At 40.0% G+C, this 258,415-nt stretch overlaps 26 protein-coding genes and 1 non-coding gene across 34 annotated transcripts; 17 read left to right on the forward strand and 10 right to left on the reverse strand.

Moving 5' to 3' along the window:
* The first annotated feature begins 587 nt into the window (after nt 1–587).
* dok4 (docking protein 4) lies at nt 588–55,942 on the forward strand. The gene is made up of 9 exons (XM_057342932.1): nt 588–819; nt 40,691–40,997; nt 49,538–49,645; nt 50,214–50,328; nt 50,501–50,620; nt 50,815–51,004; nt 51,803–51,941; nt 52,081–52,198; nt 52,674–55,942. The coding sequence occupies exons 2-9, from the start codon at nt 40,932–40,934 to the stop codon at nt 52,814–52,816; spliced, it is 999 nt and encodes a 332-aa protein (XP_057198915.1). The 5' UTR covers nt 588–819; nt 40,691–40,931; the 3' UTR covers nt 52,817–55,942.
* Nucleotides 55,943–63,488: 7,546 nt separating this feature from the next.
* dnaaf1 (dynein axonemal assembly factor 1) lies at nt 63,489–66,818 on the forward strand. The gene is made up of 10 exons (XM_057339798.1): nt 63,489–63,669; nt 63,784–63,877; nt 63,972–64,063; nt 64,152–64,373; nt 64,487–64,653; nt 64,739–64,860; nt 65,129–65,295; nt 65,395–65,858; nt 66,366–66,425; nt 66,547–66,818. The coding sequence occupies exons 1-10, from the start codon at nt 63,585–63,587 to the stop codon at nt 66,808–66,810; spliced, it is 1,737 nt and encodes a 578-aa protein (XP_057195781.1). The 5' UTR covers nt 63,489–63,584; the 3' UTR covers nt 66,811–66,818.
* Nucleotides 66,819–67,415: 597 nt separating this feature from the next.
* On the reverse strand, nt 67,416–71,381 carry nrn1lb (neuritin 1-like b). The gene is made up of 3 exons (XM_057339809.1): nt 71,166–71,381; nt 68,391–68,532; nt 67,416–67,752 (listed from the first exon to the last, which is right to left on the reverse strand). Exons 1-3 carry the CDS (start codon nt 71,197–71,199, stop codon nt 67,452–67,454), a joined length of 477 nt encoding a protein of 158 aa, XP_057195792.1. The 5' UTR covers nt 71,200–71,381; the 3' UTR covers nt 67,416–67,451.
* Nucleotides 71,382–72,764: 1,383 nt separating this feature from the next.
* cog4 (component of oligomeric golgi complex 4) lies at nt 72,765–80,842 on the forward strand. Its single transcript, XM_057335209.1, has 19 exons — nt 72,765–72,914; nt 73,117–73,199; nt 73,312–73,426; nt 73,547–73,721; nt 74,139–74,332; nt 74,432–74,537; nt 74,639–74,796; nt 75,961–76,019; nt 76,117–76,250; nt 76,460–76,578; nt 76,722–76,888; nt 78,395–78,572; nt 78,692–78,754; nt 79,122–79,238; nt 79,324–79,416; nt 79,568–79,651; nt 80,209–80,310; nt 80,405–80,533; nt 80,697–80,842. Exons 1-19 carry the CDS (start codon nt 72,780–72,782, stop codon nt 80,829–80,831), a joined length of 2,346 nt encoding a protein of 781 aa, XP_057191192.1. The 5' UTR covers nt 72,765–72,779; the 3' UTR covers nt 80,832–80,842.
* Nucleotides 80,843–81,718: 876 nt separating this feature from the next.
* Nucleotides 81,719–83,047, reverse strand: thap11 (THAP domain containing 11). The gene has a single exon (XM_057335223.1). The coding sequence runs from the start codon at nt 82,502–82,504 to the stop codon at nt 81,719–81,721; it is 786 nt and encodes a 261-aa protein (XP_057191206.1). The 5' UTR covers nt 82,505–83,047.
* gfod2 (glucose-fructose oxidoreductase domain containing 2) lies at nt 82,372–88,265 on the forward strand. Of its 3 annotated transcripts, none has more exons than XM_057335222.1 (5): nt 82,372–82,458; nt 84,695–84,815; nt 85,762–86,118; nt 86,452–86,630; nt 86,858–88,265. In XM_057335222.1, the coding sequence occupies exons 3-5, from the start codon at nt 85,866–85,868 to the stop codon at nt 87,527–87,529; spliced, it is 1,104 nt and encodes a 367-aa protein (XP_057191205.1). In that variant the 5' UTR covers nt 82,372–82,458; nt 84,695–84,815; nt 85,762–85,865; the 3' UTR covers nt 87,530–88,265. The 3 variants fall into 3 exon arrangements, with proteins under 3 accessions (XP_057191205.1, XP_057191203.1, XP_057191202.1); XM_057335220.1 differs by having other exon boundaries at nt 82,401–82,490; XM_057335219.1 differs by having other exon boundaries at nt 82,442–82,458; nt 84,622–84,815.
* Nucleotides 88,230–92,014, forward strand: LOC130547956 (golgin subfamily A member 6-like protein 7). Its single transcript, XM_057324385.1, has 4 exons — nt 88,230–88,236; nt 88,372–88,629; nt 90,577–91,101; nt 91,225–92,014. The coding sequence occupies exons 1-4, from the start codon at nt 88,230–88,232 to the stop codon at nt 91,602–91,604; spliced, it is 1,170 nt and encodes a 389-aa protein (XP_057180368.1). The 3' UTR covers nt 91,605–92,014.
* Nucleotides 92,015–100,572: 8,558 nt separating this feature from the next.
* On the forward strand, nt 100,573–106,189 carry vrk3 (VRK serine/threonine kinase 3). 2 transcript variants are annotated; one of them, XM_057344191.1, is made up of 15 exons: nt 100,573–100,860; nt 101,368–101,472; nt 101,616–101,744; nt 101,913–102,008; nt 102,592–102,726; nt 102,878–102,933; nt 103,017–103,083; nt 103,171–103,252; nt 104,423–104,525; nt 104,666–104,758; nt 104,836–104,968; nt 105,051–105,171; nt 105,334–105,392; nt 105,523–105,655; nt 105,738–106,189. In XM_057344191.1, exons 1-15 carry the CDS (start codon nt 100,698–100,700, stop codon nt 105,739–105,741), a joined length of 1,479 nt encoding a protein of 492 aa, XP_057200174.1. In that variant the 5' UTR covers nt 100,573–100,697; the 3' UTR covers nt 105,742–106,189. The 2 variants fall into 2 exon arrangements, with proteins under 2 accessions (XP_057200174.1, XP_057200165.1); XM_057344182.1 differs by having other exon boundaries at nt 101,365–101,472; nt 105,738–106,173.
* Nucleotides 106,190–106,309: 120 nt separating this feature from the next.
* Nucleotides 106,310–110,909, forward strand: acd (ACD shelterin complex subunit and telomerase recruitment factor). Of its 2 annotated transcripts, XM_057344161.1 has the most exons (13): nt 106,312–106,547; nt 106,634–106,755; nt 107,438–107,528; nt 107,637–107,716; nt 107,786–107,860; nt 107,952–107,995; nt 108,188–108,339; nt 108,425–108,503; nt 108,628–108,789; nt 108,867–108,947; nt 109,789–110,129; nt 110,242–110,318; nt 110,621–110,908. In XM_057344161.1, the coding sequence occupies exons 2-13, from the start codon at nt 106,634–106,636 to the stop codon at nt 110,820–110,822; spliced, it is 1,506 nt and encodes a 501-aa protein (XP_057200144.1). In that variant the 5' UTR covers nt 106,312–106,547; the 3' UTR covers nt 110,823–110,908. The 2 variants fall into 2 exon arrangements, with proteins under 2 accessions (XP_057200155.1, XP_057200144.1); XM_057344172.1 differs by lacking the exon at nt 106,634–106,755 and having other exon boundaries at nt 106,310–106,547; nt 110,621–110,909.
* Nucleotides 110,910–111,691: 782 nt separating this feature from the next.
* Nucleotides 111,692–115,575, forward strand: ogfod1 (2-oxoglutarate and iron-dependent oxygenase domain containing 1). Its single transcript, XM_057334598.1, has 13 exons — nt 111,692–111,954; nt 112,030–112,175; nt 112,255–112,301; nt 112,404–112,504; nt 112,610–112,726; nt 113,142–113,233; nt 113,315–113,443; nt 113,622–113,735; nt 114,214–114,293; nt 114,392–114,669; nt 114,771–114,887; nt 115,069–115,127; nt 115,234–115,575. The coding sequence occupies exons 1-13, from the start codon at nt 111,798–111,800 to the stop codon at nt 115,390–115,392; spliced, it is 1,596 nt and encodes a 531-aa protein (XP_057190581.1). The 5' UTR covers nt 111,692–111,797; the 3' UTR covers nt 115,393–115,575.
* A 570-nt stretch (nt 115,576–116,145) lies between these two features.
* fbxl8 (F-box and leucine-rich repeat protein 8) lies at nt 116,146–117,816 on the reverse strand. Its single transcript, XM_057334610.1, has 2 exons — nt 117,576–117,816; nt 116,146–117,317 (listed from the first exon to the last, which is right to left on the reverse strand). Exons 1-2 carry the CDS (start codon nt 117,710–117,712, stop codon nt 116,351–116,353), a joined length of 1,104 nt encoding a protein of 367 aa, XP_057190593.1. The 5' UTR covers nt 117,713–117,816; the 3' UTR covers nt 116,146–116,350.
* A 120-nt stretch (nt 117,817–117,936) lies between these two features.
* tradd (tnfrsf1a-associated via death domain) lies at nt 117,937–126,585 on the forward strand. The gene is made up of 6 exons (XM_057347437.1): nt 117,937–118,050; nt 118,539–118,586; nt 118,685–118,838; nt 118,967–119,247; nt 125,825–125,951; nt 126,060–126,585. The coding sequence occupies exons 2-6, from the start codon at nt 118,566–118,568 to the stop codon at nt 126,356–126,358; spliced, it is 882 nt and encodes a 293-aa protein (XP_057203420.1). The 5' UTR covers nt 117,937–118,050; nt 118,539–118,565; the 3' UTR covers nt 126,359–126,585.
* Nucleotides 126,586–128,777: 2,192 nt separating this feature from the next.
* gnao1b (guanine nucleotide binding protein (G protein), alpha activating activity polypeptide O, b) lies at nt 128,778–134,875 on the forward strand. Its single transcript, XM_057342537.1, has 8 exons — nt 128,778–129,192; nt 129,341–129,383; nt 130,945–131,086; nt 132,082–132,242; nt 132,437–132,565; nt 132,941–133,070; nt 133,297–133,450; nt 133,553–134,875. The coding sequence occupies exons 1-8, from the start codon at nt 129,075–129,077 to the stop codon at nt 133,738–133,740; spliced, it is 1,065 nt and encodes a 354-aa protein (XP_057198520.1). The 5' UTR covers nt 128,778–129,074; the 3' UTR covers nt 133,741–134,875.
* Nucleotides 134,876–136,065: 1,190 nt separating this feature from the next.
* Nucleotides 136,066–136,887, forward strand: mtbl (metallothionein-B-like). Its single transcript, XM_057335253.1, has 3 exons — nt 136,066–136,198; nt 136,317–136,382; nt 136,472–136,887. The coding sequence occupies exons 1-3, from the start codon at nt 136,066–136,068 to the stop codon at nt 136,576–136,578; spliced, it is 306 nt and encodes a 101-aa protein (XP_057191236.1). The 3' UTR covers nt 136,579–136,887.
* Nucleotides 136,888–137,007: 120 nt separating this feature from the next.
* tmppe (transmembrane protein with metallophosphoesterase domain) lies at nt 137,008–139,767 on the forward strand. 2 transcript variants are annotated; one of them, XM_057335242.1, is made up of 6 exons: nt 137,008–137,314; nt 137,402–138,146; nt 138,240–138,350; nt 138,439–138,604; nt 138,721–138,860; nt 138,982–139,767. In XM_057335242.1, the coding sequence occupies exons 2-6, from the start codon at nt 137,429–137,431 to the stop codon at nt 139,170–139,172; spliced, it is 1,326 nt and encodes a 441-aa protein (XP_057191225.1). In that variant the 5' UTR covers nt 137,008–137,314; nt 137,402–137,428; the 3' UTR covers nt 139,173–139,767. The 2 variants fall into 2 exon arrangements, with proteins under 2 accessions (XP_057191225.1, XP_057191217.1); XM_057335234.1 differs by having other exon boundaries at nt 137,012–138,146.
* A 556-nt stretch (nt 139,768–140,323) lies between these two features.
* On the reverse strand, nt 140,324–141,473 carry exosc6 (exosome component 6). Its single transcript, XM_057340285.1, has one exon. It carries the CDS (start codon nt 141,231–141,233, stop codon nt 140,421–140,423), a length of 813 nt encoding a protein of 270 aa, XP_057196268.1. The 5' UTR covers nt 141,234–141,473; the 3' UTR covers nt 140,324–140,420.
* A 372-nt stretch (nt 141,474–141,845) lies between these two features.
* slc38a8b (solute carrier family 38 member 8b) lies at nt 141,846–145,538 on the forward strand. The gene is made up of 10 exons (XM_057340279.1): nt 141,846–142,537; nt 143,133–143,331; nt 143,416–143,572; nt 143,761–143,865; nt 143,991–144,048; nt 144,212–144,326; nt 144,446–144,593; nt 144,677–144,876; nt 144,985–145,036; nt 145,168–145,538. Exons 1-10 carry the CDS (start codon nt 142,340–142,342, stop codon nt 145,268–145,270), a joined length of 1,335 nt encoding a protein of 444 aa, XP_057196262.1. The 5' UTR covers nt 141,846–142,339; the 3' UTR covers nt 145,271–145,538.
* A 454-nt stretch (nt 145,539–145,992) lies between these two features.
* On the forward strand, nt 145,993–148,795 carry aph1b (APH1B gamma secretase subunit). Its single transcript, XM_057320250.1, has 6 exons — nt 145,993–146,353; nt 146,888–147,058; nt 147,264–147,337; nt 147,416–147,538; nt 147,632–147,759; nt 147,868–148,795. Exons 1-6 carry the CDS (start codon nt 146,241–146,243, stop codon nt 148,033–148,035), a joined length of 777 nt encoding a protein of 258 aa, XP_057176233.1. The 5' UTR covers nt 145,993–146,240; the 3' UTR covers nt 148,036–148,795.
* Nucleotides 148,796–149,278: 483 nt separating this feature from the next.
* herc1 (HECT and RLD domain containing E3 ubiquitin protein ligase family member 1) lies at nt 149,279–194,901 on the reverse strand. Its single transcript, XM_057319056.1, is given in 78 exon segments — nt 149,279–149,927; nt 150,011–150,316; nt 150,446–150,598; nt 151,961–152,213; nt 152,317–152,393; nt 152,510–152,675; nt 152,801–152,970; nt 153,056–153,225; nt 153,313–153,451; nt 153,726–153,895; nt 154,512–154,614; nt 154,741–154,863; nt 154,967–155,122; nt 155,257–155,438; nt 155,621–155,759; nt 155,840–155,965; nt 156,060–156,125; nt 156,216–156,533; nt 156,667–156,840; nt 157,074–157,175; nt 157,258–157,404; nt 157,506–157,626; nt 157,714–157,925; nt 158,021–158,151; nt 158,256–158,456; nt 158,549–158,685; nt 158,787–158,914; nt 159,024–159,229; nt 159,545–159,758; nt 159,909–160,176; nt 160,264–160,438; nt 160,536–160,736; nt 161,218–161,270; nt 161,360–161,628; nt 163,807–164,036; nt 164,117–164,238; nt 164,380–164,587; nt 164,667–164,783; nt 165,590–165,750; nt 165,857–166,073; nt 166,168–166,949; nt 167,221–167,750; nt 167,881–167,964; nt 168,070–168,309; nt 168,464–168,634; nt 168,873–168,983; nt 169,060–169,166; nt 169,242–169,397; nt 169,502–169,671; nt 169,881–170,118; nt 170,202–170,322; nt 170,507–170,731; nt 170,967–171,235; nt 172,257–172,308; nt 172,411–172,531; nt 172,903–173,182; nt 173,629–173,803; nt 180,977–181,097; nt 181,182–181,296; nt 181,708–181,881; nt 182,182–182,397; nt 182,727–182,918; nt 183,004–183,136; nt 183,214–183,366; nt 183,513–183,725; nt 183,814–183,939; nt 184,067–184,232; nt 184,439–184,573; nt 184,972–185,143; nt 186,274–186,418; nt 186,637–186,764; nt 186,933–187,076; nt 187,175–187,271; nt 187,364–187,678; nt 187,796–187,990; nt 188,929–189,024; nt 189,222–190,180; nt 194,685–194,901. Coding segments are annotated over 77 exon segments (14,595 nt in total). The 5' UTR covers nt 190,152–190,180; nt 194,685–194,901; the 3' UTR covers nt 149,279–149,741.
* On the reverse strand, nt 154,245–154,360 carry LOC130563218 (U5 spliceosomal RNA). The gene has a single exon (XR_008964072.1). It is a non-coding gene; the product is annotated as a U5 spliceosomal RNA (small nuclear RNA).
* A 3,428-nt stretch (nt 194,902–198,329) lies between the features above and the next one.
* dapk2a (death-associated protein kinase 2a) lies at nt 198,330–205,499 on the reverse strand. Of its 2 annotated transcripts, XM_057332408.1 has the most exons (11): nt 205,398–205,499; nt 204,892–205,012; nt 202,903–202,969; nt 201,654–201,875; nt 201,420–201,558; nt 201,127–201,256; nt 200,980–201,028; nt 200,866–200,892; nt 200,611–200,763; nt 200,458–200,503; nt 198,330–200,364 (listed from the first exon to the last, which is right to left on the reverse strand). In XM_057332408.1, the coding sequence occupies exons 1-11, from the start codon at nt 205,428–205,430 to the stop codon at nt 199,750–199,752; spliced, it is 1,602 nt and encodes a 533-aa protein (XP_057188391.1). In that variant the 5' UTR covers nt 205,431–205,499; the 3' UTR covers nt 198,330–199,749. The 2 variants fall into 2 exon arrangements, with proteins under 2 accessions (XP_057188391.1, XP_057188398.1); XM_057332415.1 differs by lacking the exons at nt 204,892–205,012; nt 205,398–205,499 and adding an exon at nt 203,435–203,494.
* sh2d7 (SH2 domain containing 7) lies at nt 205,027–206,879 on the forward strand. Its single transcript, XM_057332427.1, has 5 exons — nt 205,027–205,251; nt 205,349–205,532; nt 205,735–205,926; nt 206,032–206,694; nt 206,781–206,879. The coding sequence occupies exons 1-5, from the start codon at nt 205,091–205,093 to the stop codon at nt 206,823–206,825; spliced, it is 1,245 nt and encodes a 414-aa protein (XP_057188410.1). The 5' UTR covers nt 205,027–205,090; the 3' UTR covers nt 206,826–206,879.
* A 41-nt stretch (nt 206,880–206,920) lies between these two features.
* Nucleotides 206,921–210,232, reverse strand: LOC130553473 (calcium and integrin-binding family member 2-like). Its single transcript, XM_057332447.1, has 6 exons — nt 209,470–210,232; nt 209,352–209,386; nt 208,896–209,007; nt 208,660–208,807; nt 208,378–208,573; nt 206,921–207,908 (listed from the first exon to the last, which is right to left on the reverse strand). The coding sequence occupies exons 1-6, from the start codon at nt 209,518–209,520 to the stop codon at nt 207,887–207,889; spliced, it is 564 nt and encodes a 187-aa protein (XP_057188430.1). The 5' UTR covers nt 209,521–210,232; the 3' UTR covers nt 206,921–207,886.
* Nucleotides 210,233–210,261: 29 nt separating this feature from the next.
* rab8b (RAB8B, member RAS oncogene family) lies at nt 210,262–216,306 on the forward strand. The gene is made up of 8 exons (XM_057332438.1): nt 210,262–210,546; nt 212,292–212,352; nt 212,440–212,500; nt 212,592–212,669; nt 212,803–212,892; nt 213,922–213,987; nt 214,087–214,137; nt 214,345–216,306. The coding sequence occupies exons 1-8, from the start codon at nt 210,267–210,269 to the stop codon at nt 214,435–214,437; spliced, it is 780 nt and encodes a 259-aa protein (XP_057188421.1). The 5' UTR covers nt 210,262–210,266; the 3' UTR covers nt 214,438–216,306.
* Nucleotides 216,307–216,416: 110 nt separating this feature from the next.
* trpm1a (transient receptor potential cation channel, subfamily M, member 1a) lies at nt 216,417–230,953 on the reverse strand. 2 transcript variants are annotated; one of them, XM_057341614.1, is made up of 27 exons: nt 230,714–230,953; nt 227,378–227,454; nt 226,973–227,171; nt 226,631–226,844; nt 226,304–226,428; nt 226,048–226,219; nt 225,605–225,779; nt 225,194–225,317; nt 223,821–223,893; nt 223,577–223,677; nt 223,222–223,395; nt 222,964–223,098; nt 222,599–222,649; nt 222,268–222,408; nt 221,890–221,919; nt 221,510–221,799; nt 221,204–221,432; nt 220,982–221,110; nt 220,764–220,898; nt 220,555–220,683; nt 220,229–220,480; nt 219,959–220,133; nt 219,456–219,476; nt 219,228–219,372; nt 218,943–219,145; nt 218,173–218,305; nt 216,417–218,088 (listed from the first exon to the last, which is right to left on the reverse strand). In XM_057341614.1, exons 1-27 carry the CDS (start codon nt 230,801–230,803, stop codon nt 216,873–216,875), a joined length of 4,938 nt encoding a protein of 1,645 aa, XP_057197597.1. In that variant the 5' UTR covers nt 230,804–230,953; the 3' UTR covers nt 216,417–216,872. The 2 variants fall into 2 exon arrangements, with proteins under 2 accessions (XP_057197597.1, XP_057197588.1); XM_057341605.1 differs by having other exon boundaries at nt 219,941–220,133.
* Nucleotides 230,954–231,574: 621 nt separating this feature from the next.
* On the reverse strand, nt 231,575–233,633 carry gtf2a2 (general transcription factor IIA, 2). Its single transcript, XM_057339945.1, has 4 exons — nt 233,443–233,633; nt 232,709–232,813; nt 232,031–232,157; nt 231,575–231,936 (listed from the first exon to the last, which is right to left on the reverse strand). Exons 1-4 carry the CDS (start codon nt 233,512–233,514, stop codon nt 231,911–231,913), a joined length of 330 nt encoding a protein of 109 aa, XP_057195928.1. The 5' UTR covers nt 233,515–233,633; the 3' UTR covers nt 231,575–231,910.
* Nucleotides 233,634–251,639: 18,006 nt separating this feature from the next.
* Nucleotides 251,640–253,848, forward strand: foxb1b (forkhead box B1b). Its single transcript, XM_057339439.1, has one exon. It carries the CDS (start codon nt 252,253–252,255, stop codon nt 253,171–253,173), a length of 921 nt encoding a protein of 306 aa, XP_057195422.1. The 5' UTR covers nt 251,640–252,252; the 3' UTR covers nt 253,174–253,848.
* Nucleotides 253,849–258,415: the final 4,567 nt, after the last annotated feature.

The raw sequence follows: 258,415 nt of genomic DNA on the forward strand, positions 1-258,415 counted from the left end.
GTTTTAATGTCAAATTATGGATTTTTTGTTGGTTAACAATAACTGTATTTAGGAGGTGTTGTAGGTTATTACTATGTACTTTATATGTGAGTAATTTCAGATGACACATCTATTCATAGAAAATTATAGTACACCTGTCTCCAACAGAATGCCATATTAAGCACCTTGCTTAAGGGCATAATGATGATAGAACATAAATCTCCTCTTTTTGGGATTTGAACCCACAACCTTTTGATAATTAGCCATGTCTTTAACCATTAAGCCACCCAAGAGATACTTAGATTTGTCTCCAGATGGTAATGAAGGGAGTCCATTGTTTGATAAATAATAATAACAATACAAATATAGGCTACAAAGTTGTTTAATCACAGTTGAAAAAGATTACATGATGAACTGTCACCGCCACATTAAAATTGTATTACATACAATTAAAATAAAATGTACAATGTTAAAGAAACGTTCTTGACGTCTAATAAATCAAAACACGTTGAAGGATTGCAGGTTTGCGTGCGCTCTTCTTCGACACGCTACGGTAAAGGCTGGACTTTTGTTGTCTGCTCGAGCTGGAGACAGACAGCTGAGCGTGGAACAGCCGTGCGTTTGGAGCTTAAGGTTCAGACGCGTTACACAGCGTCTCTTTACCAAACACAACACGACAAGTGAGAAGAGTCACTCGGATTACTGTCAGCAGGGCTGAAGCACAAAAGAAATGCGCTGATGGTTCTTCTCTGTTAATGCACAAGCCAAAACATTGCATTTTCACCTTTTAAAAGCAGCAATCGTTTCGGAAGGGGCCGCACCTTCAGCAACATCATCCAGGTAGGCTTATTATTAAAGTTCATGTGCTGTATTCGAGTCATGCCTGTCTGCTCCAGTAATCCAAACAAAATCATTGAAATCGAAGATGAGACGCTAAATAATGTCATTTGCGGACAGTAATGTAGAACAACTTTTTGTGCAACAGCATCCGACTTTTCTGATTTTAGTATTTGTTGCAGAGATTATTTGTCGTTACGTAAAGCGTTATCTTAAAAGTCTCGCTGTATTTCGGCTGCTCTTATGACACAATCTTGACAGTGATGCTGCGAGTTTACGAAGAATACGCGCTCGATCTTACGATCAAAACACTTTATTTATTTTATCAATTGTATATTATAATAAATGTATTACCGCTTTATTTCTCTAGTGAATTTAACTGGACAAATATCCATTCACCATTTTCTGGGGTCATCATCAGGTAGCTCGAGTCACTCATTAAACAATGCATGTGTCCATACACCTTGTGAGCTGATATGCAACATTTTTGTGCTTAACGTGCGCGCTCTTTGAGCTACATAACTTGCGCATCTAATTAATAAATTGCTGCACGCGTCTGTGATGCTGTCTAGGTAGACAGCTCTCTAGATCTCGAGACACAGCCTGGGGCAAACAAAGAGAGCTGTTTCAGCTCATGTTGTCCGTATCGTCATGTCCATTCACACGAGTGTCAGGCTATGGAAAATAATGGCCTTACACTTGTCTTGAGGGCTATTAATTAAATTGAAACAGTGTCTTTTGAATGTGTTGCACGCTGATAAAGGATCTCAGCCTAATCTCACTGAGCAAAAAACAGCTTCACTAAAGTTTGTAATAAATTAGCCTGGTGATCCTGGTCAGCTGTATAACCACAGAAAGTCGGAAGTGAAATAAAGAACAGCTGTGTTGGTGTCATCTGCTTTCAAGCACAATGAAGATTACGTGGATAAACTCCTATTAACCTGTAACCCCTTTAAACCGAACCTGACTGTGCTGGTTGAATGCTTGAAAGTGATTGAATAATTACGTAAATGTCAGTCCTTTCACTGAGTCTCTTTTTCATTGTTTATCATTTATTCATGGTGTTATATTTTTGCAACAGAAGCATCAATGGCATCTGACATTAGTGAGAAAGAACTAACTGTGAAAGCCATTAACTCTTAATCTCAATTGTATGAGATCATAACAAATCTGAGTTGGTGTTTCAGCCTGTCAGGCACGTTGTTGTTGTGTGAACAACTTAAACAATCTGCACAGTTCTATCTTTTGCTTGCTTGTTTCTATGTTTTCGACTTTCTATCAGATACAAAATCCTGTAACATCAAACTTTAACCCTGAAGGTCTGTTTCTCTCAAGTCTGGACTCCTGTACTACTGCTGATTTAAGCTGTCTCTCTATGTAATCCGACTTGTGTAATAAAACAAAATTTGGTTAGTGGCTGGATGGACATGGTTGCTATGGATGTGCATAAACTGTATATGCAGCTCTATCTAATACTTTTGTGTGGGTTTGCTTCTCCTGTAATGTACGTGTGATATATGTGTGTGTGGGAGGGAAGAATCTGTATGAATAATCGGGACACGGTGCATTTCCATTTAGTGAACTGGGTGAGTGATGCATTTCATTGAAAGGTTTGAGAGAATTAAAAAGCATCAATTCATGTGCCATGACTGGAGAGATCTGTGCCACCCAAAAATAAGGCATGCAATATGTGTGCAATTGCATGGCAAATAATGCTAAAAAGAACATAACAGGAAAAGCGGTCTGAATAGACTTTTAATTACTCGCATAAAATTTCCAATGGTGTTTTAATGGAGTTTATTACAAATCCTTACATACTAGTACACCTTCATGTGGGTTTTTGTAGCGTGCAGTCACCTGAGTCATAGATGGTAGATAGATTATTCAAACAGCTGTCCTGGTGTGTGTGCGCGTGTGTTTTCACTTCTGCATTTTGTCTGAAGGTTGCAGCTGACAGCAGAGCAGTGTGGGAGTCGGCTGGTTTTGGTTGGCTGTCTCACAGAGAGAGAGAGAGAGAGAGAGAGAGAGAGAGAGAGAGAGAGATGAACACTCTGTAATTAGCACCCGCGGCCGCATGCTGCATTCCACCTCTGTAAATTACAGAGTGGCCTGCCTGCACTGCCAGACCCAGCAAACCTGCTCCTGTGAGTGTATCCAGACCCCCCACCCTCCCCCGGCATCGCTCACATGCATGCATCTTCAAAACTAGGATTTTACCTGCTAGCAGACTTTGCCTTTTCTTCTAGTTCGCTGCCACGGTGTTTGTTTCTACAATGCAGTAATTGGTGATGGCGGAGGCTCAGTCTCTCCGGGGCTCAGCCTGCATTGATTTGTTTGGATTTCTGCTCCCCCCACCAAGCTTCAGCACACATGCATGGTACAGAGTCCCTACACTGCTGTCTGTCATGCTCGAGTGCATATTTCAAGAGTCAGTTTGGTGTTGTACAGACCAAACTACACAGCATTTCCATAAAGCTTGTTTTTGTTCATCAATAATTGAAGGATTAATTTTAAGACATATCTTTTTGTGGGGATTAACAGGTCTGGGTGTTTGTCCTGGAGTTTGTTATTCGTTTAAAGCTTATTTATGTTAAAACAATACTGTATAGATGTAAATGAATTGCAGTTTGTGGTATTTTCAAAACCAGATTCCTAAAACCAGGATATGTGTGTGTGGTAAAGGGTAAACCTACGTTGTGGGACCGAATGTCCCCCACACCATAATAAAACCAGTCATTTTTTAACTTGTGGGTAAATTTTTTGGTCCCCATGAGAGAAACGACTTCGAGATCATACGAATGTAAAAATGCAGAAAGATTTCTGTGAGGGTTTAGGGGTAGGTTTTGAGGTAAAGGAACAATATGTCATTTTCGATGCTAGAGGCTGCAAAACAAAAACAAAGCGTAGCTTGATAACGCTGTGAAGAATCCTGGAATGATGGTTGTTGTTTTCCTGACCTCCACTGGCAATGGAAATCAATCCGACGGGACTCACAAATCATGTTCGTGGATGACATAAAGTTTTATAAGCGTTATGTTGTAACGTAAGCCATCAAAGTGGCTTGTTAGAAACAGAGTGACGTCCCATCTAACGTACCTGGACCGGACCATATTTGTTGCCACGGCTTACCAAATAATAACGTTCCAGTGACGTAACTTTGTGATTCTCATATTCGTCCTGACGGCGTAACATTAGACGTTGCTGGGACGTGGTGATTACATCCTGAAGACTCCTGAATTGGAGTAATTCTCTATTCAAATATGTATAAAGCACAGTATAACGATTAATAAAACTCAACACAGCACTGTACATCACAATCATTTTTTATTCATGCTGTAGCACATGACATAAATAATCAACACAATATAGAGGATTTAAAGCGGATATTTATTGACAGAGATGAATAAACATTATCTTTAAGCTTAACATTATATTCTTGTCTTACCACATAAGTTTATAAGAACATAAGAACCTCCACTGTGATGAAGTGCTTTGAAAGATTAGTAAGAGACTTCTTCACTACCTGACACCCTGGACCCGTTGCCACAGAGGATGCAATCGCACACCTCCATCACACAGTCCTGAACCATCTGGACAACAGAAAAGGGAATTGCGTTAAAATGCTGTTCGTCGAATACAGTTCAGCATTTAACACCATAATTCCCTCCATACTCACCTCCAAGCTGGAAGTACTGGGACTCAGCCCATCGCTTTGTTGCTGGATCTCAAACTTCCTGACAGACAGACCGCAAGCAGTACGGGTGGGCAAACACGTCTCACCTGCCCTCACCCTCAGTACTGGAGCTCCCCAAGGTTGCGTTCTGAGCCCCCTGCTGTACTCACTGTACACATGACTGTGTAGCCACTTCCAAATCAACCACCATTGTCAAGTTTGCTGACGACACGGTTGTGGTGGGCCTGATCTCCAACAACGACGAGACGGTCTGCTTTAAGGAGATTAAAAGACACACCACACCTGGAGACATGGTGCCAGGAAAACAATCTCCTCCTGAATGATAGTGGACTTCAGTACAAAGCAGGAGAGGAGGAACTACCAACCAATCACGTTCAACGGGACCCCAGTGGAGAGAGTAGACAGTTTACGATATCTTAGGGTTCACATCTCACAGAACCTCTCATGGTCATGTCACATCCACCACACAGTTAAGAAGGCCCGGCAGCGTCTTTTCTACCTCAGACGCCTAAAGGACTTTAAACTGCCCTCTCAGGTGCTCAGGACTTTTTACACCTGCATCGTTGAGAGCATCACAGCCTGGTTCGGGAACAGCACCCAGCAGGACAGACGAGCTCTCCAGAGGGTGGTGCAGTCAACTGAGCATTCCATCCGCACTGAGCTTCCTGACCTGCACACCATCTACACTAGACGGTGCTTGACGAAGGCCAGGAGGATAGTGAAAGACCTCAACTATCCCAACAATGGACGGTTCTCTCTGTTGCGGTCAGGAAAGCGTTTCCGCTCCTTGAAGGCAAATACAGAGAGAATGGGGAGGAGCTTTTTCCCTCAGGCTATCCGGGCCCTCAACCAGAACTCTCCTGCGTAACACACTCATACGACAACAGGACTGTTTTGCACACACATATGCATACATTGCACATTATACATAATTGTATACTACATATATTTACATATATTGCACAGCACCTGCACTTTACATGGACACTTCCCCACTCCCCTACACTATTTACAGTATATATAGTTTATATATAGTTTAACCTTCCTTCCTTTCCTATCTCTTTTCTATTCTTATTCGGACAATCGAAAAAGCATTTCACTGCATGTCGAACTATGTATGGTTGTGTATGTGACGAATAAACTTTGAACTTGAACTTGAGTTTAGCTGGTTGTCCATTTTTAGAAACAAAAATCAAAAGCTTCTTTAGTCACACTCACAAACATCAGGGTCCATTCATTTAAACATGCCAATTGAAAATCACTAAAATATGTGGTTACTCTCACATATGTAAGGTATAAAGTAAAGAAAGATTATTAATAAACTGCTAAAGCAATATAACAGGCAGTGAGGTAAAAAGAAATGCCTGTTTAACGTTTGAAATGATGCGAGCACACAGTTCTTTGCAGAACAGAGAACGCGCGCAGCTGCTGGAGACGCGCACGCACATATCGGATGGTGCACTAAATAAATAGATGCAGTTTTAATTGTGGTATAGAATTAAACTCCTGTTTAATAGCTGTCAGAAGTCGGATTTATAGCATTCGTCTTGACATTATAACAGATTTTACTCTGATCATAAATTTTCCATACATTAACATAATAAATTGAAATGACCAGATTCATTAATCAAATGACCAGTGTCCAGGTTATCTGAAGACCAGTACATCACGTAGCTACAACGTTCTCTATGGGATTAATTCACGACATTATTTGAGGACGTGGCTAGGACGATTCTGGAATGTAAGCAAAAATTCTAAGAAATGGAACGTTGCCAAAGACGTCCTCATAATGTGGTCACAAGGTAATGTCACGGTGACCAAATGAAGATGAACTGGCAACGTCGTCAGAACATACTGTGTTTGCTGGGGTACTAGATGCTATAACTACTAGCGGTGAAACGGATCGCGGTTGATCCGTGATCCGTACGGATCGTGCTCTACGGTTCCGAAAACATGTGACCCCTAGATTAACTTTACGTTTATTCATCATAAAGTAAAAGATAGTGTAATAAAGTTCAATAGAAGGGAAGGAAGGAGGCGGGAACCGGCGAACATTAACAAACTTTAATTCAAAAATAAACAAAAAATAATCCAAGAATAAAAGACCGGCAGCCACCTCACGGTCGACTGCCGGCCACACAAACATAAACAAACTTAACAGTTTCTGGGCCCAGGTCCTCTCTCTCGATGGTCCGGTCGCTCGTCCTCTTATGCTCCCGAGCTCCCCCATGAGGCATGCACCGCCTTACCCGCCCACGGCTCTCGCCCCGCCTTCCTCGCTACAGATAGTTTTAGCGCGCACACACAGCGTACTAGTGCATTCCTGCGTATATCTTTACTTAAATTATTATTATTATATTATACATATACATATACACAATATTATACATGCTGACATTTTTTAAATCATGATGTTAAATAATCTGTTAAATTAATCTGTTGATATCTTCAGGGTACTTTCACACCTTTATTTTTATAAAATTCTTTAACATTCCCTATTTTTGAGCATTTTATTGATTGCATAAACAAGTTATTATTATAATATAAAAAATAAAACTATGATGAGCATTTACATTAGCTGATCTGAAAAATTATCCAATCCGTGACCCAAAATCTGTAATTTTTTTGTTGTTGAAAGAGATAGTTTTGTGATCCGTTGCACGACTAATAACGTCTCGGTTACGTTTGTAACCTCGGTTCCCTGATGGAGGGAACGATACGTTGTGTCGAACCGACAGATGGGGTTCGTCCTTGAGAACCAATCACTTCCGACTTCTTAGAAAAGGCCAATGAAAATTGGCGAATGAAATTTGCATGCCGGACTCCGCCCCCGGATATCCGGGTATAAAAGGAGACAGCGTGCCTCATTCATTCACCTTAGTTCTGAGGAGCCTGAGACCTCTCACGACTGCTGCAGTGGACAGCACGTGTTGCGGCAAGAGGACACAACGTCTCGTTCCCTCCATCAGGGAACCGAGGTTACAAACGTAACCGAGACGTTCCCTTTCTGTCGGTCTCTCGACGTTGTGTCGAACCGACAGATGGGGTTCCAATGGAAAACGCCATAACACTGTGCCCTGTCACAATCTCAACGAAGCGACGGTGACTGGCCTGGGCGTGTCAGCCGTGACGCTACCGCGAAATTGTAACCTACCAGTGGGTAGGTAGGGGGTCCCAGAGCTTTCTTGAAAGGTGGGAAGGCCCCTACCTTCGGCCTCACAGGCGGCAGCCTTGTTTCTCTAACAGCGAGAAGCCTCCCGGAACCGTAAGGCCACTGGGTAAGCGCTACTTCCTCAAGCGGGGGATGCGCTACAGAGACCACTTCCTACCACAGGGAGGAGACTAGTGGAGATACCAACATGGTCTCACCGATGGGGGAGAACTCATGGGAAGAAAGTGCGGACTGAAGGAGTTAACCGCGAGGTGGAGGTCCACCTAAGGAGGTCATGGGTTACCAAGGTGGGAACCAGCATGAGGATACATCAGATGGAACCGCCCTGCTGGGGGGTTGCAACGTCTGGTAGCACTAGGTCTGGTTAGAGCTATGTTGCGAATAACTCAGGTGATACCCGGCCTAAGGGGCAGGGCTGCTCTGCCCAGCCCGCCCACAGGAGGTGCTTGCTAGTGATGGATGGAGTGCCTGTTCTTCACCCAGTGGGGGAAGAAGGGAGGCTAGTAGTACGCTGACCCCCTAGGGTCAGGTACTGTCATAGGCGTACACCCTACCGGTCGCCGGTGTTGCCTGATGCCCGCAAGACTCGCCGACCGGTTTTACGCGAAGGCTGTAGGACCTCGCGAAGGTGATGGGTGTAGCCCAACCCGCAGCTCTGCAGATGTCTGCCAGAGAGGCGCCTCGAGCCAGTGCCCACGAGGAGGCTGTACTCCGTGTGGAGAGAGCTCTCACCCAGTGGGCGTAGGCGAACTAGGACAGGTACGCCATAGTGACGGCGTCCATGATCCAATGCGCCAATCTCTGTTTGAGACAGCCCTCCCTGCTGATCTCCAAAACAGACAAAGAGCTGCTCAGAGCTTCTGCGGCTCTGCATGCAGTCCAAGCAGAGGCGCAATGCGCGTACTGGACACAACACGGATGGGGTTGGGTCTTCCTCCCCGGTGGGGAGCGCCTGTAAGTTCACCACCTGGTGTCTCGGGGGAGTGGTGGGAACTTTGGGCACGTAGCCGGCCGGGGTCTCAGGATAGCGTGAGAATAACCGGGCTCGAGTTCTAGGCAATCTGTGGACACGGAGAATGCTTGTAGGTCCGCTACCCTCTTGAGCGTCCTCCCGAGAGCCGTCTTCATCGTGAAGTGAGAAAGAGCGGCATCTCCGAGGGGTTCCAGGACCGCATCAAGGTCGTAAGAGGGTACGGAGCGTGGGTGAGGTGGTAGCCTTCCCGCGCCCCTTAGGAACCAAATGATCAGGTTGTGCTGTCCTAGAGACTACCAGCAACTGGGTCGTGATGAGCGGCAACAGCGGCTACATACACGTTCAGTGTGGAAGGGGATAGATTATTCTCGAGTCTCTGGAAGGACCGCACCCACTTGATCAAGCAACTACGCGGGTCTTCTCTTCGAGAAGAGCACCAGGATGAGAAGAGGCACCACTATAGGCGTATCGTCACCTAGTGGCCAGGGCCCTAGCCTGTGTAGTGGTCTTAACCGCCGCAGGGGTTAGGCCACTCAGGATCTCCTCGTTCCGTCCAGGGGCCAGACATGGAGGTTCCAGAGGTCTAGCCCGTGATGCCATAACGTGCCCTTCCCCTGGGAAAGCAGGTCCTTCGTCAGGGGAATCGGCCAGGGGGGAGCTGTCGTCAAGAGCATTAGCTCCGAGAACCAAGTCCGGTTGGGCCAGCATGGCGCAACTAGTACACTTGATGCTCCTCTTCCCTGACCTTGCACAGGGTCTGTGCAATGAGGCTCACTGGGGGAAAGACGTACTTCCGCTTGTCCCACTGCCAGCTGTGCGCTAGAGCCTCCGTGCCGAGGCAGGGAGTACCTTAGCGGCAATGGGTGGTGTCCAAGGAGGCGAAGGGGTCTACCTGAGCCCGCCCTGACTGTCCCCAATGAGCTGGCTACGCGGGGGTGGAGTCGCCACTCTCCGCGAGGCGTCAACTGACGAGCACATCGGCTGTCTGGTTCAGGTCACCTGGGTTATGTGTGGCCCTGCGGACTCCACAGGAGGAGGCGTCAGGCGAGTCGTGTTAGCTGCCATAAGCGAACGCCACCCTGGCGGTTAAAAATGCTACGGCAGTTGTGCAGTCCGACCGGACCAGCACGTGCTTGTTCTGCACGAGAGGTTGTAACCCCTTCAATGCGGGTAGCACATCCAACAACTCTAGGCAATTGATATGCCTGCGCAGACGGGGGCCCGTCCATCGCCCCGACACTGCGTGCCCGTTGCACACGGCACTCCAACCCTGCAGGGAGGCGTCTGTCGACCCTGACGCATCTCGCCTGCCCGAGAGAAACCCCCGTCAGTAGAAAAGGTCATTGAAGACCAAGGGGTTAGGGTGCGTCGGCAGAAAAACGTAATCACCATCCGCCTGCTGCCGGTGTGCCTCGCTCTCCAGGGAACTCGACTCTGTAGCCAGTGTTGGAGCAGTCTCATGTTCATCATCCTGAGGGGTATCACCACCGTCGAGGATGCCATGTACCCAGGAGCCTCCTCCCGCTGACTGCTTGAAATATTCCAGGCAGTTCAACACTGACTGAGCGCAGTCGCGCTGTAATGGAGACAGAGTTGAGTTCCATACCAAAAAAGAGTATGCTCTGCACAGAGGAGAGCTTGCTCCTTTTCAGTTGACCTGTGGTCCCAATCGATCTAGGTGCCGAAGCACTAGGTCCCTGTGTGTACATAACAGATCTCACGAGTGTGTCAAATGAGCCAGTCATCGAGATAGTTTAGTACCCGCACACCTCTCTCCCTGAGGGGAGTGAGGGCGGCTTCCACGATCTTCGTGAAGACTCGTGGGGACAGGGACAGACCGAAGGGGAGGACTCTGTACTAATATGCCTGACCCTCGAAAGCGAACCATAGGAACGGGCGATGACGAGGGAGAAAGAGACATGAGAGTAAGCGTCCTTCAGGTCGATTGCCATGAATCCATCTTGACATCTGACAGATGCCAGGATGCGCTTCTGCGTGAGCATCCTGAACGGCAGCTTGAGTAGGTGCCTGTTCAGGGTACGCAGATCTAGCGACCCCCGCTCTTTTGGGGACGATGGAAGTGCGGGCTGTAAAACCCGTTGAACATCTCGGCTAGAGGGACGAGCACGATCGCTTCCTCACCAGAGGGGTGGCGACCTCGGCCCGAAGCACGGGGCATACTTGCCTCTGCTGAGGTTAAGAGGATGCCCCGAAACTTGGGCGGGCGTCTGGGGAGTTGGATCCGAGAGACAGACCGTATCCCGTAGTCACCGTGACGGTTTGGGAAGCTCTTGTCAGGCTCCCAGGGACCGACAGGGAGACTAGCGGTACGTTCTGCTTCATTGACCTCCCGGGGGTGGTTCGATGGCTGGCAGTACGGATCCCTCGCCGTGGGGGGGACCCCCGGGGAGGAGATCGGCTCTGCAGTTTTACCTGTCTGGCGAAGATGTAGCACAACGCACCATCGAATGAGAGTGCTTAGGCTGATGATTATCCTTGACATTGGGTCTTGCCGCAACGTCGAGTTGCCGAACACCGTCGTGTAGAGGGTGAGAGCGGCTGTGATAATACCCAGACGATGATGTGGCACAAAGCACCGTCGATTGAGAGTGCTTAGGCTGCTGATTATCCTCGACATTGGGTCTCGCCGTGACGCAACGTCGAGTTGCCGAACACCGTCGTGTAGAGGGTGAGAGCGGCTGTGATAAACGCCCAGAGAGGGAGAAAACTTTTAGAAAGGTATTCTCGAACTCCCTGGGGTCTTCCCATGAGGGCCGCATTGGCTTTCACCGCGGCTGCTGATGGGGTGGTGGTCTCCTCTTCGATGTCTCGAAGAGGACCAGGGCTGCTGGGAAGCAGACGGTGCACGGGATCTCGGCGGCCAGAGGGCGGTCGAGTCGCGGCTGGGGAGGACATACGTGATATCCTCTGTCTGCTCCCTAACTGTCGAACTCGACAGTATCACCAAACAGCCCCCCCTTGCGAGATGGGTGCATCGAGAAAGCGGACTTTCTCAGAGTTACTCACCTGTGCAAGGTTCAGCCAGAGGTGTCTCTCCTGGACCACAAGTGTGGACATCGCCCGACCCAGGGCCCGCGCGATCACCTTGTTCGCCCGAGAGCGAGGTCGGTGAAGCCGCGGAGTTCCTGCATAAGCGCTGGGTCGGTCTTACCCTCGTGGAGCTCTCTCCGCGCATTGGCCTGCAGGAAGGCCATAGCATGGAGAGAGGGGACAGCTTGGCCCGCAGCAGAGTAAGCTCTCGACACCTCAGATGCCGAAAAGCCTACGTGCTTTGGACGGGAGTCTAGGTCGAGCCCCGGGGGGACATCGACGTATCCTCTAGCTGCCCCACCATCGAGGGAAGAAAGGGTGATGGAACTAGTTGACGTGTACGCGCCGAAGGGGGCGTTCCAGGTCGTACTAGGTTCCTCATGCACTTCCGGGGGAACACGGCACTGAGGGCGAGTGCGGCTTGGAGCCGCTCTCAAGCCCGATGTACCGTGTATCCAGCCGCGAGCGTTGGGAGAGGCAGTGCGGTGCACCGCAACCCAAAGCCGGCGGCCCGGGAAAGCATGGCTGACATTTCGACATCCGCTTCTTCCTGATCTCGACCCCCCGAGGGAGGGAGCTTCAAGGAATCGTCGGAGTCTGATGCCAGTAAGTCACCCTCCGATGCTGCAACAGACATCTCATCATCACGTACCGTGTCCGATACGTGATTGAGGAATAAGACGGCGGACCGTCTTATGGGGAACGGTCAGACGAGCAAGGCGAGGTGCGAACGGTCCGCGAGCCAGTGGCTGACGGATTAGCGCTCACAGTAATCCTCATATCACCCTCGCTGCTCGCCGTAGCGGGCGGCAGGGCCGTAGTCCTGCCGTCACGGAACGGGAAGCAGACAAGGTGGTGGCTGAGTCCCGTGGGAACACAGCCACCCGTGACGCAACGTCTGAATCGTCAGCCGCCCGCAGTGCGGGCAGGACGTATCCACAACATCTGCCCCAGCGTACTGGAAGCAGACATCGTGTCCGTCCCCCTCCTCGATGAGTGTGTTGCACCCACGAGAACAGCGGGACATGCCACGCTGGAGAAATTTGCTCTTTTAGAGAAAAAAACTCGAACACTTCTGGAACCGCCGAGACGCCCAGGGGAAGTCGCTGCAGGAAGGGACAGTCCGCTGCACCACGTCGTAGAGCCGGCAGTCTTGTGCGAAGTCTGTTGATCATGAGCGAAGGCTCCGAAGAACAAAAGGTGAATGAATGAGGCACGCCATCTCCCTTTTATACCCGGATATCCGGGGGCGGAGTCCGGCATGCAAATTTCATTCGCCAATTTTCATTGGCCTTTTCTAAGAAGTCGGAAGTGATTGGTTCTCAAGGACGAACCCCATCTGTCGGTTCGACACAACGTCGAGAGACCGACAGAAAGGGAACTATTACTTCACTTTTTTCGTGAGATTCACTGTTTTGCCATGAATTGTGTTTGACTGCTTTCAGCGCTGCGCAGATTAGTCTGCTTATGCCAACAAGGTATGGCAAGTGACTCAACAGTACTGCTTTCTAATCACTCTTGTGATTCCTTGATGTCATATGGCAGTCGGTCTAAACAAGACCTCAAACACATCTATGATGTCTCCAGCGGAAAACAGTGAAGCTGTTTTAAAAGTGAAGCTGAGGATAATGCAGATGTGACGCCGTTGACATGCAATGCAATGAGGAGAGGTGAGGCCAAGTATGGTGTTCCATACTCGGAATTTGTGCTCTGCATTTAACCCATCCAAGTGAACACACACCCAGAGCAGTGAGCGGCCATTGCTGCGGCGCACGAAGAGCAGTTGGTTGCTCAAGGGTCTCACCTCAGCCGTGGTATTGAAGGTGGAGGAGAGCGCTGATCATTCATTCCCCCACCTACAATTCCCGCTGGTACTGAGGCTCGAACCGGTAACGTTGGGGTTACAAGTCCGAGTCTCTAACCATTAGGCCACGACTAGTGTTACACTGGTTAAAATTGTAAATATCTCTGAATTTAAACAAGTGAAGTTGCACAACTGAACAAAATCTATATGACACAGTGGTGCTGGTTTATGAACATTTTAAATAAAACATCATATATATTGTGCCCTTAAGGCACACATAAAAAATAAACACTTTGTACAGTATTAAAGTGCAGTATAAAACACACAAATGTGTGTGTGTTTACTTTACTCTTCTGTTTACGTGTACATGTGTAAGTTTGGGTCTGTGTTGATGGATGGGACAGAGTAAATGGCTGTGACCCTGACAGAAGACCCAGCCGAGAAATCATATGAGCTGTGTGACATTGTCTGTGTGTGTGTGCAAGAGATGAAGTGCAGGTTTGTTTGTCTGTGCCTGAGTATAGCATGTCATATAGGACAAGTGGCATCTCTTCCTTCCCCCTCATACTCTGATTTTTCTCTTGGTAGAATGATAATAGCAGTTAAAAATAAATTCTCTTTTTTTACTGTGCAAGCTGAACATAGTGTTTCTATAGAATATGTCAATATGTCATAGTAATAGTATACTGTATATATATATATATATATATGTGTGTGTGTGTTTTTATAGCGTAAATCTGTAAATCCAGCTGCATATTGTGCCCGTGTAGTGCATGTCTATGGGTCTGGCTGAGTAGAGTGCGTATATAAAGCTTTCATAATGTTATTTCTCTACGGTCTCATCAGCTGACTCAACTGAAGAAGATTTGCCAAACTGCAGTTTCCTGTTTATATTAGTCCTTCCTGTGTTGCAAGTCTTTCATTTGGGCTAGTTAACATAAAAGGTCAGCTAATGAAATACAGCGATGGCTTAAGATCATCAAACTCTGAGAAACTCAGTTTGTCCTACTGCACAAGTTTAGACTGCACCAGACTGGCTTCTTCATATGCAGACATGTTGCATTTGATGTGAGTTATATACGGAAATATGAAACTTACAGTATTACCACAATGCAAGGGTTTTCTGGATGGTTACTGTTATCTGTTAGGTCTTCTAAAGGGCTTTTCACACTTGAAATCGTTAACCCGGGTTATTCTTAACCCCAGGTAAACAGAATCCTGGGTTATCTGTTTCACGTTTCACACTGCTTATAATTTACCAGGGGTTAAAAGATAACCCTGGGTATTCATAACCTGATGTTTCACACTGTACATCACTAATCCCTGGGTTAACATTCTTCTTTGCATATGTGTGGTGTCAACAGTCATGATTGGATAAATACTGCAGCGTCAAACTGATTGAATAAAAATAGTGCGTGGTCCCTTTAAATAACCGAATACCTAGTTGTTCCGCATCCGGGAAAATATGATGCCTCGCAAATGCTTTTTGGCTGTTTTAAAGGAACAATACTGGGTTTTTAGGAGGATCTATTGACAGAAATGCAATATAATATACAAAACTATTTCTTCAGAGGTGTATAAAGACCTTACATAATGAACTGTTATGTTTCTAATACCTTAGAATAAGCAGTTTATATCTACATACAGAGCGGCCCTACATACATTGAATTCGCCCTAAACGGACAAACAACTCTACAACGCGCGTTTCCTCTCCCCTATAGTGGTGAAACAGATCGCGGATGATCCGTGATCCGTACGGATCGTACTCTACGGTTCGGAACGCATGTGACCCGCAGATTAAATGTAAGTTTATTCATCACTAAGAGAGTAAAACGTGCTCTCTCTACAGTTTTAGCGCCAACACGCTCTCGCTCTCTCTCCAGTATCTGGACGAGTACAATATTAAAGCGGTTACAGATAACCAATGACACTCAAAACAGCTCCGTCACACAGCTAATATTAGAACATAAACAACAACATCTTGGTTCTAACAAACAGAAAAAACAACGTTACTCACATACTGATCCGAATCAAAGCAACCTCCTCGGGGGTGATTTTAAGACAATCTTTCTCTCCAACGTCTCTCTGCTGGAAAGTATCTCCATAGATATCTGTGAGTATCTCTGCTAAAAGCCTTAGTACCGTGGGTCCTGACGCGTCTCTGCTGGAACGTCTTTATAATATTAACGCAGGTCCTTGCTCCTGCCTGACTTTTCATACCTAAAATCCACAGACCTTTTATTTTATGTAATACATAAGACTTCACTCTTTCTACAGTCTTTCTAATGCCCGCATTATCTCTTCCCTGTGTCAACATGAGAACGACATCTTTTTGTATTATGGTGGCCACCATCGTGTTTGGACAGAGCGATTCGTTGCAAATCTATAATACAACGCTAGTGGCCGCTGTAAATCAAAAACTGCGCCTTTAAGCCGCCTAAGACGTTACTTACTCAAATAAATAAAAAACTCAAAGGATCGTTTACACAGCTTGTGAAATGAGAAAGCACCGTTCAGTTTTTGATTGGGTGTCCGTTGCTAAGCGTCTGGTCGTATCATTCTACCCCCGCTTCGTTTCGCACTGCACACGTTGGCACCGCAATGCGGGGTTAACCCTGGAAAAGCGGTGCTAACCCTGCTTCGGAGCAGGGTTTCATAACCCCGGGTAAAATGCGGGGATAACCCCACTTCAAAATTATGAGTGTGAAAACGTACGTTTACCCGAGGTTAAAAACAGGGTTTACCATGAAGATAACCCAGAGTTAAGTGCAGTGTGAAAAGCCCTAATGTGTCTTAAGTCTTCTAACCTAACTTTGCTAGGTTACAGGCTACATGATTCGAAGTATCACTCATGTCTGTGTTCTTTGAAGTTAAAGTTTAATTTAGGATTACATTTTGTATTGTAGCCTAGGCGTCAATACTGTAACAGTTATTCTTGCCTTTACAAGGACCACTTTATAACTTAGAGCACCACTTTGTTTCCATTTCTAACTGTGTAAAGAACTTTCAGTGAATAAAGCGAGCTGCTCTTTTACTGTAATGTGTTTTACCGCAGATGCACCGGTCCATGACCCATGCGTTTGAAAAGCACTCTCTGTGCTGAAGATGACATTGAGAGGGGAAGGCTCAACATTATAAGTTTGGCTCTTCTGCTAGGCCTGCCGCTGAGAAGGCCCCCTGAGAGCCCCACAGCAGTTAGGAGACATCAGACAACATCCATAATTTATGACAGAGATAGAGATGCGGCTTGCGGCTTGTTTTTGTGTCTAAGTTGTGCCCTCACGCACTCGCTCTATAACAAATGAATAGTGAGCGCATTTCCTCCTGCTGTCTTTCTCTCTGTATCTTTCCTCTCACGCTCTGATGTTTTGCTGTGCCCCATAAATCAAGTTATGAGACTAGAATAGGGCATTATAGAACAAAGTTTTTAACTGTTTAAGTAATTATGTGCCGTGGTGGGACATGAGTTGAGTTTTTTAGAAATTCCACAGATAGGGTATAAATAGTGTCTTAAATAGGTTTTTCACTTTTTTAACAAATGGTCATTGAAATTTAATAGAAGTTGAAGATTGAAGTTTAATTAAATTATTTCTATTTAAATATTCAAAATCAGGAGTGTGATTTTTTTAAACCTAGCACTAAACCTTAAATAAACATAACAGACAAAACAGAACAAAACTATAAAGATTTTAAAAATAATAACCACACCAGAATGTGTAATAATGTTGTGAATTAGGGGACTTGCTAATTTGAGAAAAAACTGCTTCCTATTTATTTTTTATCCCAACTGTACCAGTAACGCTGTGTCTGTAGACACCAGACACAACCGGCGCGTCGCACCGCATCCAGTGTGGACAAAATTATAAATGGGTTCTAATGCGTTTCTAATGTCTTTTGTCGCGTCATGCCAGTGGCGTCCAGTGTAGACACAGTGTAAGTGACAGCTGTAGGTTTAGATGAGGCCAGACTTTAGGGGTTGGTCCAGGCCACAGAGCTCCATAATTGTGCGTCACTCTCTGTCCTGTCTCTCCTACTCTTTCGCTCTTTCAGCTCACTGCTTTATGATGAAGTGCAGAGCGTCATAGTGTTTTGAACTGACGTGTGGCTGTCACCTCAGTATGCCATCAGAGACAGTCTTCAAAGGCTCCAGAATGCTGACGTGAACAATCCTCTGAGTTTATGACATCCCAGAGCCCATGTTTCTGCATCTCACAATCTGTCTGTGCCTAATTTCTGCTCTCTTCATCTTCTCCATCTCTTTCTCTGTTCACTGTCAGTCATCCGAGGCTGTCAGTACCCATCTGTGGGTGAGAGAAACTCTCTTTGGGTAGGGTAGAGATTCTTGGAAAACGTGACTAATTTGTTTCCAAACTCATCGGGGCTACCTGAAAAGAGACAAGTAGAAACTCATACAGAAACTGTTTCTTATGAGAAACATCCACACTTGCATATGTGTCATTTCAGTTTAGTTTTTACGTAGACCAAGAATCAAAATCCACAAACATTATGTATCCTTTCATTTTTTTATCATAAATGTGTCTCTGTGTAAGTGTTTTTTTAATCCTGTCCTTAGTGTATAATGCTGCTATTTATGTAAGGGATAATCCACGGCTAGCCGTGCATTTCGCGTCGGGTGGTTGCATCTGCTAAATGCATTAAAATCCTTTAATGCACGGCTAGCCGTGGATTATCCCGCTTATACCATGGTTATTTGCCAAGTTAAAGCTTTTATTGATGTTTACAGTGTCATTTTAGATCAAACAGGTGAAAATGACAGTTATTTTGTCAGTTAAATTTCAAATGTAATCAAACTAGGGCTGTCACAATTATTAAATAATCGTCTCATCGCGATTGTTTGACCTCATCGCGATGGTTTCAGATCATCGCAATTATTGCACATCTCTATAGAAGACACTAGGGGGAGCTGTAGTGCATCTGCATATTTTATTATATATATTGTAACTAAAGCATGGTAATACTTGTAAAATGTACCACCACAACACAATCACTTTAAAAAAAACTAAAGCATATATCATAAAAATAACCTGCAGTACAATTTAATATTATTTCAGTGTGAAAACCAGTCTACCAAAATCTCATTAACATAGAAGTAAACTTTTATTCTAGTCTTGCAAGTAAGAAAAAAACAGACTAGACGCTTTTCTATGACTGATAGCATTTTAATGGCTTCAATTCACTCCTGATCAATTTACTTAATTTACTAGTATTTGGTGGTTGTATTATTGACAGGTAAAAGCCTAAACCTTCAGTATGATGACCCAATTTTTTCCTATGTATTTCCAAGAAAAAGAACATAGTCTTTATATTCAGAACAATATGGTCGTTTCAAAGCTGAATAAAAAATGTATGAGAATTAAAAGTCAAAGCTCTAAAACAGACAATTAATCGTCATAATCGCAATGATTTATTAGACAATTAATCGTCAGCCAAATTTCATAATCGTGACAGCCCTAAATCAAACTTACTGGAGCTACCTGTGCGTTAAAGGGTTTTAATGCACACCTTCCAGCCAATCAGAATCGAGTATTCAAACACACCATGGTGTAAATACTTTTAAAGAATACATGACAAAAAAGTAGTCACACTAAAAACATGTCACACTTCTTTGGCAGCTGTTAAAAATTGAGTGAATGAGTCATTAGTTAACACTTTGACTGTACACTGAGGTGTCTCTAAAAACTTTTGGCTGATGCTCTGTGAGAGCGAAACCAAACGTTGACTCATCAACATAATGTTCTCTCCAGTCCCACTGCCTGCCCTACAAACCCCTGCCTTTACTTATCCTCCCTGTAGATCCAACAAATTAGGATAACTCTCTTCCTTAAGGCCTAGTTAACTTAAAATGTCCCTGGGAATTTGGTGTCTGCGAGTTGGCCTGTTTTAGTATTCCTGCCTTGTTCAGAGCCTCATCCTAAATACGACTAGGAGAGGGAGATTTGTATACAAGACTTCCTCAGAATAGGTGCATGGCTCTAAAATCTAGTCTAAGTTGTGTCCAAACTGTCAACGCAAATGCTCACTGGAAAAAAATGGGTGGATGAGGAAAGAAAGCGTCAGACTCCAGACAGACCACCTCAGTTCCACAGGAGCCAGACGAAGCCTTCGGTCGGTTGTTGTTCTTCACCTCGCCAAATATCTGCTTTGTGTGATGACAAATAGGGGAATTTGGACCTGTCTGAAATATGCTTTCTATTTTCCTCCTCTTTTTCTCATGCTCATGTTCATTCATGCTATGAGATGGTGTGATAAATTCTAGACTGTCTTCATAACATCTTCATTTGTCCCTTCATTAGCTCCAGCAATTGGGAATGAGCTAAACTGGAGGAAGCCAAAATGGGTTCTGTCACATTATGTGCTACCCAGTTCGCGTATTTATGGACTATTCTTTCATTTTGTACATTTTTCATTTTTTCATCTCGATAATGAAGCTTTACGTGTTAACGGTTGTATCCTTAGATGTGTCGGGACTAAAGCTAGCGCAACATATTGCATGCATTTAAATCTGCATTTCCTTCAACCCGAAAACAGTGAAAGCATCAGTGTAGTAAAAATGTTAAGTGTTTTTCATCCAGGATGACACTACTCTTCTAAAATTCATGCGCCTGTGAGTGAGTCCATAGTGTAAAGTACACCATGTGCGAGGCAGCTAATGTCTTTTTTATTGTATTAGAATTGTAGTCATACAGTAAGAGAGAGATTAATAAATAGTGCAAATATAAACAGAGATAAACACAAAATATCCGCATCCATATTTGCTTTTACTGCTGTACAGCTTTTGCTGTCATTTTCTGCCAATTGGTGCAATAAAAATATTTATGCTTGGAGGTTGTTGTAAAGCACAGAGGACAAATGTTAGCTTACATGTTCAAATAAACCCTGTTGAAGTGTTTCTTTTGGTAGAAAACCTCTGCTCTCTACACACAAAAGCTATTGCTTTTACAGTTTTTAATATTCCTTACCCAAACACAAATGCACACGTACAAATTTTCCCCTTGTGTGTATACACCAGAGTGTTGGAATACAGAGACTATCTTGCGCATTGTTGAAAATTCTCCCTGCGCTGCAGAATTAAAAATGTTTGAATGTGTTTAATAGTTCCCAGTCAAAAAAGCCCCATAAAGTTAAAAAGCAATAAACGTCTCTCAGGTGATAGAAAACTACTTCTCCTCTGCTTTCATGCCTGAGGGGATTTTATGAATTATAAATGCTTTTATTTGTTGTTGTTCTGCAGCAGTATTTGAGAGATTAAGAGTGTATGAGCAAATACGTGCAGTGTTTCCCATAGCATTTTGACAGACTTGTGGCGCTGGTGACGTCACGAACTAATTAGCATACTTGTGACGTCATCAGTGTTAGCACTTATCTGTTTTTCTTCTACTCTCTTATGTCACATTACACTGTATTTTACAACGGGATGCCACCAGCAGTCACTTTAACCGCGGTTAAAATCCTGATTTATAAACGCAACATCTTCGGACAAAATCACAATACATCTACATTAAAGAGCGGCTATATGCTGTTTGCCCTTTCTCGACAACGTGTTGCTGTATTACGAACGCTACTTTGATTTTAAATGCAAGTGACAGTTAAATACGACAGGCCGAGGGCTCGCGCACACACATGGAGCTCATCGGAAGAGAGTGCATGCGAACACGGAAGAGGAGGACGCGCCACGCGGGCTCTCACTAAATCCTTGGTGTTTCGAGGCTGACGTCATCACCCAAACGTGTTTTTTCGTCAATTTTAACAATCATAGGTAGTTTAGATGGTTAGGGTAAGGTTAGGGTTAGGGTGTGGGTTATGGTAAAGGTTTCGTAAGACTTAAAACACCAAAGATTTAGTCAAAACCAACAAGCCACGCGCACGGATCTGACTCGAAACACCAATGATTTAGTGAGAGCCCGCGCACACGGGCACGCTCCACTCACACCAGAGCATGTGCGCGAAGCGGAGCGGTGTGTCTCAATATTTCGCTCAATGACTGTGTGCGTCGCTCAGTCGCTCACGGACCGAGCAAACGCTCCGCTCACATTACGCTCACGCTCACCGGTAATCCAAATCCCGCTCTGACATAAAATGTGTCTAGTAAGCCTAATTGTTTTCAGTTTATAACAAACTTCTTGAATAAATGTCTGTTTAATTAGTAGGCTTTCAGTCCGACATTACAGACAATATTTTTAGTCATTTTTTATTTAAAGCCTATAATAATACTTTATTTCCGTGAACATAGCTCCCATAGTGCAACATTCAAAATAAACGCACAAAAGATGAAATGCTCTATGAACAACTTTATTATTGCTAGGGTTAATAAAAGAAACAGGCTCTAAAGAAAAATAGACCAAAACAAGGGGAAATGCGGTCTTAAAACGTCAAACCTCAATCGTTACAGCATTTTAAAATGTACTTATGCGTCTTCCAAGGCTGCATGCGTCCTCCGGAGATCACATTTGTCGGCCGAGGCCGGAGGTTTATTCGGGTTTTATTTCAGAAAAGCAACTGTTACATTGGGTAAGTGTGACACAATGTCTTTTAGGAGAAATAAATATAAATGTTATAATGTTTTTAACTGAAATGAGCCTGTATCAAACCTCTTGTCGCCTCGCACCTCCGCAAATGGACGAGGCGCTTGTAGTTGACGCGCAGGCCGTTGTGCTATTATTCAGGCTTCAGGCTCATGTGGTGTACATGGGACAAATCCAGCAGCAAAAAAGTAAATCACCAAGAGGGCTGAGCGAGCGACTGAGCGTATTGAGCGAGCGGAGCGGAATTTTCAGATAGGCGATCCCCGCTCCGCGAGAAATATTAACGCTCAGGAAATATTAAGTCGGGAAGGAGAGAAGACGCGTAAGCGCTGTTTATCCACTAGTTAGTCGATCACAGATACAGTCATTAGCACGGATGGGATAAACATCTTTTTGACGCCAAATATACTTGGGCGGGCATAAATATACCTGGGCGGTCCGCCCAAGTAAATGCATTGTATGGGAAACGCTGACGTGTTTGTGGAATTTGCACAAATATACACTTTAGACGTCATAAAGAGGCGTTGCACAGTATCTGAAAGCAGACAGACACTCACATGTCATCACGGCATTCGGAGTCACTTAGAGCAATATGTAGGCTAATACTTTGTCACCTTCTCACAAACAACCAAACAAACATTAAAGGAACTAGAGGTGTATTTTTATGACCGATCAAGATTCATTTTACGAGTTTAATAACTGAAATGAAGGTGAAATGTTTTATTTCTGCTGTTAATCATAATAACTTAATTATTCATTTCTATTGTTTGAAGTTGAACAACATGCTTTATAAGGCTATTATTGTGCACCGTCAACAAAGAATTAATCTAAGCTCTTTTTATTGCCAATATAAACTTGTCTAAGGCTTTCCACTTAATTAATGTAACTTAAAATTTAAAGTCGTTTCAATCTTATAGCCAGAGATTGATCCCTCAAAAGTTCCTCTACTTATCAGTCTTGCAAGTGTGTGTGTGTTTGGCTAAGTGCATGTAAAACACTGTGAAACACGTTTTAAAATCATTTTCATATTTTCCATTTACTCAAACAAGACAATATGTTCTACATTTGAACAACTCTTTCATACAACTTTGTACATCATGATCTTGTCGAAAACATACACATACTTGTGTGTTTTTCTAACTTTATCTCTGCTGATCTGGTAAAGAGGACTGGAGACAAAGTGTCGCGTCAGGCTGAAGGAGGGGTGCTGAAACAAGTTGTGCGTGTATATGTGTGTTTATAGCTGCTGTGTTATCTGTGTTAGATACAGGCTTGCAGACATCATGTCTCATCTGCCTGCGCTTCCCAGTTCTGGGGGCTTGTGTGTATGTGTGTGAGACTGTTGTTAAGACTATGTAGCAGGAGAGCTGGAATTTTTCCATAAGAGGTCACAATCAGTGCCTGTAAACCAGACTGAGGCATCTTCATTCCATCAAGCAATCTATCATATACTTCTCTTTTTCCATCTGTTTTCTCTCTCTTTTGAAGAAGAGTGCCGTTAATCAACGTGATTTTCACTCACTGTTCTCATTTTACTGAAGAGAGATTCATTGATGTTGATGTCTTGTAGATTTCTGATGGTTGATTGCAAGGTGGTGACTAAATGTATTAAATAAGACGGTAGTATGAGTTGGTACTGTAGATTTTGGAACTGACACTAGGCAGAATTTACACCACTTCTGTTAATCAGCCAATCAGGCATAATATTTTCAATCCCCAAATATGATGTGGTTTAGTTAATGATGCTTGATGATATCACTATCACTAGTTTTGTACCCACACATCATTCAGAAGAATGTTGCACTGTTTTGCAGCTTTATTTGTCTAATTCAGTCATCTGTGTGGGAGTGTTAAGCTTTATTCAGTGGTCACACTAGACATTTTAGTTCCATTGACTTCCATTCATGTTCCTGCGAATGCATACGAAAGAAACGCAAGACGTAGCGAAAAAAAATCACATTTTAATCCAAAAAAAATCCAAGTTTGTTGAACTTCTGGGAATTCGACCAGACATGCTAAAAAATAATATCGCAACATCCAATTTTGTATAATACAGTTTTTAAATAAACAACAATAATAGTGCAAATACGTCAGAATTCATGATGTGCAAAAAATCCAACAATTTTAGCGTGACCGCGGCATTATTTTTTCTGAATGTCATGCCTTGTCGTTAGCTGAAGGGTGGTAAACTGTTGATGTAGCTAAAAGCAGTGACATTTAAATGAAATGTAGTATGATTGTCACACCAATGATGATTAGGTTTAGGTGTTAGGGGAGGGGCTCCGGTATTGCTGTTTCTAATAATCTTGTTTTATATGTATGATTCACATTGTATGAATTCATATGAATTAGCCACCTTGTAAAAAAATTGAGGCTAGAAATATGGTTAAAGTCAGAAATGCAATAAAAATGTGCTCATTTTTATTTTGACATTGTATTATTTATAATACATTTTCTTGTAATTGGTAGCCTTCTATCAGCTGTGGCCATGAGTAATGATTATTCAGTCCCTCTCTGTCTCTCCTTCTCTTAAATGCCTGCTGATAAATACCTGTGTTCATCCCATTGTGAATGGACCATTTGGTAGCTATAGGTTCAAATTCCCTCTGGTGCAGTGTATAGGATATTAATTAAAGTTACCCTTCAACCTCATCTGAACCCTCATTTGCTGCTGCTTGAGCCTCAGGCATTGATTCAACCTGCAGCTGATTATGAAGCTTCACCATTCCCCACTTACTGAGCTGAGCATTTTCATAAGAAAAATATACTAGAATCACTTTGAACTCTTCTTTATGTTCATCATTCCTCTTTTGAATAAAAAGAAATACAAGTTATTGAGGCAGAGCATGAGAGGACACATCTAGCACAATGAATGTGATACGTGGGTTGTTGTAAAGATAGTGTGTGAGATACAACACCTGGATAAGAGAGAGAGAGAGAGAGAGAGAAAGTCCTTGCTCTCTTCCAATGGCAGTCAGGGAACAACAAAGCTCTTTAATTCAGTGTGAAATTGGCTCAGAGTGCTGATGTGTGTATGCAGTGGATCGAGTGTCCTCCAGTAGGATGTACACCACACAGCGCACACACATACAGATCCATGTGGAGGCGGTTTGCACAGTTGCAGCACCACAGGAGAGGAGAGAAAAATTCAATTGGCCAGCCATGAAGCCAGCTGAGCCCACTGGCTCCAGTCGTCCTTATTGGTTTTCTGTCGGGCTCATCCCACCCACTGCCTTTTCCTTTCTATTTTTTCTCTGTTACCTGGTGGTAGAGGTCATGTCCCAGGTACTAGGTAACTCTCACAGTGCTGACAGTGTGAATGAAGAGAGCCAAACCAAGCTCAAATCTCTATTTAAAAAAGCCATCGTCCTTGATCAGAATAAATGACAAACTCTTGTGTTTTTTCTAGGGCTGTCAATAATTACATTTTAAATCGCGATTAATCGCACCCTTTTTGTGCGATTAGCTGCGATTAATCACACACGTATAGTGAAATTAAATGTACACTATTTATTTTGTTTAACATGTTTATTTTAGTGCTCTCAATCGATTAAACACAGCTTTTATCACACACAGCTTTTATATTTTGAACATACTTTTACATTCTAATAATTTCACATTTTATCTCCAAATTAATATAGAAGCAACACATTTCTTTAACAGCATCATTTTATGAATGAAAGCCAATATTCTAATATTGTTGGCTTTGCAACTGATGTCTTTATTAAATATATATATTTTTTCTACTAATCAAACCCATAATAAAGTGTGGGTAGGATATCTACAGAAAATAAATAAAGTTCTCAAACACTTTACAGTCTTTACTTCTAAATACATGAAATACAGAAGAATCCTCATTAAAACTACAAAATCACATTGATTTCTTCTTCTTTCTTTGTTCTTTGATTAACATTAGTGACAGGAGTCACAGCAGCACGTTTAAGAGCGCGACCCCTTTAAGAGCTGACGCTCTAAGCAGGTAGACTTTTTTTTAACTTGTTGAAGACAAGAAAATACTAGACAAAATGTGCTTTCTGGCATAATCTTGTGTGTTTTTGTTCATTCAAGCACTAAAGAGAAGTTAATACTGGTGCGCTGTCTGACAGATTCTGACGCAGCCATAGCCCATGTGTATACACCAGACGGGACCGATGTCGCGTTGCGTTGAGCCGTGTAACGTGTTCCAGAGCAAGAAGCTGTCAATCTATACTTTACATGTCAATACCACCATTTAAAATCGTGCCTAAATAGTTTAAAAGCTTAAAGTGCGTGATTATGTAATGTAACGCTAGACAATGATGACAGAAAAAACGGATGTTGCATTAATGGCGTTAAATATTTTTAACAAGTTAATCTGAAAAAAATAATTGCATGCGTTTACGCGTTTAACGTTGACAGCCCTAGTTTTTTAACGAAACTTGTCCCCCCAAACTCTTCATTGCAAGTTTACCCCTCAATTTTACCTTGTTATTACACAGCTCTCTGATTGGCCAATCGCTACATTCCAAGGTATGATATTCCCAGATAACAAGCTCTCAAAACTAGGGATGCTCATATTGACCGTTTAACGGTTAACCGATCTTTAAAATTTTGACCGGTTAATACTATCAGTTAAACAATTTAAAAGGTGTGTTTATTTTAAGTTTAATAATATTAATAATATTTTTTTGTTAATAAAAATAATTTAATAATACGTTTTTAAATAACTATTAAATCATACATGTTTTTAGTTTTCTGTATGGTGAAAGAAAAACATCGGAGAAAACGGCGCGACCGGTGATTTCCCTGCCTTCTTTTAGATGTGACGTAAAATACGAATGTCAAATATGAATAAGTAAAAAAGAATGTTTGTATTTTGGGTGGTATAGCAGATCGGATTTATATATGTTTAGCTAAGACTGGCTGGTGGAAAGCAAATGTGACTCGCTTCCCGAGGCGTTATCTCTACATTCCCGGGACATCCATGCCATCTGAAAGGGTGTTATCTGCCGCGGCTCTAATTGTCAACAAGCTCCAGACTGTCACCACAACACGTAAACATGTTACTTTATTAAATAAAAACTCCAAGCTTTGGATTGAGGTAGGACTTGCTATTTTTATTTGATGAAAAAACTGTCTGACGGAAATAAACTTTGCCGGTTTCTGTATTTTCGTTTTGTCATAATATGTTAATTATTTAAGTTATTTTCTTGCCTGTTTATTTTATGCTTTGGATTTATATTATTTAATTTTTTTTCTCCATTGTCTAAAACGCCGCAGGTTCGTGAAAATGTGATAATATGTGAATGCAGGTGCTGTTGTTGATCTATTTGTTATGCTGCTGTTTGCATGTTAAAATAAATCTGTGAAAAAAATGTTTGTATTTTTAACGTGTCACGGACCCTCGTCAACTGTAGCTGTGTTCTCATTTCGAAGTCTGCGTCCTTCGAAATGAGACGCAGCAGGTATTTTTTAAATTCCAATTTATTATTCAAATCTTATCGTTTAACGGTTAATGTTCAGATAACGAGTGTCGGTTCTCGGTTAGGGAAATTAACCGAAATGAGCATCCCTACTCAAAACTAATAACACATGGGAACCCGGATGCTGCGAATTATTTTGACTAGCAAAGTTTAATTGTTTTTGCGATATTGGCAAAAAAAATATTTCTAGATATTTTCTGGGATTTTACGATAACGATAAGCAGGCGATATTTTGCATCCTATAGTCTCATGTTGTACTAGCTCCAACTTGTCACGGTCCCACCGTCTTGTTTATGAAATTCTAGTCGTGTGGCGGGATCGGGGCAGAGCCCTTAGGTTTTATGTGAGAAGACCATGAGTTGTTTGTTTTTACTTCTCATGTGTTTTCTCGTGTCTTGTCATTGGCCCCGCCCCTCTCGTCTCATGTATTGCTTTCCTCCCGTGTCTCATGTTCCTCACCTGCCCTGTGTAATTATCCCTCGTTTGTCTTTCCTATATATACCCTCTTGTTTCTTTGTCCTGTGCTCGTGGATTGTGCTGTGGATGTACTATGTTTGGTGTGTTTCATGTGACCCAGCGTCTCAGCCTTGCCTTGTCCTGTCCGTGATCCTGTTTAGTTAAGTGAGTTGTTTTAGTGTTCTTTGGTTTTTGTTTTGCCCCATTGTGGGAAGTTTTTCTTTGTCTTTTTCAAGCGTTTTTTGATTATTGTGTTTGTCCCCCATCGTGGGTGTTTATTTTGTGTTTTGAGTTGTGAAATAAAGTCTTTTGTTATCCCTGCACTCACGCCTGCCTGCATTTGGGTTCTCTTTCACGCTAACCGTGACACAACTTACATGTTACCAGGACATTCATTATTGATATAATTAATAGAGAATGAGAAAGATTTTCTCAAGTCTTGTCATCATTCACTCATTCTCATGTCAACCTTTGACTATTACTTGTGCAGAACTTAAAAGAACATTGACATCCATTTAATTAACACAAAACCATTGAGACATTTCTCAAAATATCTTCTTTTGTGTTTCACAGAAGAGTCATATACAGGATTTCAACAACACAAGGGTAAATCAACAATGTTTGAATAAAATATATATGAATGAACAGAAATTATGATATTTTGAGTAAACTATCCCTTTAAGGAAACTGTCTTTAAATGGAATCATTCAAGTAGAAACACAACACATCACTTGTCAGGATATGGCAGAAGAACCCAATAGCAGGCAGGCAGTGAAGGGGTTAACAGATATATTTATTAAATAATAGACAAAACAGAAACAAAACACCCACAATGGGGAAAACGGAACTCAGAAATATATATATAAAACAAAAGACTTCCCACGAGGGGGCAAAACGAAAACAAGACAAATAACTAAACTCAAAGACACGACCAAACGTCTTAAATCATAAAAGGCACAAAACTCACAAAACTCACAAAACACGAACAGGAACACGGGCAAGAGCACGACCACGATACAGAAACACACAGTACAGGCACCAAACACATACAATGCAAGAGCACAAGACAAAGAAACATGAGGGTATATATAGGAACACAAACGAGGGATAACGACATGGGGCAGGTGTGGTACATTAAACACTTGGGGAAGGATAACGAGGAAACGAGAGGAATGGGGCCAATGACAAGACACTGGAGAGAACGTATATTACTGTCAAACGGACAATAATATGTTTCTCTCCACACATAACCAAAGACTTTGCCATGGCTCTGCTACAGGACCAAGAAAAACATGACTAAGGAAGCAGAGCCATGACAGAAGCCCCCCCTTTAATGAGCACCTCCAGGTGCTCACCAAGGGGTAGACGGACGAGACAAGGGCAGACTGAAGACAAAGACAAAAACAGACAACATGGTGAACATGAAAGGGGTAGACAGGACAACAAACTACAGACTGGGGTGGCATAACAAAAATAACAAACATGGGAGGGGGGGTGGGCAAAACAAAGAGTTCATAGGGGCAGTCCAAAAGGTTGGGGGAACAGTCCCACTGGACGCCGGCTGGATCACCGGACTGGACGCCGGCTGGATCACCGGACTGACGCCGGCTGGATCACGGACTGGACGCCGGCTGGATCACCGGGACGATGCCGGCTGGACCACCGGAACTGGACGCCGGCTGGAATACCGACTGGACACAAGACTAGACACAGGACTGGACACAAGACTGAGACACAAGACTGACCAGAGACACGGACTGGACACAAGACTAGACACAGGACTGACAAAAACTAGACACAGGACTGGACACAAGACTAGACACAGACTGGACACAGACTAGGACACAGATTGGACACAGACTAGGACACAAGACTAGACACAGGACTGACACAAGACGGACGCCCCTCCGCTGCGCCTCCTCCTCCTTCTCCGCACCACCGGATCCATAGCCGACTTGGCGAATCCGTGGGGACCGGAGGGTTCCGCATCGGAGGAGACCGCAGACGTCATCCCGGTCACTACCTCCCCCACTCGCCACAGGCGCCGCCAGGAGAACCGGGACCGTGGAGCCTCCAGCCGAAGGGTACTGAGTCCCCCCGGGCAGCGGCAGCCAGGACGAGGCCCTCCGGAGTAGTCGACCGTGGGGCGAGGGCTCCGAGTGGAACCTCACCCTCGGGACCGTCCCGGTTGGCCACGAACCTCACCATGTCCGCGAACCCAAGGGGAGCCAGCAGCCTCTTCTCCGACGGGGCGAGGCGCTGAGTGAGGCAGCAGTTGAAGATCGCCTTCAACTCTGCCTCGCCAAACTCAGACGCCCTCGCCACCGTCGAGAATGCCCCGGCGAACTCCCGGTTCCCGTAACTCCCCTGACGGAACCCCAGCAGCAAGTGGGCTTGGGCGGCCCGCGAGGATGACGCCGTGCCGTCCATATTCCTGCCCGCTGGGTTCTGTGATGGCTCTTGCATTCTGTCAGGATTTGGCAGAAGAACCCAAGCGCAGGCAGGCAGTGAAGGGGTTAACAGATACTTTTATTAAATGATAGACAAAACAGAAACAAAAACACCCACAATGGGGGAAACGAAACTGATATACATTTATAAAACAAGAGACTTCCCACGAGGGGGCAAAATGAAAACAAGACAAATAAACTAAACACAAGGACACGACCAAACGTCTTAAATCATAAAAGGCACAAAACTCACAAAACTCACAAAACACGAACAGGAACAGGAACAGGAACACGGGCAAGAGCACGACCACGATACAGAAACACACAGTACAGGCACCAAACACATACAATGCAAGAGCACAAGACAAAGAAACATGAGGGTATATATAGGAACACAAACGAGGGATAACGACATGGGGCAGGTGTGGTACATTAAACACTTGGGGAAGGATAACGAGGAAACGAGAGGAATGGGGCCAATGACAAGACACTGGAGAGAACGTATATTACTGTCAAACGGACAATAATATGTTTCTCTCCACACATAACCAAAGACTTTGCCATGGCTCTGCTACAGGACCAAGAAAAACATGACTAAGGAAGCAGAGCCATGACATCACTGGTGTTAAGTGAACTGCGCAGCATACAAGCAAGAAGCACACTGTAATAGAAAAGTAGCCTACCAAAAGCAAACTTGTGTGGGATGCTTATGTTCTAGATTAAGTTGTATTTCTCTTTTCTTTAAAACTATTTTTAAACAAATTCGATCGTCTCATTCACATGTGCTCTCATTCGGACTTAAGCCTAATGCTCCCACATCAGAGCTTTGCATTGCGGCCGAAATCAAGTCTATATGGATTTATTCTTTCGAACTGACAGTATTCGTCAGGAAAACACAAATTAACTCCTCGAGTAACATCACTTCACCTGACGCTGTCCACTGTGTGATCACGCGCTAGAGCACCTCTGCGCCCCGCCGCACCATTTAAAAGCAGACACAGATGCTGCGTCCAAAATCGCATACTGTGACAGTAGGTACTGAATTTGAATAAGTCCCTACCTATCGGCCATTAAAACAGTACGTTCTATATAGTATGAGTGGGAGTAGTATGAATACATTTCGGACATACTGCGTCCACCATGTTTTATGGTCATGTGACCTGTATGCTCTTTGACCTATGACGAATTAACTACAACCTACACGTGAGCGTTTATAAAAACATAATTTAGTCACGAGAAATTCATTTATTGGCACTTACATTAAAAGCGGACGTCCGCCTTAAAGTTGTGCGCTATATTTATTTGATTTACTTCTGAAATTTGACCGTTGCTCAGCTCCCGTGGCATCATGGGATAGAGAATTGTCCATCCGATCCGCACTCATGAATCTCGGCGGAAGTAGTAGACCATCCGGGTATTTCTCGCTTACTGTTTTTTGCATACTGAGGTTTCAGACATACTATTCATCACTCATACTCATTTTCGCCTACTATAAAATATGGAAGTAGGCAATTTCGGACGCAGCAATAGCTTACAGAAACACGCTATTGGTTAAACTGCTAACTGCACTGTGAATGTGCACGCACAGTGCTTGACTAAAATATTTGTGAACACTGAGTGCTGTTTTTAGTGGAGCTTAAAAATGCGTGACATACTGGATAATATGATTTTGCACATCGTTAAAACTAGATTTGCGATATTATTGCACACGATTTATCTCACACACCCCTATATGACATTACAAATGATTAAATAAAATTGCCTGTTGTTGGAATTTGAACGTTGTGTTGTACCTTAAAGTGGAAGTGAAACATCCAGCCAAGTTAACATTGTTTATTCAAGGGGTTTCCACTCCGATCAAAAATGATATAATAAACCAAATGAATGGTCCCATTAAAAAAAGATGCCTTATTATATGTTTTGTAGCAAGGGCACTGCCATCTTGCAGTACCGCTAATGGTCAGTGACGTCACGGGGTTGGTTGCTTTGCCTGAGTTCATCAGACACAATGGGAAAGACACTGTTAAATACAGGACAGTGGAGGACAAATAAGGAAAGTTAAAGACTGAACCCGTGAAACAGTCATGTCTTTTGATCTCTTAGCATGTGTCATTATTTATAAGAATTGTTAACATTCTGGGGAGAACAAAAGAATAAATGAACATTTGTGAAGAAATTATTTCCACACGTTTTCTTTTCCTGCATTTGTCTTTCCTGATTGTATGTTGCTTAATCCTAAAGTATCTTTGTAGTCACAAAACACAAATCCCCTTGTTTTCTAATGGTGAAAACATAGACGCTCCACCACAAAGTGGTAGGCCAGTCGCGTCATGTATTGAGTTGTAGACTGAACATCCCAACTACCCTTCAATATGCTTGGCTTTGCATTCTGTAATCTCCAGATTTCACTCTGTGATTTCAAGAGTGTTTTCGATTAATTCCCGATCCATTATTTTAATTAGATATAGGCAGTGAGGGTCAATGTCACTAACAACCTTTGATTGGCTTTACTCAATTAGTGCCGGTCCAGTCATTAAGTCCTGCCTGACCCTGTTGTGCGGTTTTGAATTGATTTCCTTCTGCTTTTGTTTTCTGGAAAGCACGACAACATGCTCATTAGGGCCCGAGCGCGAAGGAGTAAGCCACCGGCTTGCACCGCAGTGCAGAGCCCTATTGTTTCTGTGTTCTTCTCCCTCTTTGATCGCTAATTTGAAGGCCTAAACATGCTCAAAAACTCACAATAACTTTCACACGCATCAGACCTGGCAAAAATTTACGTCTGATATGGGTTTCAAAATTAGGCGTGGCAAAATGGCTCGCTAGCGCCACCTAGAACTGCCCAGACCGCTACGCAATACGTACATGCACCAAATTTGGTGGGCTCATGGAACACCCCGAATCATTAAGAAAAGTCTCTTGGAGCATATCTCTAAACCCAACAGGAAGTCCGTTAATTTTTTGCAATTTCCAGTCGTCGTACTTTAACGAACTCCTCCTAGAGTTTTAATCCGATCAACATCATTTTCATGTCATTCTCATCTTAAGGCCTTTGCGAAGCTAAATTGCGGAGATCCTGACTTTTCGTGCGGGAACGTGACCCTGGCGGCCTGCCAAAGTTTGGCGTTTCACCATGAACAGGAAGTTGTTGTAACTCAGGCATACAATGTCCAACAGAACCCAGACTTCACACATATGATAAAAGTCCTGGCCTGAATACATCTACATGGTAATATTCAGATACTGTTATAGCGCCACCTGCAGGAAACAGGAAGTGGCATGTTTTAAACTGTGATTAACTCCTCATAGAGCTTCAAACAGGTCAGCATCATATTTGTCCAATATGATCTTCAGACCTTTGTGACGATACATTGCAAGTTCCTGACTTTTCGTTGAGGGGCGTGTCCGTGGCGGCCTGACAAAGTTTGACGTTTCGCCATGAAACAGGAAGCTATAGTAACTCAGGCACACAATGTCCGACCAGCCTCACATTTCACATGTTTGATAATAGTTGTGGCCTGAACACATATCCATGTCAGTGTTCACTCATAGCAATAGCGCCACCAGCTGGCAAAAGGGAGTGTGACACATTTAAATAAATAACAAATCCTACTATATTTCGCCTGCATGAATTTTATCGCCTACCATTTACTGTTTTCCGTACACAATCGTGCAGCGATTGCACTTACTTGTCTATCGTCTCAATACCAAGAAAGAAATCTCTTGGACCCATGCTCTAAACCCACCGTGAAGTCATTTATTTTCACTTTCCACTGCACGTTCTGTGCAGTTTTTTCCATTTCCAGGTGTCCTACTTTAACAAACTCCTCTTAGAGCTTTAATCAGATGAACATCATATTTTGTTAGTCTCACGTCAAGTTTATTGTGATGCTAAATGGCCTAGACCTTGACCTTGAACGCTCATGTGCCGGTTTCGCGCACACATTTGTGCGTACGCACGCTTAGTGAATGAGACCCGTTGTCCAGTCTGCTCCAAACTTAACATGTTTGATAAGAGTCATGCCCCGAAAGACGTGTTAAATATGTCAATATTAACCTACGGTACTGCGCCACGAACTGGCAGCAGGAAATCTGGTACATGTAAATAAATTAAAGTCTTTCTATAATGTAACTTCTATATGCGCATTGTCCACCGTTCGCTCTTCCTGAGGCCGACGGCTGGTGGTTTCACCGGGTTGCGGTGGCAATTTCCACGAGGGCCCGAACATCGCTGCTCGCAGCTTTAATAATGGTTTTGAAGCTGACGATGTGAATTCAATTCTTAATTTTATTTATGTAATTTGCAACATTATACTGTGTTGTTTTTTCCAGACCCACACAAGACCAAATGAGCTGCTTCTATTATACTGTTAAATATTTGATGAAGAAAAAAACAAAAATGAAAGTGTCACTGGCACTTTCCCTCATTCCTCTTTCTCTTTCTACAATTTACATTTTTAATAAAGCAAAGAAGTAGTAGAGGCCATGCAGTATATTGTGAATATAGACATAGCTTAAAGGCATTGTTGCCCATGACGCACAGCTATGACTATATTGATATAGTGTGGCCTCTAGAGCCTTGTTGCTTAAAAAAACAGCAACATACAGTAATATAAAAATTTACATCAAAACTCTTTTATTAGGCAAAGTACCACTATCTTTTCACTAGAACTGTTCACAGAACAGTTACACAACAAGTAAAACAGTAAAAGGTGAACAGGTGCTTATTATAGCTGTTACAATAGTAGCTCACACCTTGTATTGAATGTTATTAGCATTCAGGGATCCTCATGTAAAATAGAGGCAAATGTAAATAGTAATCTCATTGCTCGAACGGTAAAGGCATTAAACTCAACTCAACTCAACTTTATTTATATAGCGCTTTTACAATTTTCATTGTTACAAAGCAGCTGTACAGGAGACACATTGACTACAAGCAAAACAATCAAAGTTGTACCTGCAAAAACAAGAAAAGGTTGAAAACACAGAAGACAGACACACCCACACACAAAACACTCCACACACACAACACGCACCAACACACACAGACACAGAGACACACGCACCACACACACACACACACACACACACACACACACACACGTACACACGACAAGTACGCACACACACACACGCTCAGTGAGAGCACACATTTAGGATAAAGGAGAGAGAAGCACAGGTCAAATATAACAGACTATAAATTCCTATATGCAATATTAATTAAGTAAAACTTTAAGATTCTAAAGCAGCCCCCCCGGTCAGGCAGATAGTGCAAAAACAGTATGCAAACGGTGGCGAGGAACCCAAAACTCTAATCGAGAAAAAAAATAGAGAAAGCAACAGGGGTTCATTCTGCAAAAGCTGCTGTTGACAAGTAGAGATTACAACAGCTAATAAATTACTTATGTCAAATATTGTAGTTTAAGATTATCAAAAGACATCTCTAATGTATTCTATTTTTATTCTCATGATCTGACTGATCACTACCACCCTTAACTTTTTGTTAATTAAGACCTGATCAATGAATTTCACTTTTGCCTAATTAGTTGTTTACATGATTCTATTTTTTTAGTTCCTACAGTTGACTCCATGAAATTTGTTATGTTTAGCTCCCAAACAGGTTGCAGAGATCTTTTCTTTGCATGCACTTCCATAATGGGAAGGTGACAGATTTATGATAATACTTTACTGTTTGCTGTGTTTGGCTTCTGTTGTTCTCTGTCTGTCCAGCCTTCTTTTTCTTTGTAGTATGCTCTAGGCGATGTAACGATTCACTGACACGCCAGTAGAAAATTATGTGTGACAATTCATCTTGAGTGTGCTGACATACTTCAGCAGGCTTTAGCAAACCTGTGACATCTGATATTTCTTAGCAAAAAATCAGAGCACAACTAATTTGTATATTAAAGTACTTCTATATAATTGTTTTAAAATGCAGTTTAGTTTTATTGAAATAAAAAAATTTATACAAGGTGAGCTTTAAGAATAATGCAAAATGTCATTAGGGTTGGGAATCGAAAATCAATTCCAATTTGGAATCGGAATCGAAAGGCTAGGAATCGGATCGGAATCGAAAGGAATAGGAATGGATACTTGAGATTAAAATTTGAATTCCTCTTATCAATTCCTGTGTGCATATTTTCAGAAAAGTACATGCGTTGCATGATCTGCTGATATCTCAATAAAAGCCCTTATGAAAATTATCTATTTTTTTACTATAGTAAGCATAGTTTAGCTATAGAATTTGCATTAAAGCACAGGAATCACAAATTAACCATAGTTGCATTATAGTAACTGCAGTTTAACCATGATGTAGTTCAACTATGATAATAAAAATTGTAATAAATCAGAAAAGGTGTGTTTCTATGTGTAAATATACACAAAACGGTGCTCATAAATATATATATATATATATATATATATATATATATATATATTGCAAACAAGTCTATAAGCAGGCTAAATGACCATACAGGTTGATATCTAAATGTTTTACTTCAACTGTGGAATCGAAACTGGGAATCGATAAGAATTGAAATCGATAAGCAGAATCAGAATTGGAATCGGAATCGATAAAATTGAAACGATTCCCAACCCTATACACAACTGTAATATGCAGCTATAATGTGCATTGCATCTCTTTATGAAATAGGGATCATTACTATAGTGGCTTTATTCTCCTAATGGGTGTCAATGTACTGTATGTGTGTTCTTTTATTGCCTTTAAAGACGGTTTCTGACCAGTATAGGTGACCCCTGATAGTCACACAACTACAATAAATGACCTTCCTCTCTTTCTGTTGTTCTTTATGCCCACCTTTCTCTCTGTTCACCCACATTTCTTTGATATTTCACTGTCCATCTTGTGTCTCTTGCTCAGAAGAGCCACTTTCAGTTTTCTTTGCGTGTTTTCTTCTGAGATAATCCATTGGAGAGTTTATCAGAACTGACAATCAGCATCATCTCAGCCCCTCCTGCTGGCTTACTTGAGGGAGTTTTTCCGGCTTTGACCACAACCATAAAATCGTCTGCTATAGGTGTATATGTTGGGGCTACCCAGGGCAATTTGGGACAGGCCTTTGAAAAGTACTAAATTTGATATCGTCTTTTTGGTGAGATTGTAATGGTTGCGTTATACCCCTGGTTGTCACATTCTCTACTCAAAATTCAGCAGACAGCAGCCTGGACCGGTTTAAGGACTAGTTGTACCTGGGGGTCATCAACAAACTGACAACAACTCTTGAGATTAAATTCATTCAATTGAATTAAAATAAGAAAAAAAGCAAGCTATATCTTAGTGTTTTAGTCATGCTAGTTCTAGAATAATCATAAATTTTGTTGTGGACAATAGGGGGGACCTTGAAGTCAAAAAGGTTAACTCTACTGTTTTAGCAGTTTTTTTCCATGTCTGAACATGTGAATATTTTTAAATTAGGCATTTACAGTTATGAAGCCTTTTTCATTTGTTATTGCTTAGTGGTAAGAAAGTAATTTTTCTCTTCACACTAAAGTAAGTAAAAGTAAAAACTAAGTAAAGAAATACACAATCACAGTTCATTTACATGCTTATACGTAATTCAGCATTAGAATTGAATAAGTTTCACAGTGGGTGGGACTACATGTGTCACTGTGTAGAAAATGAAACTAAGTGACCGACTGAATGCCCTTTTACTTGTTGTTGCTGGTTAGGATTTACATAAAACAGATATGTTTTTGTTGCTTTAGGCTGGTTCATACAGTGTTATGTCAGTATCATTGTACTTACTGTAAATGTGCAGATCTCTGCATGAATAAATGCTAATATCTCATGTCCTTGTCACGAATACAAGCTTTAATTTCTCCTACAGTAAATGCCTCGCATTGTTTGTCATTTTCAAGATCGCTATTTAAATAACTAAAAAATAAGAGATAAAAGTAGATGTTATAGCATTTAATCCTTTTAAAATAATTTTTCAGCAAATGAAAGATTGTGTTGTGATGAATAATTCACATTCAATTTGAACAGTGCCTTTATCAGAAGATTATATTTGCAACAATGGAATGAGATTATATAATTGCATTGTTTGTATTGCTATTATAGAGTTATCACCCTGAAGATATTATGGCTGAAAGCACATTGTGTTCTCTCAAACATTTGTTCTAAGATCCAGACTACAGAATATTGGGTCTATTGTGTAGGACAATTTACGTCACATTAAATCAATTAATCTGTCCCAGATCAATATTATGATCCTGAAATGTTTAATGAAACAAAGCTTCAAAACGGGTCTTGAACCCATAACCATATGTGACTCGTCAGCTCGCAGGGATTCTTAAAGACATGGCGACGAGGTATTTGCAGGGCTATCATTAGCCGGGCTTTCAACAGACGACTCTTGTCTGCCGCGTGATCTCTGCTCTCTGTCAATACCCGCACTTAACAGTGAAAACAGATGTTCTTCTTCCATTTTCCCTCCCACGTTCAGTGTTACCTGCAGCTTAACAAGATGTTTGTCGCTAGTGCTGCGGGGGACTGGGTGGTGTATTCTGTCGTCTGTATTCATTAGCTATTTCTGAGTCTTGTTCACACCTGGATTTCTGAGTCACCGCCACAGAGATCAGCAGAGATACCTGAACTCAGGCAATGACACCCATCTTGGCTCATTTCAATTACCAAGATTGCCAAGATAGAAGAGTTCTCAAGTTCTTATAAAACTTGGAATAAATCCCTTAAACTCAGGCATAGCTGCCTACTTGCTCGCTGTGTTTTGGCACAGCTGTAAAAAACACCCTTTCAAACTCGTCTTAATTAAAAATAACCTCTGAGAACGTCTTCATGCTGTACACTGACCTAAAGCTTAACAATTTGGCACTTTACTGCATACTCTTCGCCATTCTTTATGCAGAACAGGCTCTTAGCAGCTCTTATGTTAAATTGGTGCTTTTTAGCTTCAACTTTGCACTTGATTTGTATCTATTGCCTCCTACTGAAGAACAGTAATCATGATGCACTACATGGACTTTCATGTAATTCTTCGCTGTGAAAGCCTGCCAACAGAACAGATTTGAATGTCTTTGAAGTGGTACTGTGCTTTGGCAGTAAAGGTGAAGAATGTTTAGCGAGAATTGTAAATTTAGTGTAAAATTTACACTAAAACAACATGATCGAGACTTTTTATGTCTTTATCTCTTAACCTCTTCTCCCAGTATCGAATGTATATCAGTGCTGATTTGTTAACCCTTCATTTTCGAGTTGTTTTGATTTTCGATTCTCATTATACTGTTCCGTTAAATCGCTGTTGAGGTCCTCTCAAAGTCAATTCTCCACATCCTTCCGCAACTATCCTTCATCTGCCTTTTATCTTTATTTCGCTATTCACTCTCCTGACAAGGGCTTTTGAAGCTAGGTCATGAGAGCACATAATAATGGCATTATGATTCACTGATCCTCTACTGGAGCAAACGGCCCCTCCTTCCCCGAGCGAGGCACTTTTTAAAACCAACAGCGCCGACGAAGATTAGCCTGGCTCTGTCCTGGCTAATGAGCTCCTTGTTAAAGTTTAATGTCTGTGTTCCACTGCAGTCAAGAATTTTAAACTCAGGCCCGGCTCTCTTCTGGGGGAAATGTGCAGCGTTGGGGTGCTGTGCCAGAGTGTGCTGATGATGCCAATAGTTAGGCACTTACAACCATGTACCAGTTCTTTGGCCTGAGGGCCGGAGCTCCGGGGATTATTGTGAAAGGCTGAGAAACTTCAAGTTTAAGTTCAAAGTTTCTTCGTCACGTACAAATCCATACATAGTACGACATAGTACGCTGTTTCCAAAATGCTGAGACTCTGTTACTTATAATAAGACAGTAGTTCTGTTTTAGTTAAATTGAAGGTTTGTGGAGGTTTACAAGATGGGACATGTGGGTAAGGTACCTCTATGTGATTCTTACAGTAACCTAACCAGTTTAAAGTCTGCTATACTTAAACAGTATATTTGAAAAAATGTGTGGCGCTGGTGTGGAAGTAACATTGGCAGCCAGTATACATTTTATTTTAGGCCATTATGCCATTTGAAGCAATGATGCAATTTTCATGTTTGTGTGGCTCTTAATTTCTTAAAAGTCTAGCAGTGAAATTTGAACTTGAAATGTTTGGCATAAAAAGTAAGTGGACAGGTGGGCGGGTTTCCCTCGCTAAATGCGGGTGAACTTCAATGAATAATCTATGATAATGTTGCATGCACAAGCAACCACCATTCTCTAAAATGAATAATACATGTGCCTATACTCTCTTCTTCTCTTAGCCATCATGCAGGAGTGAGGAGAAACTGAAAGGTCCTGCTGATGAAGCTTATCTGAAGATCTACATGATCTTCTGGACGTGAAGCTCCACAAAAGTTGCAGAGCAGAAGAGGTCAAGAGAGACTGGAAGAAAAGTAAAAAGTCAAAGAAGGAAGGAGGGGCTGGTTGGATTGACTGAGGGGGAAAACCGAAGGGCTGGATGCAAACCTCTATTCTTTCGAGAAGTTCCCAGGTTCCTCAGAGATGGCCTCCAACTTCAATGACATTGTCAAGCAGGGCTATGTCCGCATGCGGAGCAGAAAACTGGGGGTGAGTAGAAGAGAGAACAATGCATGGATTTTCAAAGTCAAATTCATTTGTTAAAGGAGCGATGAATTAAGACATCAATTTTAACCAATGCATTTGTTATATAAGAGGGAATCGTATTCAAGCAAACATCCTGTAAGTGTCAGAACTAAAAACGTTCTTGATACTGAAATTAAAACTGTTATTGACACCAGGCCCAGCGAACGCCAGGTCCTAGAATGCACCTATCTATAGGTTGAACACCGCCTCCACAGAAGAATATCAATGACTACTTCTCTAGCCCCGCCCACTGGTTCGCGCATGACAGTACTGAAGTAACACAAGTTGCGCGGAATCAGATAGAGCGAGCAAGCAATAAACATGCCGTTAAAGATCGCTAAATATTTTTTTTTCAGTGCCTGGTTGTGGAAGAACACAGTCGCTGCATAACCTTCCTTCGGATTCCGACAGTAGTAATGTGTGGTTGAAGTTTATTTTTAAAGACGTGGGTACAACATTACCGCGGATTCCTTTGTGAACAACGCACAGGTCGACGCTGGATTTGCTATCAACATAAGCAATCTTATGTGAGTAAAACATTTTTGTACTATGCGTCACTATTGCTTTGTTAGAGATCGCTTGATATGTATGCCCTGACAGCCCTATTCGCATGGGATTAGTATTACCTGGTTACCTCTAGTCATTTGTAATAATTGCAGAGGTTGTCTGTGATCTTAATCCCGTGTCTGTCTGTAATTTGTAAAGTAAAAATTCCCCCACAAATTACCTACCATACGAACCACGAGGTCCTCTGATAATATTAGTTCTGTGCGAATCGGCATCTCTGTGATTTGGCGGGCTCATATATCATTTTTCAAGGTTTTATCCACCGTTTGCGAATATTGGAGGCTGTTTTGAAGTGTTTTGGTGTTATTTGGGTGCTGGGTCATATCCATAAGTTACCGGGAGCCTCCCGATTGTTTATTTATCATGGAAACTGTTGTAACATTTGAGACCCGCGATCGTGGTGATCTTCTGTCCCGTTCGCTCAAATGCTGACAGGTACGGTCGTATATCATTAAACACCATACAACTATAGGCTATACAAACTATACGCAAAGCCTTGTCATCACATCCGGGAAATAAGTCAGTAAATTTGAGTAGAATCACAGGCTTCACTTATCTCGTGCGAATGCGCCACATGAAATACAGATGTGGGGAGGTCATTTATAAATCACACGATGTCCCACAGATAATACTAATCCCATGCGAATAAGGCGAATGTGTAACCTAACATTACGTCTCTAACCAAATTCACAGAAGGCTCCAACTAAGTTTACTATGCAAACTGCTATCCAATCATAGCAGTGGGCGTTTACTTCCAAGTCTTCAATGCGGCATGCCCATTAAAACCGAGCGTTTGTAGAGCCGGCCTCAAAACCCCGGTAGAAACTAGCCTATTACTAATTGATTTTGATGTTTTTGAATGTAAAAACCACTCGAACGTCATAAGTAGACCTCAGACAACAGTATAAAACAATAAACAAGGCCAATTCATGACACCTTTAAGGTGCTACTTACACAACAAAGTTTTTAATTAAAAACTGAACTTTTTGCGTTTTGTCTTTTTGTTTACACAACAACTGCAATTTGGGGAACTTTTGAAGTGCATGTTTTTGAAAACAAGGCCGTTATCCTTTCCATGTAAACTCTGAAAACGTGCAACTGTGAACATGTTGATGTCATGCGAATGCATATTATGTGTTCAGTCTATAGGAATGCAGAAGTATAACCGAACTAACAAGGGCAATATATAGGACTATATGTAAAAAGAAGATTTACAGACATTATTTACATATTGTATACAATGACATTCAAAAATCACTTTTGGGGTAAACTTAGTACATTGGTGTGTAAACGTATTCTTAAGAGCATAAATCAGTATGTGTAGAGGTTAGCGTTTGCTTAAATGGAGCAGGACAGACAGGCTAAGAAAACGGCATTGTATGTACTATCGAGATGTCGAGATGGAGATATTTAATGTCATTTGAATCAGACCGGACATCTTGCATAACACATACAGTATTGCCACCGTTTATAGGATGAATGGACTGAGGATGAGAAAATTGTTTCTAGGTTTGTAAACCAATAATGGCCCAGTACGTGGAAGGACTACATACTGTAAAATCATTTAACCTGATCTCTAGCTCAGAGACCTCATTACAGTTTTACAATGTTCCTCTTTAGCCTCACTAGGTCTGTGAGCGTCTCATCCATAGCTGCTGTCCCGGTTATATTCTTTTTTTGTTTTTGGAACAATATTTTTTCATTCATTGCCGTTGTCATTTTTTATTAGTGTTTTGATCTTGCTTTATTTGCATTACAATCACTTTGCATTACATGTTTTTTCTGCTCTGCATATGCTTACTGTATATGATTAAGACCATATGTCTTTATAGTGTAGCTGGGTTGAAATCAGTATAGAGCTGCCAGCTTCCTTGATGTTTCACAAGGTCTAAGAAGTTTCAGTGTAGCCATGTCTAGTGACTTTTCCGAGTGCCTCTCGTGCGAATGCATAAGGTCGATAGCTGAATTATGTAGTCAGCAGGATTGTGGTTACCGTGGCAGCAGCGAGGTTGTGACACACGGTGCCTCTGGGGAATGCGGTGCTAAATTACCTTAAAGGAGTTTGTATTTTCCTTTTCTTCTTTTTCCTTAACTTTATCTGATTTTTTTATCTTATTTCTTTTTCGCACAGATGCATCTTTTTTCTGTATGTTTCTTTGTCTCTCTTAAATTTGAATGCCGTCTAAAAACAGGCATGATTCCGACCTCATTGTTTAACAAATGGCTTCCCTAATTGTAAGTCCATTTCTTTCGTCTATTTAATGTTATGCTTGTGCACGTAATGCAAGCACAATATCGTAAATCCCCGCTTATGCGCAGCTAATACTATTTACATCCATGCTGCTGCTTCGCCTCTGATTTGGCAGCAGCGCTGAGTGTTTGGCGGCATTTGCATTTCTGTCTGAGCTGTGACAAAGCCATATCTCTCTCTTTCTTTCTGTCTATATCCCTCTCTCTCTCTTTTTCTGGATGTGGGGAAAATAGCTTCCACTGATTGGAAGGATTGCATTCTCCTCAGATCATTCTCGTAGACAAAAAGCTCCCATATTACAGCATTTCTTTTGTATTATCCATCTGTGAGTGCTATTGACTGCGTGGGTAGACATTTTGCAAGACTTTTTGCAAGGTATTCATGGTGTTTAGATGTTTGTCCTCGTGTTTGACCTGTTATTACTGAATGATGCTTCTGGATTCTGTACACACAACCACACACATTCAATTCAATATATTTAATTCATGTATTGTAAGGCAAACACAATCATGTGCAGTTTCTGTATGGTGTAATTTAATAACCATTTAAGCTCAGCATGTGTGAAATATCACTTACAAGTAAGGGTGTTTTCACACCTGGCTCATGTGGAGCAATTGTAGAACCTGGCGTGTTTTCTCCCTTAGTTCAGTTCATTTGGGAATACGTTATATGAACGCAGCAATTGCGCTCAGAAAAAAAATCTTGACCCAAGTGAAAACACACAGTCCGACCCAGTGGACCAACACACCAGTTTGTGTATGATGGGTAATGGTGTATATTGGGTGACAAACAGCATTGTAGGTTTTTGCAAATATGTTCGAACAAATAAATTTCAGAACAACCATCCAAGACGCATAAAATTACAGACGTTTACAAGTGCGTCTTCAAGAAGCTAATTAAATAAAATTAAGAGAGCAAATTAACTCTGCTGGAAAAAAGCAGAACCCTGCCCAAAATGCATTCAAAGATGTATTGGTTTTAATGGAAGTTTTAATTCTGTCTACTGGTATGCGTTATCTTGCAGATGGAAACAGTAAAACGCCATTAAATCCTATTGGAATAATGCCCAAAACACACTACAAAAAGGAATTCTGTTATGATTTAAATTAAAAAGCTAATGGCTCATAATGGTATTTTAAAGGAAACCATTAGAATTTCTGTGATGGTTTCTATTGTTTTTCAACAGGGAAAAAAGTCACATTAATCTTGGGTAGCTGTTTATGTGTGTCTTGACAGGTGATCGCTGTTAGCTAAATACGCCCTTTTCACATGACGTCACGCATCTTCCGTTCTGCCGCGAAGCAGTGTATCATTATTTCCGCTAGCACTCCAGTTCATAAGGTGGCGGTAATGCACTTATAAGCTGATTTGCTAACCGCCAGTAAAACTCAAGAAGAAGAAGAATAAGTTACGTCCTCTAGCTCCTTAGATTTGAGTTTACCAAGTGGCTTGCACATCTGCCACAAATACGTCTAGATGATGTACAACGTCTTGCAGACAAATTTTCGCTAACGACAAGATCAAAGCTAGAGAAAGGATACAAATTCTTCGTTGAATAGTACCTGTTTGATTATGAAGGTAAGTGTTTTGTTTTCTTTTTGTGTTAGCGAAGGTGCTAGGATAAGTACTTGAATATGTGTTCTGTCAGTTTTTTTTCTCACTGTTGTTAAATTCCAGCGCGACGGCAAAACGGAAGTTCTTCTTCTTCTTCTTCTTCTTGTTTGTTGCAAGACAGATGTTATGATACACTGCTTTGCAAAAAGGCGGAAGTTAAGTGACGTCACTGTGAAAAGGGCGTATTCCAGAAGCGGGTGCACTCTGAACAATAGCATGACAGTTTACACTTATGTGACTTGCATTGCCAATTTTTTTTTTAAATGTTGGCATGTAAAAGTGAAATGAACCAATAGACAAATGCAACATTGTTACAAGTGAATCTCTGTTTCAGATCAAACGAAACATCTACAGGTGTGAAAACATTCTAAAACTCTTATTTTGACACACACAAGACTAGCAGTGACTTTAACCATTCTGTATCTTTCTTGGATATCTGTGGTACCAAATGCATTACCCTATTCATTCTGTAAGGAAAAACAATATCTGTTTTGTGGCACATACAGAAGCATTTAATTAATCATCAGCTCTGGACCGTGCCACCTGTTTTCTGTGCCAGAGCTCATGCCCCTCATACACGTGGCTGTCAGACGGTATCCTCATCCTCTCCTCCTCACACTGTTCCAGCCCTCCCCCTCTTCTTCCTCCTCACATTCTCTCTTTCACCTCCCTCGCCAAACTCTCCGTGCACCTCTAGGGATGCTAATTAGACAGACTGTATGCTCCTCTATCTCTCCCTCCCTTTCTCCTCGTGTATCTCTGCGGTCCACTTAGAGACCAAGAGCTCCAATCAGACTAATCAGAGCGCTGTTTAGCATTCTGTTCGGGTTCCAGCGGCCCTGTACCGCCGGCCCCACTGCCGTGCTGGAATCAACCTAATTGCTCCTCAGCCACCGCCAGCTCTGTTGAGCACATTTGCTGTCGTGAGCGACCCGACAACAGGCATGGCAATTCTGACACAACCCCGGACTTCTGATAGGGAGGGTATTGGTTGATAGAGGACATGCATATAGAGAAATACTTTTTTCCCCAAAAGGTTTCTGTGGACACGGTCAGAAAGTTGATATTTTAAATTTAGCTTTGCCTGAAAGGAAGTAGTTTATTTCCACAACTGTTGTTAAAATAGTGTTATTATTCCAACCCAGTGTCAAGCCGAGTTCCCGTGATCTCAGAATAAGAGCAGATGAGAATGAGCAGTTGAGACCGAACAGATGACAAAAACGAATATATAAGCCAAACAGAATCATTATAGCCTCCTAACACAATGAATTGGCACATATGCCTCTTTGTTTCATCCTCTCTTCTCTTCCATTTTCAACTCTACCTTTACATTCTCTCTGTGCCTTCATAAGTAGCTATTGTTCCCTTCACCTCCTCTCTTATATTGACCTGCAGTAAGCACTTGTGATAAGTGCTGTGGATTCCTCCATGCAATACTCCACCATGTTTGTAAGCCATTTGCCTTGACGTGCCATGACAGTTCATTCTCCAGGGAGGGAATTGGGGGGCAGCATATGTTTTAATATAAAGAACCTGTCGATATAAAAATAACTGCCCGTCAGAACACTGAGTACAATTACTTAGTGCGGATATTTACCCTTATGAAACATTTGGTAACAATATTTTCGGACAAAACGGCTAATAGTAATAGAGTTACAGTGACTTCTGAAAAACTATAATTGTGTAATATTACTCGGGACTGTTGTTGTGGTCAAGTGGTCAGCTGGGATTTGGATTTTGGCCTGATCTCTCTGTCATCTTATTTCATTTCTTTTTTACGGTAGGAGTGGCTATAAACACGCACAGTTTTCCTCTGCTGATGTCTGCGCAGTCTGTTTACAGAGGATTAGTGGAACCTCAGGGGACAATATGATGCAAACAAGGGATCAATCTTTTACCTGCTGTGAATGGAAAACCATGCAGCTAACTTTCTCAAATTATTCTTATTATTATGAATGGTCTAAACATTCAAAGTGGCAATGATAATAAGGTCAACTTAGATGACCGCTACAGCATTACAGCAGGGAAATTGAACATCTTGTACATTCCTACTGTATTGTTTATCCTCTTTTAGTTCTTGTAATTCAATGAAAAAAGTGTCATTAGTTAGGGGACACATGTCCTCAAGGGAACTTTGAATTTGGTTTCGCTGAGAAATGAACGTTGTCTAGCAAATCAGTGCAGTTTACTTTTAGTTTTAGCTTCCGTGCACACTTAACGAAACAAAGTCTTATTTTAGCATTCTGTAGTCCTTGGAGGTTGTTTTTATCTGCCTTGATTTTGTCTAATCATACTTAGGCCAACAAGTGAGGCGACTGATATGTCTGTTCATGATCATTGGGGTTAGAAGAGCATTTGCGGACTCATTTGTTAAAACCTCTTCATCTTACTTCAGGTTCAACACAGACCTGTCATTATACATGCCTGATGATTAATGTAATGTTTATTACTGTCTCTCTCCGAATATAACCTTTGAGATAGCAGCCCAGTCTAAACACGGGGGAATTAGAGTCTAAACCTGTTGATTTTTAATCACATTCAAGTTTTATTGAGGCAAAAAGACAAATTAATCAGATTTTTTCCCCAAGCATGCCTGTGTCTTAAAGCATATACTTTTATCTAGTTCCCCCTCTCTCTCTCTCTCTCTCCTTCCCTTTTCTCGTCTTGCCTTTTTTGTTGTCTACTAGCACTTAAAAAGATGTAATTTCTTTACTGGAACATAAAGTAAGGTCAAAACGCAAACTGCTGTTTCTTAGAAAGCCTATACGCCAGGATGTTCTGTAGAGGGTCATAATGGTTGTTGAATAGACGAAATAGAAATACTGTTGCGTAAGTAGAGCGATTTCCAGTAGATTGCGGTAATCTAGCTGTACGCGGAGGGGACCTGTGATAATAAAGAACGCGATTGGCCTTCGGCTGGTTGGAGCGCTAGCCTAAATGGATGGAGGTTTCCGTGGCAACGGTAGGTTTGGATGTTGAAGGACATCAGAGGTACAAACAGAAAATAGCTTTTTATGGAAGGAAGGCTCAGAGAGGGAGAGTCAGTGTTTACAAAAAGGTTAAGGCAGATCACAACTGGTGTAGGTTTAATTAGAAGCTTTCGTGATGAGCAAATATCAGATTTCACATTTTTTAGCATTGGATAGAATTCATCCTCTGAGACACTGTTCGTTTCTAAATGTTTTTTATGCATTAATAAAAAGAAAGTGTATACATTTATATGGTCACACTTTAGATTATGGACAAATTCTCACTATTTACTAACTATTAACTACGACTTTTGCCTCAATAAACTCCCAATTACTGCTTTAAAGGTAGTTTTTAGGTTTAGGTATTGGTAGGATTAAGGGATGTAGAATAAAGCAATGCAGAATAATTCATATCTGCTTCATACATACTAATATACTACCAATATGCATGTTAATAAGCAGGCAAGTAGTTAATGATAAATTTGTGTACCTTAAAGGGGTCATATGGCGCGAATACGTGTTTTTCTGTGTCTTTGGTGTGTTATAAGTTGCCCATGCATGTATGAGACACGTAAAATTGCAGAAATTAAAGTGTCGGAACAAACGATGCATTCTATCTAAAAGTGAATGCTCACCCAGACCTGTCTGAAACGCCTCGTGTAACCACACCCCCACAAATCCACGTCAGTTCGTGGTATGATTTGACTAAGACCGCCCAAATGTATACGCAAGTAAGGTGGGCGTACCTGTCAGTACAATTGCTTTGGAACCTGATGTTCCAAATATGGTAAGAGGCGTTACATTTCCCTCAGACGCTTGCAGCATTCGACCAATCACTACAGCACTGGTTAACTGGCCAATCATAGCACACCTCGCTTTTCAGAGCGATGAGCTTTGTTAAAAATCTGCATGTTTCAGAGAGGCGGGGCAAAGAGGAGATACAAACATGCACGGTATGTGGAAAATACAGCGTTTTTGAAATCGTGTATACACATTGCATTACATCTAAAACAAACGATAATATTCGTTTTAGCCGTGTCATATGACCCCTTTAATATAAAGGGTAACCATTTATGTTTTTGCGATATGTGTGTATATTTCAGATCTACAGGCGCTGCTGGCTGGTATTTAAGAAGTCGTCCAGTAAAGGCCCTCGCCGACTTGAGAAATACCCAGATGAGAAGTCTGCCTACCTCAGAGCGTGTCCTAAGGTAAACTTCTCCCTGCAACAGTTCAGCCGAATTCTAATTCAAGCCATGAAAACGCCACAAGAGAAATGAAACATTCAAGGAAAACATTCAAGTGTCACTTCAGTTGTCCAATTATACTAAAAGCCTTGTGCAGGGCATTCAATGCAATGGAACTGAAAGAAAAGATTACAAAAACGAGACAAGCAGTGTCAAGGGGGTTATGAGTCCAGTCAATACGGACCAAAAAAATGTCTTCACATCAAACAGTGCAAGTCCATTTTTATCCACATACACCAAAGCCCAGACGCAGAAAATGTCAAAACTTCTGACAGATAAATGCAGCAATGTTGAATAAAAGTATCCCCCCACGATTGACGCTATTTTTGCTGACTCACGTCTCGATTTTCTGTCTGTTTATCAGTCTCATTTGCCTTACTTCACTGCACTCTGCAACTCCCACTCCCCGCTACATACCATGAAAGATGAATGAGAAGACTACACAGGACTTTTCTAAATGATTCATTCCTAATTGTTCCCAAGTTCATCTCTGTCAGGACTTGTGACTTAGTGGTTTTTTTTACCTACACAGGTGACAGAAATTAGCAATGTGAAGAACGTGACGCGATTGCCTCGCGACACCAAGCGGCAAGCAGTGGCCATCGTCTTCACAGACGACACTTCTCGAACCTTCACCTGTGATTCAGGTATTTTGTGTTTTTGACATTTCTAACTTGAAGACTGATGTTGTGCTTCTCTCATGCACACTGAGAAGCTGCATCTATTAGTATTTGTTTTATTTATGGAACATATTCATTGAAAGAACTGCTCATTTATGGGTTCATTGACACCACTGCAATCTTTTGGTTTTCACACCAGAGCTGGAGGCTGAAGAGTGGTTTAAAACCTTGTCTATTGAGTGCCTGGGGACGCGTTTGAATGACATCAGCCTTGGAGAACCAGACCTTCTGGCCGCTGGAGTTCAGTGTGAACACACAGGTGAGAGTCTGTAGGCATTGGGCTAAACGCTTACCTGTGAGAATACGTTTTATGTACCTCAACTGGTTTGTTTCATGTCATGAGGTCTTATATCTGTTATACTGTATATTCCTAGATTTGTGGTGATATCATGGTCGCACGTATATCGATTTTTTTTAACCTGGTAACTAAATTCCCACTATCTGTTGTTCCAGAGCGCTTTAACGTGTTCCTGCTACCCTGTCCTAATCTTGACATCTACGGGGAATGTATGATGCAGATCACACATGAAAACATCTACCTTTGGGATATTCACAACCCTCGTACCAAGCTTGTAACCTGGCCACTTTGCTCGTTGCGACGCTACGGCCGGGATGCTACACGGTTCACTTTTGAGGCTGGCAGGTATAGCATGTGATAAGATTAGTTCTGTCTGTGGTCAGATCGAATGCAAGAATGTCATGTGTATAAACATGGAAGGCACAGTTAAGAGCCATTGAACCATGTGCCTCCTAAAAGGATTTATTGAGTAGATTACTAGGAATTCACTGACAGATTAAGTGTTCTTATCTCTTTTAGTGCTTTGATCATATAATAAAAGAACTTTTACCAGCTGGATGCTCTTTGAGAGACCTTTTTTCCACAGGGTTTAAAAGTAATATAACACTGCCCCCTAGTGGCCATTGTAATGTAACACACAGTGTATCTATTACTTTAAAAGGATATTTCAACAACAACATACCGTTTTTATGTATTCACCCTTACTTCATTTAGTTTATTACTTTATTTCTTCTGTAGAACACAAAAGAAGATTGAAGTTTGAGAAATGTCTTTTTGTGCGCACACAATGAAAGTCTATGGGGGGCAATGTTGTTTGTTACCAATCAAAATATCCTCTTTTGTGTTCTGAAAGAAATAGGTTTTGAATGACATGAGGGTAAATAAATAATTAAAGAATCTACTTTTTTGGCTGAACTATTCATTTAACAGTGTTAAAAAATAATATCAGTTAAGATGAACAGATTTTCTGTCATCAAAGCTGAATTTTAGCATTATTACTGGGGCTATGCGTGTACATAAGACATAAAAAACCTTAGAAAGCACTTTTAGTTTGTTTTTTCCCAGTAGTACAATACTTCAAAATAATGTTTCGTGTAGACTAATATAAATTGCTTGTTAAAACTAGTGCTTGTCATTGTTTAGGATGTGTGACAGTGGCGAGGGCCTGTATACTTTCCAGACAAGAGAAGGAGAGCAGATCTACCAAAGGGTTCATTCTTCCACTCTAGCTATAGCTGAGCAGCACAAGAGAGTCCTCATGGAAATGGAAAAAAACAGCAAAGTAATTGAAGCCTACATAAATACACAATGCTTCTACTGTGATTCATATAATTCAGCGCAAATCAAAAATGTTAGAACCACTGCAGATGTATACTTTATGTAAAACTCAATTGTATTCTGTTTCCCATCACTCTCTTCAGCTCCTGTCTAAGGGTTCAGAAGGAACGTCGTATCCCTGCACCCCCACGTCAATTTTACCGCGAAGTGCTTTCTGGCACCACATCACCGGATCACAGGCAGGGGTGGATTCTGCCAACGGTGAGATAGTTACAGGAAATCTGCAACTTAGTGCTAATGGTGATTGGTACAATAAAGCTAAATGGCCCTCTTAGGGAAAATGTTTCTTTTGCTTTTTTCCAGCATGCTCTTTGTATTGAATGTTGATGGAGCTATACAATTTTAAAAGGATGTCAGGGGCGGGGTCTATTACCCACATTTTGAGAGAATCATTGTATACAGTAGTTATTTCAGTTACTTTATGCATTTCATAAGATTTCTTAATACCCGAACATCTCAATTACTTTAGAAACCAAACAGTGTAAATATGTTGCACTTGTATAGTTGTAGTTGTGTGCACATTTGTGCCAGAAATATACATGATTCCTTAAGTCGTGTTTAGAAACTCTCTGACATCAAAACACCCTATACCCCACCACTTTTCTCCTTTGCATATTATTTCTCTATTGTTTGTGCTTTGTGTTACCTACCCTTTAACTTTTCCATCTTCACGCAGGTGACATATATGGCGATAGTCAATCCGGAGTGGACGCTGACCTCTTCTCCAAACGTCTTCCTCCAGAACGACACTCGACTCTTCCCGTGAGCCACAACTGCACCCAGCCGTCAACGCACTACCCCAGTTACCCCACCGAGTGAGCAGCTTCACTTAGAAACGCACCAGTTTTTAACTCTAGACCTCCCTCCACACTGCACTTTGCCCTATGTTTTTCCATCAGCTCTTTTTCACCTGGGCCAGGGGTCTGCCTCAGCCATCCCTGAGCCCGCCTGTGATTCTGAGGGCACGGAAAGAGGGAACGCTCCCAGCACTTCAAATGAAGCGAGGCCCACAGACCTTTAAAGCATACATGAGAGATCAGTAAAAGTATAAGTTTGTTGGATCTGACTCTGTAGCGTTCCCAGCGCAATATGGTCACCTTTGCTGGGTTTATGTGGGAGTAGACTATGTAGGTTTTGAATACCTATCTCTTCATGCACGTTCTTCAACCCTATGCATGTCCCCTGAGGTAAACAGTTTAGATATGAAAGAGTTTTGTAGACGCCTATCAAGTCCCCTCGGTGCGGTCTTCATTCTAGGCCGTTTCAGAAATGACACAGACCCGGCTGAGGGGCGTTCTAGTTCAACCAGTTTGAGCTTGAACACTTTTGATCTTCAATATGAGATCTGTTTCAATCAGAAGCTTTAGCCATAATCTAATGGACATGTCTGCAAGACCCACCCAAGTCACAGGACTCTGTAAAGGTAAAGGTTTGTGAAAGTGCCATTTCATATATTCATCAGTTATTTTCTCCTTCTGCTTTATTTAAAATGACTGGTTATGACATACAACTGTCTTTGGAGACTGTGTTATGTAATGAAGAACGTCATCCGGACGATAGGAACAGCTGAATCCTCTCCCTGCTAAAATCATCCATATGCTTTGTGTTGTTGTTTACCTTTTTAGAAAGAGGCACCGTTTTATCTTGAAGATATCTTAAGGGTCATATGGTCAACATGTATACCTGCTGAGGGGGAAACAAAAATGACAGATATATTCAGCTGGGGTGGCTGTGACATAGCTTATGAACTATTTATTTATTTATTTATTAAAATTTACCAACAAAGCACAAGACACATTGCCATGTATAGTGGTAGATCTTCTTTTAGCAGCTCGGCAGTTGTATATTTAAAAGGGTTTTTACCAGCTCTGTACAAAATGAGGAAAATATCTCAAATAAGGTGGTAGGCCTCACACAATAAATGTTTCTTCATGCTTTTCATGCTTGTCTGCTATTTTCTGAGGTGGTAATTTCCATGAAATTAAGTCTTATCACCGAGGTTTACCTTTGTTATTTCTCTTCAGACGTCTGTATACGTGACTAAACCATTTGTTTAAGCTTCTCAGCTTAACTGTTCTAGTTTCTGTCATGCTGTAGCTGTCTCGATATATTGCAGCTGTGGCCTAGTGGTTATAGCGGAGTTGCTTGTGGGCAACTGAAGTTTGAGTTTGGCTTTTTTCTCAATCTTGCTTCATCTGGTTAAAAGACCATCTTAAATTGTAATGCTGGTCAGACTGGTTTATATATGGAGTACAGCTGGTGGATCAGCAAAACAACTTTTCAAGTTGACGACCAGCATTGTCTTTCTGGTAAAGCTGGTTAGCCAAAATAGTTTTGTGTTTAGACTTAGAGGACATCAGCACACCAACGTCCAAAACAGGCCCTTCATTCCCTGTTGTCTCTCCACTCTTCATATAAATAAAAGTGAAATTAAAAGACAGCCCAGTATGCACCTTAAAACAGCAAATGCGTGGTCTGTGTGATTGACTTGGTTCAAGATCTTTTCCCGCACAGAATTAGTTTGAGCTACAATCCTGGGGGCGTGACTATGCTTAATATCTTTACAGGTCCAGAAGAGGAACCGTGTTTACAGTCATTCTGGTGTTTGTTAATTCATGTCCTGTATGTAAAATGAAAAAGGGCTTCATCTTATTGATAATGTTGATAAGCTGTTCATTTTATTGAGGGGGCCTGAATGATTGGATTAGATTCAACTTTATTGTCATTACACATGTACAAGGCAACGAAATGCAGTTTAGCATCTAACCAGACGTGCGAAGAGCAGCAAGTGCTTTATATACAGTAAGTGTAGATAATCTAATGTACAGATAAGGGCGTATGTACAGCAGTACTATGGAGATAATTACAGTTGGGTATATACAGTATTATCAACATGATATACAGATGTATGTGCTATGGACAAGATATACAGAGTACTGTGGATTATGTATAGATAATACAATATCTACATATAAGGACAGATGTACATATAGGAGCAGTTTTATGGGGATAATTACAGGTGGATATATACAGTATTATCAACATGATCTACAAATGTGTGTGCTATATGGACATAATGTCCTGAGTAATATGGACAATATACATGTGTGCTATGAACCTATATACAGGAGATTAAGTGCCATGTGCATACAATACAGATGGGTCATGCAAATGATGTATAGGCTGAGGCTAAGAACAATTATATACAGTATGTGAATGTGTACTACCCCTCTGAGAACAAGCCCCCGCTATAGGGCTTTCAACTGGAAAAAACACGTACTGTACATTGTAGGCTGTAACAACCACCACACACTGCTTTTCACTGACAGACTGGATGAACAAAGTCATTTTGTTTTTGAAGAAGAATCACTGCAGAATTGCTGTTTTAAAAAAGGTCCCTATAATGCAGTTTGCATAGCAGCTTTCTTGACACGTTCTGATTCACACACAACATATACAAATAGGATTTATATAGGCTCACACTGTAGTATGTACAGTAGTCTTCAACTATACACATAAAACCATGCAGTACATGCCAAAATTATGTTTTATACTTTTTTACCAGACATTTTCCCGTAAGGAGACTAAACAATTACATAAGCTCATCAAATTGATGTAATGATTCCAACATGATTTATTTATTTATGGATCAAGAGCCAGCAGGTCCCTGAAGATGTTCTGGTCCTAAATGCATCATTAGCTGACATCAGTAACTCAGACCAAATGTACTGGTACGGTAAGTACCAAGATGACTTATGTCCAGCACTGGTTCAAAGGTTAACACTGACATCTGTCCATGACACAGTGATTTCATGAGTGATTCAGCTAACAAAGACCCTAAAATCCCTAAAATCAAGATTGGAAATGTGCTGAAGCTTTGTTTGCTTTATACTGAACCACGCTGTAAGGATAAAGTTATTTAATGGAGGCCCTGCCAGTTCTGTGACAATTTAGATGCATGTATACCTGAGGCATCTGAGCAAGTTAACAAGAACTTCTATGATATTTGTGTTAAAATATGTTGCCGTTTTTAAATAAAATAAAATAACGTTTTTATAAAATGGAAAATGATGTAGCCATTTATGTTTTTGATTCACCCTCATGAAATATGAAATATAATCATGCTAGTTGAGATGGAACAGATCAATAACAAATATAGTATGGCAATATTACATCGCCATGGTCAAGTTGTAGGTATTTTTTATCTCTTGAATGGTTTATTTTTTAAGTGAATCTACCGAGAACAGCAAGCAACTTATGTACCATATTGTAACCAATGCTGTAACCACGTTAACCTTTTGTGAATGCCTGAGTGGCCTGATCAACCTCCAGTTACTCTATACGGGCCTATACTTTCACCTCCATCGGATTGATCTGGTAATCATTGCTCACAGTGTTAATGTGGAGGCAGAATATAAAGCCAGTGTTATCAATTAAGAATGAGAGGTGGAATGTGATGTAGGCAGGCTGCAGCACACACTTTCTTCCATCTTTCCTCAATCGTTTTCCTTCTGTCCGGAGGGTTTATATCATTTTACACTTTTGTCTGCTTTTCTCTTTTTTCTTTTAGTTTGGGTCTTAACTGGCTCCTCACTGGGTATTGATGCACAAACTGCTAACTTCATTTAAGTTTGATTCTTGCTTGGTTTTCAGTAACAACAATGAAAGTGACAAGAGTGTATGTTGTAAAAGTTAAAGATTAACTAAAGTGCAGCACAACACAGGAAGCCATTTCTATTCGGAAATGTTAATGCTTGTCAAGTACATCACTGTCAATATTTGAAAACCAGCAGCGTTTAAGTCAAGCATTCTGTTTATCATCAAATGCGCACTGAATGTTTGGCTAATTGAGTTTCGAGCAGATATTTCTCGGGTTACATGATTGGTTTGCTCATTACAGAGGATTTGTGAGTGCAGAAATCATGAAGGATGGATCTAGTAAAGCAACACTGGCTCCTCCATCTCTGTGTAGTGTTTCTTCACACAGTTACTGCCAACCATCATCAACCAACATCTCAGCATCAGGTAAAACCTGTCATTTCTGATCTTTGCATATAAAATCATTCTTCTTAGTGCTTTTGTCTGTACATGCATGAGGGGAACATTTTTGTACTGTTAACTTAAAGGTTAAGAAACCGTTTGAGATTTATATACACTGCCCGTCCCAAAAAAAGTCACGCACTCTAATATTTCGTGGACCGCCTTTAGCTTTGATTACGCATTTTTGTGTGGCATCGTTTCGATAAGCTTCTGCAATGTCCAAAATGTCAATTTTTCCAGGTTGCATACATTTTTTGTCAAGATCTTGTATTGATGATGGGAGAGTCGGACCGCTGCGCAAAGTCTTCTCCAGCACATCTCAAAGATTCTCAATGGGGTTAAGGTGTGGTGGCCAATCCATGTGTGAAAATAATGTCTCATGCTCCCTGAACCACTCTTTCACAATTTTCACAATTCATCTTGGAATATGCCCGTGCCATCAGGGAAGAAAACACTCATTAATGGAATAATCTGGGCATTCAGTATATTCAGGTCAGCTGACCTCATTCTTTGGGCACATAACGTTGCTGAACCTAGACCTCCGATCCATTGGGAGGCTCTTACCTATTTGCTTAGTTCAGGTGGTGACTTTTTTTGGATGGGCAGTGTATAAATCAATTAAATCAGCTACTTTAAGTAGTCACAAATGTTGTTTTCACATGGCTATTTTTCAAATTTCCTAGAATAGATGCTGTTTTCTTGAAAGACATAACTATAAAATATTTGAGAATATATAGACATAAATAATGTACATTTACGATGTCGCTATGAACAGCAAACCACATGACTGCATGTATACTAAAAAAACATGAATATGAAATGTTATTTATTGTTCAGCAATTGATAGATTTTATTGGAACTGTAGACATATTATTAAATATTGTTTTTGTGAAATGTTCATAAATGTGTGAAGCTGAAATAAAATTATCCATATTCTTGATAATACAGTTAAGTACTAAGCATTTGTATAATAGTTGAATAAGTAACCTGCTTTATATTCAAATCCTTCAAGCGCAATCATTCAAGCATTCTGGTAGCCTATTGTATTATCCACATAAAACACACGTAAATTGAAGAGGTAAATCAATTCTTTTTATTTCAGTCTGAACATTGGAAGCTCAAGGCACAGGAAATGGTCTCCCTTGAAACCTCACCTGAGAGGGCATTTCAAGCTGAATTAAACCCCTTTGGATGGTTAAGGGAAGATTTAAATTGGACATTTATGGAAAAAGCTCTCTGTGCATCCTCATCTGAAACAGGGCTCGTCTGGATTATTTTCTCCATTGAGCTTGTTGTCATATTTCTGGCCTCCTACGGACTGTGCTGTCTGTTTAAGTCTGACCATGCCGTTTCAATATTTGTCATAAACCTCTTCATAACAGATATCATACAGATTTGTTCCAAGCCTGTTTTGAATTATTGCACAATGAGTGTTGGGATTTTATGTGTTTTCTATATTTACATCATCAGCATACTGGCTAATATTGGCTTCATGGTCTGCATCTCTCTTGAAAGATATGTAATGATAAAATACCCTGTATGGTACCGACTTCATCGTAGTTTTGGTCATTCTGTTCCATTGTGCTTGTTAGTTTGGGTAGTATCATGTGGTTTAATTGGGGCTGATCTGATTCTTATATTTAAAGGGCATCTGGAATATGCAATTTTACTAAGTGTCTTTATTTTTTTGATGCCTTATCCAGTGGTTGTCCTTAGTTTTGTGGGTTCGTGGAGGGCACTATCTCATTCAGTCTCAGTCACTCCTGATGAACAGAAGAGAATTCTGAGGATTCTGGCTCTTGTGCTTTTCATTTATGCAGTGTTGTTCCTGCCGAGCATTGTTAAAAACACAATTTTCGCACTATCCATTGTACAAGTACAAAAAACACATTTTGATTATTTGCATGCAGTGTCAGGAATCATGTTGTATTTAAACCCCTTTGCTGACTGTTTGCTGTATGTTTTCCTAAGGAAGGACATTAATAACATGCTTAGATGTTTATGTTGTAAAGCTTAAAAGCGCTGGGATTGATTGTACACAAATTATCAAAATTTCAAGAATGACACAACCCTTACTTGTTAAAAACAAGTACTTCACATGGGCAACTCCTGCGTTATGGATGTGACATTTCAGTCAAAACGTATACTTAAACCAATATATTGGACTGTTTATATTTAAGCTGAATACCCTGATGCCTCATGCGCTATGACAAATAAGGACACAAGTTTGAGAGAGAGAGAGCATTAGTTGGATTTGTGTGATTTGAAATGTACAAACCAGAAGCAAAATACCCACGGAGAAGTGATTGCTCTTTATAAAACAAAATAGTTAGGCTATTATAATTTTGATTTATGAGGAATGTGGACTGTTATGGATGTATCAGTTCCATTATGGTTGTGACAATTCACTTAGCCTACCTGACAATGGGAAAACTGCTTTTCACTGACAAACTGGATGAACATCATCATCATACATCATCACTGCAGAATTATTGTTTTAAAACGGTCCCTAATACATCCTAAACAGCAGATTTTTTTGTCACAGTCTGATTCACACATACAACATATAGAACAAATACTATAAGATTTAATTAGTCTAGTATTTGGTCTTTGGTCATCCAACCATACACCAGAAACATATGCCAAAATTAGGTTTTATAGGGGAAATGTCTGATAGGAAATTATAAATTATTCTCAAGAGACAAAATTATAAAAGCTCATCAAGTAATCCCATCATGAGTTTTTATACATACACATATATTCATAGATAAAGAGCCGGCAGGACCCTGGAGAGATTCTGGTCCTGAAAGCTTCATTATAGTGACATTTGTAACTCAGACCAAATGTACTGGTAAGTACAGAGATGATTTATGTATGTCCAGCACTGACATCTGTCCAGGACAGGGATTTCTGAGGATTCATCGAATGAAGACCCTAAAGGCAGATGGGCCATAAAATCATGATTAGAAATGTGTTGATAGTTTGATTGGTGTACTGAACCACACATTTCCGCATTTGTAAGGAAAAAGTTACATTTATAAGGAAAGTAATTTATGGAGGCATGCCAGTTCTGTGACAGTTCAGATACCTGAAGGAGCATATATCTGAGCAAGTTACCATGAACCCTCTGGAAGAGTTTTCTTACTAATAATAGTGTGTGTTGTAATATACTGTATGTGTTAAAATATTTAGCCGGTGTTATTCAATAAAATAAAATAAATGTTTTTATAAAATGGAAAATGATTTGGCTATTTTCACTTTTGATTCACCCTCATGAAATAGGAAATATAAACATGCTAGTTGAGACAGATCAGGTCTCGTTACAAATATAGTATCAGGTGTCAGATATCATGTTGTATTTAAACCCACTTGCTGACTGTTTGCTGTATGTTTTCCTAAGGAAGGACGTTAATAACATGCTCAATCGTTTATGTTGAAACTTAGCAAAAATATCTGGAAAGGCGATTGATTTTATTCAGGCGAATATTTTGGACTCTGGATATGATGTCCAAGTATTTAAATAATTAAAACATTTTGGGGTTTCTCATGCGATTTACATTTATACTTAAAATGTGAGAAATGATTTATGTAAATAAAATTATTAGCTGTATATTTTCGAAAGCAATGCATGATTGGTGAATATAAGCTCTTTGAATTTCCTCTGTTTTTACAGTCTATATTCATACTTTTTTCCTGTACATTGTATATATTAGATTTTCCTGTAAGTATATGCATATGCACTTAATGTAGTGATGAGACATGACAGTATCATGTTTCTGTGATTGAATATTATGGACAGCATAGGAAACAATTTACCATCTGACCACTTTACTGACTCCTTATTATTATCTTTAAAATCCACTAACATCGATTTGCATAATCACATTTCTGGAAATGTCATCCAAATATGAGCCTGAAAATGTATTCAATTCGATTAGATGGTCATGAAAACAGAACTGGATAATAGAGATGTTAGGAATCAGTGTCTTTCTCTCACTTGTTGTTTCAGTTCAGTTCAACCAAGTGCAGCTCAGCATCAAGAGGTAAAGTCTTCTTTTTGGCTCATTATGTCTTCATATCAGTATTCATGTTCTGAGAATTTATATACTCATTGTTCTTTCATTCATGATAAATAATGAATGAGTGAACTATAAATGTTTGTCATTACTTTTGTAATTAAATTCGTGTGTTATGTATACTCAAAACCTTTACAAATGTATGGTTCTTTTGAATTGTCCTTGTCATGTATTTCAGTTCAAGTCAAGCCTCACTTTCCTAATATACGAATGGGAAAGAGTGATTTCATCAGAAAAATCAAGGTATGTTTAAACATGTTTCTAACGTGCTTTGCACAATAATTTTACACTTACGCAGACGCTTTTATCCAAAGCTACTAACATTGCATTACGTTGTGTCTAAGTACTGTATGTGCAATCCCCTGGGATCGAACCCATGATCTTGCTCTAACCACTGAGCCAAAGGAAAGCCTTAAATTTTAGATTTAAATGCAAGCTTAACAATGTGACAGAACCGCTTAAAAGATGACTTGGTTTTTGTTGCAGTTTAAACATCTAGAGCTCAAGACAGAAAATGGTTTTTCCTGGAATCTCAACCAATAGGACAATCCAACAGGAGTTCGATTCATTCTCCTGGATAATAGATGATTTAAACAGGACACTACTAAAAAAGATGTTTTGTTTGTCCTTAGCCGAAATTGTGATTATCTGGATTCTTTTCTTTATTGAATTCATTGTCATCTCTCTGGCAGTTTATGGATTGTGCCGTCTGTATAGATCTCTCCAAGATGTTCCTATATTTATTGTAAACCTCTTTATTTCTGATATCATACAGATTTGTTTCAGACCTTTCCTAAATCTTTGTACACCCAGTCTCAGACCTGAACTTCTCTGGAGTATTTACATTATCAGCGTGCTAGCTAATATTGGCTTCATGGTCTGCATCTCTCTTGAAAGATATGTGATGATAACATACCCTATTTGGTACCGGTTTCATCATTCACCTAAGTATTGTTTTCCACTATGCCTGCTTGTTTGGACTATTCCTATGATTGGCGTTTGGATTATGTGGATTCTTGTCTTTAAAAAGCTGTTAGAATATGCTTTTCTTTTCAGTGTCATTCCTTTTTTGATACCATATCCACTGGTTGTCTTCTGCTTTGTGGGTTCATGGAGGGCACTATCTCATTCAGTCTCAGTCACCCCTGATGAAAAGAAGAGAATTCTGAGGATTCTGGCTCTTGTGCTCTTTAATTACACCGTGTTGTTCCTGCCAAACATTGTTCAATGCATAATCTTTTCAAAATCCGTTGAGCATGGACAAAACAGTCAGTTGATTTATTTACACGCAGTGCCAGGAATCTTGATGTATTTAAATCCACTTGCTGACTGTTTATTGTATGTTTTTATAAGAAAGGATGCTAACAGCATCCTAAAGTATCTGTGTTGTAAGAAACTGAATGACAATCAGGTGTAGCAAACTAAGTCCTCCCATTCTTTGACTAGAAGGGGTAACAAAGAAATCAGTTTCCAAACGGCAGTATTAAGCAATGAAGGATACTGACATAGCTTATCTAAAGTCATTTGCGGGCATTATAATTTGCGGAAACGAGGTGAACATATACTGTATTATAACAGTGTAACAGTAACAATCTTTACGGAAACAAGCTACAAACATTCACACAAGCACACTATAAGTACTATACTGGTTGTGTCCCTGCTAATATAAAGAATGATGAAACATTTGTATCAACAAAAGCTGATTAAATATGTGGTTTAATTTGGTAATGTATAAATGTATAACTGAACAATAAAATATTCAAGTTGAAAACTTTTGGAAGGTTATGGTTGTATGGGGTTCCTTGCCCTGGCATAAAGAAATATTTCCAATTAATATTGAAAACATTCCATATGTTAATTTCATTTTTTTTTACAAAAGCACAAAATCACTTTCCACATCATTCACACACTATAGCTGGCTGAATGACATTTCCAACACCACCTAAACAGCAAAGTCATTCACAATATTCAAGAAACATCTACTATTTCGTTTTTCCTCCCTCTACTAGAATGTACTTCTCTAAACAATTGTTAGACCTTTGTAAAGTAGCTATTCTTATGCAATTACCTCCTTAGGATTAATTGTGATCAACTGCATAATTTTTTATAACTTTGGATAAAAGCTATTATGCTACATGAAAACATTTAATGCATTTTTATCATGATAAAAACTATAGTTCTGCATATAAAAAATTAGAAAACCTGATACACAATCATTTTCCTCTGACGTTAATTCACGCAGGCTTCAGTAGCTGCCTATCACCTGCCAACAAGAGTTTCAACTCTTGGGGCGCTCGCACACAGTTGTTGACGCGCGCGGTCTCTATAGAAACCAACCAAACTTTTAGTTTACCGTTAGTTTGTTCGGTGTCCCAAGCTTGTGAAGTTTATAGTCTTTGGGAAAGGAAGTTTTCAGACTTTATTATTATTTTTTTAATTCAATTTAAACGTTTCTCCGACTTTATAGTGAAATGCAGACGAAAGTAATCGCGGAGGACGGGAAAGCTGAATCTGTAGAGAACGTCACGAGTGGAGGAGTTGCGTCCTTCATTCCAGGTACATTGCTAAATGCTCTTATGCTAACAACTTGCAAAATAGCATTTTGTTAAAATATGTGATTAAATTAAATTATATTAATAGTAATAATCATAATAATATTTTTTCTGTAAGGTTCAGAGTCTCAAATACAAGCTGCCGACAGGAATAATGTCAACGCTGATACTATAGAAACCAAAGCGTCAGAGAAAACGCATTCAGGTCCCAGGTGATTCATGTAACACTTATGTGATATTCATTCAAGACAAATAACTATCATAAAGAGTATTCAATACTGAATAATGTGTCTTTTATCTATTAAGAATTACCAAACACTTTTTAAGGGACCATTGCAAGAAAAATAAACTGTACCTGACACCAAGGTTAAATGACACACTGTATCTACACTATAAAGGTAATTTCCCATGCAATTTTAATGTTGCAAATTATTATTTTTTCTTTCAAAATTATTTCACAAAGTTATTCTTAATTCTGGCATGTAGGTTTTTCCTGTATTGAGAGCTTGGAGGAATATACTGGACTGCGTTGCCTGTGGCTGGAATGTAATGGCATTCGGACGATTGGGAATCTGGAGCATCAGACAGAGCTTCGCTGCCTCTTCCTCCACCAAAATCTCATTCACACACTGGAAAACCTGGAGCCTCTCAGCAAGCTTTGCACTCTCAATGTCTCAAACAATTATATAAAGGTCATTGAGAACATATGTGAGTGTCTGCACATATACACATATGACAATATGTATTGTTAACAAAACACATTTTTCCTTGTTTAAACATGCTTTATGTCATTATGTTCACCATCTGCTCTGCTTTTTCAGCATGTTTGTGTGAGCTTTCCACACTGCAGATGTCCCATAATGCACTGGAGAATGTTAGTGACATGAAGGAGCTGTCACTCTGTCCATCCATCAGTGTCCTTGATCTATCTTACAACCGCATCAAAGATCCAGCCCTCATCAACATTCTAGAGAGGATGCCAGACTTGGTATTAACAGTATATTTCTCCCTCATATACATAAACAGTCAAACTTGTTTCTAGATGTGAACTGAAAAACATTTTTATTTGCCAGCGGGTGCTAAATCTAATGGGTAATGAGGTCGTTAGAAAAATGCCAAACTACAGGAAGACTATGATTGTGCGTCTAAAACAGTTGACTTACCTTGATGACCGGCCTGTGTTCCCAAAAGACAGGTAAGCAGCTCAGTATTTCTGAATGTGTTCCACAATTTTTGTGTCAGACCTCTATTTAAATAAGTTGAAATTATACTTTTGATATTATGGCACAAATCCTGTTCATCCAGCTTAACTTGTTTTTACCCTGTAACTTTCCTTTAAGTTTATGTAAACTTGCATTGTCAATGTGGTGATTTTGTTCATCAATTTATGTGCTCACTTTTGAGTCTTTTGTTTTTGATTTGCTTTGGAATTTGATCTCAGTCCTAGCATTTATTGTTCCCAGAGCTTGTGCAGAGGCATGGGCAGCCGGTGGTTTGGAGGGTGAGCGACAGGAGAGGGAACTGTGGGAAACTAGAGAAAGAAGGAAAGTCCAGAAGAGTTTGGATGCAATGACTGCTATGAAAGAGAATGCACTGAAACCACGGCAAGCTCGCGAAGTTTTGGGAAAAGGCAAAAACACATTTTGTTTACTTATATACATATACAATCATATTATCTTTATTTCTTGCTGACATACAGAGTCATTCAAAGATTATGATTTACCCACAGGAATCACAGAGCATCAAAATTCTGATGATTTGAGCCCTGAAAAGGACATTTCTAAATTCCCTTCAGAAACATCAGAAATTGCAGTTTCAGAGAGTGACACATCAAAATTAGTGAAGCAACAAGCTGATTCACCAGCATCAGAGATGAACCATATTTTCAGGTTAACAGCTGATGAGGAGCATGTTATCCAAACACTTGATCAAAATCCTTCTGGCCAATTAAAACCAGAAAGACAACAGACTAACATTTCGGCTTCAGAACAGGTTCTCCAAGCTTCATTTGACCAGGGCCAGATTGGCCAATCAGCAACATTGGAATTGAACAGAAAAGACAATTATTCATTGTCATGTAAAAGCTCAGTTTCACAACAATTCAGTGGTCCTGGTGCACTTGTCACGGAAATGATATCCGAGGATGACATAGAGACCGTCACTCTGTCAGATGAAGCATCTTTAACAATTGATGTGAGTGCTTACGTAATACCAACATTATACCAATGTTGCCTCACCAACAAACAATTCACCTGTTAACTTGTTAACATTAGTTAAAGGGATAGTTCACCCTAAAATAAAAATGATCTCATCATTTATTCAGCCTCATGTCTTTCAAAACCTGTATATGACTGTTTCTGTGGAATACAAAAAAAAACATAATTTGAGAAATGTGAAAAAAGTGTTTTTGTGTCCATACTATGGAAGTCAATGGGGGCCAAAGTTTCTTTAAAAATATTTTTTTTTCTGAAGAAAGTCTTACAGGTGAAATGACATGGGAGTGAGTACATTTTAATTTTGTGGTGGACAAGCCCTTTAATTGCTCAAGGAACTAATATGAACACAAAAGAAACTGTATTTGTATTACCTCACAATAATAAAGATCAACAAATGCTTTAAAATATTTTAATTCATGTTATATAATGTGACTAAAACATTATTCTAAAGTTTTTCCTCAAATCTGATCACTTGTCTCTCTAGGATCTTCCAGACCTGGAAGATGTAGAAAATAGCTTGATGTTCCCAAAAACAGGTACACAGGTAAGAAAGTATTTGTTTATTAGAGCATTTGAACATTTATTAGAACATCTGCATTTATAGAGCAGATGGATAGATTTTTTTAACTGTATGATCTAATAAAACTAATTGATCATTTTTTCAGAGTGTGTTCCGTCCAATGATTGAAGTAATCTCTGGTGATGAAACAGAATCAGAAGCTATTACAAATGTGTATCAGCAGTCTCAGTCAGAAGCCGTAGCCCCTGACCAACCACAGCTGCTTATTAATGTCTCCACTAAGAGAACATCAGTCATGCAGCGAAGCCCTGTCTTCACCAGTCAGAGGACCATGAAACCAGAGGATGAGCATGTTCTCCAGAAAGCAAAAGAAAACAAAATGACTGTCCTGATTGAGGAACTAGATTGAGTCTGAACTAATGGACGAACAATATTTTCATTCTTTGGGGCCAGTGTTGCCAATTCGGTTATGTGGTGAAGACCAATTTTGGATAGCTATTAAAATTAGTTTAGGGCATAACTGGCTAGCTTGAGCTAACCTTGAGCAAAACTAAATTTTGTGTAACCTCTAAGATGTTACCTTTTAAAATAAAATAAAATTGATAAAAGTTCTTATTGTATGTAACCATTTTAATTTTATTGTAGATATGTAAGTGTATTTTGTAAATTCTTAACAACACCTACTTTGCTCAATATTCCACAAACCAAAAACAAACTAATAGGGTTCTACATTTACCAAACACACATAAAAAACCCTGAAATGACAGTTTTGTGGTCTTCTGACACAAACTTCAAACATGTAACAATGTAGAAAAGTACATTTGATATAATTAGATTTGAGTAGAGAACATTACTGAATTACATATATAAAAATATTTTTGTAAAACAGGTCACATGTTTTTCTCCAACAAGCACATAAATCCCAACATTCACATACAATGAGAACATACCAACAAGATTACACAATGAAAGAAATTAATTGAGAGTCATATTTGCCTGCTGCACTTTCATTAGGCAATGGCATCAGTCCAGCTTAGTTAAAGAGATGCTCTACATCCAAAGCAGAAGCAGGAGAAGAGAGAAACATGTTAGTAGCAGCTCTGTGCTGCCTGAGTCTTTGACAGAATGAGCAAGTCCTTTGAGGGTTTCTTGATTGGTTTGACCAGTACTGGGAAGACCCTGAGGAGTGGTTGCAGTGACAGCCTCGGTACGTCTGCCACACATCTCATAGAGGTTCCCAGCAAATGTTGTTTTCCGGGACTCTGCCCTCAAAGATTCCCAAATCTCTGCTGCATCACCACGGCAACCTGACAGCACATCACTCACACACACCTGGAAGGCATCCCATGATCTGCAGATGTGCCGAGGTTAAAAGTGCAATGTGTGGGGATAAAAATATTGTAGTTTTAGTTATATTGTTAGGGCCGAAATGTCCCCACAAATATAATGAAAGATGTTAAAAATACCTAAGAGCATGAGGACATATTATGTATTGTGTTGAGATTAATACTTAAAAAAAGTCTTCTCTAACTACATTGACATTCACTTCTATTATATGGACACAAAACCAATGCAAGTGAATGGGGGCCAGTTAACAACATTCTTTTATCTTCTTTTGTGTTTTTGTGTCACACGGGTTTGAAATGACAAGAGGTTGAGTAAATGATGACAGAATTTTTATTTTCGGGTGAACTATCAATTTAAGGTTATTAAGCTAAATAACGTTTTACTTGAAATTTACTCACGTCCAAGGCTTAGTGTGGTTTAAAGGTGTAATATTCTCACCAGTAATTTTTGACCTTGTGGGGAAATTTTTTGGTGCTCATAAATTATGTTAATTTTAAAATGTGTAAATGCAGAAAGGTTTTGTGTGGGCCAGGTTTAGAGGGAGAGGGTTAGGGGATACAATATTCAGTTTTTTACAGTATAAAAAAAAATGAAATGTCTATGAAAAGTCCCCTTAAAACTCAACATGTGCCTGTGTCTCACTTGCAGATAGAGTTGATGTCCTGTGGGTGGTCAGTCTTGGAGCTCACACTGTCACCAAGACTGACCAGACAATCAGCAAAGCCCCTGTATACAGCACTACATGGAGGTGTTACTGCTGCACTCAGCACAATGGAACAGAAACCTGAGGAACAGTTTAAAAACAGAGCTCAAATCAAATGTATATTACAAATGTATGTATATATATACACGCACACACGCACGCACGCACACACGCACACACACACTTAGCTTCAAATTAGCTCTGTTTTTCTGATCTATTGTCACGGTTCTGCCTTCTTGTTTCTGAACTTCTAGTCATGTGGCAGGATCGGGACAGAGCCCTTAGGTTTTATGTGAGAAAGCCATGAGTTGTTTATGTTTTTACATCTCATGTGCTTTCTCGTGTCTCGTCATTGGCCCCACCCCTCTCGTTCCCTGTATAGCTCTCCTGCCATGTCTCGTTACCCTCACCTGTCCCTCGTTATTATCCTTCGTTTGTCTCTCCTTTCCTGTGCTCGTGGATTGTATGTGCTTGTATGCGTGTCCGCTTGTGCCTCGTGTATGACGTTGTGACAGTGTGCTCTGTGTTGCCAAGACAAGTCTAAGTAAGTCAGTTTGTTGTTTTGTATTGTTCTTGTCGAGTGTGATCCCGTTTGTTCCCTGCCTTAGTTCAGTTATCCCCCATCGTGGGTGTTTTGTGTTTTGATCCAGCCGGCGTCTCAGCCGGCGTCCCAGCCGGCGATTCAGCCGGTGTCCCAGCAGGCGATCCAGCCGGCGTCCAGTCCGGTGCAGCAGGTGATCCAGCTGGCGTCCAGTCCGGTGCAGCCGGTGATCAAGCCGGCGTCCCAGCAGGTGATCCAGCCGGCGTCCAGTCTGGTGCAGCTGGAATCCAGTCCGGTGCAGCCGGCGTCCCAGCCGGTGATCCAGCCGGCGTCCAGTCCGGTTTCCAGCCCGGTGCAGCCGGCGTCCAGTCCGGTGCAGCCGGCGTCCTAGCCGGTGATCAAGCCAGCGTCCCAGCCGGTGATCAAGCCGGAGTCCCAGCCGGTGATCAAGCCGGAATCCAGTCCGGTGAAGCCGGCGTCCCAGCCGACATCCAGTCCGGCGTCCAGCCGACGTTCCGGTCAGCGGTCCCCCCAGGACTTCCCCCCCTAAATCCCCCAGAACTCTGCGCACTCGGGGACTAGGACTATTCCCCCCAGCCCCTTTGGACTGCCCCCTATGAACCCTTGTTTTGCCCCACCCCCCCTCCCATGTTTGTTATTTTTAGTATGCCACCCCAATCCTAATGTTGTTCTGTCATGTCTGCCTTTGATTTTGTTTTCCATGTTTTGTCTGTCGCAGTCTGTCATGTCTTGTTAGTCGACCCCTTGGTGAACACCTGGGGGTGTTCATTAAGGGGGGGGGGCTCTGTCACGGTTCTGCCTTCTAGTCGTGTGGCAGGATCGGGACAGAGCCCTTAGGTTTTATGTGAGAAAGCCATGAGTTGTTTACGTTTTTACATCTCATGTGCTTTCTCGTGTCTCGTCATTGGCCCCGCCCCTCTCGCTCCCTGTATAGCTCTCCTGCCGTGTCTCGTTACCCTCACCTGTCCCTCGTTATTATCCTTCCTTTGTCTCTCCTATAAATGCCCTCATGTTTCTTTGTCCTGTGCTCGTGGATTGTATGTGCTTGTATGCGTGTCCGCTTGTGCCTCGTGTATGACGTTGTGACAGTGTGCTCTGTGTTGCCAAGTCTAAGTCAGTTATAGTCAGTTTGTTGTTTTGTATTGTTCTTGTCGAGTGTGATCTCGTTTGTTCCCTGCCTTAGTTCAGTCATCCCCCATCGTGGGTGTTTTGTTTTGTTCCTTTGTTTGTTATTAAAGATATATGTTAACCCCTTCACTCCCTGCTGCCTGCAGTTGGGTTCTTCCCTAATATTTCGTGACATCTATAGTCAATTTTCACAAGAAACTGCAACAATGTTTCATCTATATGGTAGCAAGTGTTACGTTTATATCTGTCTGCTTCTTTATAATGTTAGATGTTGCCGGACATCACATGGGTTAATCCCAGGATTAGAGCCAGAGGTAAAACCACAGTTAATCTCTCCACAACAGCTCGAAAATACAAATCTTCCCAATTTTTAGTGTTTCTGTTCTCAAAACATTTGCTATTTATAATGTAACGTTTCTTTTTTGCTTGTATAATAAGTCGATCAGAAATATTAGCTACTGTCAACTCAGGAACTTTAATAAAGAATTAAAATTATTTGGGGTGCCATGTTGAATTGTCTATGCATTTTATTTTTAACCCCCATGAGTGTGTCCATTAATTTATAGATTATTCATAAATTCAAAGAGACAGAATAATTTAAAAATAAAAAAATAAATATTGTGAAATATATGAAACCATTTTGTTTCATATATTACACAAAAAAATATTATACAAGATTTACTTAATATAGTGAATAATATTTGCTACCCTCTTTTTAAGTAACATCAAATTTATTATAAACACAACTATTTACTGCTAAGATTTAATTGTTTCCCAATAAAATAAGGCTTGTGTGATGTCTGCAACATATTTCAAACATTTAACAAACATTTTAAGACAATCTACTTAAGTGTAGAAAAAAAGCTTTGTCTCAGCAGCAATGAACCACTGTTATTAAATAAATAATTTTGTGTTCAATTGCAGTAAATCATTTTAAATAATTTAGGAAATGTATGTCATTACATTCAAAGACATGCAAACACTTAAAAACAAATGCTTAAGGATAAAATAGACTTTTACTCACTGAGGCAGAATGAAATGAACAGCAGCAGATACATTCCGTTGAACAGCCAGAATTTTTAACTGAAGACCACACACACCAGAGCAGAAGCTTGATGTTTACACACTTTAACAAAATTTAAAAAATTTAAACATTCTCAAGGTGTCCCATCAACTTAAATTGTTGAGTCTGATAGATAAAGGGGTTTGGAACAACTGATTATTTGAGTGGGATTAAAGATCATTTCATAAGAGAGGAGAAGAAGAACATACCTCCTACATGTACTGTATCTGTTTGGTTTAGAATGCTGGTTGTGCCCCTCTCTCTCTCTCTCTCTCTCTCTCTCTCTCTCTCTCTCTCTCTCTCTCTCATTGACTTTGAGTGTGTGCTCGTATGTTTTATTTTTCGATGAGGTTGTGGTGGAGTAGATAGCTCTCTTGGTCTCGTTTGTTAGGGTCCCGGTGTTCTCTCTCGTCTCTCTCATATGCGCCGTTCTCTTCTCGGTCTCGGTCTCTCGTCCTCTCTCTCGTGCGTCGGTTCTCCTTGGCGTATTGTGACTTGTTGCCGCTCGTCGTGTTTGCTTCTCCTCTCATCTCGTGTTGATCTGTTGGCTCAGACCGCCGTCTTCTGATCGCCGTCTCGTTTCGTCTTCCGTGCCTCTTCTGGTCCTGACTGTTCTTCTCCTTCTCTGTCTCTCTCTCTCTCTCTCTCTCTCTCTCACTCTCTCTCTCTCTCTCTCTCTCTCTCTCTCTCTCTCTCTCTCTCTCTCTCTCCCTCTCTCGCTCTCTCTCTCTCTCTCTCTCTCTCTCTCTCTCTCTCTATCACACACACACGCACGCACGCACGCACGCACACACGCACACACACACACACACACACACACAGATCCAAAACAGATGGCAAAAATCCCAGAAGGACTGGCATTTTAATTCCAACATGGTACTTTCTAAATATACACAGTGGGCAACCCTTTGTTTGACTGACAAACTTAGATTATGCCATTGCGTAAATCTAAAGGGAGAAGAGAATAAAGATGGATTAGACACTCTTATATAAAGCCATTAATATCAACTACTCTCAATTTTCTGACCCTGCACCTGTCATTCTGTTCATCGTTTTCATCTCTCTCAGTATTTTCGCAAACATTTTTATACTAAAAAAGGTGTACTAAAAGTAGAAGAAAGTATACGAATCTATACTACAGTAATACAATTGTATTTTTAAGTATTTTTTGACACATACATAACTATTGGAACATAATGATTTCATTTATTACTAAACTATATATTTTTCCAAGCATCCAAAGGTGACCTCAGATAGCTGGCAAATGCGAAGGCTAGGCAAAGGCTCGATACTCTGAAGGTCCTAAAATATAAAATAGTTAATATTTATTTAGCTTTTATTCTATTTTCCCAATAGTTATATTTGTGTTATTTTATAGCTTTGATAGAAATTAAAATATATATATAAAGTATGCCTAAATGAATAAATAAATAAATGACCTAAGCTTTTGAACGGCATCTTTGCCTGTTTCCGTAACAACCATTAGATGGGAGTAAAGTCGCACAAAAACGCTAGCATGACGCTAAAGTAGACCGTATACGGAAGTGACGCAGTTTGTGTGGATGTGGGGCTGTCATGGATGAAGGTGGATCACCTGCGCTTCGCCGCGGTGGTTCAGCGGGGCTATCTGCAGTGCAGTCCGACACCATAGAGTCCCTGACCGAGCTGGATGATCTTGAGCGAGTGTATGCGCAGCTATGTGCCGAAGAGGTGAATGTATATTTGTGAATTTACGCTGTTAATTTGTTCCGATGAGGTGTTTTCGTCAACACCGGCAGAATTATGAAGTCTCAAGAAATGACTGATAACGCGAACTGTTAGTTTGTTGTTAAGATAAATATATTAATGTGTCTGTGTGCAACAACGAGAGTGCGAAACTAATTGGTACGCAACGTATGATTTGCATTTCCAGGCGGAAGTGCAGGTGAAGTTGGGCGCCCTTATGGGACAACAGAGCAACATAGAAACAAAGATGCTTGACCTGCAGAGGATGGGGTAAGGGTAACTGTTACATGACTCAAACTAACCTGTGCTGTAAAACTAAATGAATGAGACTGATCTCTGGTGTCCTGTCATGAGCATGATTGTTATTGTGCCTGCTCTATAGACCCAATCTGCAGCTGATCGAGGGGGATGCTGTGCAGCTCTCTGGCATGATCAACTTCACCTGCAGCCTGGCAGAGAACGTCAGCAGTAAAGTCAGACAGCTGGACCTCACCAAGGTGCCCAACATACACATACTTATGACATGTACCACAGAGCAGTGAGAGTATACTTAACCAGAGTATGTCAAATTAACGGTTTTAGAAAGTTTTACACCCGAGTTATGCAACTTGTTACAGAAAAGGCTGTATCAAGCTATCCAGCGAGCAGATGACATTCTTGACCTGAAGTTCTGCACTGATGGTGTTCAGACTGCTCTGCGAAACCAAGACTATGAACAGGCTGCAGCCCACATTCACCGCTATCTTTCACTCGACCAATCAGTGATTGAGCTCAGTAGGCAGGGTGGAGAGGGTGAGTTTATGTGAACTTTGTTTTGGGTGATCTGAAAACCATTCATCCAGAAAATATTAGTATTTAAACGTTGTACAAAGGCTCTTTACTAAATCACTCTCTGAAACGTAGATCTATGGCAGGTGTGACCAAAATGTTACAACTATATTAGCAAACAAATTTTAATATGGTAAGAACCATTTGCATTGTCCGTTTGTTAATTCTGCTAATTAACTGCTTTACACTTGAATAGTACTTTGAAGGTGTCATCTAAGTGTATTTTTCAGATTTGGTAAATCTGATGCGCTTATTCACATTGTGTAAAGCCTGAATATGTTTACTGCATGTCTTACTATGGTATAAATATATAATTGTGCGACTTTAACAGATTCACAGACTCAAAGACAAGGCACTATTTGTGTATTATATTTTGTGCAGGCAGTGCAGTGGAGGCCAGCCTTGCATTGCTTCAGGAAGCAGAGCGCAGTCTAAAGGCTCTGGTTACCAAGCGACTCGAGGAGGCAGTTACCACAAGTGATCTGCCCGAGGTGGAACGCTTTTTTAAGATTCTTCCTTTACTGGGACTCCATGAACAAGGACTTGCACGGTTTGCTCAATATCTGTGCAGTCAGGTATGTACATGAATCCACACTACTTAATCAGTCTGATCTTTTAAGAATGCATTGCTTTGGTTATAGGGCTCTAATGTATTTCACATGCATCTCTTTCAGTTAGCAAGTAAGGCAGAGGAAAACTTGCTCTTGGCTGTTGGCTCTGACGTTGGTGAGCGCAGAGCGCCGGTCATTTTTGCTGACACCCTTACACTGCTGCTTGAAGGTTAGAGCAAACAGATGCGTACACGTTGCTGTTAAGCTTGACAAAAATGCACTACATTTAAGCAAAAATAAATTGACCAAACGTCATCTGTATGTGTGTAGGTATTGCACGTATTGTCGAAACCCACCAGCCCATAGTGGAAACGTACTATGGACCAGGCCGACTGTACACACTCCTTGCACACCTTCAAAAAGAGTGTGATGAACAGGCACAGAAAATAGTGGACAAATTCATTCAACAGCGAGATTATTACAATAAGGTATGTGTAGCAGAGTTTATATACTGTTTTTAAAGAGGATGTAACACACACAGTTTGTGCCAATCTCATATTAATCTTGAGTACCTATAGAATAGTACATACTTTGTATCTTCGAAGAGTCTGTAGTATGATCACATTTATAAAAGACAGATATGATCATTTTCCGAAAACAGGCGAGCCCTGAATGCGTGCAGGGGGAACTACAGCACGAGCACACAATACATCATCGTATTATCCCTGCATAACTGTTGATTACATAATGCACATATGCGCCGATTGCCAACAAAACACAGACATTTGATTTAGGTTCACTTACCGCGTGCAGTTCATGTCTGGCATCTTTCAGCGCTGGGACCGCTCCATCTATCAGTTTCAAAATTATCTCCAAATCCAGCGTTATATCCACTGTTTATATAACTTTCCTCACCCAAATGCAGTGAACAAACAATCACAGCTGTACTTCTGCCAAGCGCATTGATGGACATGCGCTTTCTCGCGTGGGCGTGCCCACTCTAGCTGGTTGACGTGTGGGCGTGCTTTTCCAGGAGAATTGTCCAATAAGAGACTAAGAAATGTTGTTACGTAAGGGAATTTCATGTAAAAAAAAAAAACGTTCCGAAACATACGAACCTTGGGGGAGTGTATTGAGCACAGAAATATTACGTCATACACTCAAGTCGGTTTTTGTTAAGTTGACCATGTTAAAGGAACAGTTCATCCCAAAATTCTGTCATCATTAACTCGCCCTCAGATTATTCCAGATGAGTATAAATGTTTTTGCTCTGATGAACACAGAGAAAGATAATGGGAAGAATGTGAGTAGCCAAACAGAACTCACCCCCCATTGACTGCCATAGTAGGGAAAATAATGAGATCTGTTTGGTTACTGACATTTTTCCAAATATCTTCCTTTGTGTTTGCAGAACAAAGACATTTATACAGGTTCTGAACAACCTGAGGATAAGTAAATGATGACAGAATTTTCATTTTTGGGTGAGCTATCCCTTTAAGCATGAGAAGTCAGCGCGTTTAGCATTGTAAAGAAGTCAGAATGCATGAAACACTGTTCAATCCCCCCTTTAAGACACAATGTTTGCACCTATAAAAAAGAACTTATGTCTGTTTATACATATGATGCGCAATAAATTATTTCTTTTGCAATAGTTTCAGGTTGTCCAGAGCAACATGATGAGGGGCATGACTACAGAAAAGATTGAACCCAGGTATGATCCATGTTATAATCTTATATCATCATAATTATTTGAGTATCTTTTGAATTTTTAGGTCTCAGTGTTTGTCATTGTATGCATGTTTATCTAGAGATCTGGATCCTGTGTTATGTGAGGTCACAGTAATGAATTCGAGAGCAGAGCTATACTTCAGATTTTTGAGGCGCCGTATCATGGCTGACTTTGAGGTTGCAGATGCAATGGCAGATGAAGCAGTCATTCAAGGTAACCAATAAATATATCTCTGGAAATGTTTGTTAGTGCAAGTACAATAAAATAAACATAAATGTCAGAGACGTGGCATAGCGGTTGTAGCTCCATCACATACTTGCTGTGGTACTGGTTTGGGTACCAAAGGTTTAATTATGTAAATCTTTTATCAGTAAATATATCATATTCAATTATTTGCTATCATTTGTTTTGGTTGTTTTTAGAGCATCAGCAGAGTTTAGAACAGTTACTGAAGGATTGCCAGCTGAGCTGCACTATGCAGGAGCTGATTGGCTATTACATACCAATGGAAGAATACTACATGAGAGAGTCTGTAAACAAGGTGCAACACAATGCACACACTCGATGATGATACTGTCATTTTTGGATGTACATTAAACGTCAGCATTTACTTCTGTCCTTTAAATGCACATACATTCTCAAAGTCTATAAACTAATAGGCTTATGACTTTAATGACTTTACAGGCAGTTGCCATGGACACCGCTGAGGTTGGTCAGCTGAGCTCCAGCATGGTGGACGATGTCTTTTACATTGTGAAGAAATGTATCAGCAGAGCTCTAACTAGCAATAGTTCGGACTGTGTGTGTGCTATGATAAATCATGCAACTAGCGTTCTGGAGACAGACTTCAGGTATATTCACATATTGAATTACTTTGTGTTATTTGCATGTGAAGTTGATGTTGTACTTGAAGATAATGTCAACCTCAATTGCTTAACTACGGTGGGTATTGCTGCCACTTACATTTTATTTTTTCCACTCAATTATGTCATTGAAACAAGATAATATGTCGTTTTAACGAGATAATATGTCGTTTTAACGAGATAATATGTCGTTAAAACGAGATATGTCGATGTCGTTAAAACTAAATAATATGTCGTTAAAACTAAATATGTCGTTAAAACTAAATAATTTTCTTGCTATAAAGAGATAATATGACCTCTCATAATAATTACACATTAACCTATTACGTGAAAGCGACATGTATTACTTTGTGATTCCCATATTCGTCGGGATGATGTAACATTGGACATTGCTGGGACTTGATGATTTCCTCCTGAAGACGTAAATGGAACGGACCATATTCGTCGCAGCAACCAACAACCAAACAGTTAAAATAGTTTTTATAATTATATTTAAACACATCGTCCCTCGCATGGAGGATTAAATTAATTTGTGATTTAACCTGTGCATTAAAGATTCAATTTTATGCATAATTTAAATAATTTTCTAGTTAAATGTATTATACAAAATATGATGATAAATGAAACTTTGCACAGCACTGCACATCAGCATCAGACACTTTATTCAGATACTGAAGTGAATGACAAAAATAACCAAAGACTTCAACACAATGTAGAGGATTCAAAGCAGATATTTATTGACAGAGATGAATAAATATTATCTTAAGCTTAATATTATATTCTTGTCTTACCATAAGTTTAGCAGGATGTCCGTTTTTTAGATACAACTATCAAAAGCTTCTTCAGTCACACTCGCAAACATCAGGGTCCGTTCATTTAAACGTGCCAATCTATCGAAAATCATTCAAATATATGTTTACTCTCACATCTGTGAGGTATAAAGAAAAGAAAAGAATATTAATAAACCGCTAAAGTAATATCATGCAGTGAGGTAAAACGAAATAACCGTTAATGTTTTAATGATGCCAGAGTGTGGCTCTTTGCAGAACAGAGAAGCGCGCGCATCAAATAAATGGAAACAGTTTCAATTGTTTTATCTTTTAGCTCAGTTAATAGCATCCGTTCAGTTAAATTAACCATCTCATCAAAAAACTGAATTCATTTACCGAATTCATGCAATTCCGTTTGAAATGTCTATTAATGAAAACCTAAGTGAGAAAAATATGTTGTTTAAAATGATATAATATCTAGTTAAACGGGAAAAATATGCCGTTTACACAAGAAAATGATTTCGTTTAAACATATCATCTCGTTAAAACGACATATTATCTCATTTTAACGACATATGATCTCGTTTTAATGACATATCTCGTTTTAACGAGTGGAAAAAATAAAATGTACGTGGCAGCAATACGCCACCGTACTTAACATCTAATCCACTACGCTACCTTTTTCCAAACTTGGATCTTGAAACCTCTCTTTCTGTGTGTGAAGAGAGGTGTTGGTGTGCAAGCTGCGAGCTGGATATCCAGTCAGTGCTCTGCAGGACCTGCAGCGTGGGGTCAGCAGTGCCGTCAGTCTGATGCAAAGCAGCCTGCAGCAAGGCAAGATAACAAACCTCACACAGACGCTCGGCATCGAGAGCCAGGAGCAAGCAAAGAACGCCTACTTGGTCAGTTGCATCATGTACACACATTTGTTTACTTCTCAACTCTCTCTGCCTAGTCTTTCTCACCAATCTCATACACTCAGTCTGTGTTTGGGTATAATAATGATATATTTGATATTAAGGTAACTCTGAATAATGTGGAAGTCTGCAGTGAGAATATAAGCACTCTGAAAAAGAATCTAGAGGTGAGTGTCTGATGAACTTGAACCATCATGTTTGTGTGCTCAACTAAAATCTTGCCAATTTTCAAGTTTAGAAACTGTCTTCAGACGAGGTTACAGAAGGGATATGATTTTTCACTTTAATATGGCTTAGTATTTGTTAGAAAGAGCATGTACGTCTTTAACACTGCACTGGTCCATCCCTAGAAATGAATAGGTTATGAACAGACTATTTTTTAGTTGTACGAGTGAATTATGTCCCCTTAAATACAGGGTACTGGTCAATAACATATAAAAGGTTTTGCATGAATCCCTAAACTACCGCATCCAAATTGAAGATGACATTTAAAGTGAACACTTTCTGAATCCCTTTTTTTCCTTTTTATCCCAGAGTGATTGTGCCAAGTTGTTCAGTCAGGGGGCAGGCTCTGAGCATGCTAAGGCTAAGATAGACAGCTGTTTGTCTGATTTGGTTAACACCTCGTGCAGGTTTAAAGACCTCCTGCAGGTAAGTGAGAATTGGTTTTAAAGTGTGTCAAAATCCTTTGGTTTAAATGGTAGTACTGTTTATCTTAATGGCGTGTGTTGTCCAGGAGGGTCTCCAGGAACTTAATAACACCGCTATCAAACCACAAGTAAAACCCTGGATCAGCAGCTTCCTGTCAGTCTCGCACAATATTGAAGAGGTTTGTCAACATTAACATACTGTACTTGCTGTTTGCGCTCAAAATAAGAGTTGTGAATGATCAATTTCATTGTTACATTTTGTGTTCCTATGAACTATTTAAATCTGGAAATTTGACATTAAAGTCTTGCAATATGTCATTTCATTTTTAGGAAGAGTTTAGCGATTACGAGGCTAATGATCCTTGGGTTCAGCAACTCATTGTACAGCTGGAGCAGCTCATGGCTGAGTTTAAGGTATAGTAATTTTCTATCAATTCCACACACACACGTATACCACTTCAGATGACATAAATGATGCTGGTTCAACGCTGGTCCAAAATAACTTCCTGTTTTAGTTTTTTAACATTACACAAACGTTTAAACCGATAACAACCACATCACAATATTAAACAAATATATTGTCGCTGTCCATCCTAAACCTTAGATGCACAAATTTGCTGTTTTTCAGGAAATGGAAAAACACTGTACCTTTTAAATAATGAAATAACGTGTTGTCAAAGTTGACAACCACTTTTTAATGCCTTTTATTGAGTAGATATTTGCAAAACCCAGTGACAAAACATAAAGGGTGGCTAATAATAATAATAATGATTTATGGCAAAAAATAAAAATCAAGAAATATGGAGGTACAAGGTTTCAGAAGGACAGCCGCGATTTAAAAATGTTATTGTGCATTGTATTTGATTTCAAAACAAAATAAAAATGACACCGGAAGTGCCTCTCTGGACCAGTGTTTATACTTTGCGAAGTGGTCTATACAAAAACCTCCAGAATATTGGTTCTTTTTGTAGGTGGGCCTGTCACCAGTCATCTATGATACTCTATCTAGCCTGATGACAAGTCTTATCGCCATGGAGATGGAAAAGACGGTCTTCAAATGCACCTTCAGTAGGGTGAGATGCAAAATTGACACATCACGGTTACACAGAAACAACTTTTGTATCAAGTTACAAACATTCTGATTGTCCTCTGTATTCTGTGTTTTAGCTTGGTGGATTGCAGTTCGATAAGGAATTGCGCTCTTTGGTTGCGTACCTTTCTTCTGTCACCTCTTGGACCATCAGGGATAAATTTGCGCGATTGACACAAATGGCAACTATTCTTAACCTAGAGAGGGTATGTGGCTTTTTGGAAAAAAACTCAATGGAAAATTCTAAAAGGCTGTTTAAAATAGAATAATTTATGCTTTAAGAACGATATTTAATCTATAAGAACAGCATCACAGATAACTTATTCTTAAATTTTGTGTTCATTGATGTTTTTCTTTTTTTTTTTTAAGGTGTCTGAGATTTTGGATTATTGGGGGCCCAACTCGGGGCCCTTGACTTGGCGCCTGACCCCAGCTGAGGTTCGACAAGTCCTGGCCTTGAGGGTTGATTTCCGCAGCGAGGACATTAAAAGATTACGACTCTAACAAAGACACTTTGAAACTTCATGAGTTTTTATGCATACAAAATGGATTTTGGGAAACTTGAATCAAGGCGGTATCTCTGAACATTTGTACACATGAAGACTTGTCCAGTTTTTATACATGTATAAAATAAATGTATTACATAAAGGAGAATTTAAGTGTCTGACCTTCAGCAACTTCTCATTCAAAGAACTTATTTCAGCTCATGGTGAATAGCGTGTGTCTACAAAAGTAATTGTGTGGTTGAAATGTTGATAGGAACTTTAGTGATAATAGTAGATTCATTTTGACAGTTAAATTGTATCAAACCAAGATGACACAAAACTCCAAGAAAGAATTGAGCATACATAAGTAATATAGTCATAATAAATGATCTAGCCATTTTCTCACTGTACCAAAATAAAGACCCACAACTTAAACATCAAAAACTGTTTACTTCACACCATTCACCTTTTCTAAATGACCTGATCTTAGCACTTGGATATTGGAAACAAAACCAAAGCAGTTGCTCACACACTTGCATGAATAAGTCTCTGTGTGCATGTAACATTATGACGATGCTGTATGACAGTAGGGCTGCTGCAGAGAGAAAAAGCCCCTTCACAGAATAAACACAAATGGTATTAAATATAAAACGGGAGGAACCAGTCTCATGAACTCATCTCAGTCCTCGTGTAGTGCTGTGCCTGACAGCCCCATCATACAGGTCAAACTCGTGTATCTGCGTCCTAACAAACACATATGGCCCATGTGACCCATCTCTTGAGTCTTGGAGAGAAGTCAAATGAGAACTACGATGAAACTTAATTGTCGTCGCTTTGTTGCTGTGATCTTACAGCAGCACCGAACACAGGCCGATATGTTTAGTCCATCGATTTTCGCGTCGCTGGTCAGAGTTTCCTCTTGATAGGGGTGCTGGTGGTGGAGATCAGACGGTCCTTCTCCCGGTCCTTTTCCCGCAGCTCCTCCTTCAAACGCGCCTCAGTGACGCGCAGTTGTCGGATGGTGTTCTTCATCTCCTTCATTTTAATCTCCATCAGAGCGATGATGTCCCGCTGCTCGTTGAGTTTCCTCAGCAGCTCAGCGGACGTCGTGCCTGTGGTAAGCGAGTACGAGTGATCGGCCCCGCACAACGCGATATCGGCGACAACCACGGTTGTCGCGCTGCCCCCGGGCAGATCTCCACCCGGACCCGAGACTAACGTTACCGCCGTGAGACAGGACCCGTCCCCTGAAGCGGTGAGGTCCATGGGCGTGATGTACTGGCCGTTCTGATCTATCTGCACCAAAGTCTCGTTTTCGGCATCCCCCTCTCCCTTCACTATCGCTGCCTCGTTAGTAGAGCCAACTACGTTAGTAATGATGGGCATAACCGTGGCGGAGATCTTCCTGCTTCTGCCCCTTCGGTTCTTTCTCTCGTTTACCCCACGCAGAGGGAAAAGGGTCGGGACTCGGATGGTGTAGGTTTTCCTACCGCCGGGAAAGTGTACGCTGCAGACGCGATGCCCGGTGGTGGGCTGGAAAGTACTGAAGCAGCCGCTCACCCCGGCCCTCGAAATGTTCTTCAGCCATGTCTCTCGCTGATCAGGATCCTTGGGAAAAGTGTAGAAACGCAGATCGCGGTCTCGATGTGAGTTATTATAGCATCCAGGCACGCAGCAGGTAAAGCCGGGCATGATTGTGTAGTAAATCTACCGGTATGGTTGCTATTCCGTTTAAGTTTGCTTATTTTTGTTGTGTTTGGTTCCTTCGTGTGCTGTTATCTAGAGCAGCGGCCTACAAGCGGAACTACACGTCCCACAATACTTACGACTTCCTGTTTTGGTTTCAAATGGGAGGCTTGCGTCAGTGCGAAAATACTCATATTTCATATGCTTATGAAAATGAATGTAAAGTTCCGATTTAAATTTAATACTACGTTTTTCCTCATATATGTTTACTTGTTTTTTTATGTTATTGTATCATATTCGAGATATTTCTGTGTGCATGTTTGTACTTATAGATTTTCAAAAGACCCAAAAAATGTAGACATTCTCGAAAACATAATTGTTGCAGTTCCATAGCACGACAAGCAGATTACGATGAAGGGTTAGCAGGCAAAAACTGACTAAATAACTGACAAATCTGAATAGTCTATTTAAAGTGATAGTTCACCCAAAAATGAAAATTCTGTCTTCATTTACTTACCTTCGAGTTGTTCCAAATCTGTATAAATGTATTTGTTCTAATGAACACAGAGAAGGATATTTGGAAGAATGCTTATAACCAAACAGATTTTGCCCCCCATTGACTCCCATAGTAGAGAAAAAATATTTCATCTTTTTTTTTGTTCTGTTGAACACAAAAGAAGACATTTTGAAGAATGTAGGACAGCAAACAGTTCTGGGGCACTCTTGACTACCATTATATTTTTTCCTACTATGGCAGTAAATGGGGGGCAAAATCTGTCTGGTTATAAGCATTCTTCCAAATATCTTTCTCTGTGTTCATCAGAACAAAGAAATGTATACAGATTTGGAAGTAAGTAAATGGAATAATGATTTACTTTGGAAGTAAATGATGACAGAATTTTAATTTTTGGGTGAAGTATCCCTTTAAGTCTAATGTGACTTGTCTAAGAAGCCAATTGTAGTAATTGTAAGTATTCCCTTAAAGTATTTTACAAAATTCAAAAATCTAGTTTAATTCTGAAACTATGGGGTTTGAACAGAATGCTAGTTCACACGAAATTAAAATTATTTCATAATTAATAGAACACAAAAGAAGATGTTAAAGAATAAGTAAGATAACTGACACACATTGAGTTCAAAAACGTTTTTTGCTTGTTTTATAATATTTATTCAAAATGCGATATTGCCATAAAAAGAGCTTGCATGGTGTAAAACAAACAAACATTTACAATAAAAAATAAATGATAACTTTGTCTTTACAAAACTGATGTAGCTTGTGAAATAAAGTAGCAGACAAAAAGCTCAATGAGGGTGCACAACCTCACAAAATCAATAACAAAAAGCAGAAAGTTGGCAGAACACAGCTCAAAAGGTTAGAGCCATATGGCTCTTCATCAGACAATGCACAATGTCAAGTAGGCCCTCATATTAACACTACATACATCGCAAGATCAACCACATGACCACATTTAACAAAAGCGTAGTCTCGTGTAGCCAGACCTTCATACAAACCGGCAACAAGCAAACAAGTAAAATCAACCCAAAGAAATCACAAAATATACCACCAATAGCCTACATACTGAAATCTATTAAATAAAAGGTAATCAAATTCATTATCAACATGATTGACAGAATAATTGATACATATATTTTCTTATTAACATTTCAAAATTAAGTATAACTAATTAGTCTATGTTATTAATGTTCTTTTTATGTAGCTTGTGCTTACATTACAAAATGAACTATAAAGCAACTGCTCAAAATTCAATCTAGGGAGGTTATCTCAATGATAAGCCTCAAGCACTGCGTAATATCCCTTTGTACCTAAGATAAAAAAGTTCAATGAAAGACATATTTAGAATTCGACCACAGTTAAAAATGTAGACGTTTACGAGTCTAAAGCCTTGTTTCTGCTGAAAGTGATGTGTTTGCTGACTCCTCCTCTCTGTAATGGGCATGACAGAAATGCTTGACCGTTTCACGCATGCTCATAAAATCGCGACTGCCGCTTGGTTGATGAACCCACCCACACAGCAAAGAGCAGCAGTCAGCATGCAGCAACACATTCATGTCTACGTACCGATCATCCACATACGAAACAGCCCGCTGTGATTTCAAAACAGACGAAGAATGTCCCAAACGCCGAGAAGGTGGGAGGTGTGACGAGTTTATCCTGTCTTTCTTCTTGCGTTTGAGATGGCATATAGCAGAGCACTGACTAGTGCTGATCAGAGAGGGAGGGAGGTAGCCATCATCCTCTGGCCATCATCAATCTGAAAAGCACCGGCGCCATCGCATCCCAAAGCTTTGTGTTACAGTAAGTAACCTACTATTAATGTAGTTAATAACCGAGGCACTGAATAGGCAAGAATTCAAAATTCGGCGAAGAAGGTTGTCGTGTATGTTTGGTTGTGTGTGGCTGGGCTCCAGTCTCGTCTCGGCTAACGTTACGACCTAACGTTACAATGTTAGATGACGGGGAAGTAACGTTAGAGTGATCGTTTTAGTGTGAAAGTCTTGATGCTTTCGGTTATGGTTTAAGCTATGTAAATAAAATAAAATAAAATATAACCAGTGTGTCTTTAAAGGCTGAACTTTTAAACTCAAAGAAGATAGCCTTTCCCATCGCCATCCGGGTGGGCGCAAGGGAGTGATTCTAATAATAGTTCGCCTCTGATATTGTTTACAAAAATCTGTATTGATTACATTTCTTTTCTGGAAACAAAGTAATTTCATATCATTGTATTGGAGATGTTTATTGTGGCCTCTCTCAAACATTTCCCTATGAGTGTCTTGTTGTATTGAAATAACGTTAAACGTTTGGAAACCTGGTGTCTCTTTTAACCCCGTGAAACTACTACCAGGAACTACGTTGAGTGTAGTCAAAAGAAGACAGACAAGCTTGCTTCTCATTTGCCTGTGTTAGGCAGGTGCACAGCCATTGAGATGTAAATTCATTTACGTGCCATCTGGTAGGTCAGCAACCCGCAGGCTGTCACTCGAGCCTCTGATAACAGTGGGCTTATTCAACTCCTTATCTGTTTCGCTTATGGATTCTGATAACCTTAAGTGACTTTGCTGTTAATTTTAACCGTGGTGGTTAGTATTGGCATATTTGCAACTCGGTAAAGGTAGCGTCGCTCTGTAATGGGGTTTTAGTGTTTAGTACATTATCTGTTTGGACAGATACACAGTCGTGCACTCAACTGTCTGCCGATTATTTTACGCATTGTACATATGTCTGTTTTTCTCTCCTTTCACAGGGTGGATCATTTCACAAGAAATCTTCATTGTGGAATGAGCATTTCTGGAGACTTGTCAGTAACTGGTTGTAAGTGCCTTAATTGCTTACGCATGTGTTAGCATAATGCTGCCAGGCGTGGGTGTATTTGGAACAGGGCAGACAGTGCGTGCCCTGGTGCCATTGCTCCAAAAAGAAGGCTTCCCTGTTCAGGCGGTTTGGGGCCGTACACAAGAGGAAGCAGAGTCACTGGCCAGTGAGTTGGACATTCCCTTCTCCACCAGCCAGACAGATGATGTGCTACTACATCCAGAGGTCCATCTCGTCTGTATATTGACACCACCACCACACACAAGGCAGATCGCAGTAAAAGCACTAGGTGAAACTTAATTTGCATATTTTCCTTCTGCTTCTTATCTTGATTGTTCATGTCGACTCAGGGGATTGGGTTGGGTTCCTTCCTGGACTTGAGTGTTTACTGTTCTGCTGTTTACGTTACATCTTGGCAAAGGACAGTTAGATTTTTTACTGTATGCTGCTGACCAAATACATCTCCAGTGCACTCACGGATCACAATCCCTTTCCCTTAAAAGCAGAGTAAAATGATGAAGCACTTGTACTTTAAGCAAAACATTGTTAGGCTAAGAGCATTTTCAGTTTTGAACATTATTGCACTATCAGCATTTGCTTATTTGTTGTCCTTTTTGTATAGGTATAGGCAAAAATGTAATCAGTGAGCATGCAGCTACACTGATGGATGCTTATATGATGGTGACGGCAGCCAGATATTACCCACAGCTTATGAGCATCATGGGAAATTCTTTGCGCTTCTTGCCCGCCTTTGTCCAAATGAAACGCATGCTGGGTGAGGGTTATTGTGGGACCTTGCAGGTATGTAATTCTTACTGAAATATTATTACTTTTATGTATATGTTGTTCTGTTGGAGTTAATAAAGTCATTAAAACGTTACAGTTGTTTAAAACAAAAATCATTGAGTGTGAAAAACTAGATAAATAATTTTTCAACTTAAAGAGAAAAAAAATAGTATTTATGAATAAAATATACATTACTTTATTATTAAAAATGATAAACTTATACACTCATTTTGTTTGTCAAGGTATGTGAAGCACGTGTATATGGAGGCTCGCTGCTCAGCCAAGCGTATGGATGGGCGTGGGAGGAGCTTATGGGAGGCGGTGGCCTGCACACAGTTGGCTCTTGCATCATTGACCTGCTGAGCCATCTCACAGGCCGGCGGGCTTTGCGAGTGCACGGAATGCTCCGGACTTTTGTACGTCAGGGTGGTCCAGGGGGAGGAATTCGTTCTGTAACCGCAGATGACTATGCTTGCTTTCAGCTACTGATGAGTGGGGGTGTGGTCTGCAGCGTGACACTAAACTTTAATCTACCTGGCACAGATCTACATGAGGTCATGCTTGTAGGGTCATCAGGGCGCCTCATTGCTCGAGGAACAGAACTATATGGTCAGAGGACCACCATGCAAGTAGAGGAGCTTCTTTTGAGTGATGGCGGAGGAGAAGTGGGACCATCCATTAGGGGATTGAACGGTATGGTGACTCAGCTCAGACTTTCCTTTCAGGCACAAGAGGACAGGCGCTCTTGGGTGCGGCATCCTGTTTCCACGGCAGCCTCATTTGAGGATGGGCTCTATGTACAGACAGTAGTTGATGCCATCAAACGGTCAAATCGCACTGGAGACTGGGAGCCGGTGGATGTAAAGATCCAGGATGTGGACCCTAACCATAACCACAGAACCTTATCAAATTAAAACCACGAACACATTGTGTTACATGTTACATTTTACATATACAATTAACTACCCCCTAAAAAGATCAAGCCTAGTAACATCATTCACTCATGTTTACAATAAAATAAGCAAGCCCACATTTTTAACATAAAGAGCCTGGATGCATAATACTGAACTTCATAATCCCTACTAACTGGAAGTTTTAAGTTATTAGGGGTTTTAAATCATTTGTGCTTGCAAAGATGTCTCACTGGATAGAAATAGATCTACATGAAAAATACTTAGAAATTTACAACAGTTTACTATTGTAAGTACTAAATTATAGTATTTTTGCATGTGGAAAGTGATATTTTCCAGGGGTGTTTTTTGCCTATTTACTGTAACATAAATAAGATGTGTGAAGCTTAGCTGTGAAATCATTCTGTGCTTTTTCCTATTTTTATCAGATGTTTTGAGTTTAAATACTGCCCACATTTAAGATTCTGACATTTTATATAACTGTGTGAGTACTATTATAAGCTCTGCTGTTTTTTATATGTGTGAGAGAGTTTTGTTTATGTCACTGATTTACTTACTATGCTGGACACTAGAAATCATTACTGTAATATTCCTGTGACAAAGTATCGGACATGTTGCGTTTCTAAGTAAGCTGCACAACATTGCTTATATTTTAATACAGATTTTTGTTTGTTAATTGTTTAAGACTGAGTGTTGGGTTGGTATGAACGGTGTTTTGTAATAAAAACTATTTAACAGATTTAAATGTTATAAAAGGTGTGGTTGATACGAATACATAAATGTTGGTCTGCCACGGCACTTGCTAGTCCTCAAAGCGCCTGTCCTGAAGGGGGCGGTGAATTAAGGCCGTCAACGCCATTCAACATCTAGCAGTTCGAAAATGGCGGCACGAAAGCGAAGTATAGTCTGGTCATTTTTCCAAGCTGAGGATGACAGGAGAGTGTTGTGTCTCCTCTGTATGAAGACTGTTTTGTATTTTGGTCACACGACGAATATGCTTCGCCATCTACGAACGAAACACCCATCTGATTTTTCCTCGTTGGACAAAAGGAAACCCGCGACAGATGCAGCATCCAAACGTAACGACAGTAGTTGTGTGGAAGGTATAAAGGGTTAAATGATTGTTTTGCAGTATTTATGGAAATGTGCACTACTGTGATAAACTCTGGTGTCTTAGAAGCGTCTGACCGATAAGGGGAACTTAGATGTAAGATCATATGCTGCGGTTTAATAGCCCCCCCACCTCCAGTTTTTGGCCTGCTTCGTATGTGACTATATTTCAGCAGATGTTAGTCTTTATTGATCAAGTAACGTTACAGTGAGACTTTGCCGCTCAAATCAGTGCCTGTTGTTATTGTGCGTTTCAGTGTCGACTCATCGGTGAGAATTGGTTCTTTTCAGTCTTGGTTAAAGCGATGAAAAGATCCATTCCACAGTTGTGTTGATGGATGTCGCAAAGCCGCCATGTTGTTTTCAAACGATTGTATATTGCGCCACACGATGATTTAATGGTAATGTTGCATATTTGATGGAGAGTCGAACTATTTTGAGTGGTTTGAGCCGTTTCGATTTGACTCGTTCAGTTAAACGAGTGGATCTTTTGAATCGGGTCACTGATTTGGATCAGTAGTACATGGTGCTCCAAAGAGTATCCCGCCCAAGTTACTCCCAATGAGTATAAACTAAAAGAAAAAACGAACGAACCCTATCTATATAAAGTAATAGCGCTACATTCGGTACAATTCACTAAATTCTATACAATGCATGTAAGTGGTTTTTTTTTCATTTGAAGAGCTCTATCTATAACATTACTGTACATTGTTGTCACGTGACGTGATACTCTGTCTGTCACATCCCCGGATTGCTGCTGTATTTAAAATAAACTCTTGGTTGGTTAATCCAAGTTTATAATGGTGTTGTGGCTGAAACATAACCTCTGTGTGATTTGACACTTTGACAGGAAACTTTTTTATGATTTTTATTTCTGTGTATCATGGTCTGTTTATTATTTTGAGAATCGAATCGATGCGTTTGTTTAAGAGAAATATCCATATTGACAATGCTATAAACGATAATGTCTAACATCTGCTGCAGGCGAACGAGAGGCTTGTTTTTCCGACTGCATTATTCTTTAAGAAGCAGTGTTTCCCCTAGGTTTACGGCTTTGGGGGTACTTTACTTTATTTATATTCTTTATAATAAATAATGTTAAATCAATCAATCTAATGTTTTATCAGGCCATTTACTTTATATTCTGATAGCCACAGTCTGTATGAAACATAGAAGGTCTGGTAACTTAGAAAATGTGTTGTAGGCTCTGGTGCTGAAGCGAAGTCACAGTGGTCTATTTCAATATTTGAAAAACTACTGACGACAAAATGTAACAACTGAAATAAATATATCATGAGCAGGAGTACTTACAAAGTTACTAACAGCCTTTCCATGCCATTCATACTAGAGCTGATTCTAAATATTCTTTCCAATTAAAACATGATTCACAATGAAATGCTCTTAACATGCTGATTATTTATGCTATTAATATCATAAATGCTATATGTAGATACAAGACGTTATGTTTTATAATCTGTCACAAACCTATATAGCAAACAGTAAACTGACTGACAGCTAAAAAATACTTTATTACTGCTGCATTTTCGTTTACTTTAGCGTTACAGAAAAAGTGTCCATTTATTTACCTGCTCTTGGTGTCTGCAGGTCTTTATATGCGACGCTTCTTTGGCGGGAGAAGCAGCGCTCATGGAGTTGAAAGGGTTCAAATGAAGCGTGTTTGGCGCTAAATATATTCGAGGATATAGCGGCAAAATATAATCAACATAAATGTCCCTGAGTGCACGTGATGTGTACATCTCAGTTATGTAGACGCGCTGCTCAATTTAAACCACAGAAATATATTTTTTAATGGTTCATTATGTCTTGCGGTCCGGACGGAACAAAGGATAAGCTGGGTGAATTCCTCTGTAAAATGTTTTTATTTATTTGTTAAATATTCTTTGCCAATGACACCTATGTTTTCTTTTTTCGGTTCCAAGTTACAGTATTGATGGATGAGCAGCAGGTAGAGGTGGAGTCTGTAGGAGAAGATGGTGAAATGGATGGGGCCATCAGAGGGATCCTCCGTGCTGCAGCAGGAGATGGGACAGCTGAAGGAGAGGGGCCTGATGAAGAGGGTGAGGCACCTGCTGATGATGGGGTAGTTAAAGACACACAAGATGACGACACTCCCCCGCTAATACCTGGCACACGCAAGTGGAGCTCAGTGTGGGTGCATTATCGGAAACTTGGCCAGGAGCCAAGAGCCATGTGCTTACTCTGCACGGAGAAGATACAGCACCGGAGTAGTACGAGTAATCTTATCAGACATCTACAACATAAGCATCCCACCGAGTTTGCACAGCTTGAGGACAACTCGCATAAACGACCTAACAAGCGTAAATCTGAAAATCCAAGCACCTGTCCCTCCACTCAGTTGGGTGGGACCCCTACAAGGTCTCAGATTGGATCACAAAGGCATGATGTCCGTACAAACAGCAGTACCAGCCTAGAAAAATATCCAGGTACATATTGGTTTTAACTGTTAACGTGTATCTTTTTTTTAATGGTATGATGTATCTGTGGCAGTAATTCTGTGCCTTTGCATGTATTTGTTTATTAAATAACTAAAAAACGCTTTATCTTAGGTACTAAGTGGTCTGAGGGGGTACGTATATTGGAGCGAGAACGGGAGCTGACAGAGGCTTTAAGACGTGTCCAACAGGAGGAGGGCCGGAGCATACAACTGCAGAGAGAGTTACTACAGCAGTTTCGTGAAATGGATGCAGAGCGGAGAGCACTTCAAAATCAGAAATGTGAACAAGAGCAGGAGCATGCACGATTGCGAAAGGAACGGGAAGAGATTCAGAAGGAGCAGGATGATCTGCAGAAGGAAAAGGAAGCGATGCAGAGGGAGAGGGAGGAGTTACGCAAGGAGAAGGAGGAGCTGGAGAAACAGAAACAGGAATTGGACTCCTGGAAAAGTGCTCATGCACAGGGACAGACCTCTGGATTTTACAATTGTTGATATACCTCAGTATGTCAGTTGCTCAAGGAAACATGATTTCCTTTTTATGGAAATATTTTTTTCTTACCATTTGTTTTCTTTTAACCAGATTTGGATTGGGCAAATGGGATTGTGGGAGTAGGGGAGATGACAGGGAGGTTATTATATTGTTATATTTTGTTTAGCTGAATGAAAGTTTACCCTAATCTTCTAGGATTTTCAACACACATACAAACACATGCATGCAAATTATAGATTACCAACAGGTAAATCATAGATTAGAGTCATCATGAGAAGGCCAGTCTACCCACATATTGTATATATAAGTGTTAACGTAAACAAGCTTCATTGTTCCAGAGTGTGTGAATGTATTCTAGTGTTTTTGTACGTTTCTGCACTGGGAATAAACAGAAAACAGTCTGCAATCTTAATTTCTCAGTCATTTACTCTGAACATCTAGTTATTTATGCACCAGAGTTTGTTGTAACATGGTTTCACTTTTTGGTCCAGGTGAAGTAATTTACAGTGCTGACAATAAATTACAGAGTGAGTATTCCAAAGACAAATCTGATAGAAGCAATGGAAATTTGAGGTATTTTTGCTATAAAAAAGAAATGTAGATAGTAGTACTAGGTAGGGATGGGACGGATAGGATATGTTTTACATATCATTCATTTTAGTGTAATGTAATTTTACATTATTATAATATTTACACAGCCTTAAAATAAATATTTTATTGTTTATTGGAACAACGTAAAGCAACATTTTTTGTTGCTTTAGTCTACTGGGAAAACAACTTTTTAGTTTGCTCTGCTACTATAAACCTTTCTTTTTGTGGTTGAAAATGGTTGTACTGATAATTGTGGAAACTTAAAAATAAACTGATTGATGGACATAAGTAACATTACACATGTCTTTCCTGTAGATAATAATCGACACTAACCCTATTAAAAAAGAAAATGTTTTGTAGCCATTCTGAGCCAATTTGAAATTATAAATTAAGTTAATATTAGTACACTGAAAATCGATTTGTTGGCAGTCTTTGAGTTTAAGCAGAATAAAAAGAATCAGTGATTTCACAACTGCAAACAACTTTTCACTCTTGCAAAATATGGAGTTATTCTGCGGACTATATTAAAAAGGAATTGCAAACTGCATTTGCAAATGCGTTTTCTATTTGTCGTGTCAAAATTGTGACAATTCAAACGCAAATGCAAACCGTTTTCATTTGCATTTACGCAAACGTACAATGTCTGCCAAATTTCAAAAGGAAAATCAAAGTCTATTTGCAAATGAATTACCTGAGTCTTACGAGTTACGACCCTGCCAAATTTAAATCGCAATAGCAATTCCCCATATGCTATTTCACTTCCTCTGGCGTCGCGTATTAAGCCTGCCAAAACTCAAATGAAATCTTAAATCCCTTTGCATTTGCGTTTCCTCTGACTTGTACAGAAACCTGTCAATCAATGGCGGGGGTGGGCTTATTCAATGGGGTGTGTTTGTATCGGGAAGTGACGTCATTCACCGTCGCAGTGGTAGCAGTCAGTCCAACACTAAGGTGACACCGGTTGTGGCTAAAAGGGTTTCAGCTACAGCTAAAAGCCAAAATAACAATAATGGAACAAATGAGGTTCAGATGCAAAGTTTCATATAGAGAAAATCTTTACAATGAATCACAATTGCGGTATTTAACAAGTATAATTTAAAGAAGTTCAACGGGCTCGATAAACAGATGAACACAAACAGTGGTCTGGTGATTTCAATGAGCTACCAATAAAAGTCATATTGAAGCCGTGTGGATTCATCATAATTACATTCATTTCTCAGGTTGGTGCATCATCTGATGGGCTCATTTACTGCACATGTTGTTGAAAACGCTGTTCGGAAATTAAATTTTAAATACAGCAACAACTCCATCCAGTAATTTGTAGATGACAGCTACTTCTGTGTCCAGCAAACTCACTAAAACACTGGAGCACAAGTTTGTCTTTGTCTCACTATGTTATGATACACAAATAAAGAGATGTAGAATTCACGTACTTTTGTAATTTATTATTAACTTGTTATATGCATAATGAACAACAATGATAATGCAGGATGCTGTTTATTCATACAAAGTGAACATGTTTTGTTATGGTTTACAACACGTATTAATCATGATGCAAAATACAGTCACAGTGTTGTCAAGAAATGTCATGTCCTCGGATTACTGTGAAAACAAATATCATAAACAAACATGTTTAGAGGAATGTTGCAGAAGGTGATGATCAGTGTTGGGTAAGTTACTCTGAAAAAGTAATTAATTACTAGTTACTAATTACATATTCAATAGTGTAATTAGATTACTGTACAAATTACTCTCTCCAAAAAGTATTTAGTTACTTATTACTAATTACTTTCTATATCCTACATCAACCTTGATTAGTTAAGTGATTCAAGGATAGGCATGAAACGTCTCTTTTAATTCATTCAAATAAATAATATTAAACTACATAAAGTAAGAGAATTTTATGTAGTTTAATATTATTTATTTGAATGAATTGAAAGAGCCGTTTATTTTATTAACTGACCAAAGTATTACAAATGTGAGAATTATACATTAAAGCACAGATTTTAAAGTTAGACTTTGAATTTTGATGTCAATTCCACTATTACACACACATATATTACACAATATATGTAGTTTAATCAAAAGTAACTGTATTTAAATTACAGAAAAATAAGAGTAATCCCTTACTTTACTTTTTCAAGGGAAAAGTCATTAAATTACAGTAACTAATTACTTAGTAACTAGTTACACCCAACACTGGTGATGATTATCCATCCTGCACCGAAGTTTCACATGCTAAGTGATGGCGCTCTGAGCCCAGAGTTCCAGCACGAGTTATTTCCAAACAAAAAAAACTGAAAACTGCACTGTTTTCAACGCCGATTGTGAGTGCAGTTGTAACTTCACGCCTAATGTGTTTGCTGTATCACATGTATGTATCTACTTAAGTTCCAGTCGACGGTGAAGGATGTCACTTCCCGATACAAACACACCCCATTGAATAAGCCCACCCCCGCCATTGATTGACAGGTTTCTGTACAAGTCAGAGGAAACACAAATGCAAAGAAATTTGCGATTTCATTTCATTTGTTTTGGCAGGCTTAATACGCGACACCAGGGGAAGTGAAATGGCATATGGGGAATTGCTATTGCGATTAAATTTGGCAGGGTCGTAACTCGTAAGACTCAGGTAATTCATTTGCAAATAGACTTTGCTTTTCCTTTTGAAATTTGGCAGACATTGTACGTTCGCGTAAATGCAAATGCTAACGGTTTGCAATTGCGTTTGAATTATGTCACAATTTTGACACGAACAAATAGAAAACGCATTTGCAAATGCAGTTTGCAATTCCTTTTTAATAGAGTCCGCAGTATCATTCCATAGCAAAAACTGAAAATTGTGATGTGTTTTAATGAATGTGTTCGATCACATGCAAGTGGAGCTGTGCAGACGAATCGGTGTTTGCCATGCCCTTGCGGTACTCTGATAGCCAACACGAGTGGTCTGCCCCAAAGAAGATATCCCTGCAGCCCGGAGACCTGCGAGTGAGTATCTTATTCCGCAAATAGGCTGGATTTTTACGTTTTAAATGAGGATGGCTGGAAGTTAAGACTGTAATGAAAAAAATATTAAATATACAATTTTCATCATAGTCTTAAGTTTTGTTTTCTTCACAATTTGTTAAAATCCATCAAATGAATATACAATAAAACCAAAACGAAAAAAAAAAGTTTTTTTAAACAGCAACATGAATGTCTTTTCATTGATTTAAAAATAATTACGCCTATTTTTGTATTTTCATTTCAGAAATCACAATTTCTCTCACCCACTGCAAGCACTGCAATTTCTCTTTGTACCAATTATTTAAATGATCAAATCACTGCTGCTGTTCTGAGTATTTTGTGATACCATCAGATTGTGCTGCCCTTTCATGTGAGTTAGGTTCAGGATTTGGGCTGGGGTTAGTCTTCCAAAAATACAAAATATACTGACACCAACTGTGGATCATGAACATTAACATTTACACATTAAATAAAACAAAATCCTCTGGAGGTTTGTACAGCCCACTTGCAGTTAAAGAGCCAGTGTAGCGCCAACTGCCAACGTTTAGCCTTGAAGGGATTGAATTTCCTACAGAATTTATTCAGTAGGCCTCCTGGTGTTGTGGTTAGTGCTTTGGGTTTGTCATGGGCAGGTTTTTGGTGTGAGGCCTGCCTCAATTTTCAGTTTTTTTCTCATTGAACACAGGGGAATGTTTAGCCTTGAATTCAATTTCCAGCAGGCTGCATCCCGTAGGACCCTTGGTGTAGTGGTTTAGTCTTTTGGGTTTGTCATGGGCAGGTTTTTGGTTTGAGGCCTGCCTCCCTTTTGTTTTTCTCATTGAACACGGGGGAACCGTATCTGACAGCAGCGTTCTTCGTTGTCACAATACTTTCTCCTACTTTGGTTCAAAACTTTAGTGAAAGAAAGCTAAATCTCTGAGAACATAGTTCTTTTCGTGTTGAATGTCAGCACTGTAAATATGAGACTACTATGAACTTGCTATCCCATGGAAGTAGGGTGAACGGTATCTGACAAAATCTAAGTTGTCAGTGACTGTTCCCCCTGCTTTAACTGCCAACGTTTAGCCTTGAAGGGGTTCAATTTCCAGCGGGCTGCATCCCGTAGGTTCCTTGGTGTAGTGTTTAGTGCTCTGGGTTATTCATGGGCAGGTTGTTTGTTTGAGGCCTACCTCGCTTTTGTTTTTCTGATTGAACGCAGGGGAACCGTATCTGACAGCAGCGATCTTCAAAGTCACAATACGTTCTCCTGCTTTGGTTCAAAACTTTAGTGAAAGAACGCTAAATCTCTGAGAACCTAGTTCTTGTTGTGTTCCATTCCAGCAATGTATATATGAGACTAGTAAGTGTTCAATTCCAGCAATGTATTATAGACTAGAAAGAACTTTATATCCCATGGAAAGTGATAGAAAGCTAAATCTCTGAGAACCTAGTTCTTGTTGTGTTGAATGTCAGCAGTGTCAATATGAGACTAGTATGAACTTGCTATCCCATGGAAAGTAGGGGATACGGTATTTGACAGCAACATTCTTCATTGTCAGAATACATTCTCTTGCTTTGGTTGAAAAATTTAGTGAAAGAAAGCTAAATCTCTGAGAACCTAGTTCTTGTTGTGTTGAATGTCAACAGTGTGAATATGAGACTAGTAAGAACTTTCTATCCCATGGATAATTGGGGATACGGTATTTGACAGCAAAATCTCAGACACCGTTCCCCTTGCTTTTACTGCCAACGTTTAGCCTTGAAGGGATTCAATTTCCACAAGGAAGTGTCCAGTAGGCGCCTTAGTGTAGTGGTTAGTGTTTTGGGTTATTCATGGGCAGGTTGTTGGTTTAAGGCCTGCCTCCCTTTTGTTTTTCTCATTGAACACATGGGAACAGTATCTGACAGCAGCATTCTTCATTGTCACAATATGTTCTCCAGCTTTGGTTCAAAACTTTAGTGAAAGAAAGCTAAATCGCTGAAAACCTAGTTCTTGTTGTGTTCAATGTCAGCAGTGTGAATATGAGACTAGTATGAACTTGCTATCACAAGTCAAGTAGGGGGAACGGTATCTGACAACAATGTTCTTAGTTGTCACAATATGTTCTCCTATAACTTATGTGTTGGGAATGAGTTTAGCTTCTGGTGACATGGTCGTTAGTTCTATTGCAAGGTTTTTCATGTTTTTTACAACTTTCCGCCATCCGATACGCCCCCTCCATTAACCCAGCCCCAAATCCTCCTAAAATCATTTCAAGATTGACAGCTAAATAACAAAATCATTTTAACCTTAACCTTTGGAAAAAACAACCCACAGAACAGCAAAAGCCCAATTCTATGGGAAAACCACATTCCAATATGGTGAACGACCTATAACAGCCTACAGAAACAGCTAATGTGGCATCTAGTTATTTATATATCTATGGGACAGTCTCTAATGTCATGCTTACCTGTGCCAAAAGCTCTTATACAGTATATAATGGTGCAGAGATTATGTATTTTTGTATGCACAACCCGGAAGCCAGTGAACATTTTAGCACTTCCATAGCATAAAGTCAATAGTTTTTTTAAGTGTTTTTTGTTGTTGTTAAATGCCTAAAATAAGGTCTGTGGTTAACAAAACCTCTAAATATTTTCACATTTTACTCTATGACATAAAACACAAGCAGTTATATAATCCGCTTGTGGTTTTTAAAGCCTTATCTAGTCCCAAAATTGGTGGTTGCTAACACGTTGCCCTTTGATGGGGAAATTAAACATCGATATCACGCTTAAAAATCTCATAAATAATGTAACATGGAGACACAAATCTTTAAAAACGTTGATGGAGATTAATTCACGGAGTAATTACCAGGAAACACGTTTTTAATCAAGTTTGAAAAAGTTGTAGTCTGTCTAGCATCATATTAGCTTTTTACTTCTGGCGGTTGTATTTAGGCTTCAAAAAGCACAAATATTATTTTAGTTTGCAAATATTATCTTGATAGACAAAAGTAAGTATCATAAACCATAAAAGTATCTTATATTTGCAATCTTCCAAAAGTCTATAGGGAAAATCCATAGGCTTGCGGTCGAGGGAACAAGTGCTAACTTCCGGGTTGGCCTACAAAAATATTTCATCTCTGCACACTTTATCCACCTTTTTCTTGACGTCTCCATGGAGGGCGCCATTATCACGAGTGACTTTCTGTTTGATGCTCCGCACTTCCGTTTTGTATTTGTTACTATGTATGGACAAAGGACATTTCTGTTAATGGTTAAAAATAAAAGTTTCTCGAAGAATTGTTGCGGTAAAAGGGTGTCACGATAGCCACAGAAAGCTCAGAAAACCTTACGAACGAGTGTTACCACGTTAGCTAAGTTACTAAGTGTTACCACAAGAGCGTAAAGTAAATAACATTTAAAGACAGCTCTGTCATAGCTCTGACTACTGCATTCTGCACCTCTCAAAAACATGACAACTTATTGTTTAATTCGTTATTTACTTTATTGTTATTGCATAGTACATCACTATTAACACATGAAGCATTCATCCAGGGCTAAGTGACATTATAATAATTTATTATAATATCAAATGAAGCTTAAGTTTACAGTTGCGCTGTATTCAAACACACGTATTCACATTGGATGACGCAGGAAATACACACTATTTAAAAGTATTTTGTATGTATTTTAGTGTATGTTTGGCCAAGTCAGCATTGTAGCTCTACAAATAAAGGCACATTTAACAACACAGCAGCTGTATCGCTACATGACATACCAGAACCAGTCACACTGAAGCATCCAGGGGCCCGTTTCAATAAGGAGTGTCGCTACCCGATCCGTCCCGGATGTTATGATACACTGCTTTGCGAAAAGGCGGAAGTTAAGTGATGTCATTGTGAAAAGGGCCTATTGGTCTGTCTTACAATAAGTCCTCATCTTTTGATCTCATCTGGTTCTGATTTTTTTGTACATCCAACCATTTAATAACGAATTACTCTCCACATAACAGTACATCTTCGTGTAAATGTAGTGGTATTTCGATTGCATCTATTTTATCCGCGATATAAAAAAAAGCGAAAGCGATATCTTCCATTTCTAGCGTTTGCAGGCGAGAAAACAGCGAGATTCGAGGAGTGTCTGTATCTCATACAGTGTTGCCAACTCTTGCAAGACAAATAAGCAACTGCAGCTCCAAAAACAAGCCCAAAACAAGCCCAACATTATTCATGATCATCATTGTAAATTGTTATCAATTATTTATTATTAATGAACGAGCCTGGGTCATTTTAAACTGACACTACCCTGTTTGAAAAACAAACATAAATTATTTTACAAAAATTAATTGCAAATCTCTGATGTGAGCAGTATAGGCCTAGAGATGAGAGATGGAAAAGGAGAAGATAATGACCACTTAATGTAGCTGTAACAGCCACACATTTATAGTAAAGTAAAACTATATGCATTTGATGTATACTTTTTAAAATTATATTCTGCAATGATCAATACATTTATTTAATACAATAAAAATGTTTGACGTTTAACTTTTAGCCTAATAAATAGGGTCATCCCTCCCTATCCCTTTGCTGCACCGTGATCAGATCTGACCGTTTCGTTAATTTTAACATTTCATTCTAATCGTGACAGATGTAATACATTTAGTTTAGTTGGTAGGGGAAAGGAGGCGGTGTGTTTTAGGACAAATTACGCTATTCACACGTGCTTAGGCTTGAATAACGCTGTGTAGCCAAACGCGCAGATCTACACTTTTAACATGTTTAATGATGTAGCCCGGTTATAAAATGCTTTTTATCTTTAAGTGTATATTTCATCTGTTTAGTATGTTTACCTCCGATTATCCAAAGAGCGCCGATGATTACGTGAAGAGACCACTGTAACATTCTTGGCTTCTCTATGTTGTTTTACGTGCTTCGATATGTTCTGTGACCTCCTGCGGCTTCGCGCAGACCAATCGGCGCGTGACATCATAGTACCGCGAGAGTCATTCGACAGTAGACGTCTCTGTATGCTTTTAAATAGCTCTCGCAGTGCTGTGATGTTATGCTCTGCCGCATGTAGTACAAAAAGCCTACCTTGGAGCAGACAGTGTTAATGGATTGAACAAAACAGCGACCATAGATGTAAAGAAACAAAGTGGCTTGTCAGGTTCAGAACAAGCAACCATATTTTTTAAAATAAGCCCCAAAACCCGCAACAAGTGATTTTTTAACCCCACTTGACAGAAAAAGAAGCCCAAGGTCGCGTATTATAAGCGGACTTGGCAACTATGATCTCATACTGCAGTCGCCTGCTTTAGACTTAATTTCAGGCGATGCTCAAACAACAAGCCTATTTGTGGGCCTTGTCACTTGCCGTAACACGGAAGCTGCAACGATCACGTGATGTGACGACAGCTGCTGTGCTGTTGGTTGTGTAGTTGTGACGCTGGGACATATTGTTAGTAGAGTGGTTTCCTTGTGACTGGTGTTCCACCGCACAGTTTACTGAGACTGATCGGATCTAAGTCGTCCTACAGAATGGTGAACTTTTGTCCGCATTGTGGTTCAAAGCTGCAGCCTGATTTCAAATTTTGTCCTTCGTGTGGAGGGAAGCTCCCAGAAGACCCAACAGAACCTGTCACTTTACAAGCATCCGAATTCCTTTCCAACTCTGTGCATCATTCTGTAAGCTGCACAAAAGGTAAAGGCAGTTTTGGGTTAAGGAGGCGTCCTGTCTTTCCTTAGTGATATTTAAATAAACACGATTACTTATCTGACAACTTTCCATAAGGCACTAGTAATACATCTTCCTGGAGTCATTTTATAACTAACTTGGCTCGTTAGTGAAAAGTTTAACAATGCTATCTGTATTATGAATATTGCTGAGAGTCATATATGCACATGCCCAAAACAACTAAAAGAATGTGTATTGTGTAGTTTTGGTTGGTTTTAAAATAGTTTTGATGTAAGATCAGAATTTAACTCAAACGCAAAGTGATTATTTCCTCTTTTACAGCAAAAATACCTTAAATCCCATGCTGTCTTTTCTCCATGTCTACATGTATGTTTTCTGTGAAGTTTCAGAGGGCTTATAGCACAAGTGTTTTATATGCACGATACATGTAAAACTATGTAAATGTATAGGCCTCCTTTTGAACCACTGTTGCTTCCTCCATAATGGCAAAAAATCAACTGTTTTCTCTAGTAGGTGCTGCTGAGGAGGATTCAGGTTCTGCACTGAATCGCTCACCTCTGCGTTCTGCACGGCGAAAGAGTAGCGCAGCCACACCCACAAACGCTGTAAAATGTACAGGTGAGGTTAAGGCTATTGTGTGGTTTCATAGTAGAGACAAAGGGTGTGTGTAGACTTGTCAGACATCTTCCTAAATTTACATACAAAGTCTTTGACATATCAAAAGATTATCCTTGTGTGAAAGACATCCGCTTTTTTTACAGAAAAGAAGTCTTCAACATCTCCACAAAATGAAAAGACATCCCCTCCACAAAAAGAAAAGACATCCCCTCAAGTTAAAGAACAACAAGAAGAAGCAAAGCAAACCTCTTCACTTGCTCTTCAAACTCCAGGTGAGATGCAAAAACATGTTTTTGTTCTGTTGTCTTTTGATATCCAGAGTTTCTAGGTCAAAAATAAATACCTTATCACCATATTTTAAATCTGTTAGAAAGATACAGAATCTAGATGGTTGGTATGGCTGTGACCGAAGTATTACTGTTTGTGTGTTCTTTCTCCAGATAAGAAGTCTTTGATTTCACTTGGAAAACGTAAGGCTTCTCCCCATGTTAAGGAAGAGGAGACGAAGCAAACTTCTGTTTTATCTCCAAGTCCATGTAAGATGACATGTATAACCTAGTCAATATCTAAAAAATCTGACGTAAAACCACAGTATGTAAAATTTTTGCTGTAATATATAAAAAAAAACACAAGGCCAGTGTTATGTTTTTTTTACAATAGCGCAAATGTTTCAGACTATTTAAAATTGCCATTTTAACCAAGGACATGGACCATGTCCAATGGCATCATATCCGCGTAACCTCGGTTTCAGCTTTTACTGCCGTAGAAACCATGATGACTCAACCAAATGACCCAAGAATAGTTTGGGACAAGAAGAGAGATAAATCGAGGATCAGTGTGGCATTTCCTAAATGGAGCAACATTTTAAAAAATGTATTACTTTACCTCATCCATGAACATGATTTTTCTTTCTCCTCTGATTGATTACCATCAGTAGTGGAGTTAACGGCAACAGTTCCCTTCATTCCACGCTCTTTACAGCGTCATCATGCTACGCTGCTTTTGTTGTTTTGAATGTGCTCCATCTAGCGGCGAAAATCTACATGCCGTGGCTTTAAGTAAATGTTTTATCAAAATGGCTGAAGTTATACGGTAGCTTGTTATTACGTTTGGTTTCAGCTAAATGCAAATCCAGGAAGCGGGTCAGTACCGTTGAGCCTGTCCAGGAGGGAACAATGGTTTGTGACCAGTCAGGCAAAAAATGGAAACTGGTTGAACTTCTGTGGCAAACAGAATTAGACCTGACATATGCAGGTAAGACTATTGAGTCTTGATTAAAATGATTTTTTTAATGAGTGCACCCATCCTAAATAATTTTGTTGTTGCTACTGAGATGTTAAAGAATGCGATAACAATGCAATAAGTTTACTCTCAGTTTTTGTCTTCAAATTTAACCTACATGTAGCATGCCAGGTGAATAAGCAGACCGACTCTAATAATTGCAAGTACATCTTGAGATTGGTAAGTGTTGAGTTAACATAATGTGGTGTATCTGTGTGTGTGCATGGGATGTGTTTCTGATGTTTACAAGTCCTCATCCTCAGGGTGGTAGAGAAGGACACCTGTTCAATGAGCAGAATTTCCACCAGAGAGCAGCCAAAACTGATGCAGGTCAGCTCATATTTAATAGACCTTAGAATATGTAATTGCAGTTTTCAGTCCGGACTTATGACAACACATGCTTCTATTTTTTAATAGTGGAGAAATGGGTGAAATTACACAAAATAGACTTCCTTGGGATTCCATCATGTGTGGGGTTTGGTATTCATGAAGCATATAGGTATGTAGACTTGTGTCCATCGGTTTACTGTGTGCATGTGTGTGTGTGCGTGTGTGCTTGCGTGCGTGAAAACCTCAGATTTTAAACAAGAGCAAGTGCATGCTCTTTAAATTGTTTTTTTCTCTGTGTATTATTTTTTGTGTATTTAATGATCTGAAGATAGACACTTTTGGTCTCTCAAGTCATGGATGTAGGGCTGTCATAATTATGAAATTTGGATGATGATTAATTGTCTGTTTTAAAGCTTTGACAATTATAACGATTCATTACAATAAATTTATTAAATGAAGAAAATATATCCTTTAGAAATGTGAAAATTCTGTTAATAACTTATACGATAGAGTGACCATAACAGAAAAGACTGTCTTGAGCAGTCAAACTAAAACTGAAATATGAGGAAGGTCTTGTTTTGCTAGATACAGCAAGTCTGGATTGACTTCAATAAAATTCATCAACACAATAAAATATAAAGCTGATACAACTCAAATGATGGAGAAATGTCATTTGAATGCAACAGTGGGTGCAGATCAAGGACGGTATATGTAGAATGTTCCAGATACTGTAGATCACCCTTGTTTACAAGGATTTACAATAATTCCGGTTATCAGAGATAATTGCGATGAGACGATTATTTAAAGGGACAGTTCATCCAAAATGAAAATTCTGTTATCATTTACTCACCCTCAGATTGTTCTGAACCTGCACAAATTTCTTTGTTCTGCTAAACACAAAGGAAGATATTTGTGAAGAATGTCGGTAACCAAACCGATCTCATCCTCTATTGACTTACATAGTATTGAAAATAAATACTATGGGAGTCAATGGGGGATGAAATCTGTTTGGTTACTGACATTCTTAGAAATATCTTTGTGTTTAGCAGAACAAAGACATCTACACAGGTTCGAACAATCCGAGGGTGAGTAAATGATGACCGAATTTTAATTTTTGGGTGAACTATCCCTTTTATAATTGTGACAGCCCTACATGCATAAAATGCATGGCTGTAATGGCATTAAATATATAAAAAATATAATGATGATAACTGGTGATACTTTTCTCAGATCCTACTTCACTTTGTAAAACTATGTAAATGATCATTTAATGTGCATGCAAAATTTGAAAACCAAAGCATAATCAGCTTTTGGTCTGACTTTGTACACTTCCTTGTAGGTTTTTAGTTTTTCCTAACATGGGACAAACTCTACAGTCAATAATGGATGAAAGAACTGATTCTTTATCTGAGAAAGCTGTTCTCCAGCTTGCACTACGACTTGTAAGTTTAACATTGAAAGACTTCACTCTTAAATTTGTTGATACTGACTTAAAAAAAATACCATTCTCAGCGAAAGACTGATATGTAACGGTAAGCCTTGTATAAGGAATATAATATTTAAGTGTGATTATGTTTTATAGTTGGAGTTACTTGAATTCATCCACGAGAAGGAATATACTCATGCAGACATCCATGCTGGAAATATTTTCATCAACACTGACAGTCATACAGAGGTCAGTAAGCGTGTCTTTAGGAACTTGAGGATGCTCTATTATTTAGGATGAAATATTTAAGTGTTGTGTCTTTTTAGGTTTTTTTGTCTGGCTTCGGCTATGCATTTAGATATTGCCCAGGTGGAAAACATGTGGAAGAGCGGCCGGGTAGCCGCACCGCTCACCAGGGTAACGTCAAATTCATCAGCCTGGATTCTCATATGGGGGCTGGTAAGTGTCTCTTCAAATGTCAGTTGATTTACATCACGTACAGTATGTACGTCTAATTTGCCCATGTGTGGATGTATGGCAGGTCCCTCTAGATGCAGTGATTTGCAGTCTCTTGGTTACTGTATGCTGAGCTGGACGACAGGAACGCTGCCGTGGAGTCACCTCACTCACTCAAGCTCTGCTATTGCCGCAGAGAAGAAGAGGTAACCAAAACACACGACAATCAGGCTTATACTTTACTTGGAGTGGTATGGTATAGTGGGTAAGCCTCTGATGGATGAATTATGACAACCAAACTCTGCGTTTTTTCACTGTGTTTTTACTGCTCTTAGGACATGAACTTTGTTTGTGTTTTCTCTCTACAGGTATAAATCTGATATTAGTGGACTTGTGAGTTTCTGTTACAAAAAAAGCAAGGCTTCAAGTGAGCATAACATATTTCAATAGTCACATGTATATATTCATACATATTAACACTGATGAGTTAACTGGACTAAACATATGGTATTTGTATTTATTACTAGTGCACATTTGCTTCAATTTGTGAATTTTAGGTGCATTAACTGCATACCTGTCTAATGTGATGGCCCTCCAGTATTGTGAGAAACCAGATTACTCCCTTCTGAAAGCTGGGCTACATGAGAGCTTACAAAAGATGGGTGGGACTCTGAAGGAACCATTGGATCTGTAGGTTACAAAGATTCTATACATAAACAGTCCTATATTGACTGTGTATAATCTAAACTGCTTTGACTTCTTTGATTCACAGGTGAAACCATAAAGAAGTGGGACTTGGGTGATATTATGCAGGATGTCTTCGAGAGAGCTTTTATGTTTTTTAAAGCAATTTTAAAAACTGTTTTTACAGTGATATTTCAATGCAAACGTTACAGATTTTATTTTACTCTGTGTTGGTGTGTTTGCCAGTATGCTTTTGAGTTTAAAATCTTTAATGAAATTGTTTAGTTAAAAGTGTGTTTTTTTAAATAAATCTTTACTGGTACATTATGGATGACCTCGAATATGTACATTACACAGCCAAAAACTCCCTGGTGACCAAGTTTTTGTCTAATAGTTGTTATGATTGCCAGTATTAACAACATTGTCAAAATATAAACTCCTGCTGCTCCTGAGATCACTGAAATTGGCATGTTTTCCACACTAGCACCCCTTTACAAAGCTGCAAAATAACTGTCAATTAACAATGAATTGGTTGTATTTTATAAAATGCAATGCACCTATTAAACCACCCAAATCTAATCTTGCTTTTAAGAACTACTACCACAAGAGGGCAACAGCAGCACGTCTTTTATTCGAATATGAATTCTAGCGGAACTCAAAGTGTCCGGTTCCTTTTTCTGTACGGAACAAAAACATTGCATCAATAAGAGAGGCGCGAAGAGTGCAAGCCGATAACCCGTTTACACTAGAGGAAAGTTACAGATAAACAGATTTACCTATGAGTCCACCAAAAATGAAACGTCGCCGAATGGCGGAGGTGGAGCCGTGGATCGAGAATCTCATTAAAAACTACGGCGAAAGCCCGGGTTAAAAGGCTGTCAAGGCTCATGTCGTCGGCGTAAGTAGTTTTATATAAATGATGATGAGCGTTTAAAGTATTGTCTCAACAGAGAAATGTAAGGAAATGCGTGTGTGCTGGTGCAGATGTGTGATTTGTCAGAGTCGCAGCGGAGGGAGAGCACAGATGCCTGTATGATATTCCTGTCCGACGGGAGCACGCGCATTCCCGCGGCGCTGAGCGGAGCCGCGTGGGAGCGTCTGCAGGAGTGAGGGACTTATTAAACCTCTGTTATGACACCCCTCACTACACACACCTGAGCTCCTGTTTTTATCTTACTCATCTGCTCGTGCTGGAAAAAACGTAGCTGTTAGAACATAAACCTGAGTTTCTGGATTCAGAGTGAATTCCAGTTTAGCTGGAGCACCCTTGCTGAAAAAACAACACAAAATCTAATGGATTTTCATTATAAAACCTTCAACTGTTTACCATTGGACCAATAACAAATTTACTTTAGGTAGTGCGTTTTGGGCCTTATGTTATATCGGTTCCCATCTGCCAGATAACATTCCACACATTACCAGCAGAAACCATTATTGTTCCTATTTAAAGCAAAACATAATCTAATATTTATGTTTTCTATTTCCAGCAGGGGCACAATAACACTCAGCAGGGTAGTTGACAGACTAATATGCACATTTGTCCTATGGTGTGACTGCAAACATTTAGAAAAAAATAACAATGAAGGTAAATCTGCTTTTTTATATGGCAAATATAAATAATATAAAGCAATGTAATATTAACAGTCTGTTTTCAAAATTTTGCTATGTCACGCCATAGGACACGTGTACGATTTATTCATCAACTACCCCAGTACAGTTGCGATGCATCAAAATCAAGCCATGTACTGAAATATGACAGTGTCTGATCCGTTTCCCATTTTTCTTCAGGTCGGAGGAGAAAGAGTCCTTTTCAGACCTGCTAAATGCTGTTGTGTTTGTGCGCAACTTCAAACTGGAGTTTGACATGAAAACTGAACTGGTGTGTTTCATGTGCCTTTTTGATTCCAGCCCCCAAAACAATTCAAACTTTTACAAAGATGCATATTTTCAAAAACCGTTTCCATGATTCATCCTTTCTATTTTTTAGGGATTGTGCCAGTTTTACTTAAAGGTTGATCAGATCACTACCGTATGCATTGCTTCCAAACACTACAACCCCCCCAGCTGGTAACTTATGAAATCTATACGCATGAACAGTAATGTGCTCTTAACAGTTAATTCATCGGGCTTCGTTAGTCTTTGTTGTTTTATTTTCTTGTCTTTCAGTACATTACTTCCATCAGTTAGAGAGAAGATTATAAAGACATGGAGGTGGGTGTTTATTGACTTTTAGTATGAACACATCTAATAAAGGACATCGGTAAGATGTTGTGTTTAACAGTATTTAGTGCTCATTCGTCAGATCTTGCAGGGAGAGTTCAGTCAATTCACTTAGCTCAGCATCTGGTAAGTATCGCTCGTGCTACACACATGCACACTTTTATTCTTTCTCGACTCAGAGCAATTCACATATACATACACATTCTAGCACTGAACTGTAAATGGCTGTTGTTTGAGTTCTTAGTATCATTTATAAGTGAAGACAAATGCTGTTTCTCAGAAATGATAAAGACCTGCATTATGTTCCTAATTTCCTAGGGGTCTCTCTATCCTCTCTGTTGGGGGCGTGGCACAGTGACATTATAATAAATATTCTGAATGATGCAATGGAGAAAATAACAATGTCTGCAACATGTTGTCCAAGTGTGGCCACACCCACTCACTGGCATGGAGAGAGACTTCGCTGGAAGGTAAGGCTGCTTACTTGGCAACTTAATGGCACCAGCTGTTGACCAGACAAATTATTAGTAAGAATGGGTGTGTGTATTTTTCCAGGGACAGGAGCAGTTCATTGTCCCCGTGCCTTTCCTTCTCATCTCAGAGGAGCAGAGGGAGCTGATGACAGCTGATCCCAGTACTGTCTGCTTGTCTAATTAATTGCTTTTTTCATGAGAATCCTTCGGGCATTCAAGCTCACTTTACTGGGCATGTGGCACACTGTGCATGTGTTTTTGTCTTATATATGTGGATGCGCGCAGGTGCCGATTGCAAAAATGAGAATGCGAATGCCCCTGCTCCGCCCCATGAAGAATCGCATCAGGCTGGCACGTCAACACCAGACCAAACGCTGGCTGCTCAGGACTTGATCAGTGGTTCAAGTCCAAATGAAGGACAGTGTACCCTGGAACACACAAGACTGGGTGAGATTTTACCTGAGGAGTCAATGCCGCTCCAGTAAGGTGATGTGTTATTGAACTCGTTCCCCCTTGTCTCCCAGAGGTTTTGTGTGGAACAGGGGAGATATCTGGGGATGGAGAAAGCCCTTGGGATATGTTCACTCCAGCGCCAGATCTTTTAGGTACATATACCACCTCTGACTCGCGTAGCCATTTTTAAAGCAAGTACTTAAAGGGGTCATATGACACGGCTAAAACAAATATTATCGTATGTTTTAGATGTAATGCAATGTGTTTACACAAACGCTGTATTTTCCACATACCGTGCATGTTTGTATCTCCTCTTTGCCCCGCCTCTCCGAAACGCGCTTATTTTTTATAAAGCTCATCGCTCTGAAAAGCGAGGTGTGCTATCATTGGCCAGTTAACCAGTGCGTAGTGATTGGTGGAATACTGCAAGCGTGTGACGGAAATGTAACGCCTCTTACCATATTTGGAACATCAGGTTCCAAAGCAATACTGACAGGTACGCCCACCTTACTTGCGTATACATTTGGGCGGTCTTAGTCAAATCATACCACAAACTGATGTAGATTTGTGGGGGTGTGGTTACACGTGGCGTTTCAGACAGGTCTGAGTGAGCATTCGCTTTTAGATAGAATGCATCTTTTGTTCCGACACTTTATTTTTTTAGCAATTTTACGTGTCTCATACATGCATGGGCAACTTATAACACACCAAAGACACAGAAAAACACTTATTCGCGTCATATTACCCCTTTAATACATATACACCATCTTTCTTCCTCTTTTAGTTGTTTGACACTACACCAACAGTACAGCAAAATACAACCCAACAGAACATTTCAAAAAGGCTTTAAGACTTAAAAAAGTGAAACGGAAAGTGCTATTGGACCAGTGTTGTTTACAATATGGTCTTTGACAGTCACACAGTCACCAAACATTTAAAAACACTATGTTTATATCTAAAATTCCTTTTCTACACTTTTCTGTGCTGATACAGGCCTGGAGCCCCATTCTCAGACAGAAAGCCAAACAGTTTTAAAAGAAGTCACCCCATTTCCTTTAGCAACAAGCACCCAATTCCAGAACACAAAGCAAGTTTCAGAAGGGGTGTCCGAGGATGGCATTACACTAGCTCAGAGACCACAGCCAACCCAGATCAGCCCATCCCACGTAAGTGGCGGGTCCTGCAGAGACCCTAGTCAAGAGCATGATAAACAACATTCATCAAGTCCCCCCTCATGGATCGTCGAGAGCACAGACCCACTGTCTAAAAACTGTTTCTTATTGGCTCCACCCACCAAGCCAAACTCACTGGCCCCACCCACCAAACCGAAAAACGTGAGGAAGGAGTCTTTAATAGGCTTCATGTTTTTGTTCTACAAAGTTTTACTTTCTCACTTTCATGTTGCATCAGAAATGTTTCTGAAATGTTTAATCATCTCTCTTGCAGGTGCATTCAGATGGAAGGCCTTTTTCGTATTTGTATCATCCTGACCCTCAGGTGGCCACAGCCCTCAGTCATTTACAGTGAGTGTCGTCTATTTTCTTATAAGATATACTGATTATAGATTCCTATAATCCATACTTATTTTATATGTAATATTATGATGTAATTCTTGAAGAGCAGTATTTTTTAAGTGGGGTAATATAAGAGATTGTCAACCCTTTCAAGTCACCTTTATAAAGATTGTGGTATCGGTATTATTCTACCACCATGTTAAAAAATTACTTTTTCATTTAAACACTGAAGTCCTACTTGGGAGTTGTTACTTCTAACCTCAGTTAACTCCAACCTTTTACATCCAATGTCTGTTTTTGTTGATTGATTGGTGTGTGTGTGTGTGCGCGCGCGCGCGCGCGTGCGTGTGTGTAGAATCCCAGGACAGCTTATACAGTGGGCGGTGCGTTATCTTGGGACCTCTAACTCTGCAGATGTCAACGCGGGAGCTGATTCTTAAGTCATTGCCTGTTACCTCAAATTACATTATATTTTTGTTAAAAGAAAAAATTCAACTTGGAATGCATTTTTAAAATAATATCCATTGTCTGTGGATACTGTTGTTTTTTACAGTAAGTGAATGTAACAGTGTATTATTTGTAATAAATGTTCATATTGAAATATTATGACCTGTGTCACAATTTTTACTTATGTAACCATGTTTATCTCTTTTAAGCCTTAATGGTCTGTACTAAGCAGGAACCTGTGCTTGGACTGTTTGTCCATCTATAGACTTGTTTGGAAGAAATCAAATAATGGTAAAGCTTAATCACAAGCAAGAATCTGCACATTGCAATTACATTGTACACAATACAGTCATGTAATACAAAAATCTTTCATTTTGTATTACTATATTTATAATTTTATATTTAAACCATTACATTTACATTATAGTACACTATGTACAAGTATTAAAAACATCATATGAGAGACAATTGGCAAATGCAGCAATGACTGATCGAAGTTATGATATCTTTATTAAGGATGACACTACCATAGCAATGCAGTGCGCCACTGTATTTTTGAATAATTGTCAAAGATGAGTGATTACACAATCATTGTCATTTTTAGAGTGATTACATAATAGGGATTACACAGAAAAAACGTTTCCTGTAATTGTAATAAAACACTGACAGCACCTTAGACGGTAATAGTCAGTAAAGAATACATAATAGCGGAAATGAAGGAATGTTGTAATGTAATTGTAACAGAGGTGTGATTGTGTGAGGTAAGATGGTTGTCCTAAAGATGTCTATGTGAAATCTGTGCCTTCAGAATTCTGCAGAAAAAAAATATATATATAACGTATTTATTAAAGAAGGGCTGTGGTTTCACACCTTTTTCTAAGGTTTTTTATAGACATTTCCTTAGCTGACCTGCAGGGGTTGCAATGATTTCAACGCACTTTTGTCTAAACGTCAACGAAGAAGAGGCAACGGAAACGCTTCTGGACGTCACTAAAAATACAGAAGTCCCGCAGGACTTAACTTCTCTCTCATGGTCTTGATATGTCACCTAAAAAACGGCAGAATGATCCTGGAACGCCTAAAAAGAGTAAGAAGGAGAAACGAGTCGAGCTGGCCGTGATCAACACGGATCTGAGGGATGAAGCTATTCAGAAAGGCATGAGAGACGCGTGGCAGAGGAAAGACAGCTTTTCTAATGGTGTGTATGCCCACACACGTGATTATGTATTACTGTGATAGAGTAACTATGAACATGAAAATTCTCTCCGTCCAGGCAATGTGCGGTTGGACTGTGCACCCTTCCCTCATTGTCAGATTACCAATTTCCTACAGAGTGAAAGCTTTGTGGAAAGTCTACAGACAGAATTATTGCAGCTCCATTTCAACAGCAAGTCCAATGACTTGTACAAGTTTCAACAGGTATCAGTCAGCATTCATAAATGTTTATTTCGAGGGGTTTGGTTGCTGAATGTAGTACTGAATTGTGTTTATTCTGCAGTCAGATGATCTGAGAGAAAGAAGAGAGCATCATATCTCACAGATAAGGTGTGTTTAGGTTTAATGATTTTAACTTTCCTTGATAGGTTCATATGTAATGGATTTGTTGAAAGATCTGTTTGTTTGTTTGTTTGTATGTGTTGATCTTAGGTCAGTCATTTTTGGGGAGTTTCGTTTGTGGTTGTCAGAGGTGTTGCAGGTGGATTTGGAGACAACTGTTGATATATCCTGTGCCAAGTATGAGCATACAGGTAATCCATGATCTGACAACCAATTACCAACCAATAGGAGATTATGTATTCTCAAACTATTTTTTGAGGTCGCTTTCTCTCTCTGCTTTTGCATCTTTTTTGCAGATGTTTTGCTGTGTCATGATGATGAGCTGGAGGGCCGAAGAGTTGCGTTCATCCTCTACCTGGTGCCTCCTTGGGAGGTGAAAGATGGAGGAACACTGGACCTGTTCAGCACTGATGGTTTGTGATGGATGGAAAAATGGCTTGAAATTACACGTAGCCTCATGGTGTTATTTTAGCACTAAATCTGTTCTGTAATGTGATGTGAAAAAATGTCAGGCGGGATTTAATGCAGTTTTTTGAAAATTGATTAGATCACGAAAAGGTCTTTTCTGTATGACAGAAGGTTGTAAGCGCAGAAAAGGGCAAGCCAGTCAAACCAAGTTGAATACTAATAATTTTATAATTTAATAAAATGAAAAATCTGAAGACAAACATTTTATTTGCAATAATGTACACATATGACACAAATATCAGATTAGTCATTCACAGTAAGACCGGGATTGTTTAAAACATCAACTAAATGGGAGCCACACAAATTGAATTTTTTATTTATGAACCGATTTGATTCTTCTTTAATCTGTGTGTGCCTCAGAACACTGTCAGCCTGTGAGTGCTGTGAAATCTCTGCTTCCTCGCTGGAACTCTCTGGTGTTTTTTGAAGTGTCCCCTGTCTCCTTCCATCAGGTAGTCACAAGCACAGGTTTTCCAGTCATGAATGATAAAAGACTGTTTTTCTCATCTGATCTGTAAATCTGCTTCTCGAAGGTGGCAGAAGTTCTTGCTGAAGGGAAGTGCCGTTTATCTCTCAGTGGTTGGTTTCATGGCCAATCCCTGCCGAGACCCCAGCGGTACATGGAACCCCCAGTCCCTCGTCACACACATGTCCTTAGAGATGTAAGTCAGGATAGCGTAAGAGTGTATGTGTTTTTAGTTTGTGACCGAATTACTATGTTCAATCTGAAACGTATAGTATTTTATTTTAGTATGTTTTATATAATATTAAAATGTATAGCTATATAGTTGTATTATATTTATTCCTTTTTACTTAATTATATTTGGGTGTTTGTAACAGGAGAGTTTAATCTTTGAGTGGGTGAATGAGATGTACCTGGATCCTTGCTATCAAGCTCAGGTGCAGCAAGAATTTGAAGATAGTTCAGAGATTTGCTTGCCTAATTTCCTACAGGTGGGTCATCAGTTCTATTACATGGCGTTCCATTAATAAACAATCTACACACATGTACATAGTGGTGCGCAGATAAGTAGGTACATGCTTAAGCGTACTTGTGTTGTAAATATATTTTGTGAAAGGTATTCAACCTGAAGATGCTTTTATATGGCCCTCTTTGTCTGTGCTGTTGGGAAGGCTCATATAATTCATGAAAGTGAGAAATTCCTGTAGATGTGGAATTTAGTCACACGTCCCATGCCTAGATGCATGATTTACTTTGTAGACTCAGCATGCAAGTATATTCTTGTATTGTGCCTTAATAGTAATAGGGACAGTAGGCCTAAATCTGAATGAATGTACCAAAATGTCTAATTTTCATTAAAGCAAACAAGCGTGTTTAAAATGTCTGCTTTTATCAGAAACTGCCTTACATATTTCCACAGACTTTATTACATCTCTAATGATGACCTGAATTATGCCTTTTAACTGTCAGGAGGAAAAAATAAGGCAGGTGCGCAGTGCACTGCAGTCATCTGAGATCCAGTGGCAAAGGAGGTGTCCGCCCAATAAGAGGTGAGATCCAGCTACCTCTCTTGACTTTGAACTATTAATCTCTCATGTGACTAGTTGTTTCTGTTCTGATTTCATCTCATGAATATCACACTGTTTAGGTGTTATGGCTGTGCAGATATGCAGACTGTCCCTTCATGTGTAAAAGAATGCTGGGAACTTCTCTCGTCTGAGCCGTTCTTCATCCTCTTGTCCAACTTGACTGGCCTTGGACTGCACTTTCTGGCTCAGTGTGATGATGAGAGCGAACATGGAAAGAGTGAGACAGAGAATGGAGATGGGGAAGTGAACGATGAGACGGAGAATGGATATGGGAATGCACATGCAGGAGGATCCAGCAGTACCACAGAAACATCTTCAGCTGACAAGAAAGCCAAAGGTGAGCAGCTTGTGCAATTTTCAGGAAAGCCGGTGTATTTTGAAAAGATCAGTTATTACAGCTAAAATAATGTCCTATTTAAAATATGTATATTCTTACAGGACCTCCTACTTGTGTGGGAGAACTGCGCCGCTGGGCTCAGGGCGATTATACGTTATTACATGACTCAGTCAAAAGAGAGTATGCTCTGGATCTTCAGCTTCACGTAGGCTGTGCAGGTATGTTTGATCTGCAGCGTCCACGATGAATGACAAGTTTCCATTCACTTAAAAAACCTTATTTACTATGAATTGGTGAGTGTGTTCGGTGTAAACTAGTTGGGATTTAATCAGATTAGAAACATACAAACCATGCCAGAGTGGGAAGAAAAAAAACAAGCATATCATCTTCTGTTTTCAGGTTGGAAGGCAGAGTTTGGAGGATTTACATCCTATATTGCACATGATGAAGATGAGGAGGTGAGTGATGATGTCTGTTTTAATTAAATGATTTTATTATATTATAATTATACATGCAAACACAGCAGACTAGCTCACAATGTGGGTGTTTTCGTGTGTTTTGTAGCTCCTGACAGTGTATCCAGAAGATAACTGCCTTGCTCTGGTGTACAGAGACAAAGACACCCTCAAATTCATCAAACATATCAATAACAGCAGCTCTGCAAATCTTTCTGCCCAAAATACCACCGCTTTTTATGACTTCTCTTTTAATTACTATGAATGATGAGGTAATCTATTGGTTCCTTGTGTAAATGTTTGTTCAAGTACATTGGTCGTAATTTAAGCGTCAGAGCTCAGTATACATGAGGTGGTTATTTAAAAGGCAACTTAATTTTTGGACTGAAGACCCGAATACAATATAAAAATGTGAGCATTTGTGCTGTCAATAAAGGTATTACAAAAATTACCTGAATAATGTCACCTGTTCTCATTTGATGCCCACTGAATCACAGTGCAACTGCACCACACAAATATTTTGTGGGGTCCATGAAAATCACATAATACTTGAACACATTCTCTTACAAACATTTTTCATAGCATTTAATTTAAAATTATTTTGAAATTGAGTTACAGTATTTTTAATGAAAAAAAATTGTTTTTTTGTTTAAAAAAATTAAACTGGTTGGTGCAAACCCTGATGATCATCTGTTATTTCAGCATGACTTAAGAATGTTAGCATTCTGAACATCTTGTGTGCCTTAGTGGAGGCAAGGATAAGTAATGTAGAAAGTAGTTAAAATAAATATTAGTATGCTTACATTATTCAGTGATCTAGTGCAGAATTTGCATGTGCCGGTACCAACCTTTCGTCACGCGATTAATTGCTGGAACTTTTGTCATGGGTGATGGATTACATCTTTGTTGTTCTTAATAACATTTTTGTTATTTTTTAAACACTAAGTGATATCTACAACATGATAAATAATAAGAAAAGTACTTTAAGAAACATTTAATTGAATTCAAAGATTTATATTTAATTAAAAAAAGATTTATAGTCTGCTGAATATGAGTTTTCTACTTAATGAAGTAAACTGGATAAAGTGCTAAATCTTAAAAATTTGCTGACATTGTTTTAATTTGAAAACTTTGTAGGTAGAGACTATATTCATGAGTTACATTTTTCAAGCATGTGCAAAAACACTTTAGCCACAGCAGAGCACACTGCAATCTGTTTCGTAGAATTACTTCAGTTTTGTGCAGGTCCAAGGGTGAGGCTCTTTATATATTTTGAGTGTATATTTGCTGAGATTTGGACAGTGTGTGATGAATGCCGTTATCACTTCTTGTGAGACTACGCAAAAACAGTGAACCTCCCGCAGCTTGACACACTGTTTTGCTAAAGATACCAGAGCAGAGTTTAGCTCAGGAGATGGAGGTGTCTGCAGCTCTAGAACCTCGAGTGTGTTTGCGTAACTCCGCTGTACTAGATGAACTTCATCCAACAGCAATGTCCAAGTGAGCAGGCGTAGACATCGGACTGGGATGCTGGGCTGCAGTACCCCTGGAACGTGCAATTCTGGGAGGGTGTGGTCCAGCTCAAGCTCCACCCACAGATATGGGTGTCTCCGTTTTACCTCTGACCATATTTGGTCACAGAGAGGTGGAGTGTACTTGAGTGAGCGTTCACAACGAAGCTCCAGTTTATTTAGCGCTGGACGTTGTGGCAACATAAGGTCTTTCAAAACGTCTTCAGAGAGACTGGCCTGAAAAACTCCAAGAACTGTGAGTGACGGACAGCACTTCAGTGCCTGCCTCAGTGTTTCTGCGTTGACGCCGCACACTAGAGAATGGTTGTTGATGTAAAGACTTTTCAGAGCTGGACAAAGCATGGATACACTCCTGATGAAGGAGTCATTGAGGGTGAAGGGTACACCCCTTAGGTCAAGCACAGTAAGAGACGAGCCATTCGTCAGTATGTCAACTAAGCCTTGCTGCAGATCCTGACCAGCATAAAAGAGGGGCGGGTTCCCCACACAACAGATGGAAAGCGCTTCCAGCTGTCCTTCACCCCCAGCAACTGCCTGTCGCAGGACGCATAGTCCTGTTTTACGATTGGCTGGATCTGTCAAACTCATACTCAGCTTCAAATTTCTGACCAGTGGCAGAAGATCAGAAAATCTTTCAGGCAAACTGTTTCCTGACTCACACCTAAGATAGAGATGAACAAGAGGGACAAAGTCCAATGTTCAGAATTCAATGGTGTTTAACAATAATATTACATAAACAGTGATATTACCGTTTATTAAACATTATATGACCACATTTATTGACATTTAAGTGGGCACCCATCACATCATTCCATCATTTTCATTATCTAATTACAAAAGCTACAGATCAGAATTGAGTCCATGGGAAAGTGACCCTTGGATCACATAAAATAAAGACTAAGGAATCCAAAACTCTTACCTGACTTCAGTGTCTTTCCATGAGCTTGGATGAGTCATTGTATTAGACCATGCCTTACAAACAGTAAATGCATTGCATTTGTCATGTAGAGGCAGAAAAGAAAAAATATGTGCAAGGATCTCCTCTGGCAGATCCATTCAAAACCAAATTTCATTTACCGTGTTCACTAAAAAAGATCTGCCTATCTCTAAGACTTCTAAGTGTAAATTCGCCTTCTCAAACTTTGCAGTTCTGCACTTCCTCCTCCGTCACGGGTTCCGTTGTCGAAAGCATCAACTAAAACAGACGTGGAGCATTTGACCAATCACCATAGAATGCGGCGTCCTCTAAGCCAATCACCTCAATCTTAGAGCACTGTAGTGGGTGTGTCTTAAAGCGGCCAAGACTGCTTCGACATCTCCAGTTTTCTTCGCGTGAAGTTTTTAGTCCTGTTTAGTTCTTCTTATCGTTTATTCAAAATCTACCGATTCGTTGTGTAAGTAATTTATAATATATCTAAGTTAACAAGCCGTTTGTTTTATATTCGCTGTGATAGTTGTATGCAATCAAGTTGTCTTGTGAGACTTTTAGACGGAGAATCTTGTGTTGATGTAAACACGTAAATGTATAAAAATAAAAAGCCATTAATACACGCTTGTGCGAGCTTCTTTAGACTCTCAATCAACTACGTTAACCTCTTAAAAATTGTAAAAAAAATAACTTGTATAGTTTTGTCGTGTGACGCATGCGCGTCGATCAGTCTTGCGTTACCTGTAAACATGTGCGTCGGTTATTTGTAACAATCGCTTGACCTAATTTATATTTGCGGTCAGAAGAGACAACAGTATCAATCAGCGAGTTCACAACTTTATAAGGAAGTGGTTACACTGTAGGAAGGTTAAGACAAAATCATGTATTTTTACTAGAAAGGTACTCGAGGAGTTCTTACAAGCTTTCTTTTTCTTTCTTTTTTTACACTGACAGGTCTTGTGAACAGAGTTTGCTCGGAAGATGGACAGCATAGACACAAAGGTACATGATTGTAATGTAGGCAGTGTACATCTGTGTGTGTTTGGCCAGATGTTAGAGCATGTGAATTAACTTATATGTTTTTTTTCATTGTGTTGCAGAGGTTAAATGAAACCAACATGAGTGATCGTGCTTGGTCAGGTTGTGCAGTACTTTTTCTGGGGTGTAGCAGTCCAGCACACAACCTTCTGTCAGTTTACAAAGATGAGCAAGGGAAATTCATTTTGTTCAAGGTTATTAAGCTTACCCTTATAGGTATGTGTCATGTATGTATAAACAAATAAATAACATGAAAGTTAAAAAAACTAATTGTATTATCATGGTAAAGTGCCGACTGAGTGGGTTTTGTGTATACATCAAATTTTTATTGCCTTTTAATCCAGATTCTGCGGGTGGAATGGATGGGTATGAAATCCTGAAGCTGCATGATGCTGATCCGTTCCTCGGAGTGGAACTGAAGTTCATGACCATGCCTTGCTGTCAGCGATTTCTAGAGAGCTATGCATCTGGTTCACTCCTTCAGTTTCTGTCCCAGCATGCTTCACGCCTTTTGACTCTTCCTGATGGGGTTGCCATGGAAACACAACTCAAAGCTGGTGTACACACGCTGGACCACAGTCTACAAGATCTGGGGATCTGCCTAGATCATGTACAGCAATCACAGGTGCGTGTGTCTATTTATGCATGACCACTGCATTTGTTGTTTTTAGCATTTTAAATGAGAGTTTGAAAATTGCAGGCCAAGAGTGATTTACACACATTTTAAGACAAACTAAAATTACATGCAACACTTGTTGGGATGAAATAAGTCATGCTGTGTTTTTTAAATAATTTTATTATTTTCTTCAAGGGGCACGTAAACTGTTTGTGAGGTAACAAAGACACGTATAGTCATACATGTTTGATTCAGACAGAGATTGATACTGATTAAGCTCTATAGCAACAAAGAACATAACTTCCAGCATTATAAAGAATCAAACTTATAGATACAGTGCATCCGGAAAGTATTCACATCGCTTCACTTTTTCCACATTTTGTTATGTTACAGCCTTATTCCAAAATGGATTAAATTCATTATTTTCCTCAAAATTCTACAAACAATACCCCATAATGACAACTTGAAAGAAGTTTGTTTGAAATCTTTGCAAATTTATTAAAAATAAAAAACGGAAAAAGCACATGTACATAAGTATTCACAGCCTTTGCCATGACACTCAAAATTGAGTTCAGGTGCATCCTGTTTCCACTGATCTTACTCAAGATCTTTCTACAACTTGATTGGAGTCCACCTGTGGTAAATTCTGTTGATTGGACATGATTTGGAAAGGCACACACCTGTCTATATAAGGTCCCACAGTTAACAGTGCATGTCAGAGCACAAACCAAGCCATGAAGTCCAAGGAATTGTCTGTAGACCTCTGAGACAGGATTGTATCGAGGCACAGATCTGGGGAAGGGTACAGAAAAAATTCTGCAGCATTGAAGGTCCCAATGAGCACAGTGGCCTCCATCATCCGTAAATGGAAGAAGTTTGGAACCACCAGGACTCGTCCTAGAGCTGGCCGCCCGGCCAAACTGAGCGATCGGGGGAGAAGGGCCTTAGTTAGGGAGGTGACCAAGAATCCGATGGTCACTCTGACAGTGCTCCAGCATGTCTCTGTGGAGAGAGGAGAACCTTCCAGAAGAACAACCATCTCTGCAGCACTCCACCAATCAGGCCTGTATGGCAGAGTGGCCAGACGGAAGCCACTCCTCAGTAAAAGGCACATGACAGCCCGCCTGGAGTTTGCCAAAAGGCACCTGAAGGACTCTCAGACCATGAGAAACAAAATTTTCTGGTCTGATGAAACAAAGATTGAACTCATGTCTGGAGGAAACCAGGTACCGCTCATCACCTGGCAAATACCATCCCTACAGTGAAGCATGTTGGTGGCAGCATCATGCTGTGGGGATGTTTTTCAGCGGCAGGAACTGGGAGACTAGTCAGGATCGGGGGAAAGATGAATGCAGCAATGTACAGAGACATCCTCGATGAAAACCTGCCACAGAGCGCTCTGGACCTCAGACTGGGGCGAAGGTTCATCTTCCAACAGGACAATGACCCTAAGCACAAAGCCAAGATAACAAAGGAGTGGCTACCGGACAACTCTGTGAATGTCCTTGAGTGGCCCAGCCACAGCCAGACTTGAACCCGATTGAACATCTCTGGAGAGTTCTGAAAATTGCTGTGCACCGATGCTCCCCATCCATCCTGATGGAGCTTGAGAGTATGAAGATATGTCAGTAGCAAAACTTGAGGGCATGTAGATTTTAATTTTTGAACTTGTAAAGTAAGTATTTGTACCCGTACACAAAAATGTACACTCACAGCCCCAATGTGAAAACTTGTCAAATAAAAAACTAGGGATGCACCAAATGTTCGGCCACCAAAAATGTTTGGCCGAAAATAGCAAAAAACGCAAGTTCGGTGTTCGGCCGAATGTGTGAAATGGCCGAATAAATTTTACCGAACATGACGAGAGAGAGAGAGAGAGAGAGAGAGAGAGAGAGAGAGAGACTGAAGCGGGCTGTCTGACAGTAGTCCCGCCGCTCGCGACATCCTTTGACATCATACAGTGGTCGCGTGCACAGTTCCCTGTACTTAACAACTTGTCAAAGTATGTTCTGTGCACCTTCTGAGTTTGGAGGAGAGACGTGAACTGAAATGGTTGTCAGTCAGCATCAGTCAGAATTGCTTGCATTGGATGTTTTTTTTTTTCTCAAATCATTTTGCAATGTAGCCTATAATAATCCAACAGTTTTAGTTTATTCGTATTTTTATTTTATAGGCCTAATGTGGAATGACAGTTTTTAATGAATTGTTTTGTTGTAGGGGTACAGAGTAACTTACATTACATTCTTTTAGCAGTCAGTTATAGGCCTAATTAATATAGGCTATTCATGAAGGGAGAGGGCTCAATTTTTTGTTTGAATTTACTGTTTTGCTCAATTTTATATTAAGTTATATTGTATTTTATTGAAAAGCAAGACAAATTATAAAAAGCACATTTTGACTATTCCGTTTGTGCAATAGTGAAAAAAATAGCTTAATAAATAGAAGAAATGCAAAAAACCATGTTCGGTGTTCGGTATTATTCGGCCAAGTGTTTCACATCATGTTTGGCTTCGGCCAAGAATTTTCGTTTCGGTGCATCCCTATAAAAAACTGAAGTTGAATGTTGAGATTTGCACTCGTGGACAAAACTCACAAATCGGTCTTCTGAATTTGAAGTTGCAGAAAAATAGTCACAAATGTGTAAACGGCATTTACAAAATACATTGGCAGATACAAGTGCATAGCACATATTTACACGTTTTCCTAGATTCAGATTTGAATTGCAACCACAAATAGGCATCTACAACCTCTCAAATCTGTCACTGCAGTTTCAAATCTTACCGCCTTGACTTTTGCTACTACTTTCTCTATAAACCCTTTGCAAAACTAACTTGTGCACTTGAAAGCTCAGAGGCGAGAGAAAGAACGGCATTTGATGATGTCATGTGTCTGAGCCACACCGCCCCCTAATGGCAGGAAAAATCACAATGAAAGGATCTAGCAAATAATAGTTTAAATAATGTTTAAATAAAACAGTTTTCAACTAAAGCGAAACCATCACACTTATGTATACTATCGTGAATAACTTTTCCATGAATTATACTATCATAATATCATTTCGTAATGTATTTTAATGATATCATTCTGTATACTATCGATATTCCATTAAGTACTATGGTTTGTTTTAAAATATAATGGATGACTACATTTTCCGTTATGTATACTATAATGTTCATTAATATACTATATAAAAATTTACATTTACACAGTTCAACATTATGATGCTATAGACTAACCCTTGAGAATGATTATTTCTTTAGTTATAATATTACCAATATTATATTAATATTTAAAAAACACGTTCTTTGTAGTATAATATAAATGTAAATTAAATTCAGTGAGCAATGTATTATTGACCATTATTGCACTTTTAAGCTATTTCTACTTTTTTATATATTTTTGTTATTTTCAATATGTAAAGACATTGAAAATGAATGGAAATTGTATGCAGGACTGTGCAATGCCACCATATACAGTATTGGGGTTGTGGGTTTACCTGGAATTTTTTTTCTCATGGAAGGTTTGGATTTTTAACAGATGAGCTTAAAAATATTTAATCAATATTTAGTGTACAATTATTTTCTCATGTGATAATTACTAGCTGCAGGATAATGCATCCAGTCGGTTGTTATTGCAATAAACCCCTTCAGTGTTATACAAGAACTGATTCTGATCATTCTGATATAGGAGCCTTACACAATGACAGGCTGATTGTATATTTTCTGTTTTTAATTTTGATCATTATCGTCAGCCAACTTGCTTCAGGTAAGTTAGGTTGCTAATTAGGTTGCTAATTTATACACCACCCTTATCAGATTCAAGATCTTTATTGTCATACAGTATGTACCTGAAATTCAATTTTGCAGATGTGGTAGAAAAGCAATAAATATATAATAAAGGACAAACATAGAACAAAGATATACTGCAGTAAATAAAAGTATAAAAGAGAAAAGTTAATTTATAGTAAAAAAGTGGACGTAAGTAGTATTTTTGTTAAGGAAAATGTATTAATTGATTTAGAGTTTCATCTTAAATTAAATACTGTATTAGTGATTTAAAAAACTCCTTTCATTGTGTTTTTTCCACAATGAAAGGGAAGATTTGAAACTGCAGTGACAGATTTGAGAGGTTGTAGATGCCTATTTGTGGTTGCAACTCAAATCTGAATCTAGGAAAACATGTAAATATGTGCTATGCATTTGTATCTGCCAATGTATTTTGTAAATGCCAGTTTACGCATTTGTGACTATTTTTCTGCAACTTCAAATTCAGAAGACAGATTTGTGAGTTTTGTTCATGCTTTTTTCGTTTTTTATTTTTAATAAATTTGCAAAGATTTCAACCAAACTTCTTTCACGTTGTCATTATGGGGTATTGTTTGTAGAATTTTGAGGAAAAAAATGAATTGAATCCATTTTGGAATAAGGCTGTAACATAACAAAATGTGGAAAAAGTGAAGCACTGTGAATACTTTCCGGATGCACTGTACACTACTGGTGAAAAGGTTAGGATCACTTGACAAAAATATTTCTCATGATCTTAAAAGCCTTTTTACTCTGTTTTTTATGTGTATGTTTCAGTGTTTGAAATTACTTTTGTAAACAAAAATTTAATTGTGCCAGCATATTAAACAGTTTTTATTTAAAAAATATATTTGAAATGGATTACTTAGACCAAATACGAAATAAAAAGCAGCCAATAAGAGTCCAGCATAGATGGAAATTCCTTGAATACTATTAAAAAACCTCAAGAAGCTGGATGAGAAAATGCTAGGTATGATTTTGCAAGTTCTACTCAAAGATTGGCTACTTTGAAGATGCTAGAATGTTATTTTTGGTGCAATACTGTATATTTCCCACAGTTACACCAATTGTGTTATTCCATGGTTTGATGGGTTTACTATTATTCTAAAATGTAGAAAAAAATATAAATAAAGAATGAATAAGTGATCCTAAGCTTTTGACCGGTAGTGTAGCCTATGTATGACAAAAGAGAGCTTTGAGAAAAACTGAAAAGATTTCTGCAGCTTTTAAGTGATTTTTAGAGGTCCACATTTATGGCCTAGAATTGTCCAGTGTGTTTCTCAAATAAGGAAAAAACAATTCAACATACACTTTTCAGTCATCACTCACAAAATGTTGGGCTGAAAAAAGTTGTTTTGTGAATTGTTTATGAAGAAATCCAAAGGGCTTTTGGTGATCAGAATGTCTTAAAGGTGTCCTGAACTGGCCGTTTTTATTATTTTATACTGTTGTCTGAGGTCTACTTATGGTGTTTGCGTGGTTTTTACATTCGAAAACATCAAAATCAATAAGTAATAGGCTATTTTCTACCCGGTTTTAATGGGCGTGCCACATTGAAGACTTGGAAGTAAACGCCCACTGCTATGATTGGATAGCAGTTTGCGTAGTAAACTTAGTTGGAGCCTTCTGTGAATTTGGTTAGACACGTAATGTTAGGTTACACATTATCAGGACATATCAAGCGATCTCTAACAAAGCAATAGTGACGCATAGTACAAATATGTTTTACTCACATAAGATTGCTGCGCCATTCCTGTCAGATCCAAAATGCTCAATGTTTCACCCAGGAGCGTACTTAAAAATAAACTTCAACCACGCATTCCTAATATCAGAATCCGAAGGAAGCGACAATGTTGCATGTTTGTTGCTTGGTCGCTCTAAATAAAAATAACAGTGAAAGAAGTCCTCACTTTTGCACATATGACACGGGGCTAGCCGCTCTCGAGAGCCCTTCGCTAAAGTGACAGGGTTGCCAGATCTTCACAGAAAAAATAATCAAATAAAGACCAGACACAAAAAACCTTAAAATGCTAATTGTTTATATATTTTATAAGACCAAAATTCTTCAAATCTGCAACAGACCATTTATTAAGACCTAAGTGCCGACCAAACAACAAGCATAAAAGCGCTTATTAATAACAAACATGGCAACACAGCAAAAGAGCGCTGTGTGATGTAGCCTTCCGAGCATAAACACAACACAGCGCATATCAGAAGTTTAGTTTAAGCTGACGGACAAAATGAATCTTTAGCCGAAAAATATGTCGCTATGGTTACCAGTTTGTCAATCATCACAAATGCGGGAGTGTGTACTATGTGTGGCTAAAGTCATTCGCGAACCAGTGGGCGGGGCTAGAGAAGTAGTCATTGATATTTTTCTGTGGAGGCGGTGTTCAACCATAGGATAGGTGCATTCCAGGACCTGGCGTTTGCTGAGCCTCGTGTTAATAACAGTTGTAATTTCAGTAACAAGGGCGTTTTCAGTTCTGACACTTACAGGATGTTAGCTTGAATACGATTCCCTTTTATACAACAAAAGCTCGGGTTAAAATGAGGTCTTAATTCATCGCCCCTTTAAATCTAGGGAGCATCTCTTGAAAGCAGTCTAGTTTAAGGATTCCGCCTTGCTCGGGTGTGCAAACAGTGAAAGAGTATCTATGCATTCTGAGGGTCCCATCAGAATTTCAGTCTGTCAGCTCTCAATATGTCATATTTTTTAGTTTATATAGTGAACAACTGCTTTAGGGTGCCATTGGGTGAATTAATGGATGGTTATTTTGTAGCCTGTGCGTTTGCGAGATGATGAGGTCACACAGTTGGAGCAGCAGCTGCAGAACAGCTACGGTCCTCCCAGTCAGCCACAACAGGAAGTACCCAAGAACTGCTTTCTGTTTCAGAAAAGAGTGTTTGGTAAAAATCCCATAATGCATTAACTTAACTGATTTGTTTTCAAAAATGACTTTTCACACTAAATATGTTTTGTTTTATGTGTCTGGCTGCCCTTCCCAATGCTCATAGACGATAGGCCGTTGACATCTGCAGACCAACAGCGATTTGCTGCTCATGTGGGACGGGATTGGAAACGAGTGGGAAGGGCTTTACAAAAGAACTGCCGCGCTCTGAAAGGCCCGGCTATCGACAATCTATCTTATGAGTATGAGAGGGAAGGGCTTTATGAACAGGCCTACCAACTGCTTGGACGCTTCATCCAGTCAGAAGGCAGGAGTGCCAAGCTGGGCCGCCTTATCAGTGCACTAGAGGAGACAAAAATGATCACCATGGCAGAGGTCATGTTGGGCATTCAGCCACGAGATTGAGCCCTTATGAATGATGTATGTGTATTTTGTTTGTTTTTGTGCGTATGTGTCTGACTGTTTTCAAAATATACAGTGAAAACTGAAAAGCGTGTTTGTTTGTTTGTTTTTGGTGATCTCATCATGACCTGAACAATTTAATGTGTCTACTTAAAGTTGTTTTACACCCGCTTTCAACTATCTGCCTCCAAATCAATTGCTATTAAATAAAGTGTTTCATACATACAGTATTTGTAGAACTCCAGGCTCTTACGTTATCGCATAACATGTATTGTATAAGGAATAGAAATATCCCAGAGTCATCATGTGTATAAGATGTAGTTTGGATTCAGCTTCATTGTCATTTTGCATAGCACATATGTATGAACATACAATAGATGTAGATTTCACTTTTAATATTTCCAGTTCTAAAAAATAAATTTCCATTATTATTGATGAAGGCACCACTCTTTAATTCAATCAATCTTAAAGACAACCACCACTTGAGCAATCGAATTGTAAGGAGCAAACTTCTATTATGCAGCTGTCTAGTTCAAATCTAGGTCTATAAAACTGTCCATTAGGTATACGCCACCTATTTTGATCTAAGCTTTTTCAAAAAGTAAATATGACTTGAGATGGCATTAAAGAACATTGCTGGAATAGATTTTGCTTTAAGAAGTTCAATCAAAATATGCAACATTACATAAAATTACTACTTTGTCCAAAGCTCAAGCTTTTAGAAAACGTCTGCGATTTTCCAACCTGGAAAACTGTAGGTATTATAAAGTCATCAGTCAAACAATTGAAAAATTGGCAGAAACAAAAAAGTCAACATCTGGATCTGATTGTGTTCTTATTTGATATGAGATGCCATTATTTTTAGAAATTAATTTTTAGCTTAATGGTATCTATTGAGGGTGGTCAGATTAATGAAATGGATGAGGCCTTTCTCCATTAAAGCATCACACAGACCTGCCATTAAAGTATTATATGGTTAAGAGATCACATTCATTTTAGTTATGGGGATTTAGAAGCTGCTAGTCGTTTTCTAGAGTGAAATCTAACATTTTCATTTATGAAAAACCTAGTGATTAAATACCAGAGAAAATGTTACCCAACAGTTCTGTTTTACCTGTCCAGTCATCTTTTCAGGGCTTTGTTTTTCAAGATGAAGGTTACACATTGATGCACATTTTCAAGAATATTGACATTTCCTCATTGTGTTTCACTCAAATTATATTTATATATGCTACTTGGATATAATTATCTAATGATATATAAGCATATTTGTGATGTTACAGCTTATGGAGGAGGGTCTATGATGCTGTCCCCACCCATGTAATAATGATAAAAGCATGTTAAGCAGGCTATGTGGTTTGATATTGCTCTCAGTAAAGTAATCCACCAGAGTGAAGTGTGTTTGTGACGCCAAAAATGCCAATCATTTTCACATAGAGGCCTATGCATCTTTCATTTTCTATATGCGTGTTTTCTCTTTTGTGTCACAAACAGACATTATTTAAATGCACAGTGTTTTTTCTTCCATTTGCCATGCTTGGCAAATTAATGAACGATTTGAGTGTTCTATAATATAGTCAGTGTTAACAGTATGTATGTATTTGAATTCATTAAAAACAGTGTCAATATTCATCTTCAGAGTTTTGCAAAGATATATAAAAACTCAATGGGTGAATTTTTAAAGCATCTTGGTCATATAGAAGTTGCTGAAGTGCAAACACGTAAGCTTTATTATATGTTGGCATCTAAAATCCAGCAGCAGAACATCTGGCTCAGGGGTTAGGCATTAGAGAAATCCACAGAACTCTTTTAGAGCAGAAAGATTGTGGTGGGTGGGGGGTGCCTATGCTCTGCAAAATAAACACAATGATTTGAGTATTTGCATTGTATATTGGTTTATCTGTTCTTCGTTGTGGAAGCATTTTTAGAGGATTGCGCTAGCCATGGCAAGTAAGAAACAATTAAAAAATTATGTATTTTGAGAAATGTCTCAGTGGGTTTGTGTCCATACAATGAATGTCAATGGGGGCCAATGTTGTTTGGGCATCAATATTCTTCAGAATATCTCCCTTTGTGCTTTGCAGAACAAAGTAAGTCATACAAGTTTGGAATGACATGAGGGTGAGTATGCAAGAATTTTCATTTTGGGTGAACTATCCCCTTAAGCAGAGAAATCCTCAGATTTTTTTGTTTATTGTAGGCGTACTTTATGGTATCTGTACTTAGTCGTGTGGATTCCTCTCAATAAATATATATATTATATATATTTTAAATATAATGCTTTTTGAAAGCTAATTAAAACAGTAAACTGTTTATCAATGCCATTTTAACACGACATGCACAATAATGCTTATGACAACTGCAATACGTATACAACAAATCAAATAACTTCGGTGCGTTTTTATTTTGCATTCTGACCAGGGCTGTCACAAAGCAGATGCTCTCTCGCAGTGACGTCAGCGCGGGTTTGCCCCTCGCGCATTAGGAGGGAACTACAGGATGAGATGAGCTCGTGCTGGCTGTCACTGCCGCCGCCCTATAGACACCCGTGAACCGGAGCGCGAGCAGGACGACCTCATCCCGATCGAGAGGCCGAGGTGCGAGCCTGTCCCTGACCTCAATCCGGCTCGGATGCTTTGACAACGCTACGCAGACTGAGCAGGCAAGAGAGGAGAGTGTGGGCAGAGACGTTTTTTGGGATATAGCTCTCGGTCTTGCGATGGGATGCACGTTAAGCGCAGAGGAGCGCGCCGCTATGGAGCGGAGCAGAGCCATCGAGAAAAACCTTAAAGAAGACGGAATAAGCGCAGCCAAAGATGTCAAATTACTGCTGCTCGGTAAGTGGCTCGAGAAAAGTCTCGGGGTCTGAGTGACTGCTTTATATGATCTGTCAGAGTGGATTGAATAAGGATTGGATTCTGCAGGTGTGTGTGTGTGTGTGTGTGTGAGGGTGTGAAACAGCACTGACAGCCCGTGTCTTTGCAGGCGGAGGGGAGTCAGGCAAGAGCACCATCGTCAAACAGATGAAGTAAGTAAAATATTTGGTGCTCGGCCATGTTCTACTATAGCGTGGAGTGAGCAGTTAAAGGTTGAGTAGTGTTGGCTTGCGCTGTTCAGGGTGGTAGTGCTGAAACACAAGATACCCCATGAGACAGCGCTGTGCGTTTGTCTGTCCCACTGTGAATAAGTGTGCAGTGAAGCCTGAGGGCGTATGGCTTGTTGTTGTTTCTGATTTTCCAAAGTTCTTTAATGTCTCCCGTTTTTGGCATGTGACACTTGTGTGTTTTGCCACGTTGTGTAATGTTTCTTTTTCCTTTGCGTGTATTTGACAGAGAGAGGGAGAGAGAGACAGTTTATGTGTGTGGGGCATTAGAATCTTTCTCTGTTTTAATCTTAATGGGTGGCTTTTAGTGCTTGATCCCTGCAGTCTCGTTTAGCGTTATCCGCCCATTAAACGGATTTACCGGGAGTGTGCCACCTAACCTTACATTTTCATAACTACACGAGAGATTCAAACCACACTGTCTCCTTTATTCATATGATTCAATGTTTAATACGTGAATACTATTTATTATATAAGAAGGTCAAAACACCCACATACAACAAATATGATATGATTTGAGTTTTTGAGGCACAGTTACATTTGAACTTTTTATTACAGTTAGACAGTTATTGCATAGTTACATATTAACCGTTCACATAAAACATTAAAATGATCAACAATTTAAACACTACAGAAGGACATAGCACAACAGATTGCATAGTTTATAATTATACTACTTTTGCTGTAACAATTTTACTATTTAACTTTACAATAAGCATCCATTCATTGATATTATTTTATGCATTACCTTACAAACAACAGCAACATGAACAAACAATGAACTACGTTTTTTCAGTGTTAATTAATTTTTGTTAATGTTAATTACTACAAAAGTAATTGATCATTGTTTATTTTAGTTCATTATGCATTAACTAATGTATCAAATACAACTTTTAATGTATAAAATGTATTAGAAAATGTTGACATATTAATCTTAATCTAATATTAAGATTAAAATGCTGTATTCTAAGGATTTGTGATTGTTAGTACGTGTTAACTAATGTTAAAAAATTAAACCTTATTGTAAAGTGTTACCACTTTTGCCTCAATATATCCCAGCAGTACTCACCATATTGAAGATCTTGGATTTATCTAATTTAAAGATGAAGCTAAACAGTATTGTAGTATTTAGAAAAATGTTTGTGATGTAAAATTCATAAATATTAAAGTGTTAGGATTCTGAGTAATTTCTTATTAAAGTCACTTATGACAAAGTAAACTACTTTGTGCCATTGGCAACACATTGTACAAAAGGACAGGTTATCTTGCGTACACTGAATTTGAAACATTCTAAAATAAGGTTGGATCATCCGTTTTTCATATGAAGTTTAATTTAAACTCACTCTAATTATAAAAGTATTTTCACTTTCAATCAATTTGGACTTTACTGTATATGCACATGTTTGTGTCAGTATTGTTGGTCTGCCATGTTTGTATGGTAAGTATGTGTCTCTGTAATGGCTCTTCTCTGTTGTCTCTGTGTCAGGATTATCCATGAAGATGGGTTCTCTGGAGATGATGTAAAGCAGTTTAAACCTGTGGTCTATAGCAACACTATTCAGAGCCTTGCCACCATCTTGCGAGCAATGGAGACTCTTGGGATAGAGTACGCAGACAAGGACAGAGCTGTACGTATACATACATGCTCTCACTTATGTGTACATGCACTGTGAGAACCAATAAGATCAAATCTAAACTCTAAACAGTAGTGTAAGAGGTCTGATATACATTAAATATTGTGATGTACTCGAATTTGAATCTTTTATTGATGGATAGTCATTTTAAAAGCTATTGATGTATCTTACCTCAGTTAATTAACCAAGTCACTTAAAGGTGCAGTTTGTAACAATTTTGCAGTAAAATATCCCAAAACCACTAGGCTAGTGTTATATATTTTGTTCAGCTGAGTACTTACAATATCTCAAATGTTTACAACTACTTGTAAATCGTGAGAAAATCGCCATTCTAAATAGTGACACGGGGCTGGGCCGTAGTGATGACGTAGAAACCGCATGACAGTAGTGTCGTGGACAAATGCGGAAGTAGTGTCTAGCGTCTAGGAAGGCACTAGCTTTTTTCTAGCAGTCACTTATTTATGGACCACAATTATTCGCAACATTTATAAAACTTACTTCATTCGCTAACATGATTTCTCGTTCCCGTCTGATTGATGGCCATGAGCGGTGGAGTTGAAGACAACAGATCCTATCATTCCACGTTTTGATCGTGCGCCTCTAGCGGCGGTTAATACAAACTGCACCTTTAATCCATATCTGGATAATAATTATTTATTTACTGTTAAGCCATTATGTAGATTGATGCCTGGAACAGAACAAAATATGTCAGACTTTTTTTCTGCAGTTAATGTACCTGTGCACACCTTGTTTGAGTTGTACTTGGAGGACTTACCTTGTATTAAGCCTGATCAAAAGACCTCTCAGAGGATGAACTGAGCAACAGTGACATCTAGTGAATGAATGTATAAAAGATCATAGTGCTGATCAAAGCACTACACTATTGGAAGAGCTCTATATACAGTACATAAATGTATTTAGATACATTTAATAAGTTATTTTAAACATACAAGTCAAAACATCAAAATAATGTTACTGATATGTTTTAGGCGGATGGTAAGATGGTATTTGATGTGGTCGGCCGTATGGAAGACACTGAGCCATACTCAACAGAACTGTTGGGTGCCATGATGCGTCTGTGGGCTGATGCTGGAACTCAAGCCTGCTTCAACCGCTCACGAGAGTACCAGCTCAACGACTCCGCCCAATAGTGAGTCTCACTTTTATACACACAAATGCAATGAGGTTATGGAATGATTGTATCGTGGTCAGCTGTAATGCAAAAATAATAAATATATATGATTTGTCTTCTTCAGTACAAGACATGTCTTTCTGATGCACACATATTGTTGTATTTCTGAGCATTTACAAATACATTTGATGTTTGTGTTTCCTATTTTTCAGTTATTTGGACTGTTTGCAGCGCATTGGATCTCCAGATTACCTTCCAACTGAACAGGATATTCTTAGAACTCGAGTTAAGACTACTGGCATTGTTGAAACACATTTTTGCTTCAAGAACCTCAATTTTAGGTATTTATTTAATGAGTGTCTAATTTTTACTAATATTAATTATTGAGTTACATGTTAAATGTTTAGTGCTTATTTTGTGAAAAGAATTGAGTCGTAAAAAGCACTCTAAAGTGCCAAAGATCTCTGTGGTGACACCACTCTATGTTTGTCAATAAATCTATTGAACACGCTAAATAAATAGCATAAGAAATGGGGGGATCTTAAATTCACTCTTCAGTATTCAGACTGTAAAAATAAAAAAGCTGAAGATTTGGTTGACCTCTTTTGTATTTTTAATGTACAGGAGTTAGACCGATCAGGCATCTTGTGTGTGTGCACGTGTGTGTACTTGGCTTTACATGTGTCCTAAAAGTGTGTGTGATCTGTTGTCCTCAGGCTGTTTGATGTGGGGGGACAAAGATCAGAGAGAAAAAAATGGATTCACTGCTTTGAGGATGTTACAGCTATTATCTTCTGTGTTGCCCTGAGTGGATACGACCAAATGCTGCATGAAGATGAGACCACGGTGAGCTAATAAACTCAAACTTATGATTACACCTGCTAGTTTATATAACTTGAATACTCAGACTATGGTATATTAACTACATTCAATGATAAATTAACAATATTGTTTAACAGAGCAATCCTATTGTATTTACTAACCACAAGTTACTGAAAAACGTCTTTGAAAGTTAAATGCTCATTTAATTAATTTGCTGTTTTAATCTAAATCTTCGCCCTTCTCTCCACAGAACCGTATGCATGAGTCTCTTATGCTCTTTGACTCCATATGTAATAATAAGTTCTTTGTTGACACTTCCATCATCCTCTTCCTCAACAAGAAAGACCTTTTTGGAGAAAAAATTGTGAAATCTCCACTGACAATCTGCTTCCCAGAATACACAGGTAAACAAATCAAGCATAAATATATAGAAAAAATGTAACACCTAAAAAAGCCTGAAAGCAGTGTTTGACTGCAGAATTAATCATCTTTTTTCTTTCCTATAGGTCCAAATACATTTGAAGCCGCAGCTGCATATGTTCAGAGCCAGTTTGAAAGTAAGAGTCGCTCTCCTAATAAAGAGATCTACTGTCATCTAACCTGTGCTACGGACACAGGAAACATCCAAGTGGTCTTTGATGCTGTCACTGACATCATCATCGCCAATAACCTACGTGGGTGTGGCCTCTATTGAGCTCCAAATCCACTTGTTGCCCTTCGATATTGTAATAAGTGACTGAACTGGCACCCCTGTGACTTTGGCCAAGGCACTCTCTTATTCATATCACTTGACACAACTGTCAAGTTTATTGTTTAGAATATTTCTCCCTTCTTTCACTATTTTGTTTTGTAGTTAGTAAGTGCATTGCTGGAGTAAGTAATGTATGAAGTGAATGTATGAAATAATGTATTTAGTGTAAAATGTGTGTGGCCGGGCATAGTTGCTTTAAGCATGAGTGCATGTGTGTGGGTGTCAGTCACAACGAGTGAGAGTGTTTGTCGGATGATAACACACAAAGTTCTCTGCTGTTTCTGTTCAATTCAAGTGCTGATGTAATTCTTAACAAAAAAATAAATTCAGAAGGATCGGTGTCTATTGCAGGCTTTTCTAAATCTAATATCTAAAAATATCTAAAATACTGAATGCAACATATATGTCATTGGTTGGCTAATCATTTGGCAGGGCTGAATGTCATTTCAGGAACTGAATGTTGTCCAGGGGCAGCCCTTACCCCTTTATTGGGTCTGTGCTCACTGGCTTCAGGCTGTGACATAAAATACCTTACAGTTCATGAAGCACAAACTGTGAAGTTGACAACATTCTCACTCAACATGAGCACAAATAGTTCAACAATCTTTTCAGTTGTTCTCTTCTGTATAAATTATGCGGTAGTTTATTTATTGAACTACAAATGCACGTATTTACATATGTTGCATCGCTCCACTTTTTGTGCACCCTATCAATGTAGGGCTATGGAGACAAACTAACTAGCTTACAAACTTTAGGTGGAGAAATGTAATTTGGAGTTGTATATAACTGAATCACTAAATGAATGAACTATCAGTTCTTTTTTATCTCACTCTCTTGATCCGATTGTGTAATGTGTGTGAATGTGTACAGATGTGTGTGTGTGTTATGCATGCACAGTCTATTCACTCATGACCTGTTACTTAACCCAGATTTCTTCTCCTGTTTCTCTGTTGTGAATGGGTTTTTTGTTTGGTGCACTGAATTTTCTCTTTTCCTCCCTTGGGGTATACAGCATTGTACTGCTGGTTTTAATCTTCTGACTGACCGATAAAATGTTTACATTAAAAGGAAAAAACACAAGCACCAAGCAGTGACTGTGTCCTGATTTGTCTGAACGTGGTTTCTAATAGATTTTAACCTGCAGTAAGCTTAAAATGTAAAAGTGATAGTTCACTCAAAAGTAAAAATTGTGTCATTTTTTATTTACCGTCATGTTGAACACAAAAATTTTTTTACACAATCTGTTTTGTGGCCATACAACGGAAATCAAAGGGGCAGTTTTTTACCTACCAGCATTCTTCAAAATATCTTCTGTGTTCTGCAGAAAAACGTAAGTCATACAGGCTTGGAATGACACAAATGTGAGTAAATGATGAAATAATGTTCTATTTTGGGGTGAATCCCTTTAAAGGCATACATACCAATAATTACATATACATAAATCAGTAGTGTAGCCAGAAAAGAGACTCTGGGTGTGCATTTGAAAAACTGGGTGTGCCACATTTATTAACAGATTAAAGTGCAAAAACCCCAACTCTGCATATAACGTTACAGAATACACTGGGCTGATGTGTAAAACTAAACTCGCCACATATCCATAAAACTATATAAATTTTATATTTATATAAATTATCAAATATAACTATTCATTACATTCAACAACAACAACGCCGTAACACATAAACAGTACCGTTAATAATGCCTCAAAGGGGGAGACGGCGTGGCCTTGACCTTGAATGCGTCAATTGACTGCTTATCATGTGACAGACACACCGCAGAAGACAGCAGCTGTATGACTGATGTATTGCTTTTACGTAATTTTTCTTTTTTATTCAAAATATTCACAAACTTTTTAACTATGATATGAAATATCTGATATTCCGATTGTCAAATATGTGTATATGAATGTGTTTTGTTGTTTAAACACTTTTATAATGATCGCGTTAGTTGAGCTAACAGTTATAAGCGGGCGCTGTTTGTTTGTGCCGCATTTACAGCACGTGAATTTAAATGTATGAAGCCTAAAATAAACATTATGTGATTGAAAGCACTGCATAGTTGTGATATGTGAGAGGATTGAGTAAGTCTGTCTCTGGCTCAGTGCCAGCCAAAGCGCCGAATGTTCTAATCACACCGGTGTGATCGTATACGCGCCAAAGGGTTAACTTAAGACTTAAAAAAAATCTGCATTTATTTTTAGGTGGCTACGCCACTGACATAAATAATTTCATATTTACATAGATACAATCAATTCTCGAGCGCACTCACATGACATTTACACGTAATTGTGACGCACACACCAGCAGCTCTCGCTATTTATACGGCCAGATTCATCCACGGAATCATCACGTAATCTTTGGAATTAAAGTGGGGAGAATGGACCCGTGTGACTGTTCTAAGAGTGAGTATATGAACTACATCTATAACCACATCTAGCCTACCTCATTATAGAATAACATTTGGAGTAACATAACAACAACATGCGATGGCGCGGTAAGACCATTCTGTCTGTGTTGCAGCTGGATCGTGTAACTGCGGGCAGGACTGCAAATGCACGAAATGCACGTGCGCAAAATACAAGAAAAGTGAGTCGCATAACTAGCACAGGGGGAAAAATCGGTACGTCCAAGGTTCTGCAGAATTAAACAAATTTCGCTTTGTTTCGACTCGGTAGGTTGCACTGGCTGTCCATCTGGATGCAGCAGCAGCAAGGGTACGAAGAGCTGTGAGAGTGCGTGCAAGGACAAGGAGAAATCGTGCGACACACACTGCTGCAAATGAATGTAATTGATAAGAGCTCTGACATGTCGTGCTTAAACGCATATTCTATGACGTAATTACTTGACTGTTTGTATTTCTTTGTCGTGCTGATTATTTGTCAATTAGATTGACATACGAATGGAACTGTATCACATATTTCCTGCTTACGCATAGAGGTCAATACAGTGGACAGCTACAGTAACCCTTCACACAAACGCATAATGTATACCTAAATGGACATCTAAAATTTGTCAAATAAGTGTGAAAAATCAAACCTTGTTTTAAATTTCATAAAAGCAATAAAATGTGTGAAAAAAATGTGTCATCTTTTAAAAATATCTAATATACAACCAATATTAATTTAATTCATTTGCTGCATTTAATTGTACTGGTGATGATTGTTTTAAAAGTAGCCAATCCAATATCACATTCAGTGATCCATAGTGAGCACCTATCCAATCCGGATGAAGAGCGTCACATTAGCCACGCCTCTTTAGTGCTACAGGCCAATGATACTATCGCACAGAGACGCACGCACTCACTTACAAGCTAGAAAGGAAATGTCAAAAAATGATGTTAATATGTTGAGTTTCGCTAAAAATGGCAAGTGAATAGATTATGTTTATATCTTTAGTGGGCAATTTCTGTATGACTTTTCTGACCAGGCGCTATGACTGTAGTCTTATCAGGCAGCGGCCATCTGCGGAAGTACTTTTGTTGACCCATTTGAGAGAATAACGTATATGTTAAATACGGGGTATGTATGTACATTGAAAGGTACGACAGGCTTTCTTATAATTCGTATACTGTGTTCTCAAACATGAGTGCATTGTATTTGTTATAGTCATCGCAGGTGTCATTGACCGAGCACATGACGGCCAGTATGTTCGGCTTCGGTCGCCTCTCCGCCGAGGGGAAAGTCGGAATCGCATCGGGGGTTGTGTTTTTCTCTATGCTAATATCTAGAACACTCATCTCAGAGCAGGTTGACAAAAACACCCGTGCTTCGCTGTTTCGCATTCAGTTCATTCTCTTCATTAACTCCCTTCTGCTTCTCGGCTCGCTTCACATCTGGAAACGTGTGGTGAGAAGACTGTGTGGGACCAGAGCTGCGCCTACCTTCCCGCAGAGATGCTGGCGTCTTGTTGTTCTGCTGTTTCTTATTCTCGTTCATGGGAGCTACTTTAGTATGTTTTTCCTCGTGGACAGGGATCCACATTGGTTTTCATTACTGAGTTTCTCGTGTTTGGGAATTTATGTAATCCTGCTGTTCTTCCTGGTGGTTTTCGGATGCTTAAATCGCTTTCGCAGGCTTCTCTCACACAGCCGAGCCACTGAAGATGTGGTAGCTAGTGGATCCACCAGCCAGACAGTGTTGGCATTAATATTAACAGCAATATTGGCAGTGTATGGTTTGGTAAACGCAGCGCAGCCTCCACGGGTGGTTGATGTGGAGATCCCAATGGAGAAGCTTCCTGAGTCTTTGAGTGGACTCAAGCTGGTGCTTCTGTCAGACATACATCTGGGACCCACAATAGGCTACACCAAACTGCAGCGCATCATTACTATGGTGAATGAGCTGGATCCAGGTGACTACATCACAGCATTAAGAGGTTTCACTGTAACATTTTAAATGCTGATATGTATTTAACATATCTTGTCTGAATCTTTGTGTACTGTAGATGTGGTGGTCATTGTGGGCGATTTGACGGACTCTCAGGTAACTAGACTGAGGAGCGCTGCAGAACCATTGGGACAGATAAAGGTTCGACTGGGTTCCTATTTCGCTACAGGTCAGTTTTAGTAGAAATGCAAGATAAATAAGGCAAAAACAATATGCCTGATTTATGTATAACAATTTTTTGTGTGTGTGGTTTTAAGGCAATCATGACTACTACACTGCAGATGTCGAAGGCTGGTTTGAGCTTTTGCGTTCAATGGGCATTCAGCCACTTCACAACAGTCATGCAAAAGTGTTCCGCCCTGAACAAACTCAAGACTGGATTTGCCTTGCGGGCATCGATGACCTGGAGGCCCGTATGCTGCGGTTAGTCAATAGCTGAAGTCTTAGAAAACAACAAAACGACTCTTTGAATATTTACAAATGTTGTGCTTTTCATGTGATTTGCTGATGGGCTTATGAAAGTGTTGTTTTGGTTAAAGATACCCAGGCCATGGCATGGATGTTGAGAAAGCTCTCAGTGGTTGCAGTGCAGAGAGCCCCATTATTCTTCTTGCACATCAACCCCATGCTGCCAAACAGGCTCTTCAGCAAAGGCCAGACATCAGCTTGGTACTTTCAGGTACATTTTATGGTCTTCACAATTATTTTTTTAAAGTGCAGTTTTAAGTACAAACTGTTGCAATTTGCCAATGACAAATTCATCTCTAACTGGGCGTAAAATGCTAATTTGTGTTATGTAGGTCACACACATGCTGGTCAGCTGTTCCCCCTCACCATCCTGGCATTTCTGGCAAACCCATTTTTCTGTGGACTCTACCGTGTCTCTGAACACACTATGGTCTATGTTACTCCTGGAACGGGTTATTATGGCATTCCAATGAGAATTGCAAGTCATTCAGAAATCACAAAAATTATACTGAAACGTGCATGAAACCACATACTCACAGGGTTAAAATTAATATATTCCCTTAAACAATTTCATGACCTCATTGCTGCATGATACTTTACACAATTATACATAGGTAGTTGACAAATAAACCATATTTTGCTATGTCACAATTTATATCTGTCAACTACCCACATATGTAAATATAAATATTTTAAAGTAATTAATACAACTAAGCTGACTTCAACAGGCAAAAAGGAACAGACAGGAAAAGGCCTGTTTTACTGTACACGAGTCAGCACAGTGTGGGACAACCTAAGAGATTCAAGCCTGTTAGCTTTTTCAGTGTGGTATTGTATTTGTTTGCCAAAATATTTGAGTAATTCAAGCACTTTAATATGAAAATATTTCAATTCCAAAGTGCCCGTTTTTTTTTAACGAATGCACATGCATTTGTTTTATCCAGGCCTACTATCTTCTTTGTGATGCATATTTACGACCGTAATCAAACTGAAATTTATTGCACTGTTTCAACTGTCAGTTATGTGAAAATCAGGGATGTCATTAACAGTCTACAGTGATTTTAGGTTTTTGTGATTAAAGGTTCTTACTGCAAAACGTCAGTCTCAAAATAGGCTTTTTCTACTTTAGACCCCAATAAAGCCTAGAACAGGGGCCGGTTGAACTGCTTAGACTAGTCTTACAAGTTTGTCATCTATTTTTTTTTCTGGTCAAAACTTCAAGTCAGTTACACATAAAAAGGTAGATTTGTCTAATTGAAATATGGAAAGAGATTAGTCCCATCTAATTGCTAGTCTGTGAGAATAGTTAAAAGTGATAATTCACATAAAAATGAAAATTCTGTCAACATTCACTCACCCTCTTGTCATTTCGATTTCTTCTGCAGAACACAAAAGAAGATATTTTGAAGAATGCTGGTAACTGAACAGCACTGGCCCCCTTTCACTTCTATTGTATGGACACAAAACCAATGCAATTGGGTGCTGGTTAACAACATTTTTAAAAAATATCTTCTTTGTGTTCTGCCAAAGAAAGTCATTCAAGATTGAAATGGCAAGAGGGTGAGTAAATGTTGACAGAATTTTCATTTTTGGGTGAACTATCACTTTCAACTTAGACAGAGGCTATGTTTATTCAATTGGCCCCATATATATTTTATGTGTTGACAATTTGGTGAGCAAATGCAAAAACAAGGACTTATTTACATTAATTGTTAAAAAATTTATTTTCTCGAACAAGTGAAAAAAAATCATCAGGCTATGGTGAGAAAGTTTACTTCTCGGGTGGCGGGGCTTTTTTCTTTACAGCCCGTATCAGCGCTTGCTGATAGACCGGATAGAGTTTGTGACAGCCGTCCATGCATGTTCTCACGGCATCTGTCAGTGAGTCTTCCCGCATCTCCCCCTCAGCATTCAAACCAGACACTTGATTTAGATTTGGAAGCAGAGCCAAGGTGACACATCCCTGATTTTCTCCGTACCCCGCCTGCCAGTTCCCGCACTCCTCTGTGTATGACGGATCAACGAGACAAGAGTCTCCGTTCTGTCGCAGCGCACAGCCCAACACCACATCGTACATTTCAATGCCGCCATCCGCCAGGGCCATAGAAGCGCATGTAATCGCATGTGCAAGAATCGAGCCGTCGTTCTCCAAAACCATGACATTAACTTCGATCTGAGACCGCGGGTATTTGTGCAGGCAAACACCTGGCTGCAAGCTCTCGAGCAGCGCAGCGGACAGGTCTCGTTCCTCGCTGCCCTGGATCCAGGCACCTCGTTTTAAACAGGAAAACGGCGCAAGCCTAAAGTCGCAAACGAGACGACCGGTTTTCATGTCCGTTTCGTCTTTGCGTTCGGTTTCTTTTGGGCCGTACACCGAACAAATGATCTTGGTGTTTCCAGCCTCTAGGTAAGCAGATCCTTTGGCCTGACTGATGAGTCCGCACCGCGCGAACACTGGCCGGACATCTCCATTCCCTCGGACACCTTGCCTGCTGCTGCTTTCAGGAACTTTATCAGGTGAAAGAAAAAGTAGCGGGGATTGTGACTCCTCTGGCCCACGAATACGTTTTGTGTCAAATGGCATTTTCAAAGAGCCCACGTGTTTACGAAGGGAACTCTTTCAAAAGCGAAAATCTTTAGATCTTGTTCGATGCATAAAATGTGGTACTGTCATGCTCTACCGCCATCTGTTGGATAGGCGTGACATGACAAAGTTAAAGTTCCCTGGCTGACCCAAAACTCGACAACTGGTTTGACTTTTAATTTCTGCATTTAGAAGTAGGAAACGGGCACTTAAAAAACTTGAGTATTGTTAAACGTTAAAAATCCACGTCTCTTTTCTTCAAAAGCATATGTAATTTGTCCTAAGTCTGATTTATTTATGTATTAATTCGGTAAGCCCTCGTGAAAGATAATAATTGTATTACTTTTGGGAAAAATAAAGAAAGAAATAACTAAGCAAAGCAATGAAAGTTCACAATTTTCTGCCTCATGCTGCCTTCACGTGCTCTCGGAAATTCGATAACTCCCACTTCAACCCGGAAATAATTTATGGAACGGTGCTCTTTTAATGTTAGAAGATACTTGTAATGTTTTACTTCTATAAAATCATTAGTGACATTAATGTTTTATTGTTACTAAATCCAGACGTTCCTGGGTTGAAGTGGGAATTGTCGAATTTAGAGAGCACGTGAATGCAAGAGACACGCCTCACAAGAACGTCAAATGTTGATACAGGGTGTTCAAAAAGGGTCGCAAAGGTTCACAAAGCTTTTAGGTTAAACCTAAAATGACCAACGTGAGTTATTTTTGTTCTAGACAAAATTAAGTTGAGGTCGCTTAACGTTACCTGTCGCTCTTGTGTGAAATCAGAAGCAAATTCCCCCTAACATACATCTTTAGCGAAGCAAACATTTGGGCTCGGAGCCCACTGTTACATACGCTAACAAGTCTTTACAACATTTCTCACCTTGAGATGACATTTTTAAAGGGTCTTACTTGAGGCAGCCTTTCTCGCTTTACTAAACAGAACAGTGATTTTGGATAAGTGCGCGGATGCATTGGAAATACAGCGCTCGTTTTAATAGTGGAACGCTGCTGGTTATTATTTTAGAGAAGAAGAGAACTTAACATATTTACCTTACAAACTGGAGTATAAGTTCATCTCTAAGACTTGAGCTCGTATTGACCATGGAGGAACTGGCCCGGGAGAGTATACGCAGCATCAGTATCCTGTCCAAACCTGCGCGGGATTCGGACGTCCCGCGGCTCGGCTCGTTTGGGGCCATTTTCATCATGCTTAAATCTGCCCTCGGCGCGGGGCTACTTAACTTTCCATGGGCCTTTGAGAAGGCTGGTGGTGTGTCCACAGCCATCAGTGTGGAGATGGTGTGTTGTATTGTAATTCTGACCAATGTAGATCATTTTTACATTAGGACACTTAACGTTACAGGTGCAACAGTGTGCAAATTGAATTGAGTATTTTTTTTATCGTAAGTGCCCAAGGTCCAGCTTCATTCGGGAGAGTATAGAATATTTCATTCTGAAATACCTTTAACTTGTTACTTGCCTTGCAGTGAGTTTTTGGTAATAATGAGCAAGTTTTCATGTGCGCAAATTACATTTGCTGTGGTGTAATTCCTTAATAAAATGAGAAAGTTAAACCGTTTCTACAGTTTCACTATTCAAACTAGTGTTGTTGGTGTTTTAGAGAAAGTGTGCTTAATGTGCACATGGGGAGGGGTCCATATCTTTACAGGGATACAGCTCTTTAGCAAAAAACCTCAAATTAGTCACGTCTTTGCCATAAGAGTGGCGGTGTGGTCCCTCGGTGGCAGGTTGCATAGCAGGTTTTAGTGTTCTCCTGAAACTCGAAGTTCCTTGCTATCCTGCCTAAGGTGTTTAACACAGTGCCGCTAATATGGATATAGCTGAAGCATATCCATTTTGCAGTTTAACACATTTCTCTCTCTCTCTCTATCAGGTGTCTCTGGTATTTCTGATCAGCGGCTTGGTCATTCTTGGCTATGCTTCATCGATTAGCCGGCAAAACACGTATCATGATGTGGTGCGTGAGGTGTGTGGACGAAGGATCGGACATCTGTGTGAAATCTGCTTTGTTTTCAACCTCTTCATGATCTCAGTTGCCTTTCTGGTGGTTGTGCAGGACCAACTGGATAAATGTGAGTTGTGCACTTATGTCTGCTGTGCTGCTGTCTTTAAGTCATTGTGCTCATGTGCACATTAACAGTGTTTGTTTGTTTCAGTGTGTCTGTCTCTGTATGAGACAGTGACGGGTGCCACAGAAGAAGAGATGCCATATCATTGGTACACAGATCATCGTTTTGCACTTTTTCTCATGTGCCTCATTATCATCCTCCCACTTTCAATACCCAAAGAGATTGGCATTCAGAAATACACCAGGTGTGTGGGAAAAGCTGATATACTGTATGTTAGTCCCTGAATATTTCGACACCATATAAAACTTTCATCAGTTACAAGTCAAGTGAGAAGGACTGTTGTGCATATTGCATATTTCTCTCCCACCACGTCTGCTAGTTTAACCTACATTCTGTCACCTCAAATAGCTTTTTCATGTGTAATACTTCTAGTGTTCTGGGGACTCTGGCTGCTACATACCTTGGCGTGGCTGTAATTGTAAAATATTACCTGAAAGATGAGCACACAGCTGACCTCACACCAGAGCACAGTGAAGGGTGAGATTTGAGAGTAGGTCTAAATATGGATGTTTTATTATATGCACATGTAAGTTTTGGGTATATATGTTGGTTTGTCCATGTAAGTGTATAACAAGAATTTTATACATGTTGTGTTTGGTCAGGTTGGACTCATGGGCTTCCATGATCAGTGTGGTTCCTACTATCTGTTTTGGTTTCCAGGTCAGATTGTATAAAGAAATCCTGTATTTATTTACATCAGTAATGCATACTTCCATATACAGATACGCACACACTTTCTCTTTCGTACCTTTAATCATTATGACTACTTAATATACTCATATGTATGCTGTGTTGTTTATTTATGGGTTTATTTGAATTACAGTGTCATGAAGCATCTATTGCCATATACAGCAGCATGCAGAACAAAAAAATCACACACTGGGTCTTTATCTCAGTTACTTCTATGGTTTTCTGCCTGCTAATTTATACTCTCACTGGTGAGTCAAATGTGATAAGTTTTCCCATTTATAGAGCTCGCTGTAATCTTATCTTAATGATATTTTCTTTTTGATGTTTTCTTACACTGAGAGACTGACACATTGTCACAATACTGCAGGTGTGTTTGGATTTCTTACATTTGGACGGGAAGTAGCCTCAGATATCCTGATGTCATATCCTGGAAATGATGTAGTGATGATTATTGCTAGGCTGCTCTTTGGAATTTCAATCGTAACAATTTATCCTATAATACTGCTGCTTGGCAGGTACTGTAATAAAAATACTGTACTATACACTGAAATAACGGCATGCACACACTTATGTGCCAATGATTGTGCCTTGTTCACAGGTCAGTGATTCTAACACAAATATTGCGGTATTGGGAAAGACGGGCTATGATCACATCTGTGTTTGAGTGTCAGTGCCGTGTAGTTCTGACAATTCTCTGGATCGCTGTGACTCTCCTCATTGCCATATTTGTACCAGACATGAGTGAGATCATCAGTGTAATCGGGGGAATTAGTGCCTTCTTCATATTTATTTTTCCTGGTGAGACATTTAATGATACAATCTACAGTCCGTTTACCATCACAGTCAGCACACAAGCATGCGTGCATTCACACTGATGGTGTTACTGATAAAGCTCACTCTTTGCAGGCCTGTGTCTCATTTTTGCCATGCAGACTGAACCTATAAATTACAGGATGAGGTGGGTAACATCTGTGTTGTATGTTTTAAGAGACTGTGTTTTATGTCTAGTGACTTTTAATGTGTTGGCTTTGTTTTCGGTGCTTTTAATGTTGTTAATATTTATCAAAGCTTTATTTCTGTCATTTTCAGAAACTTCTTGACGGGTTGGGGAGTGGTTACTGTTATCACAGGAATTTTTATCTTTGGTCAGAGCACCACTATTGCTGTTATGGAGCTCATGCACAAGTTCTAATCATTGTTTCAACAAATTTTGTTCATAAAATGGATAAATAAATATTTTTATTGATAGAATTTGATGGCAAGATCCCATACAGAGATTCACGGAGAAGATATTTTGTTTGCTGTTGTGCCTTTAAATGTAATTTATAGCAAATAAAATTATATTTTTGTGTGTGTTTAAACAAGAATAAGAAATGCATTTAAATGCCTCATATGAAATGTCTGTATTTGGATGCTATGTAAGAATATAGGCCTAAATATTAATTTAAATAATGACTGTTTTAAACATTTGCAATAACCTAATAAATTAAGTTAACATTTTGTTTAAAGGTGAGTGTGAAATTGCATAAAGTGGACATTATTCAGTTGACTCCATAAATAAGCACCATGATATACTCCATGTTACAGTTCATGAGCACAACTTCCCATGTATTTAATTAATTTACACAGCTGACAAAAAAAAATTCTAATGGTTTTATTGTAAATATCATTATGAATAATCAGCAGTTTACCATTACAAGATTCTTGTATGTAGTGTATTTTGGCCAGTAGGATTTAATGGTCTATTGGTTCCCTGTAGAGGCCAACATAGACCATGATAGTTTACAATACAATTTCCATTATAACCATTAAATCCATTATAATATGGTTTTATAATGTTTATCCAACCGGGATGGTTGACTGTGAAAAAAAGATGAACTAATTCTAAAACGCGGTCACATGACTAGAAACCGGAAGTAATTTTTCCCGTTGTGCTGAGCTTCTGTAGTCGTAGCGCGGAACCCACTCAACCTATTTCGAAGAAAACATCGCTAATGTTTCGATACGATAGCTCTCAATCAACGTTGTTTATACGAACCGATTGACCACCGTACATATTCTCTCATGGATGAAAAGTGTTGAGAGCCTCTGAGGGCACTTATCCGTGTAAAGTTGGCGGTGATTTGAGTGAATTAACGTTAGCAGGCTAGCGGAGCTCCATCATGACAGTGGCGGTGTTTTTCGGCTGCACGTTCATCGCTTTCGGCCCGGCCGTCTCTTTGTTCCTGTTTACAATCGCCCGGGATCCGCTGCGTGTGATTTTCCTCATAGCAGGGTATGTATCGGGGCAAAAACCTGGGCATATGGGTTTGCAGGTTCCGTCTCGTGATACAGCATTAAATCTGGCCTGGGAACGACCCATCACATCTGTTGTTTGGATGAAATATCTAGATTTTCTGTGATTTACGACATAGTAATGTTACACATAACAGTTACGCAAAGAGTAAACTCGCCGAATCATAATAATAATTGTAATGTAAACATTTTAAGGGAGGGAGTTATGAGCACTACTAAGCAAACTAAGGAATGAGGAAGTACTCCAGTAACTTTTAGTAGCATGTACGGTAAGAATGTGATCGACCTGCTTTAAATGCGTCTAAAACTTCAGTTCGTGTTATATCTCATCTGACCAAAGCCAGCTGTAACAGACATTAGCTCAGTTGTCATGTAAAGCCAGAGTTTTATATGGAGATAATAAAGATTTCCTGCATTTCACAGAATGATCCAGATCTGTTTTGGGTAACAAGCATCGCATTAGTAATGTTCGCAATGTGTGGCAACGCACGTAACGTCATCATTTCTATTGTAGGGCATTTTTCTGGCTGGTGTCTTTGCTGCTGTCGTCTCTTGTGTGGTTCATCACAGTTCAGATCAGCAACAAGAACAGCTCCACACAGCAGAGAGGGTTACTCATTTTCGGAGTCGTGCTCTCTGTGCTGCTGCAAGAGGCTTTCAGATTTGGTTACTACAAACTGCTAAAGTAAGCATTCACAGTCCTTTTTCTGTCTTTAAGAGATTCCGCATAATTAATAAACTGGCATGCTATGTTACCAATGTCAGGATTGCTGTGTGAATATCACCTCATTGATTTACAGTGGCATTTCTTGTTGGTGTTGTGTGGGTGGTGCATTTCAGCATCACAATGAGGGTTTTTGTTAACATCTGTTATTGGATCTCTCTCACAGGAAAGCAAATGAAGGCCTGTTGGCGCTCAGTCAGGAGGACACCATGCCTATCTCCATGCGGCAGCTAGCATATGGTATACATCAATCACATGTGATATCAACAGCTGTTAGATTAACTGTGTCTAAGAGCCATTTGTGTGGCTGATTTGCAGTATCCGGGCTGGGCTTTGGGTTTATGAGTGGAGCTTTTTCTGTGGTCAACATACTCTCTGACTCCCTGGGTCCAGGAGCTGTTGGTATCCATGGCGACTCTCAGCATTACTTCATATCCTCAGGTAATGAGATGCCACTATGTGTTTAAACCCACAGAAACATATTCATTATGATTGGAAAGTATTAAGCTCTGGTGTGTGTGTTTTTCTTCACAGCTTTCATGACACTGGCTATCATCCTGCTGCATATGTTCTGGGGGGTTGTTTTCTTCGAGGCGTGTGAGCGACAGAGATGGTGGGCTCTTGGAGCTGTGGTGGTCACTCATCTACTAGTATCATGCCTGGTAAGTGACGACACGTCATGCAGTCAAGTATTAGATGACCTGCAAATGACTGATCACAAGTGCATCACGTTTTTCTGATCTGATGACAGCTTTTATTGTGTATTACAGACCTTTGTAAACCCACACTATCAAGGCAGTCTGATCCCAACCTACATCGTTCTCTCTGTCATGGCAGCCTGGGCGTACTCATGTGCCGGAGGCTCTTTGAGGAACCTCAAACTCTGTCTCACCTGTAAAGATAAAGACTTCCTGCTGGCCAATCACAGGCCTAGATAACCCATCGGCTGCAAACAGGACTTTCTCCAGAGACAGCCTCACTGAGCCAATAGACCAACAATACGTTTGGCTGCCCTGAACTCTTGTTAACAGGAAGCTTATGGTTGGGATAGTGTGCGTATCAGTTGTTGCTAAGTAACAGGAATTGAATGTCTGCAGATCTGGCACTTCCTATTCCATTTTCTGTTCCGTACCTCATGTTCTGTGTGTGAGCGAGACAAAGCGTCAAAGAGAGAGAACTGTTTTTATTAAAGTAGGTGGTTTTGAACAATGTCTTGTGTAGAGGCTACTTTTAAGTTGTTCGTTCTTAAGTTTGTGCTACCAGTGATTTTTTTTTTCATTTATAACTGACCTTCTCTGTTACCATTGTCTCATCACTAAGAACAATTCCTATAAGGCATTATTCACCTTTTAAATTATATGGCGATCAAATGCTGGCGTGTAGCATTGTTTTCTATTCAATCCAGTTTAATTCACGTGACTGAGCTTATTTCTTTTGAATGTATTTTTTAACAGGCCCGTCTCAGCTCTCCTAGAGCATCACATTTTGTCATGTCTCCAAACCCCTGTTACTCATATTTAAACAGCTTGAATGATAAGTGCAGTGAAGCCACTTTTTAATAATAGGAACCTTTGAATGATATTATTAAACATAAATTGGTCAGTGAGTGTGTTTGGATGTCACTTTGGACTGTCATATGCATAGTTACACTTGGTTGTGAGATATCTGAATTTTCATTCTTATTAAAGTAGTTTGAGCTCAAATCCATCATAATCTCCACATTCTTTTGCTCATGAATATATTTCTATGTTCTGCGTGTTTTTTACAGGTTTGGGACTGTTTATAAAGCAGCAGGGAAATCTTGCTGTGTATAAATCATGATCCATTAACCCTAAATCTAACACATTATGGCCCAGTATCACAGACAAGGCTTAAGGCTAGTCCCAGACTAAAATGAATGTTAGAGCTGTCTTAACTTAAAATATCTTCCCCTGACATATCCCAAAATACATCAGTACCATTGTTTTGGCTCAAGATGCAAACCAGTGTTTTTTTTTCGAAGGCATTTGACATAAGAGACTTAAATATCCTAATTTAAATAAGGCACAGTCCTGGCTTAAGCTAAGCCTTGTCTGTGAAACCGGGCCTAAATGATCATTCTTATTCAAAATATACAAAAAAATCGAACCCGAATTGTTTGAACATTTATCATGAAACGTCTAAAAAAGAACCACATTTTTTTTCCATTTGTTGCTTCAGGCTTGGCTTCAATGAAACAGATGACAGGCAGGTTAGATGGAAACGTGTATTGCATCTGACATAAGAAACCTGGTGTAGGCTTTACAAAATTCAAATAAATACAGATACTCATGTAAAACAATTTCCTAATGAAGCATTATACACAATGTACAATATTCTTTTCTCCATTATTCTATACATATTCTAAAATGAATCAATTTCATGCAGAATATTCTGAAAAAAGGCAGAGCCAAAAAATAGTGGCGAAAGAGGAGAAAAAAATAACACGTGTGTGTAAACAAATCGTATTGCCCATCTATGTTCTGCTAAAAAACAAAATTTGAAAATAAAAACACTGAATTATGTGTTTAAGATGTTATTGTGAAAATGTTTTTGAATCATAAAAATCATAAAAGCCTGCACCGAATCCTAAACAAAGTCCATGTGCTTGTGTATGTTTGGGGGGTCAGTAATCTGTATCCGACCCCTCTGCATTGTCCACATTGCGGGACAACATGTAGTTGTCCATATCAATAGAACGGCAGTTATTAATAGCGTAACGCAGCCGCTCCGCCATCACCGATTGGCTAGAGTAAGGAGGGAGGCGGAGCTGTAAGAAACACGTCTGAGAGGTGGGAAGACTGTCGTATGGCTGAAATAGAAAAGAATGACACAATATCATACACACACAAATTCTTCATAGAAACACGCACGCACGCACACACACAATCTTACCCGGTCCACCTTCATGATCTGAAATCTCTGGGAGATGTCTGCAGTGTTGGCCGGCAGACGGGAACGTCCAGAGACGAAGCGCATGAACAGCACTCGCTCTTCATTGGAGAACTCCTCCAGCGTCTGCCAGAACCACTGCACCAGCTGCTGCTGCTCATCTACCTCCCTGTACCGGACCACCTTCTTTAAAACCTCAACGCTGATCTCTGGCAGCCCGCACACCATCTGCTCCAGCTGCCGTGCTGTTAGTAAGGAAAGCAAGGGAACGGGGACGATCCACGACATGCCCTCTCGTACCCCCGCCACCTGACAGATACAGAGGGGAATATGAAAGATGAGATGCATTTCATTGTGAACTTGCTGATTGAATTACAAGTTATTGTCTTCTAACAGTGGGTGTGGATAGAATTTGACATTATTGGGTCAAACACAAACCTGCCGATCCATTTCATGAAGTCGATATTCGATGGCACGTTCCACATATTCCTTTCTGTTAGAGAAGGTCAATGGTATGCTGTTCCCACCTGGGATGATGGGAACCATCTTTCCATCTGCACTTTGACCAACAAATGAATCCAGAGGAATCATCTGTTATAAACAAAAGAACGACCATGTCAAATGAACATTCAAACAATCAGAAGTTTTTAATTCATTATGTCCACTGTGTCTCAGTTGAGATAATGAATAAATAAAAACAGTTTGTCAATTAAGCATAGTGTGCTATTGAACAATTATTGCTGACCAAGTCTGCAATAAAAGCTTTAAAGGCCCCAATCCAGAAAATGCACTTTTAAATGTTGTTTGAACATATCTGTGTCAGGAATGTGTGTACAGAACCACCCTAGAATGATAAAAATCCACCCATTCATTTTTTTTAAACCTCAATTGTCCTCTTGAATGAGCTGTTGGCATTCTTTCAGTAACCTGACGTCACATTGATTGAGCCCTGCCTATGACTGCTGATGGACTGCTGTCTCCGCCCTCATCGAGTTGTCCGCCATTGTTTTCAAGCTGGACTACTTTCAGTGAGCTACAAGAATGTTTTGCATCCAACAACAAAACACCTTGTTTGGTTACAAGACTGAACTTAAGTCTTCATTTACTCCCGACATCTGAGCCTCTGAAGACGCTGTGGATTAGTTTTATTTCTCAACGGAATGTGCAGAAGACATCAGGTGAAGTCACTTTACATCGGGATGCTTCACAAACGAATCTTAGTAAAATCTTAAGATTCATAATGCGTCATGTTTTCAGTTCTTAAACGCGTCTGTCCCGTGTATTGTCACTTATAAAAACAATGTGCGCGTTGTAAAGACATAACGCCATTTCGTTTTTTCTAGATATGATGCGTTTATCATGTTAACTTTCACTTATAAGAGCAATGTGCCGGACTTAAAGACGTCCAAATAACGTGTTTGTCTTATGTACTCTCACAAAACAATTTGTTTGGTTTTTAAAGACGAGACAGTGTTTCTCATTCGCTTAATGACCATTCTCTTCAGTTTTGTTGTTACTGGAAGCACTGGCTCACACAGCCCTGCGCTTTCTGCTGGAAAGTGGGCAGAGACCAGCAGCTCATTTGCATTTAAAGAGACACACACCAAAACAGCCTGTTTTTCCTCACAGGCACAAATGGACATGTAGGGCACAGTATAATAAAAGATATGTGGTTTATTTTGAGCTGAAACTTGACAGACACATTCTGTGGACTCCTAAGATTTATATTACATTTTGTAAAAGGGCTAGATTAGGGGGCCTTTAAAACATAAATAAAATAAAATGATTAAACATGTTGTCATGATATAACAGTACCACTGTTGTGTTACTATAAAAAAATAAACCCTACAAGGTTATATTTCCCTAAAAATGATTAGCATAATAACGTGTATCGTGACAGTAATTTTGGATTTATTTGTGTTTCTCAATGTGTTATATGGGTGGCCTCTTCACCTCATGGAAGTTCTGCTCTGTGATGCCGCTGTCCTCCAGGTGCAAGATGCTGTTAAGGGTCTGCACATAGAGCAGATCCACCTCCTCCAGATCCTCCAAGGTCAGGGGAATACAGCAGAGCTGCTTCCACACCATTGGAGCCAGATGCAAGTCTAAAGGCTTCTTAGTGCGGATGGCCACTCCCATCAGAATCCCCAGAAACTTAAACTGCAACAAGTGCTCTTCCAGACAGGCTGAGGGGTTCAGCAAGAACCTGAAAACAAAGATCATAACTCTAACAAATGCATCTGTCTGATGATCAGTCAAGCAACTGGTTTATTTTAATGCAATAAAAACCTCTAATGCAATCTTCTCACCTGTCTCGGTTGTAGCCCACCTCTGCTGCAGCGTTGGGTGAAGGAATGAGAAGATCCACCACTCCAGTCTCCAGCTCCTACATGCACGCTTACTTAAATAAATACTTCCATATTCTTTTTCAGCACATTTTTTTCAGATAAATCATACTTCTGTCAATCCGCAATCTAAAGATCACATGAAGGATTACCCTACCTGACACATTTCAGTAATTGTGTCGTCAAACACTCCTCCAGCATCATCTGCCCCTTCCCCCACAAGTTTTACTTTCCAGGCACGGGACGGCAGTCTCAAATCAGACGCTTTCAGTTTCACAACCTGCCTGGCAATCTGGACAAAGATGGGTTTACACTTCCTCCCCCTGACAGAAAAGGATAGAGAAGGGGAAAATAAAACATTAGCAGAATCTGAATTGTTCTTACGTTTTAGCTTTAATGTGAAAAAAAGAAGTAAAAACTGCACTAAACCCGCAGGGCTTTGACTGACCTTGTGGAAATTCTTTTGACTGTGATCTGCGGTCCGTAATTCTTGCCCTGCACCATGGTTTTTCCTATTGAGCGCACCATGGGCAGTGTGTAAACTCTAGGGGCCAGCAGGGGTCTCAACTGACCCTGGACTATACCCCACGTTCCAGCATTATAGCGTGACGTGCAGCTCTGCAACATTACAACAGCATCATGAGGCTTTAGGATTTAACAGTATGTGTCCAACAGATTGAACGTAGCTGACAAGTGTGTATACCTGGTTGTTGGGGCTGAGATTGAGCAGTCTCCATGAAGAATACATGAGGTCAGAGAAGTGGTAGAGCAGACGCAGTCTGGCTCTCAGAGCCTCCATACTGACCTCTCTTAAAGCACTGTACTGAGGAGGCACACACACGGGCAAACCCAGCTGCAGAGGCACTGATGAACCTGAGCATAGTAGAAAATGAGCTCAAATCAGACTTGTGCTCATTTTTTTAAACTTTTGACTGATGCACACACCAAGCGTAGAATTACCTGGAGCACGTGGCGGTACAGGAGGTGCGGTCCATGCTGCACTGTGACAGCGTCCCGCTGAGATCTGTAGGATGTTTTTCCCCTGCAAAGCAGTCAGAAGGGTCGGCTCTCTGACATGGTTGGTGTGGCCCAAGCCCAGCTTTAAACACAAAGATGTTACAAAGTTTGAATCATCTAGAATATAAGATTTAGGTCAACTGTGCCTTTTAAATCTGTGATATTGGTCAATAACAACTGCAGATCCGGTGACTCAAATGATGTTAGGACAGCCCACCAGGGTAATTTACCAGTAATCCTTGATGGTAATAAAGATGGTTCACACACTAAAACGCTGAAATGCAGAAAACATCTGGCCTGTTGTCTGCTAAACTTGAGTTAGGTTAAACTTCCCCCATCAGCACATGCAAACACACCTGTCCCTCTGAGTTGCTCCCCCAGGCATAAACATCTCCAGTTGATGAGAGTGCAAGTGTGTGCTCCGCCCCAACAGCCACATCCTCCATGAACACACCCATCAGAGCAGGAACCTGCTGAGGTCGGTTATGATTCCGTGCTCGGCCCTCCGGCAGACCAATCAAACGATCTAAAGTCATTACAGCAGACATCAGGAATAAATCGACACATTTTAGCACATCTTCAGCACACCTTATTGAAAGTGACCTATTGGTCAGATATGGTGACCCATACCCGAAATGTGACCTCTGCATTTAACCCATCCAGAGAGTAGTGAACACACGCACAGCAAGTGGTGAACACACGTACACCGGGAGCAGTGGGCAGCTATCACTGCAGCACCCGGGGGAGCAAGTAGGGGTAAGGTGCCTTGCTCAGGAGCACCTCAGTCGTTACCCGCTGGCCCTGAGAATCGAACCGCCAACCTTCTGGTCACAATTCCGACTCTCTAACCATTCGGCCACAACTGCCCCTAATGCTGCTCTGCTGTAAGCTGAGCACCCAAAAATATGACAAACTCGCAATGGTTCCCCTCTACGGAAATCTTTAGTAAAAGGCAAAAGATTTATGCGTAGATGAAGAGAAACTCGAGCTACCTTAAAAAAAGCATGCCTGAACTATTACCCATTATAATAATTTTTTTAATTAAATATCATCCTTTCACAACAAGATATAGTCCCTTAACATGCTGCTCAGCCTCTTCTGCCATATCGCAAGGTGGAAATCCATGTGTGTGCATGACTTACCCTGCCCAAAAGTGTAGACGTTTCCATCTTTGGTTAGAGCAACAGAGAACTGAGTCCCACATGCCACCTTCTTTATTCCAATTCCACACAAAACATCCACTTTCTGTCAAACAAGAACACACATTCTTCATGACACATTGTGCAAAGATCAGAATTTTATTACGTAATAGATAATGTAATAAGATTAGTGTATCTCTTTTGTGTTTGTGAAAAATGTAAGCGATTTTACCTGTGGAGATGATTTGGCTGTGGAGTTTCCCAGTCCCAGTTTGCCATAGTCTCCATCACCAAACGCCCATACACTCATTCCATCAGCCGATATGGCCAGGGTGTGATTCAACCCACATGCAACCTATGAACATGTTCATGTATATGTTCAAATAATTTCAGAAACTTGAACTAATGTTCATGATACATTTATTTATATGCTGTAGCTATTATTTATTGAGTTTTACCTGTCCAACCTGGTGGCCCTCCAGAGCAACAACTTTCTCTGGCAGTTTTTTGTTAGATGTGTTACCAAGCCCCAGTCTGCCGTAGTCTCCATTACCAAAAGAAAAGAGCTTTCCATCTGCAGTCACTACAGCTGAGTGCTTAAAGCCACACGACATCTACACACAATTATAATGATACAACAAAAGAAAATTGGCTCCTGGAGGTGACTGAATGAAAGTAAACACATCAACTGAGCATAAACAGCATAAACCGGACTATGCAGCTCATTCATAAAGTATGCGTTTCTGACCTGCACCACTTCCTCTCCCTGTAGCGCTTCTATCTGCCGTGGTCTGCGCTGTCTGTCGCTGTTGCCGTGGCCGAGTTTTCCGTAATCTCCATCTCCCCAGCTGAACACCTCTCCGCTCTCAGTTAAAGCCATTGAATGACCATCAGACCCACAAGATGTGACCAGCTGAGTCACCACAAATCCTGTACAAACACACATTGCACAGACAGATTTTTATTGTGTATATATACACACATCTTAAACACACTAATATTAAGATCAACCTTGAGTAATCGGATCACAGCTGAGCATTACAAGTGCATGTCTGTCAACCACTGAAGACCACCTGAGAAGTTGTAACCATGTGCGGGTAATTGTTGCTTGCCTTGAAGTGCTGATATGACAGTGAGGACGTGCAGATCGTCTGAATTTCCTTGTCCGAGGCGTCCGTAACTTCCTTCTCCGCATGCAGACACGGTTCCATTGGCTTGGATCACAAATGTGCAGTTCTGCCCACAAACAACCTGACGATACACAAATAAGTAAATAAACACTACCTTTCATCCAGAGTCATTCGTGTGTTTGTGTTCATTTACATGCATACCTGCTGGGCTTGAGAGAAAGAGGGAGCGAGAGTTGGCACCAGAATGTTTCGCCCAGCCTCGGCAAGCTGCCCATGCCTGCCAGCACCCCATAAAAACACATCACACTTTCCTCCGAGGTGCCAGTCCTTAAAGACACAGCAGCACATTTGAAACATTTACACATTTAGAACGGTGATAATGTATCAATATTTGTTTTATGCTAGTTAGTTTTTCTCTCACTTCTGGTCTGGAAATGGCCCAAGACATGATTTGCTCATCCACCCCAGACAACCATTTGCTGTTATCCTGTGTGTACGATAACCAACAAAATGTAGATTTCATAATGTTTAAATATAAAAAGATTTTATATTCTGATGTGTGTTGATCACTCTTCACCATAAGCAGTGCCAGTTTTTCCTTGGCCACGAGCTCCAGATCCGGTACGATAAAAGACTCAGGAAAGGTGTGTCCACGTGCGAGAGCCTCTGCCGTTTTAACAGTGGTGGAGAAGCAGTGAAGCCACGCCCACTCACTGCTTGCCCAGGAGCCGGGGGAGGGCGAGGAGGTGGTGCCAGGCTCAGGTGGGCAGTGGGCCAGGTGAGGTGTGACAGGAGGGTGACACAGCAGAGCGTCTAACTGGAGACCCACCGCCAGAGACGCAAGGCACTGCATGTAAGGACTGTGAACAAGCTGCTCACCGCAAACTACATGAGGCTAAGGAACAAATTAATGGGGTTAGAGAAACTACAAATGACCACAGTGAACATCAACCTGTTGGTATTCTTTTATTTTTCCATGAATAGTGTTTGTTAAACTGATCTAGTTTTCAGTATTACTGTGCGAGTACCTTCTCATATGCGTACTGCTCCTGAAGCATGATGGGAAGTCTCTCCAGGAAGGCCCTCATGCATGGAGCCATGTTCAATCCCACAACGCCCTGTTTCTTTAGAGCCATGCGGCAGGTTGCTAACACGTGATTGGTAGCCATGAACTCCGCTGAGCAATTCACCACCAGCACATCCTACAAAAGAAACTTCAGTAAGCAACATCTACTATATGTACAGGAGTGGCCAAAAGTGATGTCTGGAGCCCCTCTTAGGTTCGATTAAACCATCAAAACATGAAGTATATTGTACAAAAAATATATATATATATTTGGAGAATATTGGTGAATTTGACCCATTGAAATCTTCACAATCCTTACTTAAAATCTATGAAAATTTTCTGAACAGGAAATGTTCAGGATATTCTTACCATAGAGCGATTGGAGCAGATAGCCACACCTACATCAGGGATCCAAACAGTGTTGTGAATAGCTCCTGATCCAGCAACTACAGTCTGCAACACTGATCCATCCTACATATTCCAACACGCATACATTTATCTCACAATGGTCATAAGTTTGTTACTTCGCCTATACACAATTATAAAGACTTACCCGTAATGACCAGATGTTCAAAAGTCCACCAACCCCTCCAGACACCAGTGCCAGCCCATCTGGACTGAACGCCACTGTCCGAACAGGAGTCATGTGACCCTGCAGCTGGAATACGCACAGTGCTCCTTCACACCGTTGTGGGTCCGGCTGGAGAGTTGTGGAACACAATCATCTTACAGCCTCAGTAAATCATAAGATGAATAGCACAGTGAGTTTATTTATAATTCAGAGATGTACTGGTGTGTTACCATCAGTTTGGACTTGGATTCTGTTTCCCACCATGCATCAGGGCAGGCAGTGCTGGACTGTGAATATGACGAAGGGTCCTGTGGTACAGTCCACACAGATACCAGACCATTCTGACAACATCTGAAATGCATAAAAACCCACTCATTAGAATATAATTGCATCAGACATTCTCAAACATGCTTCTCAGGTGTGCCTGTTTCGACATACGTGGCAAACATGTTGAGAGGTTTAGGTCCTTGACCAGGCAGGTTACACCAAGCAACCGCATTGACAACAGCAGGGTGGGTAATGCTTTGCAGACAAGTCCAACTTTGGCCCAAACCCGTCCCAGATCCCGTCCAGAGACGCACAATCTCCTCTTTGGCACAGCTGAGCAACACTTGTCCACCCGGAGCCCAACGCAATGAACTGATACTTTCCTACACACACAAGATAAACATTTCACAAGTTAATTAATTTCCAAAGTGTAAAAGTATGTGTATATGTGTTGTTTATATTGTGCATCGCGATGAACCTTGTGAGCATCAATGACCACCAAAGATCCATTTTCTAAGGGCTCCTTAGAACCAACCAGAAGCTTTCCATCTGCATATCCAACTGCGAAAGGACGGTCCTCACTGTACCATGCAATTTGCATCACAGCCACTGTAAAGAACAGCAACAGACACATACATATACACATAAAGGTCTTGTTTCCTTTATATAAACATATATAATAGCGTGTGTTTGGATGTTAATGATGACAGTACCGTCTTTCCTGAAGCAGTGTTGAAGTTCAGTTCTCTGCAGGTCTGAATCATCCAGAACCTCAAGTAGGCCCAGCGTCCCATCCATACGACCCACCAAAAGCAGCTCTCGGGGTTCCCCACCCCACAGAGACCCCGCCTCTTCTTCCGGCCAAGTTAATGCTGACACCCAATGGGGTTGCAGATCCAACGAGGCCCTCCCACCTTAACAGCAAACATGCAATATAAACTTCTAAAGATTGCACTATTATGGTTTAAACTATCATTAAATAATGTTATTAGCATTAATGACCCACCATTGACTTGCCAAATGTTGACAACTTTCTCCATGGCAGCAGCCAGATACTTCCCACTGACACTCCAGGCCACTGGAGCCAGGTTTGGATCGCCTGGTGACCCCAGATTACTCAAAGACTCCTCCACAGTGTCATCGCTAGCAAGATACAGAACAGTGTCCTTACGGCTAGCAGTTTTAACAGGTGACGAACGAGCCTGATGGCTGTCGTAAATCAAAGGAGAAAGAGAGAAACTCACGCTTTGTTAAAGACGCATGTCTGCTGAAGAGTGTCCTGGTTTTTGGTCACGTTCCAAACTCGGACCGTTCCATCATTCCCGCTGGTGGCCAGGAGGCCTTTTTTGCTACACCACCCACATGTAATCACCTACAAGAGACCAAATTAAAAACCACTGATGAAAACAGCTACATGCTAAGTGATTTGCATGAAAGGGTTAAACAGCATAATTTGTATCCCAGAATGCATTGTATAATACCCTGCTCTGATGAGCCTCTAGTCTGAAGGTGGTCCACTTCCGCAGGTCTCCTGCCACGTCGGCAAAGGTCTGTGGGCGGCTCTGGTTGTCTCGGTCATGAGCGGCCAGTGTGCGCACCAGCTGCTGCGCTGCCCATTGGCGGTGCTGCGACGAGAGTCGGGACGAGAGGCAACATGCCGCCAGCGCATTTGCCAGCTCCAAGGGGCCTACAGCAAGGGGGACACAGGAAAGGTGGGCATAGATAGGCGATATAAACCCTGCGGCGACCCAAGCGGAACAAAGCCAGGACGTGAACGAGAAACACAGATAAACACACAAACACAATGAGAAGAAAATGTGAAAACGTAGTGGCGGTGAAATGGCTGTCAGACTGCGACACAAATAAAACAACAACCCTTCTGCTGCCATAACAAATTAAATGCAAGTAATGAGATTAAACAAAAGAAATGAAATTCAAGACAGCTGAAAAACAGACAAACATTTGCATAATGTGGCAAGCGGTTGGCTAGATGTTGACTGACCTCTCTTTTCCAGTTCAGCCTTGTCGTAACCTTGTCGAAGTCTGGCACCTTTATCAGCAAGCAGGGCCACCAGTGCCTGAGTCACCACAAAATTGGGTGACGTCACCAGCTTGTTTTCCTCAGCCACACCTCTTAGAAAACTAGGCAGAAATTTCCTCTGGATAGGATCATCCACTGTTGTCAGATTCATCCCTGTGGCAGCTGATATCAGATTCTACAGAGAACACAAAAGTATTTATCTAACTGCTGCATAGTAAAATAAATGTGTTGGGAAAAACAGAAAACATTCCAGGGCTTTTGTCTACAGCCATCGTCTCTAAATGGGAAAAATATTTACTACATATTTCTGAGAACATTTGGCAACCTGAGTGCACAACTGGACGAGGAGCTTGGCAGCGCTGGTGCTGTTTGATGCCAGGCATCCCACGGCAGTGCTGAGGTACGCCAAACAGGAGATGGGTTTGGTGGGCTTGCTGGCCCCTCGTGGGCGCTCGGAAGATCCAGGGCCTAATGCAAGACCTGTGGATAGTCCGGCTCTACCTGCTGCAGCTAAACACATTAGACGCACCAGAGTCCTAATGTCTGTTAAGCCCAGAGACTCCAATCCTGCCGCCAGACTGCAACTAGACCCACTGAAAAGCAGGTAAATGCCAAGATAAATATATATTTACATGCGGACACACACATAAACGGACAGACACAAGAAGCAGCACACACACCTAACTGACAGCAGAGACAGTGCTCTCATGACCATTGTTCTGGCCAACAGAACTTGTGCTGCTGCAGTGACTCGCTTCAGAGCCACCAGACGATCGGCAGATGTCTGCAGACTGGACGCCTGCTCGCCCAGAGACAATCGACCTGATGAGCTCTTATCCACTGAGCTCTGGCAACCTTTATAAAAGTACACATTATTAAAACATTTAGAGTTACAAGATGTCTTCACTGTCATCGACCACATAACTTCAGCATTAGGATGTTATTATCTGACCTATCTGCAGTAGAGTCTCCTCCATGCTGTTAGTGGCAGTAACCATGGCAACCGAGGCTCCGAGGGGGTCAGTGTCTGGAAAATGAACTGCCTCGGGGACGGCTCTGCGTTCACTGAGACCCAGCGGAGCCGAGAGCATCTCAAACTCCTCCTCACCCGTCAGACGCTCGGCGTCATCTACATCCAGCATGTCCCAGTCTTCTGTCATAATTACACAACATATAATCAGACCAAAATACATATCAGCAGGGGTCCTTAAAGTTGATGTGTGTCACCCAATTCACCCAAATGAAAATTATTTTTTATTTACTTATGTCATTCCAAACCTGTATGACTTTCTTCAGCAGAAAACAAAAGAAGGCATTTTGAAGAATGTTGGTAGCCATTGGTTCTCATTGACTTACATTGTATGGACACAAAACCACCGAGACATTCCTCAAATATATATTTTGTGTTCGACAGAAGATGGAGTCATACAGGTTTTGAATGACATGAGGTTGAATAAATGATGACAGAATTTGTGTGTGAACTATCCCCTTATTATTCAGAGGAAAACCCTTTTGAAAATATTTAACTGTTTTTGCAGTTCAAATTGTGTTTTTAGTGTTTTTAAGTGTTTGTTCTTGCATTTGTTCTTATAATGGGTATGTTGTGAAAGATTCTGGAGAGAAGCTTTTGATACCTTCATACACACTGTCTTGTTTTCCCAGCAGGTCTGGTGCTTGACCTTTATACCTAAACAACAAAGACAAGTAAAAAATGTTATATTTATATCACACAATCATAATATGACAGTGAACATGTTTGATTGCCCTCTCTCACACCTCTCTGGCAGTGGTCCTTTAATCTTGCTCTTCATGTTGAGGTACTTCTCTCTGCAGCTGCCACAGAGCAGGTAATACGGATTCCCGCTTCCACACTCTCCTCCGAACCAGCCGTCCACGTAGGAGCCGTTGCTGCGGTAGCCCTGACGGTTGGCGCTGCGACCGCAGCCCGGGTGACTCTTCTTCATGTGCTGGTTAAAGCTGGATACGCTCACCCCGCAGAGCTCTCACACCACCACCTCATCACGGTCTTCAGACTCACACACGTGCTAACACGGGAGGACAAGACAAAACCAAACGACTGTGGTAAGATGGGAGAGCAAGTTTGATCTGGTTTAAAGCAGTTTGGTTTTTGGTTACATTTGGTTAGAAATTTATGCAACACACATTTGAACTCAAAAGCAAATCAGTGAAACAGAGGTAAGTGCTGAGGTGTTCCAGTATCATATGCTGTCTCCTTGCTGTGCCAAGAAAGCATGCACCAGTGTTAGTGGTGACAGATGAGTGAGTGAGAAGCTCAGCTTTCAGGAGAACTCCGACTGTGCCCATGAGTGCTGGAAATGTTATGATTGTTAAAAAATGTTAAAATTAAAATGCGAGTATGCGTAATGTGTGTACACTACCGGTTGAAAATTCAGGGTCACATGACTAAAACACTCGTCATGTTCTTAAAAATCTTATGCCTAAATGTTTGACAAAAAATAATTGTGCTAACACATTAGCTCAGCTAACTGAGATTTTGTTGAATAAAAACTTTTTTGAAAGGGAAGGATTTGACTAAATAATGAAGAAAAAGCAGCCAACAAGACTGCAGAATTGACAGGTAGTTGGTTATTGGTCTCCTCAGACGAGCACTTTCAACAAGTTGGTATGATTTATTAGGGTCTTCATGAAATGTCTGGAACATATTTAGCTTAAAAACACTCAATGGCTGTGTAAACAAAACCCTTCTTGCCTCGTCAAAAACAGCTATGCTCACAGCAACCCGTTTTGGTGCATGTCTCTTTAAATGATAATGAGTTACAGCGAACCCCACCCCCCTTCTGTCCGGCGTGTCAACACAACACACGTGTAGTGGCAATGGTTTAGCTAAATGATATTTCCTGAATTCCTCTGCGGTTAGTTTCGTCTTAAACGTCTCAAATCATTCGTCCGGAGACAAAAAAATCAGTCACAGCAAACAGCTAATGCGCTTACGTTGTGCGTGTATGCTTACCTAAAATCCACGGAATCCACTGCAGATCTCAGCGGAATTACATGGATTTTAGCGCTTGTCATTGACAAGTTATAACGTTACACACACAACGTGAGAGCTAGTTTGCTGTGACAGATTTTTCAGCCTAAACACGAATGATTTGAGACGTTTAAAACGAAACTAACCCCAGTGTTCGCCCCTGTTCATTAGCAAAACAAACAGCTTGCTGCAGCTGAACATATTAACGCACATAATGTATTAACATTCATACAGCTAAACTCCAAGTGTCCATCTGCACTTATATACAGTAAGTTTAACACTGGCTTTGAATGTTCTATTTAGCCCGTGACTGACTTAGCTCCCTTCGCTATCATATGCTAATGTTATCCTCCTATATATACGGTACATTTACGTCAATTCAGACTGTTGATAAATATTACTTACATCGGCAGCTTTGTCTCTTTCAGTCGGTCTCGATCTTGAGGAACAACTTTAAAGCTAATCCTGCTTGTACTGTCCCAAGTTGAAAAAGCACTCCGGTTTGAAGTGATTTGCGCAAACAAGCAGGTTTTTTTTACTTATGGTTTCTGATGGATTTCCACTAAAAATAAAATAAATCCACTCCTGTCTCTTCCTAGGTTTGGACTCTGTGCAGCGACTACATTGCATGTTGTCCACGAACTTTAGCCATGGCGTCACGTACACCGCTGTCGCTTGTGAAAACAACAATGGCAGAGCGCGGTGGGTGGAACTGTGTAGATTAAGGGGCGGTAACATTATAATAAAATCCGCTTTGGACGTCACAATCAGAGCGAAATCTGAACGGCTCGATTTCTCACATGCTTGCGGGGAAAGGCACACCAAAACAAACTTACTGGGTTCTTATTTTTCACGTTTTCTGGGTTGCTAGATGCACCGGAGACCCGATTATAGCAGTTAAACTGATGTCTCCATTAATAAAATCCAAAGAGCACATTTTTATAAATTTTAGGCAAAGGCTGGCTACTCTGAAGATAAAATAAACACAGCCTTGCCATTAGTTTTGATTAATTGTGGATTGTTTTCAGTGAACATAAGCTAAATGTGTTTTTACATACTTTGAAAAGCTACCATTTTAAAATGAAGAAAAAACAAGATTGAGTAATGTAGGCATGTTTACATCCGAGTGCATGCGTGTGAGGTGTGTAGCCGTGCAGTGGGGTTAAAGGTAAGTAGTAAAGCAGCGGCAGCCCCAGGCTGCTGTCACACACACCCATGTTGGCCAGTCCAGTACCTCCGGGATCCACATTCCCAGAATGTCAGAGTCGGATGCAAGTTCCTGCGTAAACATGGCTTCCATGGCCTCCTGATCCAGCTCCAGTTCCAGTTCTTCATCTAGATTAAAGTCGTACAGTGCCCCGAGAGGTCCAGACTCCTGCTGCAGTCCAGAGCCTTCTCGACGGGCCTGCGTTCGATGTGCCTGCACTGAGCGGTACAGTCCAGCTGGACAATACAACATAGTATTACTGATGTATCTGTGTTGCGTAGGTTTTTAAAATGTTTTGGTTTGATGAATGACATACCTGCACGAGCTAGTAAAGTGCGTGCAGCAAGGTCGAAGCGATGCTTCCTGCTAGCTGCGGAGCGACTTCTGGGAGTGGGACCGGTTGAGGCAGAGGCCTCATCTTGATCGAGACTTTCAGGACTGTGGAGGGAGAGATTACGGGTATTGTAATCTATTCTTTTGGAATGTTAAAACTAGCCAATCAGAAAGGCTCACAGTCAATAAATACTGTTCATCTTTGCAAGTTGAGGTAAGGCTTGTCACACATTCTGTATGAATCACCTCTCACTAAATCCCTCCTCCATCTCTGCAGAATCAGCATTTGGGATGTCTTCTGGGGAGCGCAGGTAACTTCTCTCTCCGCTCTTACCCCCTCCAGCAGCACCAGAGCAGGGGTCTGAAGCTTCCTCTGAGTCTCCCGTCCCCGGGTGGTCGATCATCCACATGGCAAGTACAGTGATGTTCTGAGCATCTGCCTCACCATGTGCACCTACAGACCAAGTCAAAACATAATCTTAAAACTGATGAGAAGGACAATTCTCTTGAGGAAGAGAGGAGATCTATGGTACCTGTTGCTTCCAAAGCTTTCATGATCTGTCTGAGTGAGAAGCCCATTTCTAACAGTGGAACAGTGATAGCAGGTGGTGGCGGCGATGTGGAGAGACGACTGGTGGGGTCTGATAATGCTTGAAGGAAACAAACACACACACACACGCACACACGCACGCACGCACACACACGCACACACGCACGCACGCACACACACACACACACACACACACACACACACACTTGTTTTATTCTAGACTAAACAAGTGAGTATGTGTGTATACAGACATAACTACATACTGCATACAGTGGAGTTGAAAACTAAAATACTGAGAGGACTAGTGAAAATGCTTTGCCATTTTGCTAATTAAATTATAAAAATGGCAATACTTAATCAGGGTAAGAGTTTGCATAAAAAGTTCAAAAACACCTAAATTAAAAAAACTCTACTGAAATTCTCTGCATAATCAAGTCTATGTGGTCATTCTGTAAGTTATTGATTAAAATGACAAAATATGTAAATGCAAATTTTGGCTATACGTCTAAAAAAGGCTAAGGGGCTGTGTCCACCGAGGCGCATTTACGTGGCTGAAAACGGCAGCAGCTTAGCTGAAAACTTCTGCCTAAAGTTGAGCATTTTTCAACTCTGGGCACCCAGTCGAACGCCGGCGCTGATCGTGGTAAAAACGCATAGCACCAGCGCTGAGTGGAAAAAAACATCAACTGATGGCTTTTTTTAAAAGCGCGGCGTTACCGTTGAAAACAATTGAAAAAACACGCTGGCCGCAGGCGTAAACGCCTCGGTGGACACACGGCTTAAACGTCTTACTTAAATTAGAAAATTAAAATGAAGGGTAATCACTGATTATGATGGAATTTGACAGTGTCAAAATGATATACAATGAGAGTCTAATGCAATCTCTGGTTGTGTGCGTGTTTGTACCCGTCCTGCTGGTGGTTCTGGCAGGCTGGGACTCGGGTGATGATAGGCTCTGTCTACGGCCGTGCTCATCTGATGGTGAGGTGGGCAATGATGAGACCGGAGGGGTCTGAGCTCTACGCACTGGCAGCAGGGTGGTTGTCGGGTAGCTGGAGAACATCTGTCTGCTCCCACATACACATGCACATTAATCGGGACAGGTTGCAACTCAATGATCATTGCTCACACAGACACTATTAAAGGGCTTCTGACAAAATGTGTCGTGTGTACCTGAGTAGGCTGAGAGGCATCACTCCAGGTGACTCAGAAGCTGGTGCTGTCTCAGCATCTGTAACAGGTGTGGTTGCTGTGGTAACAGGCGTGGTTGCCGTGGTGGTGTCCTCTAGTGAAGAGCTCATGAAGGAGGTGCTGCTGGACGCTGAGGGGGAGGTGGTGACTGGAGTCTGAAACTGTTGGTCACCCTCTAACTCCTCACACTCCGTATCCACTTCAAACACACACACGCATGTAGTCTATGAAAAAAACTGTGGCGTGTGATCTAAAGCTTGTGATTTCATGTGTATCAGACTTGTATTGTGTACCTGGTTTGGCGCTGTGGCCTTCCTGTTCATCAAGTAGACTGTTGACCACCAGTTTATAGATCATAGCCTGAGCCCGCTCTAGATCCGCCAGCCCGAGCGCTCTTTTGATGGGCGATCTCATCACTGCCCGTTTCACCATGTGTCGCATCAGGAACTGCAGAGCCGATCGCAGCTCCGCCTCCTCCTGACAGACGCTCACGCCGGGGCTAGCACAATCCGCGTTATGGCCATTGTCTGGCATCACTTTGGGGATGAGCAGCAGTTCGGCATATTTACTGCAGCTCAGGAGCACGCTCAAAGTCTTCATAGCTCCGAGGTACAGATACGACAGCTTCACCGCATGCACTTCCACCTGCGCGGCCGCCTCCTGCGAGCTTCCCCGTGACCCCGATGTGTCCTGCAGCCTGCGGCATCCTTCTGCCGGAGCCTGCTGTGAGGCATCCTGAGCGTAGGTAGCCAGCTCGCTCTCAGACCGAGTGTTAGGAGGCGCACGGGCTCGTACCTCATCCAAGCTGTGAGATACACGCAGGTCACCTGTTCCCTCAGTTGGTTTGGCATACGGCTCACCCTCGCGTTCCTCATGGGGTTCGTGCCGGTGTCTGCGCTCGTGCCGGCGAGCTGAGGCAGGTTTGGGGCCGTCGTCCTGCAAGCTGGCAAGGGCGGTGAGGTCCAGCAGCAGAGCCGCGGTCAGTCCGCGGAAACGAGACCCGTCGAATGGCAGAGGCTCGATGGGCTCCAAGTTGTACAGCGGCGTGTCACTGGGCGACCAAAAAGTGGGGAAGCTTCAATGACAAGAAGTGACAAACCAACAAGAGAGAGGAAGAGAGAGAGAAAGTGAGGGAGTAGGGAGGAGGGCCAGGGACATGCAACCTTATGGAGCTAATGCACAGGAAAAAGCAATGAAATGATTAGCGAAAGAAGAAGAAAAGCAAAACTTCGAGAGATACCCAGAGAATGTGAGACCTTAGGGAAGTAGGAACGAGGTAAAAGAAATGACTCAATTTGATAGATCCAGAGTGCAACAAACCACACAAACATACACTCGTCTCTCACCTGATGGTGATCTCTGCCTCATCCCACTGCACCTTGGCTGAAGTGCTCCCATCCTTCACAACACCCAGCAGAGTGGCGTGTCTCCCTGTCTGCTTGTGCACACACCGTCCCCCCATCCTCAACCCACCATCTACTCCCCCGATCACAGCTAACACTGGCCACACCTGGTGGCAAAGTGTCCGCAGGTGTGTCTCAGATAGCTCCGCCGTGGAGTGGCGTCCGCTTCTTCCTCTCTCCTCCTCTCGCTCTTCTTCTTTCTCATCCTGCTCTTCACGGCTCTGTGCCGAGCGGCTCTTGCGCAGTCTGGTGGCCCCTGCCGGAGGAGCTCCATCTCGGAGACAGCCACGGATCTGCTGGAGGCGCTGGAGGATGCTGCGGTTGATGGTTTGGGTCCAGCGCTCAGAGCGGTGTAAGATGCGAACCAGCTGGGTGGTGGCTTCTGCGAGGACTGTGGCAACGGGGCTGCAGATGGGATCGCCGGTTAACAGGTCACGGGGTGTGCCCCTCATCTGCATGTCACAGATTTTTACCTGTAAGGTAAGCGACCAGAGATTAGATGGAATTGTGTTGTTTTTTTGCATTATTTTAAAGGCACAAGTTTACCCAATTATTTGATTCTCCTTGTCTGTTTTGACTTTTGCCTTCCTCTGTTTGTCTTACCTTCTCTCCTGGGTTTCTGCTGTAGAACATCACACAAGGGTATAGTTCTGTGGCATCTACATCCTCAAAAGCCAGTTTGGGTTCCTGCCACATAAACATGCAGGTCATGAGAGGAATTTGGCAAAATGTGTTTTGAAAACATGTTGTAAAATTGGTTGACTGTGCTTTTGCTATTGGGCTGTGCCACACCTCTCCATTCTTGCCAAAGGACACCGTCCTAGCTTCCATGTCCAGCACACAGGTGATGTAGTCTCCCTGCGTGTAGCTGGACAGAGTGAGGGTCTGCTCTCCATTGTGGTAGAGGTTGCCACTGTACGCACGGTACAACCACATGTCTGCCGTTGTGCGGTGGTTAAAGTCGTGCACGGGCCAGCGGGACACACCCACGCACGTGCCCTCATTTCCACGATTCTCCTTCACGATGTAGAACTGAAAACAGCATAGGGCAAATGAACATTTGTAAACCTTTGAACTATAAACACTTGCACGCACTTTAATGTACGTCAAAAGTTAAATACACAACATGGTGAGTGTTGAAATACTAGTGTCTGTAGTAGTCTGGGTATGAAATAAAGTGTCCAACCTTCCATTGGTAGCAGCCAGAGGAAATGCCAGTGGATGCCAGACCATAACCTTTGCCCCCACTGCCATGAGTCAACCCCTGTCCACTTTCCACCACACAGCACTGTGCCTTCTCTGGGTCAAAGGTCACTTCCTGAATAGGCAAATTTTCCTCCTCTTCCTCTGTCTCACCCTAAAAATATTGACAACCAGAAAGGTGATGTAATGACGATAATGACATTGATGTTCCTACTGCTCGAATTGGTAGAGCATTGTGTTGGCAGCGAAATTTGATCATAGCTTAAATGCATTTCAAGTCACTTTGGATAAAAGCATCTGACAAATCCATAAATGTAAATAACATCCTAGAGAGGAGAATGTTGGGTTTAAGGACATTTTGAAGGTGTAAAGCCTTATTCACATTCCCTCACCTGTAGTTTGAGTTCCTGCTCTCTCTCTTTCAGCTGAATGGTGTGTTTAGCTTGAGCAATAGGTGCTTCCCACATACAGTCGGAGAGCAGCGAGAACAATCTCTCCACCACCTACCGCACAAATCAATTAAGCACTGAAACACACAGTCATTTAATAAGAGCACAACACAAGTGTGTGGAGTCAGACCTGGGTCATCTGATGGTCCTCCACACTGCTCTCACAGGCAGGAAGTACAGCTTCCAGTACATGCAGGGCTAACAACCGCGTCCTCAAATTACCAACCAACGGAACACCTGAAAAATACAGATATTTAACTAACCTTCAATATCTGTGTCTGTGTGTTATTTACATGTATGGGGTTGTTTTACCTGAGCAGCATTTCTGAGCTGCAATGTTGAGAAGTACTTCGGTCCATTTGGAAGAGGCCATCTTAGACTGGATCGCTTTGGAGGAGACAACTCGACGCAGAAACACCAGGAAGTCTCCGAGGTGCAGCTCTGCAGTGTGTCTCTTGCGTAACAATGCTATACCAAAAAACAATACATAAAACCTCACAATAAAATAAAACAGTTGATTTGGGGTATGCTGGTGCATGAATGTAAAGTTGCTGTTGCTCAGAGAGCCCTACCTCGGAAATCCTTTTTCTGAGCATCCGCGCAGTCGTCCACTTTCTCCTGGAGTTCTGGACTTTCGTTGAGTGTGCTTCCAGCAGCTTGACACAGCAGTGTCTTCAGCTGACTACAAAGAAGATCCAAGAGCGCCTGGACCACCTTAGGACTCAACCTATCTGCATATGTCCTAATAGAAAAAAGCAACAGAGTAACTGAGTGAGTCTTGCGTTGCTCATGTTAGGTGTATTTTGGAATCCCATTTAAATTCCATTTAAACAAGTTATGAAATATGCAACTGATACGATTTTTTAATTGTGTTCTGATTTTACAAACATTGAGCTTCATATCTTAGCGTCTATAGAGACGCAAATGCAGTCTGTGAGTGAACAGTCGTACCCTGTGCTGATGGCCAGTATCTGCAGCAGTCTTGTGCTGGCCACTTTGAGAGCAGTGCTGAGCTGAGAGCCCGCAGGTTTGTGCAGGAGCTGCAGAGTCTGTCCAAGAAGAGTTTCTGTACCACACAGCTGTGAAAGGACATCCAAGAGGCCGCTGGAGATGGCCAGGGACACATCTACAGGCTGGTATCGCACACTTAGAGCAAAGACCGTCACCAAAAGCAGCCTCTGCTGGGCCTCTGAAAACACAAAGAACTGTGAATACATGCTCAGCATTAATATACCGTATGTGAACCTATGTGTGTTTGCTCGAATACTTCACCTATGTGGTGTTTGTTAGCCTGCAGGGCTCTCTCTAATGTGACTGACAGCTGCTGGTATATCTTATGCACAGCTGTCTGAATGTCCATCTGTAAACTCTTCTTGGCTGCTCGGATTTCATCCTACAAGGAAAGACAAATCACATTACTAGCAAATCTGGGACATATACATTTACATATACACACAAATACATTCATGACACAATTTAAAATGATTTATTGTAACCTTTAGCACGTCAGCCTTGTACAGTACACAGTCTGCTATTCTTCTAATCTGAATCGATTTAAAAAGATGTACAACAATAACCTGGTAGTGGTGCAGTTGGACACTCTCTCCCTTCAGTCCTCCACTGCTGACGGCACCCAGGCTAAAACATCCAGAGAGAAACTGCAGTCTGACAGACGTGAGCAGAGAGGCAGAGTGAAAACTGAGGTCTGTACGTTCAGCTCCACCTCCAGAAGCCGCCTGGCTGCACTTCTCCTCCATCCCAGAAATCAACACCACAATCTGATGCAGGGCCTCCAGACGCAACTAAAGAAACAACAACAGCAAAAAAAAGTTAAAAACATAAACAGATGTGAACAGATATTGTAAATGGAGGTGAGGGTTAGATCTAAAGTGAATAGAAAGTCTAACTAGAGCATATTTTTACAGTACAGTATACTCATTGTATGGGAGGAAGAATATAAGCACCTCTATCACCTTTACCACCACTTTCTAAACCTTGGTTTGCTCACTTTCAGCTTAAACACACAAGTGCACACACCTCTGCTCGTCTCTGCTGCTGCCCCATGGCTGTTATAATGGCTTGCGGGTTGGTGGACACGCTCTCTTCTGGTTCTTTGAACACAGGAGGATTTACAACATCTCCACTGATGAAGTTCACGATGTTCTCGATGAGCGCATGAAGCCTGAGCGAGTGGCTCAGATCGAGGTCTGACTCCTCGTAGGACTGTGAAGAGCTGTAAAAACACTCACGGGCCGAGTGTCTTCCAAACCAGTCAGCAGAGGAATCTGGAGAACTGTAGAGAAAGCCTAGAAGACATAAGAACAAATCTGTTTCATCATGATAACAGTTGGTCCCACAGTATGTTAATGCTCAACCTTGCTCTTGAAATGTAGATTCAGCACTCCTGTATTTGCAATTGACGTATAAAATATTTTTTCAAGCAAATTCAAAAGAGTTCACAATTCCACAACACACTGCATGGAATTAAAGGGATAGTTCCCCCCAAAATGAAAATTCTGTCATGAACTACTTAAACCCAAGTTATTTCAAACCTGTATACATTTCTTTGTTCTGTTGAACACAAAGAAAGATATTTGGAAAAATGTTAGCGACTGACATTTCTGGGACATTATTGACTACCACAGTAGGAAAGATTTAAATGGTAGTCAAAAATACCTCATTTTGTGCTCAACAGAACAAAGAAATTTATACTGGTTTGTAACAATAGTGTGAAAGTGTTATAAGCAAAGTTATAAGCACTCAGTCGTGGCCTAATGGTTAGAGAGTCGGACTCGTGACCAGAAGGTTGCCGGTTCAAACCCCCGGGGCGGCGGGTAACGACTGAGGTGCCCTTGAGCAAGGCACCTTACCCCTACTTGCTCCCCGGGCGCTGCAGTGATAGCTGCCCACTGCTCCGAGTGTATGTGTGTTCACCACTTGCTGTGTGTGTGTTCACTACTCTCTGGATGGGTTAAAAGCAGAGGTCACATTTCGGGTATGGGTCACCATATCTGACTAATAGGTCAATTCACCTTCACTTTTTTGTTCGTTGATTGTGAGGAAAAATGTGCAGAATTGATTTACATAAAGGACAATGTCTGAATGTATCGGCATTACGAACTGAAGATTTTTTTTACAAATTAACCAAAAACTGCAGCAGGAATTTCATGGTTTTAATTGAGCCAAGTATAAGAAACCAGAATGACACTTATATAGCTGTCAGAGACACATGTCTGTCTGCAGATATGTTTTAATAGAGATGCTCAATGTGTTCCAGCTGTAGTGCAGCACTAAAGGGTCTGGAAGTGCTGAGGGAGGGGACGTTACCTCTTTTTTTAGGAGCGAAAGCTAAATCCAGATCCACATTCCTCCTCGTATTCTGAAAGAGGTCACACCAACAGGTTATATAACTACAATTCACTACAATGATACAAAGAGTGAAGCAGAAGAGATAAAATGTGTGGTGTGTGGTGGAACTCACCAGTGAGTTTCCTTCTTCATCAGACTCTGGTTGAGAGAGATCAGACTCACTCCTGGATTTTGTGAGTCTGTAACTGGGACTGTTCTGAATGGACCGACTTTCAGCCGACAAGCTCTCACTCCTATAAACCCGCATAAAATGACAATAGAATAAAATCTCTTGTGTGCTCTCATAACACATAATCGTCATTAAGAATAATGACCCAAATATTTGTCAATATCACTAATGAACACGGCATTTAAAGTAATTGCAATTGGGTGAGTCTTTAAAATGTGCTTTAGAATTAGGTCAGCACACAAGGTCGTAACTGAATAATGTGAAATTTAAAAAGTAGGTCAGACATTCCTGGACAAGCGGAGTGAGTTATAGCAGAGCACTGGAGAGGGGGTCACTGAGCTTAGAGAAACCTTTATACTACTCGATTAATACAGTTCAAAATGTTCACCAGGTTCATTTTCCAGTATGTTTGTACTTTATTATGACATCGCTCACCTCGTTATAAACACGCCTCCATCCTGGTTTGCCCCGCCCACCAGGGGTTGCTGACTGGTGTGAGCAAGCGGTTTGCTGACGGCCAGCAGGAGCATGGCGCAGCGGTGGATGACGGCATTGCACGCGGTGGTGTAAAGATCCTGTCCTTCCTGAGGAGCAGTGCTGTTCCTGCATTCCGGACCTGGCTGAGCCTGCTCTTCCTGTACACTCATGCTGCTGGGTCGATCCTGGTCTCTTCCTCGTGCTGCTTCCCGTGCTGACAGAAAACATTGAAAGATTTCTGTGCCCGCCAAGACATAAGACACAGAACGGCTGTGTTAGGGAAGCAGCTAAGAAGCGTGACGCTGTTATAAGGCATCTATGACTGATTATTACACAATGCTATTAGAGTTATTCCATAAAGCTATAGTCAGGTTACTGCTCTACCGTTTGTTTTGCTTTTATTGGTGTATGTTGTGTGGTGTTGCATAGCAATAGGTAAAAATAAATTTTTATGTCCACCAGACTCTGATCAGATGCTTTCTATAAGACCATTTATAACAAAATGATACAGAAAGACCTAAAAAAGTAAATTCAATATAAAGCTTTAAGATCTCTTACTGGAGAACGAAAACTGTCAAAGTACAAGGTGTGCATTAATGTGTGATAAACTTCACTCAACGCCACCCAAAGCATCAGCCAGTGTCAACATACACACAGATGCTCTTCAAACATGTCTAAACTCACTTCCTGCAGTCATGACCTCATGCTCTCTCTCCTCCTCATCATCTTCCTGTTCATGGTGTCCCTCCTCTCTGTCTCTCTCTCGATCTCTCTCCTCCAGTTCAGCCTCTTCGTCTATGGTACGGGTGAACGAGTGCTCCTTAGGGTCCATCTCTAGCGAGTCCACATTATCAGAGATCTGCACACAGGAGAAAATACATTACTGTATATGGGCCATTGTACAGAATTGGTGCACAGTCAGAGATGGAAACATCTTGAAAAATAAATGTTTTTTTCCCCAGAGTTTTTTATATGCAAATTGTATAATATCAAATTTCTAGTAATTGTGCAGTTAATTTTCATATTGTCATTTCAGAAAGTTTTAGAATGTTCTTCCACTCCCCAAATTTTGTCACTACCAAAACACAATAATAAATGATTTAATAAGAATGATTATATCGACCTAGAAAGAATTTGTTTAAATCTACACACAAATATATTTTTTGTTATTTAAAAAATAAAATTCACAAGTAAACAAATAACGGTTACAATTTTAACTATATTTTAAATCTAATTGATGAGATTTGTTGTATTTTGAATGCAATCTTTCTTTGTAAAAGGCATACAATTAATAACACTAATTTCAAAGTTAAGGATTCATTAGTTTATACACTGACCAAAATTATAAACGCAACACTTTTGTTTTTGCCCCCATATTTCATGAGCTGAACTCAAAGATCTAAGACTTTTTCTATGTACACAAAAGGCCTATTTCTCTCAAATATTGTTCACAAATCTGTATAAATCTGTGTTAGTGAGCACTTCTCCTTTGCCAAGATAATCCATACACCTCACAGGTGTAGCATATCAAGATGCTGATTAGACAGCATGATTATTGCACAGGTGTGGTTTAGGCTGGCCACAATAAAAGGCCACTCTTAAATGTGCAGTTTTACTGTATTAGGGGGGTCCGGAGGGTCCGAAAACCAGTCAGTATCTGGTATGACCACCACTTGCCTCACGCAGTGCAACACATCTTCTTCACATAGAGTTGATCAGGTTGTTGATTGGGGTCTGTGGAATGTTGGTTCACTCCTCTTCAATGGCTGTGCGAAGTTGCTGGATATTGGCAGGAACTGGAACACGCTGTCGTATACGCCGATCCAGAGCATCCCAAACATGCTCAATGGGTGACATGTCCGGTGAGTATGCTGGCCATGCAAGAACTGGGATGTTTTCAGCTTCCAGGAATTGTGTACAGATCGTTGCAACATGGGGCCGTGCATTATCATGCTGCAACGTGATGTGATGGTCGTGGATGAATCGCACAACAATGGGCCTCAGGATCTCGTCACGGTATCTCTGTGCATTCAAAATGCCATCAATAAAATGCACCTGTGTTCATTGTCCATAACACACGTCTGCCCATACCATAACCCCACCGCCACCATGGGCCACTCGATCCACAACGTTGACATCAGCAAACCGCTCACCCACACGACACCATACATGCTGTTTGCCATCTGCCCTGTACAGTGAAAACCAGGATTCATCCGTGAAGAGAACACCTCTCCAAAGTGCCAGATGCCATCGAATGTGAGCATTTGCACACTCAAGTCTGTTACGACAACGAATTGCAGTCAGGTCGAGACCCCGATGAGTTATGCAAACCGATTGTTGAAGCAGCTGTCCGGGTGGCTGGTCTCAGACGATCTTGGAGGTGAAGATGCTGGATGTGGAGGTCCTGGGTTGGTGTGGTTATACGTGGTCTGCTGTTGTGAGGCCGGTTGGATGTACTGCCAAATTCTCTGAAACGCCTTTGGAGACAGCTTATGGTAGAGAAATGAACATTCAATTCACGGGCAACAGCTCTAGTGGACATTCCTGGAGTCAGCATGCCAATTGCATGCTCCCTCAAAACTTGCGACATCTGTGGCATTGTGCTGTGTGATAAAACTGCACATTTTAGAATGGCCTTTTATTGTGGCCAGCCTAAGGCACACCTGTGCAATAATCATGCTGTCTAATCAGCATCTTGATATGCCACACCTGTGAGGTGGATGGATTATCTCTGCAAAGGAGAAGTGCTCACTAACACAGATTTAGACAGATTTGTGAACAAAATTTGAGAGAAATAGGCCTTTTGTGTACATAGAAAAAGTCTTACATCTTTGAGTTCAGCTCATGAAAAATGGCGGCAAAAACAAAAGTGTTGCGTTTATAATTTTGGTCAGTGTATATACATTGAACCAAACACTATCATAACATCTTAGTTGATATTTTATATAGTTATATAAGCCGTCACTGCCTGCTGTTTCGTCACTCTCCGCATATCTCTTCTCCGTGCAAAATAGGCAAGGAGGGCAATGTTGTGAGATTCCTCACTTCATGTTATCAGAGAACCAGGGTTACATTAGTAACCTAAATTTCTCTTTCTAACACTCGTTCGGTATCTCACTATGGGATATAGACAACTCCCGTATTGCTGATATGCTGACGAAGCAGGTGTATAAAAAAACGAGGTTAATGAGGATCGCTGATTCATCATAAAGAACGCCCCAGTAATCATTGTACATCCCGATCACTCGCCCCTAGGACCGAGTGAGCGAGAGAGGGTTCTGTCACATCCAATTTATAGAAACGAACAAATGTGTGCGGAGAAGACCAGCTGGCTGCTGCACAAATTTCTTGTTTCGAGATTCCTTCAAACAGTGCCCAAGACGCTCTGGTGGAATGGGCTCTTAGTCTGGCCGGGGATCTATATTCGCATTATTGTAACATAACACGATAGTCTCTACCATCCAGTGGGAAAGACACTGTCGGGAGATAGGTCTTCCTTTATAAGCATCAGCCCATGAGACAAATAACTGGTTGCTCTTGCGAAGTGTGCGAGTTCTTAGTACATACGTAAGCGAAGCTTACAAGACCTGCTAGATAAGTGCAGAGCCTTTTCTATGGTCAAAGTCTATCTGGCCGCTATTTCGGCATGTCATATAGCTTTGGACTCGGGAACTATTGGCCAGCATCCTCTCATCTGTCGATTTATGAGAGGTGCATGTAGATTACACCTAGTATCAAAGCCTTTGGTCTCGCCGTGGGACTTGCCTATGGTCCTAGACAGGCTTTCAAAAGCCCCATTTGAGCCCATTGATAGCATCGCTTTAAAGCTGCTTTCATTTAAGACAGCTCTTTCACTGGCTCTCAACAAGACCGCACCCAGAGGGCATCTTGTCTTGAGAAAAGATGGGGCTCTCCAGTGACGGAGAGCGCTCATGCATTCTAGTGAGACATGCACTCTGCGGTTTCACTGCCAAGGCCGCATAAGACTGTTTAGGCTTCACAAAACCAGGCTTAGGCTGAGGGGGTGCATTCCCTGGCTGCTGTGGTGGTGGGGCAGGACGGGAGGGCTGATAGTCCACGTGTCCCCCTCTCCCCGAGGGTCTGATGTTCGGCCGGCTTGGATGATAAGTCCGAGCCTTCGGCTTTCTAGGTTGGCAAGCCTCAAATGCCTCTCCCTCTTTTTTCCGCAGATCACATTGTTGGCACATAGCGGCCACGGTCGCACGGAACATAGCCTTTGGGGGCATCAAAAAACTCTAACTTCTTGTCAGAGAGCCCAGACAAAAACTTAGCCAGAGAGATCTCTCCCCTGCAACTGCCAAGCCCATGCTTCGTCCGCAACTTTGAACGGCTCCACGGGACGTGCGCAAGATTAAATCTGCGATCACACATATCTCCTCCCAGAGCATCGTGTTTGGAAGTCAGGAGTTCAGCTGACGACCTTTCTCCTCGAGTAACCCTGCTTGGTATGCCGTGAGGAGGTGCGGACGGCTAAGGCTGAAGCTTTGTAAATCTTTTGAAAAACAGAGGCTGTACAACGCTGTTTTCCCTGGCAGCGAGGTACCCGCTGAAGAGAAAACCGCCTTGCGGCTCGGGTGCAAATGGGTTGTCACCGATGTTTCAACCCTGGGAGGATCCGCCATTCCTAAATCCTCCATATCCTGAACGTCCAGCCTTGAGAAGCCCTTGACGGGAACTCAATGGGAAAAAGGTCTGTCCCAGAACCTCTTCATTTCATCCACACAGGCTGGGACGGCTGGAATAAACTGCCTCGCTGGTGGGAGACGTGACAGAAGTCTTTTCCCGTCATATAAATCCCTTTCAGCCCCCTTTCCTGCCAGTTGGGTTGGTCACTTGATGGACAATCTCGCCGCTGCCCTCCGACACACTTCGATAAGATCTGGATCTAATTGAACAGGGGAGGGTGAGCTCTCATCCTGTGCGCTCAGGGGACGGGACTGAATCGGGGGAAGAATGATGTCTTCATCGTCCTCTTCATTGGTGCTTCCGCAATCGGTCACAACAGAGGCGTTCCCATAGTGAGATACCAAACGAGTGTTAGAAAGAGAACCGTTACGTAACAACTTTTCTTAGTCCCTTATTGGGCAATTCTCCCGAAAAAAAAAACGCTCACGGTAAGGCTAAAGAAATAGCCTGCCCACGCGTCAACCGAGAGCGACCCACCTACCATCAAGATTGGCTACGCTGCGTCAAGATTGGCTGCGCTGTGGGCTCTTGCAATAGTGAGAGAAGTTGAGGTGTGTTTGTTTGTTCAAGGCATTTCAGTGATGGATGTTATATAAACACTGGATTACGCTGGATTTGCAGACCGTTTGAAATTGATAGAGGGAGCGGTCCCAGAGCTAAAAGATGCCCCACATGAACCGCACGCGGTAAGTCAAACCAAGTCATATGTCTGTGTTTTGTTGGCAATCGGGCCGTATGTGCATAATGTAAACAACAGGAACTTATAGTGAATCAATGCGATGAGGTATTATGTGCTCGAGATTTAGTTCCTCTAAAGTGAATGATTTTAATATCATTCACATAAGTTGAAATTTAGGGGTTTGGGACAATTGAAATTGTATCCAATAAATTATGATTTTATATACAAACTCGATTCCAAAAAAGTTGGGACACTGTACAAATTGTGAATAAAAAAGGAATGCAATAATTTACGAATCTCATAAACTTATATTTTATTCACAATAGAATATAGATAACATATCAAATGTTGAAAGTGAGACATTTTGAAATGTCATGCCAAATATTGGCTCATTTTGGATTTCATGAGAGCTACACATTCCAAAAAAGTTGGGACAGGTAGCAATAAGAGGCCGGAAAAGTTAAATGTACATATAAGGAACAGCTGGAGGACCAATTTGCAACTTATTAGGTCAATTGGCAACATGATTGGGTATAAAAAGAGCCTCTCAGAGTGGCAGTGTCTCTCAGAAGTCAAGATGGGCAGAGGATCACCAATTCCCCCAATGCTGCGGCGAAAAATAGTGGAGCAATATCAGAAAGGAGTTTCTCAGAGAAAAATTGCAAAGAGTTTGAAGTTATCATCATCTACAGTGCATAATATCATCCAAAGATTCAGAGAATCTGGAACAATCTCTGTGCGTAAGGGTCAAGGCCGGAAAACCATACTGGATGCCCGTGATCTTCGGGCCCTTAGACGGCACTGCATCACATACAGGAATGCTACTGTAATGGAAATCACAACATGGGCTCAGGAATACTTCCAGAAAACATTGTCGGTGAACACAATCCACCGTGCCATTCGCCGTTGCCGGCTAAAACTCTATAGGTCAAAAAAGAAGCCATATCTAAACATGATCCAGAAGCGCAGGCGTTTTCTCTGGGCCAAGGCTCATTTAAAATGGACTGTGGCAAAGTGGAAAACTGTTCTGTGGTCAGACGAATCAAAATTTGAAGTTCTTTTTGGAAAACTGGGACGCCATGTCATCCGGACTAAAGAGGACAAGGACAACCCAAGTTGTTATCAGCGCTCAGTTCAGAAGCCTGCATCTCTGATGGTATGGGGTTGCATGAGTGCGTGTGGCATGGGCAGCTTACACATCTGGAAAGGCACCATCAATGCTGAAAGGTATATCCAAGTTCTAGAACAACATATGCTCCCATCCAGACGTCGTCTCTTTCAGGGAAGACCTTGCATTTTCCAACATGACAATGCCAGACCACATACTGCATCAATTACAACATCATGGCTGCGTAGAAGAAGGATCCGGGTACTGAAATGGCCAGCCTGCAGTCCAGATCTTTCACCCATAGAAAACATTTGGCGCATCATAAAGAGGAAGATGCGACAAAGAAGACCTAAGACAGTCGAGCAACTAGAAGCCTGTATTAGACAAGAATGGGACAACATTCCTATTCCTAAACTTGAGCAACTTGTCTCCTCAGTCCCCAGACGTTTGCAGACTGTTATAAAAAGAAGAGGGGATGCCACACAGTGGTAAACATGGCCTTGTCCCAACTTTTTTGAGATGTGTTGATGCCATGAAATTTAAAATCAACTTATTTTTCCCTTAAAATGATACATTCTCTCAGTTTAAACATTTGATATGTCATCTATGTTGTATTCTGAATAAAATATTGAAATTTGAAACTTCCACATCATTGCATTCTGTTTTTATTCACAATTTGTACAGTGTCCCAACTTTTTTGGAATCGGGTTTGTATATTAAGCTTACTGATATTTTAAATATTATTGTGGGTTTCAATAGAGAATAGAAGGATCTTAGTAAACAATTTAGATTTGAATACTTGAATACTTTTTAAATGTGTTTTTTGATGTGGGACAGCAGTTTGCACAAATTCTGTAGAATGGCCCATATACAGTGGGGTTCAACCTTTTTATTGAATATGGAAATGACTTTTACGATATTTAAAAAAATTGATTCTATACTTTTGTAGGTCAGCAAATCGGTGACACTGACAAAGTTAAGATTTTCTTCTTTCCAATGAAGAACACAAGACGTTCTTTGAATGTTTTCAGTAATGCTGGGACATTGCGTTTCATCAGGTCTTGCACAAACTTGCAGTTCATGCCAGCTTGCTGTAGTTAACGTAAAAGGAGGACATACCGTATACTAAATCCTAAATTCTTTTTACAATTTGTGACATTGAATCTCTCTGAAAACTATATTTTTCCTCATTTTATTTATGATAAAAATGTTGCATTAACATAGGAAACACAAAATAGAAGCAAAGAAACTAGTAATCTCAGACATTGGACTCCAGAGTAAGGGGCTGTGTCCACCGAGGCGCATTTACGTGGCTGAAAACGGCCGCTGCAGGCGCAGCGTTCTGCCCAAAGTTGAGCATTTTTCAACTCTGGGCGCCCAGTGGAATGCTGAGCGGAAAAAAGTCAACTGATGGCTTTACGGCGTTACCGTTGAAAACAATTGAAAAAACACGCCGGCCACAGGTGTAAATGCCTCGGTGGACACAGCCTCTAACTAGTATGCATGACTAGTATGCAAGTAAGATGATGAATTCATACTCTGCGCTCTCTGGATAAAGACCGGGTCTGGATGAGCTCCATGTTCTTGCAAGCCAACAGGCGATTCCTCACTTTATAAACACTGCGATAGACCTCTGCCAACAGCTTACATGGCTGATACCTGCAGGAAGATAAAACTTTCAGTTGTACCTATAATGAGTTATTCTGTGGTGATTCTATAATGATGTTTGATATGAGGTCATACCTCCCCTCTCCACAAGCCTGCCCCAGCAGCCCTGTGTGTTTCAGCAGTACAGCCAGAACAAAGCGAGACACCATATCTAGCAGAGCTTCATTGGGCAGTGATGCACTATCCCAATCTACAAACACATGAACACTCAAAAATGTACTTAAACTGCATCGACAGATCCAGGTTTACACAATTCTCAACAAATGCATAAATGGGCTAACTCGTGACGTCGAAAGGTTTCGCAAGCTTTTAGGAATTGAATTTTTCCAATGCCCTCTTTTAAAACATGAGAAAAATTACGAAAATGTTTTATCAATATCTATTCATGTTTGTTGTAATCTTAATTACAGTATTTATATTGTGTTTTTCCATTCAAATGTTATGTCCAAAGGTTTGTTTATCTGAAAAATATTACATGTAATGTACATGTAGTATCTGACTTGATGGCTCTATGCTCTGCAAGTGGCAAACTCAACAGCCTTGCAAGCCCTGCAAGTCACACACCCCTACATACTGTGTTTTAGGTTGTGTGATGTCATACCCTTGCTGATGGCATAGTCCTGCATGTTTGTCCACAGGCTGTTTGTGGGTTCTTTAGTCGATCCAAGAGCCAAATCCACCATCACAGTCACATCTGCACATAACTGACAGTCAAATGGTCTTTGCTCTTCATTCCCACAAAGAGCCACTTCCAGCAAAGAGCTGATACAAGCATCTGAAACACATGCGCATTTAGCTTTAATATCAACATAAACAACAATCACAACCCATTTACTTCCATGTGTCGTATTTCAGAGTGAAACAAAACATTCAACAAGAAAAAAGTTTCAATACAAAATCAATCTTTTTCCTCTGGAATGGCATGCACAGATTTGTTCATAATAAGAGCTCGAATGTGCATTAACAAATAACAAGTGTTCATTTTAATGCTGACTTGGCGTTTGTCAGAGACATGTTAGTTCTGCACAAACACATTCACATGCTTCTGTTGTGATTAATGAGTTTGTGTGCTTACCAAGCTGGGGTATGTCAGTCTCTAAGCCGTTACTGAAGAGCGGTGTTTTGAGCCAATGGGCAGTGTGCTGCTCTTCTGGTGAGGGCGGAGCTCCCTGCAGCATTCCCCCAAGACAGCGTCCCACCAACAGGGCGACAGTACGCTCTAGATCCACCAGCCACACCCAGCACTGCGCCGGCCCTGGCACACACACCGGATCACCCAGATCTGGGGTTCCTACAGGAAGACGAGAAAAGACAAAAACTTTCTTTGACATGTGAATGCCAGAACAACTTATTTAAAACTATTTCAGATATTAAACCAACAAGCAGTTTAACACCTGACTTGCCTAGAGCGACAGTTCTTTCAATAAAATGTTGTGTTTTTCACATCGTGTTTTGTTTCACAGCACTTAAATGCCTTAAATGGTTGGGGGAGGCAATAGTGATCGTACTAGATCCATCCTGAACATCATGTCTGATCATGTTTGAATGACACTGTAGCACTGATTCTTGTTCATTTCAGGACAGGACAGCAGCACAACAGATCTGAAGATCTGATCTTACCATGTAGAGGCCACTGAAGCTCCTGCTCCTCCAGAGGAGCAGCGGCAGGCAGAAGTCTGTTGAGACGGTCGAGAGGGAGAAGCAGGTCTAAGAGGAAGCCGAGCAGCGGCCGTGCCACCCATACAGGCAACAACAGCAAGGACGTCACAATCTGACAGAGCATACTGCCCGCAGCAGACATGTAGATCACATCTACCATAGTCACACACAGAAAACATTAGAGACGAGTCCATCATCTGTTTAAAAATGTGAGTAAGATTGTCTGTGATATTTATACCTCGTAGCTTTTCACGCACGCTGCCGTTTCCAGAACTTTCCCTCAAAAGAGTTGTGGATCGGTTGTAGATATCAGTTGCGTGAGGCAGCAGTAACTGCAGGTGTTTATGGAGGAGTGCAACACTGCTGGAACCCTGACAAACACAAATAAACATCAGACCCACTAAAACACTTGCCGTGGCCTGATTTTTGTGCAGATTTGTGTGTGTACCTCTGTAACACAGTTGATATGGCAGTAGGCCAGTAGTTGCTTCTGTAAGGAACAGAGCAGCTCATGCAGGTGAGCGGGCTGACTGCTATCAGATGATGACGTTCCCTGCAAGATCTTATCGCTGTTCTTCTCCAGCTCTCCAAAAGCCTGGTCCTGTGAATTTAACACACACAGGAAACCTCTTGTTGTTGAATACTGTAGGAATGGGCAGTTTGATATCAATATTATGACATCATCTGTTCTTTATTATAGATCAGTGGCTATATCTGAGAGCTCTTGGTGGACTCTTAAGGACTGACCGTGTAAAAGCCGAGGTTCCTGAGCAGAGTTTTCATAAGGATCTCTGCCAAGTGTGTGTCAGGATGTGTATCGGCGTGTGTGCCAGGCACGTGAGTAGAGTCGGAGGGTTGAGCAGGAGGCTCAGAGGCATCTGGTGGAGTGCTGTAGCCCAGCAGAGACGCCACGTGAGTGTGATCCTGCAGACTAGTGAGAATGATGTCTAACTGCATCCTCTGTGACAGAAACACAAACACAGATGAGTACCACTGACTAGTAAAAGTTCACTTAGACAGTCTGTTCCTCACAGGTTAAAGCACGTACCTGTCCTTTGGAGAGGCTCTCCCAGCGGTCTGGTCCTTGAGGAAGGAGCGAGTGGAGCAGCTCCATTCGCTCCCTTAAAGGAGGCAACAGCATTGTTGCTCCCACTGACAGAGTCTCAATGACAGCCTACAGAACCCAAAGAAACTTCATAGATCAGACAAGGATACAGGCCAACTGTCAACTGTTGAATTCAATTTAATGGGAAAAAAAAGATACAAATCAATGGACGATTAAAAAAAACGAAAACACAGACCTCTTGAATTTCATCTGGCACTGATGCGTCCATCAGTCTGAAGAGCAGATTACGGAGTGGCCGTGCTTGCCGCCCCAAAATACTGGTGGCCACACCCCCTGCCATTGCTAGAGCCAGGTGATTGGACAAGAGTCGCAGACACAGCTTCAAGAAGTTATGATGTTCCCTGTTGGTCCAAAAACAAATGTATACTTTAAATTTATAGTGCAAGAAAGCACACACTGAATATTTAATAATCTTCAGGGTGTTTTATAATATTGATTGGAACATATTCAGAGAAAATACTGAAAATGGTATTCTAACCAAAATCAAGGGTCTACATTTAAGTGACCATAAAAGAAACAATAGTCTATGGTGGGGCAGAATACGCACTTGGAGGATGGAAAAGGCAGTGGTGGGATCTCTTTATTGATGCCGTCACAATATCGCTCCAGAAACGAACGGAGGTGAGAGAAAGTGCTTTCTTCCAGGTCCACACAATACGGCCTGTGCCAGGCCACCACCTGTCTGTTCACACGCACACAAACATACACAAATAATGACTTGAAAATGTAACGATTTGAAAATTAAAAAAAATTGAGCACATAGAAAAAAGACAAGCGTCTATATGTGAAGAGTTTGGTTCCAAAATGAGATTTGTTTTTTCAAAAATCATGTTTGTTTATTTTGCATTCCAATTAATATCAATCAAACTGCAGTTACCCAGCTAACTAACACAATAAAAACATGATAACATATTAAAAAACATGATTTTTGAAACAAGTAAATCTCATTTTGGAACCAAACTCTTCATATACAAACTAATTCCAGAGACAAAATACATTAAAATATGATGTATTTAGGTACAACAAGGGAGATTATGCAAAAGATTCCACTTATCAGGGGGCTTCAAAGGTTTTGCTAACCTGTCTCTAGGCAAAGCAGTCCATGCCAGGCTGTGGGAGGTGCCAGCAGAGATCTGCTGAATGGCAACTCCATCTAATCCAATCACCTTCTTGGGCTTGGTGATGGGGCCAGTGGAGTTCCCCTGACCGCACTGACCCATGGAGTTATTCCCCCAGGCGTACACTTCATTGTCTTTAACGAAAGAAAATCAGTCAAACAAAAACTAGAGCAACTTTTATAAGCCCAGCAGCTAGTTTATTAAAGGGGTCATATGGCACGAATACGTGTTTTTCTGTGTCTATGGTGCAAAAGATGCATTCTATCTAAAAGCGAATGCTCACCCATACCTGCCTGAAATGCCTCCTGTAACCACACCCCCACAAATCTACATCAGTTAGTGGTATGATTTGACTAAGACCGCTCAAATGTATACACAAGTAAGGTGGGAGTACCTGTCAGTATTGCTTTGGAACCTGATGTTCCAAATATGGTAAGAGGTGTTACATTTCCGTCACACACTTGCAGTATTCGACCAATCACTACGCACTGCTTAACTGGCCAATCATAGCACACCTCGCTTTTCAGAGCGATGAGCTTTGTAAAAAATCCACGCGTTTCAGAGAGGCTGGGCAAAGAGGAGATACAAACATCCGCGGTATGTGGAAAATACATCGTTTTTGAACCTTAAATCGTGTATACACATTGCATTACATCTAAATCAAACGATAATATTCGTTTTAGCCTTGTCATATGACCCCTTTAACAATTGCATTCAACAGTAAAGCTTTTTATAAAATGACAATCTTGTGCACTTTGAACTATAGGCCTGTGAGAGAGTCTAGCATAAGCTAAACGTCAGGAAACAATGTTTTACTAACCAACGTGAGCTGCATGTTCTCTTTAAGCACACAGCGTCAGATTGTCTGTGATGTTATGTGTGAGGCCCCCTCGCTTCATCCTGTCCTGCTCTGTCTCTCTGAGTCAGCACATACTCCTCTGCTACTAATCTGATCGACCCCTCCATCTCCTCTATCTCAAACTACAGTTCAAACAACTCTTACTGTACAGCTCTTTATCACTAGCCATTTATTTTTTCAGTTTACAGAAGAAAAAAATCTATGTGTCATGCAAGACTGAAAGTGAAAATATAATAACAGTGAGTAGAAAAATATAAACCTACCAACATTACACTGTACTGATTATTTGATTATACAGTGTAACATGCAGCGCAGTGTACAGTGTGTACAGAAATCTCTAGCTGTACTCAGTAATGCTTTTAAGCATATTGTGCAGATAGAGATCTTTTGCGCATGATGTCTTACCATGCGATAAAGCAAGGCAGTGGCTGTCTCCTATTGAGATGTCTACTACTCTGGTTGTGGCAAGTTCCTCGGTCAGTTTTGGCCTCAGAGCTGTAGCCTCAGACGAACCACAGCCAAGACATGCACCACATCCCCAAGCATACACCTGCGAAATACACACATACATAAACAGTGAATGAATATACATTTTATTGTGCTGTTGAATCTAATCTGACCCCATAATACTGTCTTGACTTTAACTGTCTGAATTTAACATTGGTCAAGCCCCTCACTACATTTTATTCTCAATGAATACCCAGTTCTATTCAGAAGTCACATTATAGGTTCATGTTGATTTTTAATCATTTTAATCATTTTTAATACTTGTCCAGTGGAGGTCAGGGCCAGAGAGGATTGGCTGCCAGCACAGACTTTGCGTATGAACATTCCCTGGAGCGCCTCTACCACCTTAGGTTTATACACTCGATTGGTGTCTCCGTGACCCAGTTTACCTGCACAAAAACACCAACAACGATGCAAGGCATGGGTTATAAAACTCCCATTAACACATACTGTACACTTGGAACGGACGGGCAATTGACATCACATACAGGACATTAATCCTGTAAATACAAATGTCTGCTCAGTAGCCCCAGCTCCACAGGTCAAGCTCAACTCACCATTGTCTCCACCTCCAAAGGACCAGACGGTACGTCCATCTTTAGACAGAGCAATGGTGTGGGAGCTTCCACAGGAAACCTCACCCACGTTACTGATGTCCTTAACTAGTGTGGGAATGTTCCTACTGTTACTATCACCATGACCTACAATGTGTTGACAAACACAATCAATGACACAAATCTGCAATATACACTACAAATGTAGATAACAGGCATATAACAGTAATAAAGTTAGATTGTACCTAATCTACCAAAGTCCCCCTCTCCCCATGTGTAGAGTTCTCCATCCTCACTGACTGCAGCGCTATGTCTATAACCTGCTGACACACAAACCACCACCTACAAACACACACCCACCCCCAACAAGATGTAAATAATTTGATATTTGGTTAGAATGCCTGAAAAGTGAAGCATAACTATGAATTCAGTACCTTTCCTTGTAGAGGGCCCTGTATTAGTTTAGGGTATTTCTGGGTTGAGCTGTTCCCATGACCTAGTTTGCCATAGTCTCCATCACCCCAGCTGAACACCTCCCCACCTTCACTGGTGAATGCCAACGTGTGGCCGTCCGAGCCTTTGGACGATGACACTTTCTTAATGGCACGGTGAGGTTCGAAAGTCAGCTTCTTAAGAGTGGACTGGTTATTTGAGTCACCCAGTCCTAGGCGGCCATAGCTACCCTTGCCACACGCTCGGACTGAACCGTCAGAGGAAATGACAAAAGTGCAGTACTGGCCAGCTTCAATCTGAAAAAAAAAAACCCTGATTTGGTCAGAAAGAAATGCATGATAGAAAAGAAAACCATCTATTGTGGGAGCCGAGGAGATCAACATGTATGAATGAATTATGAAAATTTGTCCTACCGTTTGTGCATCGCTAAAGCTGGGAGCTAGTTTAGGCTGCAGGATTTTCTCTTGTGTGCCCTCGACAAGCTGGTGGCTGCTGTTGCTGCCCCATACGTACACCTCACAGGTTTCAGAAACCATAGTCGCCTCACCCGCCTGGATGCTTTCTGGACTCGCACATGTTCTAGAGTAGTCTGAAGCCATACGGCACACCTTAAACAACAGAACCAATTTTACGTTAGTTTTAGAAGTCACAAAAATGTTGATTTAGTGTGAGTGTTAGCCGGTGTGAAAGGTCAAACTGTGAGTTTATGTACTGTGCAGAACGTACATCATCAAGAAAAAGAACACTCCAAACACCTCTGAAGAGAACTCAAACCATTAAATATAATTGGGGTTACAGTTAAAATCGATAAGAAATGTGACACCGCTGTTTATATACCTAGAGCAAAACTGAAGGGACATGCAAGGAACACTGATGAGAAAGGAGTTTAGTGGCTTATTGTGGTCACGGCTTTATGCAAGTGCCAAAATGAAAGTCACTGTTAAAACATATCAATAATAAATTATTTTTAGGCCACATTTTGCTAGAAAGCATGTGGAAGATTCTGGAGCCAGCTGGATGCCAGACTAAACATGTTCAATGCAAGTCAAACACTGCAAATCATCAGAAACACACTATCCCTACCATGATGTTCTAAAGAAGATTCAACCCAATTCAAAATTTATGACATTACTGTACACATACATACATAATAAATACACAATGCATATACACAAAAAATAATAATGGTATATCAATCTATGTACTGTATATGGTCAATATAATGGTTTTCTGTAGGGCTGTGCGATATTAGCTGAAAATGCGAAATAATCTGATATGCAATACACAATACGATAATGCTTTAAGTCTGTCAAATCAATTTAAACTATATCAAAGCATATTTAAAAAAATATATATATAAAACCACCATACATGTTTCACATTCTTTCTAATTATTGATCACTTTCCACACATCAGGCATCAACTTGAAACTTTGATTAAACATAACTTGGAATTTTTTTAATTATTTAGTTATTCCAAACCATTGCAATATGCATATTGCGATATTTCGACATATTGTGTAGCCCTTGTTTTCTATATCTCTTACCTCCTCAAACAGACAAAGTGCGGCCTCATATAGGGAACAGAGGCCATCGGGTGTGCGAGTCGGCTCTCTCCACTGGCTGCGATCAGCAGATGAACCCTGCAACACCAGACAACCAAAATTATAATCAAAACAGCCTCCCAGCTATAAACAAAACCAGGACGCGTCTTCAACATCTGTATCTGCAAACCCGGATAAATTGTAGATGTAGCATTTCCTCGTTATTACTAGTGTCATAAACAACATCTGAAATTATAGAACACTTGTGAAAACAGACTGGTTTAGTAAGCACGTACCAGTGAACGTCTCATCTGCATTAGAATGTTCATGAAGCAGTCGTATCCCATTAGTCCCTCCTGGCTTTGTGTAGCCTGGCTGGGCTCAAGGCTGTTGACGCTGGCTGATGCTGATAGAGCCATCTCAACCCACTCCAGCAGGTAGCGCAGCGATCCTCTTTGCGCCGCCAACCCAAGGAGTAACTCACACGCAAGCCTCCTCCCCACCACATCTGCCCCCGAGTTCCGCATAGTGACTCCCTTCAGAAACATGGTCACCTGTGCCAAGCAGTCCAGGCCCATAGGTGGAATCTTGCTCTCGTTGGCTAATGAGAGCGGTGGAAGGGAACCCACCACTTCGATGGCTGTAGTGATGACATCGTTGCAGAGGTTGATTCCTGGACCTGCCGGTGGAAGCGTCCAGCTCTGTCTGAGCAAAGCGAAAAGCAAGCTGAGACCTGTCCGCACGCCCATCTCAATAAGGGCATCCGTACTAGAGCGGGGTCGCTCACTAACAGCTTGTAAGTCTGCAGAACCCAGAGTGTTCTCAGTTGAGTGCTGCTGCTGCTTGACTTTGCCTTTGTCATGGTATTTATTAGAAATTGCGTAAAACACTCGCTGTAAGACCAGTAGGCGTTTGCGTAGGGCAGTGGCGAAAGGCGAATCCGAGCAGACTGTCTTGGCCAGGGCCAGCTGACTGGCCAGCAGCGCATCCAAATAATGCTCTTGTTCGTCACTGGACAAACACTCCCGCTCAAAATCCGGCAGCTGGGGGCCTTTAAGACACAGCACCTGCTGAGGAAGAAGAACCACCTCCTTATTAGCCAGAAGCTTGCTGTACAGCAGAGCAACCCCTTCACGGGTGGAGATGGACTCGCTGTCCTCAGCAATCCAGGAGCTGTTGAGGTGCTCCAGCCATTTTAACTTCACCGGTGGTATCATTGCAGCCATTGTGCCACTTTACACCCACACCGTCACATCTGAGAGACAAACAGGTAGAGAAAATCAACTTCAGCCATGAGCTTCCTTGCACACATTACCAGAGAAACCTGTTTTCCTTACTTAGCAAATGAAGCAAACCAACCTGCAATTCACTTGCTGAACATAAACCATTCAAGAATACAAGCTTATATCTATCTCTCAAGCAAGTACAACTAAGTCAAAAGATTTTTAGCATTCTTCAATGCGGTGATGAAATATTCAGTTCTGAAGAACTGAACTTGAACTTTAGTACTAACCTAGCTAGAAAGAGATTGTGATGACACGTGCCAAAGTTCCTACTGACAGCAAAGTGACAGCCTTACTTAACTTGAACGCATGTGAATAAATATAGGTCTTGGTTCAACCCATTGAATATTAACTTATTAACCTAGTCAGCAAACTACAAACCCGATTCCAAAAAAGTTGGGACACTACAAATTGTGAATAAAAACAGAATGCAATGATGTGGAAGTTTCAAATTTCAATATTTTATTCAGAATACAACATAGATGACATATCAAATGTTTAAACTGAGAGAATGTATCATTTTAAGGGAAAAATAAGTTGATTTTAAATTTCATGGCATCAACACATCTCAAAAAAGTTGGGACAAGGCCATGTTTACCACTGTGTGGCATCCCCTCTTCTTTTTATAACAGTCTGCAAACGTCTGGGGACTGAGGAGACAAGTTGCTCAAGTTTAGGAATAGGAATGTTGTCCCATTCTTGTCTAATACAGGCTTCTAGTTGCTCGACTGTCTTAGGTCTTCTTTGTCGCATCTTCCTCTTTATGATGCGCCAAATGTTTTCTATGGGTGAAAGATCTGGACTGCAGGCTGGCCATTTCAGTACCCGGATCCTTCTTCTACGCAGCCATGATGTTGTAATTGATGCAGTATGTGGTCTGGCATTGTCATGTTGGAAAATGCAAGGTCTTCCCTGAAAGAGACGACGTCTGGATGGGAGCATATGTTGTTCTAGAACTTGGATATACCTTTCAGCATTGATGGTGCCTTTCCAGATGTGTAAGCTGCCCATGCCACACGCACTCATGCAACCCCATACCATCAGAGATGCAGGCTTCTGAACTGAGAGCTGATAACAACTTGGGTTGTCCTTGTCCTCTTTAGTCCGGATGACATGGCGTCCCAGTTTTCCAAAAAGAACTTCAAATTTTGATTCGTCGGACCACAGAACAGTTTTCCACTTTGCCACAGTCCATTTTAAATGAGCCTTGGCCCAGAGAAAACGCCTGCGCTTCTGGATCATGTTTAGATATGGCTTCTTTTTTTACCTATAGAGTTTTAGCCGGCAACGGCGAATGGCACGGTGGATTGTGTTCACCGACAATGTTTTCTGGAAGTATTCCTGAGCCCATGTTGTGATTTCCATTACAGTAGCATTCCTGTATGTGATGCAGTGCCGTCTAAGGGCCCGAAGATCATGGGCATCCAGTATGGTTTTCCGGCCTTGACCCTTACGCACAGAGATTGTTCCAGATTCTTTGAATCTTTGGATGATATTATGCACTGTAGATGATGATAACTTCAAACTCTTTGCAATTTTTCTCTGAGAAACTCCTTTCTGATATTGCTCCACTATTTTTCGCCGCAGCATTGGGGGAATTGGTGATCCTCTGCCCATCTTGACTTCTGAGAGACACTGCCACTCTGAGAGGCTCTTTTTTATACCCAATCATGTTGCCAATTGACCTAATAAGTTGCAAATTGGTCCTCCAGCTGTTCCTTATATGTACATTTAACTTTTCCGGCCTCTTATTGCTACCTGTCCCAACTTTTTTGGAATGTGTAGCTCTCATGAAATCCAAAATGAGCCAATATTTGGCATGACATTTCAAAATGTCTCACTTTCAACATTTGATATGTTATCTATATTCTATTGTGAATAAAATATAAGTTTATGAGATTCGTAAATTATTGCATTCCTTTTTTATTTACAATTTGTACAGTGTCCCAACTTTTTTGGAATCGGGTTTGTATCATAAGAAGGTCATAATTTAACTTTTTTGGGTTTCTTTTTTCATTTTTTTTATTGCCCAATCTTAAAGGGACAGTTCACCCTAAAATAAATATTCTGTCTTCATTACTCAGCCTCGAGTTGTTTCAAATCTTTATAAATTTCTTTGTTCTGATGAACACAGAGAAAGATGTTTGGAACCAAACAGTTCTTGGCCACCATAGGGAGGCTCAGAGATGACGTATTTTTGTATGCAAAACCCAGAATTGAGTTAGCATTTTTGGACTTCCGGTTCCATCGCTCTAATGTCTATGGGTTTTTTTAATGGGTTTTTGGTAAATCGCCCTAAAAAAGGTCTGTGGTAAACAAAACCTCTAAATATTTTCACGCTTTATTCTATGACATAAAACACACCAATTATAACCCGCTTGTGATTTTTTAAAGCTTTATTGTGTCTTAAAAACAGCGGTTGCTAACAAGTTTCTAAAAGAGACTACTTCCTTTATCGGGGACGTTAGACGTCATCGCTCATATAAAGCTCACAAATATAACATCATGGGCACAAATCTCTTAAACTTAGATGTGGATTCACTCACAGAGTAATTACGTTCTAGGGAACACATTTTTAATAAAGTTTGAAAGAGTTGTCGGAGGCTTGGTGGTGGTGACGTTGATATCGAGCGACCCTAAGTGTAGTCTGTTTACAGCATTGTGTTAGCTTTTTACTTCTGCCGATTGTATTTCGGCTTCAAAAGTAACAAATGTGGTGTTCATTTGTAAAGATTAGCTTGATAGACAAATCGTGTAAACATCATGAACCGTTGTTAATCACAGAGATTATTTTTTGCGATCTTCCAAAACTCTGGGAAAAATGCATAGGCTTTCGGGCGAGGGAACTACCGCGGCGCTTACTTACGGGTTAGCCTACAAAAATACCTAATCGCTGAGGTACTGGACTTACTACCAAAGTAGGAAAGATTACAATGGTAGTCAAAAGTGCCCCAGAACTGTTTGCTTTTCTACATTCTTCAAAATATCTTCTGTGTTTAACAGAACAAATACATTTATTAAACAAATTCCCTACTATGGTAGTCAATGGTGGCCAAGAACAGTTTGGTTACAAGCATTCTTCTCTGTGTTCATCAGAAGAAAGAAATTTATACAGATTTGTAACAATTTAAGAGTAAGTAAATGAAGACAAAAAAATACATTTTGGGGTGAATTGTTCCTTTAAAATTAGTTTTATTACAGAGTATTACACAAAGATGGCAAATGTATGTCCAATACATGCGTGGTAAAGTATTCACCTGATGCACATATACAATTTAAATTATCTACTTTATAAACTAAACAATCCAGTCCACAAACTCCCTAACCTTTGTGATAACATGCAATGATTCTAAATGGCTAAATGACTTTGCTGCCAGTAACTAGCCTATATAACTCACACATACTGTAAACTGCTGTAGTGCTTTATATTGCAAATGCAGTGGTTATTATTCTCCAGTATAGGAGCACATAAAGTGCTTACTGAACTGCCCACTCCTTATTGAATTACACATCAAATTGTCATAATAATTATAATTTAAACACCAAGCCTATAGGTTAATACATCTGCCAGTTAAAATATATAAAACAACTTAACTAATGGCCCAAAGTAACAAGTTGTCAGCTAATGTACATCATTAAAAGCAGTACATTTGAAACCACCTCTCTACTCTACACATCACATATCGTACCAACAAGCTTTCAGGTATTCTTGTGAACAGTGTGACCTCCCAGGGAAACTATTTCAGCATCTCTGTTTTTAGTCATTGTGAGTGTTCGTTTTGACTATGTTGCGGTTTGCTTAATCATTCAGCGGCTAGCATTACGTAAAGCTCTCTTTCTCTGTACAACATATGTCTGTGCTTATATCTTTACATTTGACCAGCAGCACATCTGTAACTGTAACTTTAAAAGTGGGGTTTTACAGGGGTTCATTTTTAAGTGAACAGTTATGTGTTCCCGTCTGTTCTTGAAACTTAACCCATAGGCGTTAGCTTGTTAGCACAAGAGAGGCTAATAGAACGGGGAAGCCAGCAAGCTAAAATAAGCTAAGCTAAGCTAATCCAATGCAATGAAGTTCTTCACTAGCATTACATCGCATGATGTCTAACAATATTGAATTATCACGTTAATAGAGTTTTGGGTAAAATGTTAGCAGTTATTGTAACACGCATATCGAATGTATAACTGTTTAGCAGGAGTAGCTTGTCTCATTATCCCGGGTGTTGAGCTGCTGCCTGTGTCTGCTTGTCAAGCTGTGATCAACACCCCTCCTCTGCTACTGGCTGAGGCAGCTCAGCTCCTGATTTCACATTGAACTCTTCGCACAACGACGACCAAAGCATGCATTTGACACATAGCATATACCGATCACTCCAATGCAAGCTCAGACGATTACGCATAAAATCACATTTGACATGGTGTAGACCTGTCGGCTGCTGTAGAAATAAAGAACTGAAAGGTGAGGCTGACGCTTACCATAAACTGCCAAGGGCCTATTCGGTGCCTGTGCGAAAGTGTTTTTCATGGTGATTAATGATCCATCGACTCCTGCATGTGACAGTGCATGATAGAGAAAGCTTGGTTGAGGATCTGGTGTCTGAATAATTCAGAATTTGGAGTGAGGGGAGCAGAGCTCAATCCCTCACGACTCAGCTGCTGTGCAGTAAGCAGCAGTCTCAGTGTTCAGTCCCTCCCAATCATTCATTACCCGGTCCACAACACAACAGCGCTCACGAAGCCTGAACGTTTTTCATAAAATAAATGCAAAACACAACTTGCGCTCATGTTTACTATTTAAACTCATTTGATACACGAAATGTATGGACTGCGTGTTGTTTTTAACATAACAAAGAAGCCTCTGCGTGTGACAGCTCTACTTCCACTCCTTTGCACACTAGACAATAAGATTCAAGCACCTGTGTCACTGGTTATTATTACCCAGTTATTTGGTTAAAAATAAACCTATGCTTTTGCATGACATTAATATCTAAACCATAACATGGTTGTGCATGATGACTTTAAAAAAAGGGTGACTAATCTATGCTGCACACACAGGGTGCAGATACATTTTCTCCAGAACAGAACTATCTCAGCACACAGCAGTGCACTGTAGACGCATTCACTCCCTCACACACATACACAAAGTATTATGCAAGAGTGGATAATTTGTTTGTGAGATTAAGAAAACCCATTAAATATTAAGACAGTATGGCCTAATAAACAACAAATGCATACATTACTGTGCAGGTTAAGTATTCAGTGTGTCTACACACTAAAACAAACACAGATGAAAACAGACTAGTCATCAAATAAGAAATAGAACACTCACACAAGCAGCACAAGGGCTGAAACGAAGCACATTTTCGCCGTTTTACACTGTGTTGAATTCATTTAAATGAGACATTTGATCATCTTGATCCTTTCTTTCCTTTATAAATGACAGTAGCCAAACACCAGTGGACCAATCCCCTGAACGATACATAATATCATGCCCTGTGTGACTGTAGTTAAAATTGCCTACTAAGCCTAGATACGTACAACAGAGCTGAATTTCAATTTCAGGGCTTGAGACAATATTTTTGTTGAGTGGGACTGTCTCCCCTATGACCAATGCATAGCGCCTGATTCCCAGTTAGTGCCTGGTCGTTGCCCCAGCAGCTGGCCCTATTGGAATAAGATAAAAAACTGTAAAGGTGAATATTGCCCCCTGTAGGACAAAAACAATAAGTTTCTGTGGTATGCTGCATGTAGTAGTAGTGAGGTTAAACACTGGCATTGCCGTAGTACGACTTGTGTCTATGGACGCTGTAATTATTACTAAAAGACATAATATCAAGCATCATGAAAAACTCTGTGGTGTAATAAGGCAAAACAAGTCAAATCATTATAAGAGTCATTCAGGTATTCAAAACAGCACTTGTTTGCCTTTACAGTTGACTTACACAACCTGGTTATGATTCCCTTCTTAGTGACAAAATGTGACAATGAAATACAAGATGCACGGGAAAACAAGCATATAGGCCTATATAAATTATATCTGAAAAAGGTAAGAAAGCACCTCTTTTGTCAAGAAACTGTAAATGTATGACTTGTTTATACAGTATATATATATATATATCTAACAGAACAAGTAATACCCATAAAGTATGATAAAAAAAAACTGCAGCACTCATACAATTAAATGTATCTTTTTCTTGTGACCTGCTTCCCAATATGATAAAGCTGTTGAAATTAAATAAGGTGGAGAAGACAGGCCTAAAGCATAAATGTATTACTTACCAGTAAACAGGCAGAATCTAGTAGAGTGATTAGAGGCGCAGCTTGTACACATGCAGTGACCTAATTTAGAAGTTTACATAAGTTTTTTCGGTAAGGCTTTAGATTACGGCCCGCAACGTACTGCATAGTTAAACAGAATTTACAGTGTAACTAATTGTAACAATAATGTACGTCTACAGTACATATCTGTAGGTAAAGGGGAACAATATGCAAAGTTTGGGGAAGAAGTCAGAAAATTAAAAAAAACCTTTATACTTTAAGTATTTTAAAACTAAGGGGTAACTATTTTAATATTACATGGTATGCATGACCTGCAGTTTGCTTTACATCAGTCTTAGCATGAACACACACTACATTTTTGTAATTGCAATGTACCCATAAATAAGCTCTTTGGATATTAATTAAATACGAGGTTCTTATTTCATTATTATAGCAAACACGAAATAAGGGGAAATTATGTGACAGCAAGAATGAAGCACGCAGTCTGTCAACTGTAAATTTGACTTTTGAGTTTTGACTTTAGGATTAATTTTTATTTGATTGATTTTAGGATTGTTGGTCACAAATCATTTCTTTTAATTATGAGTTATTTTAATGAGTTTTAATGTGTAACGCACAAAATCAATGTTGATATTTTTAGTTAATATGGCATGCAGTTCCCTCATAAATATTTTTTTAATTTTCCCAACTACCCCTTTATTCCCCAAATTTTACATATTGTTCCACTTTATCTACAGACATGTACTGTAGAGGTACATTATTGTTGCAATGTGGTGTGCATTAACTTTCGAATAATTGAACGGACCGGAGTCAATTATTCCGCTTATACCACAGTTACCAGACCACAGGACATTGTTCAAATGTTTAATTTCAACGTTTGTCATGCTGTCGTATTTAAAATGTTCCTGATGGTAGGACTACTTTCTTGCGCATCAAGCGCCCGTTAGAGCGATCGGACTCGGTAGCTTGAGCCACTTCTACGTGGTGTGTGTGTGTGTGTGTGTGGCACACGTTTCCATTAACAGTAAAGTTTGACATTATAAACGTAAAATCAAGAGCAGCTGTTCAGGCCCGGATTAAGAATTCAGAGGCCCCTGGGCACAAGTGTTTTATGGGTCCCCCCTTACACACACTCATGCACACAATAAAGTTTTAAATTAGCCTATAGGGTACTATGTGTATAAACACCTCTATCTTTTACAGGATTACATTGACAAGTTACAAACTATGATCACAACCTGAAGGACAATATCAACACATGTACACATCCTCCATCATACAGGATTTACACCTCATGATTGCATCAATGCTTTTCTGGACCAGCAACAACAATATTAAGACATTTCCCAGCATACTGTAACTCACTGGCATATGCAAGCAGCACACACTATCACACCTCTATCAATTCAGTTCTATCAGATTCTTCCATAATTCACACACAAACATGCAGGATTTTCAAAACTGTTCTTAAGAGAAAATATAAGAACTTTCTTAAGATAAATTACAGAAAGTTCTTAAGAATATTCTTAAGTGCAATTTTCAAATATTTTCATCTTCATTTTTCTAAGAATAAATGGGCAGTCTTTGTCAATGATTATACTACAAGAGTAATTTGTCTATTTGTTAAACTTTATTTGTATAACAAGCACCTTGCTACTCACGTTCTTATTTAAGTTGTAATGTGTTACAGTAAACAGCATTAACGAGTATTATAAGTATACTTCTTTAGCCTATATATTACGACATCATCATATTTGTGCATATGTAAACATTTTGCAATGTATGTAAAAGCACTGTGGATTATCTAATAATGAAGGCTTAATATTGGTAAAGTAGGGCAGTTACTGATCAACATTATATCAATATAAAATAATTCATAATTGGCAAGGAAACACCACCAAATACATGTAAAAAAACGCTTACCTTTTAAGATTTAAGACAGCCGCGAGGGTATATCAACTCATGTTTACAACAATAAATCCGTTCTCATTGACATACTGTGTTTTCAGTTTCTGTTGTCAGTTCATGACGCGACATCATCTAACAACTCACAATAAAAAGCGGTGATTTCGGCTAAAGTTAAATGTTCTTTCACACAGCCTCATGGTAACCATGTGCATATTTACAGATGAAATTTGTTCATGTTTATATATCCAAACAGTCGATAACAGTGACAGGTTGTTGGAAACGCTGTTTTGTACTCATTTTATTCACGAGTCACCTGTCGTACGGTGGTGCTTCTTCCTGCCACTCACTGTACAGAGTGACCCCGAGAGAAGGGATCCCTACGCCGGGAAAGAGAGACCTCGCGCTCGCGGGGCAGCACTGGCGACATTTTCCCACTGAATGAAAACTAAGGTTTATCCAAGAAGTGGATAGATTTGTCGCTATGTGCTTCTTCTGAACAAAAGCCGGTAGATGGCTCGTAAAAGTGATTAAATCAAAAGACAGATTTTCTAATTTAGAAACAATGTTATGGCGTAAACGCTGTTATGTGAAATTGTCTTCCCCTTGCCTGGGCCCCAAGCGTGCATGGGCCCCTGGGCCTGTGCCCATAATGCCCATTGGATAATCCGGCCCTGCAGCTGTTGCTGTGTGCGGTGATACACTGTAACCTTTCTGTTGTTTAAACTTGGCGACGTGATATGGAACTGTAATGCGGTCGGCAGACCTGGAACATCTTCATAGGTGTACATTTACTAAAAGTCAATGCATACCCGTAGATCGTTTGTCAACCAATCAGATTGAAGCATTCAACATCCCCGTGGTATAACTGGGTTTAATAAACTTGGCATTTAAACCTTTTTTGATCAGTTATAAACAAATAACCAACAGGGGACACTAGGATGTGTATACACACTAATTTACGAAACAAATCAAATTACAGATACGTAATTATTAAAAAAGCAACCACAATTTTTATAACACACCTAACATGCAATATAAATCAGAACCTGTTATGGTTCTAAATGCAACTAAAATGAGTTTTGTAGCACCATTTAAAATCGGTAATCTGAAAAATAATAGTTCAGATTATTATAAAATGTCTTTGACAACTCAATAGGGCCTACTGTTTAAAGGATTAACATGAAAAGACATAATAGCGTCCCTGCAGAGGACAAGTGGGTTTAAATAATGGATGGACATAAATGCATCTCATATTTCACATACGTTCTCCAACCTGCTGTGAACCCGCAAGACGCCTGCTGTAAGTGGCGTTGTGTACTGATGTATTTATCAGTGGGTGGGGGTTGTAAATGTGTCATCTCTGCTGGTCTGTCAGCAAGTCTCCTCCACAAGATCTGTTCAGCAACTCTTTCAGTGCTTCATTGACATCAGTATTAAACACGCTGCTGAAGCTACAGTTCGGAAAAGTGACCTGAAATGAACCCACCACCTCCTGCACCCACTGCAGCTCGGCACACAGCTCCTTCTGGAGGGCCTCATAATGCATTTGCCTCTCCTTATACCGCTCGCTAATCCTGCTAACACTGGCGTCCACGCTCCTCATGTCTTCCTCAACACCCCGTCTCTGCGCCTCTACCTTACGAAACTCATAACGAAGCTGGGATAACTCGTGCCTGATGCTCTCGCTCTCTTCTTTGTACCACATCTCCTTGTCGTTGTAGATGGACACCAGAGCGTCAATGTCTTCCTGGAGGGAGTCCTGGGCCGAGGCCAGCTGGCAGAAGGTGCCCTCCATGTTTGAGATTTCTTCCTCCACCTGAGAAAAGCGCTCAAAGTTGATGTAGGTGTTATTAGGGGGCATGCTGGAGTGGGACTTTATAGTGTACTCCTTGAGTCGCTTGGTCTTCAGCTGCCTACGCTCCCTCTTCCTCTCTGGAGCTTTACTGCGCTCGTCCTTGTGCTCATTAGACTTATAAAAGACACACGGGGAGAGAGATATAGAAAGATTGAGTGAGATAAATCATGAAACTGAAAGATGCAAGATGCGTGGTATGATAAATACCTTGATCCACGCGTGGTTCAGGGCATCTTGAATCGTGAGTCTCTTTCTGTAATACATCATTTAAAAGCCAATATAGCATATTGCTTGCAAAAAGCATTTTTATTTTACTACTTGTATTTAGTACTTGGCCCTTTAACAAAATTCTACACTTACTTGGTGTCTTTTTCCAGCAGTTGCCGTATAAAATTCTTGGCAAGTTCACTGGTGTGGCCAAAGAACTCGTCATCAAACTCATAGTTCATGGCTGAGATATTTCCCAGTGTGTCTTGCTTTGTTTCTCCTAGAAAGGGAGACGCCCCACTCAACCTACATTTAGAAACCATATTAGTGAAACATCACTAAAATCCTATTATTTATTTATTAGGTCAAAAAATAAAACAGCATGTTGCAATGTTCTTTTGTACTTACAGAATATATGTAATAACACCAACACTCCTATAACAATAAAGTAGTATTTAACTTTAACAGACATTATGAAAAATCATAAGATTACATGTTTCTTACATTGACAATTTATCTTACCACATATCTGCTTCCAGTCCCAGCGGTTCATAATTGACAATTTCTGGAGCTGAAAATGATTAAACAAGACAGTAAAAACCAAAGAGTATAAACATCAAACGCAAACAAGTTGCAGAATTTAAGTTTTGGATTAAGTACTTATCATACCAACAAATTCTGGCGTTCCAAAGATGTTTTTAAATTCAACCCCCTCAGCAATTTTGTGGGCCAAGCCAAAATCAATGAGTTTGATTCGGGGCAGAGGAACATTCTTATCCAGAAGCATGATGTTTTCAGGCTGCAAACCAGAAAGTAAACATGGTACACACGGGAGTACACCCACACTCAAATGAACACAAAGACACACTGTTCCACTGACAGAGGGCTTTTGAGCAAATATACTAATGGCTAAACTGGGCAAATGTTATGACTGCTCAGTATTGTGAAACTAACAGGTGTACCTTCAGGTCAAAATGGGCGATATTCCTCGTGTGCAGATAGTGCACACCCTCCAGAATTTGTTTGATAAACTGTGTGGCCTCCTCCTCACTCAAAGACTCTTTCTGAGCCAGAAAGTCGAAAAGTTCTCCTCCAGACACTCTAAAAAATACATAATCTCTTCTCAATATGGATAGGTGAAGAAGTGAAAACTTTAACTTAGACATTTGAATCAGCACACATATAGGTCTACTCACAGCTCCAAAATCAGCACCACATCTGTCTTGTTCTCATACACATCATGCAGCATTACAATATTGGGATGGTGTATCTGCTGCAGGATGTTGACCTCTCGCTCGATCTCCTCTCTGAGCACACCTCTTCTACTGGCATTACTCTGACGCTTTTTTATGAACTTTGCTGCAAAGTCCCGTCCTGAGCTTTTTTCACGACACTGCTTAACAATTGCAAACTGCCCACTGAAAAACACATTTAGGAAACACAGATTTAAAACTATTCTATAAACAATCACACAGAAAACTATTTATATGCAAAACATTTGGTCAATTGATTTGCTTTTTATTGACGGTTTTTATTTTGGTTTTTATTAGCTGTTAGTTGTACTGAAGCTCATCATGGGGAAAAATTGAGGAGGATGCTACAAGTTTAGGCAAGGCCAAGGAAAATGGCTACAAAATATTACTATACGTGAGAATAAACAAATATTAATAACAGATAAAATTGTCAATGTTTGCTTTATTTTCTGTGAGCTTTTTCTTTTCCCATGCATTCTTTTATAATTTAATAAAACCCAGGTTGATATGCAGTATCTTGCTTTTTTGCCAAAAAAATTAAGTTAAAGTTTAGTGCCTTGTCCATTTTGTACCATGCACCTCATATTTTGATGTTTTAAATTAACCTGAAGGGGACCTGAAAGCAAATATTGTACAACTATATCCCCACACATCACTTCTGTATAAAAGGTATAAACTGTCACTGTGTAATGCAGATGGAAAGGTAAAAAACATTGGTAAAAACATGAATCGCAGATAAATATTTCTTATTTGACACAATACAGTGAATTCACAGTCCAACACGGACTCAAGATGATGTGACCAGAGACACTTGTAGAAATAGTTTACCCCAAAATAAATATTTTCTCTCATAATTTACCTATTCTCGTGTCATTTGAGATTACGCATCTCACAAACAAATAATTTATAATAAAATGCTGTCATGTTATCTTATACGAGACTGTTAAAGCTCCAAAAAAGCACATAACTGAAGTAATTCAAATGACTCGTTAACAAATCTTCTGAAGCAAAACAAGGCATTTGTGACAGAAAACTTGTTAAAAGACACACAAGAGATTTGAATTATCAATGTTCCACCAGGAGAATTTTTGAACTATTCCTTTAAGAGGCTCTTTATCAAAATTCAGAAACTGTATCATTTGTATAACAATCAGGATAAAGTAAGTCATAAATCTAACATCTTATTTTTTACCTTCCAAGTTCCTCTCCAATCTCATAGAAATCCTCAACCTGCTGCTGCTTGAAATCAGCCATTATATCTATTTCAAAGAAATAGAAAAACTTGTATTAGATTTATAATACATACTTAAAACAAATCAAAAAACATAAATGTGCAAGACAAGGAAGATAAGTCTTTGCCCATATTTAGCCTAAATTCATAGGGACATAGTGTAACCCAGATGTATTTCTCAAATGTGTAACCTCACACCATGCGTACATGCGCAAGTATTTTCTGCCGGTTAATTCATTAATATTTTCTAACGTGATGGTAGGTTGTAAAAAATATCTAGGTCTATCTTGAAAAAGAAGCAGTTTTGATCAGTCAGTTTAAACTAGTGGTAGTTCATTCTGAGTCTGCTTGACTTCCACGACATCAGACAAATGGCATATTTTAATGCGCTGCGCTTTCTGATGTTTTAAGCTTAAAAATAGTCTCATAAAGCGTTAGGCTGTAAAATTACATTTCTTATGAGTTCACCATACTCTAGAGGTAATTGATCTACCTGTCATCACCGACAAATGTAATTCTTCTGAATCTTTTCATGCGTCCACGCGTATTCCTCATAGAGCTGTAGAGTACATGAGCTTGTTTCTAAAAGAAGACGCCACCTGTTAAACTCGAGCCTGACAGACAGCGCTGCAGCTCGGTGTACAGACTGTCTGGAACACATGCGGCTCTTGTCCTATGAGTTAACTAAACAATGCAAGAGACTTTTAAAAAGACTGTAGTTTTTACAAAGTAACAGAATGCAATATATTTCAGCTGAGGCATATATAGCCATATTATTCTGGTTTTACTTTATATTTAAGTTATTTCTAAAAGTTTCTGCTGTTCGGTCTGCATGTTTTCGAAAAAAGTATCATACCTGTTTTGACCTGCAGGCGATGGCTGATGGACGGTAACACAGAATCCTTACATGCTATTTACATTGTCCAAGAGTATTCATTTGGAATAAGTAATGACTGGGCTGGTGCGTCAGGCGTGTGACATGGAGGCAAAGGCATTGATGTCCGGTCACAGTACAGTACATAGTTTCATGTTATAATGTAGTTTGTTGTCTTATGTTTACTGCTGACATGGCTAAAGCTTTATCCTCACTTCTATCATTACAGATTTCATTTGATTTAGTTTTGGTCATTGTGAATGGTTTAATAAAACAAAAAAATAAATTATTTTTTGTTTAATAAAACAAAACATAAATATGAAAAGATTGCAGTGAAATAATCTGGGGAATATAAATCTACATTTATTTTAAGATGTGATGTTTATGAAATTAGCCATCAGTAAATAAACCTGACAGAACTGTCTCTGTAATGCTAAAACCCTTTTGGCCTTTTGGCTGTATGGTTCCATTAAGAACCTTTAACTATGACTGAATTGTTCTTCGGGGTACCAAAAACTGTTCTTCAATGGCATTGCTGTGAAAAACCTTTTGCAGCACCTTTATTTTTAATAGTGCACCTAATGTAAATATTGATTTATCTTCGATTTGAGAATATTGATTTATATGTTTTATGTGTAGTGGTTGACCTAGTTGCTGATTCAATCAGGTTATTCAAACTTTCATATTTATTTTAGACTGAAGCTCAAGTTAAAGAGGCCAAAGATAGCATCAAAATCACACAGAACCAGTAGAAGTTGTTATTGGCTGGATAGCAGATAAACTCAAACAATAGCACCATTAATTCAGCCGCGCACACATTTACGTATGAGGAAAATAGGCAAATGAAGCATGACAGACTTCCTGTAACAGTGACGGCATCATATTATTGATGTTTGAAAGTTAAGAGAGAGTTTATCAGATGTTTGCTGTGTAGTTCTGTTTTGGATTGCAAGAACACACAAGGAGATGCTCATAATGGAACAAATAGAGGCAGCCATGTACCAAAAGATGAAGATTACTGGGAGACTAACTGAAAAGCAAATTGAAAGAATGCAAGGAGGGGAAAAAGATCCTACTATGGACAGAGGACAGAGGGAACCCATCATCAAGTGGTTTGTGGGCAATCAGGCTGAACAACTCCTGTGCGATGGAAGTTTTCCTCCCTGGTTTCAAGGCTTCGTCTCCAGACAGTAAGAACTATTAAGACATAATATGGTTGAGTGTGCTAGTGTAAAACATTAAGTTGGCGTTATTGAACTGTAAAACCATTTTAACATGCATTCATACGTAACGGAGCGAAGGATACTGTGCTATGCAAATGTTAAGTGGCGCTCTAATGGTTGCAGGGAGGCAGAAGATCAACTCAGAGACAGGACTGTTGGCTGTTTCCTTATCAGACTCAGTGAAAAGGGCATTGGATACATTCTTTCATACAAGTAAGAAACATTTCTTTAAAGAACCACAAGTAGAGAGAATTCTGAGTTTGATCTGAAGCTGCGTTTTTTAGATGTTTATTTCTCTATTGCTTTACAGAGGACATGATCGCTGTCGCCATTTTGTCATAAATCAAACCAGAACCGACCTGCTCGTCGTCTCTGGTGACTCCACCACTCATAACAGTCTCACAGAGCTGATTGATTACTTTAAAACCACACCCATCCAGCCTTTCGGAGAGTACCTCACTTCGTACACCACGGACGTTGATTCTGTTGAAGAGGTGGAGCTATCAGTCATCCCTTGTATTGTCATTGTGTTGAATGTCTGTACTAGAAGCTTCCAACACCAAAGAAAATTCCTTGTGTGTGCAAGCACACTTGGCAATAAAGCTCTTCTGATTCTGATCTGATTCTGAGCGTTTTGAAATACCTGAAAATATGCTAGAAACAAGGACAAATTTACTGTCTATTTTCTTTTTTCAGGATTCCAAACATGAGCTTTATGATGTGGTTCAAAGTAAGCCCATCATTAAGTTAGGAGTGAGTGTAAAGGCTCTAAAAAGTTTGTGGGAACAAACTAGTGATGCTCATCAGGAGACAAGTTCAGTTCTGCCCCCTAAAAGTAGCCGCAAACTCACTACCTCTACTTCCTTTGACAGAGACAGCCATTCACAGGTAACCATATTGACTACTTCCCTATCTCAGATTTCATCCCTTTAATCTTTTATTTTACATATCTGGTGCTTAAAAATTCTTGTACTGTATCATTTATATTAACAGGATAAGAGGATTCCACCTTTGCCAAAGAAAAATGCACCACTTCGGAATTCCTTAAGCACGGGTTATCTTGGTCCAAATGCCTCTCATGATAAACAACATCTCTTTGAACCAATGACATCTAGTAAAGGGGTTGATGAGAAACCTCATGGCATCAGAAAGAGGGATTCCTTGGACACCGAGGGTGGCAAATCTCAATTAAAGGGTCCTGAGAACATTCTCCCTATATCTATACAAACAAACCCAACTCCCCAGGATGAATACAATGAAAATTCACAGTCTCTGGCATTTGACCCCTGTGACCCTACATCCTCCTCCCCTCCACAGCTTCCACCCAAAACAGCCTCCAGCTCTTACGCTTTTCTTATATTTAAAAAGACTCATACTGAAGCTGGTCAGGTAACCCTGGAGCCCAATCCACTCTACGAGGGCGTGTGCACTAAGAAGGATGTCCAAACTGAGTCAGATTATGACAATCGCACAAAGACCATCTACAAAACCCTTTTATTTGAAAACACATATCAAGTCATACCTGACCAACGTGACAATGACACTTATGAGCACATACTAGAGATCCATGGGAACGATACCTATGAAGATATCCCAGCATCAGACAATAACACATATGCAAGTTTGGAGGAGATGCAACTGCACACAGTGAAGAAGGTGAGACTTGACATTGTTTCAAGCCATTAGAAATGTATGCAGTGATTTGGGGGTGTTTAATAATGATGCAACAATTGTTTTTATAGAATCACAAGTGGTGGAAATTTCATCCAGAAAGCAAGAAAAAGTAATTTGAGGTGGCATCATGGTATGATATAAATGCTACAATTCTAGATGAATGCCTAAGTAAAAACATAATAAACACATTTCAGATTTAATTATATATTTATTATCTTTTCGTTCTATACACATTCAGTGATTTAAAGGCATGATTTTCATTTTGGTGTATACAGTATATTTGATAAATATCCAGCTACAGCTACAAAATGATGGAAATTGTTAATACAAATTGTTATTTTATGTGATCATGATGAAATATATTTTTTAAAAATGTATTGGAATAAAATATTTATATTTAAACTGTTCTGATCATCTCTATTCTTAATGTCGCACTTTAACCTGGATCTTATCATTCTATTTCTATTGTGTGTACTGAATTACAAGCCACCTTTACTCCTTCAGCTTAAACAAACCAAACCTTTTAAGATCTATGTATCCATAACACTGTATGATGTAAAAGATTGTCTCAACGTCTCACAACACAAGACAGAGTAACTTAATTAAGCATTGGGATGATATACAGTAAGTGCTCTGTATGAGGTTAGTATTGAATAGTCTAATTGCATTGTGATTTAAGCGTGGGTTCTTGTTGTCTCCTTTAAAATAAAGTACTGAGACTACAGCATGTTCACTGAGTGAATCTTTCCAATATGATCTGTTGACTTACGTATATAAATATATAAAAGTAGTCAGTAAGCCCTTCATACGTTTGCATTTGTATTTACTTCTATAAAGAAAACAAGAAAAAGCACATCACACTTTCTCATTTTCACTATAAACTTGTATCCTACTGTAAAAATGTCTCTTATATGATTAAGAGGCAGTCTGCATTGGCATCCCCTTGAGTACAGTTCTTACTTTCACAAACTGCTTCCAAATGTCTGTTCTCTTAAAATATCAAGCTTAACGAATACCATTAAAAGTCAGAGCTGATTTGAACCTGTGCTTATCAGCTGATCTTGAACCTTAACCAAGAGCATTTATTTTTCTTTAAAGATGTTCCCAACAAGGACAGAAAGAGATGAGATGATGATGATGAGTTGAGTGACCTCGAGAGTTCTGTTCCACCCTCTTATATTCGAATATGGAATAAGCTGTAAAAATAAGGTGCAACCCCACATTAGTAGAAGCCCATGTAATTCAAGCCTGGGTGGTAAGCAAGCCATTACAAATTGTTAAGGCTGAAGATGTACAGTACACTCTTAAAAATAAAGGTGCTTCACAATGCCATAGAAGAACCTTTTTTGTCTGAATGGTTCTTTGTGGAACCAACAATGGTTCTTCTATGGCATTGCTGTAAACAACCTTTAAAGCACCTCTATTTTTAAAAGTGTAGATCCACATACAGTATATAGCCTCTGGATTGGTCAACTCTAAATGGTGTATGTTTTTTAAACCAATCCTATTTTTAGCCATAGACAACAAGCAATTCAAATAATTTGAAATCAAGTTAGCATCTTAAAATTACGATTAACCTTTTAAATAAAAATTGTATTAATAATTAAAGAATGTCGATCGTTTTGACATTGTATGCAACTACAGTTAAAATGCAGTGTTACTTACCTGATGAAATCAGGTGCCTTCCAGATCATGTTTTTAAAGTCAAGAAGTGAGAGCTTTCCATCTCCATCCAAATCTGCCTCTTCCATTATCCTTTGAGCAACCAGTCTCCTCTCCTCCAATCTAAGTTCCTTACCTGTTAGTCTGGCCACTGTTTCCTCAACATCCTTCTCACACAGAAAACCATCTTTGTTGAAATCTGGGATGCACACAGATCAGGGATGATTCAAGTTGATGTATATAAGCTCTTGACTATGAGCTATTAGGAAGTACATGAATTCTGACCATAAATCTTAAAAGCATATATCATCTTAAGTTCTAGCGGCACCATTTCACTGAGGATGGATAACATGTCCATAAAGTCATTGAAGCTAAGATTTCCTTTGCCATCCTCAGAGAAAGTCTCAACTATGCGTTGTCGGAAAGGATTCTCCTGTATGAGGAAGACAGAAAATGAAAGGTTATGCGAAGAAGACCAAGAGACATCCAAAAGAAACTCTTGGAATGAACAGCAGTATTACCTTTAGCTCTGGCATGCTGGTAATGAGGCAGGATGGGAGAGTTATATCAGGGCTATTTGTGTAGTCTAACGGGATCAAGTTTGGGGCCAGCTCACGGAATCGCCTATGCAGTCTAAAATGGAAGAAGGTCAAAATCTTTTTTTTAAACTAGACTTTTTTAACTTTAGGAATGACAACCTGAAACATAACTATATAGTAGCAATAACTTCATAAACAATGAAAGGTTATACAGTATAATGACTGCCTAATGCAAATAAGAAAACTGTGACTAAATAGTTTCATCTGGATAAGGAATATATGGTTTTGCACTGTTTTACACCACTTGTAGATTTGGCAGAAAAAGGCAATTCACACATATGTCTAATGTTAAAAAATGACCCCCACCCCCAACTAAAATTAGAACGTTCCCTCACAGCATTACAATCTCATTATCTATTATCAAAGCCTTTTACTCACCGCAAGATTTCTTTTCTAGTAAAAAATGTACAATCCTGTGGAAAAATAGAAACAGAGAAATTACCTGTGGGCTAAATGCCGGTGCTTTCCAACCTTCTATATTAAGAAATGTGCTTACCTGGTATTCCTCAAGCTGTTCTTCTTTAAATGTTACTTGTTTGTTCCCCATGTCTTGTCTTCAAACCCGTTGAAGCCTTGCAGTGTCTACACCGGACGCGACCGACGCGACACAACAAAGGGCTTGTTCTAATGGGATTGTCATGTAATGTAACATATAATGGGTTCTAATGCGTTCTATTGTCTTTTGTCACGTCGCATCGCGGTGTCACGCAGAAGCAAACAAGTGCCGAAGAGAATCGTCCTCCAACAGGCGGTGACATTGCACATCCAAAATGCAAGCATCCTCGACATGATAGGCTACTGTAACGTTTTTACTGTAGTCTCTTTTTGTGGAAGAGATGTTATTTTAACACTTAACCACTTGAGTAGGGAGTGCCAAATAAAGCTCAGAAGCTAAAAACTTGATGACAGCTGACCACTGAGATGCATGTGTATAGGTTGTTTAGCTTACAACATAAAACGATACGTGGGGTTGGTTGAACGACAGAAAAATCGTATCGCACTGCTTATGGTAGCCTACACCGTCTTATTTTACGCTTTTACGGTAACGATAAGTAAGTAACATTTAGTAACAGAAAGGAAAAGTACTTTTGTTACCATGATAAAGGAAAATTAATGTAGGATTTTAGGGTTTTCCCTAAGCGATAAAACAAAATAACCTGTAGTTGTGGGTATAGCGAGGTTAAAGAATGTCAGCATATGAATAATCCGGTATTTCCCAAGATGTACAAGTGAAAGTTGTTTCAAGCGTCTCTGTACCCCGTGACTGTACCCCGTGACGCTCGTATCTTCGGCATGACGTCACGGGCGACACGCCCAACCTCTTCCTCTCTGCTGTGTTCACTAAAGTCGGAAACTGACGTTCAATCGCATCTTTTATGTACCGTTAGTCGAATACCGTTACTTTGCTACCGGCTTAAAGCGAGGTTGACAGACAGAAATCAACAGGACATGGCGAAAACATACGACTATCTGTTCAAACTGCTGCTGATCGGAGATAGCGGAGTGGGCAAGACGTGTCTGCTGTTTCGATTCAGTGAAGACGCGTTTAACACCACGTTTATCTCCACTATAGGTCAGTTTATTGCTCCATTATTGTTCGAGTTGTGTATATACAGCACAGTATCGTTGTAACGTTAGGCCCATGAGAGGGGAAGGTAACGTTAGCGGTTACAGTGATGTAAAAGCGGGGTTTACGTGAATGCGTGCGTCTGATGGAGTGACAGGAAGAGGCCGGGGATGTGTGTCAGTCTGAACTGAAATGAGCTGTTAATCTTCATGTCATTTATTCCGCTGTTTAAAGTGACACAGAGCCGATGTTTGATATTAAAATGTCAGAATCGGTTGGATATACAGTTTTCATCTGTCACTCTAAAAAGACATGAGAATATGCCTTTGTTTGTCGAACTAGCATAGCAGTCTAGTTAGCTGTGTGCTAGCAGTGTGGACTGCACTTTAGTTTGTGTAGTTTAAAAGAAATGTATGTGTTTTGATATTTTACAACTTGACTTAAGAGTTAAAGAAAGCTGGAGTGAGAAATGCACTTGACAAATCAAAGACCGAACATGGAGCTTGTGTACGGTCACAGATAGCTCGCACTTGATTGGTTGTAAAAAGTGATGTAAAATTTGACGTACCATTCAGTTATACACACATTAAAGGTTGACACTAGAATATTATTATGCCCTGTAGTTGTGTTATTGATACACCTTTAAGTCAGGCCTGTGAGCACCGTGCTCCAATATGTAATTTCCTGTGAGAAAACCGAGCGAGAGTTCCTTGACCTTTTGTCATTGTTATGCCACAGACTTCCCCTATTGCCATGGACAATAGTGGTGTGTCATGTCCTGTCCAGGCTTTCATTGGTGGCAGGACTGTACGTCTCTGCTGGTGCTCATTATAGACTGCCAAGTTTTCTCATAATTGTCATAAACTGGGATCACGTTCTATATCTACTGAATGCAACTAGTATACATACATTTGTAAAGCCTTCGGCAACAATGAAGCCATTTAGTAGGCATTGACCTAAAGGGGCAGCAATCATCGGCTCAGGCATATGTTACGCCATACTGACCTTTCTACACATTCCATCTCTATGGTTACGCCATGAAAACGTACTTATGCGCCTGTTCCCTTTTCTTCGGAAAGAGTTCTGCTGGGTTTTCTCGGATGAATCAGTTTCACACGTTGCTATTGTAGGACTGTTGCTGTGTCAATACTTCATACACTCTTAAAAATAAAGGTGCTAAAAGGTTATTCACTGTGATACCATAGAACAGTGGTTCTCAAACTGGGGGGCCCCAAGATGGATCCAGGGGGGCCACAGATTTTGTGGCATTTTATGAAATATAGAAATTTATCATAGATTTTATGCAATCAAACATCAGAAAAATGACACCACCAACCAAAAGAATTGAGGTTCCAGCATTGTATAACTGAATGTTTTTTGTTTAATAAAAATTCTAAGTTTAAGATTATACGTCTTTATATGGGGAGCCGCAAAGCGATGCACTTAACATAAAGGTGGCCTTACAACGAAAAAGTTTGAGAACCACTGCCATAGAAGAACGGTTTTTGGTTCCGCAAAGAACCATTTAGTCAAAGGTTCTTTGACGAACCATCTTTTTATAATCTGAAGAACCCTTTTTTGCCACAAAGAACCTTGAGTGAGAGGTTCTTCAGAAGTTAAAGGTTTTCTATGGAACCATTTAGACAAAAAAGGTTGTTCTATGGCATCGTGAAGCACCTTTATTTTTAAGAGTGTAGATTTTATAATATTATGTTACAATAGATTGTAATACCTAAATGCTTGTGTTATAGGAATAGACTTCAAAATCAGAACAATTGAGCTGGATGGGAAGAAGATCAAGCTGCAGATCTGGTAAGTCAGTGTTTCACAGTAAAGTTTAGTTTCTTTTTGTACAGAGTAGACGATATTTATAAATGTGTTTTTGGTTTTGCCGTAAAGGGATACAGCTGGGCAGGAGAGGTTTAGAACCATCACCACAGCATATTACAGAGGAGCAATGGTGAGACAGTTTAATTTTACTGACTAAACAATTGTATTTCTGTAGGTTGTAATACTTAAACCCGTTGTTTTGTTATGTGTCCCACCCACAGGGCATTATGCTGGTGTATGATATCACAAATGAGAAATCATTTGATAACATCAAGAATTGGATTAGGAACATTGAAGAGGTGAGACAAACACTTAGATGTTAGAGAAAATCACTTTGAATGATACACTTGTACCTGTGATTTTTAAGTTCTGTGCCCACTTTCTTGTAAATAGTCATTTGCGTTTGTTCTCCCTCTGTCTGTTTGTTTTCAGCATGCTTCTTCAGATGTCGAACGGATGATTTTGGGGAACAAATGTGACATGAATGACAAGAGACAAGTTTCGAAAGAAAGAGGAGAAAAGGTATGGTAGTTTTTAAATGACCAAAACTTAGGACCTACTCGCACTGTCCCGATCGAACCGTGCCCGGGCAAGTTTGACACCTAAAGCCTGGTTCGATTGACTTGTGTGAGTGCTCGCAACCACGCTCGGGCACGGTTCACTTACCCTGGCCTGGTTGGAAGAGGTGGGCTGGAGCGCGGTTTGGTTTGGAAAGAGGGCCGTATGAGCGCGGAACTGAAAGCATGACGTAAATTATGCGACTGTCAATTCCTCCCTGAGATTCAGCTGTAACCGTTAAAAACATCTGATACACAGAACACTTAAACATGCAGGCGTGTGTCACCGAGGCCAAAACTACTCCAGATATTAGGTTTGTCAAACATAATGCAACGCTGTGTGTAACGATCGGCTTTATGATAATAAAGTACGCGAGGGGGATTTATAAGCATATTGAGCCGTGTTATAGAGTATTTTCCTTCAGAAAAGCGACTAGCGTCTTTTTGGATAAACATTAGCTTTCAGTGAGTGGAAAAATCTTCGTCTTCTCTGTTCAGTGAGCGGCAGAAGCAGCACATTCATGACCAAACCGCAGCTAACTTGTGAGTGAGTACAAAACACCATTTACAAGCATTGTTACTGACTGGACATATGAACATAAACATTTGTCTAATTATTAACGGCTTTATTGGGCATTCGGTTGTATTAAAATACAGCAAGTTCCGAGAGTAAACGCAAGTACAGCGTGATGACGTCATGAACATGCTACTTGCCACAACGGGTAACAATAGATTTTGACGGAATTTTTATGAGCCTGTCCGTCAAAATGACGGACAATAAAAAAGTCTAGCGCAACCTCTGGTGCGGATGGTAAAGTACAACGTGAGCGCAGGCTGGCGGGGGAGGGGGGACAGTTGAGAGCAACCGGGCTATACTGTATGTGAGTACGCCCTTACTATGTGTATCTATTCAAAAAGTCCAGAACAACAAAGAAATCCAAAAGCAAGCTGAAGTTACATTAACAAGCTAAAAGCTCTCTCTTTTTTCATATAGCTAGCTATTGATTATGGAATCAAGTTCCTGGAAACCAGTGCAAAATCCAGCACAAATGTTGAAGAGGTGCGGTACATCCAGTCAATTTCAATATGATCAACATGTGCGTCAGATCATTAGACCGCATCATTTCTGATCATGTACCATTTTATTTCTTAATTATAGGCCTTTGTCACACTTGCTAAAGACATCATGACCAGACTAAACAGAAAAATGGTAAGAATGCTCATGTTAAAATCTTGCAAAAATGTTTCTAATCTTATTTAATATGCTCACTGATGCAGAACACCGTAACATACTAATATGAATAAAATGTCTACTCATGCATAGAATTTTGTAAGTTTGTGAAAAAGTTTAAATAAGTGATTTACTTCTGACACTAATGCTGAACTGTTTCTTTTTCATGTACCTGTTTGCATTCAGAATGAGAATAACCCTTCAGGAGGCGGAGGAGCAGTGAAAATCACAGAGAATCGATCCAAGAAGCCCAGCTTCTTCCGCTGCATTCTCCTCTAACCAGGCAACTTCGGCCACCTCTGTGTGAATGGTCTCATTCCTCTGTGCGTGTCTGAGCTCAGTATGTGTGAGCGTTTACAATACCACTGGACTTTCAGCTGTTTGCTGCTGCAGAGAGCTCTGGCCTGCCTCTTCTTTACACACTGAAGGCCTGAAAGATTATGGTAGATGAAAGACTCCCCAAAAGTCCCTTCCCCAAAAGTCCGTTTTAAACAAACATATCCACCGGTTATCACCCCTTACCCCCCTAACCTCTCAGCCTGGGTCAGTCCCAAAAGTGTAGCCAGACTTAAATCTTAAAAAGCTACTATTTTTTATTTTCTCAAAAATATCATTAACTCGTTGCACATAGACAAATTTTAGTTACATTGATAAAGTGCTTTGTCACAGCACCATTTATTGAAGGAAAATATGCAATGAGGTTACAGAATATTAACTCCTGCCTTTGTGCAGGTTTTTGGCAATGAAGACTTTGGATCTAAAGTAGCGATTGAAGAACTAGATGGTTTGACAGTTAAAGAGGTCAAACGGAAGGACATGCAATATTTATATATCTTTTATTTTGAACTTTATTTTTGGTTGTATTTAAAGTCCATTTTACGTGTAGTTTATTACAGCTCCGTTTTTGCTAAGGTTAAGTTTGTGTTACTGTTCCAAAGCCGCATTAAACTGTGGAAATAAAAGCAAAGTTCCACAAGCTGCCGTCTTCCCCTTTGCTTGACCTTACATCATTAACCTTAACCCTAAAAGAGACCAAAGTAAACAGACATTATTACAACTGTGATGGACTAACTGGTTTTTCACAGTCAACTTTCTAATGCCAATCATACAGTATGTATTGAGAACAAAGAATAAAGAAAGAAGGATGAGACCCTAACGCTTGTTGAAGCAGCAGCCAGCTAGGCCCTGTATATTAGTACATACAATATATTACATTTACTAATGGTATTATATTTTTATACTCTACCAGCGTAAGCATCTTTTACTTACCACTGCATATAAACCACCTAAAGCATGTTAACCTGTGCTTTTGTGAGATTGACTTATTGTTAATTTTTAAACTCATGTTCATGTCATTGCAGTATTCTGTCTTTTTGAATTCCCTCTTTTATATGAGCGTGAAGTCGTGTAGTGTTTACAGTACCATTGCAATGTTGTTTTTTCTGTACGTCATGCACTGTTACTTCTGTGTGTGTGGTTCTGTCCTAGAACCTCCTCACTGCATAAACCACTGAGGTCCTGCCTCTGAACGCTGTCACTTTAAAAAAGAGTGCACATAAATCTTTTCATTGAAGTGTTTTTTTTTTTTTAGCTTATTGGTGTGTTACAAGGCCCAGATAGTGTTGTAGACTTTTTTTATTGTTTGCACTGATTTTAGGGCTAAAAATCTTTTGAATTGATTTATAACTTGTAAAAAAAATACTACACTTTCATTATCAAATTAGTTCAAATATTCATATGGGCTTAGCTAGCACGAAAGCATAGCATTGTAACCACAAGGCAGCCCGTTGTGATACGTTCCCCAATGTTTGAGATTGACACATGATTGATTCTACACTTTATGTTTAAGGGTGTACGTCTGCTTGAGTTCCATTGGCATCAGTTTGACAAAACTCCTGCTCAAAGTCATGCCATTTCAATGGCCCTGGCCTGCAGTCATGATTTGAATATGTATGGAAACACATTTGCATATTATACAATGAAACGGTGACAGCACTCAACCTCCCATATGAACATAAAGTCTTACTGACTATTCAATACAAAATTAATGTCATATTTTATAAGGTCTTCCTTGATTTTCTTGTCTTTTCTGCAATATGTCAGTGTTAACTGATTATGTAAAAATATTAAAATATCTTTTATAAGTTACTTAGATGTGCTTGTTTTTTTATACACTGTACATTATTTTTATTCTATTCTATTTGGAGAAGGTGAGGGAGGTTATGTTATTCAGTTATAAACAGCATCACACTACCGAAGTTATTTATTTCCTTTATTTTTTTAAATAGGATACTTCACATTTACGTACATAGAATTTAACACTGATTTCCCTTCCCTTTCCATGATTAAAATGATAAAGGGGTTCCTTTTCACATATATTTAAACAATGCCAACAACAAAAAAAGCGCAACTAAATTATTCCTTTAGCTCAAATGGCAGAGCTTTGCGTAAACAGAGCAAAGATGAGTTCATTTCCTAGGGAACACGTGTACTGATAAAAATGTATAGCTTGAATCCACTCCAAGTTCCTTGGGATAAAAGCATCTGGCAAATGCTTAAATATAAATTGTAATTCATAATCCACGTTTGAAAATACAATGCGTCCCTTTAATCTCCTCCCAATAAGTGTAAGAGATGGTCACCATATTTTAACATACTTCTCAGCAGTTGAGCTGAAGTTCACTTTTGACTTAATTCAAATCCACCAGGACAAGTCATGTCTGTGTGCCTGTTTTCTCTCTGGAGGATCTGTGGTCGTTGGCGTTGACTTCAAAGGCTCCAGCTAGGTCCTTTACACTGCTGGCTGCCCGAGGTTTATCTATGATGTCTCTTATGTTCTTCACCTTTCGTGGGTTGGTGTTGAGACTTTTAGATCTGAGCGAAGGGTACATCCTGTCCTGTGACACATACAAGTGATCTGAGTCTGTCTGCTCCTCCCTCTTCTCGTCTCCTTCCTCTGTGTTCATGCCGTCCGTTCTGCTGTTTTCCTCCGACTCATTCATGTCTCGCTTCCTCTCATCGTTCTCGTCTTTATGCAGCTCTGTTTTTATCCTCATTACCCCTCTAGAAGCTTGTTCTCCATCCTCTATCTGTTTTAATTTCTCTGAAGGTGAAGGACTGAAAGGGAAGGGATGAACTTTGTAATCAAAGCGTGGGGGCCAGCGACCTAAAGTTGGAGATCTGCTTGTTTGATCCTGTAGGCCGTGGGGCTCTGAAGCCCATGTATTTCTCTGACTGCCTAATCTTGGCTGTGCCATGGAGGCGTACAGAGTACCGCTTTGGGATCTGTTCTCGTAACAAAGCGAGTTATTTTGTGCTTCAGTGTACTGTCTTAGGGACTGTGCTCTCTCCAGAGGATGATTGCCTGCTGTGTCCAACTTCATCCTCTTTACCATTTCGGTCTGGATTGGTGCTGCATCTGACAAAGCCTGTGGGTCTTTCAGAAGCTGAGAATTCGGGCCTCCATCCTGCGACTCACAGGGCGAGATTAGAATGTCCACACTAGAGCTCGAGCGGGCTCTCTGCTGAAAAGGGACCACGTCCAGCATAGGACCGTAATACGAGACTTGCTCAATGTTAGCAATACTGCCGCGGCTGTCTGAAGCCGTTTGCCCTTTCCTCTCTGCTGACGTCTCCTCAGCTGTCGCACGGTCTTCTGCATCTAGGTGCCAACGGTACAAACTGTAGCCATCTGCACTGTTAATGCTGCTACGGCGATGCAGGCTGGACTGGTCGTACAACAGCGAGCTCCCAGATCGAGTGCGTACCAGTTCGCAGCGTTCGATCCCAGCCAGACGTTCTAGTGCATGCATCATTCGACCAGAGAACTCTTCCAGTTGAGCCAAGCGCAGGTCCACTGTCTGCAGAGAGGCTTTCATGGAGTGTTCCCGTTCATTCACTTCTTCTAGACGCATAGACATGTTTTCAACCCTGTGACAGACAGTCAATGGAATAAACCAGTGGTTATGAACTCAATAATAACTCAACAGGCGCTTTTTGGTTTACACACAGTACCTCTGGGAAGTGATCCGGATTCTCTCGTCATTGGAGGACTGTGCCTCGTCTTCTTTCTCTCTGAAGTATTCTTCCACACACTGCTCTTCAAACTCATAGAGACTCTTCAGTTCCTCAGGACTAAGAGTCAGCTCTGGAAAAAAGCAGATAGAAGTGATTATGTCAAAAAGAAATAATGCAGGTAATATTGTTTTATAGTATTAGCCATTTTTATACATGAGACCTGTTTCATTTGAAATGCGGGATTAGCTTTAGCCGTGTTGCTACTCTTCACACATCAGCACCAAAGTGCACTTAAAAATGCGATGTCACTTGCTGGAAATGACCTCAGAAGAGCTGCTCAGTCATAAGAAAATCTCTAAGCGTTCTAGTAATGTCGTCCCATTTCTTCTTCTGGTCAGGTGGAAAGAAACTCTTTCACATCAGTATCTGTGCAATCTTGCCACAACGGCCTCTCAATTTAAAATACCATTTTGATTACAGAAAAGGCTTTGCGTGTGAAAGCATGTATGTCATTTAAAACCTTTCTTCTGTAAACACAACATATATTTTGAAAAATGTCTCAGTGGTTTTGTGTCCCTACAATAGAAGTCAATAGGGGCCAATGTTCTTTGGTTACTAGCATTTTTCAAAATATCTTATTTTCTGTGTTCTGCAGAAGAAAGAAAGTCATACAGGTTTGAAATGTCAAGAGGGTGAGTAAATGATGACAGAATTTTCATTTTTGGTGAACTATCCCTTTAATTTAAGCAGCAATAACTAGTATTAACTCAGCCCACGGTCTCTCTCATCTATCTCTCCTTCTCGTTTCTTCCTGCAGCGACAGCAAAGGCGTTTCAACACTATGTATATGTGGCTGAAGATGATGAGGGGAGGAGGCAGCACTGGCCGGTCGTGGAACGTCATGATCAGCTGGTAGCGCTGAAACTTCCACACTTGATTGGAGATGGATTTCACTTCGAAGAACGTGTTACTGTTAAAGGAATGTCATTTGAGTTGTGTTAACATTACACTGCCAATAAGAGTAGGCGCTTATTGTATTATCATGGACTCACTTGAAGACAGCGATAAGCAGGTTCACCAGTAGGATGTTGGCTACCAATAGGTAGCAGGCCATGATGGCAGGAGTGAGCCAGGCCCCGGGTATACATGGAGGAAGCTTTTTCCCATCTTCGTCATACATGTTATCACCACAGGGTGCTTATAACACAACCAGGATGAGTTTCTTATTGTATGACTATAATGCAATATTATGCATAACATTTGAAGAATTTTATACTCACGATTAATCTCCATTGCATAGACTTGAAAGTAAAAAGAAATAAAGTGCAGATAAAAGTTTATTTATTTTATTTTATGACAAGTCATCTTATAGTGTAAATAGTTCATTTAAAATAGTGGCACTTTAAGGTCTTGTAAAATTCCATTAAAAAGGAAGTAAAAAATTAATAAGAAATACTCCATGGCAGTCGCACAACAAGTATGTTCATGTACAAGATTCATCTTGTATTTTTATATCTTGTGTTCTGAAACTAACTTCAGTACTACATTTTGATAATGACAAAGGCTTCAAACCTAATGTCACAAGGGCGGGTATAGACCGGCACTGTCACACACTCATCCCACATCAGTCCGTAGAGGTCAAATGCCATTCAGTGTAAATGGTGACGTGAAAATGAGATGAAACGCAAATCATGAACTTCAACACAGAAGGTGGAATGGAGATGTGATGGATCATCCGCACATGAATCAGGAAACAGAATCTTACTATGAATTCTAGTCTTACGGTCAATCGAGTCAGCAAACACTTCTCCATAGATCATCCAGTAGGGCATGTAGAAGATGTTCCTCGCCAGTCGCCAGGTCGGCTCCTCGTCAGGGTGTAGGATGGCCTGGCGTGCCACTCCGAAACTCATAAGGACCACCAGCATTATCACCACAAAGTACAGCATGTCAATCATCTGCACACACACAAATTAAATATTATTTGTTTAGCTTGATATTGAGCATAACAAAAGTATGTGAGCCAATAATGTGTTATTCTTCGAGTTCTCACCATTTTACCAATCATCATGACATATGGTCCCAAATACTTGTTAACTTCAAAGATGTCAAGGACACGAATATACCAGAAGATAATGTCTACGCAGTAGATGACCCGTCCGTAGCCCATGTAAGGCTCATTCTGTAAGCGCAGCAACAGCCCCATAAGGAACATGGTGATGGCCGCCAGGTCAGTGATGTTCCAGTACTCTTCTAGCCATACATTTATTTTCTGTTTCAGCTTTCCAGGCTCTGACATCAGGATCTACACACAAACACATGTATAAAACAATTTCCTATGCATGAAAAAATCTGTCAGCTCACATTTGTGCACCTAACCTGTCTAACTTTCTCCAGCCCAAGGGTGATGATGTAGGAGATGACAATCCATTCCTGTAAGGATGGCCACCTCTCCATTTTTACCAGGATGATGTAATTATACAACATCAGGTATACCAGGTAAGCCGTCTGAGTATACATAAATATTCTTTTGTCATTTGGGATACATCATTTAGATTTTTATGTGTGTTTCTTTTAATATTGCATACCGTATTAAACCAGAATTTGGTAAATGGAGCGTTGAAGAAATAATAAATCTTCTTCCCAACAGGAACCCGTTTTTGGTTTTTACCGTCTTCCTCGTCACCTTTCTTAGATGTCGCATCTACACTAACAGTGCCATCCTGAACACAAACATCCACCCAAAGACTTTTCACCTTAATCGGATCCATGTAAACTAAACTTTAGTATATGTATAAATCTTTACCTTGTTAGATTTATCATCCTCCTTGTCTTTTGTCTCTTCTTTGTCTTTGGTGTTCTGATAAAACAGATTATCTCCAGTCTTGAAGTCCAGGAGAAGGATGGCTGGAGGAAAAATTATTCCAAGGATCACCTGTGGATTATATGGAAAGATGAAAGCATTGATAAATCTTTTTAAAGTCAATGCATTATGACTAATGAATCTAGTGTAGAATTTATCGCAAACCTTGAGTCCGTTGCTCTTCCCCACCCGTAGACATCCCATCCACATGTCGGTGAGAAGCATCTGGCTGCAGGTGTGAGCTATGAAGTCTCTGTGTTTGGCAGCCACGGCCAGTTTGAGACAGGTGGAGTTACTCCAGTTCTTCAGCTCATAGGTCAACAGCTTCATGGCCACCTGTTCATCGTGCTTGTATGACTGATCTAGCAGTTCGTAGGCTAACTGACCAAATTCCCTGAGTGGTGTGAGAGAGAAAACTGTTACACATAACAACAACAAGAAGTTAAAGTTAAAATTCTTTAAATTGCTTACTTTGAATTGTTGTCCAAATCCTGAGAAATGTCGTCCACTAGTTCACTTCGGGACGATTCATGCGCCATGGCTTTATAGAGTTTACATGCCACCAGAGCTTTAGCCATGGCCTCCTCTCCCCTCTGCCAGAGGAACAGGGCCATCTTCTGACGCTTCATGAGCACAGCCCACACCATCAGCTCATGGAAGGGATACTGAAACCTACTGACCTCTGGATCATCGACATCAATGTCGACTTCTTCCTCCTTCTTTTTCTTCTTCTTTTTGCCTTTGGGCATTGGGTCATCGTCCTGCGTAAAAAATTAAGATCGCATGTCAGTTTAAATAATATGTTGTTTTTAACAGTAGAAAGAAAAGCTATTTCTGCTGACATTTCTTACCTCCATACCCAGAAGTTTGAGAGCTTTTGGCTATAAGGAAACAGTGGAAGCAGAGTCAGACATTTTGTTTTTTTAAATCTTTGAAGAACTATCAATGGTAAAGAAGTTAACAGAAATACAAAGCAGCTAAAATTCTTATAAAGAAGGCAGAAGGTGGAAATGGACAAATTAAACCGCAAACAGTAAAAAAATAACTGTAATTTTATAGAATTTTACTGTTTTATTTTGCAGTATTTTCACGTTTTTTTTAAATGTGGCACAATTTTGGTGTAAAATAACATGAAAAATATTTTTACCTTGTGCTATTACTCATTATTTACTATTCTAGGTAATTGTAGGATATTGTAATAGGTTTTGTATAATGGGGCTGGGACTCACTCTTTTCAGTCCATAGAGGTTATTATAGAGTGTTCTGAAGCTTTTTCTTGTGTAGTTACAACGATATGCTCCTCCCATCAGGTACTCTAGAACCAACCCAATGTCAATCAGAGTGATCTGGTAATCTGGTGGTAGGTTTCCCTGAAAAAAGTGATGAGATAATGCTGTTTGTGGAAGGTCAGCAAAGAAAATATATTTGAGGATTAGCCTGAGCTGTATTGACCTTACAATTACACATACACAGAACAAATACAGACATTTAACATGTTTGTATCAGCTATGAAAATGTCAAATACAAAATCATAGTCCAAATTAAAATATACAGTAATACCTTCTTCACATCTCTGACCAGAAAATGCAGTGTGTTGATCGGTCCTAACCTCTGAATGACAAAAAGACTTATGAAACCATGTACAGAAGTGTAAGCTTTACCAAAACTTATGCAGGCAGGCTACATGCTTTTTCTAAACAACAGATTATATGATAATGGAAAGATGAATGCACAAATTACACTTTCAAGGCCATAATGCCTGGAATGAATGGATTGGAATTTACTGAAAGCTTTACTAGCTGGGCATGCATGTGGATCATTAGGTAATGTATTGAACAGCAAATAGAAAACTGCAAACATCACAGTTCAACAGTGAGGACATGTGATGCCCTAATGTTTCATTGAATTAGTGTTTGTGAGCTGACTGTGTTATAGAGCTCCTCCAGCCTTGGGATTGTGAGGAAATGGTGGATGTTGACGCCATTTTCAATGAGCAGCTTGACAAAATCCACCCTGTCAAGCATGAGCGCATCCACCATGGCTTGCTCCAGAGAATTGACCTATTTTGCACATCAGCACACATATACTGTATATGCAAAAAAATTCAACCACATACTGCCTTGTGTTCAGATATATGCACAACAGTGAGGAAGACATCAGAAAACACAAGGAGAAGATCTAACCCAGTTAAGCAGCTCCAGTTTTCTGGGGTCTGTCTCTTCAGGAGGTTCAAGTTTAGCTTTGGCACCTTTGCCCTTCTTGCCCCTGGCAGGTTTGCCTTTGCTGGCACGAGTGGTGGTTGGGCTCTTTGGTTTGTCCTGCTGGCTTGTGGATGCTGTGGGCAGGGACCCAGCAGGCTGACAAAATAGAAAAATAAATTCATAAACTGAAAATGGCAAACTTACTGCGTTCCAAACAAAGTCCGTTTATTTTTACTATATCTTTGCATCTATATCTTTGTATAAAAAGAAAAGAAAAACTATAGGCAATCGTTGTGTTCTGGGCCCTTTTAAGTCAACTGTATATGCCACCACCTACAGGCCAGTGTTGTCCATGGACGAAGATCTGACTGCGAGCAATATCCACTCTATTCCAGGCTAAAGCCAAACTCAGCTGGTCAGGAGCTGAGGCATTTGTGCCTAATATAGCAAAATCAAAAAATCACATTAATGCTAAAACAAAACGAACATAATTATAAAGACAAAGTTTTCCTTTTTTTAAAGAATTTTTTTTAAGACACGAATGCAAAACTAGAAATTTGTATCTTTTGTAACTGCGGTACCTTTCAGTAGAGCAGTTAAGATGGCCATCTCAATATCCTGCTGACCCTCAGAGGCTGTGCGGAACACTGTGATCTGTTACAGCACAAAGATAACAACCGTGTGGACTGCATAAAATAATATAGCTATTAGACTGTACACAGTACGTACAGCATATTCAGAGTTTCTCAACCAGGGGGTTGGGGGCCTCAAAATGAAGACAAATACAGCATTCACATAAGTTAAAACAACTAAAATCAAGATATTTCTTTCTAGATACATCTTTCTAGCTCTACCAAGCTGCAGAATATTTTATTGGGTAGTAACTGAGCTTGCAACAGAGAGTGGGGGTATTGAACAACATATGCACAAATGGCTTATGCAATGAGTGATGCAGTACATGTTATATAAATGCATAAAATAAAGACTAGGGGGTGGTTTCCCGGTCAGGGTTAAAGCCTAGACCCAATTTGCACTGACATATCTTAAAATATATCAAAATGCGATTGTTTTGTCTCGAGATACACACAGTAATGTTTTTTTTATAAAGTGTGTTTTTAAAAACAATTTAAATATCCTAATTGGCCTGTAGTCCCGTTTTAAGATAATCCCTGTCCGGGAAACTACCCTAATAGTAATAGACTAGTTTTAATCTATTATGTACATAGATGTGTAGTTTATTGTATCATGTATTTTTGCCAGTTATTACCAGTGGCTGTAAATTGCATAGGGATGGTATGGTTGAATGGAAATGGAAATAAAAATGAACAAAAAATATTATTTGACCATTGAGATGGAGTGAGCGTGTACTGATTTTCAAAGAAGCATTTTGTGTAAACATGCATTTTTTAACTTAATAAATAATTATATTAAAGAGCATATTTATGCAACAGTGGGATCTTTCTTTTTCTTAAGAGCAACTAAGTTTAAGTAAAATGTGTCATAATCAAAATTGCACAAGCACGACTCAAAAATGTACTTTTTGCAACAATTTTAGACTTCTTTTTGTTTAACATTTGTTTATTTTCAATTTCGGCATCCATTGCAAGTCGACTATAAATACAATAGTTGGTTCCAGGCATAATTTTTGTTGCTGAGATTCCACAGCAATCTTTTAAACTAACACTAACCAGCTTTACGAATGACAAAAGAGATGGAATTGAAATTGGAAATTTGCACCTTTTGTGAAATGACACATGGACACATGATAATGCATGATATGAACAAAACAAATGAGACCAAATGAATGATAATGATCTTTATTTTCAGATATTTATAACATCGCATAATCCAGCAAAGATATTTTTAACATGTTATCCCATGTTATGACGTGTTATGATACAGCAAAAGATATGACGCAAAGTTGTCTTTATTGTGTTTTTTATTATATACTCACCAGTTCTCTTTTCTTCATGCACTCCATCACCATAAGATAAATCTGCTGTGCCTGATTGCGGTTGTAGTTAAATGTCTTCTGTATGGTTACTAGAAGCTGATCTCTAACACTGTCATTAACCAGTCTGCACCAAAACACCAAGAAAAGTGTTCCTATTTACTGTAACTGTTAACTGTTCTTAAAGGAGTAGTTCACTTCAAAATTTGTCTCCATTGACTTTCCATAGCAATTTTTATTCCTAGTATGGAAAGTCAATGGGGACAAATTTAAGGTGAGCTACTTTCATTTAAGCATCTGGCATACACTTTTATCCAAAATGATTTATGAGCTACAGGTCCTCATTTCTTAAACTGGGTACAGATGCTACAGATTTATCAATAATCATTGAATCATCATCAATATTTTTCTTACCCATCCTCCTCGGAATACTTGTGAGCGAATGAAATGATATCTGATGCTCGACCACTACCGTCACACACCACCACAGGGATGGGAGGATCCTCGCGCAGACTCTCCAGCACAATGGAGATTACATTGGGACCCCCCTCAAGAATCAGACACACCAAAGGGACCCCCTGACCCAGACCTACACAAACACACACATAAACTGTAGATTTTAGTACAAACATAGCTGAACACTAAAAGATGCTTTTGGGCATGATTAAAATTGTTGTTTTGACTGCAGGATAAGTTGACGGCTGGATCCCCCTTTGCTGTCCCTGCCTCATCTGGAACTCCAGGCATAGGATGACAAAGGGAAACCCAGGAGGTCACTGATAGGTCTTTCCATAACCAGTCCAACGAAAAGTTGACTTAACCACAGATCACTATCGTGTTGTAAAAGTTTGACTTACGTGTGTTGATCTTCTGCAGGGAGATGTGTTTCTCCAGCTGCCTGCGCAGACGGACCTCAGCGCCATACTTTCCGTGAGTGCCATTGTCAGCCAGAATGAAGTGAGAGTGGCTGCTGTTAAGCACAGACAGTTTGCTGAGGGGGTTGGACATGGTTTGGTATGGCCGAGTTACCTGGTCAAACCACAAACACAAAGCGCTAATTCATCACTAACAAATCTCTAAAGATACACCTGTGAAAATGCAAGTAGGCCTTACATCTCGTCCAATCAGATCCTCTTTATTTTCCACAATGCCCCAGGGTGCTATTCCAATGGCACACACCTTCCCACGAGACTTGGAGGAGTGATCTTTCAGTGCTTCTCCTACATGGCGAATCACTCCTTTGCAATGTGACGGGAAGGAATGAGAGATAAAGCACATCACCGTGTCATGTGGTGAAGTCATACGAATTCATTGCTCAATATCAAAACCACATGATTTTGCATCAGGAGACTGATGACCAGATTGATCCAGCCCACACCTCTTTCATCCTATTTTACTGCTTTTTTAATGTAATAGCTTAGTTTAGCTGATCACCTATACCTGTGTTAACTCCCCCAGTGAAGATCCAGGCCCCAGTGGTGACGGCTGCTTTTATCAGACCCTTTCCAAACACCTGCTTGAGTTTGGGTTGCAGGTCAAAGTTCTGCAGACCCCCATGCACAGAGATGAGCAGGGTGGGCAGCTCCAGTTGCCACTCTTTCACCATCAGATGCAGAAGATGATCGGGTTTGCTATCATAGGACACACGGATATACTGGCGAAGAGAAATAAAGAGTGGAGAATAAGTCAAATGTAAGGGCAACCATGTACAGGACAATGTTAGGGACTGTTGTTAGTATTGTTGTGAACTATGATATAGTACAGTAGAACAATGAGAGCTACCATGGCCTTGTTCACATGACCTCCTCCCTGGAATTCAATGATGCCATATGCGTCAGTGGGACTGGCTTGTGTGTGTTTAGCAACAGACCATTTCTCTTGGGAAGGCTCATTCTGCACCCCCTGAACTTCATCTGCGCTCTTATTGGTAGAACCAGGAAGAATAGCCACGTGTTGGTTTGCCGTCTGACCACAACAGCACCTACAACAGTTCAATTAATTCAAATCCTCATTTTTAAAATATGAGTGTGAATGTTTGTAACCAGTGTGGCTCATAAGGCAAAATTTTAACGGGTGCTAAATAAATGATAAATGACAACTTATCATATGTGCAGCATTAATACAATATTGCTAACCATGGTCTGTAAAATAACGTTGAAAAGAAACAATATAACAAATATTACTGACTTGTTAGGCTCTTTACTGGGGAATATATGAATGCACTCCCTTTTAAAAAATTTCCTTTCAATCCATGCCCTCTGAGCCTGTAAGACATAAAACATATGAACTGTTACTATACGCATTTAAACCTCAGTTTAAATTTGACAAGCTTGTTTGCGCATTATTTCAATCTTCACTTATCACGACATTTCAACCTAAATGATCTTTGTTTATAATTTCTGTTTGTTTTTTAGAAACAGTTTATCTGTTTATTGCAATAATTATTATAATGCCTGACACTAGGACGCAAAATAAAAAAAACATCGTAATTGTAAAGGCTACTTTATATTTATATGTACAACATATACAGTATGTGTGCATGTGTTTTCGTTGGGTGTTAATAACCTGTAAAGCACTCAGTCACTTTAGATAATGACATTAAAGTTATGAAACCCTTCATAATATTATTAGAACCCTCTGACTAAACCAATGTATAGTCAAACATACACACTTTTATACACAACCACCGTTGTATACATTCTTGCATTTGTTAAAAAAAGGCATTTGCGACAAACAGGTAACAGTATACAAATACATGACAATCTACAGAAAATGAAACCAAAGCTTTCTGGCTGTATTATCCAATTATGAGTGTGGTTGCCTGATGTTGCAACATTCTATCAATAAACATCTGAGGAATTTACCATCTGACATCATAATTTAAGATGACTTGATTTGGCTAGTGATGTACTTACCCCGACAACATCTGTTGAAGAGAGAGAGAGACACCACAATCCTACACAATGTCAAACTTGTTGTGGAGTCAGTTCTTTCCCTATCTGTGGCCTTCATTTATGGAGAGTTGGTCTTGGATTACATGTGCTGGACCTCAGTCTCAAATCTCATGACCACCACTGAAGATAATCCTGGTGGAACCTCATGACCAATTCATTGGAATGTCACCAAACTAAAATCCACTTTGAGATGAGAGGACTGACCTCTAATCTAACATGCTAATCCCTCCCATATGCCCCCCACACCTCTTCTTAATGCTATTTGTTGAGAAAGACTAAAGGTTATATAAAATATGGAAATTCCTCAAATGCTCACTAAAGCCAAAGTCCAATGACTTTTGCCAGTAACATGGTGCAACATAAGGTGTATATTTAAAACTGCAAGAGAGTTACTATCTTTTTCAGAGAGGTGACCTATAAAGCAGTCTAATATGCAGAATCACCATATTAAACTCAGATGGGAATCAAATTAAGCAAAAGCTTTCTCATTCACAAAGGGCAGTATCGCTGAAGCATAATCTGGCTCTGTCCCAAGTACATGTGAGATTTGTATTCAGACATCTGTCGACAGCTTTTGACATCTTTGGATTTGGGCATTTTAGAGCTTCATTTCTCCCAAATCCTAAAAGGTTTAGTAATAGAAACACAATTGTGGAATTTTCCAGCAAGGAACAAGAACTTTACAATTATTTGTGCTACAAAAAACTGATTTTAGAGAATTTTCACATATTTTAAAAATGTGTTACAAAATGTTATAATATAGAAATAAACTGCACTGTTTTTACTTTTACGATCTATTGTTTTTTACAGACAAAAATAGTCTTTTAGGCCAACAAATGCTAAATAAAGCAATTGAGTAAAATAAAAAATAAATGTCTTTACAAGAGAATTGATTGTGAAAACATGACAATGCTTTAAGAACATCAACCAAAATTTGACTTTCCTTGTGGTATCTATCTACACCACAGCAAAACCAGAAATGTTGCCCTGAGACACATAAATTACATAAGTGTGGTCTACAGTCTTCACAAAAGCTGCCTTGGCAGGTAAACTAAAAAAGGGAAAACAAAGATCTACAGTACACATAAAGCTCCATAATTAAAAAGTCCACAAAAGCTTTCACATTACTGCACGTCTACCCTGTGAGCAACATTAAGGGGCTCTGTGAAAAGCTCAACTCAGATTATTCTCTAAGCAAATCAACCTGATTGTCTGGCAGAACAAAGAATTACTTGTGAAGAGAACTTTCAAATATTTCCCAATATTATACAATGCAACTCAAATAGTTACCATGAGCAAAGAAAAATGTTTAACATTAACATGTAACAAAACGTTTTTCCATAGATGTTGTCTCATGCTTATTTAATTGCAGATGCTGACATATACTCAAATATGTGTTTGTTTCGATAAGGAAAAACAACAAAGTGGTGTTTGTCACAACAGTGTTGTAATATTTGTACTCCATAAGGTACATCCCATCAAGTTGATTTCAAATGATTTCGGCTTCACTGTAAGCCCACTAAGTGTGTCTTTGTCCACTTGTGCTTTTGTCGGGCTCATTTCATAGAACCCTGCATTAATCACATAAGATTGAGAATTAGAGTGAACGTGGGGTTTAAACCACCTAGGTCAACGCTCTTAACTCTGCCATTACCAGAGATTACAGGAAAATGCAGAAGTCAGGTTCAGTACGCATATGTGCATGTGTGAGCGAGTGCTCTTTCGCATATGAAGACCAGCTTGGGAATTAATGCATTCACTTGGTGAGTTTTCACATGTCAGTCTGAACTATTCACAAATGTCACCCAGTCTGTAAAAACCCAGCTAATGTCATTTTTTTGTGATTTATTGATTTCAATATAGAATCATTTTGCATAATTTAAAGAACACTCTGTGAAATTATAATATTGACTAAGTAAGGCCATGTCAAATATTGATATCACAATGAAATTAATGGTTGAAATTAAACTTTAATGCTTGTTATCGCATAATGGGGCAGTTTCCCGTACAGGGGTTATCTTAAGACAGGACTAAGCCTTAGTCAAATTAGGACATTTAAGTAGCTTTTACAAACATACCTTACAAAAAACATGACTTGTGTGCATTTTGAGACAAAACAATGCTACTGATGTTTTTTAATATATGTCACTGCTAAGTGTTTTCAGTGTAGACAGCTCTAACATTTACTTTAGTCTAAGACTAGTCATAAGCATTGTCCGTGAAACCGCCCCAATAAGTTTGGGAGACTTTAGCCTGTTTTTTCACAGACAGGTCACAAAATTATAAGATAATTGACAGAAACCCATATTGTTATTAGGATATTACACACCTAATGGGGTTTAAAGAAACTATCAGAATGTTTTATTTGAAAGCATTACGGTTTATATTTCAATATCAGTGAAATCTTACACCATGCATTGAATCCCCCTAAAAGACATAAATACAGTGTCACTTACATTCCTAAACAAAATAAATTCAATACACACATCTTCTTCCACTTTAAGTTAACCTATTCTCCATAAATTGTAATGGTTGGAGTTGGGGGGTGATCAAAATATAGATCTCTTACCTTCTGAGATCCAGAGGAGGTGCGTTTGATGGATGCACGCTTAAAGGAACCCTCTTTGCCTCGTCTTCCCCCAAATCCCCTGTTCTCCATGATAACACAGACTCCTTTCCCCTCTCTGGCCAGACGCTCACTTTTTTATGACCTTCTAATGTTCATCACCAGCTTTACACTTTCTCAACAATTCACTGAAAAACAGATACTAAACATACTGACAGGAGAGAGTCCCCTTTCAGCAACCCAAAGTCAAACCGAGATAAACAGACAGAGATGGGCAAAGAGTATGACGCTGACACAAAGACCCCCGTCATCAGCAACTGTACGTGTGTGTAATCAGGATTAATGCACTCGCCCTATGAGGGATGCACTTTGAGATTTCATAAATGGTGATTGAAGGTAAATCTACTTTGGGTAAAAGTCTAACCATAAATAGCTCCAAGGCTAAATATAGTAGTTATATACCATAGTTATGCATATATTGTATAGTTATGTATTTCATAGGAGGATTAGTTGGTGATAAAAAGGATTAGTTGGTGCAGAAAAATATGTAAGATACAAAACTAAAATATTGCAGACATATGTCAAATCCAGGGGGTGGAATTAGTTCTGCAGATTATATAACATAACCTAAATGTTTTTTCTATTCTTACAGTTGAGCAGCAATATTATTGAATTTTGCAATCCTGACAATGATTTAATTTCAGTGGAATAATCTACACAAAAATGTAAACATCAATCTTGCCTGTTATTTTACACAGTTCAGTTAATTAATCCTTATTTGGTGTTTATTAAACATTCAAGGTTATGTCAACAAAAATCTGGATTTCGAAAACACTGCACTCTATTCAGAACCCTGGAATCATTAAACCATCAGTTGAAAGCAAGAGAAATTTGCCACCTTTAAAACAAGTTTATTAGAGAATAAGCTAAATTGTAACAAACTGATAAGCATTGGCAATTCTATGAAAAATTATATATATTTATATATAAAAAGAAAAAAATCCATGTGACATTCAAGGCCTTGTGTGCTCCATACTTTTGTCAGTCCTCCACTGAGCAGGTTGTTGTATGAAGGCTGGAGAACTGTTTCTTGTAATAAATTATATATACACAGTCCCCACTGCTGTGCCTTGTCTTCAATTCTCTTCATCCTTCCCATCAGCCAGCAACTCGCTCCATGTTTCGCTCTCCCCCTTGTTCTCACTCAGCTGCATTAGAACCAGTATCTATAAAGAAATATAAGATGAGAAAACAATACATTCCAATTCCACAAAAAAGCGGTAATAAAAATACAGTGAATCATATTTCTGTTTGTCTTACTTTTGCCATCACATGCTACAATTTTTACTTTGTCCACCTTGACCAGGTCAGTCACCTCTCGGAACTCAACATCATTTAAAACGAATGTCCAAACATTATCACAGAATCTGTATGTGTTCAGTGACCCCTGTGGAGAAAAGTACATTAGTGTAATACATTCTAGGTATGCAATTATTACATTGTAAATATTATAATTATTAACACATGTTTGAGCACCCAAATCTCTCTACTGTGACCATTTAATAACATTAACATATATTAGAACGGCAGGGTCATGAGTCTAAATTCCCAAGAAAAGTATATATTGATAAAACGTAGTCTCAATGCGTTAAGTTAAAAAGCATCGGAAATAACTGTGGATGCACATATTTCAATTATTTATCTATAAATTGTATCTAAAGCTAATTAATTATCTCTATCTGCCTACTGAGGATGTCAAATCTGTGCATGTATGGACCTTTCAATCATTTTTGATTCCAGAACTTTTTCTAAGTTGCACAAAAGCCTTGTTTCAGCACAGTTATTGCTTGACAGGTGTGTAGACACTGTTGTCCAGACGGCTTTAGGATGGATTTAGCATGTACACACAAACATGACATGGTGTGAGAGATCAAATCATAAAGGAATCCAGAAAAAGTGCTAATACTAGGTCTTAAATAGAACGGTCACTTGACTTACCCTAAAGTTGACCCTGTTACGGACCCGGTTGGCCAAAGCTGTGTTGATAGCTTTATCAAACTGTAGTAGAACTTGGAGGGCTAATTGTGGAGTGATCTGTTGAGTCTGTGGAATGGGGATAAAAGAAGCTAAAGGTTTTCCCAGCACATATAACACGATTTTATAGGACTTTTTGTGTACCAGTGTACCAATTTGAGCATTACCTTAAAACCATAAAGTCACTCTAATAATTACATCAGGTTTAACATAATTACACACAATCGCGGATGTTTTCATAACAGTAATGTTTGTGCCAGTGTGATTGCTATTATTAGTTAGTCTGTTGTCTGTTAAAATCCAAGCTTCTGCATTAGAAAACCAAGTCACACTCTCCATTCCCACGAGCAGCAAACATGTATCAAGTAAACAGGATACATGAATTACTTTATCTATTACTAGAACAGTTTAGTAAAATGTTATTGATTACTCAGACTGTTATTCTGACAACAAGCAGCTCAATTATAAACACAGCTGGTGCTAGATAACACTCATTTACTAACAAACACATCACTATCAATACAAACAAAATGCTTTGGCACTAACCGATAACATAATAAACCACTGAACACGGATGTCTGGATGTTCAGCTTTAGTGTTTATCCCATCGTATATATTTATCCATCCACCTATCACACATTTCACTGCGCTAGTTAGCAGGTAAGCTAGAATATTTACCAGAGATTCAGTAGGCTTACCTGAATAAGTTCATCAAGGCTCTCCTGTAGACTGTTTCCAAGTGTCGTGTTTCTATAAAGCTGATATGCCATAGTGTATTCCCGTGCTAGAGTGAATGTACTGTTTAAAAGAACCGTTGGATGTTTGGTGACGCTTTGTGATTTGCCCGCTGGCTGCGTACTTCCGCTATTTCCAAACGTAGACCTCTCGAGCTACGGTGCAGCGCGAGGGACTTCTTCTTCTTCAGATGATGATGATTTTTAATGGCGTTTGGCAAACCAAACTTAGAAAGTGCATTCCCGCCACCTACTGGACTGGAGTGTGGAGTGCTACATGATAGGTGACTCAAATTAGTATCTTTTAAGAAATTAAATAATTCTTCGTAGATTTTATACTGTTTTGGCCCATTACCATTAACAGTGTCTGAATAGATAATTCATTACCTCCCAAAACATTTAATGCTTGAGATAACTGAAATATTTTTCTTAAATATGCCTCACACTTTATTAAGACATGTTCAACTGTTTCTGCCAGACCACACTTGTTACATTTGCCAGTTTCATGTTTCCCAATTCTTAACAAACATTGATTCAATAGACAATGCCCAATACGCATCCTTGATATTAAGACATCCTTTCTCCTGTTTCCAAATTTCATTCTTTCTAAACCAACTGTTCACTGGATACCATATAAATGTCTACCTTTCTTTCCATTGTCCCACTCCTTTTGCCATTTCTTTATAACTTCATATGCAATTAAACCTTTGACTTCTGTCTTACTTAATGCGATTTTCACACCTATTTCTGAAAATTTTAGGGCCCGTTTTTCCAAACTATCCACCTCTTCATTTCTTCATTTCCTGATACCCCCGAATGTGCTGGTATCCAAATAAAGCTCATGCTAATTCCAGCTTGTCTTGTTCTAAAAAGGCTCTGTAATATTTCATAGATCAAATCTTGCCTAGTTGTAGAGGTTCCGCTTAACTGTTAAGAGCAGATAAAGAATCCGTGCAAATCACTGACCTGGTTGGTTGAATTTCTTAGATTAGAAAACCGATATATAATTTGACGTTCTCTTCAAAAATTTTACTTTAAACTGAGGAATAAACACAGCTGCAGAAGTAGCCCCAGAAACTGGATCACCATTTACCCCATCACTGTATATCTGTACTGTATTGTAATAGACATATGCTGTTGTACTGTTATACTATTAATTAATTAATTAGTTAATTAATTAGTTAACTATTATTAATTATTTTTCCCTTGTTGTGTCTATCCTTGGGTGTCTACTAAAGGCATGGGAAAAAGCCAAGGGGTCAGAGCCACAGGAGCAATACATCACTTATCCCAATACTTCTTGCTTCCTAATTAGCATTCCAACCAAAACTAGATAATTTCTTACAACCATATTCCCAACAGTCTCTCAGGACGTTTTTAATCGGGTGACTTTCTGACTGTCCTTTTATGTTTATCCAGTATCTCATTCTCAACTTGCTCCTTCTCATTTCTAGTGGCATTACTCCCATCTCCACATGAAGTGCTGACACCGGTGACGATCTTACTGCTCCACGACATATCCTTAGTGCTTGAGATTGGATTGCCTCAACCTTTTAAAGTACTGTTTTAGATGCAGAACTGTATGCCATGCTACCATAGTCCATAGCAAGCGCGAGGGACAAAACACACCCAGTACTAAACTCGTATAGGCTAGGTAACGCACATTCAAATCGGTTTTTGAATACTCTTTAGGATGGAATCCAAAAATATTACCATACTATTTATACTATACTTTGCTTTTATTGGATAACAATACAATACATATACATGTTTTTAGTTCCTATTATTATTTCTTAATGCTTTTTTTCTGGAAGAACATTATTTGACCCAGCGAGTAAAATGTCCAGTAGATGGCAGAAGAAGACAAACCCAGCTATTCTTTTCACTCGCAGAAACTTCCCTCGTTTTTTAAAGATGAGTCACGTGCTTCTCAAATCTTATTTGTGCATCCTCGTTTCATTTCCTCGCGCCTTAGCTCCACCCCTTCAGGGCAGAGGAATTAAAAGAAGTGTTTTTTTTATTAGAACAATACAAAACAAAAACAACATGTTTACAATAAACTGTTACAAAATACTGTCACACACTAAATTGAAAAAGAAGTGAAATGGCATATCCTCGGTCTCTTTAGCGTCACTTCAAAGCGTCGTCAATTAATGATGACTGCACATTGCACATTGAAAATGTAAAAATTAAAGTTAAAAACATACTTTAGGCAGATGTCATAATCCCCACTACAATAAAATAAGTTAAAAACATGCTTAAAAGGGGTCAGAATTGTAGAGGCTATAAGGTATGTCAAATATATGTTATACATATTAACTATATTAATGTATTAACTATATGAATAACTAAACTGTCTGAAATAGGTCTACATTTACAATAATATAATGCTTAATTATCACATTTATGCGTGTTTGAATATGATCTAAAGATGTGACGATGTGCAAGGGGAGGAGAATTTATATAGATAGATAGATAGATAGATAGATAGATAGATAGATAGATAGATAGATAGATAGATAGATAGATAGATAGATAGATAGATAGATAGATAGATAGATAGATAGATAGATAAAACACTTCCGCAAAGGAAACACCTGTAGCTGTGTTTCGTTTCGTAAGGCTGCGTCCTTGTGTCCTCCAGAGGTATCGTCCTCTAAAGGATGCGGTATACGGAGGATTTTCAACTTAGAATTAATCGAGACATCCTTCGTAGGACATACTGGCAGAAAAGGAAACAGGAAGTACCATGCTGCTATGACAAAACGTTGCACTCGCACACCTGTCAAATTAATTTAAATGATTTCTATATGATTTAAGAGGTAAAACGTTGGTTACTTTCTATCCTAAACAATGCCAAAAGAGTTAAACAAATATACAATTTTTGCCTTGTTTCAAAACGTTTAAAAATCACTAAACACTTGTAAACCTATTTACTACATATGCCTGCTAAGATCAAAAAACGTGACACAAATTGTAAACTGTTAACATTTAAACACCACATATTTGATTGAATGTGCAGCTGTTGCCTTTTATTCAAATAACAGACGTTGGCCGATTCAAAGAATTGTGGGTTATCTCTCAACGAAGGATACAGCTCATGTGTCCTCCGAATTCCTGTCAAAGAAGGTCGCATTTGAAGGGTGCCTCCGGAGAGTCCTACCTGATTTTATGAAACGAGACAGCTTTGATGATGTAGCAGGCTTCAAATGGAGGACGCAGCCTTACGAAATGAGACACAGCCTGTGTATCCTCGCTCTTGACTCCTCAGAAAGCCTCATCTCTCCTCGCCTCCTCCCCGTGCAATTAGAGAATTGAGATGTGCGTAAATGGCTGAGCTCGATCGGTTTCCGGGTCATAGGATGGAGTAGCGAGGAAACGAGGAATCATATTGAGAAACACCCTTTGTATGACGATTATTATACAATATTTCAATTCAATTAAAAAATATGGCATACATTAGCCTACATATTGTCAGCCGGACATTTTTTGACTTGTCCCCCTAGCCTCCACCAGACCCGGCCTGGATACAAGCCAGTTAAGTGATTAAAGGATACCTGTTTATGAATTGAAATAAAAATAACATGACCTCACATAGTTAATACAGCTTCTAAGATGTGAACACCCTTTATTTTAATTTACATATTAGTAACCTACCACTTCTGCTCGAAATGAACATTGTATTAATGTTCTTCTGCAACTTCTGCTTGAAATGTTGAAACTGGTGTAATAAGTAAGTTTCCTTTTGAAATTATAAATCGTTCACTGAATTTCAATGACTGATCATATTTATAGTAAGGAAGGACAGACCACATATTACAGAAAAGACCAAAAGTCCAATATGAGAATAAATACAGCTCTTCATTAGTAGTACTTCATACAGACAAATGAAGTGCCCAGTAGTAGATGCCCGAATAAGCATCTACACAGAAAAAAACCTAGATAAATCATTGACGAGAAGAGATTTTCACTGTGCTTTAGCTTCTTCATCAATTGATGTTGTGTAATGAATGGAAGTGTTTAGAGATTTCTGAAATGACACATCCTTGTAATGATTTCATTTTTAAGAGAATGCAAATAAGGCACCTGGTAAATAGATGAAAAAAGTGGAATGCAATTATTTGGATACAATGAGAGAATGTGGGCTCAACACAAACCAAAGCATCAAATTTGATCAATGGTTCTGTTCACTGTGTGTTGGAATAATGGCATTCGTTTAGCATATTCATCTCCTCTTGAGCGTGTGTTTGTGTGCAGTGGAGGATGGTGAGTTTTAAACGATGATGGATACAGAGAGGCTGGCAGAAATGGGAGCTGCTTCCTTCATTTAATTACTGTGTCAAACTGAATTACCTTAGAAATCAGAAAACATGAACATTACACCACAGATTTATTCAGACTTCATTTGCGTTCAACATTTTGCTTTTTCTTTTAATTTGATGCATTTGTTCAGTTATTTGTTGGCATGCAGAGTTGTTAAACATTTATTTAGCATCTCACATCTTGTTTTGCTGCGTAAAGGCTCTCTTTAATGAAACTTCAACAATGTTGTTAAACGAGTAAGATTAAGGCAGATGCGGTGTGTCTGTGTTTTTCTCAGTGGTCAGCACAGTATACGAAAACAAACAAACAAACAAAGCTGTGGTTGATTAATTTGATTTTTACTAAGTCAGGCTCTTTAGATTTCTGTGAGCAAACTGACAGATTTTTTTCTTTGGTTCTAAGCTAAACAAGATTAGTTGTGTTTATTTCAACATATACAATTTAAAAAAAGAATAAAAAAGTTCAGTAGACATGTCCAAACTTCTAAAATACACTAAAGAGATGTATAATTGAGTGAAAATAGAGTCTGTACACGACCTCGGTAACCTTTGCGATTCATTGGGAACTTGCACCCTCTGACCTCGGTTCAAACACCGCACCTCTCATTTACATGCGGCCCTGGGCAGAGAGTGCAGAAGCATGCGGCCGGTAAACTGTTTTAATCTTAATCACTGTTCATGAATCACGAGTTAAGCAGATTTTCATTAAGAGTCTCTCTCTCTCGCACATCTGGTTGAGCTGTTACAGACAGCACAGCTTATCGGCAATCATTAGACCATTCATCAGCTGGATTTTCAAGAGTATGCAAATGCGATCAGCAAACAAATAATTATGCGAGTCAATGAGAGCAATTAACACAACAATGCCCCAGTGACGGGGATAAGCTTAATTAATTTCCCATTGCCATATAACAGCGCAATTAAGCGCAAAATGGATATTTTCTCAGACATTAAGAATGCATAATAATATATCATTCAAGACTATTCAAATGGGTTTACCATTAAGCGACGTAGAACAAAATGTCATAAAATGAAATTATAATCTAAATTATGAAATTATGAGGGGAAAAAGCATGATTCAAGAATTTAAAATCAAAATGTTTCTAGTCTCTAGTTTTGATAACACACTTTGACCAATAGGATTTTTAGTATGGTATCTAACAGAAGACCAGGAAAACTTTTATTTGAAAAAAGCTTGTATCATTGTAAATTTATCTTGTTTCAATGGAAAGTTCTATCAAGGTGACTCCAGAGAAGGTTAACTGTGTTTGATGGACAGGATTGTTGTAGATGATCAGCATATTTGGTTTTATCCACATCAGACCAAGGCTCATCCTCAACAGCCGCAGACACGATGCTAGTTCTTTCCTTGTTAAGATAACTGCAGCATCCTCCCCCACTGCTGGAGCAGGACAGATTAACTTCCATTTATTCTGCTCCTCTGACTTTATTCAGTGTTTTGGGTTCATTTTGACCCATCCTTCTATTCCAATGCATGTAATCTAAAAGATGGGGATAAGTGACAATGTTTAAGAATACATTTAAGGGATAGTTCCCCCCAAAATGAAAATTCTGTCACCATTTACTCACCCTCAAGTTGTTCCAAACCTGTATACATTTCTTTGTTCTATTGAACGCAAAGAAAGTTAAATTCTTCAAAATATCTGAAAATGAAAATATCTTCCTTCGTGTTCAGCAGAAAAAGTAATTTTAGTAATGTTTGGGTGAACTATCCCTTTAAGTAATAAATAATAATACAAAAAAACACCTGCTATTGAGTATGACTGAAAGAATAAATATACCTAACATAAAACCTGGTGTATTATGAGAACTTTAAAAACAGAGACTGTTGCAACAAAATATGTTGCAACCCAGAATTTTTGTAAAACATTTTGAATCTCAAGATTTAGTTTTATGTTATTATTACTATTTATACAGTGTTATTGAAAATACAGTTGTATTTTGTTTATTAAATTGAAATGTTCAAAGTTCAGTCCTCTAACACACGGTCTATTTTTATAATTAAGATGGCAGATCATGGTACATATTTTGAGAAACAGCAACTTTTTTGGAGCAACAGATATAGAACACTAAACCTGAGAGATGCTGTTTTCACGAAGCAGAAGTGCAGGTCATTTTTATATTAAGAAGTTTATAAAACTGTGGTGTTCTAGAACAACAAGAAGGATCAGGAAATGCATCACATGAAAGTCCTGGTCGTATTGATCACATCTCCCTGTTAGACGGACCCGAGTGTTTGTCTGTTTGGTACTATAGACACAAAGAACCTGCCACAACATAAACACCACAACTCACCAATGAAGCAGCTGTCAAATCACACAGGAGATGAAATACTATCCATGCACGTTCATTTATGTTTACACACACGCCTTTAATCTGGGAGGAGGAGCAAAAATAATAATTTCCTGTGGGAATACTGCCCCCAAATTAATTACTGCGATTCAGCATTTTTAAATGGACCACTTAATAAAGTGGCAGTATAATTAAATTTCCAGCCCTGTGACCTTGAGAGCAGTTCCTACAGAATTAATGATACACGCAGATAATCAATGCAGACAATCCATCAATGGGCATCTATCCACACATATAAATACAGACCACACAATGGAATGCGATAAATATGATATACAAACAAACAAACACATACAGTACAGTACATCAGAACACATTTTTACACATAAACAGACTGATATAAAATATAAAAGTTCAAAAGAGTATTGAACATTTTCAGTTGAAATCTCCAGGCAAATTCAAAGAGAGATCATATCATATCAATTACTTGCTACAAATCATTTTTTGTTCAAAAATGTCTGATACGGTCCATGCAATATTTCTTAATCTTCTCTTCTTACCTGAAAAGTTGTTCTGACGTCCATATCATTTACAGTGCGCAGTGAACATATCTTATTTTCATACTGATTATCTCTTGATTCATGCATTTTTCAACCTCTAGCGAACAGAGAACACATTCCATTAGTGTCATACAGATTATCATTTATTCTTCTAACCCTGCCGAAACGACATTAATGTTTTAATGTTAACACCCCTGATTATGATATTAAGCAGTGCATAGATAATCCAATATTTTTACAGAATTACACATCATATGAAGTTGGAGATACAGCTAAATCATATGAAATGAAGTTATTTTACTCATGAGAGATTTCAAATTAGGATTTCATATACTTGGGCTAAACCCAATAAATTTGCTCAAAAAGTGATTTTAGCACATTCAATAAATTAACTCCCGGGGCAAATTTGACATATTCCTTAAAGCCATGCTCATAAAAATCTTTAAACTAAAGTAAATGATCTTTCATTTTTTAAGTGATTTGAAGATGCCACTGTTAAAGTATATCTCAGAGACAAAACACCAAACCTTTAATGTATACTGTATGTGTTTGGGTTGTCCTATCTGATTTATGGTGGGCAGAACAACATACAATACATTTACTACACGATTATGGTCCTAATCCTCGTCTTAACCGAAATGCCAATACTGTATTGACCAAATGTCAACACATTCACACCAACAATGCGGATCCAGAACAATCTCATTCATCTCTCCTCAAACTAGGCACACACACACACCTGCATGCGCATGCAGACTAGAGGAATATAAAAGCGTTCTGGGAGCGTCCTGCCATAACACAGGTGCCTATGAAGAGCCTGTCTCATCGCTGGAGAAAAATGGCTGGGAAGTAATGAGTGCTGTCAGACTGCCTCATGATTAACCTTATCTCTACGCTATAGCAGTGCCATTGATCTTATTCTGGGAAGATACAAGACATCCTCTCCTCTGCCGTACATAAACACACAACAAACACAGAAAATGCACAAAGCTGAGGTGACAGCAAACACACACGCAGAACCCGAGTGGTCTTAAGGGGATCAGGTGAGAGTGGCCCAGATAAATCTGATTGATCTGTTTACTTACTGAACTCTTCATGAGTGGACGTAAAGGTTCAGATGTACTTCTGAAGGCCTTATGACTCCACAGTCCTCCTCTGAGACCTTTAGGCCTCAAAACACACACACACACTGCGAAATGAGTAAATTCCAACTACCTCCACTCTACTCTGACAGTTCCAGAGTTGATAGATGGCCACGATTATTAAAAGAAGGTTACTTTTAAACACTGTTCTCTGGCAATGAGAGAGAATAGCAGCTGCTAAATCACTGTCAGGGGAACTAATGATAAGATATCATAAGACACGCAAGACACGAGACAAGATGAAGTAGAGCTTCTACTCCTTTCATCAGCGTCAGTCTCCACCTCTCGTCACTCTCACGTCTTCACCAACGCACTTATTCCTGTTCGCGCCGGCGTATCCATCACATCAACTCGTGTGTTCTTCTCTCTGCCTTGACTATAGACTGCTTCTGTCGCTCAAGCAATTTCGCACAGACAGCACGATTACGATAAAGAATGGACGTCTGTTATGTGCTTATATTTGCTTTGTAGCGTATACAATGCGGTTTCGGTTATTTCGGATACGTTTTTATTTTTAAGGTTTTAAGCCTTTTTTATCCATTTATTGCTCTTCACTTGCAAACATTACTGCACAATCAGTAAAACATTATATAAAAGCTTATCTGCATGTTTTGGGATTAACAGAATAAGTAAAATCGTCAAGATGTACCCTGAAAAGATCCATGTTTTAATGATTAATAGGAAAGCTAGAGGTCATGCTATGTCACTCATGTCAGAGACTTAGCAAGGGGACAGATATGTTTCTCTGAGGCATGCAGAGTTAATCACACTGTGAGTAAGGGCCTCTAGATTAATCTAATTAATAAAAGTCATGGTCTGTCCCTGCATATCTAATACTTTAAGCTAACGATGTCATAAATCCGGCCTGCTAACATGGCAGGTGGAGAGTGGGTGGAAGGGGGAGGTATGTGTCTGACAGGGTGTGTGTGAGAGTCTTTGTGTGTGTGGACGATGAAAATATAGCGGAAAGTGTGTGCTTAAGAAATCCCGATTCATCAGTTGCTAAGAATAAACAAACTTAGCTTGTATTATTTACTTACTGATGCACTATAGCATTACAGAACATTGCATTCTAGAATTTCATTTTGACCCACAGAATGTAAAAAAATACTTTATAGTAGTATAAAATTACTTTATTTGCACACTGAGGAAAAATCACTTCCACATGTTTTGTGTAACAGTAACATAATTAATTCAAGGCAATTGAGGCAAATTTGAAGCACAATCGTAATTTAAAGGGACAGTTCACACAAAAACTCTTTCATCATCTATTCACTCTCATTTCCTTCCAAACCTGCATGACTTTTCTCTCATCTGCAGAACACGAAAGAATATATTTTGAAGAATATTTGTTACAAGACAACAGTGGCCTCCATTGACTTCCATTGTATACACGCAAAACTACTGAGACATTGCTCAGAATATCTTCTTTTGTGTTCCACAGAAGAGTCATACAGGTTTTGAACACCATGTGGGTAAATAAATGATGACAGAATTTTCATTTTTTGAGTGAACTATCCTGCAAAAATATAAGAATATCAGTAATGTTTGTGATAACAAAACGAACAAAACTTTTATCATCTTTTGCAGTTTGCAAATTACCAAATGATATTTACCATCAGGATTTACTATTGATCTATACCAGAAACAGCAGCGCTTTAACTATGACAATGACACAAATTGTATGTCAAGATAAGTGTCTGGCTGAGACACCCTCGATATTAGAGTGGTCCATTTCAATGTTCTAATAAATCTGAAATCTCTTCTGATAACACCGAATAAATTAACAGGGCATTACCACACCAGCACATTAGACCTGCCTAGTGCATTTACTGTAATGAATATGCAAGTGTACATGAAAGGGTTGGCACTCTGAATCATCCTAATTAGAATAGCTCCTCCCATTATGTTTTCTAGAAAAGATATCTCATTAACATATCACATTAACATCAGCTCTTTTCTCAGAGTACTGATTAAGGGTCTTTGATCTGAGTCATAGTATGTTTGCGCTCTTGACATCACAGAGTACGAGTAACAGCCGTAACATTGCTTAACATTTACTTCAAAATCCAATTAGAGGTGTGATGATGACACCTCAGGAAAAATTACGCTGCTAATTATTAATTAAATATTAATGATGCCCTCTGAGTGGAGAAGATGATAACACTAAAACACTCCAAGCAGATGCTTCACTTTATACTGCATTCACAAATGTTTCTCTTTCATTCGATCAGCGATGGCATTTCCCTTTTCTAGACTTCCATGTTGGATATTCCACGCAATCACGAGATATTAGAACATTTGGAGCATTTAAACATAACAGTTATTTATACAGGGGAACTAATAAATAAATGCAGGAATTTATGCAAATCCACAGACGCTGTACATCCCTGGAGAAAAGGAGCTTAAGAGATGTAGTCTCCTCAGGTAGAATCATGTGTAATATCACGCTCTGAGGTACTGAATTATACCGAGCTTGGCCTGGCCAGTGGAATGTGCATTTGTGTTTACACATGCCTTGGATTATATTAGCATCTTTGTACCTCAACCTGAATTACTTTCATCTTCAAAGATGCAATAATTACACAGGCATGTGGAATTTGACCAACATCATTTGTAAACTAGAACATCATTTAGTTCACTTTTTAAAAAGTGTATTTTAAGGGAAAGTGTGTTTTATCTCATTACACAAAAACATATTTTATTTATTTTATTCATTGCCTTTTGTGACATTTATTGTAATATTGTTTTTTACTGCTCATTTTGGAATTAGCATCTGGTTTGACAACTCCAAATACCTTTTACAAATTAATTAGCCAATATAGACGGTTTCATCGGACATATGTGCCTGGCCCGAAGATAACTTCCGGTCTGTGTCTGGTTATAATATAACAGTTTATTTTATATTTAATTTATATTACTATTAATTTATATGAATATTTTATAGTATATTAAATGTATTACATTAAATACTCAACAGTTATTGATTCGGTAACACTGTACAATAAGGTGCTATTTGGTTACAATTAGTTGATGCATTAGCTAACATGAACTAACAATGAACAAAACTTCTACAGCCTTTATTAATATTAATTCATGTTAATTTCAGCATTTACTAATACATCATTCAAATCAAACCTGGTCACTGTTAACATTATTCAATGCACCATGAACTAACATGAATAACTGTATTGACATGAACTAACATTGACAAGGATTAATAAATGCTGAAAAACTAAATTGTTCATTGTCAGCTAATGAATTTACTAATGTTAACTAATAGCACCTTTTTGTAAAGTGTTACCATTGATTCTTGTTAGAGGTCTACCTGAAGTTAAGTTTGGGCCACATAACGTTTGTTTATGCTGTTGCCGCTGAAACCGTCTGTAATTGAACGGTTTAAATCAATTAAATGTTTCATTTAAATGGTAATTTTATTGCATCACTCTACAATATTAGTAGAGAGTTTAAATATATGTGTGGGAATATTCTAGAAATCCTCGGGGTACAAACGTTACTTTTAACCATGAGATAACAAAATAATTAGATATCAAAAAAAAGATCTGCCTTTATTTGTGAAGCATCTGCAGCATAACTGTCCAAATGAACTCAAGACAATAACAGAGGCTCTGTTAATGAAACACCACCATAAGCATGGTCACGCATTAATGCTGCGCTCGAGAGGGTGTACGCAGTACTTCTAACTGACATCTCAGTGAAGTTGTTTCTGTAGCGGTTTCAGAGATGCATAGCCAGCTTGAGAGGAGAGGGCTGCATGCTTGCATGAAACATGCTCATCATCAGCCATAACACTTCAGAACCACATGCCCAGCCTTTTATTCAAAACCTAGAGAGCATAATGTATTCGCATAGACACATAAGTACATGTGCATTAATAAACAAGAGGGCACAAACAAATATCACAGGAATGGTATGTATCTTGAGAACCACATGTTGACTGAAAATAAATAACACACTTAAATAAAACTATTATAACTATGAGATCTATGTGAAGAGAATTGATGACCCAAAGCTTTAAATGACAAATGGTCAATGATCTCATTTGACATAAAACTCACAATTTGAATTCTAATTAAACTTGAATTAAACTATTTAATTCAAAACTGACCGACTGACTTGATAAGGTTACAGTAGAAATGCAAAATAATGAAGCATAACAACAAACCTCAAGTTGAATAATAAAGATTTTTTTTTCTGTGTGATGCTTTCACATCATTTTAGGTATAAATTACTGAGTCTACAAGTCTGGCAATCCAGAAGTGATTCTTGTCCTGCAACATTGAGGGAACCCAGAACATTATCTGACTCAAATAGCTGAGAAACAGACGGTTAAATTGAGGAGTGTCGTCTTCTGTATATTTATGTTAATTTTTAGAGGAATCTTGTCTACACATCACAACACTACATCGTAAACTATTTATCAGGAATGTTGTCACACTCATACTCGTACAAATAATTGCCTGTTTTTAGGTGAAAATGGCCTGAATGCTGTATGTTGACAGCTGCAAGCAGCAGATTCTCAGTCATCTCCCTGAACTCTAGGTGACCTGTCATGGCTCCCCAAAAAGTTTAGTGATTTGGAGACTGTTATTCATGCTTTCATCTTAACCAGGTTGGACTATTGTAATGCTCTATATGCTGGAATAAATCAGTCCTCGCTCTCGTGCTTACAACTGGTACAGAATGTCACTTAAGTCTGTAAAGTCATACAGTTGTTTGTCATACAGTTGTCTGTCCAACTGCATTACACTTTGGTACGCACCCAAGACTTTCACTCACCATGTGATAATAAAAGTGAGTTGAGTTGAGTTGAGTTGAGTTGAGTTGAATGTAGTGGCTCGTTTTTTGACAGGGACAAAAAAAAGAGAACATATCACACCTGTGTTAGCATCACTTCATTGGTTACCTGTTCAAACCAGAGTTGATTTTAGGGTTTTAGTATTTGTATTTAAATCACTTCATGGTCTTGCATCTACTTATATTTCAGACCTTCTCCACTCCTACTCTCCTGAGAGAACGCTAAGATCTTCCACCCAGACATTATTAAATGTTCCAAAATCTCGATTTCAATCCAAAGGTGACAGGGTTTTCTCAGTTCTTGGTCCTAAGCTCTGGAATTCCCTACCTTTGTTTATTAGACTATTCCCTATTCTATCCACTTTTAAATCTTCTCTTAAAACGTTTTTTTTTCTTCTCAGGCATATGCTTAGTTTGAAAATATTTTATGTTTTAATTTTGTTTTATTTTGCATGATGTTTTGTTTTAATTTTGTTAATTTTCGTTATGTTTTCTTTTGATATATTTTATTAGTATTTCAATTGTATTGTATGATGATGTTTTGTCTTGTATGTTGTGCAACACTTTGGTCAGCATTTATGTTGTTTTAAAGGGCTATAAAAAAACTTGACCTTGATACGTTTAGTAATAGGTATTATTTACCAGCCATTTAACCTCTTTAATTCAGGCTTTTACCATAGGATTTTTGTGTGACAGTATACATTAGATCAATCAAATTGTATTTTATTATATTTCACATTATTAGTGCACTAATTATTCAATTCAAACAGAAGACAGATCACAAAAGAAAAACTTCCCCGAGAGAAGCAAAATCTAAGCACAAATATGATGCTAATGATTGGCTCATTGGTTTGGCAATAAGAAAGTATCTCTCAGATCAAGCAATGAAAGCAGTATGGCTGTGGGCTTAATAATAATGAGTCAACAGTATCACCAGAAGGCTGTATTTACAGGCCAGTCCCATCTATCAGACACAGACAGGTCACAAGCTCTCTGCAGGACACTTCATTAGACAAAATATCATTTATCACAGCAAATAGCAACAACCTGCTCCCAGTCTTAGCCTGTGCTGTAGTGGTCAAGGGTTAACTGCAGCATTTATACACACACTTTGACACATAGACATACGCACACAGGCGCTACATCATAAATATGTATAGGTTACAGAAAGTTGGTGTACACTAGATAATTCATTACTTTCTTTCTCCAGCTCTTAGGGCTTACCAAATGTGTTGATAATGACAAGAATAAAAGACAATACAGATTAAATATATACAACACTTTACAACAGCCACATCAAACACTTCCGGAGAGTCACCTAGACACAAATGTGCTGTCTGTAATGCTCACAGTCCTGTTTTTGTCGTGATTCTGCCTCGTCGTGTCATGTCTTTCTTGATCTTGTGGTAGAATCATGGCAGGATCCCTTGTTATGTGTGGAGAGTGTCATTTTGACCCTGTCGGCCTTCGATACTCTCTCCTGTCCTTGTCTGTGTTCCCGCCCTTTTGTATCTCTCATTATTGGTTGTTTATTAGTTCATGCCCCACACCTGTTCCCCTTTGTTTTGTCCCTCTATTTAATGCCCCTGTGTTCTCTGTCTGGTGTCGGATCATTGTACTGTTATGTTGCACTGTGTTGTGTGGGTGAGTTCTGGTCATGTTAGTTAGTCTAGTTTATTGTGTTCCTATGTGATGTGTTATTAGTTTAGTTTAGTCTTGTTCCTCTTGTTGTTTACCCCCACGTGGGTCTTTGTTTTGTATTTTGTCTTTGTTATTAAATGTCATGTTAACCCCTTAACCGCTGTCTGCATTTGGGTCCACTCTCCTTATCTCTGTCTCACCTCACCCAAGAATTTTGACAGAATGATCTGACCATTTTGGACCCAGCAGACAGAGGGATCTCAGCGGGAGGGGTCGATGCCGCCGGACTCCCTTCCAGGGTTGAATCCGCCGGACTCCCTAGGAGGGTAGAGGCTGCCGGGCTCCAGTCCAGAGTCAGGACCGCCGGACTCCCTTCCGGGGTCGAGACTGCCAGAACCCCGTCCAGGATCGAGACCGCCGGGCTCCCTTCCAGGGTTGAGGTCGTCGGATTTCCCTCCAGGGTTGAGGCCGCCGGTGTCCTGTTCCTGCTGCAGATCCCTGCCGGCCTCCCAGCTGGTGCCCAGGCCTGTCGAGTCGACTCTGTTTGTGTGTTGTTTTGTCCTTGTTTGCTGCCCAGCTGCCAGAGAGCACTGCCCAGCCGTCGGAGATGCTGCCCAGCTGCCAGAGAGCACTGCCCAGCCGCCGACATCCTGTCCTGTCGTGTCGACATCCAGGCCTGCCCAGTCGGTGATAGCCGGTCTCCCAGTCGGCCATCCAGCCGGCACCACGTGTTGTCCAGCCGGCCATCCAGCCGGCGCCATGTCCTGTCCAGCCGGCCTCCGAGCCGGCGCCACGTGTTGTCCAGCCGGCCATCCAGCCGGCGCCCTGTCCAGTCGAGCCGGTGCCATGTCCTGTCCAGCCGGCCTTCCAGCCGGTGCCATGTTGTCCAGCCGGCCATCCAGCTGGCACCATGTACCGTCCAGCCGGCCATCCAGCTGGCGCCATGTACCGTCCAGCCGGCCATCGAGCCGGCGCCATGTACCGTCTAGCCGGCCGTCCAGCCGGCGCTATGTACCGTTCAGCTGGCGCTATGTACCATCCAGCCGGCCATCTAGCCGGCACCATGTACTGTCCAGCCTGCCATCCAGCCGGCGCTATGTACTGTCCAGCCGGCATTCCAGCCGGTGCCATGTCAGTGTTTGTTTTTTTATGTATCATGTTTTTGTCATGTCTTGTATTATGGTTTTTGTCATTGTCTTGTCTTGCTTGTGCCTTTTGGAGCGTCAGGATATCGCTCCTTAAGGCGGGGGTTCTGTCGTGATTCTGCCTCGTCGTGTCATGTCTTTCTTGATCTTGTGGTAGAATCACGGCAGGATCCCTTGTTATGTGTGGAGAGAGTCATTTTGACCCTGTCGGCCTTCGATACTCTCTCCGGTCCTTGTCTGTGTTCCCGCCCTTTTGTATCTCTCGTTATTGGTTGTTTATTAGTTCATGCCCCACACCTGTTCCCCTTTGCTTTGTCCCTCTATTTAATGCCCCTGTGTTCTCTGTCTGGTGTCGGATCATTGTACTGTTATGTTGCACTGTGTTGTGTGGGTGAGTTCTGGTCATGTTAGTTAGTCTAGTTTATTGTGTTCCTATGTGATGTGTTATTAGTTTAGTTTAGTCTTGTTCTTGTTCCTCTTGTTGTTTACCCCCACGTGGGTCTTTGTTTTGTATTTTGTCTTTGTTATTAAATGTCATGTTAACCCCTTAACCGCTGTCTGCATTTGGGTCCACTCTCCTTGTCTCTGTGTCTCACCTCACCCAAGAATCATGACAGTTTTAGGCCAATTTCAAAGTTCCCTAATTTTGACTCATCTAATCACTTTTGATTTTAAATGGTAATTTTTTTTAATTACAGCTAATAAATATATTAGAAGCAGTGTGCATGTAAAATTAACATACATGCATACAATTATTGTTACAAAAACTCAATTTATCAATAAGGCATTACATCACATTCCAGTATGACAGCCCTCACCTGCTTCCATAACTGAGACAACCTGCCTTGTTGACATGACCACATACACTAAGCAAAAATATTATACTTACTCAAGGTAATCTCTCTGCCAGCATCTTCAAGTCTGCAGTGGCCTAGTCATTCCAACTATGTCATTTTTACTGCATCTAGTTATTTTTAAATGATAATATCCAAAGCCAAAGCTAGTCAGAATAAATGTAATTCATGCAATATAGTGAAAATAGAATTTTCATTAGTTAAACCTATTCATTTTAATTTGTCAAATTATTCATTTTAAAAGATTATTTCAAATAATTTGAACTGTTTATGTTTAAGTGTTCATATATTATAATTAAATTAAATGCATGTAATATTTTTGTAACTTTAAGATAGTTAGAAAATACGTTGCAGTAATGTAGCTAAATCTTTATTCTGCATTAGGCTAAATATCAAGCGTAAAACGCAAAAGCGGCAATTTCTGCCTATCTGTTTAAAATAATTTATTGTGATTATATTCATGAAAAGACAGAATATATCTCAAATAAAGTAATGCTCTGCGTTTCGTTTTCTTCTCTTCATTTGAAAGGGCTAATTGTCTCTTTGGCGCATCGTTCTTTTTTCATCTGCGACTGTGTCCATTCCTGAAGACTATAGTCTCTTAAGAGGATCCTTCTCGTGTCATGACCTCTACTTCTGTCCTTCATAATATCAAGTCCCGCGCTCACTCTTTATTAGTCCATAACTTATGTCTCTAACTTTGATGTCTCTTCCAGCAACTATGGTGATATTCAATTCCGGTTTTATTATTAAAATATTTTTAAAAGGCTACATGTGTCATTAGAGCATGCGTCACACTTGTTTTTGTGTTCAGAGGAGGCACTGCCTGCGTGTGGTCCTGTGCGACTGACAAATATGAAAAGAAAGATTTAAACGAACACACACACACACACACACACACACGCACGCACGCACGCACGCACGCACACACACACACACACACACACACACACGCACACATCTATCCATCTATAAACGAACATGTCCATATATCAGCTTTCTGTAGTTAGGATTAATACTTTCATTTCTATTAATTAATATCTTAACATTTGTATTACATTTACATTTGTATCAGTTAATATTTGTTTTAGCATTTATTCAATCTAACTTTTGGTTAGTAAGTGAAACTGTAATAGGCCTAAGTGTAAAATATTTGTGTAAAAGAACCATAACAGATAAAATATCACAAATTATTAGAAATAAGAAACAAAAATTATAAGTAAGAAACAAAATCGAATTCTGCTTCAGATTCAATCTAAATGCAATTCAATTGTGTCGATTTAATCAGAACTCTGGTGGTGATGATGCCAGAATAATCAATAACATTGAACTCAAATCGGTCCAAGAGCTCCACTTGAAGTTCTGAAGCTACAGAGCTACTTGAAGTTTGTTTTTCCTGTGTAACTGCTCTACTGTGTGTTTACAAAGTTCACGTGCACAATCGGGTGCCTTCTCACATCCGGTCTTCCCAGCGGTCTATTGTCTGGCAGAGATGAATTTTATTGGTTCAAGGGGTCGTGTGAAAGAGGTATGCATGAAAACGGTTTTGAAGACCGTGCGTGCGCCCCTCCTTCGGGGAAGATTGTCATCTGACAGCACGCATGGGACTCTTAAAGAGAGATAGAAAAGGGGGCAGACGCTCAGACTTTAGCAAACACATTCAGAGTAAGAACGTTGTTACAGACACTGGAAGAAGAAGAAGAACTTTAGATTATACACTGTGTGGATTTGAAAATCGATTTATAACAACAACAAAAATTCACACCAACGTAGAAGTTAACAGACGTCTGCAACATCGGAATAAAACGCACTGCATACTTTGCTCAAAACTTTTTAGAAGAGATATGAAGTAGCCTAACTGACAAATGAATCTGCTTGTATTAAGATGTAAAATTTCCACCTGGAATCAATGCGCGCTTTTCAACATCGGAGTGCTTTAAAGGTTGTTTCTCTGAACTTAAGGTAATACAGTTGGGAAAATGCCTCGTCCTGGAAGAAACACGTACAGCGACCAGAAGCCGCCGTATTCTTACATTTCTCTAACCGCTATGGCCATTCAGAGTTGCACTGAGAAGATGCTCCCGCTCAATGAAATCTACAAGTTCATCATGGACAGGTTTCCATATTACCGGGAAAACACGCAGCGCTGGCAAAACTCCCTGCGTCACAACCTTTCCTTCAACGACTGTTTCATCAAGATCCCGCGGAGACCGGACCAGCCGGGGAAAGGCAGCTTCTGGGCTCTCCATCCAAGCTGCGGTGATATGTTTGAGAACGGAAGCTTCCTGAGGCGCCGCAAGAGATTCAAAGTAATGATGACATCTGAGCACCTGCAAAAACCTTCGGACGCTGCGCAGCACTACCTCCAGCAACAAGCAAAACTGAGATTGACTGCTTTGGGGACACATCTACCTCAAATGACCAGCTACAACTTAAGTGTGTCTCAACCATCCACCTTCAAACACCCATTTGCCATTGAAAATATAATTGCCAGAGATTACAAAATGCCAGGAAGTCTTGCCTTCTCCACCATGCAGTCCATGTCTACGGGTTATCAGATACACAACCAGCTGACCACAGCCTGGCCCCACATGTATGGCAGTAATGTAATAGACACGATGGCTAGCGCTGAGTATACTACCGCATATGGACTGCCACTTAAATCCTTATGTCACGGCGCGCAAAGTTTACCAGCGATCCCTGTTCCCATCAAAGCGACTCCGGCATCGGTTCCGTCTATCCCGGCTCTCCATGCGCACATTCCAGCTTTCCTCCCCGGCTCTCCTCAGTCCCTGAGCCCTACGTCTCCACACACAACGACGAGCCAGAGCAGCCCTGCCACAACGAGCCCCACCTCATTGCTTCATTCGGCCGCCGTTCACTGTCAAGAGGTCACTTAAAAACTTTATAAAAGAGGGACTTGATACGTTTTTCACATCAACGCTGTCCCAGTGGCACCGACAAATAAGGCAAGACAAGGAAAACAGAGTTTTGACTGCTTATTCATTTCAAAACAACGTTAAGACTTTCATTGAAAACAAAAAAACTGGAGCTAAATATAGGTTTTCAGCCCAGACAAATATTTATCATACATTAGGCTACCTCATACATTTATGAAAAAAATCATATTAAGACAAATGCACAAGGAACAAAAATGAAAATATGTGAGCCGGCGAACAAGAGTTTATTATTCGATGAAGTTTAGGGCAGTACATTTCCATGAAAGGCCTAACCAGAAACAATTTCATATTCTTCATGTCTAGGATATGTTTTCCCTGGGCTCGTAGACATACAGAAAAGGACTAACGAGGATTGCATGAAAAAGCACAGATGCTGCAGTGTTTCCATACTGTAGAAAACTACAAAATGAAATTCTTCTACAATGCACTTTTAGCGTGACTTTACAAAAATGAGCTGTTGTTCTGTGAATAAAGCTCAGCGTAATTTATTCGCTTCGGTGAAAATATCGTATGAAAGCTGTATATAGGTTTCCTGTAAAATGTTGACATGCTGTGTTGTATTTGCTTAAGCATGCTGCTTTTCACGCATACCTGAATTAAATATAAACTTTGTCATTAAACCTCATTTAAGATATTTTGATTTTGGGAATTTTTGGAGATGCCCAATGCGCTAGTAGTTAAAAGGTAAATTGTTACAGCCTAATTCTTCATTTTGTTAGTGGTAGGAACGAATGCAACTAATAATAATAATGATAATAATAATTAGTTAATATTTTGTAAATTCAAGGCAAGATACAACACATTTCTGAACTCGTGTAACTTGGCTACTTGTTGAGCTCAATTACGCCTGTGAAAGTTTAGCTGTGAAAGTGTAGGCTACTCAGATCTGTAAGGTATTGTTGGTATTTCTTTACTAAAACTAACAAATACGTATCGATTTTTCCGGAAGGAATTTTTTCAAAGCTGCATGTTGTTGGCTTTACCTATTTTGTTAACTAACTTTTTCTAAACAGAGGAATTCTGACAATCGTCTTTATTATAGGCTAAAATACAAAGAGGTCCCAAAAGTGCTTAGACATTTCATGCAAACATTTCAATTAAATGTCAAACCCGGTAGTGTTATATATATAGTGTTATATAATTTGTTTAAACGTTTGTAACTCCGTGTTATTGTGTCTCAAACTATGATATATAATACACAGGCCAATATTTATATATAATATTTATGTTTGTCTACTGCATGCATAGAAAGTGTCAAATATAGTTGTGATTGCAACTCCTGGGTTACGTTTTAAAAAACAGTCAAATTAAAACAATGTATAAAAACTACAGAAAAAAATATAAAGTTATTTAAAAAACATCAGACATTGTCTGTGTGGTGTAGTCTACGTGATACGCAGGTATACGCCGTATACCCACTAGAAAAGATCAAGGATTTCCGTATACCCACTTAAAAAAGGGCGAGGATACGTAACAACATCGTTTTGTGTCAGAAAAGTGCGACACACTGACTTCTGGACCATTGGTGCAACTGGGAGATATTGAAACCAAAGGATATCATAAAAGGCAAGCATTTAAACTACACTTGTTTTCGTAAGCCTGCCCCTGAAGCTATACTGCCGCTTGGGGTGACACTGCGGCAGGCGTTACAGAAAATGAGCCCGACGAGGCTACGCTGTACGCGGGGTCCACCTCCGTCGCGATAGCGTCCCGGGTTCGCAATCGCATTTCTCTGTTCGCCGATGTATTATACTCTCTCTTCTTCTGCTGTTCACTCGCCACCACTTTTAAAACCACTGCGTATTCTTTAATAAAATGAGCATATTTGTAACTTAACTGTAAGGGGATTGTTGGCATATTAAATTGTATCTAACTAGCCAACTTCACAAACAGTTTGTGTGGTGAATCAATAAATGAGGGAGAAAGGGAGAGATAACTTACAATGTTCATAATGGTTTTAGATGATAAGAGAACTCCTGGCCAGCCTTGTGAAAGTCAGGCTAGAGACACTGCCAGCAATGTATAAGTGCAACGGGTGCTTGATAAAACTGCACAAATGTTCATTGTTAATTATTATAATTAACTATCAATGTCAACAATAGGCGTAACTTGCACTCCTAAGTGTGACCCACCCAGTTTGTGAAAACTAGGCTAAAAATCTATTTATTAGTGAGGAGCGTCAGAATTTGATTTTAACTATTTATTTCAATATGATTTACTGTAAGTCTTTGACATGGCCTTAGTCAAAGTAAATCTAAATCTAAAGATTATACTTTCACAGGATATTCTTTATGTTATGTTGGTTGCCCTGCTGAAAAAAATAATAGAACCCTGCCCAAAACACAATAGATGCAGATGGGAATCAATAGAACAGCCATTAATGCCAAAGACATTTTTTTATAGTTTGTAATAGAAAAAATTGTGGTACATAATGGTGTTTTAATGGAAACCACTAGAATTTATGTAATTTATGTACTATTTTTAGCAGGGTTTATGTAGAAATAGTACATCAGGGTTTTCACATGGATCACAAATGTGCATTTAAATTACCAACTGATAAAACCTGTGCTTTAGGGATTGTATACAGTACATATACCATCTAAGGCTAAATTGGCTATTGAAATCTTGCTTGCAATAAATCAGAATGCTCTTGATTACATATAGAGGCATACTCTATGCATTCGTGAGAGTGGTGGTGCTCATAGGTTGTCGATCTGGGGCGGGTGAGTAGGCTGGGGGGATCAGAGTATACAGAGTATACAAAAAACTAAACTACACTGTGACTAGTCACTCTAAAAATTATGGGAAATACCAATTTTTTGTCCGTTTAGGGTGGTGGACATATTACATTTCACCCTGTAGCTAATTTCTAATTGGTTAAACCGCTGGTGTTATAACTCACCTCCTGGTACAAAACTAAAACAGTTTTTAGCATTGTAGAGCTAAAGTTCACCAATAATAAATAATAAGTTAACAGTTAACACAATCAAAATATTTAGCTAAAAGTTTAAATAATGTAGGTGGAGCAGTAAGACAGAAATGTATTTGGATAGGGCCTACTTTCTGGTTGACAAAGTTGAAGTGTCTATATGAAATACACTTTTCAACACTAACAGAAATGCTTTGTCTGGATTTATTCCAGTCACAAATATTGTCACAGAATCAACAGGACATATTTATTTTACGCCATTAAAATTTCTAGGGTTAGATGAGCATTACAGAAGAAAAGACAACTCAAGACGTTCTTTGATTAAATTTATTCTCAGGCTTATGGCAATTAAGCAAAATATGTTTTTTTAAACCTCCTCTTTGCTTCACTGTGCAATCACAAAAATCAGATTTACAGTACAATCTATTAAAACAGAAGAAAGGTTATTGCTTATTTAATACAGAATTCCTTACAAATCAAAGAACAGTTTTAATTCGGTAAAGTGGAGAAACATCCATTGTAATTAGCATGTATAATTTATCAATTTCTTAATGCATGTGGGCAGTGGCCTGAATAATGTGCCAGTACTAACCCAGGCAGCAGGAGATGAAATAGACAGCAACCTGTTATTTATAATCACACTGTAGAGAAACTGATGTCATCAAGCTTGAAATCAACTCACAGAACTTATTTGAAAAGAAATCTGGCCCGCAGCGATCCAAATAGCTTTATTTATTTCTCTCTGTGACATTATTAATTTGGGGCGTGTATATTTATGAGAAAATACCTGAACATGCTCAGGCAGGGGGTGGCAAAGATATTTATATGGCCATAAATCAACAAGCTGCAGCCTGGAAAATGAAGAATACACACACAAAACGCACTCCCCGTGTGCACTTGTCTGTAAAAACATGTTGACGACATTTTACTTTTCAAGTTATTCAACTTTTACGGGGAAAGCAGAAATTAAGGTAATAAGAAAAAACCGTATTTGCCTCACGTAATTTATACATTTTAAGGTGCAAAGTGTGCATTCTTCCTATAGAACACAAATCAAGCATTCTTCAGAAATGTTAACTTTTAATCCAATTAAATTCATAAGGAGAAAAAGGCCCATCACTTAACAAATCAGAAGTTTCTTTAGCAATTCCCACGAATGGTGCTGCCCCTTTATTCAGAAAACAAATGCTTAGGCTGGGGTTTGGTCACCAATGAGTCTTACAGAGGATTAAAAGTGTCAAGATATTTGAGCACAGCAGTAATAATCAGCATGGCTGTAGCTGAATGCAGTGACAGGTGCAGGAGAGACTCTGTGCTCAGTCCAGCCAAACGCCTGTGTGTGCATGAAATCACTGTGTCAACATTTAATTCATGCTTCTGAGCAGAGACTGTGAGACAAATTGCAGCACTGGGTGGGATTGCCAATATTAGCTCAAGCAACATCAGCTTGTAAAGCTGCTAAATGGTCATCTGTTGACCACTGAACGCCTAATTTCTTCTCAATGTATAAGATTTGTTCTATTACTAGACCTAAGTACTAAAAGCAAATATTGACAAAACGTCCTCATAAAAGTGATATAAAATACTGTATACTTTTGTATCTTAGTGCTTGTAGAACCAATTAGATGTATCGCATAACATTATTTCTGTTGATTCACAGAACAATTGAAACTGAAGTCATGTGAGTAAACATTTTCAAGTTTTTAAAGTCGAATAAGAACAGTGGGGACTGTTTGGTCAGCCATAAAACAGCACCCAGCAAACACTGACCAGGACTATTGTCCCCTGTCAATGCACTTCAGGCCTTTCAACATGTTGCCAGGCGACTGGTTCAGTTGACATAGCGATGCTGGTCTGAGCGATCAATCCCTTCGTGTCTGTGCGTTTGTTGTTGTGAGTGGGCAAATGCCGATGCTTTGTCTCGTGAAGAGACCTCCAGTGAGAAGAACGGCACCCTTTTGTCCCTGCATTAAAGTTTGGAGTTTACGGCACACATGCGGTTGATGTGTGTTCAATGCCGAAAGATTCGCAATGTTCTGAGTTTCTGTCTCATTCAAAAACCAATAATCAATAGAGCTGGGAAAACAAACAATAAACTTTTTTTAAATAAAAAATAAACATATTTTTAAAAAGCCTTGCAGACTAAGAAGAAGCCCTTCAGGATGAGTTCAGTGAACACATTTACTGAGGCGATATCAATTCTGATCTGATAAAGTGGCGCCAAAGACCCTCTGCATTCTTTACAGCACAGAT

Source organism: Triplophysa rosa, linkage group LG1 (assembly GCF_024868665.1).
Source record: "Triplophysa rosa linkage group LG1, Trosa_1v2, whole genome shotgun sequence".
NCBI classification, from domain to species: Eukaryota; Metazoa; Chordata; class Actinopteri; order Cypriniformes; family Nemacheilidae; genus Triplophysa; species Triplophysa rosa.

Excerpts from the sequence above, each read along its gene's own strand:
- LOC130547956 (XM_057324385.1), top strand. Across the intron at positions 88,630-90,576 it reads CGACAGTAGTTGTGTGGAAG|TTACAGTATTGATGGATGAG; the intron begins GTATAAAGGGTT and ends TTCGGTTCCAAG. Across the intron at positions 91,102-91,224 it reads CAGCCTAGAAAAATATCCAG|GTACTAAGTGGTCTGAGGGG; the intron begins GTACATATTGGT and ends GCTTTATCTTAG.
- LOC130553473 (XM_057332447.1), bottom strand. The coding sequence starts at position 209,520 with ATGGGGAACAAACAAGTAACATTTAAAGAAGAACAGCTTGAGGAATAC. Across the intron at positions 208,808-208,895 it reads CCAGCATGCCAGAGCTAAAG|GAGAATCCTTTCCGACAACG; the intron begins GTAATACTGCTG and ends TTCCTCATACAG. Across the intron at positions 208,574-208,659 it reads ATATGCTTTTAAGATTTATG|ATTTCAACAAAGATGGTTTT; the intron begins GTCAGAATTCAT and ends TGTGCATCCCAG.
- vrk3 (XM_057344182.1), top strand. The coding sequence starts at position 100,698 with ATGGTGAACTTTTGTCCGCATTGTGGTTCAAAGCTGCAGCCTGATTTC. Across the intron at positions 104,759-104,835 it reads ACACTGACAGTCATACAGAG|GTTTTTTTGTCTGGCTTCGG; the intron begins GTCAGTAAGCGT and ends GTGTCTTTTTAG. Across the intron at positions 105,393-105,522 it reads CAAAAAAAGCAAGGCTTCAA|GTGCATTAACTGCATACCTG; the intron begins GTGAGCATAACA and ends TGTGAATTTTAG.
- acd (XM_057344161.1), top strand. The coding sequence starts at position 106,634 with ATGTGTGATTTGTCAGAGTCGCAGCGGAGGGAGAGCACAGATGCCTGT. Across the intron at positions 106,756-107,437 it reads GCGTGGGAGCGTCTGCAGGA|GTCGGAGGAGAAAGAGTCCT; the intron begins GTGAGGGACTTA and ends ATTTTTCTTCAG. Across the intron at positions 108,790-108,866 it reads CCTGGAACACACAAGACTGG|AGGTTTTGTGTGGAACAGGG; the intron begins GTGAGATTTTAC and ends CTTGTCTCCCAG.
- tmppe (XM_057335242.1), top strand. The coding sequence starts at position 137,429 with ATGACGGCCAGTATGTTCGGCTTCGGTCGCCTCTCCGCCGAGGGGAAA. Across the intron at positions 138,147-138,239 it reads GGTGAATGAGCTGGATCCAG|ATGTGGTGGTCATTGTGGGC; the intron begins GTGACTACATCA and ends TGTGTACTGTAG. Across the intron at positions 138,351-138,438 it reads GGGTTCCTATTTCGCTACAG|GCAATCATGACTACTACACT; the intron begins GTCAGTTTTAGT and ends TGTGGTTTTAAG.
- aph1b (XM_057320250.1), top strand. The coding sequence starts at position 146,241 with ATGACAGTGGCGGTGTTTTTCGGCTGCACGTTCATCGCTTTCGGCCCG. Across the intron at positions 146,354-146,887 it reads GTGATTTTCCTCATAGCAGG|GGCATTTTTCTGGCTGGTGT; the intron begins GTATGTATCGGG and ends TTTCTATTGTAG. Across the intron at positions 147,059-147,263 it reads GGTTACTACAAACTGCTAAA|GAAAGCAAATGAAGGCCTGT; the intron begins GTAAGCATTCAC and ends TCTCTCTCACAG.
- exosc6 (XM_057340285.1), bottom strand. The coding sequence starts at position 141,233 with ATGCCATTTGACACAAAACGTATTCGTGGGCCAGAGGAGTCACAATCC.
- fbxl8 (XM_057334610.1), bottom strand. The coding sequence starts at position 117,712 with ATGGATCTGCCAGAGGAGATCCTTGCACATATTTTTTCTTTTCTGCCT. Across the intron at positions 117,318-117,575 it reads TGGAAAGACACTGAAGTCAG|GTGTGAGTCAGGAAACAGTT; the intron begins GTAAGAGTTTTG and ends TCTCTATCTTAG.
- ogfod1 (XM_057334598.1), top strand. The coding sequence starts at position 111,798 with ATGTCACCTAAAAAACGGCAGAATGATCCTGGAACGCCTAAAAAGAGT. Across the intron at positions 113,234-113,314 it reads CCCCTGTCTCCTTCCATCAG|GTGGCAGAAGTTCTTGCTGA; the intron begins GTAGTCACAAGC and ends TGCTTCTCGAAG. Across the intron at positions 114,294-114,391 it reads AGGTGTCCGCCCAATAAGAG|GTGTTATGGCTGTGCAGATA; the intron begins GTGAGATCCAGC and ends CACACTGTTTAG.
- rab8b (XM_057332438.1), top strand. The coding sequence starts at position 210,267 with ATGACGTCACGGGCGACACGCCCAACCTCTTCCTCTCTGCTGTGTTCA. Across the intron at positions 210,547-212,291 it reads CACGTTTATCTCCACTATAG|GAATAGACTTCAAAATCAGA; the intron begins GTCAGTTTATTG and ends CTTGTGTTATAG. Across the intron at positions 212,501-212,591 it reads CATATTACAGAGGAGCAATG|GGCATTATGCTGGTGTATGA; the intron begins GTGAGACAGTTT and ends TCCCACCCACAG.
- thap11 (XM_057335223.1), bottom strand. The coding sequence starts at position 82,504 with ATGCCCGGCTTTACCTGCTGCGTGCCTGGATGCTATAATAACTCACAT.
- dok4 (XM_057342932.1), top strand. The coding sequence starts at position 40,932 with ATGGCCTCCAACTTCAATGACATTGTCAAGCAGGGCTATGTCCGCATG. Across the intron at positions 49,646-50,213 it reads ACCTCAGAGCGTGTCCTAAG|GTGACAGAAATTAGCAATGT; the intron begins GTAAACTTCTCC and ends TTACCTACACAG. Across the intron at positions 50,621-50,814 it reads AGTTCAGTGTGAACACACAG|AGCGCTTTAACGTGTTCCTG; the intron begins GTGAGAGTCTGT and ends CTGTTGTTCCAG.
- tradd (XM_057347437.1), top strand. The coding sequence starts at position 118,566 with ATGGACAGCATAGACACAAAG. Across the intron at positions 119,248-125,824 it reads ATCATGTACAGCAATCACAG|CCTGTGCGTTTGCGAGATGA; the intron begins GTGCGTGTGTCT and ends GTTATTTTGTAG. Across the intron at positions 125,952-126,059 it reads GTTTCAGAAAAGAGTGTTTG|ACGATAGGCCGTTGACATCT; the intron begins GTAAAAATCCCA and ends CAATGCTCATAG.
- dapk2a (XM_057332408.1), bottom strand. The coding sequence starts at position 205,430 with ATGAGTGGTGGAGTCACCAGAGACGACGAGCAG. Across the intron at positions 201,029-201,126 it reads TGGAACGCCAGAATTTGTTG|CTCCAGAAATTGTCAATTAT; the intron begins GTATGATAAGTA and ends AATCATTTTCAG. Across the intron at positions 200,893-200,979 it reads GGACTGGAAGCAGATATGTG|GAGTGTTGGTGTTATTACAT; the intron begins GTAAGATAAATT and ends TTATTGTTATAG.
- gnao1b (XM_057342537.1), top strand. The coding sequence starts at position 129,075 with ATGGGATGCACGTTAAGCGCAGAGGAGCGCGCCGCTATGGAGCGGAGC. Across the intron at positions 129,384-130,944 it reads ACCATCGTCAAACAGATGAA|GATTATCCATGAAGATGGGT; the intron begins GTAAGTAAAATA and ends TCTCTGTGTCAG. Across the intron at positions 133,071-133,296 it reads TGCATGAAGATGAGACCACG|AACCGTATGCATGAGTCTCT; the intron begins GTGAGCTAATAA and ends TTCTCTCCACAG.
- foxb1b (XM_057339439.1), top strand. The coding sequence starts at position 252,253 with ATGCCTCGTCCTGGAAGAAACACGTACAGCGACCAGAAGCCGCCGTAT.
- gfod2 (XM_057335222.1), top strand. The coding sequence starts at position 85,866 with ATGCTGCCAGGCGTGGGTGTATTTGGAACAGGGCAGACAGTGCGTGCC. Across the intron at positions 86,119-86,451 it reads GATCGCAGTAAAAGCACTAG|GTATAGGCAAAAATGTAATC; the intron begins GTGAAACTTAAT and ends CTTTTTGTATAG. Across the intron at positions 86,631-86,857 it reads GTTATTGTGGGACCTTGCAG|GTATGTGAAGCACGTGTATA; the intron begins GTATGTAATTCT and ends TTGTTTGTCAAG.
- slc38a8b (XM_057340279.1), top strand. The coding sequence starts at position 142,340 with ATGGAGGAACTGGCCCGGGAGAGTATACGCAGCATCAGTATCCTGTCC. Across the intron at positions 143,332-143,415 it reads GCAGGACCAACTGGATAAAT|TGTGTCTGTCTCTGTATGAG; the intron begins GTGAGTTGTGCA and ends TGTTTGTTTCAG. Across the intron at positions 144,327-144,445 it reads GCTAATTTATACTCTCACTG|GTGTGTTTGGATTTCTTACA; the intron begins GTGAGTCAAATG and ends ACAATACTGCAG.
- gtf2a2 (XM_057339945.1), bottom strand. The coding sequence starts at position 233,514 with ATGGCATATCAGCTTTATAGAAACACGACACTTGGAAACAGTCTACAG. Across the intron at positions 232,814-233,442 it reads GCCTTGATGAACTTATTCAG|ACTCAACAGATCACTCCACA; the intron begins GTAAGCCTACTG and ends CCCATTCCACAG. Across the intron at positions 231,937-232,030 it reads TGTAGCATGTGATGGCAAAA|ATACTGGTTCTAATGCAGCT; the intron begins GTAAGACAAACA and ends ATTTCTTTATAG.
- mtbl (XM_057335253.1), top strand. The coding sequence starts at position 136,066 with ATGACATTTACACGTAATTGTGACGCACACACCAGCAGCTCTCGCTAT. Across the intron at positions 136,199-136,316 it reads CCCGTGTGACTGTTCTAAGA|CTGGATCGTGTAACTGCGGG; the intron begins GTGAGTATATGA and ends TCTGTGTTGCAG. Across the intron at positions 136,383-136,471 it reads GTGCGCAAAATACAAGAAAA|GTTGCACTGGCTGTCCATCT; the intron begins GTGAGTCGCATA and ends TCGACTCGGTAG.
- nrn1lb (XM_057339809.1), bottom strand. The coding sequence starts at position 71,199 with ATGTATCTGCTGCTGTTCATTTCATTCTGCCTCA. Across the intron at positions 68,533-71,165 it reads GTTCATTTCATTCTGCCTCA|GTTTCTGTTCCATTGTGCTG; the intron begins GTGAGTAAAAGT and ends ACTGTTCCTCAG. Across the intron at positions 67,753-68,390 it reads GACATCAACTCTATCTGCAA|ATCATGGGATGCCTTCCAGG; the intron begins GTGAGACACAGG and ends GCACATCTGCAG.
- cog4 (XM_057335209.1), top strand. The coding sequence starts at position 72,780 with ATGGATGAAGGTGGATCACCTGCGCTTCGCCGCGGTGGTTCAGCGGGG. Across the intron at positions 76,579-76,721 it reads TGAGAGAGTCTGTAAACAAG|GCAGTTGCCATGGACACCGC; the intron begins GTGCAACACAAT and ends ATGACTTTACAG. Across the intron at positions 79,239-79,323 it reads GGTTTAAAGACCTCCTGCAG|GAGGGTCTCCAGGAACTTAA; the intron begins GTAAGTGAGAAT and ends TGTGTTGTCCAG.
- sh2d7 (XM_057332427.1), top strand. The coding sequence starts at position 205,091 with ATGCATTCATACGTAACGGAGCGAAGGATACTGTGCTATGCAAATGTT. Across the intron at positions 205,927-206,031 it reads ACAGAGACAGCCATTCACAG|GATAAGAGGATTCCACCTTT; the intron begins GTAACCATATTG and ends TTATATTAACAG. Across the intron at positions 206,695-206,780 it reads AACTGCACACAGTGAAGAAG|AATCACAAGTGGTGGAAATT; the intron begins GTGAGACTTGAC and ends TTGTTTTTATAG.
- trpm1a (XM_057341605.1), bottom strand. The coding sequence starts at position 230,803 with ATGGAGAACAGGGGATTTGGGGGAAGACGAGGCAAAGAGGGTTCCTTT. Across the intron at positions 222,650-222,963 it reads TGGAGGAGCTCTATAACACA|AGGTTAGGACCGATCAACAC; the intron begins GTCAGCTCACAA and ends TTTGTCATTCAG. Across the intron at positions 221,433-221,509 it reads GATTTGGACAACAATTCAAA|GGAATTTGGTCAGTTAGCCT; the intron begins GTAAGCAATTTA and ends CACACCACTCAG.
- dnaaf1 (XM_057339798.1), top strand. The coding sequence starts at position 63,585 with ATGCAGACGAAAGTAATCGCGGAGGACGGGAAAGCTGAATCTGTAGAG. Across the intron at positions 65,296-65,394 it reads TCGCGAAGTTTTGGGAAAAG|GAATCACAGAGCATCAAAAT; the intron begins GCAAAAACACAT and ends ATTTACCCACAG. Across the intron at positions 66,426-66,546 it reads TCCCAAAAACAGGTACACAG|AGTGTGTTCCGTCCAATGAT; the intron begins GTAAGAAAGTAT and ends TCATTTTTTCAG.